Raw genomic sequence first — 237,846 nt, forward strand, 5'->3', positions numbered from 1 at the left:
CATAGGTAGCAGTTATAAATCATTGCTGTTAGGGATTGTTAGCACACACAACCCTGCATCTGAATTTTTTTTTACTTACCTCGTATTTCTTCCTCATGGTTCTTCTTACTGTTTGTTCTGGTTTGTGATCTGGGAAGTAAACGAAGTCTGTGCTGTATATGCTGCGGCCAAGTTTCCCAGTGGGTTTTATAAACTAGAGAGATATACAACACTCAGGGGATGGCAAATACAACCTGGTAATTACAGAACTTCTGTTCCAGAGCTACTTTTTCCATCTATGCATTTTAAAAGCACTTATTTGAAAGGAACTCTGCACCACACACTTATCCGCAGATAATAAAATCAGCCGATGCAATCAGCCATTGTAAAATACTGGACTGATTCTTTGGTGTAAATATAAGATGCAAGACAGCCCTTGAAAAATTATTCATGGTTTGGTGTTAAATACTGTCACCTGCCATGTGAACTAACATTGGAAAAGGACAAATTAACCCATTTTTCTCTCTTTTTCCCAACTTCCTGACACAGCAGGCCAGGCTTTGCAATATATTGTCTAGCATTTTGCTCAAGTCCAGTTGGAAAAATACAAAGAAATGTTATGTCTTCTCTGGAAGACTGTTCCCTGCCTTATTTCTTCAGTTACAAAAGCTTTTTCTTAATATTCTCATTACTTTTCAGTTTATTTCACCCTCATTTATAATCTAGTGAAATACTTTATGGATTTCTTTTTTCTACATAATTTTTATACCCTTAAACTATGTAAACTATGTTCATCTTCTGAGATCACATCAGATTTCATAAATGTCAGGGAAAAAAAAAAAATCTAAAGGAAGTAATTTTAGTGGAGTCAGGAGGATTTGCCCTGATAGCTACAATATTGAACCTAACTGGCATGTTTTAACAAAATTAAATGTGTAATGATAAAATTTTATTCAACTCCTAAGTAGGACATGCAATCTGTAGAGCAGCTCTGCTAGCAAAAAATGCTTTTGTTTGCACAAATGAAACCAACATCCAAATTATCAAGGATCCTTTGATACAACTAATAAGTATCAACTTATGGAAGGGCAAAAGAAGCCTCTATTGTATAATACTGTTTTATAATATTAAGTTGTACATATGATTGCTGTATAGTTGTATATATGATTGTTGTATAGCTGTATATATTATTAAGTTTTATAACAGTCTATAGCATTTTTAATTGGCAAACTTTGTATCTTGTGTGAACCACATCACATACACTGTGCTCAGACTTTGCTTCTGTCCTGACTTAGAGATAAGAAAAGCAGATCATCAAATGAATGAATGGAGGCCAAGCAAGATGCTTAACCTTCTCTCTTTTATTACTCTTCTGAGATGAGCCTGCACTCCAGCTCCCCCTGCAGCTGTGTACTATTTGCAGAGAATTGATTTTGACCCATTCTATCCTTCTCTCACACTTCTTTCATGCTCTTACCCTTTTTCTCTCTTCCAGCCAGTTTCCAATGAGAACTTTAGTAGAGTATTTTGGTTCAATTTTCCACCAATCCCGTCCATCTTTAATAGATGCAATCATATTTCTTTGTCTCACCAGTGCTCCCTTCCCTGGCTGTTGAATAACTGTTCTTCCAGTTTTGTGGATGAAAGATTACTCAGAAATCCAGTGCTAAAACAAAGGCAGAGAGGGCTCTGCCTGCCAGGGAGCTGGAAAGCATGGGTGATGTGCGAAACTGCTTAGCCTTAGAACCACTTGTGTTTGCTGTCCCCACAATGACCTAACCACATTCTAGGCTGCATCATAATTCCAACTGAGTGAAACAGTGGCTCCTAACCCACTCAATTAAGCTATCTTTTTTTCTCTAATAGAGCTCACAATCAGAGCACTGTGATAAGTGATTTACTCATTTACACCAACACACCACACACACCTGCACTACACCCAGTCTTTCTTCATAGATGCATAAACACATTTTATTTTAAACGAGTAGGATGAACCAGGATGTACATTCAAAATAATGTTTTTATTTATTGACATAGCTAAAGATAAGAGCTTGCAGCATGGTACAAGCATGTATAACATTTGCATATTCCATGGTCCAACTAACAGCTGGAATGCGCTTCACATGAGCCTTGTTTATCATTGCTAATGGCCGCCTTTGACTGACTACTCGTCACCTGATATTAAATATCCTAAAAAGATATTTTTCTAGCTTGAGGCATGAACAGACTCGTGGAATCTAAGATGTTTACTATAAGCCTTTTAGGAAGTTAACAACGCTGTCCAATCCCCTTTTACCAGATGGAAATGACAACCCCGCATAGTCATACAGACTTATGATTCCATGGAATCCATCCTCAAGGTGGTACCAGGTCACGCGAACTCCATTGTCCTCCAGTCTCTTCTTGTACAGCAAGCCGTCGTCCCTCAGCACATCATACTCACAAGTCAAGATGAAAGACTCTGGCAGCTGGTGAACAATAGCATCTTCAGCTAGCAGGGGACACAGGTTGGGCTCACAGAATCTTTTCACTGTCTCATAAACTTCAGCCACAAAATCAGTGGGCCTAAGTGGCTTCACACCTCTGACCTTAAATTTTTCAGGGATGTTGTCTGCACTCACCCACTTCCTGTACTTCAGCCTCATATCTGGAGGAATATGAGAGCCCTCCAAGACCTCTTGCATATGCGATGCATCCCCATTTAGGTACTGCAAAGCAAAAAAAGCAGCACGTTCTCGGAATAAGAGAGGGACTCCTCGATTTTGCTGATAGGAAGGTAAATTGAAGTCCAGCGCCTGAAGGCCTGGGTAGATCAAGATCTGAGCACGTAGCCTGGGGAGGTCTGATCTTCCTGCCAGGGTCTGGCTAACAGCAGCTGCTAGATTGCCCCCTGCACTGTCCCCACAGACACTTATACGGGCAGGGTCCACCCCGTAGTGCTCTGTGTTCCTCATGAAGTGTATGGTAGCATTAAGACAGTCTTCATACGCAGCAGGGTATTTGTGTTCAGGAGCTAAACGGTACCTAATACATAAAGAGACAAGTATAGGAGAAGGAAATGTCATTAGTATTAATTTGGAAATGCTATCCTACAGTGCCTTGCAACCCCATTGTTTTGGGGTATTTTTCCTTCAGGTCAGGATATTCATTACCTTCTAAGCAGGCATTTCTCAGCTAGTGATTGCAGATAAGCTGTAAATTGTGTGTTCAATCACAAAGACACAGGAAAGTAGGATTGTCTTCTAATTAAGTAACTGAATGAGACTTTGTAATTCATTCCTTAGTTGTGCTGAAACCCCCAGTGTATTCTTGACAAGATTATTTAATGATTTTGTGCCTCTGCTTTCTATGTGTAAAAATTGGAGTAATATTGTGTGATTATTCTCTCTTTGTCTGTAAATTACAAGTGTTTGGAACATCTCACTGTATGTTTATGTTCAGCACAAGGAAGACTTTTTACCTAAGTTCTAAACTGGCTTTTTTAGATTTTCTTATTGTGGCAAATATTCCCATTGGAGTCTTTTCTGAGTATATCAGTGCATGAACAGTTAGGAGCTGTGAAATCACAGCTGTCACTATTTGTCTCTTTATGTACTTTCTTGAATTCTTTAGATTTTTTTTTTTTCTGTAAAATATAACATCTCCAAAAACAGTTAAGCTCTACTGTGGCACCACAGCAACAATAATCTCTGAACAATAGAACTGGGTAGGGCTCACTTACTGAACAGATACAACTACTGATCCACTTTCTCTAGATATGTAGCGGCACACTTTTTCATAGGTATCTGGAAAAGAAATATTTTCATTAGTATTTTGCTAGTGACCTTATCTTTGAGACATCAAGGGAATATACATTTCTAGAAAGGTGTGTATTTCTTTTCAGACTTTCTCCAAAATCACACACTTAAACCTCTCTTTTCAATTTAATGAAAACATGAGAATATTCTTTGTACATTATTATAATTCCTCCAGCACGTATCTTACCAAGACTTCCAAACACCCAGCCTCCTCCATGAAAGAAGATGATAGCTCTCCTTCGCCTGTGTGATACAGCTTTAGGCTGGTAAACCCTCACAGGTACTTCGTTAAACTGCAGATCCTGGATAAAGAGCTTTGGGTCTACCCTTAGTCTCCGTCCTTGTCGCACGTATCGGCCAAAAGTGATTTGACTGCAAAGCCCTGTCTTCTCCAAAATCTTTCCCTGTTAAAGGTAAAAGAAATTAAGGCTACTTAAAAAGTCTTGATTTAGCCAAGTTGTAAAAACTCTGCATCATATTTACCTTGAACTCTATTTGAGGAAAATTTTAAAGAAACACTAGGTTCACAAGACAAGAAGTGGTAATGTAAAACATTAATATTCTACAATAAAATGCAATCGTAACAGTGTAATAAGTTAGAATAACCACCATGAGGACCGCTCTTAGAAGATAATGGCTATGCAAGCATCTCCTGAACTCTTTCTAAATGGCTTCTTGTATTCTAAGTACTGCTAGGAGAGTTAGTTCTCATAGGTTGTTTAGTCCCTATTTTGCCTTCATAAACTCTTGGAACACAGTGAGGAAATGTAACTCTGTAGTTGGTTTTCTTGGTAAGAATGTCCAGTTCTAAGAAAGTGAGAGATCTCAGGGTAGAGTCAAAAAACTGTATTTCTTTTAAGAGTACCTAGGTTAGTTTTACGGAGGAGAACTACATTATATCGTATTAGCAATCACTGGAATCTTCCAGATCATCTTCTGAGGAATCAGATGTAAAAATCTAGGCTTCACATACAGCAATTTGACCCCTGTTGTTTGATAAAAATAAAACTCTTTAATTCAGGAAAAACAAATTTCTGAGTATCTCACTTCCTATAGAGTAAAGAAACCTACTTCTATTACTCAAATACAGTGTCATTCTATTATCTTATTAGCAATTTGATATAGTGCATCCAAATTGGCCATCTAGGAATACACATTTTAATTGTCAGTTTTGCCCGTCACACCATTGTGATTAGTCTTGTTTTATTTATACTTGATAACAACAATTAAATGGTGTATACAGAAACATCCTCATAAACTCTTAGAGTTCATCATTGCATAAACTAATACTGCTGAATTAGACCATAAAACTCAGTGGATTTGCAAATCTGTAGTGCTGAGATGTGCTGTGCAAGTTAGTTACTGCTTTTTATTTGCACAAGAGACTTACTGAACAAAATCAAGAAGCATCCTTTCCCAGTGCTGTTGCAATGAGCTCACTAACTAGAATATAAACCCGATGTGTTAAGTGAATATGTAAAGAGAAGGCAGGAACAAAATTAACCGAGTTCATCAGTGTGCTCAGTTACTAAACAATTTTAAATGCGCACTGTGAGTCCTTATCCATCGCCTTGTTGCCTTCTGGTAGGATGCAGGAGAGCTGGGGAGCAGGGTAAGTGCATTTCGGGAGGATGCGCAGGGTGTAAGAAGCCGTGCAGGAAAACAAGGTCTGCGTGCTCAGGAAGGGGGATGTCGGGGCTAACGGAGCGAGCTCAAGATTTTCCGAAAATCCGAAGGTGCCGCAAGTGACAGAGGAAGCGTTTAGGAGAGCTCTAATGCCGTTTATGCAATGCTGTAAAAGTGAGCCCGGGGATTAAGTAAAGCAGCCCTAACCGGATTTTGCACCAGAAATGTCAGCAACCGCAGGAGCGGCCGAAGGGGCTGCGGTTTCCCCCCCCTGCCCCAGGAGCTGCCTCCCCCTGCGGGCACCTGGTGGGCGACCCCCGGCTCGGCTCCCGCTGGGTTCCGCCGGCCCCGCACGCTCCTCCCGAGGAACCGGCTCGGGGTGCGGGGGGCCGGGGCGTGCCGGGGGAGGGGGGGGCGGCTCCCGGGGCCGGGGCTGGGGGCGCCCGGGGGTCCCCGCAGCGCTCCGCGGGGCGGTCGCGGGACTCACCAGGGCCGCCGTGCCGAGGAGGACAGCCAGGACCAGGCGCAGCTTAGCGGGCTGGTTCACCCCGGGCGGGATCTCGTAGCTGGGCAGCCCGAGGAGCACCGTGCCCAGCACCAGCGCCGCCAGGGGCAGGAGCAGCAGCAGCAGCAGCAGCAGCGCCGCCAGCAGCGCCATGGCCCGGCGGCGGCCCCGCGGGGCTCCCCGGCCCGCGGCGGGGCCCGGCAGCGGCCGCTTCCCCCTCCGGACCCCCCCCGCCCCTGCAGGCCGGCGGCGTCACGGCCCCGTTTGTGACAGCTCCGCAAAGCCGCCGCCGGGGTCATGGTGCGGGCGGCCAGCGAGCACCGGGGGGCGGCCGCGCTGCTGGCGGCACACGGGCGTAATCTGGGTGCCGGGAGGCACGGCCTCAGCCGCGCGTCCCGGTCCTGAGCCCGTTCGCCAAGAGCCTGAGCCTCTGCGGAGCCGCAGCCCGGCAGGGCACCCGCGCTCCTGCCCGCTCCGTCCTCAAATCGCCGCGAGCATCCCTTAAATTTAGGTTTTCGTTGTCCGAAGGCGGCCTGCTGGAAGGGCAAGGCAGGCACTGCAAAGAGGTGACAGCTCCGATTTCATGAATAATGACTCTTCTCCACTGGCTACGCTAGCTTTTCGATTACGCCTTTCATAAAAAGGTTCTCTGCTACGAGCAGGTACCACTGATGAATGTGCTTCAACAGACAGACGCACCAGTCCCATAATTGCTCAGGAATTTTAGCTGCTATTAAAAAAAGAACCTTACTCTGGTGAATTTCAGGAGAAAGCTTTCAATGTCACCTCTGTGTACACCCAGGGAAATCTTAAGTATAGCATTTGTTCTGTAAAAATCTCTGATTTCCTTAGTCTTATGATTTGCTTTTTTTTTTTTTTTTAATAGGATTTTCTTTTCCTCAGTCTTAAGATTTTGAATATATTCACCTCTGTTTCTCATTGCTTTCATCAGCAGAGTACAATAAAGCGTGAAATCAAGTGATGCAGCACTGCCTTGTCCTCTAATGAAAACTCAAAACATGGAGAAAAGTCACAGCACAGGGAACCTCGCTCTGAAATACCATGAGGATATTTGGGTTCACATTTTCTCTCTCTTTAAGCTCAGCCTTTTACAATACACTGATTAGGAGCCCAGTTCCCTGATTGATACTGTCTTTCTAAAACCTGTCCTTAAGTGCTCCCTCTCAGCCAGTATCTCTTGCCCTAAGCTTCTGAGGGCATAGTGGAGACATCCCAAAATGAAATAGGAGTTTATAGAGCCATGGTAATTTCAAAATCAGGGCCGGCCTTACTTGCTTTCAAGAAGGTGACCCAAATTAACACAGGCCTTCTACAGCTACTCTTCTTGCAGATGTGGTTCTGCAATGCCCACTGTATACGTTGAATCTCCTTGCTGAGACTTTGATCTCTTCCTCTTTTTCTGTAGCTTTCCTCTAACTTCCCTCCAGCTCACTATGCACATAACTTGTGCTTTTTATCTAAATAGGATAAAGTCATTCTTTGTAGCTTATCAAATGAACATCACAAAGATCCTGGCTGTAATTCACAGGAGTTATTAAATTCAAATCATTCCATGAAAAATGTTTACATGGACATAAATCATCATTTAATTAAACACGAGTAATCAATCACATGCTGTTTTGATGGGAAATTGAAAAATAGCCTGTGGAAAATGCTAAAACCATAAAGGCTAAGCTCTCAATAGTCTCACAAGGACAAAGACCACTGTTCAGATGGGATTTGAAGTTCACTAATTTCAAAATTGGTATTTTTTACATCAAGGGGTATCACGTTTTTGCTGACAATTACTATCCAAGATTTGGGAACTTCCACTGATTTTCTTAGGTAGAGAAACATTACCAAAGAAAGTTGTTTCTACAGGCCCTTTATAAATTTAACAACGCTGTCCAGTCCTCTTTTTGCAGAAGGAAATTTCAAAACTTGATAACCATATAGGCTCATGATTCCATGGAATCCATCCTCAAGGTGGTACCAGGTCACTCGAACTCCATTGTCCTCCAGTCTCTTCTTGTACAGCAAGCCGTCATCCCTCAGCACATCATACTCACAAGTCAAGATGAAAGACTCTGGCAGCTGCTGAATAACAGCATCTTCAGCTAGCAAGGGACACAGGCTGGGTTCAAATTTCCTCGTAAATTCCTCAAAAATTTCAGCCTTGAATTCACGAGGTTTGTGTGGTTTGTAGCCTCTGGCCTTAAATTTTTCAGGGATGTTGTCTGCACTCACCCACTTCCTGTACTTCAGCCTTATATCTGGAGGAATATGAGAGCCCTCCAAGAGCTCTTCCATATGTGATGCATCCCCATTTAGGTACTGCAAAGCAAAAAAAGCAGCACGTTCTCGGAATAAGAGAGGGACTCCTCGATTTTGCTGATACGAAGGTAAATTGAAGTCCAGCGCCTGAAGGCCTGGGTAGATCAAGATCTGAGCGCGTAGCTTGGGGAGGTCTGATCTTCCTGCCAGGGTCTGGCTAACGGCAGCTGCTAGATTGCCCCCTGCACTGTCCCCACAGACACTTATACGGGCAGGGTCCACCCCATAGTGCTCTATGTTCCTCATGAAGTGTATGGTAGCATTAAGACAGTCTTCATACGCAGCAGGGTATTTGTGTTCAGGAGCTAAACGGTACCTAAAACAAAGGAGACAAGAAGAGTAAGAGATGGAAATGTCATAACTATAAATACAATTTTCCTAGCATCCTGCATTTCGTCATAACTTGCAATATTTTTTGTTCAGCAAAAAACAATGACATACTCTGATAAACATGTATTTTTCCAGCAATTTCTGACAGATAAATAATAGCTAGTAGGAGGAAGTTGCAAGGACGTAGCATGGTGAATTTTTTCTTAGAACCCTGAGTAGAACATGAGTGAGACAAGTTCATTGTGGTCTTCTGGTGTAGACTGCATCTTCCTTGTGGATAATGTAATTTAATCAGGCTGCACCTCACCTTCACTTAGGGTATGTCCTTGAGAATTATTAAATTTTATTTTTCTTGATTTAAGTAATTGAGGCAGTTATATTTTTCTGTCTTACCAGTTTTATATATTACCATTTGACTGTGTTACAAACCTCACTGTAGTGTATATCTAACTGAACAGATTACTGAACCACTGCCTTCCAGGTTTGTTCATTAGTCATTTAGCTCCTTAGAAAACTCTTCTAAGAAGCATTCCTCCTTTTCGTGTGGTGCCAGCATAGTTCTGCATTGTGCTGAGGGATACCTGAAGGTTATGTGCAGGTCTGTGTGCACTCTCCCTGCATCAGCAGAGAAGGAGAGAAGACATATATACATATATATACGTACTTCAGAAGGCGAGTGTGGACTGAACTCACCCCACAGACACCACCACCGACTCGCTTTCTTTGGCGATGTATCGGCAGATGTTTTCATGGGAGTCTGCAAGAGGTGGCAGTGCGTTAGCTGCTGAGGCTCGGGGGGACAGCAGCCGCCTTGTCCCACCCTGGCTGTGCCCCCCCGGCCCCTCGCCCCCTCTCGCAGCCCCTCTCGCAGCCCCTACCCTCCCCTTCTCCCCTTTCCCCTCAGCCCCTTCCCTCCCCGCCAGGCGGGCAGCCCCGCTCCCCCCGCAGCCCTCCGCTGCCGAGCCTAACGGGGCAGCTGCGCCAGATTCCAGCCCAGGGTGCCGGGGAGGAGGAATTCGTCCCCCTCACACCTCAAGAAGCCGGCGGCGGCAGCTCAGGGCTGCTTTCGGGGCCGCCAACGCCCCGAGGCGCCCTACCGATGCTGCAGTACAGCCAGCCGCCGCCGTGGAAGAAGATGGCGCCCGGCCTCAGGCCGGCAGATGGCGCCCGGGGCCGGTAGAGCCTCACCGGCACCCGGCCAAACCGCGCGTCCACCAGCGAGAGCTGCGGGTCCGGCCCCAGCTTCCTCCCGGAGCGCATGTAGCGGGTGAAGGCGATCTTCGTGCACACCCCCAGCTTCTCCAAAATCAGCCCCTGTTCGGAGAGAGGGAGGAGAGGCGGGCTGAGCGCGGGGCGCCCCCCCACCCCCTCCCCGGGGCAGCCAGCGGCCGCCTGAGGGGAGGCTGCCGCGCTGCCGAGCCCGGCCGCCGGGCAGGTTGCCGTGAGGGGAGACCCTGCGCCTGCCTTCCCCCGGCCGCTGCGGGGGCATCCAGGCTTCGTGGTAGCGGGATTCAGCCTCCTCCGGAGCCGCTCGGCGGCTGCTCCGGCTGGGTTCTCAGCAGAAAGTCTGTCACGGGAGAAGATGGAGCCGTGGCGGTCCCCTGCGAGGCTGCGGGCCCGGGGGAGCGGGGTTGCTTTGGCACCGCGCGCCTGAGCAGGTAGGCCCGCGCGTTGACCCCATGCCCTGTCAGGCAACGAGCTGTGGGGAAGAAGCCTGGGTGTTCCCTTCTCAGTGTCACCAAGTCCTACGGCTTCGTACCAGCCTCCCACCACTTACCACCTTCCAGCCCAGATGTCATCCCTCCAAGGTTTCCCAGGAGTCTCTCGTTTTAGCTGCTTAAAAAGCACCTGGCCGCCTACCAGCGTTACTGGAAAGCCCCATGAATGCCCCGAAAACATCGCCTGTGCTTAGCGAAAACAAAAATCAAAGCCATCTTGCTGTTAATAAATAATTCATTTAAATTGAGATAAGAGAGCTCAGCAGATACTGTTTGGGCTCATGGTTGGCTTCACCCTTAAGTTAATAGGGAAATCCTGAATGAAACTATCCGAGGTCTGATAGAAAAACTATGCTTCTGAAAAACTGACCTCTGAAGCTAACAACCAAAAGAAAAAAGAAAAAATACAAATAAAAAAAGCTTTCATTTAAGTGTTAATGCAGCTAGCAGGATCCAGCTAATTATATATATAACGTGACAAAAAAAAAAAAAAATCCCACTTCTGGCAGAAATAACGGCAAAGTAACTCACCACAGCAGATGTACTAATCATAAAAGCAAGGACAATTCGAAGCTTTCCAGGATGATTCACTCCAGGAGGGATACTGACATTGGGGTAGTCAGATTGAATTGTTGTCCTAATTGCTGTTATGAATGAAGCAATAAAAATCACCAGCAGTATCACTGACAGTATATAAAAAAATGCCATTTCACTTAACAAAAGATGAGGTGTCTCTATGCCTATCTTTGATTTAGTTTTCTCAGATAACGTGGACTCTTAGAGCAGTCCAAGTTCAAACAAGTTCCTTCAGCTGTCACGCTTAAAAGTCCTTGGAGATGTTGCGCAAGGTGCCAGCATGCATCACATTGGAGAAGAGGCAGAAGAAAACGTGTTTAATTTCCTGTTTAGTGTCGTGTTAATTGTGGGATTGATAAAGGGCGTGGTAGACTACATGGCATTCTTGGATTGTGGATATGTGTTGCTGTTTACAAGAGGAGCAAGCCAACTAATGTAGAGGTTAACTTGTCTCTTGCGTATGATCTGCAGCCACAACATACTGCTTCTTGTGTTATAGGCATTCTTTAAGTAGTTTGGAGTATATAGTCTTAACAAGGGCATTTGTAAAGGAAAAAAGCTGGCTAACATGGGCTTTGCAAAAGTAAATGCGTTGACCTTGTTTTGTTCTTAGAGTATTTAAATATTGGAACAAGCTTATCAACACACTCGTATGTCTGATAAATGTAGGAACATACTTAGAGCATTTCAAAGGTCCTCCATTGCACTTTGCACAAAGCTGTTAACGGAGGAACTCTGTCAGGGATGGTTGCGGTTTTGACTCCATTTTTGCAAGTCTAAAATAGCAGTTGCCCAGCCCATGGAAATTTTATGGAAGACAGTGACTGGGACTCTTAGGGTTGGATGCTACGTGCAACATATAGCAAAGGCACTGATTTATAGTATTGTCATATTGGTACCTTTCTCCTTAGCTGAAACGCACTTAGTCTTCTAGGAAGGATAAAAGCATAGATCATAATTGAATGAAATGGGTCAGACCAGATGTTGATTTAAAATTTTACAGCATCTTTAATATTTACAGAGAAAGTAGCAAGTGCCTAGTCCAAATAGATCATTAAAATAGAGACTGCATATGGAACATTTCAAATCACACTAAACTAAACTTTCACAACATTCTTTAAATATACTTTTGGAGTGGTCACGCTGGCATAATTACTCTGAAACTGTCCTATCTAAACCTCTTACATGGAATTTAGGAGCACAAATGAACGCAGAAAATTGGTAATTCTTATGGAAAGAAAGAAATTTGTTTCTATAAGCTTTTTAGGAAGTTCACAATATTGTTGAGACCCCTTTCTCCAGATGAGAAAGACATCCAGTCACTATTAGAAAAGCTGATGATTCCATGGAATCCATCCTCAAGGTGGTACCAGGTCACTCGAACTCCATTGTCCTCCAGTCTCTTCTTGTACAGCAAGCCGTCGTCCCTCAGCACATCATACTCACAAGTCAAGATGAAAGACTCTGGCAGCTGCTGAATAACAGCATCTTCAGCTAGCAAGGGACACAGGCTGGGCTCACAGAATCTTTTCATTGTCTCATAAACTGCAGTTGGACAGTCAAGTAGCACATGTGGTTTGTAGCCTCTGGCCTTAAATTTTTCAGGGATGTTGTCTGCACTCACCCACTTCATATAATTTAATTTAATATCTACAGGAATATGAGAGCCTTCTAAGACCTCTTCCATATGTGATGTATCCCCATTTAGGTACTGCAAAGCAAAAAAAGCAGCACGTTCTCGGAATAAGAGAGGGACTCCCTGATTTTGCTGATAGGAAGGTAAATTGAAGTCCAGTGCCTGAAGGTGTGGGTAGATCAAGATCTGAGCGCGTAGCTTGGGGAGGTCTGATCTTCCTGCCAGGGTCTGGCTAACGGCAGCTGCTAGATTGCCCCCTGCACTGTCCCCACAGACACTTATACGGGCAGGGTCCACCCCGTAGTGCTCTGTGTTCCTCATGAAGTGTATGGTAGCATTAAGACAGTCTTCATACGCAGCAGGGTATTTGTGTTCAGGAGCTAAACGGTACCTAAAACGCAGGAGACAAGAAGAGTAAGAGAAGGAAAGGTTGTTAATTTTAAACGTATTGCTGAAAATACTGATTCTTGCAACCAGCAATACACCGATTGCCTTAGAATTTTCCCTTTCTCCATAGGTTTTCTTAAATAAACTGTGAGTAGTAGGTTCAGGTAGTAGAGGTTAATTTGTCAGGACCATCGTCTCTTTTTGTGGCATTGCTCAGGTATTGAACAACACAGGAGTAGTCAGCTACTAATTATGCCTAGGTCGTATGGGCAGTCATTTAATCAGTTTATGCTTCACCTTTGCATGTGTCAAGTAGCAATGAGAGTATTTCCTTTCTATGTCTTTGTTGCTCCAACTCTATCATCATCATCCAACTAGCTGTTAGTATATTGATGATAATGTTAGCTTGTCATTCATGTAATGCTCCTGTAAGCAGCAAGTATTTTCTTTGAATGAGGTTTAAGTAGAATATTTGACTTACTGTCTGTTTACTATCAATTTTTAGGTGGGAATTAAAAGCATGTCCTTCTTTTTCCAGTTAAATATTCATAAGCATTATTTGTGATTTAATCAGACAGTAAAAACTGAGTCAGTCTTCGGTGGTTTCAAACAAGAGCAGAGGAAATTTGTAAAAGCACATGGCTGACAAGTCCTTCGGAAATATCTACTGAGCATGGTTGTTGCTATGATCAGGCTAGCTATAAGGTGTAGGAAATAATCTCTTAAAATATGGCATAAGAAAAGACTCACCCAACAGATACAACCACTGAGTCACTTTCTCGGGCAAGCGAGCGGCATAGGTTTTCATGAGTGTCTGAAAGAAATGTTCTCATTTGTTGTTTTTTGTTTTTTGTTTTTGTTTTTTTCTGTTGTTGATTTTTTTTCCCCCTCAACAGTGCTGATGTCCATTGTGTATGGCAAAAAATTGCAGAAGAAAAATACTGTCTACTTTTCTTTGACCCTTCCAACATAGCTCTGCAGATCTTTTTTACCCCCTTATCTTCCCTTTTCACTATCTGTTTGCAGCTTGTTTTTTTTGTCTCATATCTCATTGTTCTTCTCTTTAAGAGAAGTCAGATAATGCATAGCAGATGCCTTCTTCTGAAAGCTTCTGCGGTTATACTCAAATTCTATAACTGCTACAGATCAAGCAACAATCAACTTTACCATTTATGATGAGGTCGCTTTTTAAACTGAATTATAGTAATTTTTCTGATAGTTATCTTACCAACACTTCCAAGTGTCCATCCTCCTCCATGGAAAAATATAACTCCCCTCCTTTGGCTGGAAGATGGAGCCTTAGGCTGATAAATCCTTACGGGCACATTCCCAAAACACAGGTCCTTGATGAAGAGCTTCTGGTCTGCTCCCAGAGTCCTTACACCTTGCATGTACCGGACAAAGTTAATCTTGCTGCAGATCCCAATCTTTTCCACAATCTTTCCCTGTTCAAAGGCAAAAAGAATAGGGAATTCACTCAGAAGATTCTGTATTTTCCCAAGTAAAGGAACTGCAATGTCAGCATACTCGTGATATCTAAGTCACGTCTTTTAGGAGAATCATTAAATATTTGAGTAGTTTTACAGGTGCAGTACAACTGAACAAGTAACAGTAGCATCGGGAGAGGTCACGTGAAAAGCCATGTTCACCACAGAGCCTAATCCCAAAGCAATCCAGCATTAACAAAGACTGGTGAAGTATATCCCTTTGCTTTCTCAGCAGGTCCTTTACCTGTCATTGAAAATGAGTTTGGTTTTCATTTGCTGTTCTGTCTTTGCTCTCCGAGAAGGTGGGAAAACATAGTGAAAGATAACAGTTTTGGTGATGAGTTAAGATAAGAATGTATTTGATAACTGCCTTTTGATTCATCTCAGGAATATTGACTGGTGTTTGCAATATATTTGCAGGAAGTTCCTGAGGTATTTAGTAAGCCTAAGCACCTGCTCCTTCTTTAAGCCAGTGATACTCACACCAGGCACTTAAGGGTGAAAACAACCCAACCGAGAACTACAGGTCCCAGATAACATTACAAAAACAAAACAAAACCAAAAAGCCCTTAACTTCTTTTTTTTAAATACTCTATTTACTCATTTCAAACTCTTCAAGCTCAATTACACATTAGGGGTTTCCCATCAAAGACTGCCATGTTTCTATGGATTGTCAGTACTGTGTTATCGCTCAATATACATGTACCTACCTGTGAAAGGTGTTTTTATTCATCAGTGACTGGCTATTTATAGCTCTTCTCCATATTTGATTTTGAGGCTGAAGAACCTAATAAGCTTTGTACGTACTGATTTTAATTTTCTATAGAAACTAGTCTTAGTATTTCTGCTTCTATACAAACATGGTGAAATGATTTATTCTATCGTAATTTGCTGTTTTCCAAGCAGAAATGGAATAACTACAAAGTTGTTCTCACCTTAACATTGAACTTTTTGTGTGTGTGTGTGTGTGTGTGTGTGTTTTGTTTTTGCTTTTCATACTGTGTTATGTTGCAGCAGGTCTAGTTTATGGTACGAATGGGCAGTGTACATACAGTACAAAGAGAGCTGCCTTTTTCAACTGCTGGATTGAAGTCAGTGTTTTCTGATTACAACTTGTGTTGAGACAAAGCATGAGAATGTACATGCTGGAATTCTTTAGTGTGATCCACTATAATCTAGAATATTCCCAACTGATATATATATATGTCTGTCTGTGTGTGTATATATGATATCATTTTAAAAGAATTTGTCTTTCTTAGAGGTGCTCTAGTAATTTATGAAGTGTGTGCACAACTTCTCATGTATTCCTAGCCCTCCTATCAGCATTTATTCCTCTATCATTACATTAAAATATTCCTGATTCAATGAGATCCTTTGTTAGCAGAGATCACCAAAAGTTGGGTGCTGGTGAGAGCTTTAACTCTTGTTAGCTTCCCACTCTTTTACATGCCAGTTCACTCTAAGAAGTCAGGCTGGCCAGAACTCTTCATTCCCATCAAAACAAGCCTGCTTAGCTGCTCAGAAGTTACAAAAATGTGTTCAGGGGAGTTGAATTTCTGCTGGACTTTGCGTTTCTGTTGGATTTTGTTACCTGATGTTGTCACTTCTTTGACAAAGAGCAACGACTTTCCCCAAAACCAGCCCTGGCAAGTTCCATTACTAATTTAATCTTCAAAATAACTACAGAACTCCTCACCCGTAACTCCAAGCAAGCTTGAAAGCGTGGCCCAAAGACATCAGATCCTAACCTGAGCCTAGGTTGGAAATAGTTTCTATTGCATTTCCATTAACCATTCTTAATCAAATTACTAGGTTAGCACAATTTGTTTTAGAGGCACAGTCAGGCTTTCAGACCCTTGTGTTAGCCAGTGCTCCCACACTGCCTAGTGTAAGAGCAAGGCAGAATCTGATTGCAGTAACGTAGTGTAAAGAATCTGGTAAAGGTTTCTTTAGCAAAACCGAGCTTCTAACTGCAGCTTACAGCATGATACCCGTGCCCTGCTTTCCTCTCTGAAAATTGATTCAAGCAAGGCTCTATGACTGCATCAAGTTCCAAATTTACAGATTCACCATTCTTCCCACAGAAATCATATGCAGTTAGTTAACTTACCACCACAGCTATGCATATTAAAATAATATGAATGATTCGGAGCTTCACAGGTTGATTCATTCCAGGAGGAATTTCGGAGTTGGAGACATCAAAATTAATTGCCCCCATGATCAACAATATAAATCCAGCAACAAAAACTGCCAGGAATAACACCAGTATAGTGTAAATAGCTGCCATTTTGCTGAGCAGTAGACAAAGTGATCTGAAATGTCTTTGATTTGACTTTCCAAGATATCTTTGCCTGGTTACTTCCTGATTCTCAGATACCTTTGTTCGTCACAGGGCTGTTCTAGTGGGGGGAAAAAAAAAAAAGAAAAAAAGAAAAAAAACCTTTCTCCTCCCCTTTGCAAATACATTAGTATGTATCTTTCACTTTCCCACTCCCTCTCTCCCCACTCCCATTATTTCACAAAAGATAAACTGTTTCAAGTGCTGAATTCTGTTAAAAAGCTATGCCAGCAACATTTCAAAATTTTTGCAAAAAAAACCAACAACAACAGTCCTTAGCTGGCAGAAGGACTGCATTAATGTTAAGATAATTAGAGGTGGAAAAGGGACACAGGACATTCATATGCCTTGAGTTTGTGACACTATAAAGTACATTGCAGAAGAGTTTGTCTGAGGTTATGCAGAGATGGGAGCCTACATGGGACAAATAACACTTTAAATGGATAGATGGATTGTCACCACTGCTGTTTTGGTAAGATGCACTTACAAAATTATGAAATTACAGCAGAATCTCAGCTGTTTAGTATTTGTGTTTTCTTCTAAAAAATATGTTTCTAATTAGCTATTTCAAAGGAATTAAGAAATCTAATCAATGCATCTCAGTGTACAGATGCCCAATTTTAAAGACATTACTGTTAAAAAATCTTATTTTTTAAGTTTGTCATTACAAACTTACAATAGAAACAGGGAATTGTTCCCTGTTACTTTTGAATAGACTTGGTGTGTTTTAAGTAATCCAAGATTAAGAATCTATTTTGGCTCCAATAAAAATAAGCTGTTGAATAAAGAATACAGAATGCCAGAGAAATTCAAAATTTCTTGGCAGCAGCCTTGAGTACATCAATTTCAGCAGTTCCTGACAGGAAAAAGGTCCATGTAAAGTAATTTACCTTAAAATAAAAATCCCTCACAAATTTCCAGGTGAGAGTGCAGGCTTGTTCTTGCCAAGAAATTAAGCAGCTCCAGCTTTCCTGTTGTAATTGTGCATCAGTCTTGATACCACACAGAACAAAACTACAGACATCTCGTGGTTGTTAGAAGGGTCAGGTTTTTGCCTTGAATTCAAACTGAGATACTTCAGTCTACACTGACTAGATGAGAAATTAGCTCGTATTCTTTAGGACATAGTTCAGAAAGTTGGAAATGAAATTAAGTGGATATCTTTTAACCTCACCATAACTTCAGTATTATATCAGCCTTTCCAGAAAGCCATGCTTTTTGGTTTTGTTTGTTTTTTTTTGTCTAACAAAGAATTTCCATCTTTCTACTACAATTTTATTGTGGTGCTGCCTTTTTAAACTCCTCTTGCCTAGCTCTCCTCAGGCTTAGCTCTCTGGAGCGCAACTTGAAGAATGCTTCCTATTGACATCAGCTACAAAGACTACACTGCAATTAGCCCCATCCTCCATTTCTTAACACACAATTACAGTTGGTTTCAAGCTTCTCCAACCTCTCTGGAATTATCACAGCCTGTGTAAGGAGTTTGGTCACTTGTTCTTTCTCTTTCCTCTCTGATCTTTTCTAGTGTCTCTTTTCCTACTTTCATGTCTTCATCATTGTTAACACAAAGAAATTTCACAGCTTTATGGTTCTTTGGCCAGCTTTTCCTGATTTTTTTTTTTTGTGTGTGTGTGTGTCTTGTTAAAAAGTTAGCTGAAAACAGAAGTTCTCTTTGTTAGGAGTAGTGCTTTATTTTTTCCCCTTAGGGCAGGGTGGAAATTTTAGTTTAAAGAAATGTTTATGGTTTAGTTTCTTCTTTTTTATATTGTTATTCTAATTAATTTATTTCCTGGAACAAGGAGCTGGTTGTCACAACTTGTAATTTATTTGAATAAATAGTTAATATATACTGACAATATGTGAACTGAACTCCTTTAGAAAATGTGCTGAAAGATCAGTGACCAGGCTTTTAACTTCTAGTGGGTCAGGCAAAGCGAGCAGAACAGGATTAGAAAAACAACATGGGAAGCTGAGTTTAGACTCATGGTCAGGTTACTTAATATTAGGTAAACCTCAGGAAGTCAGTATGCTTTCCCATATGAGCAAAAGGTAAGTCATAAAATGACTTCGTTAGTCAGAAATTAAGTAGTTTCAAGTCATGCTGCTTTATGTTGTACTTGCTGCAGAGTAGAATTTGTTAATGGAGAGCTGCTGTTGTTTAAATGACACTTGAGGTTTAGCTGTGGATCTGAGTCTGCAGCTCTTCAAACAACTAGGATGTGAGAACATTGTCGAAATTGCAGTTTTGCAGGAAAATGAAAGAAGTTAAAATCTAACTTAGGCAGCCATAATAATTTTTTCAGTTAAACTGTAATGATGGGGAAAAGTACCATGATGTTTTAGTTAGAAAGCTTTATAGAAAGTAACATTTTTTCTTTTTTTTTTTCTAGTGAGAAGTTGAGTGTTTTTTAGATCAGATGCTCATCGTAAAATACTCTGAAATGGAAGCACCTGTTTTGTTTAAAAAAAAAAAAAAAAGAAAAACACAACCTAATACTGATTTTAAAAAAATCCTATCCAGTGGTGCTTCTGGAGTTGTATTGTTTCTACAGTCAGGTGACTGTAGAACAGTAGTTTTCAACAGACCAATTCTTTGATAAGTTTATTATTGTGCACTGAGTTGACTCTGCCTGTGTTGCATTCCTTCTTTCACCACGAAGAGTTTACTTAGGTTTATTACCGAGTACGGTTTATTACTGAGTTTAGCAAATTTATCTTACTCTTTCAACGGATGATTTTGAATTGCTAGTTTTTATTGTTGTTATTAATGAAAGCATTACAAAGTTGCCGTGACATTACAGCTTCTTGATAAGATAATGTTCTGCTTCTCTACCTTCATACAGCTGTGAACTCTTTTAATAAACACATATGATAAGCGTAAAATAATCTTGAAAGAGTACCAGAAGGGAAAGAAGGTTCATCTCTGCACTCCCCTAACACATGCACATTCACTGAAGTGTAGGGATTCCAGTTTAAGAATCAAGTTCCGAAACAAAATATCATTTCTCAAGTTCCAAATAAAATCAAACCTGTTACTACAGGTTTGATTTTATTTGGAACTTGAGAAATGATATTTTGTTCCAGTTCCAGTGGAGAAAGTCTGTCCCAGACAGACACCTGTATTTCAAGAAAAGCGTAGTCTTTGTGCAAGCTAACCCTAGAAATTAAAATGTGTAGCAGCAGTTTCACTATCTGACATAGGACTCCTCAGAAATACTGTGCTCCATCTGGTACCGTTACCATCTCTGAGCTCCCACAAGGGTCCAAGTAGCTCCCAGCTGTTGTCTTCAGCATTTCTGGGCTGCAAAAGAAGCTTCAGGAAGAGATGTTCTTGTTTTCCTTGAATGTGTGCCAGCTGTGCCAAGGTACTAGAACTGCTGGAGGTGAAGTGAAACAGTGCCAGGTGCTTGATTTTATTTGCGTTTTTATAATAATGTTTTCTAGAATGCTCATGTTTTAAATAATCTTACCACTTGTTTGAGAGTAACAGGAGAAATGAGAAAGTACTAAATACACTTCCTCATGCAGTCAAAATAGAAAACATAAATCGAACGTGTTTGCATTCTTTGCCAAGTATACGTTCACCACAAATAATGTAAGACTTGCACCATTTTTCTGAAAAATATGATTATAGACTGTTTATATAATTCACAGTGTTATCAATTATCTTTTTTCCAGATAAAAAGGAAAAAATCCCATAGCCAAAAAAGGCTAAAATTCCATGAAAACCACTCTCAGAATGATACCAGGTTACTTGAATGCCATTGTCCTCTAATCGCTTCTTGTATAACAGTCCATCATCTCTAAGCACATCAAACTCGCAGGTCACAATGTAGGATTCAGGGAGCTGGCAAATAATTGAGTCTTCGGCTAAAAGGGGGGAAAATGTTATTGCTAACAGTTCTTTGACAGCTTCATGGACTTCATGTTTGTATGAAGTGGATTTCTGCGGTATGTAGCCTCTAATCTTAAATTCATCAGGAATATTGTCAGCACTTATCCATTTTTTATATTTCAGTTTCATAATCTCAGGAACATGGCAATTTTGTAGGATATCTTCAAGAAATGATGGTTTTCTATTAAGATAACGAAAACAGAAGTAGATAACTAGCTTCCGATACAACATGGGGATTCTAGCATTCTGCTGATAGGAAGGCAAATGAAAATCTAGCCCCTGTAATCCTGGGTAAAATAAGACCTGTGCGCGTATTTTTGGGAGATCCCTTTTATTTACCAGTATTTGGCAAATAACTGTAGCAAAATTAGCTCCACAACTGTCACCGCTAATGATGATGAGAGCAGGATCCACGTGATACTCTTCTAAATTCCTCATAAAGTATAGGGTAGCATTGAGACAGTCAACATATTGCCCTGGATATGGGTGTTCAGGAGCCAAACGATAACTGAAATGTCAAAGACATTGTGGTTATTGTCAAAGTAATTATGAAAATTTAATTTGCATTGTTCTTGGTTGATGGATATGGTAGTTAGGTAGGCCATTTTATCTAAATTTTGAAGTTTATATTTGTTTTTAGGTCCATGTAGACTGGACACACAAAGTAATGGTGTATAGCTATTTTAGAATACTTGGCCTGTAAGCACATTTCTAAATTAAATTAAAGGCTAAAGCCATAAATGGAGAACACCATCTAAAATAGTAAATATTTCCAACATATTTTTCAGAAATATTTCAGTTGTAAGCTGTGTTACCATAAATATTTCTATGTAAAAGCAGCACTTACCCAACAGACACAACCACTGAGTTACATTTTTTGGCAATATAGCGGCATATTCTTTCAAAGGCTCCTAAAGACAAAGTTTATCAGAAATTATATTTTAGAAAGGCAAAAAAAAAGTCACTGAGTACCTCAGCCTTCTCAATATCCAGGTAACCAGGTCTCCCATTTCCTTCCCAAAAGGGCCCACAATTTCCCTAGTCATCCCTTTGTCGCTGTTATACCTATAGAAGCCTTTCTTGTTGCCCTTAACATCCCTGGCCAGATGTAATTCTACCAGGGCTTGAGCTTTCCTAACTGATCAGAATGTTTCTTTGTATTCCTCCCTCCCCAGATACCTGTCCTTTCTTCCACCCTCTGTAGGCTGGCATGGTTCTGTAGACTTTCTGTAGGCATTCAGTGTTTCTGTCTTTATCCATCTTTGGCAGCCTGAAGAGACTTAGTATATTCACTTATTCTTTGTAAGAAGCATTTTCATCATCTACACAGCCTCTCACTGACTCTTTTTGGTGCTGTTAGATCCCGTTTGAAGTATGGGAACCCAAACTCTAAGCAGTATGCAGTATTTAAATACATCATGGATTTATTGAAGCTGCATAAAGAGGTTTCCTGTTTTGTCCTATCTTCCTTTCCTAATAAAAAATCATGGCACTTTATTTTCTTTTTGACTGCTATTGTGCACTACGTCAACATTTTCAGGCAATTTTCTAACATAATTGCAAAATCATCTTCCTGCAAAGTAGTTAGTCATTGTTTTATCTATAATGTTAGCGTGTTCTGCCCATCTGTTTGACTTCTGCTCTCCATTTCACCTACCATTTTATTACCTAATCCTCTGACATCTTAAAGGCATTCTGCACTTTTACAGCCAGCCACTACCTGCACTGCAGGAGTTATTATCTTATCACCTCTCAACTGCTTTTCTGGGTTTGAATAGCACTGGTTAGCACTGGTCCCAGTGCAGATCCTTATGGGAATCTCACAGGAACCTCCTAAAAGCCATCCTATTTCCACCTTGTAGTCAGTTTCTATCAAGTAAAGGATCATCACTCAGGTGTGATGGGTGTGTAGCCTCTTTAAGAGAGCCTTTTGGGAATCAAAGTTTTATCAACTCAGTTTCCTTTATTCATTTATTCACTGACTCATAGGAAAAGCTTAAATTGATTCATGAAGAATAGCTTCATTTTATATAAGTTGCATGGATTTTAAGGAGTAATTCATATTTATCTGCTCAACAATTCTGTTCTCATTGTAGCTTCAGCTAATTTGCCAGTTCCGGACTTCAGGCTTTCTAGTCTGCAAGTCCTTTTAAAAACGTGTCATTATGTTAGTTGTTTTCCTGTTATCAAATATGACGGGGAATTCAAGTGAAAGGTCACATGCAGGTATAGTCAATGTATAGGTATGGGTATTATATTAAGCCATGACATTATGATACAGCGCCTTTAATGTGCAGATTAGGCAATGGCAACTGTGTTTTGAAAAACAACCGTCCAACTTTATGGTAGTTTTTTCTTCCAGTGAAAGGAATTCACTGTTCATTTAAATCATGGAAGCTTGTATCTGGAGTCCTCACCACTTCCCAATCTAGCTCTAGAACTAGAAGCATCACAGTTGGTGTCAGCCTGGCCCTCCACCCAGACTACATGCTGTGCAGTGAAATGAGGGTAGACTATTTCTGCCACAGTGCAGAATGGGACCTAAATTATTATAAGCTTTTGTTTCTACATGATACTGAACCAAGCCAAGTAGGCTCACAACCTCAGTTCTGGGGAACTGAAGTATGTCCGACACTGTGCAAGTGGAGACTTACCCTTTGAATCAGTAAAGGATTCAAAACCCACAGACTTCCCTGTATGACCCTTGGAATGACATTCAGATTTCCATGCTAGGTTTTTCTTGGCTTCCAAGAAAAGCCCACATAGATTTGGTTGCTCAGAAAGAGATCCAGAACAGTTAAGAGGCTGAGTAGGCAGCCACTGAGACAATCAAAGAGTTGTCTCCCTTTCTGAACAAGAAATCAGTTATTTTATGCAGTAGAATCACAAGAATCAAACTCCCCTAAACTGGTTTTATTTTTAATGCTCATGTATTAAAGCATATGTATGCTTCATTTTGATTCTTGGATTCTTAAAGTAAGACAGCAAAAGCACCAGAGAAAGGACTGACACATATCTGAAGGGTAAAGGTTTAGATTTGATTTTAGAAATAGAAGTTGCTGATTTCTTACTAATGCTCCCAAATGTGCCAGCGCCTCCATGAAAATACAGTATTCCTCTTCTTTTGCCAGTAGGTGGCCACTTAGGCTGATAAATCCTCAAAGGTACCCCATCTACTTTGAGATCCTTGATAAGAAGTTTTGAATCTCTGCATGGTGGTATTCCATCCAGCACAAATCGCAATAAGGTTAAATCACCGCAGACCCCTAGCTTCTCCAAAATCTTTCCCTGTGGAAAAGAAAGAATTCAGCAAATTAGCATGAAAGTTTCCAACTCTCTTTACTTAAAATAATAATAATAATAATCTTGGAATTATTTTACTGTATTGTATTTCAAGAGGTACTGGAGACAGTGCTTCCTTCAGTGGAGTTATGGTGACTGTTGAGAAATCTTTGAATTGGTTTGATTGAATTGAGTGTCACTGAAGATTGCCAAAAAGAAACACAGCAAACCCCATTTTGCATAAGCAGTTGTCCTCTTGCTCATTATCTATGCTTGCATGTTTCTTTTTGTGAATCTGAAAAATAATTACAAATGTATTTAAGCTGAAAATATGGGGGAAAGGAGTAAAATAAGTTTTGATTTGGAAATAAGTGTCATAAGCAACTATGGGCGGCGTGAAGGTGGTGAAAGAGGGTTAGATGTTAAATTATAGATGGAGCCCTGCTAAAATGTATGGGAGTTGTAGGCTCATTATGTACACAAACACCAGCGGTTGCTTTTACTTCTTAAAGCTATGATGAAGAGGGCAACATTTTAGAAGGTATTTTATTATCTTCTGTATTAAAGATACTATATATTTTGTAAGAAAAAATACAAAGAAAGTTTAATTACCCATAGAAGAAGTTTTTGAAGTTTAGTGGAAAACAAAAAACTATATTCAAGCTACAACATAATGTCTTAAATTTAAAATCAACCGTTTTGAAGTCAATGTCAAAAGACTGTGGTATTTATAGGGGAAAATGTCCAGACTCTGAAGAGGATTCAGTGGTCACTTTTAGCCCAAGGAAATTCCTGGTTTAAGACTAACGTATGTAGATTTGAATGTGGTGTAACACACTCACTAACAACTTTTTTACGTTGGTTCTTTTTTGCTCTCTACAAATCTGTATGAAGTTCCTATGACACTGGAAGTGCCACATGACTTAGGAGATGGGATGAACAAGTTCCAGAATTTTTGAATCTGAAGGTCTCCCATTTTTACTTTTTTTTTTTTTTTTCCATAATAATTAATTTCTGCTTTCAGTTTGAAAGAAATTTGTCTTTATATTATGGAGTAGATATATTGGATATATGTTACATTCATGTGAGTAAATACACACACTGACACACATGCATTTTTAAAGAATGAGAAAAACCCAAACATATCGTTCATAAATACGGCTATATCCTACTTTCTGAACTAGCCACATAAGAAATTATATCATTTGGTTCATTTATCAGTGCTTACAGGTTTCAGGCGGGTGAATTGCTGCTGCCACTTTACTGTTTTTTTCTTACGCCATTATGTTCCATCTCCCAAGCATTATACCAAAATAAAAAAGAAATCCCCAGTATTAAGAAAGTGAACTTACCGAAATCATGGTTGTAATCATCACGGAATGGTAAAACCGAAGCTTTAGAGGTTGGTCAATTCCAGGTGGCATTTTTGAATTGAACAAGTCATATAATAACCCCGCCAGGAACAGTGCTGGTATTATAACAGGAGAGAAGAAAGCCATTCCAATTATTGCTAAACCTGTATAGACGGATGCCATTTCTCTTCCATGGAAATGAACTCCAAAAAAAACCTGTTCTATCTAAAGCTTTGTTTTTCAAGTGTTTCTCATGTGTCTGTCTTCACAGGAGACTAAGCACTCGGTTTATAAGCAGAAATAAGTTTATTAATGTTGCAATACTCTGATATTCTCCACCCTTCTTTGCTAATGATATTATTGGCAACACTTCCTTACACTGAAAAAAAAAAGGAGGAGGGGGAGATGTTTACTTTGTATAAAAGGAGAAATTTGAAATGTATGAAATTGATCTATATCGTGTGCTTTTCACTGCCATTGAGATAACCTTCCAGGGGCCACATGTGAAGATCGTCTGTCTGTTTGTTGTGGGCTTATTATGGGGGGACATTACAGCTGTCAATGTTAACGTTAGAGATGTGCGGCTACTTGCAGTTGTCACCAAGGTGGATACTCCGAGAAGAAAAATATTAAAATGCACGTTTTTTGATTTTGATTAATAGTGGAATGCACAGACTCAGTTAAGTAAGAGGACGTTTGCTCAGATTATAACCCGTGATATACTTCTGTGGAAAGATCTGTTTAATTGTGTGGTGTTTATTACTTAGCTGTGGAATTTTAGCATAGACTCCTTTGTTCGTGCTGATGTAGGAGTACAAGTGGTCACTGTAAAATCAGTGCTAGGCTGTGCCACTTTTAACTTACATGAAGGTCTCTCCAGGTGCAGGATATGATGTCTTTGGAGATTGAAGCAACTGCTGTTTCTGGGAAAACCTTTTTACTGATTAACCTCTAAGAATCTTATACTCAATCATGAAGTTACAGTTCCCAAACTTTTTTCCTTTCCTGGGTTTTAAAATGAAATTCCGGTCTGAAAACTGATTTCATCCTTAGTTTCGTTAGCCCAATATTTAAATCAAAACAATCAGGTCAGCTGACTTGCACAATTCTAGCTAGTGGAGATAAGAATGTGTGGGACAAAGCAACGTAAGTCTGCCCCAGCGTTTGTGAAATAGGCAAGCTCTCAGCTGCTCAAATTAAGGGCTTTTCTTTGCTGAGGTTTAGTGACTGGGGCCTTCTTTGTGAACTTGTATAGTTTACAAATTTAGCAATATAGTTGGTCTTAGTAATGTCAAATTGTACAGTATTGAAACCATATCCAGCCATCCATGGCCAACACTCATTCTGACCTAACCTTATCAACTTCTTTTTCTTTTTTTTTTCCTTATCAGTATCAGAACACAGATTGTAAACCAAAAGCAATTTAAAAATATTGCCCTCCCTTTTTTGTACTGCATGTTAGAAATCTGCTAAATATCTCTTAAGGCTGCTTCATTACATTATTTTGCTATAAGGAAGGAAAAATTCCAATAATTTCCCTATTAATTCATTTCAGTTTATCAGTAATGTCATTCAAAATGTTATGAAAGCACCAAGGAAGAAAGAGTGTTAAATAACACTCTTTAATGTTTTAAATGTTTTCTTCCGTTTCAGTCCAGTGATGAAACAAGTACCTTAGATCTTTGTAAACAAAAAAAGTGTTCTTTCTGGCACTAGATAGAAATCTATCTCAGATAACAAGCTACTACCAGTATCTCTTTAAACTGCAGCTCTTTGCTGATGTATTGTCATACATCCATTCTTCTACTCTTTCGGTAAGCTCCTTGCAAACCCCAGCTTTCCCAAATGCTTTACCTGTTTGTAGAAGAAACTGGTTTGCATTTGCTAAAGATTCAAGAGGTTCAGCTAAACTTGATAAAATTGATACAGCTTGGAGTTTGGAGTTGTAATGTGTATTTCTGGACATGCATGTGGTACTTTGTTCTTATAAAACATTTAACTCTTCAGAGCTCATAAAATTGATACTCTGTTCATCAAATTTAGAGTTGCTGGAGACAGACATGTTTAATATATCAGTTGGTGGGTACATAATTGACGTAGTGTAAATTCTTTCCAGTGAGTCTCCATTTATGCAAGAAGATAGTCACCTCTATAATTCATTCTTTTCATCATTTTTCAGCATATTTCTAATGGACATAGCAATGATGGCAAGAGGAAGGATTATAACAATCCCTATCAATAGAAATGTGATCTTTGCTGGTTTGTTGTATTATGGTTTTCCTCCCCAGCAGGCTTAACCTGTTGATTTCTGTAAGGCCTAAATAGGTGTGCAGTCAAGACCTCTTTGTAGATAGAGAATGCATAAAACTCACCTATTTCACATCTGTTGTAATTACACATCTCAGTGTAAGAGGCAGGCAGCTTTCAAACCAAACACCAATAAAGCCAAAAATGTCAGGGTAGATGATGCTTATGAGTTACATGAACATCAGGTCTTATTGTTTTTGTAATGTCTTTCCTTAAAATATTGTAAAACATTTCTCTTCTGATTGTAGACTGTGTTAGGAAACAGTTGACTAATGTGAAGCTGCTATGTGTAATACTGGAAATACTACAAGCAATAACTAAAATATGATAAAGTCATTAGATATAATGGCTGAGGTACTGATTCAGTCACGTATAGCCAAGTTTAGTAACTGACTGGAAGTCATAAAGCTAAGAATATAGAAAGGAAAAAAATATTACAAGGAAAGATTAAAAACAGAAATAATAGTTGCTGCTATGTTACCACTTTTAATTCTTCTTGTTTGTTTGTTTTTTAAGGTACCTTTTGAAATGAAACACTCCTGTATATATAATTTACCTGGCTTTGTTTGTGTGTTTATTTACTCTAGGTAATGTAGTATGACAATTAGATTCTATAATGCGATTTAACTAACTTCAGTTTCACCAAGGAGAAATCTTACTGTCCTCCAGCTCAAATTTCTGGATTTATGTAAACAAATAACTGAAAGCCTCTCAGACTTCGTCGCACCTGTACACCTCACTCATCCAATCTGGGATCTGGATTTACTGTGGCCTTTTGAGGGACAATAAAAAGATTTAAGAAATTACAGCTTAGTCCTTACCAGATGATGCAGTTTATTAAAGGTGCAGTGTAGTTGCTTGATCTGTCTCTTTCTTCACTCTGCATGCCTCCTACCTATCTTTTGGTGTCCTCCCTCTTTGTTATCTCCATCTCCCCACCCAAATTGGTAGCCACTCCTTGTGCATTTTGCTCTCATTCATGACTGAACATTGCCTTCTATTCAGTCTGCTGTAAGTCCTCCCTTTCCTTTCTTCCTCTCAGTTCTGCTATGAAGTATATCCCTTCCAAGTGACTCCCAGTTTAAACACTTGCTAACAAATTCTGCAGTAAAAAGCTGTACCGTGTCAAAAATTTGAAATAAAAACGATAACAAATATGTTTAGCATTCAGTGATGAACAATTAGGATTTTGTGTTGTACGATTCAGAGCAGGAACTTATTTGAAATGGTGACTTTGCAGAAGACTTTTGTTAACGTAGCGCTCTGAAATGTGGATGAGTTCTTGGATGTGTGTGCCGTGGTGGCTGTGCAGTTCTTTTCCTCAGGATGGGTGAGCTCCACCCAAGCGGAGTCCAAACAAACCACTCCAGAACCTCCACCTGGCATTTCATGACAGGCCACCAAACCAAAATGTGTTCTTGAGTCATAAATAGTTTGAATGTAAATGGCAGAACTGCAACAGCCTTAATTTGCTGTGGCCAGATCCAGCTGATACTTATAACTCAGAATATTCAGGTTAGCAGGAGAGGAATGCATCCTCAGCAAGTTTGCTGCTGATGGTAATCATCAAAGATGGAACTGGGAGGTGCTGTTGACTCCCTGCAGTGACAAGAGGCCATGCAGAGGGATCTAGCTAGATTGGAGCACTGGGCAGTCGTCAATGGCATGAAGTTCAGCAAAGGAAAACGTCGCATGCTGCACCTGGGATGGAGCAGGGCTGGACACAGGTACAGACTGGGAGATGCGTGGCTGGAGAGAGCAGCCCTGCAGAAAGGGACCTGGGGGTGCTGGGGACATCAGGCGCAGCGTGAGCCAGCAGTGTGCTCTGGCAGCCACGAGGGCAAACTGCATTTTGGGGCAACAAAGCTGGTAAAAGGGCTGGAGGGTGCATCCTATAAGGAGAGGCTGAGGACACTTGGGTTGTCCAGTTTGGAGAAATGAAGGCCAGGAGGTGACACGGTTGCTCTCTGCAGTCCCTGGGCAGGGGAAGCACCGAGGGAGGCACCGCTCTCTGCTCCCTGCTAACTGATGGCATCGAATGGCCCAAAGCTGTGCCAGGGGAGGGTCAGGCTGGGTGTTAGGGACAATTCCATTACCGTGAGGGTGGCCGAACACTGGAACAGCCTCCCTAGAGAGGTGGCTGATGCCCCGTGCCAGTCGGTGATCAGGAGGCATTTAGAAAACTCCCTCACTGATGTGCTGGAGCTTTTGGTTAGCCCTGAAGAAGTCAGGCAGCTGGACTTGATCTCTGAAGGCCCCTTCCAACTGTTCTGTTCTATTCTGTCTGTTCTGTTCTGTTCCGTTCACTATGATGAGAGAGTCAATAAACACAATGAAACACTGGGGTAATGGGCGAGTAGAAGACAACTGATAGGAATAAAAGAAACCATAATTCACAGGATTCTGTCTATTTATGTCAGCACCAGTATCCTACGGAGAATGTGCATCATAAGTAGAGAATAATATTAAATGTTTTTGTTTTTTTTTTAATAATTTAAATCAAATTTTGGAGTATGTTCTAATTGCCTGCTTATTTTCCAAAATACCGGTTGTGTATTGACTTTTAAATAGAGTAGTACAAAGAGATAATGTAAAGATAGCAAAACAGAAGATAATTGAAGTTGTAAAGTTCTGTTATAAATCGCTGTAACTTAATTGGTTTAGAACAGGTAATTGAACTTGAAATTAGTATGGCTTAAATACTACTGTGTTGTTAAGCCTACTGCTTTAGTATTTGAAGGCATAGCAGCAGGTTCAGTAAAAATATTTAAGTCTAAAACACTCTATGACCTTTTGTAATGTCTTTCGGTTGCTCAGATTATGTGACCAAGAGCAGAAAGCAGTTTCCCAGGTTATTCTAATGGCATTGAAATATCAGTTGTATACTGACATCTGGTGATTGGAATGGTGCACAACAATTTGCTTTCCCTTTCTTAATTTTCTTAACATCTTTCCGTAATACATAGCCATTCAAATAGTATCCAGACCTCCCAGCTTCACAGACCTTTTCAGCATTTCACTCGTTTTCATGTTCTGACAATGTTCTGATCTGTTCCTGAATCCTCTTATTTGTGATATACCGCCTTTGTGATGAAGTCTAGAGACCAGATTAGAATGTGGCTCCTGCCCAAATTATTTAGGGTTGACACCACTGGAGTGGACCGGTCTTGTCCATGATCTGTTACTTTGTTGAAGGAATACATGTGCTGAGATTTTATTTTGAGTACCAATTGTTCAAAATTACCAGTTATTTCACTACTAGTCAAGTCATAAAAGAAATAAAAGATCTATAGTATCTTCAGCATGTCTTCTTGGGGCCTTATTACCTAACCAGTTGCCAGCCTTTTTCTTTGTCTCATTCTGACATTCCCTGTATGTATGTATTCTTCTAATGTATTCTTCTATAACTTTATGGACAAATTGCAAATCATGCCAATGAAGGACGTAAGCCTCAAAATTAGTGTCATTTTTGCCCATATGCAAAATAGTTAGCAGTATAACTGATACATGTATGTCTACTTAGAAATAAGGAAAAAAATGTAGGAGATTTTTTGCTATTTTGCTCATGAAAATTGAATTAATTCTGAAAGACCATGTGGAAAAGCCCTGTAAAAATTTCCTTATTGTTTTTTAAAGACTTTGTGAGTTTAGCTAGATGTCATTCAGATTGTTCTAGCAGGTTTTATTTTCCAGTATGCTGAATATAAATAACAGAACCATGCTGAGTATAGCAGAACATCCTTCCATTGTTTGTAAGGTATCTTATTCTATCTGAAGACTTCCCTTACATAATTGTCTGCAGCATTCTTTGCTTTTGATTATAGTTTAAATAAGCCAGCAGTGGGTAGAAAATGTATGCAATAATGTCAGATAAAGAGCTTATTATTTTTAAATTATAGAGCTAGAAATTTCTCTGACAAGAACAAGAGTAGTTCATAATGTGGGCAGTGTTTCAGGTATTAATTTAATCAAAGATAGTCAGAAGTTTTGACTGTAAGTCTGAAGTTTCTTACCCATGCTTCCATTTCTGCATGGAGATGCAGTATGTCTCCAACGTACTGAAGAATTCATGATACTAGTGTCTAATAGCGTGATAAAGTATTGTAATGCAGGATATAAGAGTATAATAAAAACTGAGAGGAAACAATTATAGAGTGAAACATTAATCTCAGGAGAACAGTGTCATTAAAATGTTTACTGACATTTCTAGGCAATACTCACATTTCTAATATCAAAATAAGAAATAACTAGAATGCAACAAGCATATTTAAATCACGGTGACATTTTTATTGGAGAATGTCTTCCATCTCAGAAATTCATTATCAATTATGAATCCTTAATACAGATTTAAATTAAATGACAAATCATATGTGCAAACTGTTTTTTATCAAAATGCATGTAAAATATAGATATAAAACATTTTATGTAATTATATGTGTTGATTATACATCAAGGAGTATAAATCTTTTTATCTGGAACCAGATATAACTTTGTCATGAAAAACATTTAAGATTTCAAATAAGTATACTTATTTGACTGGAAATGTGTTTAGCCCTGTTTGCTAGTGTTTTGTTTTTGTTTTTTTTTTTTTAAACTCCCATAGTTTACCATCATATCTAATCATGGCAATAAAGTCATTCTCCTCTTATCTTCATGTATTTATATCATTCTAAGTGATTTTACTGAGAGCCAGGAATTTTAGGGTTACTATTTCAGCAAAATGTCTCTCTTTTTAAGGGTGTTGTTGATAGCTCTGAAAACCAGGACACTGAATGACTTGGATTATACTAGAAAATGTAAATCATCAATATTTGGGTTACTATAGTTTATTTACCTGTCAGCTACTCTTTTTCTTTGAAAGCTGTAGGTTTATTAGCCTCCTTTCCCAAGGCAATAAACTTTGTGACATGTTATACCCCATGTGATTTTCTCTTTTACTTTGCATGTTAAGATCTGAACTCTTTAACTGGCTGCCACTAAGTACTGGAGTAGTGTCTCATGATTAGACATCAGTGCTCAAGTTCTATATTCAACTCAAAAATGTTTGGTTGCGTTTTCTGTGATTTCTTGTTCTGGTATCAAGAAGGTATCATTATTTTATGAATTAGAGGAGAAAGAAGTGGTGAGTCTGGCTCCATCTTCTTTGCACTCTCCCTTCAGATATTTATAGACATTGGAAAGATCCCTCTGAGCTTCCTTTACTCCAGGCTTAACAGTCCCAGCTCTCTCACAGGAGAGGTGCTCCAGTCCCTGGCTCATTGTGGTGGCTCCGCATTGGATTCTTTCCAGTATGTCTAGGTCTCTCTCATACTGGGGGTCCCAGAACAGGAGTAAGGTTGCAGGGTTGAAACTTCTTTCTTTTATGTCTATACTCAAATCTATTCTGCGACATTCACCTCTCTTCAAGGCTGTCTCAATCTCAGCTTTTATAAGATAAATATCTCAATAAATCATGGACCATGGTTGCTATATATCACAGTTTATATATTATTATTTGGACTTTATTAAGCCAAGCTTCAGGGGAAGGTTTAGGTTGGATATTAGGAGAAATTTCTTTCCTGAAAGGATTGTGCAGCATTGGAATGGCATGCCAAGAGTCACCATCCCTGGACATCTTCAAGAAATGTGTAGATTTAGAACTTAGTAACATGGTTTAGTGGTAGAACTTAGTACTAGGTTAAAGGTTGGACTAGATGAGTGTAGAGGTCTTTTCCAACCTGAATGATTCTGTTAATCTGTGATGCATTGTGAAACACTTGCCATGGGGGGGCAGATCTTTTATGGGTACAACAGAAAACTTTGAAGGAGATGGTAGAAGAAAGGAAAATTCATCTGATTTTGCGTACCGTAAGTAAAAATGAAGAGAAAGCCATCACAAAATCAATTTCTTGGATAAAAAAGACGATAAATCAAATGCCGAAATTTCAAGAGATGGTTTAAGAAAAGGAAAATGAAGGTGTTTCTGAAAAATCTTTGCAAGCAGTGAGCAATAGGAATCAGGAAAGGGAATGAAAGAATCAGGTTGAGTTTTACATCAACCTTAGAAATTTTGTTATCTTTTCCAGGCCTTTGAGGCCAGATCGGAATGATGCTATCTTACCATAAACTGCTAAGAATATTGTTCCATGGAATCCCTCTTGCAGATGGCACAAGGTCACTTTTACACCCTGATCCTCTAATCGTTTCTTGTACAGCAGTCCATCATCTCTAAGTACATCGTATTCGCAGGTCAGAATGAAAGTCTCAGGAAGCTGAGCAATAACGCTGTCTTCAGATAGCAGTGGTGAAAAAACAGGCTCAAGAATAGTCTTGGCCAATTTATAGATTTCTTCTGAGAATGGTTGTTCTGTAGTTGGTGTATAGCCTCTTGTTTTAAACTCGTGAGGGATGTTATCAGGACTCAGCCATTTCTGATACTTCAGTCTCAATTCTTCTGAAACATGACAACCTTGAAGCACATTGTTTACGGCAGACGAGTCTGCGTTGAGATACTTCAAACCAAGAGAGATGGTTCGTTCCTTTAACAAAATGGGAATGCCCTCATTCTGCTGATAGGAAGGCAAATTAAAGTTTACACCCTGGAGAAAAGGATATATAAGGATTTGTGCTCTCAGCTTTGGGACATCTTTTCTGTTTACAAGTGCTTGGGCAACAGCAGCAGTGAGTGTACCTCCACTACTGTCTCCACAGACAATAATGCGAGAAGGGTCTACTCCATAATCTTGTGCTGTCCTCATAAAGTGTATGGTGGCAGTGAGACAGTCCTCAAATTGGGTTGGATATGGGTACTCAGGAGCTAAGCGATACCTAAATAGGAATGAAAGTGTTTTAACATAGTCATATCTAACAAATGGTCCCCTTGTTGTCCTTAACATTCGTGCTTTCATATACTTCATGCTGAAGATAGGACAACTTTCTGAGATTATAATTACACCAACAGAATTGCTAATAATTACTGCTTATGCTGTTTTATTGCTACGATTGTTAATGTTTGAGGGGGGTCAGTGCATTCTTCTATCTTTGCAAAATATGTATTTAATTGCCTAGCAGGCGACTCAGGGGACTGAGGGCACACACTGAGTTTCTGTACAATTAGATGGCAAGGCACATATGTGTGAATTCATCTGTCAGCAATTCTACTTCTCCAGATTTCCAAAATTTGGAAAAAAAAAATCCAAACACATGGTTAGAGAATGTAAGTGTAGAAAATGGATAACGAAAATACAAAAAGGTTTCAGCATTTTTCTATAAGCTGAATTTTGTATAAACAGAATCAGTAAGAGATGATGATTCTTCAAGTGTTTGGGGCTGTAAATAGTGATTAGTGCAATTTTAATTAAATTCCAAGACAACAACTGTTTTCATGAATTTTTAAAATTTGGTTATTTTAAAAATGTATTACAGCTCTTCACAAAAAGGTTTTAAATAGTCATCTCTGGTTGGTTGCAAGTGAAATGTGGACTCTGTGCACACACATACGTAGTTTTTCAGAAGAACTACTAAAATGAGTATTTAGTGGTCTGGGCAACTGTGCTATCAACAGAGGTAGTTATTTCAAACACAATGCAGGCTTCAACTTCCAGTGCTTTGTATATGGCTTTAGGAAATAAAAACATCCTCATCTAATGGTAGCTACAAATTATAAAATTGCTATAATGGAAATTTGGAAATAAATAAGTGGGGATTAGTTGACTAGTTCTTTCTAAGGGTAATTAGCACTGGTGAAATGCATGTGATCATTAAATACAAATACTCAACGCAGATTGCTAGGAAATTGGCTTGCAGCGACTAAAGCATTAAAGAATTATAAACCTGGAAAGGAGACACGAATGGCTGTCACGTTGCGTGTTTGGATCGACTCCACTTACCCAACAGACACAACCACTGAGTTGGTTTTCCTAGCAAAGTAGCGGCATGTTCTTTCATAGGCCTCTGTAAAAACAAAACATATCAATGGAGTTGTAACTTGTTTGAAAAGTAAGTCAGATGAAAATATTCTGCGTTTTTTAATCTCTGTTTTGTGATTAAGATACACTGTAAATCTTCTATTGTTGGTATGACCTAATCTGGGCATTGCTCATAGTTTCATTGCATCTGTGGGAAGCTTCTTGCCAGTAAGAAACCTGGAATTATTACCATTCATTGTTTCATTCTCCTCACTGAAAAGTTAATAGAAAGCACCACTGCTGCTACTGCCAAAGTGGCATTGAAGATGAAAAGTCATTAAAAGAAGAAAAAGAAAAAAAAAAAAAAAAAAAAAAGCAGCCAAATCTAGCATTTGTTGTTGTTGTTTTTTAGGAGACACCATCTAATCTCTTACCCCTTTCCATTTCAAAATCCAAATTGCATTTTTTCCCTGTAAGCACTTCCATTGTAAATGCACAACAGTGTACGGACATATACACAAGCTTGCACATATATGTGAGCATGAACTGAGTTCTTGGGAAAAAAAAAAAATTATGAAATTTTCAACTTTTCTCATAAGCATGAGGGAAAAGACAATAAATGATCAGAGAAGTTCTAGATACATGATCTGTAGAAAGATCATTTAACTTGATGCCTGCTGCATATAAGTAAAATTACTCTGCTATCCTGGCATGATTTTTTTTTATTTATAATGCTTTACCTACTACCTTATCTTGTCTTTTAAGAATACAGCGTCAGATCAGTAACTGCATAGTATTTGTAGACACAACTCATATTATTTACATTACTTACGAATGCTTCCAAACCGTCCAACTCCGCCATGAAAATAAAGGATTCCTCTTCTCTGTCCACTGGTTGACATTTTTGGCTGGTATATTCTTACTTTAACCTTCTCAAATCTTAAGTCTTTGATAAAAAGATGTTTATCTTTTGGTGGCGGTATTCCATCCATTATAATCCTGAGGAAATGGACTTCTGAAGTGATACCAATTTTTTCCAGTAGTGTTGCCTGTTAATAAAGGAAGAGAAACCACAAATTAATACAAATTTCCATCTTACCTGGAGGATGAGCACAAATGCTTAAATTTCCATGGTCAGTTCAAACTTTGTCTCCTGATGGTTTTGACAATGAAGTGGCCAGTTATGATGATGTGGGTACACCTTCGTTGTAATGCAAACCCTGTGAAAATCTGTAACTCAGACGGCAGTAGATTTGAAAGGAATGGATGAATTTATCTTCTGTAACTGCCTGAGAAGAATCTTCTGCCTTGTGTCCATGCATCTCCAGAAGCAAAGCCTTCCTGTGGGCAAACCTGGCTGTAAGTCACTTTCTCGGTATCACTGTCACTGATTCGTTAATACCATCGTGCATCTCTGGCAAAAATGTTATCAGTACTATTTAGCAGAACACAGGGTTAGCTTTGGTAATAATTTCTGGATTATATTAGAAAGTTTAGATGTTGGCATGTTGTTTTTCAACTGAACTCATTCTGCAGTTGTGAAATCCTGGCTTAGATTATACCAGTAGAGGAACACTCAAGCTGTTAATAGTAGATAGAAGGTGTCAAATACTTCCCCTTACTGGTGTTTAAGTAGCCCTGTGTTTGAACAAAAGGAGACAGTAGTTAAAGCATTTTAAAATTTCTCTTTGTGTGGCTAATTCTTTGGTTTCCCAAACTCTCACTGCTTTTTAACTTGCAGAACATTCTTCTGTAGCATCTACCACAGCTGGCCTCCTGAACAAGAATAGTTTTGAACCTTAGCTCAACATTCACATAGCTCAGTGATTTGTACTTAAACATTCAAAGCTGAAGATTGGAGTCAGTCTGAGCTAGTCTACGTTGCGTCTGGATGGCTTTAAGCTGTTTTGGTTGCAGTCTGATCTAGTCTATGAAGAAAAATACGAGGCAATATCACTCATTTCCACTCTATCTGGATTAAATGTTGTAATTTTTTTCTTCTCTAATGAGTAATATAATCTGTTGTGTTGCCATTATTCATATAGATGTGTTTCAAAAACCAATTATATATACAAAGGTATATACTGAATGTATCTTAAAATCCCATAGTGAGAGTCTTGCATTTTCACCTCACATTTCACAGACCTTATGTAGTTAATAATGTGGTCCTGTTAAATATGGCAGATAGCCCATTTTGTACCGTTTGAAGAGCTGATCCCATATACAAGAAGGATCATTTTGTAGCCTAGCTTTAGTCTCATACTGGTTCCTTCTGCAGATCTCCTCTATGACGTCCATGGGAAAATAACTTTTGTTTCTTTAATTCTCCAATTCCCTCTGGTGTGTGACATTTAATTTTTGTTAAACATGTAATAGTTTCACTGGTCAATTTTTGTAGAGATTGACATTTATTTATATTTTTCTTAGTCACTTCACTGTTGGTTGTGAATATCTGCTGTGGAGTACCTGCAACAAATTGCAGTTACAAAGGACACCAGTATCATCACACACAATCTTCATAGTTATTTCTGGTAATATGCAAATGAAATTTTAATCAGGTGGTTGTGTTTTAAATTGCACAGTTCCCATGAATGTTCTACAGGAGTCAGCATAGTTTGCATTTTTGCTTTTTCTCATTCAAATCTATTCTTTAGTCAGTATGCTCCCTGCAGTACTAGGTTTTCGCTTACAGTTTCTGGAAAAAAGTCATCACTTACACGTCAGCTGCAAGACCAGGCTATGTATACTTAAAGGGGTGTTTAGAATGTATGTAGGCTAGTTATCACCAGTTTGTTACCAGAAATCCCGCTTTTTGGATCTTCATGTTCATAAAATTTGGTTAATCATAGGTGATTAGCCAAGTTGGCCAAATGTGATGTGCATTTTGGCTCTCGCAAAGAAATGCAACTGCTTAGCAGTGTAATTTGTAAACCAGTAGTTGCACAGGTTGGTTGTGGATTGTTTAAAGATTTTCAAAAATGCTAGCTGACATGACAGCTTGAAAAGAAAGCCTAATGGGTAGCATGAGACAGCCAAAGGACAGGAGTGAAGAGCTGTGACCTCCTTTGAAGCATTGTCTAGCTCGGCCTGTGCAATCAGTGCAAGCACAACAGTCTGTGTTGTTTGTCTATTTTATTATTATTATATTTATTTATTATATATATTTATTATACATTATGTTATTCTATTTATTATTATATATTATAAATACATATATATATTGTGAATGCAGTGTTGTCATTCGCAGTGAAATGCTGAAAAACTGACCCCACCGACAACAACTGGCATGGAGGTTTCCATGCACCAGGAGAAAAACTGTGTGAGGGGCAGAGGAACCCGAGTTAGATTACAAAGGAGACTCCAGATACGTGTTCAGGCAGAGGACCAGGGCCTGCAGCAACACGCACGTAGCGACTGGTGCCAGCAGGAGGGCCGTGCCGGCTGTGCTAACCATGGTGTGAGTCCTTTGTTCTCTTTACACAGGTACAGAGGCCTGCCATCTGCACCCAGTTTGTGCCAGCCCTTCTGCCTGAATCACTACTAGGATAAATTGGGTCCAGAAAGCTTACAGAGCTATTAACACAAGCATAATTTAATCAGCCCCTCGATCATTGCAGGTCTGTTTCCCAGGAAGGACAGGTTTAAAGCGCTCTGACTAGTGTTTAGCTTTACTGATCTGTCCATTTTTCTTCTTATAGACCAAATAGTAAATGAAAAAAAAACGGAAGGATGGGTAGATTTTTCTATGAAGAATTTTTATAGAATCACAGAATGGTCTGGGTTGGAAGGGACCTTAAAGATCACCTGGCTCTAACCCCCTGACACAGGCAGAGACACTTCTCACAATACCAGGTTGCAAAAAGCCTCATCCAATCTGGCCTTGAACACTTACAGGGATGGGGCATCCACAGCTCCTCAGTGCAACCTTATTAAGACATTGCTCTTTTTAGTTAAGTATATCCTTATAGGTGAATGCAAATAATTCTTCATAAAATGTATTAGGTTGCACATAGCTGCTTCAAACTGGTTTGTCTCCAGTGACTTCACATGCATCTTTTGTCTCAGCTGAACACTAGGTCTCTCCTAGTAAACTTTTGTTTTCCCTGCAGTTTTGACCTCATGGGTTGCCATCCCTTGAAAGGATTTGGCTACTTTGCCATAAGTAATCTGCCTGACAGCAGACTCAAAATTTCCTTGCATTTATACTTTGTTTTAATCATACATTAATATCCTGGTCCTTCTTCTCCTTTGAGGTACAATGTGGTACAATGCTTTTCCTTGGCCTCTCACTGGCCAGCAGAAAGGATAGGAAATGAGATTAGAAGTAAAGAACTACGTTAGTCACCAGTGAGCTTCTGAATTCTGCAGTTTGGCCTTTCACATATGAATTACGCAAAGATAAAACTTTGTCTGATGGATAAAGAGTATATGTGGAGCTCCACACATAGTATAGTGTATGTAAGAAAACTTAATTTGACTTACTATCCCATTTTATTTCATTGCTTTACTATCATAGCAGCATTCGGAGCTGGGTGAGGTGTTCTCAAGGGACATAATGAGTCACGTCCTCAGAAGCTTACTGGCTTCAAACAAAATCTTAATAAGCAGTGTAGCAAGGAAAGAGAGGAAAAACTAATAACATTAGAACATGTCATGCACAACACAAGGAAACTGAAGCTTTTTTTTTTTTTATAATTGTATAATTTAAAAGGCTGAAAGAAATCTTGATTTAGCAATCACAAAAGTGTTTTTTAAATGTGCACTAACTCAAAAAAAGGAAGTCTTATAAACATGCTGTAAGACCAGAGATCTTGAATGCGACAGCTGTCTGTCAGATGGCACAGAAGAAGAGCAATGCATTTGTAGCAGAGAGCTGAGATCACGTAGTTACTCATTCTCTAAATAAGCACTGTGTTGCACAGAGCAATGTTCCACATAGAACATGTGGTAGCTTCTCACATTTCCCGGCTCTGCATGAGGCAACAGGATTAAAAAGCTAAAACTTAAGCAATCAGAAAAAATGGGATATTGGACTGTCCACTGAATTTTATTTTTCTATATTGTTATCTTTAGTGTATAGCAAGCAATGGAGTCATCTTGCACCCAGCTGAGCTGAAGTTATCTGCAGGGGTACCGTATAAATCCAGCTGTGTATTTGCAGTATATTTAGACATTTATACTATTAAAAAAACCACCAATCTCTTATCCCTCTATCAGAAATTAAATTAAAAATTCCAGCTTTAAGCAAAGTTTACTTACCAGACCAAACCCAAAGTTCATGATATAATGAAAAAGGTAAAGCTTTTTGCGCTGACTCATTCCAGGCGGGATTTTTGCCTTGGGGTGTTCATAATAGAAAGACATTGCCACAAGAACAGCCAAAACAACCAGAAAAATTGTGAAGAGAAGTTCCATCTTGCTGTACTGTTAGGAGTCAAGTGGAAGAAGCAGCTGTGACCTCCTTCCCCCTCTGACTTTGGAAGTATTTCTGAAGGTAAAGGCACAGGTTTAGCAATTCTCTTCATATCCCATCATTCAGCTCTTAAAAATCCCAATAGGAAAATGAAAGCATGTGGCAATCAAACCATACAATTAAATAGATAGTAACAATTAGTCACAAGGGAGGCTTGCATAAGTTTTTCATATTTACAGCTTACATGTTTTGATTCTGTGCTCATCACCGTAGAACCAGTGCTTGGCGTATCTGTAGCATCAGTGTTACAAGAAGACAAAAACTTGTTATGTCTCTGCCTATTGCTTGAATACAGTCAAGCCTGGATCTTTTCTGAGTTCCCGTGGAATAGGATTTCTTAGCCATCTCCTTCAGAGCAGTTCAGTTTCTTGTTTTCTTGTGCCTCCATGCCTTTTTAAGACTTCCAGTGAAATCCAAGTTTCAGTGTTGTGAACGTCTCATCTCTCTTCACCTTTTATTTGGTGCCTGTCATATAAATTACTTGTTTGTGTATCTATACAAATACACATAAACCTCTGCTGATGTATGCATTTACCCCACCCCTGATTCTTTAGCTTAGAATGGTGTCTTTTCAAAACAAGGATAGTATTTGGTTTGGGTTTTTATATAGCACTGTTAGGATTTGGTTTTGAGAGCATTTGAATATGATTGCATTATTGCTAAAATAATAATAGTGGAACAGCTGACAACCAAGCCAAATGAAAAAAAAAATACAGCTGTTAAAAAACAGAAGCATCTCCAGTGATAATATTTAACTCTGTGAGTGTCTGACAGCGTCCTTTCTGAAGGATATAGGGGCGGTTATATAACTCCTGGTAAGAGTATTATCAGATGTGGATCTGCTCTGCTGAAGTCAACAGAGCTAGGCTGATTTTTATTAGCTTTGGATTCAAGACCTGCAGTAGAGATTGATCTCAAATTATGTATGACAGTTTTGTGTGAAGAGGTATATTATAGGTAAATGCACGTTATATGTAGCACTTAGAAAATTTGTTTCTGATAGGTCTTACAGGCAATTCCTAATTACATGAAGGTCACCTCCAGACAGATACAAGCATCATTAGGGACTCTCAGTTTTCAGGTGAGATGGTGTTAATGTATTTCCTAACATTTCTCATTCACAGAGGGCAAGTAAAATATTTATTTGGTACTCGGATTCAACCAAAGCACTGAAATACATGTATACCTTACAGGAGTTTTAAATGGTGACTAGTCTCTGTGCTTTTTGCAGGGGTGAATATCACAGTAATTTAGTACTAGAGTTTGTGAACTGTGCAACAAATAAAAAGGAAACCCATTCCCAACAGCTCCCTTTGTGGCTGTCTTGGCTCCAGCTCAAACCAGAATTGCTCTTTGGGATGCAGCTTGATAAATTGATTGATAGATTGACTGATTTTGTACACAGTCATGCAATTACATCTTTGAATGTAATATAACTGGAAGCAGCTGCAGTCTGAAGTATCAGTGGTTTGCATCTTGCTCGTTCCTCGTTCATATCTTCTTTCCAGAAAGTCAAAGCCTGTGCCAACTGTTTTCTTTGGTTATTTTGGTGGTGGTGTTTTTTTCAGCAGTCTCTTGGTTGAGCCTTAGAATACTGCAGTCTCTGTCTTCTCATGAAAGTGTTGCTTACAGATATCATTTCAGGTAGAAATATAATTGCAGCTGATGAAAACTAGACCTGAACTTGATGGTTTCAGGACTAGTAGCAAAGACTAGACATCAGCAGCCTTCTCTTTTCTGTGTATTCCGTGTGCCTTCCTCTGGAAATAACATGCTTGTATTCTTCAGCACACAAATCATTAGTTCCAAGATTTAACCTGAAACAAACAAAAATCTGTAAAACAAAGCTTTTTCAGTGCGTATGATGTCACCTTTGGGAACCGCATCTCTTTACCAGTCTGCTCAAACTGTGAAGGCAACAGGTTCTCTGGAAAGTAGCAGTACAGGTAAAATGAGTGCTTTTTTTCTTTCTTTCTTTCTTTCTTTCTTTCTTTCTTTCTTTCTTTCTTTCTTTCTTTCTTTCTTTCTTTCTTTCTTTCTTTCTTCCTTCCTTCCTTCCTTCCTTCCTTCCTTCCTTCCTTCCTTCCTTCCTTCCTTCCTTCCTTCCTTCCTTCCTTCCTTCCTTCCTTTCTCCCTTTCTTCCTTTCTTCCTTTCTTCCTTTCTTCCTTTCTTTTTTTTTCCTTCAAAAAGAGAGTACAATGGATAGGCTGACCTTGAGATGTATGTTAAAATGAAACTTAAACTCAGAGAACCCCAAAGCTTTAGAATGCACAGTGTATGACCTGCACAGGAAAAAAAGATCTCATGCTTAATTTCTGACTTCAGAAGCTGTTTAGTAGTTGTTTAGAATAAACAAGAAGGAAGTTAATTTTAGAGTGTGGAGATTCATTCTCTGAGAAGAAACTCCATGTTCTGCTTCATCTGCCCAAACTGTTTGTTCATGTTATCCAGCAACACTTTGGCAACTTTCATATCCCAAGATCCCATTCCCTGTCTCTCCCTTGCCAGAAGGTTGTTTACTTGCTTTGTACAAAATCGAATTCCTTTTTGTTTATTCTTTCATGCAGCACTTGTGTCAGCCAGCTCGGTAAGGGATATTGGTGAAAGGCACATTGCCTGTAGCCTGGAGATTGGGATGCTTTCTTGGGACCCTATCACGACTGAGGTGCATATCAGCTTTCTCACAGCTCAGAAAAGAGCATTAGGAAATAGCATTGCACAAAATGTGGTTGCAGCTCCCTTCTGTAGCATCTAATAATGAAAGTAATTATTCAGCTTTGTGTTAAATTTCATGCTGTCCCAATGACTTAGGTGTGGTCTAAGTATGCCTATCAGATTTGGCCCCTCTGGCAACCTCAGCAGTCTTCTGACACCTGTGACAGAACATTTGTTCTAAAGTTCTTACCACCTATAGATCAGCTGTTTTCAAATCTTTTTGCTGCCACTTTACCAAGAGCTGGTAACTCTTGGACTCTTATGGACACATTAAGTAGGTGCAGATATCACAGCATCCCACCAACACCCGGTCATCAATGCTAGAGCCTCCATGTAAAAACTCTTCTAGAATCTGGATATCAGCAGGAAAAGAAACAATCTAGTTGGTTCATGAAGTAAGAAATTAGTTTTCTCTGGGCACTGTATGTACATGGAGTAACATTTAACATTTTATTAGCACAAACATCAAGAATTTATAAGCTTACTTCAGTCTCAGGATGGGACTTTTCAACCTAAATAACCTTTCCAAACGTACACGTATGTTCTGTTTCTCCAGCTTCTGCCTTTTTAACCTTATTTCTCACTCCTGTAGAAGAGACCCCAGGAATTTGTCCCTGAGGCCAAAATCCCATTTTCTCCTGCCTCAGGATCTTCCTTTCATACTGATTTCCAGTGTAGGGCTAAATGCCAGTGCCTGAATCATTCTTGTCAACATTGTCAATATCTTAAGCTTTTACTCTGTTGTGTGTCTGCACATGCTAGGGGAGACTGAGCCAGCTGGAACAGACATGAAATCTTCCCTCACGTAGACTTCAGGTGGTCACAAGATCTCTCTGCCTGTTTCTAAATCACGGTGCTGCTGAGGTGACCTGCCAAGACTCGGGCACATCAGGTGCCAATGGATGCCTCTGCTCAGGTGCTGGAAGAGGGCTCCTTAGAGGAGTTGCTGCTGGACCCAAGAAGCTCCTGTTAAGTCCTGCATAGCAGGAGTGCCATCTGGTGCTGAAAAGCTGAACTTGGAAGCTGAACTCCCCCAGTCGAATCCTCACCAGCACACACTTAGTGCCATTAGCTGTAAGCTTGCATGCGAAGTACTGACAAACTCTGCTAATGGCTTGTTTTGTGCCTGCTTGTAACTATCTGTATTTCTTTGCATGCATAATTCCTTGGGGAAAAGGCATTTGTGTGCATAATTCTGTAGGCACATTGCAAGTCTGGGATTGTGCTTTAAGTACTTGACTGTAGCTCATTAAGCATGCAGGCAGTGAGAGGGACATGCTGTTAGAAAGTGCTTGAGTGAAGAGGAGATTAAAAATTATGTTGTGTCTTTCCTTAGAAAATAGGAAAATATGTAAATGAGTGATAATTTTGAAAGCTAATTCCACACTTCGAATATTATAAAGTGGTTTATATGAATATGTGTGTATGAACATATGAAATGTTTATATGAACAAGCATTCTATCTCACGAATGTGAGACACATAGCAGATCTATAATTAATTAAATCAGAGGACGGGAAATTCCATGGAGACAATTAGATCTTGCTACTTTCTAAAATTCAGAAAATATTGGAGTCATTATTTAAAAAGGAACATGCTGTTTCTGTACTTGCTGTTCTCTGCTTACCCATCTGCACTACCATAGTTATAACCCTCTATACAGATTAAAATGCATGTGTTAAAAAGAGCTAATAATACTGCAGACATTATAAAGATAAATTGATTAACTTTTGTAGTAAATTAAGACATACTGATAAAGGACCATGGCAAAACCTCAGTAGTAGATCAGTGCAGAATTTGGAGAGTGGGCCATAAATGATGCCTAAGTCCAGACATTGAATAATGAAAAGAAAATTGGTATGGATTGCTGAACTGGCTAGGAGTAGAACATTCAGGGCAATGAATGAGATGTATGTAAAATGTATGTGATCATCTCATAACATGTTATATACAAGGTGGAATTGAATTGTATGGACATCCTTAGTTCTGTACTGGCAGAGTTCTGCAGAGTGTTCAAAAGGACAACAAAAGCAACATGATGACCAAGCAGAGAAGTATATTTCCAAATGGGGAGGGCTACATGGGGAATGCCTTTCAGTCTTCTGTCCCTGAAACGCCTCTGCTCTGCTGGTCACCAGTATGGCATGGGGAAAGAGGCTGTCTTTCAGGGAGCCCATCATTTAGGTACAAGAAGAGTGAAATAGTTTACAGAAGATTTTTCTCAGTACAGTCACAGCTTGGAAGGTGGGGAAGTGGCAGAGGAAGAATTTTGGAGTACTATATATAAGCATATTTGGGTGGTTTTGCCAAGAGCCACAAAGATGTTTATGCGATATTTACCAGTGGCAAATTATCTATCTATCTATCTATCTGTCTATCTATCTACCTATCTATCTATCTATTGCAAAAGTTAATTATCAGTTGTGCAGTGGTTTCAAAATACTAGGTGGATGAAGAGGATTAAGAACGTTACGGGGTAGTGCAATAGGCTGAGCTTGTTGTTAGTCAATTCATTTGTTTGAAAACTTTGGGAGAGATGCACATGCATAGTATTGTCAAGGCCTTTGGACTTTTGCTCAGTTCAGTTACAAAATCCTCTCCCATCAGACAGGAGGGACTTCGATTCCAGAAATTTTAAAACGCACCTATGGGAATCATCAAAAGAACAGGTACTGAAGATGCAGTTTGTGTAATAAGCTGATCCTGAATAAAGATAAGTCTGATGACTCACAGGTTTGACTGAAGTTCATGAAGACATACCCAAACTGACTTTAAGTGAGCCTACTCATGTGCAGATAACAAAATTGCTGTGGCAGAACAGAATTTGACATGGATTAACTGCTCAAATACTATCCAGCTTTTCACATCTGCTTTAGAGCAGTTATTGACTCACTGCTGCTCTTGCTCATGCTACCAACATGTAAGCTGGTAAGCCAGCTTTCTTCCTGAGGTCAGAAACCAAAATGAATTGCCAATTTCATATCAGGTTGTATCACCAAAACAAATCCTGTAAACCTCAGTCAGTGGAACATTGTGTGCTTTATCATGTTATTTACTCCTGGAAGAATTTCTTTGCTCCAATAGTAAATTACTAGTACGTGAAATGGGAAAAATGAAACTAAATTTCTCTGGTGTCAACACAGCATGGAGAAACACCATTTCATTTTGCTGAGGGAATGGAGAACAAGAATTCACAAGTTAAATACTGGTTGCTCCAGAGATTTGTAACTGCTAACATGTCACCACATTTAATTAATATGGTGAAGAATTTAACCCTACATTTTCTTCCTACTCAGAGTTCAGCTGGCAGAAAATGAAGATAACATACTAACCTCTTTCCACACTTGCATATATGTTTTACAGCTATTACAAGCGCAAGGTGATTGCATAACGATGATGAAATATTTTGTAGTTCTTAGGCATTGCAAGGCCAGCTGTTTTGACATGCAGTTATTCAGGCACCTGCCTTTACAAATGTGGGTCTGTCTTAATGTAACTACTGACCTGTGATTTTTTTTTCTAATGCGTTTTGAACCTTAACAGAAACAGTTCAAGCAGCTTTGGTGCTGTTTTTATATTTTTCTCCAAATTCTCAGTAAATAAGTTGATTGTTTGTTACAAAATGGCAAAAAGCTCTGGGTGTCTCTGTCTTCCCTGAATACAACCAAGTGCCTCTCAGAAAGGAACTTTACAGAAAATGGTTTAGAGGACATTCAGTTTTGCTTGTGAGGTTTTCCCTTACTTCTGTGTTGCCAGTCTCAGATACTTACAGGTAACAGTTTCATTTCTGCAGCTCTCATTTCCATACATCCCCTCCGTGCCACCTATTTCACTTTAAAATCAGATTTGTAAGTAGAACCCAATTACCCACTTCAGATTTTACAACCAAGCCCAAACCGATGGTTTGCCTACGTACATAGACTGATGATTACTGCTCATCTCAGGAACAGTGAAACTGCCTTTACTCTCCAGAAGCTTTGGGGGAACACTTTATATCTGTGCTCTCATACTGATTTTGTGTGTGTTATGCGGATATGTGTGTGCATATTTATGATTATTCATATACTGCAGGCTGTAAAATGTATTTTGCTATATAAACGGTGAGGTTTTATTCTTTGACATAAGAAAACAAAAATTCTTACAACAGAATAAGAGAACATCAAAACAAGGATACCAATTAAAGGGTTAATAATAAAAAAAGGAAGGTGAAAGATGCATGTTCCCAGGTTTCATGTTGCCAAATAATAGCAACTGAAAGTCAGAATTCAGCAGACCATGCTATCATAACTTAGTATTTCTTGATGAGATTCTAATTTCTTGCCTAGATATCCAATAGCTACAAAGTGGTTAACGCTCAGTCTGCACACTAGGTCACTGTCTTCCAGAAGACATTTTAAAAGCCTTTTATGAAGTTTACAGCGTGATCCACTATTTTACTTGATGAGGGAAAGGAGAAAATACTGTAACCAAAAAACGCTATTGTACCATGGAAGCCTTCTTCAATGTGGTACCAGGTCACTTTTACATCGTTGTCCTCTAAGCGTTTCTTGTACAGCAATCCATCATCCCTGAGCACATCATGTTCACAGGTAATTATACAAGCCTCAGGTAGGCGGCAAATAACAGCATCCTCTGCTAACAGTGGTGAAATTCTTGTCTCAAACAGTTCTTTAGTTTCTTCATGGACTTGAGGAACACATGGAGTGGGTAATGGTGGCTCATAATCCTGTTTGAATTTCTCTGGGATAAGATCTGGATTTATCCATTTCCTGTATTTCAAATTCACACTCTCAGGAACATGAGAACCGGCCAAAAGAGCTTCCTTCAGAGAGCAATCCTTATTCAAGTACTTCAGAATATAATGGACTGTACGTTCCAGAGACAATAAGGCAGTGAAGGCATTTTTCTGGTGAGATGGCAGATTAAAGTTCATGGCCTGGAGAAATGGATAGATCATGACCTGGGCACGTATCTTTGGGATGTCTGTTCTGTTTACTAGTTCTTGGCAAACATTAGCAGTAAAAGTGCCCCCTACACTGTCCCCACATACGATAATCCGATCAGGATCCACACCGTAGTTTTCTGCAGTCTTCAAAAAGTGAACAGCAGCAGTGAGACAGTCCAAATTCTGGGCTGGATACTTGCACTCAGGAGATAAACGATACCTGAAATATACAAGACTGCAATTTCTACAAATATATATATTTAATAATTGCTTGAATGTGTCAAATGCATCCATGGAATATATTTTTAGAAAAATTTGCCAAAAGCAGTGTTACTTACTTAGTTTAAAATTTTACATACTGAAGAGAAACAGAACAGCTTCCCCTCCCATTTCTGTCAAAATTCAGAGACTGTTGATCAATGAGGTTTGTTCTAGCATAATTTAAGAACACAGGGGCTTGACTAGTGCAGTCCAATCACCCACAATATAGAAAAACCACACATTTACTCATTTTCTGGTCAGCAGGGAAGTTTGCAATTCTCTTGTTGGGACTGACTGCATGCATGTATGTGTAGCTGTAAGTCAGTCCTGCTTGCCCAGAGAACCAACCAAGTTCTGGCTCCCAAGGCTTTTACACCGGGGACAATGATTATTATATTTTTATTGTATTAGTATATATTAGTATAGTATTGTATATTATTATTACACTTTAACATAATAATAGTAATTTAATAATATTATTATAAGCAACCACACAGTAAATGTACTGTGGTGACAAAGTAGCTTCCTGTAGACAATTATTTCATTTCTTTTGTTACTTGAAATGGGCGGCTTGCAGGAGAGTGATGTTAAAGTAACAGTCTGTTTAGTTCCTAACCAACAACATACTTGCACGTGATGAAAAAAGCTAGGCAGGCATAACAGCCCAGGCAAACACCCAGTCAGGTTTAAGGGAATGAAATATTGACCTCTCCTATGAGAGCAAGATGCATTTTTAATAACTACAGTTCTTTATTCTCTGTCTGTGCAGTCTTAGGTCTTTCTGGAGAATATTAGGTTTAATAAGGAAAAGCTAAATACTACCAAGGCAGTGGTGCAGGCAATCTCTGTTAACCCTTCACTGTTTGCTGAGGCACACTGCTCCTGCTGTTCTGTTTTTTCACTATTCTGCTAAACTAACTCAATGGATTCATAAAGTAAACATCTTAATAACTAGGGAATAAAAGGGTATCAATATAATATTTCAGAGTCATTTTAACACACCATGACTCACTCACATGTGGAATAAACAATTCATGTTCAAAACCAATTTCTCCTAACTTATTAAATTCTTTAGTAATGATTTTTTTTCCACAGGAGAATTTGTTGGAAAATAGAGTTTCTTTTTGCCACCAGCCATTTTCCATAAACAGAATGCCTTTAAAGGGAAGCAGTGGCCCATGTAGTTTTAAAAATATATTAAATTTTAGGCTTATTGTTTACTTTTTAAAATCATTCCTGAAGCCCCCTAAGTATTAGCATGAAATCAGAAAAGCTGTTTGTGATACATTATTATCAAACAAAGGCAATGATTTCTGTGGTGATAACATAAAACAACTGTGCCTATTCTGAAAACAGCTGCCAAACTGTTTGGGTTACTTTCTAACCCCTTACCAGGTGTACCTCGTCATTTCATGGCACGTGCTTGCCCACACGTATTGACAACGTAAGGATGGACAATACTAGAGCACATTTTCTTTTTTTCTATGCAAAGAAAAGTAAGGCTTGTTCAGAGGTGGGGAAGCACCGGGGGCAGCTCACTTACCCAACAGACATGACCACGGAATCAGATTCTCTGGCTATGTACCGGCATACTCTTTCGTGGCTTCCTGCAGAACAAATGTTGTTAATGGAATTAATAGCTTCAAATACTTGAAGCAATATCCTCCCTTCTTATGACATATTGCCATGACTGAGTTACACAGAGCTAACCAATTAACGGTGTTATTAAAGAGAGAGGACAGTTGGTACTGCGTCCTCTGTGTGGGCCCCTTGCCTATTTAGTGAGCTACTCCAATTTTCTCTAGAATAAAATAGTCTAGACTTCTGATCCTCAGAACACGCTGTAACAGTCATATATTTAGGGAAACTGTTGATCTGTAAGAAAAACAGGGATTTATTATTATTTATTACTACATACAATTTCTTAGAGTGATTGTAAGGGATAAAGTAGCTTGAGATCTTCATAAAAGATTATTACATTATTTCAAATTAATTGTGGGAGAGTTGGAGACTGACTTAGTCATGTCATATCATTTTGCTGTGGAAACGCTAATTGTATTACAATAGCTAAGTCTACATAAGTTCTATATTTGAAGCAGAGATTTGACTATTTGCTGAAGAATGAAAGATGCACGTGGTATGCCTCCAAAGAAATCAGTATATTTCTGTGTGGCTAATTCAGGCAGAAGTCCAAAACAACCAAATTATGTTATATTAAAATGTCTAATTATAAAAATATTCCATGGTAAGGCTGTGGGCAGAAATGTGCCTGTTACAATGTATTTAAAGATACACTGGGTTTTTCATCAGCCTTAATTCTGTCTTTGCTATATTTAGAAGATTTGGCTTACAGGTATTGTACAACGATGTGTTCTACCTTAAATCACAGAACCCTAACACCTTTTAATATGGGTGTATGTCTGCTGCCTGTAGAAACAGTATTTTTTAGGACTTGTCAATTACATATTTACAATTACCTGCTTCCTCTAAAAAATTAAACTGAAAAGAAGACATCCTAACTAAAGCCCATGCATTGTGGGCACATATTTAAAAATGGCTGCTGTAGGCCACTGAATTACACTGAGTGCTGTTTATAGACAAACCAGTAAATATGCTACAGGCAGAGATCAAAGGGAGGAATGCGGGAACTAACAACTTCTGTTAATTTTTCAGACCAAAAAGAATTTGTTTATTTAGCAACACCACTTACTATAAGGAAAATATATGCTATAAAGAGGGTGATATCCTATAAAGAATAATTTGGATATTAAATAAAGCCAGATTAAAGAGTTCAAATAGTAAAAACAAACATTAAATGCTTTCTGTCTCTCAGTTGCCCAAACTAAGCCTCAGTCACTTGGGTTCAGGAGAATTTATATATAGTTAACAACCATAAATATTTTTTAAAATAATTAGAAAAATCTCATTTTCTGTTTCAGTTCCTTACTTATGCCTCCGTACATCCCGCATCCTCCATGGAAGAAGATGACTCCTCTCCATTTGCTTGCAGATGGTAATCTTGGGAGGTAAATCCTCACTGGCACTCCATCAAAATGCAGATCCTTTATGAAGAGCTTTGAATCCCTGAATGCTGGCAGTCCACCACAAATCAACCTAATAAGTATGTGCTCCTTAAAGATACCTAAACTTTCTGAGGTCTTTGCCTAGGTATAAGAGGAAAAAATCAGTATAGGAACGAGAGAAATCAGTATAAGAAATCTAAATCTTTCCACTCTATAGGGGCTGCAAAAGGCCATGTTACCTTTTTCTATGTTGTATTTTGGTTATTTGCTATTTTCCAAATTCATTGGTTATTTATTGGTTATTATTATTAATATTAAACCAAATTTATTGGTTATTTGCTACTTTGCTTCCACAAATAACTCTAGTGGCTTTGTGATTGCACTTGTGAAAGTGAAAATGTACATCTTCATGATCTGAGATACCATTATTTCTGGAGGAATGTTGCAATACTTGTTCTAGGAAATATATAAATACCTTCTTGTATCTGTGATCTGGTTTTATCACATGTAACATCAAGAATTTGCTTAGGTATGCAGTTTAACTGTCGTGAGGCCTGAGGATCCATTTGTAGTCCATGAAGAGAAAGAGACATTTCTAAAGGACAATTCCAATTTCAGCTGCGTTAAGTCATGCTCTGGAAATGTCTGTTTGTCTCCACTGATTATAAAGGGAGACTATCTACTTCAGATGCCTCAGTTGAAGTCTTTAAGGTTAGGTGAGAAGAAAATGTCCCTGGCATGATGTCAGACGCAGTAACTCACTGGTCTTGGGTCATCTCCATGCCACAGGGACAGTGACAACAAGGTTTAAGAAAATCAGTAGTGCCTACCACAGAACCACAGAAAGGTTAAGGTTGGAAGGGATCTCAGGAGAAATCTGGTCCAACCCACCTGCCAAGCAGGGTCGTGTTGCACGGGATAGCATCCAGGTGGGTTTTGAATATCTAAATATCTAAGTAAAGAAGTGCTTTCTCAATAAAGTGGCCTAAATGAAGAACTTGGTGAGAATGATTCTGAACTTGATCTCCTTCTCCATCAGCAAAACCATTTCCTTTATCAAGATCCCACAGGTTATTTAGGAAATGGCACTAGAGCCAGGTTCTTAAATTTCTTAGGGAAAACTGATACTCTGAAGACAGGGTAGGTTTGTTGAATGTGTCACAACATTTTCCTATCCAAAGCCATTCAATTGCCAATAATTGAGATAGCCTGGAGGTCATCATGCTGGAATCCTCCTTCATTTTGAACACAGGTTGTAAGTGATGCATTTCCTGCTAGGAGCAACATTTCTTTCCCTGTTAAACGGTGACTTAATTGCCATTACAGACTATTACAATTCATCCTTCTGGAATGATGGTAATCATAACAAGCAATTTGTAAATGTTATTTTCCTCTTCTGAGCAACAGAAGTATATATGTACATGCTGTATCAATGCCTCATAAAATAATAGCCAGCTACGCTATTGTAAATTGGTCTTTCCGATCTCATGTAGCTGGCCTCTAACTCAGATTTGCTCTGTCTTGGAGAGAATTCAAGTATTGGCCTTAAACAGCAATTTTTCTGCATGAAAATGCAAAAATAAGACAAAGATGCAGAACTTTCTTAGGTGCATGAGCTCAGCTATCACATATACATGAAGCCAAAGCTTATGTGGGTCAAGTGTGTTGCAACAGCCAGTTCCTCACCAATGCATTTTTTCAAAATTTTTTTTCTTTTTTCAAGTTGAGTGAGGAGCAATAAAAGAAGCATCATGAGCCATGGAAGAGGGAAAAAATCATCTGAAAACAAAAATGGAAACCCAGAGATGATCTGGAGTTTTTTGATAACGCTGTGTGCCAGCACTGCCAACAGTGCTTGTGTTGTTTTAAGTCCCGGTTCCCACAGACAAATTGGATAGATATAGTTCTTGCCTTACAGTTGAAAACGGACATTTTTAGGTATCCTGAAGAAGGCAGAAGGTCAATATAAGAGTCAAGCTAATCCTGGCAGAAACCACAGGGTCAATATAACCTTCCCCAAAGAGCAATTTTCAAAAAATCTAGTGACTCGTAAGTCAGTGTTTTTGATGAAGTGATGATTTTGGAATGACTGAAGTTAACAGAATTGGTGTATTGTGTTTATTTAATCTCATCTGTACTTTCTAACATCCCTGGTTTTTTTAGAGCCCTCAGATGACAGATAATAATATATATGATAAACTTGGTATCAGAATATAACAAAAATCCTTTTTCTATTCCTTATCTTAGGAACTCTTGCCATCATAGAGGCATCTTCAGTTTCAGGGAAGAAAATGTCATGAAGGAGAATGGGGGAATTTGGTATGTGTTCTGTCGAAAATCTTTTTAATCAATAAGTACAAAATACTTCAGAACCAATAACAATAAACAAACAAACAAAAATAAATAAAAGGTATATCTATTCCTAGACAGATGTGATTGGTATTAGTAGGTGAAACGTATTGTATAAGCCAGGTTCTAAAAAGTGTATATACGTAAGAAAAAGAGGACCCAGATCAGCATGTCAGTATACCTATACTTGTGAAATAGGGTCTTTCTTTGAAAAACTATTTGCTGGAATGCCTAAATTCTGGCACAGACTTGCTTTTTACATGGGAGATCATATGGTGACCAGATTTTTACTTTAAAAGTGATTATGAAATCACATACGAAATAGCAAAGACCACTCCATTTGAGCTTCATGGACTTACAGACTACATTTGACAGTCCGTCTGTCTCAGTCACTTTGAAGTGTAATGCTTTGCCAATTAAAATGGTTATCAAAGCTTTATATCACAGTAAAATATGCACAGTCTAAATGCGTATCTGTAGAAATGGATTAAAACAAAAGCTAGGATATGAGCTAGGAGGCTTTCTCTCATCTTTTCTGTTTGAGATTGTCATTGATTTCTTCAAGAGCATGTGCATAGATGCAGCAGGAGCATCATATGTGTAACTATGCTCTAGATGATACGTTTAACTGCTTATGCAGGTATTCTAAGAGATATCCCAAATAAGTGGAAGTAAAGAGCAGAAGACTGTCCTGTGGCAGGAAAAAAAAAAAAAAAAAAAGAAAAAAAAAAAAGAGGTCTTTGCTGCAACATATGTGATAGGGAGTACAAACAGATAAGTCACTGGCACAAGAAGAGCTCCATTCATAAGAACAAAGAGGGTATATTCATCGTACATTTGTAATGCACAGAGCATCATATGCTTTGTAAGAAACCTGTGAAGTCCTCACTGCGAGGACAATTACTTCTCCAAGTATATAAATAAACCTAGAAATTCACCAGAAGTAGATGTATAAAAAGGTTTTTGGAAGCAAAGGGCTCAAGAAAATTAAATTCAGCGTATAGCAAATGTGGAAATGCATCTTTAAAACTATCCAGAAAAGGAAGTTGAAAATTCTGGAATATTATAAATAGAGATAGAATATCTCCATTGTTGCAGAACAACCACGTAGAGGCTGTAGAAGTAGCATCAGTAAGGAGAATCATCTGAAATAATCTTTTCATCAAACCAAGTATAGAAACATAGAGGACCTAATGACATCTAGTCATTTTATTATATTAAGTTCATATATATAGCTTAACATGAAGAGCAGCCTGAGATATGTAAGGACAGCAATTCTTCTTTCGTGACAGAAAATGCAGAAGGGTACATGGGTTGTAGGCCACTGGAGAATGAGGGACCTGATTTGGTGAATGCCTACTATGTGAGTTTAAGCAACCCATGTAAGTCTTTAATTGACTATAGTGCCCCAAAAGACTTTTCAGGATATGAGCCTTAGTTATTGTGTTCAACACATACAAGTAGGGGATTAGAGAACACCTCTGCTTGAGATGAGCCCCATACAAACATAAATGAAATCACTCTGTGGTTTTCCTGCAGACTTTCTTTTGATGTGGTATATGCCAAACATAACAGGGCTTGGGCTGCTTTTGTCTGCTCCTGTTGTCTTCTTTGAAATTTGTTGGGGTAAGAGCTGTTTCTTACTCTGTTGGCAAAGTAGATAGCACAGTGAGTCTAGTTTCCAGGTACTTAAATAATAAGTAGTAACAGCTCTAACTGAACCTGCTTTGTCCAGGAGGTTAGATTAGATGACCTCTGGAGGTCCCTTCCAACCTACATATTTCTGTGATAATTCACCAAGACACAGTAATTCAGCCACTGCAGAAATAAGAACATGATTAATGGGTAATACAATTACTGCTGGTAGATTAATGTTTAAGAAATTACCTCAAAGTGCACTCAGATACAGAAAGTCCATCTATTATTGTTCAGCCATTCTGTCTTTCACAGGACTAGCCATTTCATTATAGAAGGCAATCAAGTTACAATTGCAATGTAAACATGCAAATCTCAGTATTTAAAAGAGCTCACCTCATGAAGGCTGCTTTTATATACAGTATTAAAATACCAGATCAAATTTTGGCCTTTGCCTTTAAGTCTGTGTTACCATATGGTTCCTATTACACACAGTTGCAATATTTAAATGCTACATTTATAGTTCTACTCAATTTTTTCCTTTCCTGAAAATCACAATATCACAGAGCATGATAAACTCACCAGAATTTCCACCAGAGTATAAAAGTAATGGTACAAGCTGAGCTTTGATGGCTGGTCAACTTCAGGAGGAATTTTTGCCTTGAAAGAATCATAAGAAGTTGCAATTAAAACCAGTAATATAAAAGCAACTAGAATTCCTGCTATTAGTGCCAGAGCATAAAAGAATTCCATTTTTCTTTGGTGGGGATGATTTACCAGAGAACTGTTCAATATGATTCTGTCAATATTTATATGCTCCAGATTGACTCCACAGAGAAGTAATTTGCATACCAAAATTCCTCCGCCCTCCTCCTCCAAATCAGGCTGCCAGATGCTAGCAATAGACAAACATCCGGCAATGACTGCTGTTACAGCTTTGTTTAGCATGGCCAAAGTCAATGCCTACAATACTCACACTCAATATTTTGTATATTCCAGAATTGTAGATGGACTTTTATGTTTTATCTGGTTGAATTGTACTCTGATTTATGGGCCTGAAAAGCTATGTGAGATTTTTTTCCAAGGGTACTAGTCACTGTAATGAAAGAGACTACCTCTGCTTATGAACGCATGGAGGACTGGCAATGCTGAACTCCAGTTTGATCCTAAGACTTTACATTTAGTGCTGATCTTATTTATTTATTTAATGCTATATTGCTGAGGCACACAGCTGGCCAGAACAGTTAGAACAGACTGAAGTAGATCTAAAGGAATTTTGCTTTTAGAGGTGAGTACAGAGCTATCAGCTTTGGAAACTCCCTGAGCGTGCAGCAACGGTCTTGGCTCACCGAAGGTCCAGTAATATGAGAGGGAAATGAGAAAGAAAATTTCACTTGGAGAGCTTCAGCTCTAACTCTCTTTTTTTGGTGCATTCCAAAGCAAAGATTTTGATGTCTTTAATATACCGATAATAAACAACTTAATAGCTTGCTATTTTTCTGCCAAGACAACTCTACATTATCCTGTGCTATAATTTAGGCTGTGATTAGACCGTATGGCTAGCCACGTGCTTGTGCATATAGAGGTGATGATAGCAAAGGAATGAGTGACTAGGTACAGCTTCATGTACTTCTGTGTACCATGTGACTGCACAAACATTTTTTGGGTAAAAGTAAAAAGCGATCATGAGCTCAGCTTGACGCAATCAATAGAATCCATGCTTATCTCCAAAACACTCTGAAATATTCCTTTATCTCCAATAATCTCATAGATGTTCCCATTTAAGCTTGTAATCATGGTTGTAGAAGAGAAATACTCCTACTTATGAGCCATAAGGTTTTGGGTTTGGCTAACAAACCTGTAGCGGTACTCACTCAAAATGTGGGTTCTTAACTGAAAAAAGGTGAGTTGTTTCTAGCTTTTCTTAAACCATGAAAAAAGCATATGAAATATATCTACTAAGAAAAAAATCCCATTTATACAAAATATGCCTCTACTTAGAGGAAATAGTGATACACTTCAGTGTGGATTAGTCAGTAGGCTGAAGCCATGCGGAATGACAGGAAACAGCCTGAGTCATAAGAGATAAACTACCAGATGATACGAGTGAGCTGACTGGATTCTTAAGAGAACAGATCTAATTGTTATCTTCAGTGGAATTCAGCAAGCACACCTGATTCAATTATGTGGTTCAAAACCCTAAAAAAGGTGTTAAGCATTAGAAATCCATATAAGAAAGTTATATCATACTACCCTCAGCTTAGCTCAGCATGACTGGAGCATTATCACAGTATACATCTTTTTCCATCTTTTCTGACTCACATTATTTGACTAAGCTGGGGAATCATTGATCCCTTCCACCACTGTGAGGTGCAGCACACTTAACTGAATCCCCCCTATCTTCTTAGCCATCAAACCTGTGGGGATATGGCAACTTTAATTATTTTTTTAAAAAACAACAAAGACAAACAAACAAAAGAAAAAAATAAGGTTTTATTTCTTTTCATACTTTTATTTCTGGGAAGGAATATATAGGTTGGGATTTAAAGATTTTAGGTAATCCATCCTGAAATGAATAGGTTTTAAGTTCCGAATGTCCCCATATAGACATTTCATCTCCATTTATTCATTTTTAATTCATTTTGTGGTGGATTTAAACACTCCACTGATATCATCATCTGAGAAGAGTATAGAATATCCCAGTTTCTCCTTCTAAATACTAGATGTCAAAATACAAACTACCTTCTTCAAAATCACTTGGGAGCTCCCACTATACATGTATTTTTTCTATGATGTTAGGACTCTCAGATCAGCAACCAACCATCTCATGAGATATTGGAGGAGCAGTAGGAGTCCTATAAAGAGAGGTTCTTGGACTCTGGGGCATGTTGGTTTAGGGATTTGTTTTTGATCAAATGTTGTTGGACAATGTAATTGGAGGACAGGGATGATTGTTCTGAAAAAAGCATCTCTTCCAGTTTATTTTAGAGGTCAGCTGCTAGGAAGCATCTGGATCTGTGCATCCTACAGTTATAACTGATCTTTCTTCCTCCAAAGAATCAGCTAATGCTCACTGTCCTAAAGAGAGTTGTAATAACTTGCACTTTCACACATCAGGACAGATAAAATGCATTTAAAGAATGCAGAAGGAAATATAAAGGAGTTGAAGGTTCATTTGGCCTTTGGAAGCCCTGTGTTGTTTACTTCATGTATCATTTGTTCCAGAGCATGCCTGCAAAACTGCTCTTTGCTTAACAATATTAGTGATACCAATTTGCAGGGTAATGGCAGTGATTCAGCAAGAATGAGCAAATTGGCTTTCTGCTAACAGTGGGTAAAGTTCTTGAAATTTCCAGATACATTATTAAAAGTCCAGCTGACCTGTGTTCAAATCAGCATAAAGAATGTCTTGGGTTGTGTGCCTTCTGCCTTAGCCCAGCTGAATCTCTCTAGAGATGTTATTTTTCCATAATCTGATTTATAATGTGATCTTACCCCCACATCAATTCATATACTAAAGCTGATCCATTCCCACCTTCCAACCCCCAAAAAAGTTTGCTGCTGACACAGCTTTCTCTTCCTAACACTCCTCCTTTTAGCTTCTTTTCAGAACTGTCAAGTTTGAAGAAACTTGTCACGGAAGACTTGAATTTTTTCTCCTTCATATGTACTAGTGAACCACTAGCTCTGAAAAGAAATTATAACTGGATGTAATGAATTCTTTTAAAGAAGGCATTGTTAGTAAGGATTCAGGGAGCATTTTACCTAGGGATTTTTTTCCTAAGCTAGTTTACAAGCTTCCAGTGCAAAACCATTACAAGAATTAACCTACTGTTCTGTTTTTGTCAAAATCTCTGTCACGTTGATTTTGTAAGATTCCAATTCAGACTCTTGAAACAATAAACTCCTTCTCTAATTTTGACAGCCTTACGGGCTTAATTCTTCTGCCTCCCTTGTGTGTCTTAGAGGTTTTGTCAGGACTGAGGAAGTAATCAGAAGGCACAGCAAATACTGTGTGACCTAAAGGTGAGGTAAATGTACTAAACAGAATGTAAGATGAGTTAACCAGTTTAACACAAGGTAGCCACTCCATTAACGTGGTATTTCTCATTGTTCTGTCTTTCATATGAAGAAGCAGGCTAACAAATTGACCCAAACTGGTTCCTAATTAAAGATAAGTGAGAAAAAAGAAGGGCAGTTATTACAAATTATAAAATCTAACATAAGAAAATAATTAAGCAATTGACAGAAATTACTTGATTTTGCATCCTTTTGTCTGAATTCCTGGTAACACCTACATGCGCTTTGAAAACACTGTTCTACCTATAAAGACAGTTTTCATACATACTGAATTAGGAAAGGTTATGTCATCTAGAACTTAGAATCACTCAGTAAGGTATTTATTTGCTATACTGATTTGTTGTGAGACCCAGGGAAAGCAGTAAGACATCCCAACGTAGCTTTTCACACAAGGCTGAACACAGACTGTTTTCTGTCAAGTCTGGAAGCTAAACAGAAACCTGGTCCCTTTGAGCCTAGTCCATGGCAAAACTCCATATACAAGGCAACAGTATCAGACTTTTAATACTTAATAGCATATAGAAGGACAGTGTGAAATCATAGAACCACTGGGACACATTCCAAATGGAAAATGTGAACTCAAGGGAAGAATGAAATCAAGAAGCACAAAAATACAGCTCTTGATTTATCCAAATCTGACAGCAGTACTTCGTGTAACAAAAAACAGATCAGCTTGGCAAAGGGTTTTCAGTTTTTTAAAGGAGGCTTAGTTTTAATCTGTGACCATGATAGATTGTCAATGCTCAAGAACCCTGCACTGATGTGAAAAACTGGTACTACTAGACACCCTAGGAACACAGATTTTCCATTGTGCAACAGTGATGCACTGTGTTCTGAGGTTTTCACATCTGGTTACCAATGTACTATATATATACATATATATATATTTAAGTGAAAACACAGAAACAGTAGCCCAAATGGCTTTCAAACATGTCTTGAACATGCTTTTAATTTCCAACTCCTTTTCCTTTCAAAAATTCTTGTAGTTTAGCAATTTCATCTGCATAAACTTACTTCCAAGTTCGCTAGGAACTGGGCTGCAAAGGCTCTGTAAACAAGTGTAGAGTCCTACTCATATAGATGCAAAGTCAAGAGCATCATAAGCATCCAAACACTCTATCTGAGCCTCTTTATAGAGCCAGAAGATTTTGTTCTGCAAAAATGGACCTTTGTTATGCAAATGATATGCATACAGAGTGCATCGACTTGTTTTGGAGCCAAAAGTTGCTTTTTCACTGCTGTTTATTCCTTCACAACTGGGCAAGTAAGAAAAAGTATGCTTCTATGACTCACTGAGAGTGTTAGTAAATATACACTGGTGCTATTGCAGTTAGGCACTATTGTGGTTAAATATTCAGAAAACATAAATGCATCTTTTGAGCTTTTGTCCTAAGAATTAGTCATTCAGGTATGATTTAAATTCAAACCTGTTTATTCACAATAGATTAGTAAAACTGTATTAAAGCCTAACACTTTAGCACTTCCGTTAAGAAGTACAAACCCAGAAATATATGCAGACAAGCAGGAGGAAAAAACTGAATGAGTTACCACTGTGAGGTGTTACATGACTGCCTTCTCGCTCTTGTTGCAAACTGGAATTGCAAGTGATAGCACTAACTGATGCAATTTTACAAAATTAACAGGGCTGCTTCCTGAATGCTCCAGTGCACTGGTTAAGGACTTCTGAGTAAGAACATGGAAGGGATTCACTTTGGGATGACTTTAAAATTACAACTAGGAACCACTGCTGCAATGTGACAGGTCCTCATTTCCATCAACGAAGGTATGTACCGAGTGTCTGTTTGCACCTGTAGACATTTACTGAATGCAATTTGAATAATCAAACCTAGCTGAAGTTAGGTTTGAAACCTAACTATACGTTTGTAAAGTTTCATCAACAGAAATTAAATTCTTGAACAAAAGCATATGGTAGATTCGGAAAGGTGACAGTTTGGAAAAAAAGATCTCTCACCAAACAGGAGTTTAATGATTACTGTGAAATCCCAGCATACTAAATTTTTGCCACTTTTCAGAACAGAACTGCAGTTGAAGTGGACAAACCTCAGCTGTTCTCAGTACGTGTACAATTTCAAGCTTTCTGATTTTTCAGTTAGGTGAATTTTTAAATGACTTGCATATACTTTTCACCATATAAATTACAGGCAAGATGCAGTAACTTCAGTTTTACTATAAGTCTGCTTTTGTTTCTTGCTCTTGTGCACTTGTGTAATGTAGAAACTTCTGGTCGAGGTAAATCTGAGGTAAAGTAGTAAACAAGTAAAATAGTTCATTGTTCACTGAAATTTTAAGGTCAGGTTAGGAAAATACTTAACATTAAATATTTAGATTTGTCTTTTTAGTCCAACTCCAAATGTCAGAGCAACTTTTCACATAGCTCAATAAACCAAAATCCTAATGAATGAAAATAATCCTAATGAATGAAAATAATAATAATAATAACACCTCTGATACATTTTAGAATATTATTCAAAGCAGGAAACAGATATATGAAATAAATATTTAGAAGACTAGTCCCCTTGGCATCAAAGAACCTACAAATGTTTGATATTAATAATTTTTTTGTTTAATCTGAACATAGTCCTATGGTATAATATTGCTGACTTTTCTATTTTAAATGTATTTGTGGAGATTTATGCAGAAAAAATAAATTTAATGGTCTCAGGAATCAAAAAATCAAACATACTTTCTCAAACTTCATATCCCTTCATTTTTAAGGCTGCTTCTTATTTTCATACCAGAAAGTTGTTATATTTGTTACCAGTCCAGACACTGAGTCATTCCTGTTTAAACCAGACACTAGGCTCTCTGTGTAATTTCTCTCTCCCCTTCAGAGCTTTTGGACTGAGAGGAAAATTGTAATGCCAGGTGCCTCCCCCAGCTCCCTTTCTAAAGGTATTACTGTAAAAACACACAGAGGTGCTAAATGCTGCCAAGCGGCAATGGAAATTCTCACAGCTCTGGTTATTTCAGATGCAGCTAAGTTAGGGAACACCACCTGATCCTGAAAATCTGTACAGACTTGCAGTTTCCAGTTAGAATGGTTCAATTTCTTCTCTCCAGAAACCTCTCTCCTGATGCTATGATGATGCTCTGATAGTCCTATGGCTTACTTCATATAAGGTAAACTGGCATTTAAAGGTAAGAACTGTACAAGATTATCTCTCTCTCTCTTTTTTTCTTTTTTTTTTTCCACTTCTGAAAACTTATGTGGAAGTTTCAATAGAGCTGAAATTCAAGAGATTACGATATTGCTCATATTATGTGTTAAAAGAACCAGGTATGAGATGAGTTTTGAATGTAGGTAGCACCAAAAACTCAGTTGTTCTTATTTTTGTTACCAAACAACCCTTGAACTCTCTGTTACATGGCCACTTTGAACTATGACCATTTCAAAAATGTTTTATTCTGAAACATAAAAATAATTTGTTTTCAAAGGGACTTAGCTTCCTAACTCTCTTCTCTTGGTCGAGTAATATGACTTTGCTGCCTATATAGAGACGCTTAGACTTGCACACTTCCACTGCAGTGGTCCTTTAGCAATTATAGATAAAAGTTTGAGAATCTTTCACTTCTGTCATCCTTCAGTAATTCTAGTTTTTACCACTAGATGGCTTCCCAGGATAGTGGATATAGGTTCAGACCTCCTGAAGTGACGTGGGATTGGATTCATTTGGGCACCTTCTTAGTAACATACTCAGTCATAAAAACAAAGCTCTTCCCAGCAAGACTGAGATGACAGCAATGTGAGGTTTGACACCTTTGAACATCTTCTGACATCCTGACATCTAGACATTTCAGACTATGTCTGATTGCCGCCACAACCTGTAACTGTGGAGTGAGCAGCTCTCAGTTCAAACGTGCACTTAGATCCTCCTGAGAAAAGGTTAAGCAGGACAGCTAAATATATAACTTACCTACCTAATGCCTAACAGTGCAAACAAACGAGTCGGGGGACCTGGTTGCAACACGCTTTGCCCTTTCTCCTGTTACAACATAGTTTTAAAGTGCTGTGGAGACCTTGTGTTGCAACTATGCCCTCATATCTGGACAAAAGTCTTGGAAAAGGAGAGCAGAAAAACACCCTTTGATGTGAGAAAGCACGACTCCCTGCTTCGGCCGGAGCCTGCTTTTTTCATTGCTCCGCTACTGAAGGTACCAATCACCAGTTTTCAGCAACGTAAGCATCTTCCAGCTTGGAAAACCCATGAGTTGTCATGCAGTCCGTAGAAACACTGCATCAGTGGTAATAGATGTTGATGATTATCAGCCTGGGCTGGACTCAGCCCAACACTCTCGGGCTGCAATAACTTTTCCCATCAACACCAACTTAACCTGGGCAAGCAGCTCTCTCCCGGAGCTCGCAAGGCACAGATGGCTCCTTTGAACTCAGCCTTAACCCTGACCGCTCCTGAAACTTTTTTTTTTTGTGTTGTTTTTCCCCCCCTCCTGGGCTCCCGTCAAAGCCCAGCACCCTGCTCTGCCGCGTTCCTGTCAGGGAGGAACAGAGGAGGTTCCTGTCAGAGGCGGGCGCGGGCTGCGGCCGCAGCCGGCCCCGACCTCATCCAGCCCCGTCCCAAAGCCGTCCCAAAGCCACCCCAACCCCAACCCCGACCCCAACCCCAACCCACAGCCGCTCCGACCCACAGCCGGCCCCGACCCCAGCCCCAGCTCCTGCCCGCCGGCTGCGGGCGCCGTGTGGCGGCTCCGAGCCCGCGCTGGGGGAGGGGAGAGCACAGCCAGCCAGTCACAGGAACAGTAGTGAAATCTCCCCGACACTTTAACTGTCAATCAGGCTTAATGGGGTATAAAACCTCCCCGGCGCGGCGGCTGTGATAGGCAGAGAGAGCAATAGGGAGAAATGAGTAAGAGCCAGCGCTGAAGCAGTGCACGGCGTAATTCCTGCTCTGTGCTCCCCGAGTGCCAAACCCGGCAGAGGGGGCAGAGGGAGGCGGTTATCAGCTCGCCCTCTGCGACCGGCTCGGGACAGGACGTCTGGAGATATTTATAGATATTAAACCAAAAACAACAACCTTACCCTGAATAGACCCTTTCTTAAAAAGAAAGTCCTGGCAATTCTGTCTTATTTAAGCAATTTCCTGAGTCTAAGAATAGAAATGAGCTGCCTGGAAGGCACCGCAGGCTGAAATTTGGAGACATAGGCTGCTTTATTTTATTTTTCCAAGTATAAAAAAACCTTCCGCTTGGATACTGGATTTTTGTGACAGCCTTTGAAACGGAGGGATGTATGGTTACTTTTAATTTTACTTTTTTTTTTCTTTTTAATTAAAAAAAAAAAAAAACTGTCTTCCAGTTACACAGCGAGGAAGCCGTGCTACCTGCGTGTGACAACCCCAAAGGACAGCGATCAAGAAGCAGGGGAGTGACTCGGTCTTCTGCACTGTTCTGCTCCTACCCCGATTTTTTAGGGGAAGAGAAGGATTTTTCCAGTCCAAGAATCCGTTGCCCCCCACGTTTCGGAAGGGGGCCGAAGACTTGTCACCCACCCGGGGGTGCATGAAGGGTAGTGGTTTTCTTTCTCTCTTAACTTGGTTCTGTGAAGGGTTGGAAGAGAATTTTGCCTTCCTGGCTTGCCTGGAAGAAGAGGATGATTTGGAAATGGCTGGGCGCTTTGCTGCTTTTCCCCGTGCAGATGGTTTATTTGGTGGTGAAAGCTGCCGTGTGCGCGGTGCTGCCGCCCAAGCTCCGGGACCTGTCCGGGGAGAGCGTGCTCATCACCGGCGGGGGCCGGGGCATCGGCCGCCACCTGGCCAGGGAGTTCGCGAGGCGAGGAGCCAGGAAGGTGAGCATCCACCCGAAGGGGCTGGGGGAAGCGAGCGGCCACCTGCTGCTCTGCCGGGGAGCCTCCGGCCCGGGGGCTGCAGCCCGTGCCCCCCACCTCGGGGGGGGGCCAGCCGGGATCGCGTTCAAACGGACTGAGAGGGGGAGAAGGAGGGGAGCTGGGTGTAGCGCTGCCGAGCCTCGTGTTTCACCGAGTCGCCCACTCCTCATCCTCCTCCTCCTCTGCATCCTGGCTCGCCACACCTCGGCTAAGAAAACGGGAAGGTGAGAAGGGGGCCCCCGCGCGGGGTACCCCCCTTGCAGCTTGCCCACCGGCCGGAGGGGGGCACGGGGAGGGCCCTGCTGCCCGTCCCGGGGGGTGTCCGCTTTGGGGAACGGGGGGGAGAGGAGTTGAGCTGCACCCCAGTGGTTTGCCACGTGCAAAGTGCTTTCTGCAGTCCCTTGTGTTTTTGCTTGCTGCCAGCCCCGAGCTGTTCAAAGGTAAGGTGAATGCTGGCCCAGCGAGGAAGAAGAGCACAGTGTGAGTGTGAGCTGGGAGTTTGTTCTCACATTTCCTTTAGGAAAGGAGAGGGCTGGGAGAACCCAATCTCTGCTGCAGCCTAGAAATGTCAGTGCAGCTGGCATGCCCGTTCTCTAGCTCAGGAACTGCCATTCACCTTGAAGTGTTGTGCTTTCATAACTACAGGTGTTCCCATACGCATGAATCAATCGGGAATAATTAATAAATAAATAAATAAATAATACCCTGAAACAAGGTTTGAGTTTTCAAGTTTCATCTTTACCCTCATTTAGGGGTAACGGAATGGAGGAATCATGTGAAATTAGACAGCTGCATAAATACTACAGCACGTGAGAGAGGATGAATGGAAGCAAATGCAGAATAAAGCAGAAGAAAAATACAGAATGGGGGAATATTTAAAGAAAAATAGTCATTTAGTTTAGGATACTGTTTTGTCACTTCTTTATACATGCACTATGGTTTTCTATATGTGGTTTCTGTATGGAGCTGTTCTGGTGTACAACTTTGAGGCGTAAAATATGTCAGCATTGAACTTTGATGTTTGTATATGCTTGTGTTTAAACATCATGTTGAGATTTACAAATTCTTGGAGACAGAACAAACAAGTTGACTGACCTTTGGACCCCAGCAATTTGCTGAAAGTGTATTTACATTATCTGGTAGAATACCGTGCTTCATTATTTATTTATTTAGCCCGGTTGGTTGCTATGCTAAGCTGAGGTATTGAAGTGCCACCATTTCTCCAGCTAATTCAGGAGCTGCTTAGCTACAGCTCGGCTGCAAGCTGAACAATGGTAGTCAGCCCTAACTGACATGGGCCAAGAGGAGCTAGTGAGCTGAGGATGAGGATCTGTAAACCGATACAGACTGTAGTTCATTTGCATGTCTTATCTCTACAATCCTTACGTATCTTAGAAGGAAAGAATAAACAAGAGAATTATTCTTGGGAAGCTTTGTACTTGGCTCATATGGTGTTATGAAATGCTGTGTGGTTGCTAGTTACTGTTTACAACTTTTTTTGTTGTTATTGTGTTTTTTTTTCCATGCCTGTCATCAAGGTGTTTCACTTTTTGCTCTTACTGAACTTGAATTAGATTCTCCTTTCAGTTAAACCATGGCTATCCTGTGAGCCAAATGTGGTACTCAACAAGTTGTGATCCTCTCTGGTACTTTGGAAGTGGCACATCTTTCTAGCAACAGTGAAGTAGGCTTATCTTTTTCTTCCTCAACATCTTCAATGACAATTTTACTTCAGTGTGGTTGTTTCCATTGCATTTGCTCTGAGGTTTCACTGCTTTTCTGCCTTCTGTGCTCAACCCTGACTTTCTGTGCCTATTGCAGTCTCCGTGCAGAATGCAAGCCCTCTGTTTGGCATTAATCTTTGATTTTTTGCTTTGCCTTAGACAATCAAAAAGAACTGAGAAAGACTTGAAGTGGCTAGCAAGTCATTTTTCAATGAGGCTTTTGAGAATTAATTATTCTATTTTTCTCTTGCCTTTTTATACAGTTAGCTGTTTTATAATTACATATAAATCTTGAATTATAGATCATAATTAATAATATGTAACAGATTCTGATTGTCGGGTGGTATATTCACAATATTCCACGTTTGGAAAAATGCTTCCACCAAGGCACAAAATTCGGAGGCCATGCATAGTGTTACCTACAGGTGAATGAAAACAGTAACTTAAATTCAGTTTCTAATAGTGGGTGTGCAGTATATCTTGAAAAAGTTATCACAGCGCTTGCGCACACAGACATAGTGGCGGAGTTTTGGAGGTAGGCGGCGATATACAACCATATTTTTGAGATTAGAATCTTCTGAAAGATAGGTTAGTTGAGACTGTTAGCATATGAAATTTCCTCTGATAATTAGGCTGGATTAGATTTCACCTTGCTCTATCTTTCTTTTCAGAAGCTTGTTTTGTTAATCACGAATTAGATGTATCTGAGCAGTTTTTACGTAAGATGACAAGTGTTGTATTTCATGAGGATTAAGAATTGTCACATCTGCAACTTTTTAAGTGTAAAATTTGATCTTGCAGTTAAAGCCCTGAAGATGTCAAGAAATAAATCAGAAAAGGGTTTAGGCAAATGGAAATAGTGTGTCTTCAGCTTGACAGATGAGCATGGAAACTAAAATTCTTAAGCCGGCAGACAAGAAGTCTCTTGGGCATGATCATGTAAATCCACCCTGGTTCCCATTCTCCACCCCCATTCTTTAACTCCATTGCTCTGCCACTGTGCCACAAATAAGACCTGAAGAGAGAAATGTCTAGGAGACATTTCCTTCTTAAGTGGTGTTTCTTTTCTCATTGCTGTTCATTGGCCTTTCCGATGAAATCGCCAAAAAAGGGACACAGCAGTGTTAGTTGTCTCTTCAGTTATAGAAGTATGTATCTTCTAGTTTCTTCAGTTAAGACTATCAGCAATTTTTAGGAAATGAGAGACTTTAATCATTAGATCATTCACATTCAGGTCAATAATGCCTGTGAAATAACAATCCTCTTCCAAACATTAACGGTATTTTGCAAAGAACATACTGTATAACTGAGTTAATATTGGGAGGACAGGGCCCTTTGAACAATGTTTCTTGCATGGAAGAACAGCCCGTTACAGATGTGAGTAGTCAGAGGGATGTAGGGGCTGAATGGGTTCATTCACTGATGGTTAGAGTTGGAAAATGCTTCTGGGGTTCCTCTATGCCATTTGCTGCGCCTACAGCATTTTCTATTACAGTGCCCTTGCCAGAGATCTGTCAGCCCTGTTTTTGATGATCTCCAGTGATGAAGTTTTGATTTGTATGTCTTTTGTATGTCATTTGTATGTCTTGCTCATTGTCAGTTCTTTTTTTAGGGCATTTCCTTGATGTCTAAATTTTTTCCTAGTAATTTTAACTTATTTTGTTCACAGATGGTTTAATTTGAGGTCTGACTGAACAGGAAAGAGATGCTTGATTCTTAGGCATTCTTTGTTATTAAATGTTACCAAAATCTAATAAAATGTACTGAAAGAAGATGTAATTGTAAGATAGAAACACATTGCCCAACTCTAGTATATATTTTAGTGTTCAAGGTTATCTGGCAGTGACTTTGGAAGACTAACTTTGGCCTTTCCTGTGGGGGGAATGGCCAAATGTCACTGATTTTCATTAGTCTTTTTAGTTACACCTAATGCTCTGGGCTTAGCAATAAGCAATATGGATCTTCAGTAGCGTATCTACAAGCAATCTCAGCAGTGCTTTCCTGCTGTTTCTTTGTGATCATTTCTGTGATCTCAGTTTCTTCCAAAGTATGTATATTTTGTCGTCCTAGTTTTGCTTTATTTTTTTCCTTCAGCTGTGATTTGTTTGCCTTTTTGATGAATCAAGGGTGTTTTGACAAGAGACATGTCTCCAAAATACCAGGTGGATGGGGCAGCCCTATCCTTCTGGTAGGGTGATGCTGCTGCAGAGGAGAGTCACTTCCTATTAACCTTGCTGAGAGTTCTCCATATTCAACAGTGTTCAAGAAATGACCTGGTAAATACACGGAAAGATCTCTCCTTTCCCTGTTTTGTTCTCTGGATGTTCACTTCCTGTATTGCAGAAGACTAGAAGGCTCAAAGTGCTTGCATGCTTGAGCAGTGGATGAGGTAAGCAGTCTGGAATATCAGGACAGACAAGAGCCCTTACTAGATGGCAAGGGGTTAGTATCACCAACAAAAACAAGAAACGGAAACTTTGCTCTTGCATGGAATGTACTGCTTGATAGCCATGACCTCGCTCTGTCAGCACGGGAGTCTAGACAGTTATGTTTGCAAGTCTGCAAGGTACTTCTAACAGGATGACAATGTGGTGGGCAGCTGCAGAATGACACAAACGCAACAACATAGTGATTATTTTGGGATATATGCGTGTGTGTGTATATATATATATGGTTTATATCACTCCTGGTGTTGATCAGGCTACAACTCACCTCCTGAAATCCCGGCTGTTCATTCTGTCATTACTTACACAACATTTTTGAAGTCAAACCTTAATATCTTTATTTAGGAAGACCCCTTGCGATTTGAACGGGTTAACCTCTTTCAGTGCAGTTGCAGTTGGGATGGGAAAAAATCAAAAGAGGAAGGAGCTCTGAGGAAGGGATGAGAGCTGCACAAAGCTGGCACTGCTGCAGGGAAGACTGGAGTGGGTTTTCTTCTGTGTTCTACTAAATTCAACCCAACTGAAAACCTCATAGAAATTTCAGGTTCTTGAGAGCCATTTATAATTGGAGGGTTTTAGCTGAATGAGCTTTTAGGCTATAAATTCTGACTAGGAGGAGAGTATTGCAGAAAGACGGCACAAAGTCTTAGAATTTAGCCTGGCATGCCCAGTAATGGAAAATCTGGCAAACTTTGAAATCCTTTTCTACAATGGTGTGTGCCTCTCGCATTGTCTGCTCAAGCCGCATCTATAGTTCTATGAATATTTTACGTTGGTCTTCATGAGTCATGTTGACTTAGCATTGTCCTGCTTTGTATTAATTAGTATATACTTTTAAAAAAGTTTTTTGTAACATATACTGATGGTATATTTTAAAAGATTAGCTGCATTGTAACTGGAGTTGGAAATGAAAGTAATACTGATCTCCCAAAGTGAGGGTGAAATACTGAGATTGATGCTAAAAGTCATTCAGACCTTTTTTAAGGTGTAGGATAAAAGCTTTTTAGTATTTCACATGGATTTTAGTGTTCTTAAATGCTTCTCCAATTATTGGTCGTTCTCAATTGTTCATCTCTGATTTCACTTTCAGAACCTGTCAAATGTTTTACTAATCTGTGTTTGAGTGTTAGCTCTCACAGAAAGAAGAACGTGACATCAAATTCTTCATGCTCAGGAATTTTTATCTGCCATGGAGTTCCACCTAGAGAGGCTGTGGTGCTCCAAACAAGAAAACTTTTCTTTTGTCATGTACAAAGGAGTATAATTTCTGATATGTGCAGGAGTAAATTCAGTAAGTGAGTCCTCCTACTTGCTGTCTGTCATTTTTGAATTCCACTGTGGCTGAGCCAGTCCTCAAGACGACGCTTGCATTCTACCAGTAATCTCTGACGTGTATCTTGCAACCCACTCTCAGTTCAGAACATGAACAGACCTGACCTGGCCACCTCAGTGGAGATCAGTTCTGATATACGGAAAGGAGCTGATTTAAAATAACAAAATTGCACAGCTGAGAGGAACCGGTTTTCTATAGCCTGTGATTAATCACCACGTATTTGTTTTTGACAGGTACCATGATCTAACATCATTTTAAAGGTGTCATGAATTCAGTATTTTTATTAAAGAAATGAACACAGTCCTTGATGTACCTTACCCAATGCAGTTGCAGCATGCAAATCTACTGCACAAATAGGTGTTTAATTGGCCCAGTATATCATAATTTGAAAAAACACTTACTGTAAAATTTACATGTATATTTTTAGGTACCAGTGCTAAGACAATGTTGTCAACAGAGCAGCTGTCCACATACCGGGTCTTTTTTATGCGCTGTGCAGATACCAGAATGGCAGAAACTCCATGTATTTGATGAATTTCGTTGTAGGAGTTCTGGCTGCACAAATACGGAAATAACAATCTGACATGTCTCAAAGTGCAAAAGATTGTGCATCAAAGGGATTTATTTTTCTATTTAGTAGCTATTTTAGTAGAAAGAGAACATTTACTTGTAGTACAAATCTGAGGTTCTAAGTAATTAATTTCTCCTGTTGTGTGTGTAGTTTGGAAAAAATAAATAACATGGGAATCAAACAGTTTCACGTAATTTTTTAATGGTTCCTTTAATCTTATTTAAATTTAAGAACTTAATCATACAGTGAATTATTATAGCCTGTCATAACTTACAAGTAACCAGAAGTATGTGAAAAGAATTGGGGAGTGAACGTTTTCCCATGTCATGCAAAATAATATATTAATTTAGAGCTTTTGGTAAACTGTGAGAGTACACATTTGATTGAATTACTTTTATATTCTCTAGAACAGCTTTCTTTCTGTAAAGATTATGTACTGACAGCAATTTTATTTAACGGCTTCCTGTTGGCAGCTCACTTCCTTGTTGACTGAACTTAAGGATGGGCAGAAGAACTCTTGTTTCAAGATCCCAGGCTTAGATGGCATTAAGCCTGTTATGTGTACCGGTGCCAAGGCCAGCAGTTTGAATAACATGCTGAATAAGTGTCTCCGTTGGCAAGCACAGCCAGAATTTATCAGATATCAGATCTGTTGATGTCTTCGCAGACATCATTCATTCATCAGCAGTGTTCTGACTGGAGCTGTTTTAGTTCATGGTTTAGAACATACCTGTCTTTTGTTACTGAGCATGCTGTAAGGAGAGTAAATAATGCTAACAAGAGGAGGAACTGGCAGAGTAACAGCTTGTCATCTCACATCAGGATGCAGTGATGTCATGTGGAAATACTGTCCTAGCAAGACTGTGCTATGTTATCATACCCAAATCCACCACATTCTAAAGTGCTTAAGGATTGGGATCAAGGTAGTTAAATGAAAATTCCCACAAAATAAAGGGACTGTGACAGTGCTGTAAGAAATTTACAATGTAGGTATAAACCAAAAGGCAAACAGCTTCATACGAATGCAGAAGTCTGTACTGAAGTGTTTTTTGTTGTTTTAACCAAGTGATTTCAGCACCACTCGTTTAACCATTTTTAAGCTTTTGGAGAAGCATCACATCAGCAGAAGTTTTAAGGTGGGATTAGCCTAGGAACAGTGGAGTGTTTGGGGGAATGTTTGCAGAGGTGCAGGCACTTAGGACACTTTTGAGACGTAGAGATGTAGACAATGCAGTAGAAAACAAATGATTTTTGAAAATGTACTGGTGGGAGGTAAAGGTGGCAGCAGGAGCTCTGAGGCTAAGTGGAGGGTGGTTGCTAACATGGGGATAGTGGCCTTCAAAGTGAACATAAAACCTTGAAGATAGAAAGCTTGGAGAAGAGGCAGTGACATTTGAAATGAGAGTTGAGGTGTTGAAAGCCATAAACCAGGTATACAATCTCAGTCTTACTTGGATTGAAGAAAAGAAAAATGCTGTGTTTTGAATTTCAGGGCCGATGAGATGTTATTAGTCTGATTTTCATCTTACTTCTGAGGGGGTCGTCCCTACTTTCTTTGTGTGTTTCCATCTCTTGTAAGTGTGCTGCTGTGTATTCCTGTTGCATTTATGTCATAAGTCTGGCACACACTAGGAAAAAGTTGACTCAGACTTGTAGAACTATTTCCATCTAAAGCACTAACATATATAGATAGTTTTTACTGCATTATAAAATGAGTTAAACATACTGTTGAGCTAATGTCTAATTAGTCCAGTACAGCAATTTGCTTTCAGAAAATGACCTTAAGCCCTGCATACATTTTAAAGCGTTATGACTGCAATGTCTAGAAGGAATCAAAGATCTCATGTTTGTTTTTGTTTTTGTTTTTTTACCCTGCTATGGAAACCTGTCCTGACTGGGACATTTGGGATGAGAATGTGTAGTGGTTAGTAAAATATGAATGAAGAAGGAAGCTGGAAAACTCTGACTATATTTTGATCACCATTCCTCAAGCAGATCAGCAGCATTCAAAGAGAGCATGTGCAATGCCAGTATGCCAAGAACCTGCTGATTTACAGCATACTACTGAAGCCATGAGCAGAAACTTAGTCCCACATACATAATTTTTAGAAAGATCTTCTTAGCTGGGCCCAGACTCTCTTCTTCAAAGCGTCACGTCAATGTGCTGAGCAGTTGAACAGGTCAGAGCCAGGCACTGCCAGATGCGTTGGCTGATCACACTGACGCCAGTGGGAAAGGGTCAAATACATGTTGCTTGTCCTTTATCCCAGCAGGGATAAAATTGATTCTAATTAACAGACTTGAGAATAGATGAGTACCTTGGCAGACTTTGTAACTAATTTAAATTGTTCATGCTATTAGTTTAGCCATGAACTATGCATAATTATGAAAGGATGCTGGGGACAGCCACTCTTACGTTGCCACCTTCTTAGCTACAATGTACTGAACACAGTGCTACAGAGCTCACTTATTTTGATTAACGTGGAGATTTCTGTTGTCTGACACTGCCTGAGGAAATGTGTCGATACTCAATAAAGTGGTGTTTGAAAGCAGAAATGCAGCGCTGCTGAAGTCAGTTAGTCCTTAACATTGTGACTGTGAGATAAACCTGCCTCTCAGTGTATAATCAGTGTCAGACGTACCTTTGAGTGCACTTAAACAACTTAAAATTATACATAGTTGAGTTGTTATAAAAATAATGCCTGGATAGATTTGGGACTGTGATTATTCTGTAGTCTGGCATCTTTCTAGCCACAAGAAAGAGTCTATATAAAAGTGGGGTGGTGTTCGGTATGAGCTGGCTGATACATTTCATCCTGTATGTAAATGAGAATTTTAAAATTTTTGCACCTTTTAAAATAGGTGCAAGTGGAGTTCAAGCCTCACTTCTCATTCAGTTAGTTTTTCTGCCAGCACAGACATCAGCTTGCACCAGTTGTGTTGATAGGGAGCATTTGTCTTCTAGAGAATTCCTCTTTCCCTGTCAGCCCTGCACTGAAGCTGCTAGCAAAGTTCCTCTGAGTGCCAGCTTGGATCAGAAAGTGAGCATTGCAGACACTGAACAAAATCTTATTTCAGTGTTCCCTGAAGCTTCATCTTGCAGCAAAGCTCTTCTGTGTTGCTAGGCCTAAGTTAAGAAATCCTGAGGTACTAAGAAATCATGATGTATTGCTCGAAGAGGTGTGAGGTTTTAAGCAATTGGAATTGTTTGTTCATTCTATTTGCCCTTTGAATTTCTGGGTACACCCAAGGTACATTTTCGAGATTTTCTTCATATCTTTGGAGTGGACAAGCTTGCACCACTTCAAATGAAAGCAGAAATTCTTAGATAATCATTTAACGCTTTGTGCTGGACTCTTAAGGAAAACTTAAAATGTTACAAGACTTAAAATAAATTTATGTAAGTGGAAAATGTTGTTGGAAAGATACTGCATAGTTCATCTGTTGTTGCCCTTAAAGAAAAAGAGATCAACAATAACAAAAGCAGACAATCAGATATTTTCTATGTGAAGATTAAATTGGTGTTTGTCCTAGATCTGTCATTTTAATCCCCTTGCTAGTAGTAAACAGAGCCACCTCATCTCTGTGATCAGCACATGCACTGGGAGAGACTTGGCTGTCGTTGTTCGGAGAGGGAACAGGAAACCCCGAGGTCGCCTTTTAGCAGCTTGGATTTACATCGACTGCAGACTCAAATTCCCTGTGTCCTACCTCCTGAAACAAACTTACCAGTGAGGACGCAACTCAGCTTACTGCCTTAAAGAGGTCGTGCTTCCAGGCAGAATATTAAAGACATCCAGCTGGTACAAATACTTCTTTCCCAAAGCAGTAAGAGACCAGGGCTGGCTCTGACCACAGTGAGCTGTCAGAAGTGATGTAAGAGCATTTCCAAGACTCTTGGGACACACGGGAGTCCTGTCTCCCTGAAGTAAGCTGTTTGAGTTGGGTTTTGAGATACGCTGATTGTGCAGTGCTTTGGAGTGTTCCTTGTGTTGCTTGGTATTTGATTTTAAGCTGGGCGCTTTAGAGATTGTCTGGATTGTATTTGTGTTTGAATGTGTGCTTCATGGAAGCAAGAGGTTTGCCTCTCTGCAAGCAAAATGCTTGGCCATCGAAGGAGTTGGTTTTTGTTTTGAAAGGGGGGTGTTGTTTGTGGATTGGTTTGTTTTTTGGGGTTTCCTTTCCCTAGCTGATGTGTAACCATTGCAGATTGCTCTGTTGACACCTCCTGTGCTCCTGTGCATGCGTGTGTATGTGTGTGTGGGTAAGTCTGTGCGCAGTGATCTGGCACCTTGCATCGCTTTGCAGCCCGAGTTCAGCAGTGGGTCAGCCAGCTCCTCCTGACATCATTGCACTTGTTTACCACTCACACAGAGGAAGTGCTGTGCTGATGGGTTTGGCCACTGACATTATCTTATTTTAGGCCAGCGTTTTTGCAGAATCAGAGATTTAGAAAAGCATTCTACTTCTGTAAGGCAATTTTAGTTCCTCTTCCTGTCTGAGTTAAGAGGGGAAATGAAAAAAATTCTTAGCCGCTGAAATTATGTGACAAGAACAGTACATCATATTGGCATTCAAATTCAGTGCAACTAAATAATCAGATTGCTCGTTATAGAATGAAAAAGATCCATTTCAAGGGGAGTCAGTACAATTAGGATGAATTATTCTGCAATACCTGAAGTGAGGATGGCTTCTTTAGTCACTAAAATCCAGAAAAACAGTTAAAATCCTTCTGTTTGCTTTTGATGCACAGATTTAGGCCAAGTCTGGTTATTTGTTTCAAGCTTTAGACTTCTAAGTGCAATCTCAGCAGTGACAAACCTTCCAGATCTCTCACTGATGGGCCTGGAGAGCGCTGTCAGTCACCACTCCTGCAGATCAGTCCTTTGCGGTCAGTTCATCCAATTAATGTAGTCTTTTTGTGTGCTTCTAAATATTTTGCAGTGGAAGTAAGGATCATTCTATGGGGCACGTTTGTCTGCCTCATATCGGGCTGTTTTTTAGGGCTACATTTCAGATACTTCATAGAAATAGTTTGCAGATCCTCTGTGCTCTACAGGCTGTTGGTGGGTAGAAAACCCTTAGGAGCACAGAGCTCTGCTTGTGGTTGAGTTGGAACACATTGAGGGGTTATCACATCTCCCTGTTATATCATTGACCCCTTAATCACCAGCCAGGTTAATTTGTGTAGTGTATTTTACTGGAAAGTAAAGCTTATCTCATGTTCTTTGGTAGTTTAATTGATTTTATGTCCACATTCAAGTGAATTAACTTTATTTTACATTGCAGTAGCCTAAAAAACATGCATGTGACAGGCAAGCACATCCAAAGGACGGAAACTTCGAGGGAGCAGTAACTTGTTAATATGCTAGAGCTTGATTTGGGATTGCCTGACCAGCCCCTTTAATTTAATACTCGTCGTCGTAGAGAAGTCTGATCAGAGTTGCTTTGATCAGTTCTGGGTAGAAGTAATTATCGTGAATTTTGATGCTATATTTAGATCCCATTTTATTTAGCTAGAGCTGTGCTGGGTTTCATATTCTTCTTATAAGCAGGGTAACTGCTCCTTCATCTTTGCTGTGGATTGAGGGGATTGGTATTGCCAGTGAAAGACCCCTTGAGCCACTGTGCACCCCTGTGGGGGATGCATGCCCTGGGAGCTTATAACCTGCTGGTTCCCATCTTCCTGGGCTTAATAGGCTGAGAGAGTTAAATGGATCCTGATAACAGCCAACAGAAACAACAGATGAGTAGATTTTAGAAATTCTGCCCTGTTGCATAGCAACAGCTCCCATTAAAAAAAATAACATTTTGGAACATACAGAAAAAGATGGGAAACCAGTTAAGCGTTTAATTACTGAGCTTTCTTCTAAGCAGTAGCCCATATTTCTTTGAATAATAAGTACTTATAATCCTTTTGACAGCTTTTGTATAGTTTTGAAATGGTAACAACTGTCTTTTTTTTTTGGAGACAAAGAAAGGAGACTTGTAGGGGAGCTTGTCTGGAGCTGTTCCTAGCATCCTGATTATAAATGGGTTTAATGTAGGTATTTTAACTCCCAGTACTTCTCCTGTAGCCTTATGGGAGAAATTATTTTTTCAGTCAAGCTGCATCATGTTATGCATGTGGATGACCTGGAGCACATTTTAGGCCTTTCTGGAGGATAGTTTATAATGACGGTATTAGAAATGTTATTCATCCGTAGGTTTCCATGTCTGTTTTCATGGCAAGCATTCCTTAAGTTTAATAACTTCAAAAACTTCCCCTAGTCTTTCTTTTCAGTGATATTCATACAAGAGCTGGGATTTTCTGTCCAGCTGTGTCTTCTTCTGGTTTTAAACATTCCGTGTGGCTTTCCTTGTCCATCAGAGCTTCCAATCCGTTTACCATTTTGTCCACTTTATTTTGGGATTCTGCTAATGTGACAGCACAGCAAAATACAAAGTCCCTTTGCTTGTAAGAGGACCATAATGACACATCACAGAACTGCTGAACAACGTGGAGTAAACGTCCCTCCACTTCATCCAGCAGTGTTCTGGAGCAGATGCTCTGAATTAAAGCTAACTTTTTTCACTCTCTGAGGTGGTGTTCAAGGGTAACCGATCCAGGGACTGGCCCTGGGAGTCTGAGTGCAGTTTCAAAGGTGGTGGTGATGCAGCAGCCAACTTTCTGCACTAGAAGCTGAAACACTTCAAGATTTGGCAATCCGTTATAGAATAGAAATCATTTCCCAAACATAAAGGCATACTCTTTAAAAAATGATCCAGTTCTGTTGGCCCCTAGTTTGTAGCTCTATAATTCTTGTTTTCCATAAATCTGTGTTAGGTCTTATTTTTTCCAATGTGTTAGTTAAGAGGTAGCAGACCTTTCGGTCGGCTGTTGATTGAACCGGGCAATTTGAGGAATTACTTTCACCCAGTCAAGGTGGTGGAAATAATACTGAATTGGATCCAAGTTCTTAACTGCACGTCCCTTTCTTACAACGCTTCCCTGTCCTCCAAACTTCTAGTTGTTTTTGACTTTACAAAAACAAACACTCTTCCCCTTCAGTGCCAACAGAGCTTTGTAAATGGTTAACTGTATTACGTGCACATTAGACCTGCCACATGTGAAGAACTCTTTACCCTGAGAGTTATGTGCAGTAAGTATGAATAATAATGCAGAATTTTGGATGGAAAGCATGGAAACAGCAGACCGTGGCATTTTTGTCAAGCAGACTTAGAAATTTCTTTTTTTCCTTTGAAATGTCATTTACTGACTTCCTGTCGCTTCATCCTGTCTGCTGTCCTTGCGGTACAAAAGGGCTTTCTGCACCTGCGTGTTTACCCTTCCCACAATTTCCTGTGGTCTCTGTGGACATTTTTATATGAACCTGGATTATAGGGGTGGCATGCCAGGTGACTGGAGGCGGCAGCACACTTGGTATTTTCACAGGACAGAGCCTTGTGTTCTGTTGGTAGCTATTTGTAAAGCCTTAGCTCAAACGCATAACTTTTAAAACCTTGCCCCTCTCTGCAGCCCCCAGATGTGCCACTTCTTTCTGCTTTGCAGCCAGAGGATTTTATTGCTGGATATTTCTTTGTGTGCTTTGGTTCCCTGGAGCAGAGGCCGGTTCTAACACATGGTGTGGCAGACATTCACCATTAAAAATCTGTCGTTTTTCCCCCCCCAAATGCCTCCATGAACCTTTGCAGGGTGACAGCTTGTGGCCACTTGGTGCTTTTGTTGGAACGTGCACTCCGTTTGACCCTGTCCCAGCGTTAATAGGATTGTAAAGGCTGACTCCTGCGTGACCTCTTCTTGCAAACAACCCTAACCCTTCCCCTTCCTCAACTGCTCTGCACTGCAGAGCTGAGAAGTGTTGCTCCCAAGGCAGTCTGGAGACGCAGTTCATGTTGCAGACGAAAGCAATTGGAAAAACCACTGGAAAAAAGTCAGCATGGGGCCACCTGTCCTTAAATAGTCCTGAGTGTGAGAACAGTAGGCATTTGTTCACTTCTTTAGAAGGAGCTGGTCTTAAATGCCTGTTTGCAGACAGATTATGAAAACTTCTCTTTCCAAGGAAGGCCTCTGCTGAATAGGAGACAGGTGTTTACATACTTTTCTGTGACTTTTTAGGTGCTGCTTTGCTTTCTGCAGAGGAAGAGAAAGGGGCGACTGGGGTACAGTTGAAATTGACATTGCTTTAGGGGAATGATGTTAATCCCATTGAGTGCTAAGTCAAAATATAAAGTAATAAAAATTCTGACTCTAGACTGAAGGAACTGGAATTCACTTTTTTAGTCTCCTTCTGAAGTCTCTGTGGATCTAAATTTTATCCTCATTATTCTATGTTACTCCTGGCCTTAACTCAAAGCAGCTTATAATAAAGACTGTGTGTTGTTGGCAGGGTTAAATTTAAATTAAATTACTGTAGTCTGATGTCTTTATAACTTGTAAATACTAATCTAGAAATGCTTGTGTGTAAACTAGTTAAACGGGCTTACTCTTCTGATACCGCCGTGCTTACCTGTAATCTTTCTTATGCCAGTCCCTTGCGGCTTTGATATTCACTTTCCACTGTGGGAATTGAGAAAATTTTGCCACTGGCCTGCTTTGTTTGCTTATTTTTATACAAGTGTCACTAAGGAGCTGGGTTAAGTATTTTGACCTACTTCAGGCATCAAAAGGTTCTTTTTTTCCTTTCTAAAGCAAAGATTGGCTTTTCCCACTGAACGGCCACACCTTTCACTCTTTCAGTAATCTGTCTTTAGCATGCCTCTCCCATGAAGGACTCCTGAAATAACTTGTCTGACTTTGCCCTGGGGGCAAGAGAGGGGAAGGGGTGGAGGAGAAAACCCTTATGCCATTGACAAGCAGAACACAGCAGCATTTTTGAGGCTGTGGGATTTAGCCTCCTGTGCTCATGCTACACAAAATTCTGCCAGAATTATGGAATACACCGGAATGCACGTCTTGGGAGGACCAACCGTGAGTTAGTACTAACAGGCTTTGTAAATACACGGGGATAAGACTGACATAGTTCAGTGGATTATCTACACTTTGTACTTCCTAAAAGTACGCAGGAACTGTCGGTGTTGGATGCAGAAAGGCATTCGTTTGAACAAAGGTCTGTGCAATTACAGATACCAAGTCAACAGAGCAACTTCTGTTTCCCTGGCCTAGGAAGGAGGTTGAAAGGGAACGAAATGTGTTGACCTACTCAGTACTTCCTATCTGCTGATCTGTGGCAAGGGGCAGTGGCTGATTAGTGCAGGCAGCAGTAATGAGATCAGGCAGGAAGGGCACTTCTGTCTCTCTGCAACACTTTCATCTTTCAGTGCCTGCAAGCTGATACAGACAATTGCTTCATGATTCGAGAACTGCAGACGCTTTTGGCTGGGGGGTTATATCTCCTAATCACTATGCTTGTTGCTGTGTTTGAAAAGACCTGTGGTGACCAATTCTGTTCTAAAATACAGTCCTGATAATCCCGAGTGTCAAGAAGTGGCACACGCTCAGTTTCAGAACAGCTTTTGTTGTGGGACACCTTCCAGCACTGGTCTAGTTCACTGGAGGTGCAAAGTCCAGACCAGCGTGTCTGCTGAAGACACCGTGCCAAATTAATTGAAGATGTTAGAGGGCAACATTCCTCTGCTGTTGTTCTTGACTTACGCTAGCAGTAAGATTGGACCAAACAAGTGAAATAGCCTTGTAAATGAGATAAAATTAACTCTTACTTTATCTCGTGCGCTAATAAAATACCTGAGACTCTGGGAGCACAGAACACACAAGCATATTAGGGTTGATAACAGCTTCAGTTGAGACCTGTGTATATAAATTAGTGGCCTTATCTGATTCTGTGGCGGTCAAAAGCATAACTCCTGCAGACTTCCTTTTTGGTGAAAGGTAAGGATTGAAACCTGTGGCCAGGTTTGGGTGTTTTGGCATGTAGCCAGCGCTGGCCTCTGTTAGAAAGTCTTGCCTTAGTCCAGCAGCAGCTGACACCTTCCTTTTGGCTCCCCTCTGACCTCAGGGCATGTCTCATTAGCAGATTAAGCCCAGAGTTAAACGAGTCCTCTGGGAGCAGAGGGTGCAGCGTCTACAAGCCTGCCACTCTGGCTGAAATGATTTTCCTGAGGCCAGATAAGGACTGCTCTGACTTGCCAGAGGGGAGAAGATAAAGAGATAAGTTTTGTTTTGCAAAATCTGCTCCCGAATAAATCCTGGGGAAACTCCGCAGTAAACCGCGCTGTCACAGCCGCTGGCTGCTCTCGGGGTAGCGAAGGGGAAGGCGCGTTAAGGTCCTCAGGCACCATAAATCTCTTTACTTCACATGCCCAGTGGTGGGAAGACTCCTGCCCTGCTTGGGAAGACTCCTGCCCTGCTCGGGCCGCCTCTTGCTGGCAGCCTGGCACGGGGGCGATGGCTTTCACACTCCACCTGCCGCCCCGACTGCCAGCCGGGGTCAGCCGGAGGTAAGAGCAGGGCGGGAGGCTCGCAGCGGGCCGGCCACAGCAGGGATTAGCCGCCTCGCTGGGCCGCTGCCCTCCCCAATTTTCTGGTCAGTAACTTTTTGAAAGGAGAGCGTGTCTGGGGCGGCAGGGAGGGGCAGGCAGGAGAGGGTGACGAGATGAACGGGGGAGAAGAAATGGTGGCTGGATTCTTTCCAGGGCGGAAAGCTATCTGTCCAAGAACTTCTCCGAGGCACAGATTAAATATTCCTCCATCCACCATTAAATTACCGTAAATGGGTGACTGTGCGATGTCCTGACAGGCTGTGTGCAATAAGCAGTGCTGTGTCTCTTCTCCTTTATACCTCTGCATTTTTCTCTCTCCCAGACAGGAACTTCTGTGTCTGTAAGACTCATTCCGCCCAGGACTAAGCCTCCAGTCAAGACACACTTACTGCCAACTTAAAATTAAAAAGGAACGGGGACACGGAGTGGACTCTTAGACCCATGTCCATGTTTTTAAACTGCTTCCTACTAAAATGGACCTTTTCTTAAACTGCTGTTTAGACTCCTTACAAATGCAGACCCCTCAAATCCTAAGTAGGGCAGGATAAAGGTAAACCATAGCTTTTTTTGATGTTGGCTGAGCAAAGGATGCAGTGAGTGTAAAGGGAAGCGAAATGTCAACAGCACAGAGCCGGAGCGTGCAGGCCAGAGCAAACCAGTCCCAGCCCCACAACCATTCATCTGCTCAACAGCAAGCAAAACTTGTTGTTCAGTGGCATTGAGAACATGAGTGATCCGACTCTTAAGCTGTTTAGTTGAGTGGCTTAGTGAGAATGTTACAAATAACACAACTTCACCAGTGCCAGGCAGCAAATTGTCAAATGGCAGATCCTGCAGAAGGAGGTGAATTCAGGAGACCAGAGGGCTTAGTCCACAGGACCTAAAAGAGGCTGAGGACCTACACAAACAGTGGTGAAACTGTGGCAAGCAAGAAAACAAGACAGAAATATTGCCTGCACAGAAACCCTAGCCAAAGCTCTCTGTAAAGGTAGAGTTGGGGAGCAAAAGAAACCCCAACTGTGAAGCTAATGCAGCCACTAAAAGTCTTGTCTCTCTGTAAAGCCTGAAATCCTAGGAGACCAGAAAGTGAAGCCCTTGCCAGTTTAATTTGTAAGAATTAGGTGTAAGGAAGAAATTGAAAGTCTCATATGATCTTGTAGGAGCATTCAAGCTTGAATTTGGACCGAAAGCATGTTGTACTGAGTTTTGAGTTTTATACGCCTGTAAAAAGTAGCAGAAATGACGGCAGGAAACCTCGCTTCCCACTGTGTCGTTAGGGAACTTTCACCTCCCCCAAAAGAATGGTCTTTTATTTACTGTTTGTCTCCTACGCAGGCTGAAGCCTTCACCTGAGTGTGAACAGTATCAAGGACATGAAAACTTCCCATGGAAAAAAGATCAGTCCTGATCAGTTCATGCTGTCAGCAGGATAACCAGCAAATTGTCTCCCCCAGATGGCCCAAACTTTAATGGGGTCACCTTGCAAGAGTTGCCTGTAGGATATTAGAGGTCCCCAAGTAACTGTTGGGGCATAAAAAACGTTATGTCCAAGAGTTGCATCACGGACAGATGTTCCTTTGACAGGTCATCCTTTGCTTAACTGTTCTTCCATGTATGTTTCCTGACGTTCAATGCATCAGTGGCAGCTCTGGGGAGCAGGGGCTGTGCGGATGTTTGAAACAGATGAAAGTGAAGAGTGAGGGACCTACTTTTTATTTTGCAATAGCAGTGGGAAAGCCTGGAGTGCTGGGTATGTGAGGTCCATTTCTTGCCTTATTTACTCCCCTTGTCTGATACCTTGTTACTCCCCTCCCTTCTTCCTGCCCTACCTTCCATCACTCTTCAGCTTGGCAGTAGATTTCGCTGGGGCTGCACTTAACTGATCCAATCCTGCTGAGGGGCTGAGGTCCACACTGATACAAAGGCTGCACATCAAACTCGATGCCTGTGTTGACAGTTTGTAGTGTTTCTCCTCCCCTTTCCACAGAGATGTAGGTTGTGAAAGAGAGCAAGTGACTGTGTGCAGTTACAGTTACAGTTGAACAGTATTTTGTAAATATTTCCTGAAAGCTTGTGAAATTTCTCACACATTCTTGATTTCCCTTGAAGTCTGCAGAGTAGGCATACAAAACATCACCCAGTCTAGCTCTGAGCGCAGGAGCATGTAAACAGTCTTTGGTTTTACAAGCTTTGTGTAGATGCCAAAGCCCGATGGCCAGTGGTGATATATTGAGGCTTTCGAAGACAGGGCAGTGCACAAGCCAAACTTTTAGCTATATGCTTTCTTACAGCTTTTTAGTCTGGACACAGCTTTTCCCTTGAAAATGAGATCATCTGAGTTAAGGTTTCCCTTGAAATGGCTCTGGCATAATTATCCTTGCTCTGACATTTCTGGTGAACCAACTCACTAGTTCTTTGGTGTGTTTATAGATGCATCAATGATTTACAAGTGGGGTTTGTTGTAAATTTAACTCACTTAGGAAATGGAATGAGGCTTTAGTTTTGCTAAAGGTTTTTGGGTTTCAGCCTTGCTTAGTTGTACTAGAAGAGCTTGTTGACCCTGTCAGAGATTAGTTTTAGTACCAGTTATGAGATAGGCTTAACTAGTCCTTAAAAATAAGCATGTTAAAGCTTTCTGCAAGGGATTCATTGTGGGAAGGGAACACCGCAGGTCCTAATTTTTTATGCTCATTCTGCTGTTATTAAGTTAATTGTAGGGATTTGGTTATAAGCAGTGATGTAATTTAGACTTTTTTTCCACTGTTCTTTCAACTTTTGGAAACCTTAAAGATTATTCAATCTTTAAAGTTTTAAGTGTACTTATTTTTAACCATAAAAATCAGTATAACAGTCAGATTCATGCTCAGTACCAGTGGTATAGGAAATGACTGTAATCCTGGATCACATGTGATTAGGCCACTGCCTGGAAATAACCCCATTCAGAGAGCAACAAAACTTTCCATTTTTGAGGTCCATTTTCCCAGTCCCCTGATCAGAGTAAACCTGCATTTGGTTATGTGAATATCCTTATTTATAGTACTAAATAGCATTTTAGCATTATGAATGCGACCTACTGTGAAAAAAAACTGCATTGTCCTAAATTGCAGTTGTGAGCAGTAGCCGTCTTTTGTTCTTTCTCGTTTGGATCCTGCTGTTCGAATCACAGAGCAGTTAGATTATTCTGGTAACAGACTCCATTCAGGAGTTTATTTTTTGCAGAATGACAAGTGACCAACCATTCATAACATGATGAATACTGAGAAGGCTGTAGCTTGAAGAGCAAAAAGGATAGGTTGACTCATATGTTGATGTCGTAGGTAATCGAGATGGAATTATATTCTTTTTCAGCTTTAAAAGAAATTGAAAACGTTACATGCACTAGGAAAAAATAACTTGGTTAAATCTGTTTAGCTGCAGATTAATAGTTTAAAGATAGTGGGGGAAGCATCGTTTTATACTTGAGACAAACCTTGTCTCACTTGGAAAAATCATACTAGGTAAAACCCCAAAGTGACAGTTAATGAACCTGGTAACATTTCAGGTTATTTCTGACTTCTGTGGTAGTGCATTAGTTATGTCTTCCTTATACACCAAATCCACGCTATACAATTTGAACGTCTTATTTCCTTGGATATCTGCTATTGTTCTTTGTACAGGAACTATTGTATGTTTTACAGTGTTTGGGAATAGCAAATGAAATCTTATGTGTATTAGTTACAAAATAAATGAATGCTTGAAATCTCTCATTTAAATGTTTGGATTATCACAAACCTCTTGTTTAAAGTGCAGCTAGGACACCAGCCTGCAAGCAGTCAGCATTGCAAATTGTTACCTATCATGTGCTGAAAAAAAATGTTTTACTGCAGAGCAGATGTTATCTCCATATGTAGAAGCAGAAAACCTACCAGATATACAGGAAGGTCAGTTATTTTAGCATTAGAAGTTATCTTTCTGTGTATGTGCATGTCTAGCAAAAACGGGGATAGATATGAAAGTTCATGACAGAGAAAATTTGCCAAGTGTTTTGTATATTTGTGGTGTTTGGCAAAAGATTTGATTTTTTTTGTTGTAGCTATTGTGATGCTTGTAAACAACCTGTAAACAGAGGATCAACAGTGGGATTCATCTTCCATCACCATACCAAAGTCCTGCCTCCATGTAATACAAAGCCATTGTTAGTCTTAAATGAAACAATGCGACAGGGACTGGCAGTGAAAACACATCAAAGATGTTCATCGAACTGTTGAAGTTAGAAGCATGTTTTAATTATTTCAAATTTGAAGCAGTTTGGCTCTAACAAAAGTTTTTTGCTGCAGATCATCCTGTGGGGTCGAACTGAGAAATGCCTGAAGGAGACCACAGAGGAAATCAGGATGATGGGGACAGAGTGCCATTATTTCATCTGTGATGTAGGAAACCGAGAGGAGGTCTATCGGCAAGCCAAAGCTGTGCGGGAGAAGGTTAGTGTGTGTGGAAACTGTGTGTGTAGGCAGAATTTAGTAATTCCTCATCTTTGATGAGGAAAAACGTTGTACTTGCTAAAAAGAAATGTAGCCCTCCAGATGATATTGTACAAAGTCTAGCTACCTGTTTTAAGTGGTTCAGAGGGTTTACACAGCCTCCAGGCAAAAATGCCAAAAGCTATAAAATAAGAATGTATTCAGATATAATAGTAACTGCTAATCTGTGAGGAGAGACATTAGTTATAATAAGTCGTGTGTTTTTTTGCAGGTGGGTGATATCACTATCCTAGTGAACAATGCTGCTGTGGTCCATGGTAAAAGCCTGATGGACAGCGATGACGATGCACTGCTCAAATCACAACATATAAACACCCTGGGACAGTTCTGGGTAAGATAAGCTCTCGTATCTCATGTATTCAGACTTGGGAACGAGAGTGACAGATAACAGCCAGTAAACACGTGGCTGCTACAAGGTCTTTCTAAATGATGCTTGGTAAAATCAGTCTGACATGGAAGCAGGAAACACAGTATGAGGGGCAAAGGCCAGAGGAAAGAAGTCTAAAGAAAAATTTAGTTTGACAGGTTCTCTCAAATGGATTTCAGCTACTTCCAAAATATCACGTTAAAAGCTTCCAGTGGCATAGCATTTGAAGCTCTTGTATCCCTGTTCTGTGATTTCCAGCAAAATATCTGATGTCTTTTGAGAAATCCTGAGGTCACAGAGGAGAGTTGTCTATGGAGCATGAGAGGAGCATGAGACTGCCTTGCTTTGGGAAGGAAACTCATTCCATTCTGAATTAGATAATAGTAATTAAAAAAAATAGCTTCTTGTGATTTCACCACTTCACTGAAGACTTTATCCTCCACAAGATGTTTTTAAAATACAAAGCGCATTCTGTTTGTGGCCTTTATCTGTGGGCACTGCTTACATCTGCTCTAGAAAAATTCTGTTGTTTTTCTATGCAAACTTTGCCTGTTTAAAAGCTTACAGAGAATGCAAGGCAACAAGGCCGTCTCCCACTCCTTTCCTAACTTAACAGACAGTGCAGTTTAACGTGTCTCTTTGTCACCTTATTTTTTCAGTAACTAAGTATTGTTTTTGTTGTATCTCTGCTGAGCAAACCTTTTTTTTTTTTTTTTTTCTTCCTGTGTTGTTCTTCAGACCACCAAAGCATTCCTGCCAAGGATGCTGGAGTTGCAGAATGGACACATTGTTTGCTTGAACTCTGTCCTAGCCTTGTCAGCCATCCCTGGTGCCATTGACTATTGCACCTCCAAAGCCTCGTCCTTTGCCTTTATGGAGAGCCTGACCTTGGGGCTGCTAGACTGTCCTGGAGTGAATGCCACAACAGTCCTGCCCTTCCACACGAGCACAGAGATGTTTCAGGGCATGAGAATCAGGTCAGTCCAGGGGAACTAGAATAAAGCATCTCATTTTAAATGAATCATCAGAATACACTCCTAATTAATGCTTCATTTAGTTAAGAGAATTTGATGTCTCATTTGGCTGCCTGGGAACAGAGGGTCACTCTAGGCCACCTGGGACTCATCAGACTGGTTCCCTCAGTTTGCTGGCATATTCGTACAGCTTGCCTGTACTGTGTGAGGCATTTGCTTCTACCAAGAAATCTGAAAGCTATTTTTCTCTGGGTGTATTTAAGCCATTTGCAGCCACTAGAGAGGGAGGGTAGGCAATCTGAAAACTGAGGTCATTCAAAAAGGAGCAGTCTACAAATTACTTGAGAATTAACAGTACAAATTCCTTCTTTATCCACTGAAATACTCAATTCTTTCCCATTAAACGGAATGAGATCCATTTACTGGAGAAAGGCTGTCACTACCTCCTTTTTAGCTCTAAGAGACCAAGCTAAATTTAAAAAAAAAAAAAAAAAAAAGAAGAAGGCTGACCAAATTAATCTCTTACAATTGGCAAAATAACCTATTAGTTTGTGCTCTCTTAGTCAAGGAAGTATGCAGTGTCAAGCCACTATAGGAGCCAGGAAAAGCCTTATGTTTGGTACTAAAAGCAAGGAGGGAAAAAACTCACTTGTCTTTCACCTGTCAAGAATTTGAACCAAGCTAAGAGCAGCAGAGAGGAAGAACACCAACACTGAAGAGACAGCATTTGGCCTTGGTTTGCAGACAATTTAAGAAAGTCTCTGAGTCAAGGTCCTGAATACTCTCTGCCACTTCATCCTAAAGGCACCAACATGCACATTCCTTAACTATTTAGCTAACTCAGTAGTACAGGTTGGAACAGTACCTCATACGCTTTTCTGCTACTTCCAGCCTGCTTTGGGGGATGTCTGAATGCCAGTAGCCAAAGAAAACTCAGTGAATAACAGGACTTGGACAGTGATATCTTAAAGGAGTTTGGTTAACAAATAATTATTTTATTTTTTACTTTATTTATTCAGGTTCCCTAATCTTTTTCCTCCTCTCAAGCCAGAGACTGTGGCTAGGAGGACAGTAGAAGCCGTGCAGATGAATCAAGCCTTCCTGCTCCTTCCATGGACAATGCATCTTCTTGTCATCCTAAAAAGGTAAGTATTTCCCTTGCCCAGCAATAGCCTTGCTAGTCAGGCAAGATTGGCTTACAATCCTTGCTGTCCACCAAGGCAAACCTCAGTTTGACTGTTACCTGATAGTCAGGATCAGACCAGTTCATCCGTTCCCAAGAGAGTCATAGAAGCAAAAGAGGGAAAACTTGATGAGGTTCTTATGGCAGATTTTCTTCCTTTACCTGTTTCATAAAGTACCGCCTTTAAGAAATGAGTTTCACTCCCAAAATTCTGTTTCCTGAGATTGGAACTGATATCTGGGAAATTTCTTAACAACTAACACATGCATCGAGTTGATTTTGATTTAGTAAGCCGCTCTTTGGACTCTGTGCTTTGTATTGTAAAGGATTTCTGTACAATAAAGTACGTATATCACAGCTGTATTTAGAGAACATTGTTAAAGCCGTGAAACTGTCAAAAATATTTTTCTATATGATTAGGAAAGGAATTTTAAAGTGCCTAAGGAAAGAAAGTCATAACTTTATATCCCGATACAACTGAATACAAAATACATTTAAAAACTTGTTTCCACGCAAGTCTTTGCAAAACCTGTTTTGGTCAGGAACTGAAGTAAGACATTGTGATTTCTGTCAAAAATAATTACAATACTGCATGCTGAACAGGAAAAACATATGTACATATTTACACCTCCTCTTTTTGGAGTAGACTAAAAGGTTTGTCTGGTCTGCTTATTTTCTTTCTGTTTCTCCTGCAGCATTCTCCCTCAGGCAGCACTTGAAGAAATCCACAAGTTTTCTGGAAGCTACACCTGCATGAACACTTTTAAAGGGCGAACATAGACTTGGTGATGGAAGGACTATTCTTCAGTGAAACCAACACAAGCATGAAAATCCTGACAAGACTGTGAATCAGCAGTCTTGGCTTTTAGCCTGTTCATGTGACTTGCGCTGCTTTGAGGCAACACATTTCTTGCAGGTCATATCCATAGTAACATGACCTTTGCACAGGATTGAATGACTAGACTATGGACCCTTGGAAAGAAAAAACAAAAGCTTGAAAAGTTTATATGATGTTTAATTCTTAAGAGTTCAATTGTTAAATCTACTCATAGGTTTAAGATGTAATTTTTGTTTTTAAAGTGTCTGTAATCTGTCTCAGCTGAGAGGCAGCACATCACAGCCCAGACTTTATACATTCTCTTCAAAGGAACTGCAATTGCAAATTGATTATGATTTCATTTCAGCTTTTTGAATGGGAAACTTAAAAAATAGTTTGAAGAACTACAAGTTATGGACATTTAATGGAAGCTTCTTTCCCTTCCTTCACTTTACATTGATGAAGCTGTTCCCAGCTCATGTCAAGGAAGGAGCAAGCTGTGGAGCAAACTGCTGTTTTCTTTGTTAAAGGCCACCCAGATCTTCCCTCTGAAGGACTGTTCTGTGTCTGGGAAACCTGTGTTATGGCACCTGTGAGGGCTGCAGGGGGATGCTCAGTCAGGAGAACATACAGTTTGAATAGTGGAAGATTCCATCAAAGAGCTCATATATGAAATTTAGTTGTCTTTCTGAATATTTTTATTCATTTATGATGAAAATATATATATATTTTTAGCATTAATCCCAGATTGCCACGCATGTAGGCAGCATCACATTGGGGATGCACTAAATCTAGAACTACAGCTAGAGCCTGCTTGTACAAACACACATTCACTGACAATCCATAGAGAGTAAAATCCATTGTATCAATCTGCACAATGAAATAAGTGGAGTAATTCTCTGAAAACAGAAGAGAGAGTACTGTAGTGCTCATGAAATGTGAAGTTTGGAAGCACAGTTAGCAAAGATCTGATTAAATGCACGTTGAATTCAACTGGGAATATACCCATTGTTTTTTAGGGACATTGAATCGGGCACTGATCAGTCAAAAGTGATAATCAGCCAAAAGTGATAACTATTGCTTGGACTGAAATGCCAGAAGCAGCTAGACATTATTTATTTTTGTAATGATATACTCTCTTTGACAGCCCAGTAAGAGCAACACCGCATTCCTGTGCCAGATGCAGCGTGCAACACTAGGCACAGTAATGTAGTCGAAACAAATCAGAACACCACTAAAAGAGGCATTAATGTAATTGCAATACAGGAATGTAGCAAGCGGGACTGGAGAACACCTGAATGAAGCATCTGAAGGAAAGCCACATGGTTAAAGTACAGGAGTAAAGTTAGCACTCCTGGCTTAAATGTTGACCTTTTTTCAGATGTCCTGTGTGACCCAGAGCAAGATGATAATCTCAAGGTGCACCTTGACCTGCAAAACAGATATTTCTAGTGTTTCCCTACCTCAAAAGTTGTAAGTCTTACTACCTTAGTGCTTGTCAAATGCTCAACAAATTCAAAGGGAACACTCTATAGAAAGGTTTTATGCAAAAATCTAGAAAAGGAAAAAATACCTCAGAGGTTGCAATCTATAATTTCTTACAGAGATCTGAGTTCCAGCAGAAAAGCTGTGAGCTGCATTTGAGATGTTTCTTTGGCTCTGCCCTGTAGAATGGAAATCAACTACGTAGAAGCAATGATGTGAATGTTAAAATCTGAAGGCCTGATCCTTACTGCAAATCATGAAACGTATCTCTTCTTAAGCAGTTCAAGAGGAAGATATTGCAAAAAATGTCATTGATGCAAGCCCCTTTGCCTGCACGGGTACTTTGGGGGAGTTCTCTCTAGGTCAGTGCTTTCCTTCTGAGTGCAGAACATCCAAGCTGTAGCAGTGTGCCAGCTTTGACACGGTTTCTTACAATGGAGTTTTGTTTTGAATTCCTAGATGTCTGAGGCTCTCTGGAGAGGATGAAACTTTGATCTCTGTGATTTTGATGCCCACACTAATAGATGCTTTCGGCTTCATTTTTTTGTCAATTTTGGGGAGGAAAGCTAATTCATTGAAAACACAGCTGCAATGAGGGGAGACCTCTTCCAGGATCTGCCAAGAATACAAAGGTACTACACTTAACCAGGAGACACGTGGGAAAGGAAAAGATGGTTCCTCACCTTAGGCACTGTCATCCTTTCTATTTTCTCATTGACCACGGTCAGGAATGCCAGGCTTGTAGATGTGAGAGCAAACAGAACTGGTGAGACAGGACACCTCACGGTGTCCTTAAATCAAACCTTTATGTTGAGACTCTATAATGACATCCTAATGCAAAAGAGAGGTTAAAAACTAGTGCACACATTGATATGCATTCTCCACTCATCTCCAAATCCTGTCCCTTACATGAATCGGCTTTTTCTGCACTGCATAAAAGATGTTCCCTATCTACAGAGGTTGTCTTACATACTAAGTGCTGTTGATTTCTTTCTAATGAATATAAACAAGTCAGAATGTAGCAGACTCATCGTCTCACTCCTCTCATACACACACACATGCACACTTCCCTCTCTCTTTCCCTCAGGGTCTCTGAGCGGACAGCAGGTCAAATAGCAGTCACAGTGGGGGAGAGGTATGCAGCAAACAGAAAATAATGAGGAAAACATTGACTTTGCTTTTCAGATAGTAAGGAAGAGTTGGGTAAGAGAGTTTCTTCACTTGTGAATGTTGCGAGATAGAATGCTCTACATACAGTGAGATACTTGCAAGTCTGGATGAATACGTATGAAGAGGGTTTTTTGTTTTTTAAAAGAAAGCCTCTGGAATGCCTGCTGAGGTCTGCTGTCCCTTTGCACATAAGGTTGGTATTGGGTAATTCTGAAGTGCTGCAAATGTGGACAAGCTTTGTAGAAGCCTAAGGCCTTCTCAAAGGCATTTCCGCCCTTTGACTTATTTTAATTTTGGTTTTCCCTGCTCTCTCCACTGCCTCCTGCTTTCCACTCCACTAAACTTTTTTTTTTTTTTTCCTTCTGTATTCCTGTGTCATTACTGCACTTTTCAGTGCCACCATCTTGAAGCCAGATGTCATGCAAAGGGTCTGGACTAAATCTAAATCAGGGTATGTATTTATTATGCAGCTGGAGGAATCAAGGTGAAGCTGTAGGAGCAGGTCAGAGAGGTTTCATATGAAATTAGGTAAGTTCTTCAGGTTTTACTTGCTCTAATCTATGAATTAAAAGGCCCTTACTGTAGTTTATATACAGGAGTTTGCTGCCATTTTAAAATTGGAATGATGATAAAGAAATGGTAGTCATTGTGGGACATGCATTGTCCTGACATAAGACCCCTTATTTAAATAAAAACTCTGTATTTAAATGACCCTCTATTTAAAATTTAAGTATTTTCAGTTTCAGGTGGTTTCAGAATCTGATATTTGTACCAAGGAATTTTCATAATTAGCAAGACAGGGTAGGGAGAGAGAGGCTGGAAGGAGTCATTTGTAAGTAAATCTGATTTTTATTGATTTTGTATTTATTTTTATTTTTTGATTAAAAAAAATATTCCTTCATGCAACTTTGGTAAACTTTAAAAAGATCCTTCCTGCCGTCTGGTATTTTTAGGATGAAGAAAAAAGGAGTGAGCCCTGAAAGTGGGAACTAAACCCTACCTACCCATGCACTGTTTTATTGAGGTTAAAAAGTGACAGAGTCCATCCCAATATTTCTTCTAGAATCACAGAAAGTGCCTGGGCAAGTGATTCTACTGTTTGCAAAGAGAAACTTGTTGTACTTTTATGTAATGTGTTAATTAGTGTGGGTGGATATGACCAGATCTAGTCTTGCAAGCCTTTCAGACAACTCCCTGAACACTCCCACCTTGAGATATTAACAGATAGCATTACACTTGCCAAATCTCATAAAAGCCCACTAACAGACTTAATGCAGGCACAGTGTAAGTGGGTGCATTTATTTCAAAGAGAACACATCTGTTTGTAGCAGACGTGAATTCGGCCTAGTGCTTTCCTCTAGCTGACATTGGACTGCTGAGGAAAGAATACAGGGTGACCTTGGATCGTCTATTTTGCTTTTATTTCTTCATGTGTCTTTAATAAACTAAATCTGGGTGATGGCCACTCTTTTGACAGCCCTTGCTCATAAGTTTTTGGGGTAAAGCAAGCTTATGTCAAATGTATTTTACACATTTTTCACCAAACAAACAACAGCTCTGAGAACCAGGATATTCTGCATTGTCTTTGCAGCTCGCACCTCCCTGGTGCTGAGATCCTCAGTCTTGTGTTGTTTCTCAGCCTGCTGGAGTTCGGAAACTGAGCAAACCCCGTCAGTCACAAGCAGCAGTTGCAGTCAGCAGTAAACAGAACGCTCTTTGTTGGAGTGCTTTTCTGAAAGAGGGCTGTGAATAGTGGCAGGCACCTCTCACACACTTTGGCAACTCGGAGAGAGGCAAGAAGAAAACCTGAACTTCACCTTGTCCCCTGCTGCTCATTCTCTTTTTATCCAGTGTGTCCCACAGGAAGCTGGCAATTCAGTCACCTCAGTGACCAATAAACTGTCTTCCTACCCTCTATTCTACTGAGATCGCATCAATACCTTACTTCAATACCTTCACGGAGCTGACAGTTTCAACAGAAACAACCCTTTCTGTATTCTCAAGAAGAGTCAGATTGGCAAGGTAACGTCTCGGAGGGACCAGACGTGGTTTGGGGAGGCTCAAGTACTCCAGTCAGGGTCTAGAGATGGAAGACACAAGGCACAACTTTGCTGTTGCCAGTTCGATAGAGGGTTCTCCCTACTCCTGTCTTTTCTTTAAACATACACCCTCTTTTGTTTCTGTAACTGATCCCGCAAGCCCTCAAGGCTTTAGCAGAAACATGCTGATCCAGCCTCTGTGGACTGGATGCAACTTAAAAGAATAGACCTCTGAGGAGACAATTTATAGCTTCACACCTTCCCAAAGAGACCAGGTTTATGAGTTCCTTATGTTAGCGTTTGCCCCGTATCTGAGTTTAAAGTAAGGAGATTGTACTAGCACTGTCTTAAGTAGCAAGAATTCTCAGAGCCCATTCCAGTTCTTCTGAAGAGAAGTCTGAACAGAAACATAACGAGATATTACACATATGCTCACCTTTGCTATGGGTGTTATGTCATATTAACAGAAAAGGAAAAATAAGGCTGACTTTTCTGCACGAATCTACAGAAGAACAGTTCCTCCTTAAGTAGGAACTAAAGCACTCAAGTGCAAGTACAGGAGAAAACAAAACAGAGGATAGATACAATCTTAGGGGGAGTGTGGTGGCCCTAAACAGCCAGAGGCAAGACTCCACCTTATATTCCTGAAGTTGTACAATAATAGGGGCATTGTGATTTTCATCCAAATACAAAGTCTATAAAAAGTGTTTGTTACTGCTGTTTATTCCTGTGGGTCACCATGCCCTAAAAAGCAGTCTGTTAACTTTGTATCTTGCTGGCTCAGAACACTCCAAATACTCCTGTTATGGTTTGCTGTCTCTTGTTTTATTTTTTTCTGAGGAAGGCAAAGAAACCCATATATGTAAAAACAAGGAAGGGTCATTTTTGACTCACTACTCACTTTTTTTTAGTCGGCTGCAAAGGTCATCTATCATGCCTAAGTATTAGGACATGGTTCTGTGGGTTGCATAGCAATCATGCTAACCTAGTAGCACTAGGCAGATGTGGTTCACTTTTTTTTTTTTTTTTTTTTCCCTTATGCAAAATCATTATGTTATTTGAATTTTATTTATCTGAAAGAGCTGCCTCTGTCCTGTACAGGCTTCTCACAGAGAGGCATCCTTGGTAATGAAATTTCCCTATGTTAATCCAATGGTAATGAAAAGAATGCAAAAGTGAAAAGTTGCTTCTGAGATTTTCCCCAAGCATCTTCTCAAGCAATGTAGAATTAATGTAGATGAACAGTATTTGAACATCATTGACCTAAATCGAGAAATCTTAGAAACCTGCTGGCTCTGTATGTAAATGACCCTTCCCAAATTGACTTCCTATGTGTCTCCAAAGCAGTTCACCACTGAGATTTGACCCCTGACCAGTTCCTTCCTTGGCATCATTGTTTGCAAACATTGAGCTTTGTGAACGCATTAACTGAAACTCTTTATCTTCCCTATTTAGGCACTGTGCAGCATAGCCACCAACCGCTGCTTCTGCTTTGGGCACTGCTATGGAGTGCTCCCAGATACTGCCCCAGCACATTCCAATATTAGGTATGAGAAAAGGAGGCAATTCATTGCTATCTTTGCCAGGAAAGTCATTATTTAGTGTCTTTACACAGGGAGAGGACAGAAATAAACACAGAGGTGATAAAATTTCTGGGATATTTGTCTATATGAAAAATGCTGTCATATGGAATAAAGGTTTAATATAATAAGGGCTCATCTCAGAAGAATGTTAATGGAAGATGGAAAAGGTTGCAATGGAAAACAAGTGAGATCAGAAAACACAATTCCTCTTCCTGGAGCCTGCTGAGAATGCTGATTTCATGCAGACTTGCTATAGTCAAGTCTGTTCACAAGAGACTTGCATTGTCATTATACCCCCTGCAACTTTGCCTATTACAAGTATACCAGAGGTGACAAGCTCATTGTCTCTGCTCTCTCAGCTGTTGAGTGTAGAAAAAAAAAAACTTTTTTTTTTTTTTTTTTTTAATACCAATCCATCAGAGACTAAATCAATTATTGGGTTTAGTGTCAGCCTGAGATAATGGAGGAGATTTTTTAAGGTACCAGAAAGAAAAGTCACAGCATCTCCCAGCTGATTTCTTAAGGTGTCAAGTGACATTTATCACTGTGAATGATAAAGTAGGAAAAGTATGAATAAATCAGCAATAGGATTAAACACAATCACAAATCAATTTGTCAGCTATTGCTTTCTTTATTTATTTTTTTATTTTTTTAATTTTTTTCCCCAGCAATAAAATACCTTGTGATATCTTCTGGACTGTCACCAGGGCTCTAAAGTAATGGAGAATACTTGTAGAGCTGGACAATAATTTATTGCCATTCTAAGGGCTATGCTAAACGGAGTAGTGAGATTAGCACCAGCAAGCAAAGTATGTACTTTGGTAGCTGAATAGTCTGTAACTTTTAATATTCTAATGTTCTTGACTATGCAGTATCAGCTATCTGACGTGTTTCTCAAATGCAAAAAAGCGCATCTTCACCCACATCATTATCATACTTCTGAAGCAAACACTTTCAGTTTCTTTGTTGTCCAGTTGGCATAGGTGAGGTTTAACAAGCAAGAAATATCGCCTAGAATTTCTTCAGGAGTAATTTGATGATGACGCAAACAACTATTTATTAAAAAAAAAAAAAAAGCCACATGCAAACAGCTATGTTTAATCTTTCAGTAGAATGATTGCTTTGGTTCTATCATTAGAGTTACAGCATTGAGCCTTCTGACCTCATTTTGATTAGTTTTAAACATACAGTCAATGCATCATCATTCACTCCTGTTTTAAAAATAATTTTCCTTATACATATCTTCTCCATTCAAACAAGTTAAAGAATTACAAATTTTCTCATGTAGAAATTATAATTTTATTTGTAACTCAGGCAAGTACTCCACACAACTCTCATTCCCTACATCAATTACAAGAAAAAAAGAAAAAAAAAAAAAAAAAGAGAGAGAGAGAGAGAGAGAGAGATGTCATGTTTCCTGTGAGACAATCTGGTAGTTTGCAATCTTCAGTACTTCTGCTTGAAAACCTCTTCATCTTTCAGGCAGATTTGTCATGGCTTTTAATCTTGTACTACAGAGGAATTTATATTCTATGTTTCTTCAGTGATAGTCTTGAAAATGACCTCTAAGAGAAGATGTTCTTTTGAATGAGCCATAGAAGCCATGCTGAGTTTACTTTAGTTGGGTTTGGTTTTTGCTGATCCCTTCATTTTTCATCATTCCATCTATCTATTCCAATTTTTCCTGTTGGGGAGGCCTGTGTTTTGAGAGTTCCTGAGCCAGAATGCTGTGCATGCAGATTATTCATCTCCTCGCCTTCCCTTCAGGCAGTCTCTCACCTGTGCGTGCCTGTGTCCACACCTTCTCATACATTAACATTGCAAACTGCCCTAAATATCTTTGAGATTACCTTCCTTTAAAGCATGAAATGTACCAAAAGCCCGCAGAGCTTGCATTATGCTTGTTTAACGAGTTGACAACTGCATATTCTTTTTAAGGTCTTCACGATTTGAATTTGAACTGGGAGGGACTGTTAGGAACTGGTTGGCCTGAACACCATAGTTAAAGGGGAAATTGTAAACTAAAAGTCAGGTATCAGCAATGAAAGAAGGCAAGCTTGCTGAAATGCACAATACAGGTGCAAAAGGTACAAAGTGCTAACACAGATTTAGGTGCAATGTTCTCATTTCTTGGGACAAAGAATTGAAATTTGGATCTAGTGGCTCTTAATGGATCAGTACTGATGAAGCAGAAAATACACAATTAAGTACACAAACACCTTCCATCTGTCCAAATGCTGGAAATATGGTGCAAGCCTTGAACTGTAGGATACTCAGCACTGCCGTTTGATTTCTTCTGTTAATTTACAAATCAGAAATACTAACATAGATTGGATCTAATGATACCTAAAAGTGTACTCGTGCGGCATGAAGTACAGATCATGGTGGATCTGCTTTAAGGATAATAACTCATATTCTAGTGGTTTTCATTACAGCTAGCAGTACTTTTTGGCAAATCTTGCTGTAAAACTAGCCTGCCTTCTTTTAATGGATTATTTTTAAACAGACTTCTTTCAAAAATTAATTTATCAAATAGTTTAAATACACAGTAGTTCTCAGCCAATAATTTGCTTGCGAGTTATTCACCATAACTACCACTTTGAGTGTTTGCCATTCATTAATGTGTAGTTTTCCTGTGGAACTGGCCATCCAAATCTCACAGTGGCTTTGCTTTCCCCTGGCTGGATGACTTCCAATCCCGCAGAAAGCTTTGTAGGGGCTCCAATATGTCTGATGATGACTGTAAGATAGCTTCTGGCAACAATATTAATGCAAATGCATATTTGAATGCACTCTCATGACATATTCCAATCTTGTGATCAAAAACTTTCTTACAGAAATCTTCAAGGGGAAAAAAATCTTGGGTTACTGTCAAAACTGCATTTGCCTTTACTTAGAGCAGCAAACGTTCACAGTCAGACTTTGATTCTTTCAAAGGTTTCACCTCTTCCTTAGCCTCGGATTGTAAGGTAAAAAAAAAAATATATATATATATATATATATATATATATATTTTGTCTTGATATTGGAAAAAGCTTACTGTTATGGACATGATCTCCTGACATCAGGGCATGGGATATTTTAATATGAGGGAAATGGCTTTATGATTCTTTGGGATTTGTTTTGCAGCATACTTGCTCGTAGTTCATTTCAGAAAATAAAAGCATAAATGGAATAAAGTTGTACTGACACTTACATTTAGAAAGTGAACAACACAGGAAAAGAGCAGAATGTCCAAATGCACTGAGAACACAGGTGCATTAGTAGAAAGACTGTGCTTGCTGCAGAGCATAATTCAATTCACCTGATGTTTATACTCTCCATCTTCATTCAGAGTTTTGAGTATAGATTTGAAACTCCTATATCAAAACTGCAAGTAGCATATTTGATACACAAAGCACCTTGCAAACCTTGCTCTACCAGAGCGTTTCAGCTTTTGTTGTATACATAGGGCAAAGGAGAAACAGCAAACTATATGGTCTTTCCTGATGTCACAGAAAGAGGCAGTATATAATTGCAGTGATGGTATAACCCCCAGGGTCACGCCACAGCTTCTGCATGACAGCAGCCTAGGTCATACATTGCTGGCACCCAGCTCAGAGGCAAGTGCTGCCACTGCAAAGCGCCACATTTGGGAAGCATCGCAAAATGTAGCATTTGCCCATGAATTTTTGCTTACTTCATTACCTCGCTCTGTATAGACAAACCCTAGTGGCAAATGTGTAACAGGGCTTTCACACTTGCACTTCACCCTTTAGATTAGACTACAGCTTCCTCTTAATATCATAATTACAATATCTCTGTGCCTTAGACCAGCACCACAAACCCAGGCTGGAAACACCGGCCTGCCGCCGCACGGCACTGCTCATGGTGGGCAAGGGGCAGGCGCCTGCTGTGCTGGCCTGGCCTGCAAATGCAAAGGCTCTGAGGATTTAAGCACAGAAATGGTTGCTTGGGGCACTCACCATTTTTTTTTCCTGAACTTTTTTAGCAAACGTAGCCTTTGTTTGCATTTTTCTGTGGTATGTGTTTACTGTTCATTTGCGCTGCACATGCTGTGAGAAATTAAGCCATTATGTTGGTATTTTTTTCCTTTCTCCTGCTTTCATTCTTTTACAACCCCCTTCAAAATCCTTACAATTCCTTTCATTATTTGATGTTAACAGGACAAAAGAAATAAATACTTGAAAGAAGATACAAGCTGTGTTTCTGTTTTACTTTGGAGCTGCTGTGGTAACTGAATACCAGTCTGCAAGGTCAAAAAAAAAAAAGGGGGGGGGGGAGAGAAGCCAGAAAACCTCAGCGCTCAAACCACAGGTTGCATTGCCTATTGTAAAGCAATTTTCAGCCCACATGCCTAAAGAGCATAGCAGTTGCTCTGTAAATCTCCGAGTGTTTCATATAGTTTCCTTGTCATGCGGCCATTAAGTTTTATAACCTTTATATTTCAAGTGAAACAATGAACGTGAATTCCTTCTAAAATGTCCTAATAGGTTCCACATGGCAGCAATTTTTTAATATTTGGGTTGCTCGGTAGGTAGCACGCCCGCCTGCGGGACGGCCGGGCCCGGCCCCGCCGGGGAGCTGCTCCCGCGGGGGCCTGGCCGCCGGCCTCGCCTCAGCGCCCTGAGGGGGCCGCGCGCGGGACCGTTAACGGCCGGTAGGAGGGGGGGGTGCGCGTTGTGACGCCTGCCGCCGAACCTTCCAGAGAGGCGGGTGTGAGGTGAACCGAGTTTATTTATTTATCTATTTATTTGTTTATTGGGGGAGCAAAACAAAACAAAACGTAAGAAAACGCCTCAAAACAAGGGCGAGAAACCGGTTGTGTGCCCTGGCTGCGGGTGGCAGCCCGGCGGCCATGTTGAGGGAGCATGGCGGGCCCTGTATGGGTCGTCTGTAAGGTGGAAGCCGCTTTCCTAAACTATTTTTCTAGGTTTGTGAATGCTGGGGTTTAGGGAATAGGCCAGAAATTATTAAAATAATCGCATCAGCTTTTCTTTCTTTTTGTTTTCTTTAATGGTGTGATTCTTAAGCCAGAAGTTGTAAACCGTTGCACTGCATTTCTGTTCCTCTTCCCCTTAGTTTTCCCGTGCTGGTATAATTCACACAAATTCTTTCACCCAAAAAAATAATTATTTTGCTTTCCTGTGTGGTGAATGGAAGGAGCCCAGAACTAGGATGCTTGGATTCTGCGACTGATTTTCTGTGTCGGTCTGTACAGCTGCTGTGTCCATCCCATTCCTTTTTGCATGGCTGTGAACAGACTCAGCAGTTTTGAAGAGGTGTTAAAATCTCGTGAAGGCTTTGAAAGTTTGCACAAAAAACTGTTGATATTGACAACTGCAACAGTTGTCTGTTATTTTAATGGTGATATTATCCTGATGCAGTGGTACCTGTGCAGGTTGTACTGTTGAGAAATACAGATACTGGGTGAGTTATGCAACGTGAGCTGAGAGTTTGGTGTGTATCCTTTGATTATTTTTTTTTTTTCTAATGCAGTTGTTTGAAGTTTGATGTCTTCCTGACAGCCTTGTTTGGCTCTTCATAGCAATTTTCATGCCCTGAAAATATGCAGGGGTTAGGTGGGGGATGCTGGATCATGTTCTTTGATAAGGGCCTGGGATTCCTTTAATAACAAGGTCTCTTTTGTTGCAGACCGATCTTGTGCTACCTCTGTGTGGGAGTAGTGAAGTTTGAAATGGATGGTGTCACCAAATTGGTGACCACATCAGAACTGCTCCAGTCTGCACTGTTTACAGACAAATTAAGCTGTGTGTCAAAGCAAGGTCATTTGGTGATCCTGAGAAGCCATTTTAATATTATTCTTAGACAACGAGGAATTTCCACTTACTGTAAAGCTGTCAGGCTGTTCCCCTGCCCCTCATCAGTGGGACAGCACAGTGATACTGTAACGGTGTTTAGGGGTGCTGTGATGATACATGTCAATAATAATATGCTGCTTGTGAGAGTTTCTGCAGATGTATTAAAAGCTTAGGTGTATCAAAGCTGTGGAACAGCTATACAGTCCTTTGTCAGGTCAAAGAGTATAACAAAATTAAGCTTTACAGGAAAGTATTATTATCAGTTAGCAGAGTTAATTAGCTGAGTCTAGACGCATCCTAACTCACCATCTCAGAGGCAGGGAGTGCCAGCAGGTGGATATAAAAACATGTTGATTCGTAAAGTCCGGGATTAAACATGAGAGTGCTAGCTGCTTGGCAGAGCAGTAAAAGCACGGCAGGGTCGGGTTGTGTGCTATTTTCTGATGGTGTATCCAGTCACTGAGAAGGCCATTGAATACATTTTCTGTTGTGCCAGAGAGTGCTGGTAGCAGTCCCAAGCACAGCAGGAAAATAATGAAAGCCTGTCAAAAACGTACATTCTATGGCAGTTTTTCCAGTGGCCTGCATCACCTGGCTCAGAGCTCTGATGTGTGTAATCAAGAGGTGACGCTGAACGTGCTTTCTGGGAGGTGAGGCTGTGCTCTGCTGCTGCCCGCGCAGCGGCGTGACTGCAGGGTGCTCTTGGAACACCTCTGGGGGCAGGGGAGGACATGTGGGAAAGCTGCAGGCACTGGCAGTGGTCAGTCTGCGGAGACGGACAAAGCCTTTCGCACAGTGCACTGTCTGAGTAGCTTACAGATTGCATAAAGGCCCATGGGATCAGGGAATCCTTTCCTCCCAAAGAGCAGCAGTAACGTGGCTCACTGTCCCAGCCTTTCCTTCAACAACTGTGTGGGATTTAAGGGGAGAAAACCATCAAGGGTCTTCCCACTTATTCCCAGTGTTATTGCAGTTAATGCTCTGCCTTTTGCAATATTGTGTCTGCTATGTTCCTTTCTGAGGCTCTCTCTCAAGCTGCGGAAAGGAGGCAATGGACATACTGGGCTAACTGATACCTTGGACATGGGTACAACTAGTAGGAGCGGTGTGCCAGTCCCCCTACAAGGTCTGCCAGCGTGGATCGGGGCCGTTTTAGGCTGCCAGCTCCTCAGGCAGCGCCACGTCCCTGGACGAGCATCATGGTGCAGAGCGGGGGTGTGCGGGCTGGGTGCCATCCAGCCTTGGGAAAACTGATAAACTTGGACACGATATCAGGCAAATGTTGCTGACTGTGGAACTGATAGTTTTGCTCCTGAGGACGAGGCCTGTTGGAGTTTCGAGCATAAATAATTATTATCTCTCCAGTGCAAGGGCTTTGTGCTGGGCCCTCCGTCCCAGCCCCCGCTCCATTCAGCAGGGTCAGGGAGAAGGGGATAAGGGGCGGTGTCTTTGGCTGACATGAGCCCGCTGGGGAGGGATGAGAGGAAGGGGGTCTTGGGGGCTGGGTTCAGAGCAAGGTTAGCCAAATATCGGATAAATTAAGCAAGAGAAACAGACAGCTCAGCTTGCAGTGAACTTTTCACCCAGCTAACCTGTTCCTCACCCTGCATTGCACAGGTGGAGTACAACTCGAATAGAGCACAACCCTTGCTTTCCCTGCCTCCTCTTTTTGCTGTAGCGCAAGGCATGGCCAAAGGGAGAGAAGGAACCAAAAGGAGTTTGATTAGCTGTTTGGAGTCCAGAAAGTATTAGAGGTCTAATTGCTCTCTTAAGAGCACTGAAGTTTATGCCACTAATTGCAGTGGGTTTAGTGTTTGTTCCAGTGTAGAAACAGGACCAATAATTTCTGGTCATAGAGAATTGGGAAGAAATTCCATGCTGGAGAGGGCAGGGAACAAATAGCGTCTAAACAGGAATGATTAGAGTTTCTTTGTGGGAAGATGCAAGACTGGTGGGAATTCAGGGAATTCTGATGTTTATATTTCTCCGACTTTTCTTCTGCATTTGCAGTGCAAGTAAATACAAATAATTGCTGACAGATGTTGTAAAAACATAGCATTATGCTAACCGCTAGGCTTAATTTTGTTCTCAGTTACTAATATATATTGTTAACTGTACATGGTGTAGTTTGGCTCTTACTCACATGACCTCTATGTAAATCATGGGCTTTGCTCCAGAGATATGGAACCAAGGGCAGAATTTGGTTTGTTGACCTTTTCCAAAATGCCTACTGCTTCTTCTCCTATCTCCAAAGCTCCAAGCAAATTAAAGATAATAGGGTGGCGAGTTCTTTGGAAAGTAATATCAGGTAGAGCACTTAAACCCTAGTTCTCTAGGTTAAAATCAATGTTTGAAGTTAGAACTTTGAGTTCTCTGGTCTTCCTATTCGCTCCTTGTAGGTAAGGAAGGTGTGAAACCAATAGAAGCTGCCTGCTTAGAAGCTGCATAGCATTTCCAGTCCTGTATTTTTGTGTGTGTGTGCTTAAATTCCGTAAAAGAGGTCCTTGCAGAGGCTTTAAGAGACTTTTACCGGTAGTGAAGCTTCAGAGGGTAAATGCCAGGAGCTCTGTGTCTGAAATGGAAAGATCATTGTATAAACCTAGAGATAAGCGCTGACTTCAGGGAGCTGCGAGCCTTCCTGGAGCAGTATTTTCAGCTTTGCCTCCTGCTCTGCTCAGTGCAGAATGATGGTTTCCCTCCCCCATTTTGGATCTGGGAAGGAGGTCAAGTTTTTCTCGCACTACATGCACATTTCGGTTCACATACAGCTCCTCAGCCACTGCCAGGTTTACATTAGGTGATTGGCTGCAAAGTAGTACTGACAGCATCTCCCTTGGTATCCCAAATTCCTGGGTGTTGAGGAAGGACAGGAGCTCAGACTGACGTTACCGTGTTGTCCAGATGTGCGTTTGGGCCAGCCCAGCATTGCAGCAGAGTGGAAGCTGTGGTGGCTCCAGCACTGGGGGAAAGGATTCACCAAAGTGGGGGCTGGAATGACCATGCCTGCTGTAGAGCTTACCTTCAGCATTTCCAGGTCACTCTGTCCTCTCGTACCAGAGGACAAGAATGTCATTTTGCTTTCTTAATGTTTCAGCATTTTGCCCAGTGGGTGAAGAAGAAATGTAGTATGGATGTGGAAGCTCGGTATTTCTACTGACAGAAAGGGACGTGGTTCTGTGAGAGTATGAATGGTAGTGGGGTTGCACTTGGCTTCCTCAGCCTGCCTGTTACATCAGGCTGTTGCTGATGCTACTAGCTTTTTATCAAACATTTTTTCTCCTTGTGCAGTTGTTTAAAAAATAAAAAAATAGTTGAAATCAGCGTAAGGCAGCACTGCTCTCTGCTGCCCCTTCCCCTGTAATGACAGGAACATTTTTGTACGTTTGGTGAACCCAATCCCAGAATGGATTCTGTTCAAATTCACTTTGTTTGCTTGTTGTGGGCCTTTGGTTTGTTGTTCTGATTTTGTTTTGTCCTCTGGGGATGGCTCTGGCTGACTAATTTTGCAGACTGTTGTTTTTCAAATGCAAGTGCCACCAATGGGGCAAGGACAAGTTCAGCGGTCACCAGATGAGCAAGGCCACTCTTTTTCCATCAGTTTGAAGAGATTCAGCAGAGCTCTAAGTAACACCATGATTTTCCTAAAGACAAATTTGCCTGTCTGATCTGCCAGTTAGAGTGTATGTGCACCATAAAACTCACTCCCTTTCAGACATGTTGGTGAAGTTTCCCAGACCTGTTTGGCCATTCACCTTATGGCTTGAAACCCTTGTGTCAGGGGAGGCTTGTTCTTTCTACTGTATTTTTTTTTTACTGCCCCTTGAGTGACATCATTCAAATGGTGAGTCTCTGAGAGATGATTCATACCAAAAAAAGATCTAATAATTGTTACCAGTTATTCAAATCAGTGTTACTGATTTCCCGCATCCTCCCACTGGTCCCTTGAGCTCCCCCACCCACTCATTTTTCCTAATAATTCCCAGGCTTTCTGGCTATATGCTTGATATGCCCTCTTCTGTGTTAGTGTGCTAAGGTGTATCTGGCTCTCCCCTGAGGAGCATTTAGGGCTTGGCTGCAGCAGCTTGTGTAGGCAGATACAAGCTGGGATTGAACTGGCTAGGTGGATTGACTGGTGACGGCCTCAATACAGCTCCAAACCGCTTTCACAGCACATCTTCTGTTTCACTCTGCTGTGTCGGTATTGTTGGCAGTCTCTGAGGTAGCTAGATCAAAGCTGGATGAGTAATGTGTCTGCAGGCTACAGTGTTGGGGTGCACAGAACTATGAACTGGATTCTCTAGAGGAGCTCTGCAAAGAATTAGGCTAATTACCTCTCTGCTAGCAGAGACTTGCTCCAGTAGCGACCCTGTGTGCTGCTGCTGTGCCAGTTTGCAGTTAAGAACGTTTCTTCTCTTTCACAAACACAGATCTGTAACTCATGAGGCTTGTTTCTCCAGCACCACAAGTTGAAATCTGTGGTGTGGAGTGATTGATATTGTCAATGTAGAAAGCTGCTGTTGAGAGCGGCCATTATTTTCTTAAAGCAGCTCCTCAGTCTGTCCCCTTTTCCCCATCACACTCTTCATATCCCTGTGCCTTCTCCCTGTTCCAAGGCCTGTACACATCCATTTTCTCATTGCTCTTACCTTCCTTGCTCATTTGCTGTATCAGTCACTCCTTTTGTTGGCAGGACCACTCTTGAGTTTGCCCAGAGTTAGCTGGATCTAGTGCCCTAGAGATGGGAAGGGGTGAAGTGGGATCAGCTCTGGTTGCCTGCAATGACCACACTGATATTGGGGCACTTTAAGTTCTCAGGTTGCATTTCGAAGTATTTATGGCTGTTTGCACTGCCTCATGCGAGGACTAAATGAAATGGGGAACTGTAGACAGTTGTACGGACATACACAGTTTTTCTGCCCTAAGCAAGGAAAACGGCATTCACCTTCCTTATTTTTATTAGCCTGGGGATTGAGGGGGTATTGTTCTGACTTGGGGGAGTGGGGGAGTTAGCTTGTTGAAATTTGGGCTGCTGAAAAATCATTGTAAGATAAGTGAAAAGCCTGTTTGGTTGTGGAGGTCATCTGCTCATTCTGTCTGGGAAGGGTTAAGGTGGCAACAGCTGAAGATAAGAATGTTCTCCCCTGCATTTGAGGTGCGTTGTTCATTTCACAGGCTGTGGCAAGGAGAATAAAAAGTACACAGAGTATATTGAAATGGCACAGAGACGAAAGCCTTAATTTACAGTAGTGCATACAGCACTTCTTTAGATGGCTAAAAATAAAAGTTCAGTTCATTCCCTAATAACTCACTTTTTAAAGGAAAGAAACCTCTTGTTTGGGGTTTTACTATAAAAGCTATATGAGGTTATGCTGTAACATTAAAGAAAGGGGTCTAAAGCATAATCTGTCCCTCACATGGGGTTTCCAGACTTTCTAGGTCAGTTATGGGTCATTTTCATGGTTCTGAGCCATGCAAAGTAAGTGAGGGGGGTCACAAAATCTGTGGCTTCTGCGCTCTGTATCTGCACTCTGTGAACTTGGCCCCCAAATGAGCCTGCAGCTCTCCCAGTGAGACGTACATAGCAACCTCCTCTCATGTCCGATGGCATTCTCTGCGCTGCTCAGGGTGACATGGCCTGCGCTCCAGGCCATCCCTGGCAGAATGAGCTCACATGAGAGGAGTAATAGAGCTGCCCCTTGATGGAAGTGAGTAATAGGAATTCGGGGCTGCTCCTGCAGCTGCAGTAAAGCTGGCACCACAGCCCTATTTTGTCAGCAGCAGGGCAGTTGAGGGGAAGAAAAGCTTGGCATAACCTTTGGTATGTTATTTATTATCACTTTGCAGCCCCCTGGAAAATGAACTTTAGAAAATTCGGAGCCAATAGTGACGGTGAACACTGGGAAAACCCAGGAATCAGCAAATCCATTGTGTTGTGCTGACAGAAAGATACTGTTACAACACACTTTAGCTGCCAACTTGCTGCAGTCACTCAATCCATCATGGTGGGCTGTTGGATCACAAGCCAGTGAAACTCAGCCTGGCGTGTTATTTTAGTCTTACATGGACTGTGAGATAAACGGGGCATGAACCAGCCCCCTGGCAGGGGGTCGACCCCTAGCGCCCTCATTAAAGTGCCAATCAAAAAGAGTAATGGAACAGGGAATAGAAAGCTGGCTTCTTCAGCCTCTTACTGCTCTCAGTCTGAGCAACTTTCACAAGCCAAAGGAAACATTTCTCTTCTGAATACGAGCCAGACTTCCAGAAATACCTCCTCTCCCCTTGTCTCTGTGAGAGCAAGTGCTGAGACTCTTCTGTGTGTCTTGCTTAGGGTGGAAACCCGTCGCTTACTACAGTGCAGGTAGTGGGAAGAAGTGTTGCTGACTGTAACCCAGAAAGGATGGAGATGCTTATTCTGTGGAATAAGCACTGGGCTCTGCGTGCAGGGCTCACTGATTGGTTAGTGACGTGGTTTCAATTGCAGATTGCTCACATTTCAGCATTTGTGGGTGAACAATGGAAGGAAACCGGTGGGTCCAGAAGTCTTGCTGGTGTGTGCAAGGTGAGAAAGTGTGTTTGTGTGCCTTGTGTGAGTTATTTCAAACTTCCCCAGGAACCCACAGCAAATAGATGTTGCTATAATTCCAGCGTCTTTGGGTGCCTATACAGCTAAGTATATTTGTCTCTGCCTAACCCTCATAACTCATAGTGCAACTGCTATCGTACCACAAATAAAGACATATTCTGTCACAGAAAGGAGTGTTAAGTGTAGTCTTTACATTTCTGGGATGTTCCCCTCACTGCATGGTAATACTGTAAAAGGTGTTACTGAATTAGTTAAATTTGCATATATTTTTCTATTTCTCTGCTTAAATGTTAAGAATTAACTTTAAAATGTTACTGGTTACAAGAGCATTGTCCTCATATGAGAGAATTATATGATGAAAAAGAGGAGGGGGAAAAAAATAGAGAAAAAGGCTTCAGTTGCCTGGTAGATTGCAGGTGACTGCAGGGAGACACGAGCCCAGAAAGGAGCACACCCCAACCTGCCATTCAGTGCTTCCACCCGATTGTGCTAGTGCTGTTCTCATTTATCTGCCCACTGTGCTGGTGTAGAAACTGTGAGCTAGGGTGCTGCAAAGCTGCAGGCAGGCTTTGTGGTAAGGAAGAGCAAGTGGGAGCAAGGTTCCGGGTTCTGGTGCAGGTCCTGTGCACTTCACTGCATGTAAATGTGGTTGACTAAGATACTGAACTGCTGTTAACTTTTGTACTTTAATTGCCTGAAATTGGGCCAAATTCTGCTGTTGTTTTTTTTTTTTTTCCCCATGAGTGCTGTGATGCTTCTGTGAGATGTCTGAAATTTCTGCTGTGCTTACTCTGCTTGGTAACATTTTTCAAAGCAGGTCTGAGGTTCAGTGGTGCACACTGGGGGGGAGAGACCACTGGTGGTGTTTGAGTTGCAGTCAAGGCCTTATCAAAATAAGGATCTGTGCTTGTGTGTGTTGGGGGGTGTCTGCTCCTGAAAAGGGTGTTATTTTTTTGTTGTTGGTGGTTTTCCTCATCTAAATATGCAGGCACAGGTTTTTGCCACATCATTCTTTTGTTACCTCGTGGTTTGCACTGCTGACTGGGGGGTGCTTGCCTCGAAGTCATCAGGTATGGTCAGTCATCCACCAAGGTCAACGCAAGTGTTTGCTGGTGCAGTTTCTAGAGTGCTGAGGGCTGGTTGATTTGATAGATTTCTCTATTGGTTAAAAATTTCTCTACAGCTGCAGTATCCAGAGTATCCAGTGGTGTGTTTGTTTTGTTTTGTTTTCTTGGCTGGCATTTTTAGTGCACAGAAACAACTGTTATGTAGCCTCCATACACAATCCTTGTCCTTTGGGTGACCCATCCATTTATCCAAAATGTAAACGCACATGAAAGCTGTTTACTTCTCTCATGGCCTTTTAGTACTTTTGAGTCAGACCAGAATAGGCCTGAGGTACAAGGTTATTCTTATCCCCTGAGAGAACTGCATGTGCTGGGCACATTGCTTGGGCAGCAGTGTGTCAGTTACCAAAAAAAAACCCAAACCACCCACCCCCAAATCAACCCCTTGTGATTCTGGAGTCCGATTGCATTGAGACAATGTAACTGTACAGCAGGTCGCTAATAGAATTGATATAATGCAGTAGGTATGCACCTCTTATGTAACTGCATTTAGCTCCAAGATTATTTTTATTTCTATACTTGAATATGCTGTAGTTCCACTGAGGGAAAATAGGGAAAGAAATTTTCACTGTTTGTCAGTGGTTAATGAGTAACTTTTTTTTTTTTTTTCCTCTTTTTGGCAGACCTCCTTTCATGACTAACACTGCACTGTATTATAGCTGAGACATGTGCAAATCCAGTCACAGTGTGGGGACCCAACCTTGTGTACACATCTGGTGCTGTTTTTACTCATGTTCTCCCATTCCAGAAAGTCTGAGGATAGAGAACTAGGAAAGGACTACATCTCTGCCTTGGAGAAACTGTGTGCTGACCTCTGATAATGAAACATTTTCTTAGCTTGGTAACTATGGTGTTAGTGAGGCAGATAGATTTGAACTGTCCTGATTCCTTTTTTAAGGCTGTCAGATTATCAGGCCAACTACCACTAGGCTGTAATCAATTTGAACCAATGCTACAAAAGGGAGGTGGAATTCTTTTGGTCCTAGCCCCACCTGTGATAAAACAGCATCCTCAGGTGTGCCGATTAACAGTCTACCATCAAGCTTGAATGTTACAGAAGTCTGGAATAGAATGCAAATCTCTGGGCTTAGTCTGATTTTTCAGACCTACATGTATTTCTGTGTTCCTTCTTTATAGCAACTATGCTTCTAAGAATAGAGGTTATTAGGAGTATGGCTATCACGTTTCAAAATTAGTTTAAGAAATTTATATATATAATGTATACATACACACAAACCATATACAATGTTTCTTTATGAGAAACCGAGTTAGGTATTTGTGCATGTTATATTAAAATGTGTCTTTTGTTTTTCTGCTTTTAAATCTTTACAGTTGCCTGTAACCTGGAGTGTGTACACCTAGACAGCTGCTTTTCGCACCAAGGTACCAGAGGTGAAAACATTGTGATTAACAGATAGAGGAATGTTCTTCAAGGAAGAGAAGCAGTGCACGTGAGGTTATTCATGAAGGAGTCATCATCTAGTGGTTTGGGTTGTAGGAAACAGGTCAGTGCTAAACTGTGTTACGGGGGGAAAAATAATTTTTGTTTGGTGTGTGTGTGTATATATGTACACATGTATTTGGCCTGTGATCCTAGAAAGTAAATCTAGGACTGATGAGATAATAGATAAATGGTATAAAACATCATGCAGTCTAGGAAATGGGATAGCAAATAGATCAAAGTCTCCTTGTCATAAGTATGCATTATGATTATTGTCTCCATTTTGAGATGTGGAACTTCTAGCCACTTACTTTCTCTCCACAAAAATGTAAGCACTGCACTTTTTTGATAAACAGCTTAAGATGTTCAGCTAGTATCTAGCTGATTTATTAGAAAAATCTATTCAAGAGCAGAAGGAAGGGAAGGATATTATCCACATCTTGCATGCTGTTTACCTTATTTCAGGCATATCTCATTTTGTATTTCCTGTTTCACTGCCTGTACTTTAAATAAAGTAGCTCACACATTAAAAAAAAAATTGCTACAGTAAGAAAATGAAGTTGGGCTGAGTAGGCAGAGAACAGGTTGCATAGTTTTCATCAAAATCTGGGTAAAATTAATTAGAGCTAACAGGCAGTAGCAGAGTATTTCTAGTTTAGCATTATCAGTGCATGGGTTATGTGTTTTTGTTTTCATAAATACTGCCTTCGTTGTTGATGGGGTTATTTAACCTTTATCAGCATGTGAAGGTGGGTGGCTGCATGGAGACTTTATCAACAGCTTCTTATAGATACTTGAGCAACTGAGTATAAAAAAAAGTATTTTCATTCCTGAATTGTATTAGCTGTGTGTTAAAGAGTGTCCGGGGGAAAAAGATGGGTTTCTGTCTCTCATCAGTAATTGTTTTTTCCCGACAGTTTCTGAAATATCAAGACAATCTGCTTTTATTGCTGTAAGTCATACCTTCTCCTTAAATGAAACCAAGCTAAAGGATAAGCATACTGTTTTCACGAAGCTCAAAACTTTACATAATTTGGTAAACAGAATTATGTTGTCTTGTCTGCTTACAGCTTGTGTTTGATTTAAGAATTTCAGTGAAAGCTAGAGACTTGCACTTACTCTCTACCTCCTCTGAAAACTATTTTTGAGTATGGCTCTTGGAATCTGAAAGTTCTATTTATTCACTTAGTAATAATGCTAGTAGTGCCAATAACAATAGGAAGTCCACAGTAAAAGTTCTGAAATAATGTAAAAATAGTTGGGTTACAGCAACAAGTAATATCTGAGCTTTAAAAAAAAAAATCATAGAAGAAATCCAGAGTTCTAATTGAATTTGTTCTGGAATGCTCAATGAGGATATGCATTTCTTGCATGTAGGGCTGTAGATCACTCCTCGTAATCAGCAGTGTATATGTACCCATAAGAGAAAACTCTGCACGTCTGTATAGGAATGAGCAACTTCAGTCACTGTACTTGAAAGGAGCACAGTAACAATGTTGGAACAGCATTGTAACATAGAATAATCTAAGCCAGTTAACAGTCCATGGCACTCCTATACATCGAGGGCAGCGGGTACACTGAAGTTTTAAGTAATGTTCAGTTTAATCGTTTTCACCAGCCAAAAAACAGGTTATGCACATTCCAAAAGAAATAAAATACATTAGCTATATCCATTACCTCCTGTGACTCTCTGGGTTCAGGTCACTCAATGGGTATACTATCATTCTTCTTTTCAGGTGTTTGCTTAGCTGCTCCTTACTTAGCTGCTGCAAAACAAAGTATGCAAGCCTTTTGCCTGTAACTTATCACCACAGAGCTCTGAACTACTTTTATTCACCTTGCCGACCTACTTTCTAGTTTTAGCAACTAGACATTTTCTGCATTAAAAAAAAAAAAGAGTTCTACAAGGGAGAGAAGCAGGAAGTCTTAGTAGCAGAGTCCAACGGGACTGACATGTTAAAGCACTGTTGAGCCAATGCACTTGTTGAATTCTACACTTTACTTAAAATTATACAAAGAAATATACAAAAGTGGTGCATTAAATCAGTTTCATTTGCATAATGGACTTTGTGGATTTTGATTTCCAGTCACAGACCATACACACATCCACTGATACTACATTTTGTCCTTACACAGTGGTCCTCCACCTTTCACAGTACAAGAGTTAAAAACAGTTTTACTTCTAACCTTCAGTATAAAAATATTCCTGTATGCCTTTACCATAAAGGATATAAAAAGGTAAATTTAAGATGAAAGTAAAGTTATAGTGGACTTCTTATTTTTGAGTCAAAGGCTTACAAAATCAACACTTAAAAGGCTGCTCAAATCTGCAAAAGGTTACTGAACAGTTTTGCAAAAATCGTGTAATCACATTTGAACCTTGCATAGCAGAGTGCCGTATTGCATGCAAATATTCAGCACAGTTGCTGAACTATCTCCAGGGAGCACACATGAAAACTAGAGTGGGGTGGGGGGGAAGCCAAAAAAAAAAAAAAAGAAAAGAAAAAAAGAAAACCACAAAAACAAATCCACACACCTACCTGCAGGGTATCCCTTCTGTTACATTCCTCAATCTCTAGCTTGGTTAAAATTGATGAGACAAATACTCATTTGATATACAACACTTGAAAAAACATATTATTTTTATTATTTCAAAAAGTTTAATTTTGAAGAGGTTGTCATTAAGACAAATGATGCAGTGATGTCTCTCCCCCCCATCCCAGGCATTTCCAGTGCTAGGGGAATTCTGCAATAACCAGCTAACTATATTTACACTCAATCAGAGTGGAGGGAAAAACTGAAGTTAAAGATTTTGGTTTCCAGGGCTGCTCACTTCAACTATTTTCAAAACAACTTGGAAGCCTTCACAAGTACAGACTTTGCTAAGTCTGAGTTCTGGATCAGTACAGATTCAGCTTTATCTTTTCTAGTATTTTGGAAATGTAATTGAGCTAGTGAGTCATCACTGCAATATTTAACGTAACACAATTATTTTGTTAAAAACAATGACATTTCAGTGGAATATTAAGTATACATACATTTAGCTGTACTAGTGATAAAAAAAAGAAAAAAAATCAATACACCTAATTACAGTGTTAAAACTAAAAACTACAGGACTTCTGTGCTCCAACAGCTGCAGTTAACTCAATTTTTTTTAAACTCTTACCTAGATTCCTGAACTGTGAAAAGCAAAGAGAGAGAGAACAGGTGGTTTCAGGTACTGCAGTAAGACTCAGTATAGATCCTTTAATTTCTTTACACAGTAAACAGACTTCTGTTTATACCAACACCCTGGTCTGTACCTTCTTATTTACAAGAAACACTTTTACATATATACATGTTAGCAAAATACAGGCTTCTCCCAGAAACAGATGCATTTCAGCTGTATCTTAGTTATACAACTAATGCTTTAAAAACAAAACAAAGCCCACCACACTTATTTTCTTACTCACAATGATTCCATATAGTTAAATACTAAAATCATATTTATTTCCTTCCCATATAGTATTTTCTTTAGTTACAGAATACCATCAGCTCCAGACTGATTCTTGCAATTCACTCTGTTGGTAAGGAAGATGTTTCAAGAGTCCAGCTCTAATTGTTCTTGATTTTCACTGAGTCTTAACATAAGCTGTTGTTCATAATATAGGCTCTTTGCATAGTTTATTTCTTGACAGAGTTTTACTGCAAGAACTTCAGATTGTACACTGACCTGCAAAAAAGAAATGTGTTTATTGTTAATTTGGCACTACTATTATCTAAAGCAGAGTATTTTTTATTACTTCATTAACTGAAGAAATTGGGTCGCCTATGCGTGAAGTCTGTGTAAAGGAATAGAAATGTTTCAGTGGAGACCTGTTCTCAGTGCTGAGGTGCAGCACAGAAGAAATGAGACAGACAGGCAGGTAGCCAAAGATTAGGTATTGTTGGGTGAGAGCAGAAACATCTTGCAATATTTGAAGTTATTTCCTTCGCTTCCTCTCCTACCTTTCATCTGGCTTGTCTGTTTGGAATGTAAACTGACTTGGGTCAGGGGTGAGCTTGTAACCTTGTCTGTAAAACAGACCCTGAGCAACTACTGTAACGAAGCAAAAAAACTAATGGGTTTAGAGGTGAGAGTTCTGATTAACTTTTACATGTATGACATACATATGACTTTCAAATCCTAGGCATTTAGAAGTAAAAAATAAAATATATGTGAGGAGAAGAGAAAACTAGAGTAAAAACAAAGAGCACAGTATTTAAGTTCCATGTATGTGTTGTAAAGTTAATCTTTTCTCAAGTAAAGAAACATTTCCTATTGTAACTTCGTTGTTCAGGAATATTTTTGATTTTACCATCAGCTTTTCTCAGAATCTTTATGGAACAAGTTTTATCATTACTTAAAACTTTTTGGCAGCAGCTATCTTCACTGCTGTCAGGACGTTTTCATTGTTGAGCAGTACAGGAAACCAAACACTGATAACTACAAATATTTTCGGCACTAGTATTTAGGGGAAAGGAAACCCCAAATGAATGTAACAGTAGGTGCTCAATCCTTACCATTGGTTTTTGTTGGGATGGACCTGGAATTGCTACACCACTACTTTTATTAACAGCTTTCTTCGTCAACTGTACATACACTTTTCCATGATCTTTTGAAACAAGACAGTGGTAGAGATCATCATACTTGACTTCTAGGAAGATGGCATCACGGTCTGTGTAGTCACCATTCTTGAGGAAATAAACAGCCTTAGATGAAATGAGAACACAATACTTCTCTGTGTTCTCCACTGCTATGAAGCTGCAAAAAAAAAAAAAAAAGGAAAAAATAAACCACAAAAACAACCCCAAGAAATGAATCACATGAAGCTAAAAATACTGAGCTGTAATAAATGTCTTAACCTGTTGTGTTCAGTGACCTTTAGAAGTCTTTCAGAAAAATTAATAGCATAACATGTACAATTCATTTGTATTTAATTTAAACTGTTCTAGAAGGCAAGCTGGTGAGTACCCCCTCAGCTGAAAAAGATCATGCTGTAAATCAAATATTAGCACTAAATGCCTGGCTTCTAGCTTTGGACATTAAAAGGGTATATAAAAATATCCTTTAACAAGACTTAGGAAGATTAATTTCCTTGCACTGGCAGTTTTACACTGAAGTTTAATTGTAACTCAGTTCCATTACTGATACGTGAAAAAGGTGTGCAGGTATTTATGACAAAAGCATTATCCTTTTACATGTTATAAACCTACTGTAGTTCCTTTTACCACACACTTACCTTGCCTTTAAAAACAAACAAACAAAAAAGTTTAACCTGCTGCTTGGACCAGTAGCTAGAAAAGAGAAATTAGCTGTTTAACACTGGGGTGAAAGGTTAAGCAGCAAGCAGGTTTCCCCAGAGAGATTAGTCCAAGTGATGAATAGGGGAGGTAGAAAAGAGTGAATTAAGAAGATTGAGAATTACGATGGCTGGAAAGGTTGATGTGTAAAATATAGCTCTAAGGGATGCTAAAGTGGAATAGATACTTCACACGCAAACTCTTCTCCCCCACTTTTGATTTACTCCTGAAATGAACCTCATTAGTGATTTTTTTTTAAATGCTGAAAATTTCAGAAAATTATATATAGAATATACAACATTACCAGGAAAGAGTGCTAAACAGGGTAATAATGCTCTGTCAGCAACTCACGACAGTAGAAGTATCTGTAGAACTAAGATTCTCTTGCTGTCAAATAGGTTCAAAATTACTATTTTCCGAACAGTTGCTTGTACAAATCTGTCTGCTTTTGCCCTATATTATGCAGAACACTCCACTGTTTTTGAAAACACTGAAGATTTTCAGTTTTAAGAGCTTTTGATAGACAGAAAAGCTTACCGTCTCTAATGACCAATTCCAGAACTACTGTCTGTTTTGCCGTATTTCAAAAGCTCAGATCATGGTTCCTTTTTGTAGTATAGAATAATAACGCCAGTAATTTTCTATTGATACTTCTCTGAAAGATGCCATTCCGTGCTGAACTTGTCTTTTCCCTGCCCTATGTATTATAGTCACATCAGCTGACAAATGCTTTTGCTTCCATGAAATTGAAGAAGACGTACATGCTCATCTGAGTTAACAGATTAAATTTTCATTTAAGTGCTGTGAAGAGTAGCATGATATGACTATGGTATGATAGCAATTGGGTTCCTTTAAGTAAAAGGAGCAGAAACACTCATTTTTGTCCACTTTAAAACAAAAACCCTAGGCAAAAGTGTTCACACATCGACTGAAAAGATGTTTTCCTCAGTTTTCCTTCAAAGTTCAAACACCTCAGGATAAGGTTTTCTCTTTGAAATAAGCATGAAGGAGAGTGATTTTTTTTTAAGAAGTAGCACAGAAATCTTCATTTTAAAATATAGTCGCATTATAGCCTGCAGAATAGTCTTGTTCCTTTGAATAGGCACATAAAAGCAAGTCCACTATTTTATGCAAATCCTAGCTTTGACTTGGGTTGAACTTCCACTGGAAGCAAAACCAGAGCAAACTTACTGGCACACTGGGAAAGAAAATTCAAAGAAAGTTTATCAGAAATTCCTAACGTTCTGTCACTGTTCTTCACAATTGTCCAAGTGAAGTTGAGAAATTTTAGTTTTTGTATATCCACAAAAGCAGACCAGCTGTTTTTTCCTCATGTATGCCATTACAGTCCTCTATATGGGGACCTCCATGGAGAGAACTGAAGCACCAAAAGCTACTATAAAGTTCAGCGCACACAACTGGGAAACCAGACTACAGGTTTGTATTTTTTCCATAAGAACAGATTATCTCTCAGATTTTTCATACAAGATTTTTACTGCCGTCATGTATATATTTTGAGGAATGGAAATAGAGGACACATTTTATGGCGAAGCACTGAAACATTAGCTAATTTGTAGTTCAAGCTCTACATTTTGTTCTAAGTTTGAGTCATGCATCATTACCCATTTTCTTTTGCCAACTATTATTTTCTTCTCTATGCCTAGCTCTCAAAATGAGTATTTAACCTTTTAAGATACTACTTCAAGATAATACTTTAGTTGACTGTTTTTTTTTTTTTTAAACATGCTTCTACACTATTAAAAAAATCTCAAATTAATAAAATGAAAGATTAAATGAAACATGATCCAGTAGAACAAAGCAGAAGCAACCAGATCTCTGGAGAATTTGTGGGTTTTTAACAACATCAGGAAGTAATTACACAATATTTTCCAGAAGTGAAACAGTGAGCCTAACTGGAAAAAAATGTGGAAACATTTAGTTAGAACAGTAGAGCAAGGTATTAAACCCCCTTTTATGGATTTAACTCTGAAGGAAAATATGCAAATAATCAGGTCTTTAAATGTGTTTCTGATTATGATACTGGGATAAAAGTCAGAGGCATAATTTTGTACTTACTTTCCATGACAAGAAACACTGTTTTCTTGTTGAATGATGTTCTTAATGGTGAAAGTCACAGTGATTGAACAGTGTGACTCAATGACAAACGCACAGAGATCTGCTTACAGGGTATACTTGCGAAAAGTTGATGCTAAAATATTTTTTTTGTCACAAATTGCTTTCTTTTGATTCTCCTCACTTAAGAGCCAGGCTGGATATGCCATTTAGATTCTTTATGTGAGATTAAAATAGTAAGAGTGCAAGATCACAAGGCCACAAGCAAGTGGCAAACTACAAACTCTTTGTTACAGGCAGCTGGAAGTAACCTGGCTTTTAGTACCAGATCATTGATGCTGGTGGAGTTAGGACAGACTGCTGAACGGGTAACGCCCTCTGCGAGCTTCACCACATACTTTACTTTTTTTCTTGAGGCACTGAAAACAATTCTAACTACTTTGTCTTGACACATGCTCTGTTGGATAATAGGTGCAAAACACAGTATTATATGAAATACCGAAAACAGCTATTCAGGTAACTGTGATAGAGAAGGATCTGGTTAAATAATGAATTACACCTTGAGACCCTAACCCAGCAAACTGACATGTCCTGTAGAAACCAATGTAGAGATATCTTTCTGTGCTTTTATTCAATACACATTTTTATTTTTATTTTTTATACTTTCAACCCTGACCACCAGTAGAACATCACCTGCTGTTTTCACTTGCTTTCATGCACCTATAGCCAAGGCATTCAAGCATATTTGCAAAACTGATGGCACATCTCTTACTCATTCAGATCATTTAGCATAGGCTTTTCTGGAAAAATAAATACATAAATATATATATAGTGCAGGTTATTCTGCTCATTAACTGTTAACACTCTTAGTTCAGGAATAACATTTACTACAAGCATCCAAGTTAGCTTCTCTCATATCTAAACCAGAGCCACCTGAGACTGTACACAAGTAACAGGTCAGTGTGATTCACCTACTGCTATTATGGAGCCACTAGCCACTCTTCTAGGCCTTCGACCGTGAGAAATAGCACACAGAGGCAGATAAAGGAACACATACTAGTTCTGCCTGTATGGATGTGCTTCTGTTACACAGGAAGAGGAGTACACATTCTGGCAACACAGATCTATTTATGCACAGGAAAGGCTGAGCATGCATTGAACATGCACGTTAAATGGCAGTTAGCAGCAGATGAAGCATGGACCCCAGTGGCACCTGCTATGACATTTGTCTATAGCCAGTGGACGGGCCATTGTGTAAGTCATCAGACGGCTAGTACTGTGCTGCTAATTAGTACCAGGAGAAAACAAATTACACGTATGTGCATGCACACGTGTGAAATCATTTTTGTTTCTCTTTCCCAAAGACACAAAGATAGAATGGTAGCAAATGGAACTACTTAGAGTAACTGTGTCAGTACTTACAACTCATCTTGGATGTTGTCAGTCAGTTTGAACAGCTGTTCTTGTCCTTCCGCTTGACTTTTTACATAGCGGGGCAAGAGCCCTTGGGGTCCTCTGCAGCAGCGTGGCTTTCTCACTCTCACCACTTGTGTCCTACATGCAAAATAGGTGCAGAAAAATGACTTATTGCAACAGCAGGGCTTTTCCTTCTACTTAAACCTGTCAGCACACGAGAGTTTTATTTATTTTGAAATACGAGGTGTGATAAAGCCTTTAAAAATACAAGGTCTTCACAAATACAGCATGTGGATTCTGTAATGTTTGGCCTTGAAGACACAGTATCTATTCATATGGCTTTTCATTTCAAAGAAATCTTTCCCAGTTTTCTCCTACAGTTAAGGGGCAGTGAGCTCAATGAAGAAGCAACATAAACTGAGTATATGGTTTGCAAGTCTTTGATCTATTTATCAGCAGAATTCCATTGATTTGACAGTTTCTACTCAATTCTCTACAGACTGCATTGACCTAGACGGCGTTCCCACTAACAGACAGTTGCCTGTAGTTAAAAATTGCAGGTTTATAGAAATAGGAACATGCAGTAAAGTTAAATGAAAAATCTACAATTAGAATCTCTGAGCAAGGCTTAGTATACTTCACCCTTCTTGAGTAGCTATTAAAAATGAAAGTAATACAAAGACACACATGGCTTAAGAGACATCAGAGGTTGATACTGGCCACAGTGCTAAAGAACTGCAGGGTAGGTTCCTCCCCTAGCAGTATTTTGTTAAAAAATAATATTCTGAATTCCTTTAAGCTTTTGGAACGCCCTACCCCTGAAGAATTGTGTTACAGGCTGCGCAGCCTTGCTTTATTCTCTGTCCTTTCCCAATAGCATCACTCTGGGACTGGTGCATGGTTTTTCATACCTCCCAAGCTACTGCTGTTACTAGCTTTTCAAGCCAAATGCACCATTTTTGATTAGTGCACTCTACTTCCCATCTTGATACTTTCTAAAGACCCTGTACAATGAACTGCTTCTATCCTTTTTGATCAAAAGAAAGGAGGAAAAAATCCCACGTAACAACGGCTTTTCTTTATAAGCTGCTTGGCAATAGCACACAAGAGTACTTGCCTTCGAAGCTTTGCTTTCTGCAGATGTTTTCTCTGGAGCCCTGTTTCTTTGTTACCTTTCCCCTTCAGCAGTCCTGTCCAAGACTCGTAACACATGCACACTTAAAATTTGGTTTTCTTCCAGTCTTTGACACCCATGCCCTTTAATCGTGACAGACAATTTTTTGCCCCTTCCCTTCTTGGCATCAGTGAATACTGTTGGAATAGTCCAGTATTTACCTGTCCTGCTTAACTGCTTCAGGTTTTGGTAAAACATTAATTAATTAATTAATTACAGAGGCTTCTAAGCAAAAAAATGCCAATACGAAAATTCAGTTTGCTTCATGGAGGTACTTTGTTTCCCTCATTTGCAAAAAAGAAGTTTAATGCCTTAAAACTGTATTCTTCCATGGGTAGCAGTTATCTGAACCGGAATAACCAAAACACTAGATGAACAGATGACTTCCACAACCTATATATGACTAAACTATTCCTCTGAATAACGGCTGTATACAGTTGTTAGAACTTCCCCATTAACTACTATCACTTGGGAACAAATCACCTCTTCAGCCCCTTAGATCTTCTAGATAAAAATAGGATTCATCTGTAGTGGGCACAGTTGCATGGTAGTATTGCTATAGTTTTGAACCTACATAAGAGGTGAATAAATCAGTGCCTCTTTTTACATATTCTTACAAATTAGTAAACAAAGTGTGTGCATGCCTTCATGAAATGGAAAACGTTATGTCGAAGTTCCAAATAAACTAAAAAGTTCCAACCAGCGTGATACTCGCATCTTGCTACTTGTCCTACTTCCTCACTTCCAAAAGCAGGAAAATGACAAAATTTTACTTGTCCAAGCAGCCCCAACTGGCTTTTAAACCTCTCTATAGCACCTGTAGCTTCTATTGACAAGTGTAAAGAGCCAATGTCTGAATCTTGATGTATGCTTTTTAACTCACTATGGGCCAATCATTAATTTTTCACTTAGACACTTTCTTTCCCCATTATACATTCAGGAAAGTTAGATAATGGAGCATTCAACCATCCACATGGGAATGCGAAACAACACTGCATAATGGTTTTTATATTAACTGTCTTTTAGATAAACAGTCAGCTGTGCTACTTTCTCTAATACCATGGTACCATGGGAAGGGGTACCTGAAACACTGTATGCACCAATCTTGCAAAAATGAGGAAGGAACGGGTCTTTTAATCAGATCTATTCTGTAGCAGCCAGGATATCAGTGAATGCTTGTTTCTAATGTCTGGCTTAGAAGCAGATCAGACAGACCCAGCAGAAGTACTAGTTAGTTACCACAGTGAATTTCCGTAAGACTTGGCAATTTATAGTTGTAGGTTTGGTGGTTTTTTTGTGGGGTTATTTTTTAACAGAAGAAGTATTAAGAAATACAGTGTTTACTGTCTCTACTGCTACTTCACAATAAAAATGTTCATCCTGGTGAAAAAAGTTAATTCTCATCTTGGTGATAAGAAGGCCAGCTGCTTTTCAACGAAGTGTCACTAGTGCTAGCATAAATTGCATTGATTTAGTCCATCAGCCCCTTGGCAAACTGGTCTGTTTGGTCTGGACAGCTAACAGCATTCCACAGAACTTGATTTTTTTTTTTTCTAATCTAAAAATTTGTTCTACACTCTCAAGTTACATTTTGTAAATAATAAGCAACACTGATGAAATGCAAAAAGTGAAGATTTGTAAAGCAGAATGACCGGTGGTGTGCCCACATCTGTATTGCATTAAACATGCACTCAACAGATTTGCTGATTCTTTTTTAATAAGCTCACAAAAGGCAATACAAGACAGAAATGCCCTCATGTCTACTAGACACAGCAGGGAAGAGTGCTCCTGAATGGAGACACAAAGGGATTGGAAATGGTGTCAGAAGGTTGAGGCACACACTACAGTTCTTCACTGTTCAGACAAAGCTGAACGCTGGAGCATCTCATTTCAGATGGCTGTACATCCACTAAAAACAGTTAGCAGTGTTAATTGATTGGCTTTTGCTTAATGGTTCACAGGATTCCTGTGATTCAGTTGACCAGTTTTGAGCCAGAATTTTTTAAATTAAAACAGATCACAGACTAGTTGTGTAAGGAAGTTGTTCATATTTTACTGATGAGAATTATTTACCAACTTAGATCTAAAAAAGTTCTACAACAGAAATAACATGCTTTAGGGAATTACTTTTTATCCTTTCTCCTTCACTATGGCTTTCGCTCTTAGGGTATCTGAGGTGCACAGCACTGTTCTCAAAACTGTTACTCATCTTTGACTGTCCTCTGGACCTAAACATTTCATTGAAGTGTAACTAGGTTCCTTTGTAAAGACAAACAAACAGAAATATCAGAAGGTAACAAAATGTTTATCAACAGATTATAGTCTGTGAAAACAAAATATCACACTTCTAAAATTATATGCAAAAAGGCACCAACTTTTGCTATTACACCCTTCAGTTTCCTTAGTACTAACACCCAAATTATTACTCAGAATACTCCAACTTTACCTGCAATCAAAAAAGCAACAGGAAAAAAGAAAAAAAAACTGTGACCAACATAGCGATCGCTACGACTTTTCACTTAGGATGTGGACCTGTACAATTTAATATCTGCTGTCCTGGTAACAGAGTAGGAGTGGCAACTACGAACCCATTTAAAAAGGCAACCTGAGCCACATTTAACGTGCATACAGATTTTGATCCATAATCAGAAGAGCACGAGGACACCCAAAACCCAATGCAAACAACAGCTCTAAGTGCAAAGAGACGCAATTGTGGCATTATGAAAACAGCATTGAATAGAAAAGGCTCTTCACAGACACTTCAGCTGCTGTACTGACTGACTGTCACCTATGCTAACCCTATGTAAGTCCATTCTTGTTGACAAACACCGGTGTGCAGATCAGCAGTGTAAGCCTCCAACAAGGTCTCTCCCTCTAGCCACAGGGCTCTCCCACACTTTCTAATAATTTTCTTCAGCTAGACACAGTTCTTGCTGCCAAAAACTTCCAGCCATTAACATCAATGTTCATAAAGGTAACCAGTCTTACAGCGTCGTCATTCTAACCCATTTAAAGCAATAAACTTACTGGTTCTGGTATAGCTCAAATTCTGTCTTTGCTTCCATTTTAAGTGGCAGGTAGTATAAGCCTATGAATTCAATTGCTGCTGGTACTTTGGAGAAATAATGCTAAATCTGTTACCTATGTGGTTCTGGAAAAAGTCTGCTTCACAAATACAGTGACTGCTTTGTCCGAGGAGGTTTTAGTCCATTTCAGACACTGAAAAGAGACTTAATCTGGTAAGTTAAAGGAGGAATAGTCTTGCATCTTTTATTATAAAATATGCAGTAACTTAAGTACTTGCCACATTTGTTCAAGACAATTGTACCTGCGGCCCTTCAGTAAGTATCATCACCCCATGCATGATGCATCCCCACAAAATGCAGAATGAAGGCAGCACTTGTCTGTCTTACAAATCCATGATTGGAGAGTACAGCATAAAGCATAAGAAGTCCCAGAATCAATTAAGAATGACCTCAAAATTCAACAATCACAATCGAATTACAGATGATGCTCTCATAGCACAGGAATATAAGAATAATAAACAAAAGCAAATATATGCCATTTCTGGTAAGGCCTGTTACTTCCTATCACGCTTTTGCAAAATAGTAAAAATCCACCATTTCCATGACTCCTTATTGATATACTTACATGTACTTTGTTTCAAATATTGCACCGTGGCAATAAGCAGGAATGTACTCCACATTTACTGAGCATAAAGGAGCAGAGAGTTGTTAACCACATGTTCTCTGCATCTGAGAACGCAAACATTACATGACTTGGGCCCAGCTTCAGAGAACTTTATGACAATTACATGGGTTCGTTGTGACTGTACTGGCAAATGGTAACTACTATCTCCTACTCATAAATAAGGCGCCCACTTCCCTGTGTTGGGCTTATGATTTCTTGGAAAAATCTGCCACCTGCAACCCAGAGAGTTGGCACAGATCTGTGATGGCGTTCATTCACCAACTGGGACACGGACACTTTTAAGGTGTGTTACAAATATGCACGCAGTACAGTCTGAGTACAGCATTTGGCATTAGAATATCTGTTAGATGCAAGAATGTGTAAAATCATGAGCCAGACAGCTCCCTGCTGACTGCATATCTGAGGAAGCTTATATGCACCGTTTATTCCAGCAAATACATGGAATATATTGTACTTGTTAAATGTGTTCCCAAAATGCTAGTTTCAGGCAGAAACATGCAAATAAATGGTGCCTAGGGTTAAAACCTCCCACTTACAGTCAAATCCCTCCTCTTTTGAGGGATCTACCAGCTCAGATACTGAAGACCTTTATCTGACCCAATATGCTTTTCAGAGAGCTGCAGCATGCTGAAGAAGTAACTGTTTATCATGTAGGCTGTTCCTGCCAACTTCTCTGAGATAGCGCTATTTTCTCCCCTCCCCCCTTTCTTTTGTGTACGACATCAAACCAAAACTGAATACTATTCATTGGGATTATGATTGCATACAACCTCTTCAGGCTCCAAGTTCAAAAGGAAGTGAGAAGAAATTAAGACATCAAGAATCACTTCCTTATAAACAGGGAGCAGCAGATACACTCACCAAAATGACACATTATTGAAACATCCATGTTAGAAATCCACTAGCTGCATATGTAATTTACATGTGCTTGTATACTGGACAACTGCATGGCACTTACTGCAGTTGTGCATCAACCACTGTTCAACCTTTGGTACTTCTCCACCTCTGACTACATAACAGTGTGACAAACAATACTTTTTCAAGCACTTCGATATCATCAACCTTAACAAATGAAAAAAAATGTAACATTGCATTGTCAGTTTCCAATTTAACACGGGCTCTTCCTGTACTGATTGCAGAATGGTATTACTAGAGTTTCACCTTGAAGTTTCCTGTCTCACCAAGGTGTTGATGAATGCTCCCATACAAAAGATGCAGTTTTTAGCAGGGCTTTCTTGCAAACACCTCATCTGAACAAGAGCTGAACTTGCCTCACTTAAGAAATGATAACATATTGTTTGTACTGCCATTTTTTTGGGAAAGCCTCTTTCAGGGAGAAAGCAAACCACTGGCTCCTGCTCAACATTAACCTGCTAGTTGTGCATGAAGGACTACGTGAAAAGAAGTACGTTGGCCCTGTGCATTTTCTCTTCATACCCTCCTTCGTATACTTTTCAGTCAGTACAACTGGTGTTGCAACAGGAACGGCAAAGAACTGCTAGAACAAACTTCACTGTGTGATAAAGCTCCTCAGAAAGTTTGTTTTGATCTTTAAAGTTAAGAGTTGCAAGAATAATTCAAATCAACTGGCTGGTGCTCACAAAACTGATAAAGAGCGTTCCACATGTTAACAGCAACATTAGGTGAAAAAATTATCTATAAAAATACCAACCCCATGCTAAATGAGGTGACATCAAGGCAATAAATAGCTCCATCTGTATGAAAGAGTTTGTATAACAACCCAGAAGACATCTCTGAACACAAAAGTAACTAACTCCATGGATAAAGTACTGAAAAAAAGCGGGTTGGACTTTTTTTTAAAGGATCAGTTTTACATATTTTTCTCAGATCACTTTATAAATCTGCTGCACATTAGAAATCGGACACATATGTATTTTTTCCAAGTAAAGAAAGTTGAAAGTTTACATTTTTAATAGCAATGTGACTATTTCTGAATGGCAGCAGTATATATTACATGCAGTGTGAGAGGGTTAAACAGGACAGCCTCAACTCTTTATAAACTTTTGCCCTCTGGATATGTACTCATTGGCTGCTGTACAAGACTTGAGCTGTATTACACGCCTTAACGATATGGTTCAACTGTCGGTCAGGCTCGGGGCCTGGCAATAGGCCAGACCGCAATCAATGGGACACAAACCTCCCCCTTTCAGATCATCACGAAGGCTCATATTATCTCCTTTTTGTCGTGCTGGTTAAATTTATGGAGCAGAACCCCGAAGCTGCATTCCTTGGCTTGGGCCGGCCCACGCGGGCCTCCCTTTGTTTGGTACTGTAAGCGAGGCGTGCTTTGGAGGATTGCAGGGTTGTTAGTTCAGGCACTGACTGTTTGCTCATGACTGAAATGAAAAGAGTTCAGTGGAAGGGCAAAAGGACAGCACAAGTGTAAAACCCTATCCCAGCAGGCCCTGGGCTCCCATATACAGACTCTGGACTAGTACTGAACATAAAACCTCACTATTAATGACAAAGGAAAAAAAGGCTGTCTAGTAGCAGGTAAACAGGCTAAGAGTATGTTAGCACATACCTTGTCGCAAGGTCACTTGCTTTCAAGTAAGCCTGTAATTACCACATAACTATGAACCTAAACTAATCTGGCTTAAAATACTGCCTAGAAACAGTATGAATTTTACAGCCATGCTGCATCTTCAATTTGAAAATAAAACCTGTCAGTGCAAGCAGCACTACCTGTCCATTGGCATTTTCTAATATTTCTATCATTCTAAACTTACCTCTGAGAACCTGCTGCCATGGTATTTGTGCTTGGTAGGAATTAGTAGGAAGTAATTCTTATAGCACACAATACTACTGGAAGTGCAGATGTAGAGAAGACTTTCACTTTGTACATAACAGGTATTTCCTACGTCTTCATGTTTGGTCTTGGAATTGGAAAAGTCTACCTTTGAATATACTCTCCCCTCAAAGCTTTATTATTGTGGTAATTAAATGACACTTGATACAGGACATGAAATGAAGGATGTAAAGAAACCTTTAAAGTAATGCAAGGCAAAATCATTTGGAGTGAAAGTGAATGGAAGGACAACCTGAAAGATAGTATCCCAAATACATCCAACAGGAACAAAAACATACGTGGAAAACCACAATGACTCTTACTGATTATGGGTATAATAAAAGCTATCCATGTACTGAAAATATCTGTGCTTACCTTCAGCAGTACCAGACCAGTAAAAACTTATTCCCAGAAAGCTGCCCTGGATGTGCTGTACCAGACTTCACCCTTCTGGCACAACCAGCAGGTATTTCAGGACACGAGGTCATAAAGCCACTGCGTTGGCGAGCAGTTCGTGCCATTTGTGCTTTAGTAAATAAACAAATGCTATATTCCTATTGCATTAACACCAGTTTCATCTTTTCTACTATTTTTATGAACTGAAAATACTCATAACATGTCCAAAAGACATTATAAAAACCCACAGAATGTGCATTAAATGTTTTCAATTCTGGGGATCGAGTCCGACTGGTTTAATGCAGTCTGATGATTTGTCCTGATGCATTCCAAGAGACGCGTCTGTTTTGAATAAAGTTTTTGTCCATTTCTGGTGCATATATGGCTTTTAACATCCCACCTAACTCTAAGCAAGTAGATCTGTGAATGGAAATTGTGAGTACTTTATTGCCTGGTCTTTGTAGACTTTTTAGCTTGTTCTGCTGATACTAACACATTAATTTTTTTTTCAAAGCCTCTCCATTTCCATTTGAGGAGGTACTTTTGCACAGATTTGCATCCTTGCAGACTAGTTAAGTCTACAGCTCTGCATAATAGTTTAAAATCAATAACTATTGCCTAGAACACACTGAAACAGTGGTATCATTTAGCAGAGGGCTTTCTGAATAAGGCAGGATCTAAAAAAACACAGGAATGCCAGAAAATAGGAAACATACAACACAGTTAAGTGTTCCTTTTACTTTTTGGTGTTGTTCAAAAGCATCTGCTGAAACATAATATAATTGGGCAAAATATGGAGGCTGTAGAAATGTAAGTATTTCTAAGGAAGTAATTTTTTGTCCCTGTCTACATGAATTTCTTTCAGTGTATATCTTTGCATGCAATTAGTTTAAAATCCTGTGGAAATTTAGTTAATAACTAGATACTATGAAGTGGACACACACTATAGGAATTTCATTTTGTAGACTGAATCCAGTCCTCTTAACTGCCACTTAAAGCGTAAGTGGTAGAATAAATCTGTGGTAAATCCAGCAAGGGATTTATCAGCTCTTTTCAGAGGAAGATTTGTAAAATTGCTTACATTTCTGATGGACTACACCAGGCCTACATGACAGTACCTGAGATATAACCTAAACTGGTAAACATACCTGTTGTAAAAGTCTGCCTGTCCCGAAGAGAAGGGTAAAAGGACATCGCGTACCCATTATGTTGATTTTTAGCTGTCTCTTTTTCCTACCAGACTGGTTTAATACAATATAATGATTTTTCCTTGCAAATGCGTACATTTTCAAAACCAGTTATTGTACTCAGTTCAATGAAGCTTAATCAGGTTCCTGTTCTGATCCCAGCCACAGGAACAGTCTTTTGTTTAAGGCAAAAGCTATGTACTCCACTCAGTGCCGGACTGTTTGACCAACGATGGACACATACTTGCCCCTAACTGTAACTTACAAGGTGCTAGCCAATCTTTTGGCTTTGTGGGGACTATCATGATAAGAACTTTGTATTCATTTATCTTTTGGAACTGTGTGTTGGTAACCATGAACAGACATCTGAAAAGCAAAACACAATTTCACATTTTATGCTCTGTTATCTACACAGCACTATTCACTTTAATGTTTTCTACTTTCATTCACGTGTTCTCCTCTCGCAACATTCCTTTCTTGTGCTTCTGTCCCTTAGCCAACAGCACGTATGCAGTCAGGGCATCTTTCTGTCCTTAAATGTCAAGTTAAACACTGACATTTTAGTGGAAAAATATTTCTTACTTAAAAAAAAAAGAGACACTGGTCTTAAGAATTACAGTTCTGGCACCCATAAAGTCTTCCTTTTTAATGTTAACGGAAGTGTTACCGGTGGTGAAGCCAGTGACCGCACAGTTTTCTTTAAAGCAATCTTTCACTCAGTTTTAAGAATAGGAATACATTCTGTCATGGCAGAGCAGAAGGCTTTAAACAGAGGGAAGTTACACAATTCTTAAGTAAAGGTTAGCACTCCCTACTGGAATGTAAAGCATCTAGAACTCTGCAAATACATAGGGTACACAAAAATCAGAAGTGAAATGCAAATAGGAGGTCTAGTGAACAGCCTCAGCAACTGTAACCTCCAGTCTGAAGAAGTGTCCTTTTAAAAATAGGTAAGATGTTTGCTTTCAAGTTTACCTACCTCAGGTCAGGCCCTGCTGCTCATTCTAGCTTGCAGGCTCCAGAGGCTAATCATGTGTAACAGATGCTGAATGTGAGACCTGTACAATTAAACACTGCCTAACACAAGCCCGTAATTGCTTTCCCCAATGCCCCCAAAACCTCCTATTACTAAAAACATTCATATACAGCAGATGTGAAAGTGACCACATCTGTCCAATATTAATGAAGCGTTAGGTAGCTGCCATGCATCCAAACACTGGTTTTTATTCCTTCAGAATAGTTAAATTGGGTCAAGTTCAAAAAAGGGGACAGAGACAACTGCCTGTAAAGACAACTGATTTCACAACTATTCCAAATGCATTTTACATGATACCTAGTAACAAATGTATCTAGAAATACTATTCAGTAGTAAAGGTATTTGCAGCAGTGCATAAAGAGGCATTATAGTTTGGTTTTACAGCTGGTACCAATTTACGTCCATTCATCCCAGTAAAAAGGAAAGGGAGAAGGATATGTTCATGCAGAGTTTGGATTCTCTGCATCATATGAGCTTCTTTTGGGTGCTAAACAGCTAACAATGCTTTCAGAAAATGAACCGTGTATTGTTCTGGAAATTAACTGCCATTTTTATACATGTGGTTCTAGAATTATAAACCCTACAATACAGTAAGATTAAGCAACCTGCATGTTTTAAAGGTTTCCCCTTCTTTTACTATACCCCATGGATTAAAAAAAACCTGCATGCATCAGAGCTATTTTCTTCAGCCATGCATAGCAAATTCTGCTTTACTGTGCAGAACACGGGCTGTGCTCCCAAGTAATTATTCCTCAGCAATTTGTTCTAGAGGAGAAAGGCAGCCCAGTCTGTCAGTCCTGAAGGAGGGAGCAAAGAAACAGAGGGGAAAAAAAAGCCCCCTGGCCACCCACCAGTCCAGTAACAGCCAGTGCATTTCTTACATACAGAAATTCCTGGGTTTCTCTTTACTACCCGTCCTTCCTGGACTCAGACAGAACAAAAAGGCAAAAGAAGGTGTTTGTCACTCTGCAAATTATACTTTTCTTTCTTGAAAAACAAGCTTTAGTATCCAAAGACTGATTTCTTAGTCACTGTATCAGATGTAGAGATACAGAAGCAAAGTGAAATAGGGGGTGCCAGTGCACTCCATCCTCACTTCTCACGGCTTTAGATACTCCAGAAACAGGAGAAACCGAGATGCCCCAGTCGCTTGAAATCCTTTAACAGAGCTTTACAGGGAAATAGGTAGAATGAATATCCAAGGCAGTCTTGACAGGATTCCACTTACAGGCAAACACAATTGTTATTTCAGACTTTTCTGACAGAAATCCCCATTAGACACATTTGTTACTCACAACAGTAAGAACTCTTTGAACCAGGCAGAAAGGAATACAGGGCTGTTTTGTGCTCATTCTTAAGGGTAGTCTGATTCAAAAGTGAAGTAACTTTAGGTGCTTAGATGCTGGGTTTGTGTCTTTTTCTAATTAATAAACTAATAGAGCTGAGAAGTGCATTTTCAAGAAAAAAAAAAATCAAATTCTGAAGTTCTGAGATAAAAGTATCCATACTGAGCAAGTGTGGGGCTCCAGTCTGAGGAACTACTTCCACCACAAGAAAATCTATAGTCATTCACACGACAAGAGTAGACATGTGAAGAACTGAACAGGATCTCCAACAGAACAACAGAAAGTTACCAATGATAAATTTAAAACCTGACAATAATACTGAGCAGGTGAGACTGGTAACAGAAAATAACCAATTAAACAGAAGTGTCTACTGATGCGAAATGTGGGGGCGCAAAACCAGAATTGCTTAACTTCAAGGATCTAGTAAAAGCAGCGTATAAAATTGTATTTGCAGAGGACAAACTAAAAGGTGTTTAAAACTCCAGTGAGGACAGTGAAGTACTAAAGAAGCTGAAGAGGTCAGAAATATGGCAGGAAATGAAACGGATTCAACCTACAAAACTGCAACCCAGTTCATCTAGGGAAAAATAATCCAGAATGCAAATATTAAATGACAAGGAGATATTTGCAAAGCAGTTAAACAAAACAAAAAACTCTTGGGGGAAAACAGCAAGCAGAAAACTGGACATCAATTTGCAATGTGATATGGCAGTAAAACCAGCCAACACTGTTTTGGATGACTTGCAGAGTACAGCTTGTCACTGAGCGGTGATATGACAGTCCTTTTTCACACAATACTGATGGGAACTTACAGACTGGGGGGATTTCAAAGTAGCTCAACAACAGCGATGGAAGGATCTGGACAGACTAACTAAAATTTAAAACTATAAAAAATGTTCAACACCAACTGAAGATGGACAGTAGAGCTAACATGGAGGAAAAGGCAAATGGCTACAGTGATTTCACATGGTGCCACAGGAGAAAAAGGGACAAACTTGCTCAAATAAATTAACAAACTCACCCCCCAAAACAAAACAAGAACAGATCATTTGAGAACACAGTTCATAATAAAGGCCTATTATCCCGCTGGGAAAAAAAAATGGAAAGAGGATATGAAGGAAATCACAGTGCTGGTGTTATTTACAGATCAGTCTGATAAATCAGCTCAACTGTACTGTATGAACCATTTCCAGATTTACACAACACAATGCATGCTAGCTGGTAGGTGTAATATCTCTAGCTTGTACGAAGTTTTTGTGAAGGGCTTCCCAGGAGAATGTCTACTTCACTGCAGTCCGTACCCATGCACGACTGACAGTATGGTACAGACTCAAAGTCAGATCTAGAACAAGTACAAGGCAGGGAAGGAACCTGGGACACATACAGAGGTGTTAATTCTCAAGCAATATTTACCTTCAGAACTTGAGAACCCTGAGAATATCCTCTTTGCAGTATATTAGCTGGGATGACCTTCCATACGATTACTTAAATATTTTGTACTTCCTCTTTGCAGGGTTACTGGTATTCTTTGGCTCTCAAGTCTACTGCTTTTGTTCTTACAGCCAGAGACACAACTAACAGTGAGATGGACACATGAAGGAGAAAAGTAAATAAAGCCCTACTGCTGGCATTGTGCTGTTGCACTTTGCAACCTCATTGCACATTTCTGAGTGATAGTGTGAGAGGTGGTGAACAATGAATAACCAGAGAGGGCTGCTTCTTTCCAGGTGAAGCATATTTAAAAGAATCAAATATTTATAGAAGAACTTTCTAGGACCATTAACAACTTGCAAATTTCAAACTATTCTTAACTAATGCAGTCTAGTACACTAACAGGATTGATGAGAAATTAGTAGGTCATGAAATAATCTCCTTCCTGTGTACTGAGGACAACACAAACCCTCACATCAGTTCAAAATTAACTAAGACATCTCAAGACTTCTGACCTAGCAGAAGTCTGAGAGAAAGCCATGATGGCAGTTTTGTGCACTACTTGGTAAGTTAGGTACACGTCTAAATATATATTCTCTTAAGATACGCTGCATTAGGAGTTAAAATATGTTTCTAGGAGAAAGCTTTCCAGGCATATCTATAGACAAAACAGCTTTCCTGTTTTGAACTGGTCTTTAAGACTTTTGGCAGTATATGACAAATATGGAAATAATCAGAACTCTTGCATGTGATACTGCAGTACTTGGAACACATAAAACTCACTCAAAAAAGGTATCAAATCACAGACATTAACTTTTAATAAATTAGATGTATACTGCATTGTCAGCAATTGTTTTCTTTTATCCTCTGCATTAAAATTTAAAGCTATTAAGACAGCTTTATTCATAAATTACAAACATAATACATTATATAATAATAACTTTTAAGATTAGACTTGAGAAAGTCCAGCCTAAAGTCAGATTTTAAAATATTTTCTTGCACTTTAAACACATCACATTTTAAACTACTGCAATAAGCTATAAAGCCATCGTCTGTGTCTCAGCTGTACAAGTTTGGCTCCATGTTCTGTACACAGGGTTCACAGGGCTGTTGCTAGCTGCATGAATCCCAGTACAAATCAATACATTTGAAGCCAAAAGAGACTGATGTGCATGAAGCGTGGTCACTGAGTAACACAAGCTACAGAGTCTCCTTCAGTGTTCTACTAAAATTCAGTGACTTTGCTGGGACCTGCCTTTCAGAACAACCTACAGCCTCAATTCAAATTCCCCATCTCCTGGAAAACTGTTCCAATAATTCAGTAATTAAAGTCAAGCAGCATAATTTCAGGGCTTTTGTTTGTTTTGTGGCTTTGTAGTTGTTGTTTAAATTCAACCATGTGATTATGAATATTGCAAGGGCCTTTAATTTATGGTGATGTACCGTGCCATTTAAATGCAACTGTATTTGTTTCACAAAACTTTTTTTGCATGAATACCTGAAACTTGCACATAATCTGTCAGTCGAGATAAGGTTAAGATAGTTCTCACCATGCTTATTATTATTCCTACTGTGTTCAGTTCTTCAGAACTACACTTGAGATGAGTTACTGACATAAACTTATTTTCATCAGTTATCTGTTTTTATGTACTTAGTTTGGAAGAGTCTACATGGCCCAGCATACATAAAACAGAAAATTAACAGGAGCCAGCAACTTGGGTTTGGAACGCGATGCTATTTTGATTCCAAACCACACATATTTGTATGGTTAACAAATGCAGCAGGGGGATATTGGTACACAGAAGTCCAAAAACGTACAAATCCTTTGTTGTTCTTTTTTATACCCCCGAAAAAACAATTTGGTTGCTTCATTATATATAAAAAAAATTTACCAAACAAAACATGGGTGCAAGATTGCTTATAGCTTATGTATCGTCCACCCCCATTATCTATATATTCCCAACCACATTTATCTAAAAAAAAAAAAAAAGTTTTGATCAGATTTTGTTCACTGAAGTGTGGTAAGTGGCAATGCTTTTTTTTTTTTTTTCTTGTAGCAGGCTGATAAGTTAGACACTTTCACAGTGTATGTAAATGAATGTCATTCACAGTGCTGGTCTACTAGGATAGTATTGCAGAATTCCGTGGAAGCTACAACATGGTTCAGCTCATCTGCCCTAATCTCATAACTGACAGTTAACAAGTTAAAGGGAAATACGCCACACAGGCAAATACAAGCTGGAGATAAGGTTAGCTAGGGGTCCTCCCTTTCCTGTTCCCTGTCTGGTTTATCAGCTGTTGATAACATCACTGCTACTGCTACATAAAGGCTGTGATCAGAGAAATATTTCAAAACATGAATTTTAAGTATATGTGCATCCCGATACAAACGGTAATAACAACACAGCTCAATTGGTGAGACAAGTAACAGTATGGCCAGGTGTGTTTCTCCCCACCTTTTAATAAATAAATAAATCTGCACACTTAAAACATTAGGAAACACACAAACAAAACAGTGTTTTCTCAGGGATGCGCTTATAGTTCTCGTGTAATTTTATGTATACAGATTTACTCACCAAATTGTAATCCTTGACCTCTTGGCTTTACAAATCGAGCTAAGTACCGAATACATGAGACATACACGTAAACACTGCCGTTTTCACAACAAAGTACACCTAGGTTCGTTCTGTGAAATTTCCTGTATCTCAGTCACACTTCATCAAGCTTATTGTTCCTTACTGAAACACTGATGGTAGGCACCTCAGGATTCTAAGTGTGGCATCATAAAACACAGGAAATGGAAAAGCCAAATGGGAAGACAAACTAACCCAATGTTTCACAAACATTTTTCTCTAAGCTTTCCGACAATAAAATCTATTTAGGATTTTCTTTCACTTCAGCATGCAGGATCTTGCATGCATACATCAGAAGGACTTCTTGGCATAGTATTATCATCTAAAGTAAACTCTTGGCCACAAAGAATAGAGAGTCTTCTCTCAGAGCAGGCTTTTAAAACTTTGCCCTTTCCCTCTTCCACACTCACAGTCAGTGCTAATATTCATTTACATTAAAGATAATCATTATTTTGTCAAGACCACATTATGCTATTTACTGAATGCAGGAAGGAGGCCAGTGCACCTGTCCAGATGTGCTGACTCCTACATCCACCCACATACATTCAGGTAAACAAATGAGCATGTGCAAATAAGGGCATATAGCCACACTTTCGGTAAAAAAGAACAATTGTACGAAGTGAAAATTAGAATTTTTATCTAATGCTGCAGTTTAGGAATTCCTATTTTACGTTGCAGCTCTTCTGTGCAAATTTCACTAATACAAGAGCACCAACAGACACCATAGAAAAAAGTTGCCAAGGAAAAAGCAAGTTGATTAAAATGGGCCACATCACTAATAGCACACAGTGTATTTGATTTGATTTGAAAACCATTGTTCCTTTGGGTAAAGGAAGATACCAGATTTGAAATTGCAGCAGGTATTGTAAGATGCATTTTTACAATATTATTGACTGAAAACAGAAACAGCTTACTGACCTGGGGCCACTTAGGGTGGCGGTGTCCCTCACTGCCTGTGCAGTTTCTGATGCGAAATCCAGAGCTCCAGCCACAGGTTTGGTTACTGTGCCAACCAGGCCTTTCCCAAGGCCTGATATGAAACCACTGACACCGCCTTCGGTTTTCACACCTTCAACTGTTGAAGTTATTACACTTGTCAATCCTCCAATGATACCTAGCGAAGACAAGAACAGCAAAGTAGGCCAGAAGTATTGCCTCTCAAAATGACACAGTTTTGTTCTAGTTGATGTTGTCTGCCTAAGATTTACTGTTAAGCTTGATAAAAACGTGTTGTGCATTACATGTAATACAAAAACTTTTAGAACTAATTAGCTAATAATTTTATACTTTATACATTAAAATGCATGAAATGTCTGCACACAGACATTACGAACAAATTACATGGATAATATCCCACAGAAAGATTTAACCCATTAAATGTATATCGTGTTACATTTCTATACTATTTTATTCCCCATCTGTATTTACAGAGTCCTCATCTATTTCTGAGGTGAAGTGGTTACCCATAATGTGACAAAACTCACTTGCCACAAAAGCTTATACAATTTGAGACAGAAAATGTAAAACTGCACTTGTACACTGGAGAAAGTCAACTACATTAAACTGGAATTATGTGATTTTAACTGAGATGCTGCCGAAAGACATTTCTGTGAACTTTTCTGCCACTAAGAATTTAAGTGCTCAGAAGAAGTCAAGAACCTACAGAGACTTCAAAAGACTTGGAACAGCTCATATTAACTGAGAATGTGCTTTATGGATCGATATCGTATCTTCATGATTAAAATCTCAAGTTTTTGATGAACTGGCTTAAAACACACAAAAACGCTCACACCATCTGGCTCTTTAGCTTTCAAGCGGCCAGGTGCTCTTTCAAGCACTATAATTTAAGTACAGACCAGGCTGCGTCTTGCAAACTTGAGAACTGCATAGCACCAAGTATTTAAAACACTTCTCTTGAACAACTGTAGATTATGGTTAATTCCTCCACTTCAACAGATAAGATTTGGAGTGGGGGGATGGGCAGCATATAAGAATTCTACAGAACTGAAATCAAAACAGTCCTATTAATTATTGGATGACACAATTAGATGCTTTTAGTTGACTTCTCAGCAGTCTGAAATATTTCATTTTCCTCAATTTACACTAATACTGCTTACACCAGAGTTTAGAACACACCAATATGAGAGAGACCTCTCATGATACACTCATATACCTGCACAGTCTCTATGAGAAAACACCAGTGTAAAGACTTTAGCTTAGTGTAGAAAAGATTGCCATTTTAGTAAAAGCAAGACTATCTTTTTACAGGCTGCAACAATTGCACTCAAAGAATGACATTTAAACAAACTGAGTCAAGATGATGCAAAATATAAATATTTGATTTAAACTTGGCTTGTATTGATTTAACTCTCTTCAACAGATAAATCATGACCTAAATTGATGTGAGATTCTGGCCAAATTATGACTAGTCCACTGTCTTTTACACAAATTTATTACTCTAGTTCTTACCAGACTTAGAAGAAAAAAAAAATTAAAAAAATAATCAAACTTGTGAAATGTTACTTTAAACTTCTTGGACTGCAACTAATCACCCAAGATTAATACAAACTGTAGTGTACTGTTCTTTTCTATCTGCTCATTACTTTACGAGTGAAACAAGTTAAAATTACAGTTAAGGCTTACCATGTGCAAGTCCTTGGATTCCAGCTACAAGATGCTCTCCACTGGTTGCAGCGTGGTATCGAATGTATTCTCGTTCGGTTTGGTGTCTGTTATCCATTGTTTTACCCAAACCATCTGACAAAGTCCCAGCAAACTGTAAGAGAACAACCTTTTCTGTTATTTAATGAAAAAAAAAAGTTGTTTCCCTTATGCAGATTTACTGAAGAAAATCCTGTATTTTAGTTGTGAAATATGTATTCATACTTTTTTTTTTTTTTTTTTTTTTTAAACACATGCACAGTTACTCAAGCTTTTTTTTTTCCTCAAATGAAGAAAGTTCTGAAAAAGTCCATTAACCTGTGCTTTCTATTAATGCAACTTAAATCCTGAGGAGATGGTCAAAACCGTAATGGGTGCTGAACTGTGGTGGTCAAGCCAAAAGAAATGAAGCCTGTGAAAGATGTACTGAAAGAAGTTCTAGTGACCCAACTGTAACCTTTCAGAAAACTCAAAAGAATGTTTAGATACAAAGCTTTTCTTCTGCAAAGATATGTGAAAAGCTTCGAGGCAAATATTCCTGACATGAGATTGAAACATTTGCAAGAGTTGCTTAAATTCTTCTTAGTAACACAATGTTGAAATGGCTGGCTCTGTTTTGAAAAGAGTTGGACCACGCTCGTTGTGGCACGTGGGCTGATCTAGTGCAGGATGGTGAAACCGGGAAGTGTCCACAGGTACAAGGAACTGCAGAACAAAAATCTTAAGGGAACCTTAAATTTGTGTCTGGCACAGTTTTACTCTTTGCACTCAACAGGATGGGGGGAGACTTGAGATATACATAAAAGAACGTATACAAGTCCAAGCAGGACTTACTCCAAGAACTCTGACCATTCCTGAGTATCAGTCAATGAAAAAGTTCCAAATAAAGTGATCAATTGAGATCTGTTGACCTTTAGGTTTGATGTAATCAGATACAAAACAGAAGCTTACGGGGAAGGGAGGCTCCAAAAAAGGGGAGACAAAAAAAGAATATTAAAACTTTACCTCATATTCAGGGTATTATTATGGCAAGGAGTTCCTAGCAGGCATTTTCCTATAATAATCTCCAATCAGTAGCCTGTACACCTGTACAGTCTCCTTTGCATCCATATAATTTATATTAAAAAACAAACAAACACATGATTAAGGTACGCACCTAAAGTCTACTAAAACCTTGTATGAAAATCTGATACACTAGAGATGAGAAAAGAAATAGACGAAGAGCTAATTCATGTGCTCAGTACGACGCCCTCTTTCTATCAGCGTTTTCAAGGCTGGGTTCCTTTTCACCACTGACAAGATTTCCTAGCTTTAAATACTTCTGTCCAGCTCAAAGACAAACCAGTGCAACAGCTCCAATTATCTAAACAAGCAGGTTTTAACAACATGAATAAAAATTAAGTCCCGTGACCCTTCTTGACCATATGGACACTAAGCAGAGCATAGTGATCACTGACTGAATTACTTCTGACCTCCATGTGAACTTAATGTAGACATGATTTTTTTTTTTTTTTAATTAGCCTAGAAGTACAAACCAACCTGATGTAAGGATTAGAGGAGTTGCTATAAAAATTAAAATGCTCAACAGGCCTTCAAATATCAAATCTCATAAAGGAACCTGTCAAGTCCTGCAAGTTATCTTTTAGGGAAACATTTTGAAAGCTACATTAGTTCATAATTAGATAAGCAGCAAGCAGGAATAAACCAAAATATTAATTCTGATCGAATTGGAAAGCTTTCTTTACACCTTTTGGTATGTTTTTTGTCCTGTCTAAATTAACCAGCTCCACTACACCAGCTTTCCTGCTAAAGTACAATCTATTTTTTGTCATATTTTTCCTTTCTCAGTGAAGCAGAATTTGACACCTAATAATACTCAATAACAATTCAGTTTTTTCATGCATAGAAAGAATTTTAATGTAATAATGATTTATCTGCTTAGGAAGGAGGAGAAGAAAAATATATGCACACAGGTTAAAATCATAGTCTCTATTAAGTGTAAAAGCAAAAAAAAAAACCAAACAAAAAAACAACCGGACATTTCACAGGTCACGTTAAGGTCTGCTGAGCAAGTGAGCAACTTGCCATTTTCTGCTGTCAAGTTTAGGCCTATTTGCAATAAAGATTCACACTTAATAGTAGTATTGGCATTATCCTAGCTTGTGATCTGGACAAGAGCTGTGTCATCTCAAGTCACCCAATATACATAATACCACAAGTGAAATAACTGCTGGATATCAGAAACTTTTAACCATCTTTTTCCTTTTACCTCAGATATATTTTCCCTGTTTCTGAGCCTTTTTCAACAACATGACTGTACCTATCTATAAAAAGGAAAAAAAAATCCTAGCATAGAGTAAAATACGCCCTTGTGCCCAGTCTATGCAGACTAAAATTGTTGTATTACGAAAACATCATTCAGCAGTAGCAAGTTATTTCTGGTTCAGGAACCTGAGTAAGCGCTAGAAATTAAAGCGGTTAAAGTCTGTTTTCAACACCAACTTGTAAGGGAGACTTGAAAAAGTTAATGCACAAAACCAATTTTGCCTTTCCTCCCTGCACTCCCCTGGCCCAGAGACCTTGCTTTTAGATGCCTCCTTTAGGAAGTGCAATATTAGATGTTAAGACTTATGGAAGAGCAGTGAAGGTGGCTTATTGAGTTGTTAACCCAATCATGTGGAAAATAGTCTCCAGATAAACAAGGGTGACAACAAAGGTGCTATCCACCCTTGTCTTCCTTAGCCTTTGTTAATAAGGTGTGACGTGATAACTTCAAAGGCTAGTTAAGAACTGTGTAAATGCCAACAGAACTAAACACAGCCCATTATGGAACAAACATAAAACTAAACAAGGGACTTCTAAAACCTATCCCCCTTCTTCCTCCATGTTCACGTGTCCTTTGCCTACTTGCTTACCAAAAAAGAACTTAGCAACTTGGTATTTATCTCAAGTTCTTCCCCATTTTACAAATCCTTTCCCTGCTACTGAATGAAGCAAGCTGACATGTCAGGTACAGGTAAGAAGGCAGGTACTTTACTTGTCTACCTAGCATCTCCGACTGAAGCTAAGTACTGGTTTTCCAGGCTACTGAAGTCCAGACAAACTAAAGTTCTGTCATTTCAGGTACTAAAAATATTTCAGCTTATCACTAATAAGCATTACCTAATGCTTTCTTTGCCTTAGCCATTCTGCCTTTATAGTCCATAGTAAACTTATGATTACTCATCAGTTCTTATTTCACATTTACACAGTGTAACCCATCAATATTAATATCTACCACGATCTGCTAAAGCAGTTGAAATAATATACAGAACACTAATTTACTCATGATTTATTTTTGTTAGAGGCCCAATAGTAAAGGAAGATATGCCACAAAAACTTTTACAACTGACCACGTATCCCTTGCTGTTTCAAGCCATAGGGGAAACAAATAAATAAATAGTACCATACACAGTGTTTGGGAGCCAAGGCTGACGCCAAATAGTAAGACTTACGGGGCACAAGAAGAATTCAAACCAAATGAAAACTGAGTTAATTCTAGACTTTGTACTGCATGTTCCCTCTAAGCCAGATGCATGAGGCACACAGCATGGAAATCAGTTTTAAGTAATCTCTTAAAGTCTTTTTAAGCTCTTGGCACTGCCTTGTTCTCTAAGGACATCCCAAAAGGATAAATACACAATTATGACTTTAGTCCAAACATTCCATTGTAATTCTAGCATCAGAGAATTGTACTTTTACAAATATTATTGACTGAGCGAAGTAGAACATTCCAAGGAATTTTAAGGAAGAAAGTGATTAAATAAAATATAAGTCAGTTATAACTTCTGTGCAAACCTCATAATAAACTGCATTTAGAAATCACAGGGTTTACTCGTTTTTTAGCCTCGCTCTGCAGAATTTCTTTTTAAAAAGTTCTTTATAAAAGATTGTGCAACTCTAGCCCCAGACACCACACACTGGTGATGCTCATACTTTTACCTCAGTAATGTTACCTGGTTCTCAGAGAACAAAGCACCAATGTAAGCATGTTACTTTAGCAATGTAGATAAGAGTATTTCAAATGTATTTAAAGTCGGAAAGTCTAACGCAAACTGTGAATTATGTCATCTTCTTTTCTCACACACACTCCTGCATTTTCCAAAACAGGAAAATCCCTAGTCATGATGACTAAAAGTCATTCCACAGTTTCAGCAGTAACTCCCCTAAATATACCCAAGTGTCTACGTGAAAGAGAAGAGCTGCCTATTGCAGGAAACAAAGGCTGCGTAAGTAATTAACTGATAGGGAAAGAACAGCGATAAACAGATTTCTGAACAAGAGTTCTGTTAAATACATTCTTCCTTACGTCCCTAATTTTGGAACTGCATTTTCCTCCCCCCTTCTACCCTGACATTTACTTTCTGATGTACTTCCAACAGAAGCAAGAGGCATCACAGTACAGACTGAAAGGAATAATACAGTAAATATTAGCTGGGAAATACTGAACACCCCCCAAAGTACATATTGTTAAACTGATCTAGTACAAAATGTTTTACTTTTTTTTTTTTTTTTGAGACTCATAAGCTTTTTTTTTTTTTTTTAGCATGTAATGATAATTTGTTTCTTTAGATAATATTTAAATATGATAAAACATCAACACATTTTACATATGTTTAACAGTTATCTTACATTAAAGATATCGATAACTTCCATAGTAATCTCAAAGAAATTGGTATCATTACAATGTAGAGGCTACTTGCTTTGGAGTTTTGTTTAAAAACAAACAAACAAAAAGAACACATCCGCATCTTCCCTGCTGAATAGAAGTTTTGGCAGTACTGTTCAGCCAAGTGATTAAATACAATGGACTACCTCTAAGCATTTAATGCCCATCTAAATTTAATCCCCTGTGGTTATTTGTCTTCTGGCAGTATCATTCAAAATTATTTTTATTTCCTACTTCTCTCAAACTTGTTATATGTATCTTAGAGGTAGAAAGATTTTACACTGACTTGACAGTAAAATACAATGATTCAAAACTATGCGTTTCTCTCAGTGCATGGAGGCAAAAATCTCAGTATACAAGCTACAAGCTAAGCAGACATGTACATGCTGCTGGGATTTGGTATGGTAAAGAAACCCTGCTTCAGAACAGTTAGCCATCCTCAGATCTTGATGTTATTCTTTAGGAAGTGTAAAAATGCAGTATTTGTAGATACACACAATAACTAGGTACAATGGGACAGATAAAGGTGTCTAGGAAATTCTTACATCCAAGTTCCCTTCCTTTTATTGTGATGTCTCAAGACTAATACTAGTACTTAATACGTTTCTGTGACTTACTGTGAAAATAACTTTCAGAGCAGCTTCTTTACTTGTGCATTGTTAAGAAGTGGAAGATGCAAACACTACATATTTCCTTTTACAAACATCAGTAGGTAGAAAGACAACACAGCTCCCTCCTCTTACCTCTCTCTCCTTGGTCAGCTGTACATTGTTCTGGGACTCATAAACAAAATGCTTTGGGTATTTGAAAGCATAGCAAGCGTTTAGTTCTCAGATTTAAAACTCCTATCTGAAGCTGCTCCACAAAATATATTTACCATGGCTTCTGTCAGTTTCCTAAGAAAATGATTACCCAGCTATTCAGTCAGAAAGGTTTGTGATTTCAGGCAAATTTGTATGTTATATGTTTTTTACACTTTTCTTTGCACATTACTCCGTGCCAGGTGAATTGTTAAACGCTACCCTAAGCACAGAGGATGGTTTAGGCCGAGCCCAAGACACATTTATAACCAGGTCAAATCATGCAGTGAGAAATGTGTAATGGAACTATGAACAAAACTGATGCAGCCCTAATTTAGAAAATACCAAACCAGCAAAACGCTATAATCAGCTTCTCATTTTAAGAGATACATAAACTTTGACCCTCTCTAAATTACTGACAACTAAGAGGAGGCAACGGCTTTTCCCACCGACCAAGCATGTGCTGCTTGAGATCCCGTGCAGCGATCTCCACCCCTGTTTCTGTCATATAAGCGAAGGAAAGGAGCTTTAATTAGCTCACATCCCATCGTTAACTGAGCGTCCTAATGCATCCTGACAACGGCATGTTGGCCGGGTGATCTGGAAGCCCCCTGACGCGCTGCCTGCGGCCGCCTGATTAGCCGGGTGTCCCGGGGGAGCCCCGCTGGCTCTGTCCCCCAGCTGCCTGATGAGCCGGGGAGCTGCCCTCGGGGACCTCCTGGGAGGCTGCACCAGCAGGTGCCCGTTGGCAATAGTTTTGTGTTACAGGGTTGAATGAGTGATCCCTGCAGGAACTGCCGGCTGTTTTCACATACACAGAAGGCAGTCAAAAGTCCACAGCATGAACTTGGAATGACCCCAATTGCAGAGTCACTGGCGGGTTCATCTGGAGGACAACTGCGCTTTATTAAACAACTAATACTCTTAACAGATAATTCCCCCCTATCTCCCCCCCCCAACTTTAACTCTTGCAAAGCTTTAAGGTCTTCCTGTTTGTTTATTTTTTGGGAATGGCATTACTCGCTCTCTTCCACCCCCTCAAAAAAACAAAACACACCTCTACATACTGAAAGCCAGCAAAAAAAAAAAAATAAAAAAATGAAGAGATCTAGTCCAGTTCCTTAATACCTAACAACAATGTATTTGTGCTCTGGCAGACTGTTTTTAACCATCACCCTCACCAACCCCCTTGTACTTGCATACAACAACTCTGTTATTTCCAGTGCTCACGTTGCAGCGCGCTTCCTTCCAGCAACACGCCGGACTTGCCAGTCCCATTTTCTGCACTGTCACCTATGACCGCACTTGGGACGCACAAGAAACTTCTATTATAAAACCTCAGCAGCTTTCAGTGTTCGATTTTTGGAGGAAACCTGCAAGGCTCTTTTGGCCTGCCATTGTTTGTGCAGTGTAAATAGCTTACAGTTCCTTGAAGGATGACTCACTCAGATCTGTAGAACTGATGGCAAGTCTTATCTATTGTTACAGCTCCAGAAGATAACCTTGGCCACATCCCCTGGATGTAAAAATATTGTCTTCCCTCCTTGGCGATACACATCTAAGGAATTTCAAGTTTAAAATTGTCCTGTTTAACATATTATACACAGCTTTATATGTGCTCCCTCTTAAAATATACAGTAGGGTGGTGTACTTAGCCTTGTGTCAAGGCTGGAGTGATGAATTTCAAACCCACACCCCATTTTTTATCTTTCAGTTTCTAATTGTGATACATGGGATATATGTGATTGTTTTCATGACATGCTAACCATTTAAAAACCGTAGACGAAGACCAAATTTCATTTTATCGTTAATGATAACTGTTCATTTCTAATTTTATAGTTTGTGCTTTTAGCAGCACTCTGCATACTACATTTTAAATTCTCCTTTGTTCACCTCATTCCCCAGCAGGGCAGCAAAACAAGAACATTGTACTTTATTTTTAAGAAAATCAGCAGGTAACATCCTTCAAAGTAAAGTTCTAGACATGTGTAAAAAGAAAGCTTCAAGTTTTAATAAATTGTCAAGATGGTCACTTGTAGATTTCTGCATAAAGCTAAAACATCTCATTGCTTGCACTTGTCAGGATCCTCATTGTCTACTGAGGAATTTCTCTTGGAAAGGCTAATTCAAAGCTGACACCAGTGTGTCAGCTGGATTCTGAATAGGCACATTTAGGACATCAAATCCAGATCAAAATGTTTATTCCCACAGAATACGTATTTTTGGTTTGATTGTACACCAATGCCCTTTCTCCACACAAAGATACACTGTAGTCAAAGCAAGTTCACAAACACTTTGTATAAGAAGCTTTCTAAATGCTGAATTTAACCCAAACTCTGAAGGGACCTTATGATCAGGATGCTAGCCACACACATTTTATCCCATGGTAGGAATGAAAGACAGGAAGAACAATATAATCCTTCAAAGTTCCCAGACGTGATCCTCTATCTTTCACTTCTTACCCCAAAAATCTTTTTCAAACATACTGATTCACAGATACCAGGTATTTTGCACACAAGAGGTGACACTTTCCATGGCTTTTGACTGTCATTAATTGGCCATAAATCTTACCGCCTTTTAAAATGGTTAAAAATGAGTAAAATTGCATTAGCTATTGTGTTCCCCCTAGCACTGAAAATTTCTACCTGAAAATTTCAATTACTTTCCATCACGGTTTCTCATAATCTTCATGTTTTCATACTGTTTTTCACTGCTCAGCACTTGATCTTGCACATGTGCGGCTAGTCTTAGAATGAAATGCAAACTCAACTGAAGATGATCTGCAGTGCCACCTGGATGCATTACCTGAACAAGCTGAAACCAGCCCCTAGGCAATATTGGGGAAGATATGAGGAGAAAAATCTTAATCAAAAACGAATCATGACAAAAAAAGACAACAAAGACAGACAGGGAGGTAGTCAGAAAACATAGGTAAAGCTACTTTTAACCTGAACCATATAAATCACTTCTAGGAATACAAAAACCTTGAGTTTTTTTCTTTTTTTTTTTCTTGAGAAATAAAATTCTGTCACTATCTTACCTACAAGCAAGACAACACTTGGCTTTGGTTGCTCTTTTTGGTTGGGTGAACATAAAGCCTACAGCCTTTCTATCCCTGGCAACTAGATTGCAATCGCTCCTTTAACTCAAGGAAAGGGACATATAAACTAGCTCCTGTCTGTTCAAAACCAACAAAAAGCTTATTTCAAGTGACATATTTGGAATGTGAAGAATGGGAATACTGCAAAGTCAGAACAAGGTGGAGCAAAACAAAAGCACTGAAATACTGAGAAAGTTCTACGCTATTTTTCTGTGCATAAAAAATGTCACTAAGTTATTTTTTTGGGGGGCAGGGATCATTTCCATCCAATATTTGTACCATAGAAACCAAGCCTAGCTGCAGAGCCGTAACAACTACATTACTATGTGCTCATAACTCACAAAAGATAACAGAATTCCTAATACGGGTCAAACGGATCAGACACATAAAATACAGTATTGAGAAGCTGATTTATTTTTCAAACCTTTTACAACCGGGAATTTTCTTATGTCAGCGTAACACCTATTTGCCAGCAATAGGTTCAGCCACGCTTAATTTTCCATTCAGAGTATATAAGCTATGGAACATTTTTCTTCAGACAGTAACTCAGTGTTCAATATTCAATTCTAATTGAAACACCTCTGAAACAGGAATAACTTAGGATTTAGAACTATCATGCCTAAAGGGGGAAATAAAGGGTGAATGCCAAGAATTCAAGACATTTCTACGCATATGGCAACTATAGAAATCTTCATTCAGAGGGAATGAAATTCCCTCAGGTGTCTATATTTAGGATCAAAGAACTTTTTAAAATACAGAACTTTCAGTCTCCAAGGGATAAAAACTACAAAACTCTCTGTAGTGAACTTTATTTAACCTAAGGTTTTGTGCCAACTTAAATATGCTGCAGCTATCCACTTGAAAGAAGGCATTACCCACTGCATGTTCTGAAATGCATGGAAAAGCCATTATAGGAATAATCAACAGAACTATAAAATAGAAAAGCAATAAAATGACAAAACCAGATACAACTCAAATAGCTTACTTTTCAATTCAGTCGTGCAGTGTTAGATTTAACGTGATGATTACAGTCTTTAAGTTTATTTATCTATCTATCCATTCACACCTTAAATCTAACTCATCTTAAACTCTTGTGTAGACTTTTAAGACACTTGAAAGTCAGGCACACAAAACAACCAAAAATGATTTTTTTTCCAGCCATCAATTTATACGCAGAACAGAGGCTTATCTAGTTTTGACTACTTCAGTTACCAGCTCTGCAGAATAAGGTGCAATAGATGAGGACCTTTAGGATACTTAATAGTGCGTTCCCTACAGAAAGCAACAAGGGAGAAAGATGAAAATGATCTATTTTTTCAGTTACGTTTTTCTTGAGTAACTGGAATTATACACCCCTCTCCTCCGTTTTGTTCTTTACCAAAACTTAGCAAGTGTAAGGTATATATGTGGTTGAGCAGAAAGTCAAGTTCTACAACATACCATGGACATACAAATTGTACCTGAAATGTCAACTTTGTATCATATGGAGACTCTTGGTTTAGGCATCTAAATCTTCTAGAAAACTAAGTGCAGTGCAAAACATACAAACAAATTAATCCTTGTTATTTGAGACTTCTTTATGATAATCTTCAGTGTAGCAGAATATTTGGAAGAGTAATCCATGAGCTCCCATAATGTGCTGTTAAGCCTTCCTAAGGGATAGAATTCACTTGTTCTGAGAGGACTGACATATAATTGATATAAAAGGATTTTTAAAAGGCAACTGTGTGAGACTCGCACCTCAGACATTTTGGATATATCAAGGAGAAAAAATAATACCTGGGAAGACAGATAAATAGTCCATGGGGTGATTTTCAAAGGTATAAACGGGAAGCAGACATTCAGCTCCTGTTGAATTTTGAGAGGAGTTCAGCATCCAACTGCCCTTCTGCCTTTGAAAGTCTTCCTTCACAAAACCCTTGGTTACAAATGACTCCAAAGTTCAAAGAATGACCTTGCCCTTGTGGGAAATGTAGGAAGGCTCGTGCCTTTTAAAGAAAGATTTATGAGTCTGTTGCTACAGATGTGATTGCAATGAGGAAACAACACTTTATAGAAAGGAAACTCTAAAGAAACATACTCTATTGGGTGGAGTGGATGGGCCACAAGAGACTAGAACTACGAGTAGAAAGTATGGACAAAAGCACTCGTTTGTGCAGATGGATACTGCATTCCAGAAGCTCAGTAAGTATTCTACCCGACTGCTTGGATGAACCTGTATTTGCAGTGCTGATAGTAAGAAAACAGCAAGATGCTTTAGCACCTCTTAACTACACATTTAAAATGTTCTGTAGTGAATCTCAAAAAGATATTAAGGCAGGATTAAGACAGGAATATCAGCAACATGTTATTTCATTATAAATCTTTGCAAAGGTCCTAATGGGCTAATCTGGGAATAAAACAATTGTATTAGAGAATGTATATGCCATCTTGCCTCATAGTTCAACTGTCTGGGTTAGATGTGCTCACAACGATGCACTTGGTGATGGACTGAGGATCTCCATGGCAATTTAATTAGGTCTGATAATATTAGTTCTGAGTTATCTGTAGTTACGTAAATTCTACATCTCACCTTTCTCATCTTCTGAATTACCTTTTCCCACTACTACAGGGAAAAAGGTAGATTTTCATGTATACAAAGAAAGAGAATAGGCTGTGAAAGGGTGAACCAACATAAACACACTTACCAGTCTGGAAAACGAAAATAATAGGAAAGAATTTTCACTTTCCCGTAACACATCTGTCAGTAAATACATACTTCACAAAGAAACTCACATATAGTCCTACCAAGTTGTTATCCTAACTTGGAAATAAAGTGGTAAACATTAAGTGAAAAGTGAAACTGGCATATATCTTAAAGTCACCACATTTCACAGCTCTAGAATGCTTTAAAGTTTTGGTTCAAAGTTAAATTCATGTACTGGAGGAGTAGCTTCATTACTATGAACAGGCTTTATTTATACCCCAGAATACAATCAAATTTCATCCATTCAATGTTTACTCTTCCTTGACTATTCTCATCATTCTTTGGGTAATGGGAGGAAGAAAAATTCTGTCTTACTAGTTACCTACATGCTGTATTTTTTTAGGTGAAAGCACGAGGATAATTTTGGAAGGATGTTTTACTTCTTGTCCCCCAATTTCTTGAATATAAGCTTATAAACTGCATTAAAATATTTTCACATATTTACAATGGTATCAGGAAAACTAGACTGCACAAACAAAAAGACACACACACCCTCAAATGCACCAGGGCGACACTGAGTACTTTTTTCTATTTTTCAGTTATTACTAAATCATTTCATCATCTCCTATTCTGCATCATCACCAATGTCTCTTTTTTCCATTATTCAGACTACTGAACACCTCTGGAAAACATTCAGTTTTCTGTGAGTAACTGCCGTATATTGTGTGACAGCCATTTCTGAGAAAGGCAGATTTTGACTGTTGTTGTTTCACTTGGCTGTATTAACCACTATATGCTTAAATGCCACCTGCTTGCAAATATACAAACTCAAAATTAACTAGACAGTGTTATATTGCTAAATGATCCTGCTGTTACAGACAGTACTTTTAATCCTTACTGACCAAATTCAGTTTAGGTCATCTTTGCCACATCTTATTATATACCATAATTCTCCATGCACATAAACCTCCTACATTTAGGAACTAGAGCACCACGTAAACTACTTTTAATAACAAGCCCTCATGAAAAGAAAACACTATTACTACCCACAATCATAAAGTTCACTTACAGTATGTGTTGACAAATCATGTAATTGATGAGAAATATCTCAAGATTTTTTTCCTTTAAAGCCAACATACATTCATTCAGTATCAAGCACAACATAGACTATGATCTAAACCACTTTCTATTTTTGGCTGCTGTGTTTAGATCATACCTCTCTTAGGCAGCAAAGACCATTATTTTCAACTAAGAGCCCTGATATAATGGTGTTCTCTCAATCATTATTGAAGGACAAAAGAATGTCCACCATGCACAGATTCTGCAATTAAGCTAAATATAAATGCATAACAATCTAAAAATCCTTTAGTTTGTTGCTATATTGCATAGAGAAAACAAAATTAACTCAAGTGTTTGCATAACAATTCAAATTTGTGTCAGCTTAATCAGTTTCCCAAAATAAATTAACAACTCGTGTTATACTAAATAAACCTTTAAATGCTCCAATTCATGTAAAGCTCTGGTTTCAATGAGATGATGTCACACTTGAACCACAGAACTAAAATACTGCTCACAACTGCATTCAATCTGAATGCATGTACATGAATACTAAGGCATTGAGTTGTTTCACCACCTCCTGCAGGTTTATCAGCATCCCTGAAGTATATGTATAAGCATTTAAAATAAATAAATCTACATTTCAAATGCAATTTTTACCAAACAAACAGGAAAAGCTATCTATTTAAAGATGGTAAATAATTATTTTCTATTTCCTATTTTAACTTACTGTTTTAGTAAACTTTAACATCATAATTATTACCTTTGCAGCTGAATTTGATACTCCATGTGTGACATTTCTGATGAGACCACCAACATTGCCATATTTTATAAGTCCAGCAACACCTTCTGAAACATCACTCAGTAGACCCATCGGGTTGCCAAGGAAATCCACAGAACCTAGAATCCTTGCTGCCTGACTGATCAGCTCCTGTAAAATCAATAGAAAGGTTTAAATATCACCTCCGGATCATGTTAACACCAGCAAGATTGATTAAAAATGAAGAGATACTATAAAACAATACATGAGCACCAGTACAATCAACAGTTTCATCTTAAAGTGCAGAGAATTTTAGAAATGTGTGATGCTATCTCGATATACTAAAAAAAAAAAAAAAAGAGGGGGGAGGGTTATACAGTAAATACCTGATCGTCAAGGAAGAATTTCATCCCCATCCTCACTACAGAACTCAATCAAGAGAAATTTAGCCTTTCCTCTAATAAAATCTGTATGACACTTACCTCTTGAAAGTGTTTCAGAATGTCATTAATGATAAACTCCCGAGTTTCATATGGATGGACCCTAGTGAAAGGATCCAGATTAATCACAGCATCTTCAAATCTGATTAGAGGAAATCCCAGTGAGCTCTTCAATGCCTGATTAAATAAAAAATATTGCTACTTAATTTTTTTTTCTACTTCTCATTCAGAGAATCCAAATGAATTAAATAGGTATATAACAAGCCAATAGCTTATCTGAAGCTGATGGAATAGTGGATGCTTTGATAGATGTAGAGGACAATCACTCCATAAACCTTTTACTTGTAAATGATGATCAAATTATTAGACTTACATTTGTTCAGTAATTAAACAGCAACTAAACACCCCTCCTGATGCAATCTGTTTCCTAAACTTGAAGTTTGTATTTCAAAACAAAATGCGTTTAAGATTCCATGTTTAGCATTTTGTTGTTACTGCTCTAAAGGTCAATTAGCAGCAAACCTCATTTTGGGGCAACAAAGCTGGTAAAAGGGCTGGAGGGCACATCTTATAAGGAGAGGCTGAGGACACTTGGGTTGTCCAGTTTGGAGAAAAGGAGGCCAGGAGGTGACCTGGTTGCTCTCTGCAGTGCCCTGAGCAGGGGAAGCACTGAGGGAGTCGCCACTCTCTGCTCCAATGACCCAGAGCTGTGCCAGGGGAAGGTCAGGCTGGGTGTTAGGGAGAATTCTGTTACCGTGAGGGTGGCCGAACACTGGAACAGGTTCCCTAGAGAGGTGGCTGATGCCCCGTGCCAGTCAGCGTTCAAGAGGCATCTGGACAACTCCCTCACTGATGTGCTGTAGCCCTAAAGAAGTCAGGCAGTTGGACTCAACCTCTGAAGGCCCCAGCTGAACTATCCTCTTCTAGATCATTTCAGTTCTTGGTAACAACATGCACAGTGCCAACATCAGAAAATCTGAAGATGGCAAGAAGCCTGATATTGTTATATGTTTCTACATTAATCACTAAATCATGCTTGGTAGTAAGTAGTACGAGTTTTTCTGCCATCTGCAGGCAATTAATGTAAATTACATGTCTGACTTCAGTTTGCAAGTAAGAAAGGACCTATTTATTTTTCCAGTAAATGGACGACTAACTAGAGTAGCCCTCATTATTCACTTTGGTAGGAAGTAATTTCCTGTTTAACTATCAGATATTATATAAGGCAACTTTGTTAATAGTGGTACCTAATAAAAATAATCTGTCTACCCCACATTACCAGACAGCAATGTCCAAGCCTTCCAGAAACATTAGAGGTTGTTAGAGAGACTACAAAGGCTCTACTGTGATTATTCTCTCACTTCTACCCTGAACTCACCCATGCTACAAAACTGAATGAACTCCTTCTGCGAAAGTTAATATACAGAATACAGTCAGTGACTGTTATTATTACAAAAAAATGTATACGCCAAGTTTTCTCTTGGGAACATTCCCAGCAGCTGCCAAGATTGGACCTTTTTCCAAAGGTGGTAAGAAATCCAAAAACCAGTGCGCATTACTAGTTTCTTAAAGGCACTCACCACTAACACCGTTTTCGCTCTCAAATTCAGAGATAATTGGTTGACAAGCATTTTTATGGTGATACTGAAATACAAGATCTCACACTTTCAAGCCACTGGCTGGTATAGAATATTAGAGCTTGTTATCAAATTGTTCTCCTTTGCACACGGATTTGGCAAAAGCAATACAAGAGTGCAGGACTGATGTTGTTCTGGGTTAGCTTGGTCAGACTCTGTGATACAGACTTCACAACACTGAACTTCTTTAAAAGCATGCACATATTAATGTCCTTTATTTCAAGCGCACAAAAAAGGCCTGGTCAGTGTCCAAAATTTCTATGAAAATGCAGCTTTGAAATGGCAGCAGTTCAGTCCCTCCATAGAGAGGCAGCACACTAAGTCACACAAAATGCACAAAGCATTTTTTTTTTCTTGTTCCCTAAGTTCAGTAACTTATCTTTCTCCACCCTTAGCCACCCCATATGTCATTCATTCACTTCAAGACTCTTTACACTACTATTAATGTAACTGAAGTCCTCTGTAAGGTAGCAAGTTATTAGGTGAAATTGGCTGTGCTTAAATGGAAATAACAGAAATCAAGGAATATTACAGACGAGACTGGAAATGATGCAAATTAGTGAAATTTACTGAAATTAAATAATGGAAGAATACATGACTATTAATAGCAGTAAGTAGAAGCTTCTGCTTCTTTCTCCTTCTGTGATAGAACCTTTATTTGGAAGCATATTCTGTAAACACATTGTCTTACCTTGAGTTCCAAAGGTAGCTTATTAGAAGTGAAGACACTCAACTTTATTTGAGGCACGGTTATTTTGAGATTTTCAAAGTAGTATCGCTTTTGTACTCCAGTATTTTCAGCAACCTTTTCATGGAGGTTTTCATCATAGTTTTCAACTTCTACATCCAGAGGAAACACAGGAATCAGAATAGATTAAATATGTATGTAGTTATGAATGCATACTCCATAAGGAGTTACAATTTCTCTGTACAAATAAAAAGTATGTGCAATTGCTAGTGTAGCCAGCAAAATTATTCATGCCTTATGACACGAAGTTTGACCCTTTAGGCTCAAGATTTTTTTTCAGATCTGCCTGCATTTTTAAAACCTGCATTTATTTGTAGTTAGACAAAAATAAGTTATCTAAATGCATAGATTGAGTTAAGCTTCTAATCTTGCTTCAAATATATGTCATCACATAAAAGCAAGGTGATACAAACTAACTATGCAATGTTTCCTTCCTACTGAGTAGTCACAATCTTACATTTTCCTCTCTCTACATTTCCTTATATGACCTGCTAACAATAACAAAACAATAGAATTTGACGTTTTTCATCATCACTACCAAATGGAAAAAATACCTATGCAGAAGACACTCAATAAACTGATTTATATACTGAGTCAAATTTGGCTGACAGTGACCAACAGGTTTGTACGCTATTTCTGAGAACATCTTGGTATTCAGGCATCAAGGAGAACGAAGAAAGATGACAAAATCTTAAGAACTCAGGTTGAACAATTAAGTTGGATGAAAATGACAAAATAGATTTTGTTTGAATCTTGGATGGCATCATCAGCATCAGTGGATAAACTACCAAGTAAGTAGTAAGTGTACAGTAAGTAAGGAAATGTACAGTAAGTAAGGAAATAAAAAACAAGAAAGCAAAGGTATCATAAACTGAACCAAAGGAGAGACTAGTAAACAGAGTGAAATTCAGAACCTTTATTTTCTTCATCACTACAAAACTTAAGTCTTTAAATCCTCTGTCTTTGAAACTGGGAAAGGTAATACTTGTCTTTTTTAGAGACAATTAAGAACACACTATGGATTAGCAAGACATTACACTCTTGAGCATCATTTGTAGGCTTGCCCACATATGGAAATATACCTCAACTGGTTTTTTTTTTCCTTCAAGTTATTTATATAGGAAGCTATATATTCCTACACACCCTTACTATGTAATAAAAGTGACTCTTTAAATTGCCACTCCAAAACAGACATTTCAGAAGTTTCCAAAGTACACACAAGCCCTGCAATAGAAAGATTAGAATAACATCTACGAGCTGAGAAGATTCAAGAGCCCCATCTTGCTTCACTGAATGAAAACAAAACTTGTTTTTATAATTATAGCTAGGAGTAATAGATATCAGAACTGTAGGGTCAGACAGCCAAAATCTTCCTTCAGCTGAGAATGAGGGACTGCCCAAGGAAAAAATGAACAGATATCTCATTTCTAGCCTAGGGTTTATTTAAACTTAGTTTACTAAGTGGCTTGCTAAATTAATAACACTTTAAAAAAACAAAAACAAACAAACAAACAAAAAAACCACCTCTTCACCTATTTAGTTACATGAGCTTATGACGAATATTGAACTCCTTCCCACAGAGGTATGGCTCAGCCACTGCATATTGGACAATGCCACATACGTCACTGCCTGAGTGCTGTAACAAGCACGATACATGTAATCAGCTTTGTGAGGTCCACTGAGACATTAAGTTTCAAACTTCCTGTTCAGTGGATGTTTTCAAGCAGTTAAGAGTTTGCCAGACATTTTGAACTTACTTTACATGCAAAGATCATACCTATGCATACTGTAAAACTGGTCTTTGTAATTTTATACTATACCTGATTCAGACTGAGCATAGCCAAAGAAATTCAGCAGCTTCAGAAGCAATTTCTCCTCAATTTGAACTGTGAACTTCCGAGCAGTGATCATCAGATGCTGCAAAGATAAACAAGTTTCAGTTTACAGTATTAATACTAGAAATATTATCTGTACAAGCCATTATATAGGACAATGTGTTCTACTTCACATGATATTTTCACTGGAATGGAATTGTGTTGAGATTTTCACCTTCCAAATGTCTTTGGTGTTTTTTTTCACTGGAAGTTACCTACAATTTCTGATTTTTAGATTGTTTTGGAAAGTATTGTGCTTCATTAGCCAATACTAACACATGAGAATCTGATGCTTAACTGATTCCAAAGCTGTTACTCAAAAGAGTGTCAAAATATGTGTGAAGATTCCAAGTAACTGAATTGGTCTTGATAAACCAACCCTATTTTGTCCTCACAATGCATACTCCAGTTGGTGGATAAAATTCCAAACAAAGTTAATAGCTGCAGTACAGAAATCAGGGCTTATGCTGCAACATTATCAGAGAGAAGTAATCACCTTGTACACAAGACATGAGAAGCACAGCACAGATATTCAGGTTCATTATGTTGTAATGGTACCTACGAATTTTGAAGTAAGAATAATTTATCTTGAAAAGTTAGGTCATGGACATGAATGAGCAGTGGTCTTTTTTTTTAATCATCCTGTCCATCACTGTACTGTAGCTTCAAGTATTCTTAACATGATAAGTTGGATATAGTGTCCTTTACAACACAGCATTAATTCAGTGAATAATTTAATTCAGATACTAGTGAAAATTAGCAACAAGTAAGGTCATTTAAACAGACTGATATTTGCATGGCACAAACAAAAGATGGCTGTTTACCTTGTATATATCAGTCATCGTATTCTTACTGGGAAATTTCATTGCATTTACTTGCACTGCAGGACCAGCCTCCACAGGCTCATTTTCACTCATCCTAGGCGTCAGAAAGAGCATTAAAGGCTGTGTGGTGCCAATAAGCTGGTTGTCCACCTACAGTGTGGATATGATAGACAACAAAATCAGAATAAACGATAAGTAAAATCAAGTTTCTTTATCTGAGGAGTTAAAAGCTTTCAGAAACAAGTGGTCCTTGAGTCAAGAAGCTACTGAATATACTGGGTTACTGATCACTACTAAGATCATCCCCCGGAATACTCAGAAATACCCTTCATTATGAAAATGTTTATAGCTACCAAAAAAACGAAACAAAGACTGTAGAAAAATCAGTATATCCACTGTCCTGTTTTCTTGTTTGTGTTTTAAAAACACAGCCAAAAATATTAATCAACAGTAGAGTAAACCTTCTTGTGGATAAAAAGTTTGACTGATACATGTAAGCACCCGTTTATCTTCTGTAGTCTGTAAGAGTACACACACCTCATGGAAATTTTGCATATTGGGAACACAATTCTAATAATTCAGAGGAGTTTTTTTAGTAAAGAAAAAGTTTTCACTGCGTTTGGTTTAACTTGTTAATTCTGATTTTGAAAGACCAAATTGAAAACAAAGATAAAGAGAAAAATTTCAATATGACCTGTTAACAACAAAAAAAGAAAGATTCTACCTTGCATAACAGTTTAACAGAGTAAGAAATAAACTGCATGGAGCACAAAACATCATTATCTCAATTATTATTAAGTAGAGGATAATCCAAGACAGACACTGATACTTACCAAAGCATTTATAATATTCAGGAATTTAAATCTTAGAGCTCTAAACATTTTTCAGAATTCCAGGAGACACATGAACAAATAAATTTGTTTCAATATGACAAATACCTGTACATGCTGCACGCTGAGCTCTAGCATCTGACTCGTTGACAGTTGTGTGTAGTGGACATTAATTCTTGTGAGGCTTGCAAATATCAGCTCTTCAGGGACTTTGTTGACTAAAGACAATCCTATTCCACCTTCCAGTCTCACAAGCACCTGAGAAAAGAGTATTTGAAGAGGAAAAAAACCATACCTGTAGTACTGAATGTGCATGCTCCTCCAAAAAAGTTATTTTTTTAAACTTATCTCCAGAGCTGCTGCTGAACAGCTCTTGATGATTAGGTCTTCAAATAAAGAGGGCTTGGATTTCTAAACCCAGTATCTAAGAATGAGGTGTTTTAGCAGGAATGTCTACAGGTTTCTTGCAAGCGTTTATCATGGGGAAAGGCAAATGAACAACAACCACCGTCAACCAAAACCAAAAAAAGCCCACTAACCAATTGAAATAGACCAAAAAAGCTGACAGAAACAAAATAGGTAGTTGTTGTAATATCTTACTTCTAATTCCTGCTCCATATTTGGATTTTTTAACTTGCGTAGATCTTGTTCCGTAACTGGAAATTCATCTCCTTCACCAGATAAACGTTCATTTCTACGTTGGTTAAAATCTGTTATCTAATATGAGAAAAACAAAACAAAACAAAACAAAAACACCACCAAAACATCAGATTACCACTATGATCTCTTCCCTATTCATAAATAATAGCTATATTACCCTCCTTTATATTTAAAAAGAATGAATTTCAAAAACTTTCAACGTAGTTATTTATGATATTCCCCCCTTTCATATCATTACAAAATTACCATTTTGTTAGATTTAGAGATGCAATGCATAAGAAGGTATTTCAAGTACAAGTAAATTATGGAACTAGATTCCAGTTAATGAATCACCTGCAGAACTCTAGTTGGCCCATCTGGGGTGACTCTAATAGCTAGTACTCCTGACCCAGGCCTCATCTTCTGGTTTATGAACTGCTGTTCAGGTGGAACTGGCTCCAAAAGTTCAAGAGAAGTGTCAGGACCAAGAACAACTTCTGCTCCATCGTAAAGACCTGATACTCCTCCCTTTGCCTGGAGAAAGAAAAAAAAAAAAAAAAAGAAAAGGAAAAAGATAGGTAAAGACTTCAGATATCTATTTATATGCATTAATTTAAAGTGTATTTTACTTCCCCCTCTTTAGACAATTGGAGAAAAAAGTAGTCTGGGACTGAGTCCCAGACTGACTAGTCTGGGAGTGAGGGAAATTACACATTTCTTACTCTTTAGAGTAAATACTCTAGTTGGTCTTCTGGTAACTCATCTTTTATCAGCATGGCAGCTAGAAAAAATAGCTAAGACCAAAAATTAAGTATTTTCCCCCTGAATGTTCACATACTAAAGCTATCATGATCAAACACTGCAAGTCCTTCTGAAAACTTTTTCAACAAGATAGAAAGGTTCCTAAAAGATGAACTCTGGATCTTCAAGTAAGACAGGAGTTTAAGTCCTTACTGAGTCAACAGCTTAATGCAGCAATGTGGGGCTTTTTGGTTATCTCAGACTGACAGGTAGTAACTTACTAAGCTACTGTAATTTGATCACAAAATGATCAACCCAATATCATGGGCCTAAGTCAGTATTTATCTCTGTTTTTTGGTATTAGCATTGAAACATATCATCAGAAGTAGCAAAGAAACACTGTATTACTAATATCCTTACTATATTATTACTATATATACTATATACTAATATCCTTCCTATATTCCTTCAGAGAAAGTGAGCAAGATGTCTGAGATGCTGCTTTTCAGTCACTGCTGGTTTGTTTTAAAATGAACAAGTATCTGAACCATATGTTTTGGAAAAAATAACAAACAAGTCATAAGGAATTTAGAAACAAGAAAAAAAAAGAAGCTAAACAGAACGTACGTGTCCTATCCATTGAACTTTCAAAGTGATATTTCTAACATCCTGTGCTTTATAGATCCATTCCAAATTCATTGTTCGCATAAGACACACTTTCATCACAGAGCTAACACATTTACTATGAAAGCACTTTTTCCTCTGAATTGAGTTTGATTTCCATTGTTGTAGCTTGCAAATAATTCATTTTTCATAATAAAATGCTAGAAATAATATATTTTATCACAAGTATATTTTGCTATTTCAACAATTTGCAGGATCACGTATTCTACTTTTGCTTGTAAATAAACGATGGATAAATATGGCAGAAATAAATAAAAGTATGACCATCAACATTCTTTTAACATTTAGGATCAGAATTCATAAAAGCCATCCAGGTTTCTGTGCCTACAAATTCTGACATCAGCAGGCAGAATTATCAAGTAGTTTGCCAATGTTAATTTTCTGAAAGTCAGCATTTCCTGGAACATGACAAAAGAGTTTGAACTCTTTTTTTTTTTTTTTTTTTAATTCTTGTTATTAAAATATTAGAGCCACGATTCTGAGAAACACTGGGTACACACAAATCTGACTTTCGCCAGTGATACTAGTTGACACTCAGCAGCATTTTCAAATTTGGTATGTACGAGAACATAAAGATCCTACTTATCATCATACTGATTATTTTCAACAATCACACACTATTAATTCTCTAATGCTTTACTTTCATGTTAATGATGCAAGATGGTTATTTATTTGTAATTGATAAGAACTTTCAAACATCAATTTAAAACAAGTAAGCTATTTATATAAGTCTGGTCTCATTGGCATCCTGAACCTTGGGTTCAAAGCCTTCTTCTCTGCAATACTAAGATCAAATTCCTGTCATCAACATCAGCAACACTCAAAACAAGTTCATGTATGAGCAGTTCTGACCTGGACAACAAGGCCATGAATACCACAGGTCAACTTCCCATCACAAAAGCTCCATGTCTGGGTGGTACTGCGCCGTCGATCAGGCTTTCTTAGCATCAGTGGCTCATACCTACGACAAAAGCATGCCAACCAAGACTTGATGATTCCAATTAGATGATAATCCAATTAGATGATTCCAATTTCCCAGTTCCAGTCCTGTGTTTTTGTTCAAGTTTGCTTCCCTAATCTCAATTCTAAAGTGCTGTTTTAACAATCTGCAGTTGAAAAGACATTAATTATGCTTTAAAAATACACCAAAGTCACAAAGTCGCAAAGTCCTCCTGTTCCTGAGGACAGATAAAAGCCTAGCTCTTACAAAAGCCTTCAGAATCATTTATTTTCTTATTCAGAAAAATAAGTAAATGATCATGTAAAAGCAAAGACAAAGTTAGTATCTACATCAGTTTCATTAGAAATTGTATTTCCAATACCTGTTATCTGTGACAGCTGCCAGACCTGCAATATCTAAAATCATACAAGACTCCACAGACCTAGGAAAAGGTTTATGGGGGTTATGAGGAACTGATGAACCTTCATGGCAAAGCATTCCTGTGCCAGACATTCTCCAAAGCTGGGATCGTTTTCCTGGCTCCTGTTGCATAAAAAAAATAATAATCAAGATTCAAATGAACACAGCAGTACAGACCAAACATTACCGTTCTATTTTCCTATCAAGTGCTATAAAATTATAACTATTTTCATCCTAAAAAGTTACCATGTTTTTTTTTCTTTTTTCCTTCTCCCAGCACCTGATTTTACTTCATCACATAGCAACAACATTAAAAAAAAAAATCAAACGTGTCTTGGTACCTTCTTTTTCAGTATAACTCGCTGTGTCTTTGGAGAAACATCAAGGACAAGCTCTGCATATGCAGCATCCCTGTTTGAAGCAACTGGCCTTACGCTTGCCTCCTGTGAACTAGAACACCAAGAAAATTTAATCATGTTTAGTCAGAGTAGCTGCTACTTCTTTAGATTAAACTAGATCTGTATCAAAAACAAACCAAGGAAGCTCACAATTGCACTACAGCCAGACAATCATTTGTATTGTTTTGTTCCCTCTTGTTAATTTTTAAATTACCGGATGAGCTGTCAATTTGACCGCATTCTTAAGAGAGATTTTCATTTCTCACTACAACTATCAACTTCACAGAGAGATCAGATGAATTCCAAACAAAATTTCCTACTTTATACTGGGAAAATCAATAAAATATGCACCATCCTCCCATAGCTGTTTTTAACAGCACATAAAGTGCAAGCTGAAATATCACAAGCATGTCATAACATGTACATCTTGTAGTGAAGTGTTCTTAATCCACCAAATGAAATCAAGTTCCTGAATATGACATTAAACATCCTTGCTCTTTTAAGATCAGTGGGTTGACAGTAGATGCCACACGCTAAATCTTCCTCAGTATGTGAGAAAATAAACATTGACAAGTTGCACCTACAGAGCTAAATTATCACAACCAAATAACATAAGTTACACAGTTTACTGACTCTGCCAGACTCAACATTCTGAAACTTTTTAATTTCTGAATTTCTTCTGCTAGCTAGATGGTCAACAAAAGTTTACCTGAATTATAAATACTTTCAAAAGGTGTAAAACAACAATCATTAAGAGAGTAAAAACTTTCAACACCATAAGCATGCAAAATATTTTAATGTAATATATAAAGACTTACCCTGAGAAAGTGTACGCAGCAGCAATATAAATGAAGTTTTCATAATAAAGCTGTTTGCTATCTTGGAAGTCATTCATGCTACAGACGATTTCTGAGGAGCCAGCCCCTTTAACTGTCAGCATTATATAAGGTGGTAGAACAGGCTCATCCCAGGCATAATCTAGAGAGGTCATAGGCTTCACTTCAGTGTATAGTCTTGGCTCGACAACACCATGCTGATTAAAAACAATTGGGACCTGTAACAGTTATGAAAGAGGATTTAGTTTCACACAAATTCTTAATCAGTCAGATTATTTACTATCCATTTTTAAGGAGTTGGTCATTGTAACATGTTCAGCTCGCTTCCCTCCCCCCATCCTTCCATTTGGATCTCAAAGATAATCCCAAATGGACTAGAAATTTGCTTCAACCCATCATCTTTGGTTTAAAAGGTCATTATTCCCATGGTTTAGTGGGGACTGTTAGCATTAGGTCAGAGGTTGGACTCGATGATCTTGAGGTCTCTTCCAACCTAGAAATTCTGTGATTCTGTGATTCTGTGTAATTAAAATTAGGAGACTTGCCAAGTTTTATTTTGCAATTCAGTAGCAAAATCCATAAAAACAGCCAGTAAGTATTAATTGCTCTATCTCCTGCTCTGATCACCAGGCCGTTTGTAAGGTACTGCAAAATAAGCAAAGAAAATTCTCTGATTTTTTTTTAACATTACTGACAGGGAACTTGCTTCTTCATCTCTCACATTTGTTATTTTCAGCTCAGTAATACTTCCAAAGACAGAAAGGAAGTGCTATCAGTCACCTGAATTCTTTTTGCACATTATTCAAGTGCAAGTGTTATTCAGATTACAAACTAGTATCCTGTTACAATATTCTCATCCTTATGATGCTCTTCATCACAAGACCTTTTTTTGCTACACGTTTTAATTTTATTTTGCAAGTTAGTCAGCTCCCTAACCTAAAAGAACTACTTTTAATAAGGAAAGGAAAGGGGAAAGGGGAAAACAGAATCTTGACTTTTTGCTCCCTTACCTTGGAAAAATTGTCTATGCGAAAAGGTGGTGGTAACTGATCTGTGTCACTGAATGCAACGCGGTATGTAGCTCCTTGAAGAGTAATTTCTACTCTTAAGAAGTAGCATTTTCCCAGCGTATCCCTGAACAAGAAAGAACAAGTGTATGAGAGGCAGGTTTCTGATGTGTTTTACTGCAGTCATAAGCGTTAAACAGCTGCTTCTATTAAAAAATAGAAGCATGTTACAGAAGATTTCTGTGTAATAAACTACCTCATATTAATATGGAATGAGTTATTTTTGTTGACCTCAAATCCTCCAGACCAAATGCAGTTTGGGACATCCATTAATCTCACACATAAGAGCTGATCATAATCGTTCCGTGGCCAGTGGAACACAACGCTGGAACCAGGAAGTGTGGAGAGATAGCCATCAGGATTGGATGTTCCCTAGTAATAGAAATTGGTAAACAAATAGCCTATAGGTGTTAAAAATACAATATTAATCTATAAACTTCTCAAATATGAGCACAGCAATTTCTCTGTTAGGCAAATGATCATAATTAGAATAAAGATCGTCATAACCAGCCAACAATACTTTCAAGTATAATGTTTGTATTCTTTCTGGTTAGAAGATGCTGTGACTAACTACGTGTATTGTAGTAACATAAATGAACCATCTTACCTGGCCTCTGGCAAATTCCCGCTGAACAAAGGCAAGCTTATAGGTTGATTTATTATCTAGCAGGTAACGGGGTGCAAATGTTACCATGCATGTGTCAATATAACGACCTCTGCCTTTTTTCACATCAATACCTTGGAACAGAAACAAATTAAAAACAAAGCTATTATTTACAAGAAAAAAAAAAAAAAAAAAGATTATCCTTCAAATCTTTTAATACTTTTGCAGTATACAGACACTCAAAATAACCAGAGACAGTAATGAAGTGGGATTTCAAACGTACTTAGAAGTAGCATATAGAAGAACGAAGACAGAAACAGAAAGAACAGTTTGTATATACAGTTATTAATACTCAATGATGAAATGCAAAAATAACTAAAAACTGATTTATAAGTTAACAAAATTCTAAAAATTTTTACATCTTTATTTTGAATACTATCTATCTTTTGTCTAATACTTTTCCCCTGAAGCCTCAAAAATCTTTAGCAATGTAAGTTTCCCTTCTACAGTTTTTCTGTTTCTGGTGTCACTGACACGTCCTAACAAGTTCCACAGTGTTTCTCAAATGTTCCCATAAGCACATACCAATGTTGTAAATGAGGCCTGGTCGGTTTCCATGCTGGATCACTTTAAGGGCTCTGACACCACTACCACCATCCAAGGAGAAACCCTGGCACCAGCCAGGCATACCTTCAGGATGGATCCCTTTTCCAATTCGCATTGTACAACTATGGTTAAGAAGAAAACACAAACATTTTCTCATTTAAATAAAGGATCAGATATCAACACAATGCTGATAATCAAATGTGTACCTGGATACAAAAAAGAACACCTCTGTTTTAATATAACTGTATCGGAAGCCATGATAAATCTCTTTAGTAATTCGTTCTGCATTTCTATCCTATTTTTCGTTGGATGTTCTAAGCTCTTTTAACAGATGGGTGAAGATTCAGTGACTGTGTCACGTATAAGGCTATTGTACATGGACTTCCAAGTAAGCGACTGCTACGACTCTATTAATATTTAGAGTTTGGATTTTTTTTCCTCATTTTGTTATTGTTTTTAGTGATAACAAAGATATTTATACAACTTGGTAATTCTCTTCAAACAGGTTTTTGGATGCCTTGGAAAAGAAGCATGAATACAAGGCACACAAAATAAAGCCATCTAAGGAGTTTTCAGCAGGAAATGTTCAAAGATTCAGTATGCTTATTTCAGCACCAAGAAACTAAGTACCTGAACAGGTACTTAACCTTTCTTAAGATGACAAAAAAAATTAAATGATACTCATACTAATATACCAGCACCCAATTCTCTGCTGATTACTTTCATACTTTCTAAGGTTCCGCCCCTCTACTCTTCTCTCAGTATTACTTACAAGTTTGGCTGTTCCTTATCAGCATAACAGAACAGAAGTGGGCTGAGACTTCTAGCAAGTTCATGCTCTTCAAACTGACCTGCAGCATCTGTTTTTGCATTATCTTGTCTGAAGATAAGTGGTAATCCTTTAAGAAAACAAAAAAAAAAACCCTGTCAAGTTATACTTAACCTTTGCACAAATTTAAGATTTGAATGGTAAAAACTACTTCAAATTAAAGAACAACCTAAAATACTTCTGTTGGAATGTTAGCCATTAGTCTGCATGCAATCTCTTTCTCATTCTATGTCTAACCTGCTTAAGGGCTAAACCTATTATAGCTGAGAGCCATGGAGTCTGCTGCAAGCAAAAAAAGAACTCCTGTAGCTCTGATAATGCCAATAGATATTAACACAGTGTAACTGCAATTTATTGTTGAAGACTTGTTGCTTACAGAAAGCATTTCAGTCATTGAAAGCCAGAATTATAACAGGAGTCTAATCTATGCTGATTTATTTACAGTTACATCAAGTCTGTTAAATAGCTCAAGTTTAAAAATCTGCAATATAGCAATGAAAACATCTAAGTAATTTGCAAATCACAACACAAGAGGTGCTGGCACTGGAAAAAAAAAAGATGAATTAAAGTTGCAGGAAAGATTAAGTGGTGTTTAAAAAGCTCTGTTTATCTAGAAAGAAAATAAAAACTCTGCATTAAATCTTCCAAGTTCCACCATTATAGTTATGGATCAAAATACTGTAAACTTACCTGTTTTGTTGATTAACCAATATGGTGCTGAAATGAATATTTTTAGAGAACCTTCAGCAAGACATACAATCCTTATAGTCAAATTTAGCAGTCGCTTGTTGACGTCATACAATCGCATCCGCACCATGTAGTTTTGTGTCCCAGGAGGAATCAATAGCTCTTTACAGATTGGAAAGTTTTCTAGCAATACCCCTAGGTAAAAAACAAACAAACAAACAAACAAAAAAACAAACATTAGCTTCTGGTAAGTATACAGTTTAGTCTTTCACATTTTCTGGTCTTTCTAAATATTTCATAGAGGTTAACCACGTTAACTTTTAAAACTACTCAGTGTATTAATCTCTAACCTCATTAATAAATGCTTAATTTTAAGTCAAAAGCAGAAAAAATGTTTTATAAAGGAACTCCACTTATGGCTAATTATTGCCTTAAGCATCAGAAGTCCAGCCAGTGTTGAAAATGCACATGTTCTCCGTCAGACAGAAAACAGCAAAAACACTCATAAATTTGGAGAGTTATTTGATTCATTCCTGTCTTTATCACTGTTCTCTCCAGTTTCCACTGTTTCCACTCTCAGGAAAGAGCCAAATAAGAAACAGAGCAAGACAGCTAACAGATCTAGGGGAACGACTGGAATATTAACTTTTTATTTTTTGGATGTGTGCACTTGGTTATTAACTGTAAGAAGCACTGCAACCCAATGAAATCATCATATAAATGTTTTCAATTTTTTTTCCGGTTACTATTACTATTTTCCCAATATTTTATCACTGTTCCTCATAAACAGAAATAGTTATTTCTGAGGTGCTCCTCTAGGAGGATTAGAAAGTGGCATCTTATTTATTTTTTTTTTGCCTTACCAAGCTCAATGTTCTGAGATGTATCAGCTGTGTGCAATGCTGCCTCCTTGCCAGGTTTAAGCGTCCCATTAATTGGCATCCCTTTAACATAAAACTCAAGTTCACAAGGCAGCAAGTTACAGATTACCACAGTTGGCAAGAGATAAATAGTATGCCCAGGCTGTCTGAAAATCTGTTTAGCGCTGTCAGAAAATATGTGGGAGGGCATGTAATCAGGGTAATTTTCTTTCTTTATCGCCACACAAAACCTGTGAAGACATAGAAGTGTGTGAGAAGAAGTGAGAAGAAGTTAACGAACTCAATGGAATAACTGAAGCTTGAGTTTGGGTAAAAAGTCCATACTCTATTTCCTAGCAGTTCCTCTTTTGCAATACATATTAATAGACGTTTGCTAACAGGTACTGTCAGAGGGGCTTCAAGGAGCCCTACAGAAATAGAGTAGTTATGCATTCAATGCTTCTGATTATTCGAGTGACCAAGGAAAACATCCCGTTATACTGCAGACGCATTTATCTCTACATATTTTCTTTCCTATTATTTAATTTAATGATATTGCATTTATCAGAAGAGGATTACAGGTTACAGAAAAATAATTAGGTCGTAAATTACCTGAAAAATCGGCTATTTTCAGACTCCATTGAATGACACTCTCGCTTGCTGCTACATACTTCTGCTGTCTTTTGAACAGTAGTCCAATGAATTGGAGCCTTACAGAAAAAGACTCCCAGTCCTTTTGGTCTGGCTTGTAAGCGCCACGATGTAAGATGGAGGGGAATGGGAAAGGAATCTCCTGGCATAACTGCTGGAAGAACGACAGGTTCTGCAACCAAACAGAAAAGAAAATATACATATCAAAACTGGCCCCTTTACTGAAAATTATATCATTTTCAAATAGTAAGTCTCAATATATTTTCAAAGCAATGAATTACACTTAAAATTAAACACTAGCTACTTCATGTACATTCCAAATATCAATCCATTGCTTTAAGCCCTATTAATCTGGCAGCAGACAAATTTAGGCATGTAAATCTGAAACTTGGAACAGACTAAAAAGTTGCTGAAGCTCCAATTCTTTCTCCTTGGATGCTTCAGTGAAAACGCATATTCCAAAAAGAACATTCATCATGTTTCGGGCATGTTTTCAGCATGTCACTACATTTCTAGACCGCACCTTTGCATGCTAACAAACCTAGACTGAAACCTAGACTACTGCCAGAAGATACAACATACTACATACAGAATATACAAATCCATCTTAACAGAGTCTCAGCTTTCTCTGCTTGAGCAATAAGGAAAAATCTTACTCTAGGTTCTCTAGCTTACCTTGCTGATGACTATCTTCTTAACATTCCCCATTCCCCATACAGGGAGGTCTACTTTGCTGTTAACCGTTAGAAGCAGCAAGGAATTTTCTTCAAAACTGAAGATTTTGTATAGTACGGAAGGAACATATAACACTTACTGTCAGGAGCAGAAGGACTATCTAGTCTTAGTTCCATTGGTGTTTCCAGCTTGTTCTTCACAATCAAGGCTGAGCGCACCGTTATCACTTTCCGAGCGCTACCTTCCATGGTTACTTCAAATACCACACGAACTGGAGGCAATGAAGAAAACTGCAAGATAGATAGAAGCAATAAAAAGCTCAGGTAATAATTTTATCTAATAGAGGGCGCTATCAATTTTGAAGCTGTAATTGCTGGAGTGTAAACTTGTGAACTGAGAGCAACCAAGATACGTATACTTTCAAAATTATGGTTTATAATACTCTTCTTCCTTGCCAAAACACAGTAAAGTGTCTCTAGTAAGAATGGTGTAGATTCTAAAAGCACCCTTTATACACAATAACACAATTACATTATTTTATAAATTCCTGAGGTTTGAATTCCAAGCCTTACTCAGGCGGAATAAGGAGAACAATTACTCAAATATTTTTCTCTCTGCCAGCAGTAACAGGGAGAGTAGATGATACTTGACAAATTTTACCTTCAAATGTATGCATTACTGTGTTCAATAAACTCTGTGAAGACAACATTTCAATTAATACAGCTTGATTACACAAATCAGTGAGTTTTCACAACCCAGCTTTAGTGTTTAGGGAGTCAGGGTTTTAGCATCAGAAGTATGGTTTACGATCCTACTATTTATGCATGTTGATTTTGGGTTCATACCACTTTAGATTTTGACAAGATAAAGTAGTATACTATATATTCAGGCAGTCTCAAAAGAGACATACATGTACTTTAACTCTTCTCCTACTGTTATTTAGATCAAAATGTTTATGCACCAGAGCATATTTTACTTCTCCATTTTTTAAAATGGCATAGCAAATTTTGTAACCATAAAGTATGATCTTTATAGAAATTAACTACATAGTAGAGACCTAAAACTGCACTTATTTCAATGTGCTTAAAAAAAAAAATTATATCACCCTAAACTTCATAAGAAGGTAGATGATCGGCTGCATTGCTTCAGTAGTTCAAAAGTAAGAGTTTTATTATGTGGAGATAAGCCTAGCACCGGTGTCTATTCAGACTATAAAATCCTGTATTTGAGGAATCCTGTCACAGCTGAAGAGCAGATAATACTTAGTTACTAAGGTATTGTTCAGTTTGTATTCCATTCAAGAAAGTAAATTAACATATAGTTTAATGCGTTTTATTAATTACTAGTGACTCATCATTCCTATGTGTCAAAATTCAAAACCAAGGTAGAGTACACTCAAAACATTCATGTCTTCTTTGCTCTGAGCTGCTCTTCTAAGAGGCATTGCCACTTGTATCCTGAAAACCACATTTTATATGTGCTCACATGCTGGAAATCACGTACTGGACATTAAGATCCACTCTTTAAACAATCATTTACAATAGTGATGAATGTTAAATGACATGAAAATACTTGCTCTGATTTGGAAACTTTTTGTTTGCTTTACTTTTGTTTCTCACCAAAAGGGTGGAAAAAATAAACAAAACAGTTCACTTGTAGAATTACAGTGGTCTTATTTAAGAAGCTTTCAAAAAGTGAACATATATACTCACATAAACTTGTGGATGTATTATATTTGTTCTATTTATGGGGCTTCCAACCTGGGAGAAAAGTAAACAAGAAAGGTATGTGTTCACTTTAAGCTATAACTGACAGCTGTAATACAGAACATTATTATAGAACAATAAACTAAACACATTCTTTGTTTAGTCTTTCTGATCCTCAATAAAATTTTGAACACAAATCAGAACTATATTAGCAAAGTCCAATCATAATACTGCTTTAAAAAGAAAATAAGTTGAAGAAGAAGTGTTCATTGGGGGAAAAAAAATCCTTGGATATTCCTGAAAAGCAATTCTTGTTAATTTGCATTCTTTTCCTTCATGAACCAAGTTGCATATAAAGATGATGCTTTTTACACCTGAATATGAATTCATCAGAAATTATTCAAACAAGAGACTAGTCGCTCTTATTATTGGTTGCGGTTAGAAGCAAATTCCAATCCTGTTTTAAGTCAAAAAGACCACTTACAATTTCTTCATTCTTCAACAACCTCCAATAGCTAGTCTTTAAATGTAGCTTCAAAATCTGGTAATATCATTTTTATCATTGAGCCTCATCCACAACTGCTAGCCTGCTGGTTATTACAATCATATTTTTCCTTCATGACAAGTATATTTTGTCTAAGCAGCCACATATTTCAACAATCTCTAGACTTACAGGAAATTGCCAATGTTGTTTATTTTAAGGAAATTAACCACAGAAAAAAACATGGCTGCAATAAATGAAATAAAAATAGTTGCTGAAATGCTGTGGTGATTTAAAGCTTAATCTCCATGAGACCCTGATGCTGTCACTAACATATTAGTTCTGTCATTAGAAGTTCTGACTGCTAAGCACAGTTTAAACTGCTGACTATTCTGTGTTTCTGTTGTGCATAAAACAGCCAGTTAGCACTTTCAAACTCTCCCAGTCCAAGCTATCTTGAAAGAGGACAACTTCATACAGCAGTCACTTTAAGACCAAAATCTTGGTGGACATCATTAATCTTAAGTTACATATCCTGTGAAGATTTACACTCAAAATCACAACTTACAGTAGAAGAAGATGAGTTCTTGTCTGGTGCAGCGTATCGGAAAAAGGTTCCAACCTTGTCTACAGATACTGGACTGACTTCTTCCCAGCCATTTACTCTCACTTGCAACTGATGAATTCTCAGATCATGCGTGTGCCTACCAGTTTAGATTACGTTGAATTACTATTAAATATTTATCTTACAATGCAAATACCAACCGTTCATATTTTATATGTCCTCTGGATTATGAGGAAATAATCTCCCTAATCAGCCATTTAAAAAAATCTCAAGTTTTTTCATTTCATGGACAAAGACAGACTTGACGTTTTGTCTGTTCAATTGCTCCACTCCCTGATGAGCACAGAGAAATAAGTACAACTAAGTCATACAAGTAAACAAAAAAGAATGCTAAATATTTATTAGTTCTTATAGTTCTTAATGCTGATAATGCTTATGCTCACCAGCCAGTACTCCCAACCACAGACCGTTAGAATACAGGACATATGATTTGCAACTGAAGACCCTAAGTCTTTCTAAAACCTTTTAATGATCTAACCTCAACTCATACCTAGGAACAGCTTCCACCTATCACAATATAAGCTGCTTGCTAAACCATTGATAGTTTCATACTATATGTGAGTTTTAAATATTTAAAAACAAAACACTGCAAGGTAAATTGGTAAATAATAATAATATATATATGTATTTATTAACTGCTAGTGTCCTCCCAACTATGAACCCATGAGTTCCATGTATGAGTGTGTCAAAATGGATCTCACTGCCTGGTTCCATCACCTGTGTCTGAGTTTCCCTCTGGCTTCAAATTCAAATGGAATTTCTTCCCCTGTGTTAACTTCTTTCCACTCACTGACATTATGGGCATCATCCAGTAACGTCCCATTTTCCTCAGGAACAACACCTGGACTCCCACTGTGAGATAATGCAGCCCTGTAAGGAGAATCATACCATCTTATAAATTGACAAAATGACTACTTCAAGTAACAAGTCATTTTTAGTCTGCCTCAGTCCACAAAATTCCTGCAGTAAGAATGTACACATAATGAATGTAGACCTGAGTGGTTTTCATATTCTCTCAGGTCTATTGAAAAAATTATTATTAATGCCACCACACTGTTAAAGAAAAGGCTCTTAACTAAGATAGATTGGGAGTTGTAAAGGATTCCCTGCAAGAAAACAAGATAACTGAAAACAATAGTGTTTGGCTCACATCCCAAGGAAGCCAGACAAGTATTGTCAAAGTGACCCCACAACAGCTTCTTACCGGGTAGGTGTTGTAGTCAGGGTAGCAAACCACAGAGTGCATCCAGTATGATTTCTTAGAGCAAATGGGACAAATGGCTGTCTACGTTTTGGGGTCTTCATCTCAGCTGTAAAACAGAATACAGATTTGTCTAAACATTTATGAGAAAAATACTCATCAGATGCTGATACAGGACGACACAATGACTGGAGAACCACAACCTACATGAACTCTGGAAAAGTAATCTAAGGAACAGATTACTAAAATAATTTAAAATTGTATTAGCTACTACAGAAACAGTACAGAAAATCTTCCCCTGCATTAATTGTTTTCCTTAGTCATACAATTATATAAAAAATCAATAAAAACATAATAGGAATTGAGCTTAATCTACTTGTTCTTTTGTTTCTTCATATCAAACTTCTCTGATAACCAACATGCAGACAACTCAACTAAACCCCCCCCATCATAATAAGTAACTTTTCACGTGCATCTAAACAGTCATAAAATATTAAACCCATATTCATTAATACTTCAGTAATACTTAAGTAAGAAGTTCAACTTTTTTCAAGTATGCATTACTAACAAGCACAACTTCCATACTGTAGATTCCATACTGTAGAATGTCAAGTCTGTGAAAATACTTACTGTGTTTGGAGTTAAAAGGAAAAAAAAAAAAAAGAAAGAAAAAAGAAAAGAACAACAAAACCTGCCAAATCCCAGTAACTACTTAGAAATGAAGATATATGGCTGCTCCCTAAATGCATACACCTTTCTGTATGTGAGAAGCTGAAAGAAGGCAGACACATTAAATCAGCTGGTCAAAGACAGAAATTAAATATTTCACAGGGTTTATCTGCATTCACTCCAAAGGAGGACTGATATCAAGTTCAAGCATGCCATGCTCTGAGACCAGCTCTTTCCAAGGCAGCATGCATCTAACCAAGAATAAATTAAGCACAAGTTTACAATGGCAAGAAGGGGGAATAGAAGCAAGTAGGTAAGTTTTTGAAGGCATTACTGATGATCACATACAACTCTCTTCCAAACGAATGACAATATTTTTACATTGGAGCCATGAATCTGATCTCTCTGAACCTCACAGAGAAATTTTCTTACAGTTAAATGCTACAAACACTGATTTCTTTAAAATGAAAACTCTTTTGCCAAACGCAAACTAAAGCCAAAAATCTTTTTGGTGTAGAGCTTGATTTAATACAATTTTCTGGCTAGCTCAGGTTCTACAAAATCACAGACCAGAAGCCATATGAACTTCTACTCAGGTATTTAATTCTTTGGCTATTTTTTTCTTTTTTTTTTTTGAGACATTTAAAAAAAATAATTTTGTGGACTGTGGCTTGATGTTTTGAAAGATACATAAATTTTGTAACTTGAGACTACTGCCTGAAAACAAAGTATTTATAATCAAAAGGATTTTTTTCATAATTCATTTAGTCATTTCCCTGAGTTGCAACACTAAAAGCAAGTAACAAATATTTTACCCACAGAAAAATCTTCCTGAAAAACACCTCAGAAAAATAAATCTATCATTTTACATTATCATGTGTGTGTGTGTACGCATGTGGTTTTTTTTGTGGTGTTTTTTTGGGGGGGATAGTGGGGTAGGAGTGGGAGGGAAGGATGGCACTGTTGTTTGTTTTTTGGCTTAAACATCAACAAACTGCAAGCACTCAAGAGACAAATATTTGTAAGGGGCAGTCTAAATTTTGCCACAGGTTAATAAAAAGCTTTTTCTCCCACTTATACCATTTATCCAGTTCATACAACGTGAACTTATTTATCCAATATGCTGTTTTGTCTTCCACAATGCCACAGATTTTAAAAAATAGTAATAATAATAATATAAAAAAAAAGTCTTCAAACTGGATGGCTTTCCCTAAAGCTAGTAGTGTCAAATATAAAACAAATTAAAAGGTCATCTATGAGGAATGTTCTTTCCTAAGGCTCACTGAAAACAGATTAAGTTCCTACTGAAGCTATCCCAAAGTTTTAAGTACCTAAACACACATGCTCATTCAAGCAAATGTATAATAAACAGACTGTTAGATGTATTTAGAATATGACATTTAAATACTGTGATTGTATTAAGCTGGTTTTAATCTCATTATTTTGTCTCACTAAAAAATAAGACACTGAGTATCCATATAACCTTCCCCAGAAGGCACTCTTCCCATACACAGTTCCCATACTTCTCCCTTCTTTCCTGAAGGGCCCTGAGAAGACTGTGAAGCGATACACATGATGAAACTCTAAGTTAAGTAGCTTAAAAACAGTTAACTGTTTTGTTTTTGTTTTCCTTTTAAAATATAGAGGCCAGTCTACTGGTGAGTTACTCATACAACACAGTATTTACTGTACAGGAGTTTTCAAAGAAAAAAAGCTTTTAATCTCTCTCTGCTATACAGTACCTCTAGCATAGATTTGATGCTCTAGATTAGTCAAACTGGCTGTACTCCTAGTTCTAAGGTAGACAAGAGGAAGGCCTGGCAGACAGGAAAGACAAAGTTAGGAGGTAAGAAAAAACACACAAATGCAGGTAATCTCTTCCCCATCATGCATCAGGAAGATAGGCACAGTCAGCATCATTCAATAAGTGTATGAGTCTATCTATTTGCTTACACTAGACTGGCATTTGAGTTCCTAAAACTTCTTTCAGAAATAACACTGGGAGAAGAGAATTTGAAAAGGGCTTCCACATATCATGTGCTCTTCCTTAGAAAGCTGTTAATTGGGTTATCTTCATTTTTATGATAGCCTCAGACACACATTCTCATTTACATCTCAATCATGTTAGAAGCAAACATGTGTTTGGCTGGGAAGGATGGTGGAAGTTTGCCTTGTATCATATAAAAAAAAAATCTCTGAACTGCACACACAAGACTTTTTTTTTTTTTATAAATCAAGATAGTCACTCATTAACTGAGAAAGTGTGATTAAGAAAGGGAAGTAGAACTAGCAGGTTTTGTTATTAAAGAATGGAAGACAACTGAACAGAAAATGTAGTTCATCTTTTCTGCCAGATACTTCTAACAATTCATTTTATACTATGAAGACCAAATACTTATGTTTGTAATACATTAGACAAATGACCGTGCATGTCAGGACTGTTTCAAACAAAGTGTGATTAATGAGTATCATACTCTGCCCAAAACATGGTGAATCCACCGAAGAGCCCATGCAGTCTTCTGAACTGATTGCATTTACTTCTTTGTCCTGTTTACAGTAATCTTCCATCCATGACTGTTTGGTACTTGTGTACTGTTCTAGAGGAATATAAACATACAAAGTAAATAACTGCAAGGTGGCCTTAAGTAAAGTAGCTGAAAAGTAAGTTAAATTCATAAAGCTAAAGTTGGTCCACTTTAACAGCAACGTTAAAGGAATTTCACTGCTTTTCCCATGTGCTTTTCTAACGTTTTATTTTTATTCCATCCCCACCTTCTTCAAACTTCCAGTGGAATTCTATTGTCTCAAGATACTCCACTGGCAACAAAAGAGGTCCCTCTGAGGAGGCAATTAAGCTTAGATGTTTTTGTGTCAGAAGCTGTCTCTATTCTTTCCCCCTTTTCTAAGATGTACGTGCCTATTCCTGCATAAATATGCAGACACAACAGAGTACTCTGGCACACTATTAATCATAAATTAGCCTACTGTTATAACTAGTACTAAAAAGCATCATGGGAATTCTTAGGAATCACTGAGTGGAGACTTTTCCTCCCACCTCGTTCTCTCTTTCTGACAACCCCACAGACCTTGCTGAAGAAACAAATGAGTATTCAAAGAACAAGGAAGGCTCTTCTGTTTCATCTGCCTGCTCAGCCTTTTACATTTGTAATTATGACCATCAAACTACACAGATTTGCATGCAGAATAAGCAGTAATATTTCTGGATAACGTACACAGTCATAGCCCCATGACACAGAAACTTCCATGAAGTTTGAGTTAATAATGAACAAAACATTTTGATTTCCTGAGGTGGGAACTGACAACTCCAGTTTTCAGAAAACGCAGAATTGAAATAAGCAGCTCCCCACTATGTCTGTCAATGTACTGAAAATTGATGAGCTTACCAAAGTATTTTTAAGCAGTGTAAAGTATGGAAAGCTTTAGATGAAAGCCTGTTTCTGATTAAAGATAAATTTCAAGTAACATATGAATTTGATAGAATTCATATGACCAGTGAAAGAATTCCTACTAACCTCTAAAATATGTAGCTCATGTCTTTACACTTTCACAGTATCTGACAAAATGCAGGCTGCCTAAATGTACACCTGTGTACAATATCATCTGAAGTACCTAGGGACTTGTGCCAAGTCTCCTTCTCTCTGTCTATGGGACACCAGCAAGAGTCAATTAGAAATACCTATCATTTTAGGAAAGTGCAAATTAAGACTATATAGAGACGCTCTCAGGGAATATTCCTAGATACCTATGAAAACAGAGGTAATGTTTATATCCAAACGGTGTTCAGCCTGAATTTCCAGCTTCAGTCGGGAAGGGTGGAGGCGGGTTGATGCATGCTGTTGCCAGGAAACTGAGCATGGCCACGGCTCAATAAATGGTTCCCAGCCTGCAACCAAACAGAAAACGACACATACATTACATGTTTGAAGGCCACATTGGAATGCTGTTTACATACCTAAGTGTTTAATAATACAGCTTCAATAATGAGCTCCCTTACTTTCTATCTGTGCTCAAGATGAACTTGTATGCCTACAGATTTAATTTGCTAACTAATACAAAGTTGCTCCAGCTCCTCTATTTGAACCAGAGTATACTATTATGTACAGACTTGCAGAAATATCTTAATTCTGAGAAAAGTATTAAATGGAAATCAGTTTTATACTGGAGTGATGCACCTGGAACAAACTCTGAAATAGCTGTTAAAAATGCTACATATTTTCAAATATTAAAAAAAACACCTTGATATTGACAGAATTCCTGAGGTCATTACCATCAACTTTTTAACAGAAAACTTCAGTTTTCAATTCAGAGAAAAAAGACAACTAGGTTAGTTTCGTCAGTGGCTGGCCTTTACTGAGGCATAACTTGCTTTTTTGTAACTAGAATATAAATTACAATTGGTAATTCATCGTCTTCATCCTAATCGTTTCTTTCATGTCCTATTCCATCCTAAAATGGATAATGAATGCTTCAAAGCAATTAGGCATTAAAAAAAGGTAAGTAAATACAGAGACAGGTAGTTACGTAACTACATAAAAAGGTTATCCAGAAACACAATAATTACAAGCAAACTTCAGTCTAATTTTTGTAACAGCAACCTCTCTGCTTTCCACACCCTTCCATCAGATACCAAATTAGGGTATCTTGTTCAGGACCACACATATACACAAACACACACACTCAGTCTTTCACATTATGATATATGCAATTCATGTTGGGTGAATTTCATGCTCCTGTTGTACACAAGATTGTATTCCTAAACCTAAATAAAGAAACCCTCAGTATTTTATACCTGAAAGCTCACGGTTATAATAGTCTCCGGAGAGGGTAAAATGAGCTTTGACTTCAGGGTTGGCTCTCAAATTTTGGAGAAAATTCAAACCTGCCAAAAAAAGTGAATGTTATGCAAAACAAGTGTGATCAAGTTTCTCAAACCAGTGAAGCATTAATAAGCAATGGGAAGATGTGTCTCTTAAATTGAAATGGTACAAAAAGCATACCAAAATACTCCAAATTGTTTTCTTTTCACTCAAGAAGCAAGCTATTTTTATTGAAGCAGAAATATGTTTAATCAAATAAAGTACTTTAAAAAAAGTATAGTGACAGCATATCCATATGATTTTCTTCAGTGATTATTTTAAGCAGAACCTGGATTTTTAGCAATAACTTCTAAGCATTATTACTACACAAATAAAAAGTAACACCACTACAGTTTCTTAAGCATAATAGATTGCTTGTGATAGGCATTAATAGATACAGGTAAGAAACATATGCAGTAACTGACAGTAATTTTATGCAACTCACTTAGCAAAACAGATACTCACGTGAAAATGTTAACTCAGCAAGAGGAACATCACAGTCCATGCAGTCATCAATAAAGCAAATACATATACTTTCTGCTTTTATTTCCACTCCAGAGATGAACTGAAAAGGCACAATCCCCCGGGTATCTTGACCAGAGGAAGTCAGGGAAAGTGATTGCAAAGGTTCAGCATTCTTAAATAACCAACTTGCTGCTTTTTTTAAGTCACCTTAGACAAAACCAAACAAGTACATTTCATTGAGAATGTAGTTGATGATGTAAAAAACATATGGAAACAAATTAATTCCCTTTCCCTTAGAAAGGGTAGCAAAACATTAACAGTATTTTCAGTGTGTTCTATTCAATAACATATATGGCAAGATTATAAATATAAGTGTTCTCTAAGAATAAGAATTGTTTGACATTTGCAAACCAAGTTGAAACATAATATGAACCTATATTAAATGCTACGAGTGCCTATAAAGAAGGTGGGAAACATCCAATGCTGAAGAAAAAGAATCCAATAACAATCTTGCTACATATTGCATGTAGAAATATGTAAAATACACGATTCAACAGGGGGAGACTACTTGCTCCAAAGAATACTTGCTCTAAAGATAAAGTGATGGATAAGATCACCATAAGAAATATGGTATACACCATAAAAAACAACCACCACCACCACCCACCCACCCAAACGGCCCACACATGATGTTTCAAAAGCAAAGAAGAATCTTTGCAGGGTGGCTTTTAGGCAACAGATAAATGAGAATACTTAAGAAGAGGTCAACACAGAGAAAATTTCAGTAATTGCAGGCCAAAGTAAAGAAGAGAGGGAAATACTGTCTGTCCATCAGCTACTTTACAACCTGAAAGTTAGATAACATGAACAATCTGAAAGTCCAACTAAAACTATTTGAGGTTACCCTGGCAAGCCAGAAGAGCATGACGACAATCTTCCATATTGAATCCCAATTCCTGAAGGCGAGCCAGCTGTATCTCTGTAATTAAGCAGTTAAATACAAATCCATGTCAGTTATCTACTTAACTTGTTTTAATTTCTGAAACTATATAAATATACACCTGTATGAAAAAAAGCATTTTCTGTGTTTCATTTAAGATTGCAGCTGTAAAAAGAGCATAAGATTCAGTGCTGCTTTGACAAAAAAAAAATGCAACTCCCAAAAATCCTGTGCGTACGTGTGCATCTATTATGAACTATTTTTATCTTCCTGCAGAAAGTTAACATACTCCCATAGATTTCAGTTGGGACTATTTAAATTGGGAATAAGATAATTTTTTTTTTGTACACCAAATCCTTCATCTGGAACACAATTCATCACTTATTTTGAACAAAAACAATTCATTATTTATTTTGAACAAAATATGTGACTCAAGAACATAGTAGCAGGGAAGAAAACCTTTTTCACTGGTGTGTATTTATTCATTGTCAGGCAGCAACCACGTGCAATTTTTAATTTGCAAAAAAGCAGTGTCACCAAAACAGAATAATATGTTGCTGGACATGAAGAGAGAGTTGGGTTATGATTATTATGATAGTTTCCATTTCATTACCAGTTAAATAAGTATGAAGAGGTAGCACCTCACCCCTGTTAAGTATTTTCTAAGTATTTCATCATGATGATGTATGATGACAACCGACACTTCTTAAAATTTTCTATAAAACAATCTGTCATACTAAAAGCAGAAAAGAAAACAAAACATTCTACTGTTTTTATAGTATCATCAGTATAATGTTATCTTCAGACAATTCAAATCGATGAAATGAAGGCTTTTTCACAATGAAGGTATCTTCTGTGTTAAGTACGTAGTCTAGCTTTACACTGCTGAAACCTTCCTTAGAAAAGAAATGACTTCACTCCAGTGGTTAAGAACGTACCAACAAGAGGATCCAAAACACGTTTGGGTATCTCTCTATTTTCGTTTGTGAAGCAAGAACTTTCATTCACCAGTGATGAACCAGTGTTAGTCGTACTTTCAGCAGTCGATACAGTTGAGTCAGGCACAGCTGCACTGGTCTGTTGAGGAATTGATTTAGCGATTGCCAAGAAGAGTTGAACATCATTGTAGGACAGTCTGATATCCAGTGCTTGCAACTGAATCTAAATGGGAAAGAAAAAAAAAAAGACAGTTACCCCTTTCTATACATTTCTCTTGTTTACTTTGGATAATAACAAATCTTCTTTGAAAGAAAGACAAAATTTAATATTAAAATCTGATGGAACTTCTGTTTTAAAGCTCCAGGAATAAAATTATTAAACTTCTATTATTACCTACTAATTATCAAGAGCATAAGTAGTGGGGCAGTACAGTGGGGAGTGGTACAGTAAATGTTTTGCTTTTGTATAATGGGAAAAACACGTCTTCTACAGTTGAAATTATTAATTGGATTCTTGCGTATGAAAAATCAGCATAAGATTACAATCACATATCCTATACTGCATATAGTCTTGTTCAGTCCTTTAATATTACCTCCAGAATAGGAGGAAAATCACCACTGTTGAAAGCATCCAACAGTCCTGAACCACGTGGGTAGGAAGGATTCTCAAGAAGTTCCACGTGAATTTGTACTGGATCAATAATTGACAGTGCAGTCTCTTGTTCATTTCCTAAACGGCATGAAAAAACCTATGAATTAAAAATAATGTAAAAGAATTAGAATATGAGAGCACAAGCCTGGCAATGGCCTTGAAATCATAGACTGACTCTCAACCACAAAACAATATGAACCATAACCAAATTGTTCTCTACAGACAATTCCTTTGTAAACTTTAAGGCAGCAGAGATTCCAAAATCTTTCCAGACAACTTCTGCCAGTGCCCCACTATGCTCTAAATTCAGGAAAAAAGATTCTGATATCCAACCAGATAGTTCCATTATTGCTGGGATAATTCCACTACCCCTCCCATCACAGATATGGGAAGTGTTTTGTTCTTTGGTCTACAACAGTCGTTTAAAATTTATCGCATTTCTGCACAGCCTTCTTTTTCCAGACAAGTTCTTTTAAACCTGATGTATTAGGTACTCCTCAGCTCTCAGTGTTCTTGCTGCTTTCCTCTCAATTGTTCATAGCTTCTTCAAATCTGTTCACCCAGGACTGGCCACAGCAGACAAGCTGTGGTCCTACTTTGCTGAACAGGATTCAGGATCACTTTGTATACTCAAAACTCCTAATCAAAAAAGATCCCTACTCACATATATTCCAATGGCACAATACTGCTTGTTCACCTCAAATCAATTATGAGTACAACCTGCAGGCCTTTACTGAACACATTGGCTTCTGCCTATCCAGTTATGCCCCAAATTAATTTGACAGTTTATGGTTGATTATTAGCTAGCAATATTTTGGGACGAGGGGGAATGGACTAAAGTTGTGCCAGGGGAGTTTTAGGTTGGATGTTAGGAAGAACTTCTCTACCGAAAGGATTGTGAGACACTGGAATGGGCTGCCCAGGGAAGTGGTGGAGTCACCATCCCTAGTGGTCTTTAAAAGACGTTTAGATGTAGAGTTCAGGGATATGGTTTAATGGAGGACTGTTAGTGTTAGGTCAGAGGTTGGACTCGATGATCTTTAGGTCTCTTCCAACCTAGAAATTTTGTGCGATTCTGTGAGATTATAGCCAAGTGTTTTGGTGTCTTAGCACAAAAATATACAAATTCATTTTTAATACTGCTGTAGAATAACAGCACCTGATGGGAATTAACACACTAAAAATGATCTTTAGACTACTTCTGTAGAATATGTATTTCAAGCATCTTCTCAATTTCATCTAATTTTAGATATTTTACAAAAGCAAGGTTATTTCTACTTACCTCAATGCCAAACAAACTTCCAGAGAAAGGACGATCTAACAACTTGGGCTTGTAAGTGAGAACAGTAGTTCCCTTCAAAATAATTGCATTGGTATCAAAACAAGACATGTCTTCAACAACCACAAATTCCGTTCCTGAACAAAACAGAATGTTTAATAATAAACAACAGCAGTTGAAATACCATTAAAGTACTTTAAGCATTTCTAGCAGGATTCTTTATTGTCTGCCTTTTACAGGTCCTGTTTGTACCTATCACATGGCTTTTAAACAGAAAAGATCCCATTTACCTGTCACATTAACCTTAACTTCCAGTTGTTTTTCTGTAGACACATGCAGTGATGAACGTTTTGTAACTACTCCACTTTTCACTGTTTTTGGAACTACAGTTGTTTCACTGCTGTAAGTGCGTTGCCGGGAAGGAAGGGGATTTTCCCGCTTTTTGGTATCTCCAGGAGTATATAAAAAGTCGTGAACAAGTAACAGCCAGTCAAATATTAGAAATACACGAAGATTGTTCAGTACAACTGTAAAACTAGAGGAATCCTTAGTAGACCTATTAAAAAACAGACAGAGAAGCATACTTTAGAATTTTACATTTTGGTTATATTTAAAATTATGTTGAGAATAGAGTTCTTACTTGCCAGACAGTATTACTACTCTGTGGCGCTTTACAGGGGTACATGTAATTTACAGAATGTCTGGCCTTCAAAAAATCTATTTTTAAGCAGACTGAAATTCATCAAGTTGTTGTACACACAGAAACCCAACATATCTTAAATTACACAAAACTTTGACAGCTTCTAAATTGTAATGATACAAAAGGTAAATTTAAAATCTATGTAACAAGCAATTAGATTATAAAAGCTCCTTTTATACATTTGCATTATTAATTTGCAATAACTCAGGTTTTTTAAACTGAGACTATTACTACTTTACATCTGTTCAGTATCAAAGCTAACATGCTGTGCATGAAATTTAGACCTGGCTCCATGCCCCTTTGAAAGATCAGACATGCAATGTGTTTCCTCTCACACCCTGACAGCATTTTGTAGCACAGGAAGTTTCTTTGTCATTCAGAAGAAACGCTAGACTTCCTGAACTTTTAGCATCCCATTCTCAGTATCTGGTTAAGAAGGCTAAAACTGTTTGACTTCATGATCTGGAATACCAATTATATTTGGTCATGCTAACTGGAAAATAATCTAAGAGCTTAAACTCCATGAAACAATTTTATATCCAACCTATTCTGGAATATAAAATCTCCAAAGAACTGTAATTCCTTTGTAAGAAGCAGCCTGCCTGTGCTGCTTCCAGCATTAAAATCCTTTAACTCTCCCTGGCTCTCCAGGATATTTCCAAAAGACACGAACCAGTATAATGCTATCTTGGAGCTCTGCAAAAGCTTACATCTAGTGCCAAGGATGCTCTCACCAATAAAAATCTAACACATGCTTATGTGGCTATAATTTAAAAGCGTAACACTTGGGAGGAAAATTCCATGAAACAACTGCTCATAAAACAGATTAGGCTATGCTGAGCAAACAAACCTCCAAACTAAGCAGATACTAGATCAATGATCATAGGAAAATCCAGAACATTTCAGTTGTTATTCCTTTGTTTTCATAATCCCACAGGATTTTAGTTTTATTCAAGTCAAAATCTTAAAGGCTAAGTTTGCATTTAGAAAAACATCAAGTACTTAAAACCATCATGTATTCTCCAAATCTGTACAACAAATTTCTCTCAATTGCAGAGAGCTTCAGAACAAATATCTTCAGCATCTTCCATTGGTCTAAAGTAGTCTTTTTTTTTTTTCTATGTTGCTGCTGTAACTGCTTCAAGGAGGCATCATATGAATATAAAACTGTTGGAAAGCTAAGTTTGGTCAGGGGGCCTGATCAAAAGTGAATGTAACACTTGTAGTCACCCACCTTCATCTTCATTTTTGTTAGTTAACATCCCTCAATACAACACTGTGACAATAAAGTTAAATGTTGACATTGTATTTTATATTATTTTTTTCAGTATTAAATTAGAACCAGTCATCCACTTTCTGATACTTTTAAGCATCCTAGGATATTTAGATGAGAAAAACAATGTGGGATAGGATACAGTAAAGCAAGCAGAAAGCGTTTTTTGAATGAAGTGTAATTGCTGTACTTATTCGATACTCTTGGAAAGAGATGTGTGACACCTACTGGAAAATTTGTGCAACATGTATTCATAATAATGAATGTACAGTGATAGGCCAGACTTAGCAAGTAGCTTTAAGCAATACTGATTTCAATAAACAAACAAAAACCACACACACACACACACAAACAAACAAACAACAAAAAAAAACAAACAACAACACTAAAAAAATCTCAGAACTACCAACCTGTAATGCAGTTCAATCTGGATTGCTCCCGGACTACTAGTATTCTTTGATGACTGAAAGATGCAATTGAACACATTGGGCGTGCCTGCAGCAGACTTTTGTCCAGCATACCGTGTGTCAAATGCCATCATGGAATGGGAAACTAAGTTTACAGACTTTGTTCTATTTGAAGAGCTTTCAAAAAGTAACTTAGATTTCTTAAAATCAAACCTAGTGGAATAAAAAGCAAAATTATACAATTAAAGATCTTGCAGCTCATTTATATCCAGACGTCACTTGGTTTAGAGATATGCAAGGTATATTGCTAATATCTTTTTTAATCTATTTTCTGAAACAACTATAATCACATCTCATGCCACAGCGATGCAAATTGAATCTGTACTGTGTGTACTGCTTACCTCTGATACAGAACCTTCTGGATTGAAAAAAGAACAGTACAGACATGCTTCTGAAACAGCACAGTTAGTCAAGTATGCTCTTTCTATGTTGCTTCTGAAACAGCATAAACTTGACTGTGTTAGTCAAGTCAACTGATTTCTGAAGTGTGATTTCAAGGACAGCTAGAAAGAGAGTACTTTTTGAACAGCGTCATTCTCTTTCATCCTTCAGAACAGCTGAAACTCTCAATTAGGACTAAAATTAAGAAATGCTATTTTGTTAAATTATGGAATCATAAATTCATGTATTACCTTAATTCTCATCCTACAGTGTCTCAGATGAGCATAGTGTTTCAGATAATGTATTCAGTAACAAAAGAAAATTCATACCTAGCTAAAGAGCTGCATCCATCCTTTCCTTTTGGATCCATCAGTTCCAGACTCACATTAACCATGTCAATGAGGAAAGACATAGAAGTATACACTTCTCCACTCAGAACTGTCTGAAAGTGGTAAACAACAACATTCTTTTAAGAGCATCTGTTTACGTTTGATTCCTCAATTAAATTTTGTTACTTAGGACAAATGCAAACAGTTAGAGTGTCTTTCTCCTTCAAAGAGTTTCATTAACCATTGCTGTAGCCTCCAACTTCAATAATGTCTATTAATCTTTTTCATATAAGTTTTGTAATTTCCTTGTTCCCTAACAAAATACTTCCCTTTTCTCATCCCCCCAAAATCAAACTGCTAATAACTCTTGCAGACAGTTTCAGGTGCCTTCTATTATTAAATGACTTGTGGTATCTGGAAATTTTAAAAATATTTTAGGTGAGAAGCCTGACATGAACAGCATATTCACATTAAGAGAACTCTACCCATTCTTGCCATAGTTCTTAAGAGAATACTAGATGTATCCTACTAATTTTTGCCTGCTGTGGTCACATAAAATACTAATTTTTGTTTCTAAAGAAAAGATTATAGCTGTGCAACATAAAGCTTGGAAGTCCCGTAAGATCAAGAGAAAACATGCCACTCAACAACTCTTCCCAGTAATAATAACACCTGATTATTTCCAGCTGCTGCCCACATTCATCCTGTGAGAATAGTATTTGACAACAGCTCTAGAAGATGGGCAATGCTTGGAAACCTGATCATCAACAAAAAAAAGAGTAGCTCTGCTGTAAAGCTTCTATTACTAAAATTCTTTCAGATTTGTAAGGTAAGGGGTTTTGACACAAAGTAATAAACATTCCATTTCATCTTTTTGTCACCTTCTAAGTCATTAAGAGTATCACAGACTCAATGGGAAAGGTATCATCTCTCTGCACTTGTTCAAGTCAAAAATCTCTATTCCAGTAGATAAATCTTAAGTTTCTTATTGTACTGATAATACGCTGCAAGAGCAACTCAGCTTAAATACTTCAGAAGAAAAAAGAAAGCAGAGTTTTCACAAAATTGTTAACTTTTTTCCCCACCCAAGTATTTCCATAGTTCCTCTTACATGAATTCTTGGATCCTGCAAATCATAAGGTCGCATGAACTCTTCTATAGGCTCCCCAAGGTTGTTCTCCAGCAAGCCACGTATCAGTTTATACTTAGGCAAATCCAGAGAACAATGGACTGATGAGAGATTGCCGTGTATCAATATGTCTGCAACTGCATGACTTAGCTCTCTACACCAAAGGAAAGAAATCCAGGTTTTCAAGGTGCAATAACACAGCAGGGAATACTTTAAGATACATTAGAAGGCATGCAAAGCATTGCTTTCAGGCAGACAGCATAAAAAGATCCTGCTTAGATCAACTCACTTGTCTAAGTTTCTCTCTACTTGTAGCTTCAGTCTGAAAGGTTCTTTTAATAGGCTTCCTCCTGTCTGCCTCACAAAGTATGATGGAAAGCTCAAGTCTGCACTTGTATCTTCCACAGCCTTAGAATACTCTCTCGGGTATCTCTCCGCAGCAAATATGTCCATGTCCTGCAGATCAACCACAATGCAGTCTAAGAGGCAGATGTGATCCTCTGCAAGTGCACAGGAAATAACACATTAAACAAGAAAAAAAAAGAATCTGCAAAACTAATGCAACTTACCCAAAAAAAGAAATTTAGCTTCTCCTGGAAGTTATTCTGATTGTTTTTATGATTTTTATTCACACGCACCAATTTCTGTAACTATCTGATACCAAGCTTCTTCAGTGATAAATGTAAACTCTTTATTAGAGTTCACAATACTCCTTGTGTCTGTTATACACAACTTAAAACATACCCAAATCGCAGCACTGTTCTTCCAGAAACTGAACTAAAGTTCTGTAATCCTTTAAGCTGCAAAAAGCAACGCTTAAACTAAGAAGTTACTGATTTTAAAGTCTACAGTCTTTAGACCCACAACCTTACATTTGTCACGAAAGATGTATGTCAAACTGTGCTGCATTATTTTACGCAGGAAAACAAGAACTAAATTGCGTTTCTACCATTTAAAACATACCTGGGTTGTCAGGGTTTGGTACAACAGGTAATTTTGATTGTTGCCCTTGTTGCTTACTCAATGTGCTCAGCATAGGCTCACTCTTCAGCCTAGAAACATTTGCTCCTGATGACTTTTTCATGAACAACCCTTCTGTCACTACTTTTGATTCATCCGCACTTGCTGTTTTCTTCATGCTGTGTTTTGGGGTTCCCAAAGGAGATGAAAATTGAAATGAATCCTGCTAATGAAAGCAATTATATAATTAACAATAGATTTTCACCTGACATACTAAGGACCCAATATACCAAGGTTCAAGCTACAGGAAGTCCTTGTCAAAAAAACTAAGTACCTTATTTGAATCACAGTATTTTTTTTTTTTTTACCACTGTAGAAAGATAGTCAAGCTTTTTTCCTACCACCTTAACAGATTATAATGTTCTCTATAACAGAAAGCTTACCTCAGAAACATTTTCAAAGAAAGCTGTGAAACAATGATAAATTCATTCAAAACCAGCTGTTTTTGCACAATCAAAAAAACCTCCACGTGAACAAAATTAACATAAAATAGCAGACTAAGGCTGCCAAGATATCAAGCATATCTATAAAATAAAGATTGCTAAATATTTAAAAGCTGTTTTTCAGAACATCTTCCAATGATCTCAAAATATGCAGTGATTTCTACACAATCATGTCAGCAATTTGTTTATTAGAATAAGTGAATAAACACTTCTATACATAATGTCATAATTTTATGCACTATAAAGTTCCATCATAATACCAAAATGTGTCCCAGAATTTTTCTGCAGTAGCTGAGTTTAGAGATGGCAAAGTTTCCTACACTTATTCTTAAAACCTCCACATGCGAAAACAGAAAAGCTCATTTATATTGGTGCGTAACATTTTACACTTCCCCACCACCACATATCCAGGGGAATTCTTACAGGTTTCCACCTTCACAATACTGTCTAGCACCAAAAACCTGCGAAGGGTACAGCTCACAACACAGTGAACAAACGAGTTGCAGCAGCATTAGGAATTATTCCTCCCATATATGTGTCCAGTGGGATAGGTCTACACACTGCCCTTAAACCTCACTGAAAATTTCAGGGTTTTTTTAGCCTGCCCTGATTCAGATTCGATGAATCTTATGTTTCAGTTTTGTTCAAGTTCATGTGCCCCAGCAGATACAATCGTCTGTCATTACCAATCCACTTGGTTCCTTACTCTGGGATTACTGACTTTACCCATGACTGCAGTATTTTTACGATCATTTCCCATTTTTTTGTAGCCAACTTACTGATGTCATGATACAATCCTCACCCATAAACTTTCCTTTCCCTTTTTAATTTTTAATCTTACTTGCCTTACATGGTTTAAAATTATTATTCTTTGGAAAACTTAATTGCAGTCATGATTGAAGATTTTAAGATTAACAATTTGGAAACATTAGATTTAACATTGCCCTGTAAAGATGAGACTGAAAGTACATGCAAAGAAAAACCATCACATCACCTGTAAATCTATGAATTTATGTAAATCCAAATTAGTAGCTCCTCAGACATGCATAAAAAGCACACAGCAATAAATTTAACTCTGAATCTTATGGAATTTAGCAAGTTCTTTATATATTAATGTAGATAGGAACTTTTAAAGTGCTAAATTCCACAAGAAAATTTCTTTTTTTCAATGATTGAGGAGCACCTCAACACTACTATAAGATGTGAAATACCTCAAATAAAACTGGATCCTTGTATGCATTGCCTTGTAAAATCAGATCCTCAAAAATAAACATAGGGCAGAGAAAAAAAAAATAAACAAGAAAACCGACCAAATGAAACAACAACAAATAAAAACAAAACACCAAAACACATTCACCCTATCCCATTTCAAAACATGAAATATATTAAGTATTATGGAACACAGTCTCTTTAAATCGAAAGAAAACTACTATACACACATCCTTTCTTTACTCTTACAACATTAATTTGGGAATGTACCATTTACAAATCTTTAAATACATCAGAAGAAAACTCAACATTACAATCCAATACTGCCTTACAATAATGCCATTGTTAGGTATTAATCGGAGGTAACAGACAAAATTCCTGTAGTGATGACTGCAGTCCACCTAAATTCTGTCTCCCCAGAACAAACACCCATTCTGTTGCATAGATTAGATATAGAAACCCTTCCAAGAAGGATTTTCCATACCCCTGATCTTGTGGCTGCATCTCTCAATAACAACACTGACTGTTCCCTGTCCTGTACTTACAGCCTTAGGTGCAAAACTTCACGAATGAAGCCTTTCATTAGGTTTTACCTAGTGAAACCAACCAACACATACTTGGTTTCATTAAGTAAAAGCACAAAGGAAAACAAAAAAGAAACTAAGAACAATTCTGTTCGCCGACATTTTCCAGCAAGCTTCAGCTGAGAAAGGCCTCCATTCTCTGCTACTCACATTGTTGAAATTTTAGCAAAAAGCTAGTAAAGAGGGTTAGCTGAAAGCACTTTATTCAACAACCAGTTGGACTGAACTTTCTAATAGGTCCAGTTCCATTAATTTCCGGAAAACAGTCTCCCCTCTGACCTGAAGATCTCAGAAAGCAAGCACAGGTGTAGGCAAGCACAAAATTGAACAGCTGCATACAATTATCAGCAGGACAGATTTAGAAGGATACCTAGTACACTGGTTTCACTACTGGTAGTACAAAATTTGCATACAAAGTAAAGTGTAAGTTTAATTACCAGTTTGATAAAGAAATAAAATTCACAAGCACTAGAAAAAACACAAGAAGCAACAGTGAGAAGTAATGTTCTTACCTTGTTCTTTAATGAGAAAGTACCTGGCATACCCGCAAACAGAAATCTGTTCTTGACTTTCAGTTTTCCAAGATTAGCTACAATAAGACTATTAGACTTTGAGCTTTCAGGTATAAGCAGAACAGGAGCACCAGCCTCAATATCAAGAAGAACTCGGGAAGCTCGCTGTGCTTTATCTCTTACCTAAGAAAAGCAAACATTTGCTTGAAAACTTAATTCACAATATCAGAAAAACTTGCAAGCATGTTGCCTATTCTTCTCCCCCTCATATTTTTATGTAGCATTTATCTGATAACATTTACAGAATAAAATATCTTTAATGAATTCTATTTTTCATAGGACAGAGATTCTTGTTAGGGCTTTCTGACATTTTTACACTCTTAAAAATACATTTAGGATCAATAATCATAAAAAAAAACTAGTTTACAGGCAGTAGGCAATTAGCACTGAATTCAGGATCACTATTCTTCAATTCACAAAATTAAGACAAAATTTTGTGACAACATTTTATGTAAAAATTTAAAAAAAGGAACTCTTAAACTCATTTTCAGCAGAGAACAAAGGCTAGTTCAAAAAGGACTGATGTAAACAGCAAAAACCTTTGCAACCGGTGCAGAAATCAAGAGTAAAATATACTGTCCCCATCGAACAGAGGCATGATAGATACTACTACTTAAATGTACTTAAAACTACTTTTACTTTTACTACTTAAAACTACTTAAGAAAATATTTACAAAAAGGAAAAAAATAATCTTTTAGAACAGATGTTTCCAAATCAAACTTCCTAAGTGATGCACTTTAATATACACAAATACTGTCTGCTCCAATTATGAGAAGTGGCTTTTTAAATAAGGCTATCGTATTAACTATATTAATTACTGCCACAAAGTTTTGTACAAAATCATGACTGTCATGATTATGACAAAAAAAGCTCACTTAGAATCATAGAACGGCTCAGGTTGGAAGGGACCTTAAAGATCATCTAGTTTCAAACTCCCTGCCAGAGGCAAGGAAACCACCCACTAGATCAGGTTGCCCAGGACCTCATTTAACCTGGTCTTGAACACTTTCAGAGGCATCTGCAATCTCTCTGGGCAACCTGTTCCAGTGCCTCAACACCCTCTCAGTGAAGAACTTCCTCCTAAACTCCTAACTCATGACAAATGAGTTAGGACAAATTCTAAGCTACATTTCAACTTTCAGAAGTACGATAGGAAAGAACAAAAATAAATAAACATACTGTTTGTCCTTCAACTGCTGCTCTTTGCCGCCCCAGAACATCCTGAAGCTGAGTAAAATGTTGGATGAAAGATACCACCTCTGCCTGGAAGCGCTGGGTATGCACATACTGAACAGATGCCATTCGTAGAGTGACACGAATATCACACTCCCTCTGCAGCAACGGGTCTGGCCGCCCGTATCTGTGAGAGAGGTCAAAAATAAAATGTAGCTGTCTACCTTAACAGACATTTTACAAATAGAGCTATTCATTATTTATGTTCAAAATAATAACACATAGGATTAAACTGATGTTCATAGTATATAATTAAAACAATTTCAACTACAAATGTGAAATTATTTGTATTTTATATTAATTACTTTTAAATTACTTATGTTTAAGCACTGCTGAATTTTAAATAGGCGAACAGAAATTTAAAATGTACCTCCAACCTCAACATCTAATAGATATATCTTCGGTTATTTTATACATCAGAACAGTGACTTAAAATAAGTACTCTATTGCATGATTGTATGCAGATCTTCCATGATAATAAAAACAGATTCAACTCTAAATCAGTGTGCTATTATATTTGAGATGAATCGTATAATGTTCCACTGATAATTTTGAATCTGAATAATTCTGGTGGGTGGAGAAGGGAGTGGATAACCATGAAACATCACAGGATAAGAACTATTGCTTTACAATAAGCCTAACTTCAGGAGTGCACTATGAAAAAGAAAACCCTTAACTTCAAAACTAATTAAGAAGCAATGGAATACCTATCATCAACTGAAAACTTCTTCCAACTTCTAGAAAAAACTACTATTCTATCTAGGAAAAACTATCACCTAAATACATTCAAGAACAGCTTTGGAAGAACAAACATTTTTTTTTCTCTCTGATAAGCCATTTACATTCAGCAGAGAAAAGTTAAAAATATTTCACGTGTTTATGACTGGAAATGTTCTAAGTCTTGTTTACACTGCAAGTTCCCAAAGCAGCATTATGCAAACCTCAAAGTTGTGGAATTTTTTCTGTTGTTGTTTGCTTGCTTGCTTTGGGGTGTGTGTGTATATATATATATATATATATATATATATATATATATATATATATAGTTAATACTCAGAAACAAGAGGTTTAAATGCATACTTATAGATTTGAAAAATGAGTGCTTCTTCACCACTTGTAGTGAAACGCTCTCTGTAAAATTCTCCATGTGTTGTAAGATCACTTAAGGACAGACTTCCAATACTTCCTTGCAGGGCTAAATCTCCATCTGCAAAACAAAAGTCAGACAGTCTCCTCAAACACGAAATTTATTAAAACCCCAAACTTAAACAGAATTCTTTTTTTCCTATAAAACAGTAATATATACTTTTATTCTGTTCTGTGAAAATCAAATATAAAATTTTCTAGCCAATTTCAACTAAAACGATTAAAGGTTTGGCAACTGGAGGGAATGCAGAATTTAAAATCGATACTGAAATATCCTGATGGGGAAGAAGCAGCATTGGGAAGAAAACAGCATCTTCCCTATGAAATAAACACACACAGACACACACAAAAACCCAAAGCAATGAGCAGAAAAAATAAAAGCACTTAAAATTGCAACTCCAATGAATACCTTTTATTTTAAACAGCATATCATGTCAGACCACCAATCTACTCACCAATTACCTCCAAGTGAGCTGCAAGTTTTGACACACTGGCTTTAGCAAGCTCGCTAGTCGTCTTATTCAGTACTAAAGATAAAGAATGGACCTAGTAAAACAAAAAGGAATAGGTTGGTATTCAACAATATAACCTCGTAAGTGGAGCATCTTGTTAGTTTTTTTCAAGACAATTACATTATAACTTATGACTGGCAAACAAGGACGATTTGATTGGGAGACAGTAGATAAAAGCAGTCTTTTTACGTACTTGCTTGCATATTAAAGTCTCCCAAACATCTTAGAATGATTGTTCTAGCACTGTTACCTTCGTCCTCTTTCAAGATTTGCCATTTGTAACTCAGACTGCAGGACCTCTGGAGAAAGACTCTATATATATACACACATACACATGTATACATATGTAGAGTTAATTTAAAAAAGTAAGTCTAAGCACATACATGTATATACACATACACATTTATAAGAGTACGCATATGTACCTATGCATATTTTTAAGTAAACCCCTAAGCACCTAGAAGAAGAGTTCCAATTCAGCATATCAGGTCTTCAATACTGAACCAACCACACCATTTCAGAGATCACAGACATTTAGGCCATGCCCTTTGTTATCCCAGGGAAATAAGAATAACCTTCCATGAGATTTATACTTTTCCAAGACTCTTATGCCTAGAGTTGACTTGGGATAGGTGAGAGTCTCAAACTCCACTCATGAGGGCTCCATAAGGACAATAAACATGGAGCATTCTACTTCAGCCTCCCTTGATGAGACATATACACATCTAAGGAGGGTGACAGGGCAACGGAGCCAATCAATTTGCAAACCTTTTGCTTTTCTGTAACTCCTGCCCCCACCCCCCTTTTGAAAACAAACAAACCCTGCCTAAATATACATTCTAAATGTGCTGTTTGATGTGCATTCTTCACCATAAAATGCTAATGTGATTTAAATGTCATCTTAAAACTTCTGGTATATGGAAACTTATCATAGACAATCCAATTACTATTTGCATCTCAAATATACCTTCAGATCCAGTTTAGTGTTTATAGGCTCTTGGGCTTGAGAAACTGATGAGGTATTTACTTCTGATTTAGTTGTCTGCTGAATATCTTCAGGCTGTAGCTTCATAGCATGATTATCAGCAGTGGATCCAATCCCAAAGAAATCCAGTATCACCACCCAGGTTTGCAAAGTTATTAAGACATCAAGACAATTAAAATCAACGTCTATGCTACGGTTAATTTTGTTATAGCGAGAAGAAAATTCAGGATGTTTCCTATCCACCAGAAATATATTGATATGAACCAATGAATCATCAAAGTGACTTTTTCCACAAGGCAACTTGGATCTATCTGCTGTTGGAGAAGGAGGTGGAGTCAGAGGATACTCGGAATCAGTATCTTCTTTCTGCTTCTTACGTGAGGCACAAACAGGTCTTTGGTATAGCTGAAAGACATTAGTCGCTTCCTCCATATGAGACGGTAGGGAACGTGGCATATCTGGATATTCTACGTTGGATACTGAGGGACAAGACTGTGAAAGATACTCCTTGTGTGCTAAACTGGATGGTTTGGGTGCTCCACGGGACACCATGAGATTCTTATACATGGAGTCTGTTTTTTTTTCCAGAAGATCTTCCATGAGTAGAGAACGCAAGGCAATCTGAACAGACAAAGTCTGAGGATGATCTTTAGCAAACTCAACATCAAAATCCTGAAATTTAAGGCTGACAAGACCTTGTGCACCAAGTGTAAGATCACCACTTAACTGAACCTGGAGCTCTGAGATGTGGAAGTTTGCTTGAATCTGAGTAAAAGATTTTGTTTCCCTGATAGCCAATGACTTGTTTGGAACAGAAGAAAAACTAGAATGGCTGAATAAGCCATTATCCTTCCATTCACTTGAAAATTCTGTGCCTGTACTATGAACTGATGCTGAAGGAGAAGTCTGACAAGTTGAAGATACACTAGCAGTCGGAAATTTGTTCAAGTCTTCATTGTAAATTAAATTATCCAGAGTTTGCAGGACTTGTTCATATACATGTTTTGCTAACACGACCTATAATGTAGAAAAAACATACAAAACAACCCACAATTACCACATGAGCTCTCTGTATCACGACATATTTTAAAACTCTCAAGCAGAAAAGCTGTGGTATTTCAAACTAGGCAAATGTTAAGTTTGTTCACAAGTGAAAAATAATCCAGAACAAGGTACAATGCAAAGCCGAAATAAAACAATTCTCCTGTTTTAATTCTGTAAGATTACACACTCTAGAAACGTACAGGATAGGCTCCTAGAAAAGGATGTGTTCCTAAGTAAAAAGCATCCATGGAGTTGATTAAAAATAAATCACCATACAAACTAGCCTTAAATTACCATACTGATATTATACATTGACATATGTAAGAAACACTCCACTTAGCCAGCATTGTTTATCTCATTAGTTTTTAAGTTTGTTTCCTCTGTTTAAAAATCTCTGCCCTTGCAGAGGTATTTTTCAGAATATAAACATTTTAATTCTTAATTTCTACAACAACCACACACACATCTGATGCTGGGATGTGGAGAGTGACACACTTGATTTTCTTTCTGTGATACACGTTCAGGGTAACTAAAAGCTAGACTTATTTAGAAAGATGTCCAAAATACCCCAAAACAGGATTAAATTTTGGTCATTGTTATTGTGACTTCACAAAACCATGAAATGGCTGAAATTGGAAGGGGCCTCTGGAGGTCATCTGGTCCAACCCTACTGCTGAAGCAGGGTCACCTACACAGCAGGTTGTCCAGAACCATGTCCAAGCAGCTTCTGAAGATCTCCAAGGAAGGAGACTCCACAACTTCTCTGGGCAACCTGTGCCAGTGCTCCATCACCTGCACAACACAGATAGCTTCCTGATGTTTGGATGGAACCTCTTGTGTTCCAGTTTGTGCCCACTGCCTCTTGTCCTGGCACTGTGCACCACTGAAAAGAACCTGGCTCAGTCCCCTTGGCACTCTCCCTTCAGGTATTCAGAGACATTGAAAAGATCCCTCTGAGCCTCCTCTTCTCCAAGCGCAACAGTCCCACCAACTCCCTCATCCTCTTCTCATAGGAGAGGTGCTCTAGCACTTTGATCATCTTGGTGGCCCATAAGACTTCTGTGGCTTCTAACCACATATGCAAGGATCCAATTCCTAAACTACCGATATGTTAAATCTGAAAATATTTGCTTGAAAAATACTTAGCTTCTATGGAGGGAAATATATTTGTATTTTTAATAGAACTACTAGATTACTATACCTGAAGAGAGTTCACAAATTTTCCTTCAATCTTCATAATGCTTGATATTCCAAAGTCTTCATTGCTCAGGGGGAATGTTACATCCAAATCCCTCCCTAGAGGTATCTTCTCCAATTTAAACTGGATGGTGGTGTTATTCAGAATGTGGAAAGCTGTTAAGAGAAAGTGAAATGAAATCAATGTTATAATACGTGAACTGATTATCCTTTGTTATCCCTGCTGTACAGCCCATATAGGAGCTATTAACTAGAATTTCTTAGCAATGCTAAAATAAGTAGATCTGGCTATGTTTTGTAAAATTTCTGCATGAAAGACATTACTCAGTTCTTAAGTAAGAGAATAAAAATGGATACAAATAAAAGAATTTGTCCACTGTAATTAAAATTGAGCAAGACGTTTCTGGGGGAAGGGTGAGAGAATACATAATCAGACCTACGGTCAACACCCATTTTTAGTGCTATCTGTTACATCAAAATAATTAAGAGTCCTCCAATTAACATACCATGGCCTTTATTTAATGATTCAAAGAAGTCATGACGAGTAAAATGGGATTCTTCCTGGCTATTAACACTGGCAGGACCTGAAAAATGTAGCCCATGAGGTATCTCACTTGTAGACTCCTTCTTGCTCATATGCTGACTGCTATTTAAAGAATACATTTTAATATCTTTAATTTCAACTTGCAGTCTATCACTTGTAGACTCATCTTCCCCTGGTACAAAATTCTGAATACATATTTGTCCTAGATGGCCTACAAGCAGTTCATGGCTACCAGGCTTTCGAGGTATCGAGACAATTGGTGATTCAATGTTTACATTTAATATAAGCTTAATGGTTTCACTTTTGAGAGGTGGAGATCCAAATGCATAGCCATCATTATCTTCTAAGCTGGCAACATCTCTTGATCTTGGTGCTGTATCAAACAAAGAAACCATTTCACTGTATTCAGCAGTTTTAGTTGCCAAGACCGTAGTAACTTTGGAAGCTGCACTTTTAAGCATGCTGCGGAAATTCTCCTCCAATTCATCCATTGACAAAGTTAGTTCTTTCAGAAATTTAGCTGAGTGGTTGTAGTGTAAGGAGGCCATTTTGAGGTTGAGAGAGCATTCCTCCTTTGATTTTTCTGTCAAAGTGAAACTTAAAGCATCTGGAAGGCTGCTTCCATCATCAAGTCTAAAGAACGATGATTGAAGGTAATCTACATCACCAATGAGATTCTCATACCTTCCTGTATTCCCTATGCTGACAACATACTGGTTCTTAACGCTGTCTTGTGTTAAATCCATAAGGTGAAGACATCCAAGAGAGCCATTCACATCAAATTTATTACACATGGAAACATTGACTTTGGTGCCACCAATACTGGCTGTTGCAATTTTTCTGCCATATTTTTCTCCATTTGTCATGCCAACTGTCCTGAGGAGGAGTATATTCAGCCAGTGAATATCAACTGCTACCTCTGTATTCTGCACGTAAGTAGACTGAAAGGTTTCCTGCTCCCTCCAATCTTTTTCCAAATCCACCATTAAAGGCTGAGGACTAGAGTCTTCTTTCTCCTTTGGGAAAGATTTCTGGAGAAAACCAATGAGTTCAACAATTGTCTCTGGATTAAGGATGATATCCAGGTTGTTCACCTGTACAGAGATTACCTGCAGACTGCTATCCAAATTCATCGATGGGCATTCTGCACTCACAAACTGATACTCAAATTTTATCAGGGACTCTTGATCTTTCCCATTGTTACCAGATGAAGTGTTTGATGCAGCAGTGCATCTCTCTGTCAGACTGGCTGCATCAACGGGATGTGCATCACGTGGTCCAGAAACTGGTGACTGAGCCCTGCTGTCTCTAAGACTCCCTGTTGGCACATCAAAACTCAGATTCTTATGAGAAGCCATCAGGAGATCAAAATCTGTTCCATATGTTTGCATAGTATCAACAAGTAACAGGCCATGAACAGTCAGGGACACTTCTGCATCGTAAGGCCTTTTCACAAAATGGGCATTGGTGCCAAAAACCTTGAGTACAGAGATATATCGTCCATTACTTTCAACACCCAACTGCATACAGTTTACTTTGAATTCAGCCAAAAGCAGCTGAGATTCAACAAGAACTTCCCTGGTATGTTGCTCTAGCATTACAACACTCTGTGTTAGATTCATTACAGAATCATGCAAACTGCCAAGCTGGTCTACCTCTGAAAAAATCTTGTCTTTTCCTAAATGTAGGCCATCTGAAGACTTAGCTTCGGATGCACTCAGCTGTGTACACCAGTTCTTCAGAGCTGATATTTTGTCTTCATTGATATGAATTTTCAAGTCTGGTAGACTGCCAGACAAGACAGCTCCTGGGTATTTTGGGTCAGATGTGTATATCAATCTGCGTTCCAATTGCAGATGAACATTGAATTTTTCTACCACATGTGTTGGACCCACGTCACTATCTTGAACATGCTTCCAGTTGTCTTTCACTCGGCCCACCATGATCTGAAGGTCCATAAATGAAAGCGTGTATCTCTCATACATTTTTTTACTCATTAAGTGTGCTTGTAGTTGCTCTTCGCTTATTTCTACACCAGTAAATTCAGACATTTTGATAGCGCTGTTGGTGCTGGATTCTGGCGGTGGAGTGTTGGGAGGAGTTGCAAGAGGTGTTTTATATTCTTCATCACTTAGTTCATTGAATTCTGATGAAAAAGTATCTGCATTCCTTTTAGATTCTTCTGTGGATTAATAATTAAAAAAATTAAGTAACCAAAGGTATTCTTCCCCCCTCCTTAGGTATTTCCCATCAGTACTTAATGATGGGAAACCCTACTCCCCAAATTTTCTTTCACTTTTTTTTTTAACTAAGCTTAACAGGCTAATGCCTCAGTTTCACAGGGAAATCCAAATCTACCTTGTGTAAACCATCTGTGTTCTTTTTCTAGTTTGACCTAAGATAGAAGATACAAAAATAAAACTCTGCACCTTGACTTTCAACTGCACTACAAAACTGTTCACCTTGCAGCCATACTTTTTTAAAAATTAAATGAACACCACATAGGTATCTCTTTCAAAATTTGTAACATATTCTCACAGACCACAAAGTTCAGCTAGATTTTAAATAGGTCTGATTTCATTTACAAGTTCCACTGTAATTTCTTTTTAACTTTCATTTGTTGTTTTCCTAGTGTAACAGGAAAGAAGTAATAATTTGTTTATGAAGCAATGAGTTTAACTTTTGATATAAATAAAGTAAAATCAATTTTCCTTTCAGTTTTTTTTAGGCTAGCTATAGACACATCTGCTAAAAACAGAGACCCATATGACTCCAGAGTTGGAGGGCTTATTCTAAGCATACTTTCCCTGAGAGAACTGTCCCAAAAAAAGGCATTCTACAACTACATTTTGTATCCCTCTAAGCCAAAATCTCATCTATTTAAAGTGCCTGACATACTAGTTTCCTACCTCCGCACAGCCTTCAAGAGGTGTAAGATACCACTACGGATCATTTCATTTAAAAGGCAATTTTACAGTCCTCACCCTCCACCCCAAAGAATACCCTTGTTTTCTTTGCTCAAATAATTCTAGACCATACCTTGAGAATTGGTAAGTAATATTCTTCCCAGATCTATAACGACTAACACTGGATCCACAAATTTGAAATCATCAGGAAAGATCACCTGAGGGGCAGAAATATCAAGGCACACTGTCCAGCTTTTGCTGTTTTCCTGAAAGTTAAGAAAAAAAGAAATAAGGGTCCACAAGAAATAGCTTCCCTTAGTATAATCAAAGCAAAAACAAAACAAACAAAAACAAAACAAATCACTCTAGTTCGGCACTTTTTCCAGCTGAAGAGCTAACTCGCAAAACTTCAGACATGTTTGGTAGCTTGTTCAAAATAGCTGTTCAGACTTGCATTACATTCAACGAAGAGACACTTTCAGAAGGTGAAGAGTCCCATGCCAAGATAGTTGAACTAAACACCGCATCTCTCAGCTGGGTAGAGTGAACCTACCTCCGTAGCTTAGAGAAGACATCTCTCATTTTCCATGGAATTGTGAAGGCTATCCATAAACACAATGTGCACTAGACTGTTTTATCAAACATCAAACTATTAGTTGAGAACAATTATCTTTCATTTCACTGAAAACAACCCTCAACAAAATTCTCTTGCATCAGCCTATGGATAAATGACACTGATACATATAGTTATGTTACCTGAAAACTGCTGCTTTAATTTTAAGGATGAGTAAAAAATAAAGGCACAAAAAATCTTGATTTTAGAATATAATCCTTAAGTAAGTGACACACAAAATTAAGTTTGACCTAACAGACCTCCAACACACACTGAAGCCAAGAAGCTGCCATGAAATTATCTCAGTAACAGGGTCAAGAACAGAAATACACTGCCCTGCCATTAATCACAACAGGCCTACACCACAAAAACGGACTGCTTCACAGCAAAATGGAAAAAAAATGTTACAGATAAAAGATTTCCAGGAGAGCTTAAACAACTTTCCTAAGCTTTTACAGAAACTTCCACATCATATGTGGAAGTAATATGTTTTTATTTGACCAACAACTACACATATAAAAGTAAATGAGCTTTCAAACACACACGCCTTTTTCTAGGCTTATCTATAGAAACGTTTCATTGCTACCTTTAAGGCCAAGATGCCTATCAATACACTACCATGTGTAAAACTTCACACTTTCCCAAAAAGAACACCACACAAACTAAAAAAACTCTATAGAACTTGAAGTGCTAAAACATTCATTAAGAAACCCTATGTAACCACTTGGGGTCAAAAACTTACAATGAAGTCTCCTACTAGTAATCGATCGATAGTTTGTCTGATTTCAGCTTTTGTCTGCATTTTCAGCTTGTTGTACTGTCTTCTGGCAGCTTCAGCCACTTTTGCCTCTAACTCAGACTGGTACCCAAAACCTGTACAAGAGATATAAAACAGGATTAGGTATAGTTTTATTCATTTGTTATTGAATCAGAAAAAAAATAGAGTCAACTACTTTGAGTCGACAGAAAAGGTAAGTACTTAAACTCTTTTTTTCCTTCAGATATATTAACTGGTGTATTAAGAATGTCTAAATGTTCCTTATTCTCACCCCTTATCTTCCCAGAAACCAAATGTTAACAACTGAAACTGCAAAAGCAGTTACTTTACGATGTTACTGGACTTCTAAACCTTGCTGTCCATAGAAGCTTATGGAAGCTGTTTGTTCCACATCTAAAACACATGATACCTCAAACAGCTTTAACAAAGGTCATACTTAATTTAATCAACAGGAGAGATACAACAAGAATTTTTCCTGTACCATTACCATAGGAAATACTCTTGTTTCCAACAGTCCTCTGGAATAACCAGTTCTCTAGATCCTTGTCCAGAGAGCTTACAGAAAGATTCCTCCTAATTTGGGCATTTTAATTTAGGCAGCATGAATACTCATCATGAAGTATAGTAGCAACTTGCAATTTTAATGTAAAAGTTACAGGCATCTGCCCAAGCAAAATCTCTTATTCAACTAAACAAGAAAATCATTCAGTGAAGTCTCAGAGCATTCCTCAATTTGAATTTAAAATGGAGATTACTTTTCTACTACTTTACATTTCTAAAGATTTAAAAAAATCACTTTTAATTAAAAAAAAGTCAACATTAAGAAAAGACAGAAAATCAAAAGAAACCCCACATCAAAAAACATTAAAGGTTAACCTGAGGTATGAACCCTTCCCTTGTAGAAGAAGTCAGCTACTTTCTTAATGGCTTGTGGGTTGTAAATAATATTTAGAGGTCTGGTACTGACTTCCAGGCGCCTCTCAAAATTGCTGTGGATTGGATTTCTTTCATAAAGCATCTCAAACACTGGAGCATCAGGATCTGCAACTAAATAAAAAGCAAGTTACAAAAAACACTTGGGGAAAAAAAAGCATACACACAAAAAACAAACAAACAAACAGAAAAAAGCAAAAAATAACAACCCCAAAGTACATAACTACCCCAAACTACAAAACAAACAAACAAACAAAAAAACCCCTACGAAGTACATAATCACTAATTACTACAAGTAGTGCCTGCCTGAAAATTCTTCATTAACTGAAAAGCGAGCAGTAAGATCAACTTCTATAATCCACAAAATTCAACATGCTTGTATACACAAACATTTTCAGGACAGTGGTCCTACAGTTGAACTCCTAGCCTATTCTTTCTTTTCTTTTAAGCCAAGACAAAGAGCAAGTACAACTCACATTATCTTGAATATATATTTACTCACTTTCTCAAAAGTCAAACAATATGCATGCACTTGTATATCTTAACAAAGCTTCTATTATGTTTTTTTAAACTATTTGCAACAAGTATTTGCACAAATACAACGATCAAACTTTAGACACTGAGTTTTGAAATTTCTAGTTTGTAGGAATAACCTCATATGTTTGCTTTGATCAAACATAAAATGAAGTCTTTACCAATGTTCTGATTAGTCATTTCTGAAGATAAATTCTGTAGTCCAAAGGAAGATACGCAGCCAACCTCTTTTTGCTTATAAGAATTTAAAAGAAAAACAATTGTTAGACAAATATAAACCAAGTCACTTGATAAACACACAGAAGTCTTTATCAGTCTTCTGGTCACTTTAAGTGAATCATACGTATTGCTTGAGACTATTTTATGTGTATTTCTCTTTGATGAAATCAAATGAGAAGGAAGTATGACTATATGAGAAAGCAAACGTGATCTACCTATGCAGTAGACAGACAAAGGTTGAAGTGCCAATTTCAGTCAGTTCTCTACAAATTACAAAGTAAAAAAACACATAAGTGCAATAAAGCTTTGTTTGCTTAGAAGAGATACTTAAAATCTCTTTAGCACTTCATTATGAAAAATACCATCTGTATTTCTGCTGATAGTGTAACAGTAAGCAGGTAAAATAAACTCTTACTTGGACCAAAGAGCTTTATGAAAAACACCAATTACTGATTAAGCAGCAATGCTGATTGTTCCAGAATGAAATCTTTTTCAACAAATTATCTTCTTGCCAACACATATAACTGTAATGTTGGAGTTGCAAGCATACAAAGCAAACAATTAAGAGTTCTATGAATAATCCTTGGAAAGGGAGAGTAAAAGTTCAAGAAGTGGAGATTTTTCTTCAAAACTCATTTCTTTCAGGGATAAGACACAAATCAAGGGAAACATCTGTGTTGAATTTTGGAATATAACTGTTTTCATACACACTTACGCATCCTACACAGTAACTCATAGAGAGTTTTTTTCACCTACAGGATTAGGGAAAACAAGAACAGGAAATATGGTCCCTTCCGTTGCCAAATCCCTCAGAAAAAGACCACCAAGCTGAACTTTTAGAAGGGAAGAATTTCGTCGAGGAAGGGATTCTGCTAAGATCTTTACACCTGAAATATAAACACATAAAATGTTTTTCTTTTGTTTTGTGAATACACACAGCATAGCTTTTATTTATAATGTATGGATGTTTCAGTATGTTTGTTTCAGTATAGTAATTTAAAGGATTAAAAGCAAGACTCAGAGGAAGGTCTGGAGGTAGACAAAGCTCATCTTTGCTGAGAAAGAACAAACAGAAATTGACTTTATACCTGAAAACTCCAGCTGCATAAAAGCACACTCCTCAACATGCACCACTTTCTTCTTCTTGTGCAACAGAGTAAAAGAGCCACCTTGCAACTGTAGATTTAATTTAGCAAAAACATGATCTCTTTTTGTAAATGTATTCATGCTAGAGGCATCTGCAGCAGGATCAAAAAAATCATCTGCTCCTAATTTAAAAAAAAAAAAGTAACAAAAAACAAAAACATCAGTTATGTTATATAAATCAAGTTCCTGGAATACGACTGAAGAACAGAAGGGTTTCTCTGAATTAAAAAACAAATACAAAAAAACAAAGCAGATACACCGACTTCCTTAACAAAACTGAATATTCAGTAGAACTCTCTATTTCAATTATGGTACAATAAATCCCCAATTAAGACAACCCCAACAACATGGTACTGTTACTGCTGTACACATTCACAGAACACTGCATTACCTCCACCCATCTGAACGGAAAGTAGTCCCAAAGCTCTTTGCCATAAGCACCTAAAATATTTAGAAGCAAACATATCCCATATCCCCCTGCAGAAATAAGCAAACACACCAGGGACTGAATTTTTTAACAGGTAATTAAGCTTTAGACAGGCTCTGCTGCCTAGGTGCATCAGCTGACGCACATAATCTTTGAACAGTAAAGAACTGAGAAGTTTTTTCTGTTCATCTTTATCAGGTATTTAACTATGAAAGTGTTAGCAGCAATAAGATGAAACAGAAAACCACACGCTGTCATACCTAGTAAGTCTTCCGGTTTCCACTGTTCCTGTTGTTCTGGCAACAGTCCTTCAAAAGTTTCACCTTCACATGTTTGCTGAGCATATCCATACCAGCCTCCCCAACCAGGAAACCAAGACTGAAGGTACTGCAGCATTCCACTGCTACTGCCATGTGCAGATTCTGCTGTTGGAGAAACTCCAGGAGAATCAGGCAACGGCTCTTTAACACTCTGTGTTTGAACATTGAAGACACATACATCACTGCTTGTAAGTGGGAGAATATCACGAGCACACAAAAACATCAGAGTAACAATATGATTCCATCTACTATTTACTTGGCGCTCTTAAATGCAGTATGCCAACAGTGATATTTACAATGGATACTCTGCAGATGCTCTCCTATATGGGCTAAGAAACAACAAACATACCACCATTTAATTGCTGCATGTTCCTATATGAAGTCAGATGAAATTATCCAAGTCTTAGTTTAGAAACACCGCACTGGGTCTGGCTGGGATGGAGTTGACTTTCCCCACAGCAGCCCATACAGTGCTGTGCTTTGCACTACATTTTTTTTTGCTAGAATGAGGTTGATACCGCATTTGGTGCTGATACACATTTGCTAGAATGGTGTTGATAGTGCACTGATGTTTTGACTACTGCTGAGCAGTGCTGGCACAGCATCAAGGCTGGCTCTCCAACCCCCGTCTCTGTGAAGGCCACTAGGCTGCAGGTGTGCAAGTGGCTGGGACAGGACATAGCCAGGACAGCCGACCTAGACTGACTGAAGGGTTATTCCATATTATGGGACACCATGCTCAGCAATAAAAGCTGGGGGGAAGGAGAAGATGAGCAGGAGGACACTTGTAATGGAGGCATTTGTCTTCCAGAGCAATTGCTACACTCTCTAAGATGAAACGTACTTGCCCTGGTAATTCTGGAAAGAATACTACTGAGGAAGACCATTGTATGGTGAGATATAAGCTCACCATTCAAGTGACACAGAAGTAAAACTTGAGCCTGTTTGCCATTTTAGTATTGATACCACGCTTCAAAAATCAAAACAAATACATGCTAACACCGTAGCAGAACAGAAAACACCCCCTCAGAATAATTCACTTAAAGATTGCAAATATTACTCTGTACAAAGAATGTCTCTCACCTCAGCTAGGTCATGAAATTTATCATGAACTACCTCACATAGTATCTTCAACTCTTCATAAGTTTGCTCATCCTCAATACGACACATTTCTGCCTGAAAAGACAAAAAAAGGTTAAGTAAATACTCTAAAAGGAAGTAGTATCTTGCTCACAAACACGACAAATCTCTCTGCACTACATTTGAGATTCATGGAAAAACTAACATGGCACTAATGTCAGGATCCAAGAGCTTAAGCATCTGAAAATAAAACCATACGGGCAGCCATAATACTGACATTCTCTGCTGCTTCAAATACCTTTATTTGGATTGTAAAATACACTATTTTAATTAACACTTTTAATGGTAAGAAGTCTCTGCTCAACTATATCCTTCTGTCATGCATCAGGAGCAAGGTTTGCAGCACAAGATATAAACCATGGAAAGTAACCTGATTTAACAGGAAGATGAGCATAGGCAAGAGCAAAAAAACTACTATAAAAATTTTCAGGACTTTGAGCTACTCCTACAGTTCACATCTAAATAATGCAATCAAGGATTACATACAACCTAAGCTTTCAATAGGACTGCACATGTAATTAAGAAACATGAGGTACATGGTGCCCTAAACTGATTCAAGTCCCAGTGCACCTAGAGATATAAAGCAGTTAATTATAATTTCATAGGGATTCTTCCTCCTAAAGTAGAACATGGGTTGATTAGTAGGGTCATTTTCCCCCTCTGAATTTCTTCATCCTAACATCAATTGGAAAAAAGTTTAAAAAATTAAATCAAAGGAAAGCACCCCTGAACAACTAGCCACCATTTTTCCTCCATTACCTACCTCACCACATGCATAATGTGAAAACGCTTCTGATATTTAAATACATTTTGAGTATATACAGAATGAGAGTTAAAAAAGCTCGACTGACATACGCATTCTATGAGAGCTAATGCTATTTTTGGTGAAAACCAGTTACAGTTCAAAGAAGTTTTTGCATAGCAAAACAAAAATACAAGAATCCGGTCATTCACACACCTCCCACAACCCCAGGATTCAAGCATTAAGAACTCAGTTGTAGTCAAAATACAGCCTGTTCAATGAAAATGACCTGCAGTAAAATTAAAGATGTTTCTGAAGTCAAACAAATTTTAAATTTGTTAAGACAAAATAGAACAAATAGAAGATAATTAATTGACATTGTAAAATCTTAAATCTAAATACCTCCTCTGCAGTAGACAATGGTTCCCCCTTCAACTTGCTATAATACATGTCAGTGTAAGATACCGCATCTCGGGCTCGATGCAATGCAAACTTCCAGGTAGAACGTCGCCTCTGCTCTCTGATCTCCGAAAGATTAGCATTCAAAGCAAAGATCCACCACTCTCGGCAGCTGAAATATTTTAAAATTACTAGATTACCAGTATTTCCAAAAAACAAATATATGTCAAACTAATGAAAGTTCCAGAGAGAAAACAGAGAGCAACTGATCAGAAAAGGCATCATTATTAGAGACAGCACGTATTGGCTAATTCTACAAATTGTGTAGTATTAAGCAGTGCTTTGCAACATCCCCACTACTTTAATGGGATTTAGTATATCTGTTATACATCAAGCACAGTCATTAAAGCCACAATGTTGAGCTATATTGACCTGCAGTCTGAAATTATACCGTCTTTCTTCTTATTAAAAGTAATATGAAACATTTTATAGGAGCCTTTTCCATGAACATTCTTTCCAGAATACCACACTGTCTACATTGGAGAAGAACCTCCAATTTAATTTCAGTTCCTGGAAACTGTGAGAGAAGGACCGAAAGACTTAAGTAAGAATAATTTTAAGCTTGGATTATGTCTCAATATTTAAAACTGATTTATGAGGTAGGGAAATAAGACATGAAAACTTAGCATGACTACTATCTCCTATTTGTCTTTATTCAATTCTCCCTAGAACATTTTTAATATCACACTAATTCAACAAGACATCCATAGATAATACTTACTGCTCTGTTACTGTAACCTTTGGTCTCCACTTCCTGAATTTAAGCTGTCGTTCCTTTCTAGCCAGTTCCTTCAAAAATCCCATGATCTGCTGATACTGCATCTTTTAGTTGAAGAGTAGACAAATCAGTTAGGCAATATTAGAGTGCTTTCCAAATCAAAGGCAGAGAGGGTGAAACAACCACAAGCTTAGCTTAGCTTATCTGCATCAATGATCTGCACATGGCTTCAGAATTAAGACTGATGTTTATCATAATTTGGTTCCCTAGCATCGCCTATCTTCTTCCAGTAGCTAAGGGTTAATGTGTGAGATACAACTTACAGGCTTCCTTCTTTACAAACACACAGCACTAAACCTTCCAGGTCAAGACTAGCAAGCAACTTTTAGCTGCTTTGTACATTCTACAGACTAAAAAAAAATTAGACAAAACAATGACAAAAACACATGCATCCTTATTATTACAGTAAACAAAAATGTTTTTTTTTGCAGTAATAGGCTGCAGTAAAATAATTAAATAATTTGGAATGCTTGATTTTAAACCAAACAACTTCTTTAGTATATTCCTTTCAGTTGCCTCTAAACCGAAAGCTTTAGTAAAGTTTTAATTTTATTCTATGGGTATTTAAGCTGTTACAAATGCTACAAATTTTGCAACCAGTGAGGTGAAGAACTTGCAACAACCCTGCAGGTATTTCACTGTTTGAAGCAACAACTCTTTGCTTAGAGATGCAAACTCAAGACTGGATTTTACCAGCAGAATCTTCAGGAGCAGTGATGTATGAACAACATATGCAGTAGGTGAGATGGGAAAGATACACTCTACCTCAAACTACCAATTTGACTTTGCAGACAAAGTCAAATTACATAACCAAAAAATGAAAGAATACCTCCTTTAATCAGTCATTTTGTTAGAATCTGACCACAAAGTAGGGTGCAACAGAGCACACAGATACCCAAGCAATCTTGAAGCCTAACTAGTTCAGACAGCTAATGCAGCCTAACATAGATAGATAACAGCACAGAGCTCACGATGGCCTCATTTACTCTGCTTCTCAGCAGTCTCCGTCTCAGAAACTGGGAGTTAAACAAAGATTATCAGTGTTTACCTGTGAAAGCTTCAAGGGTATCGTCTCAAGCTGAATGTCACATTCAAGCCGCGGAGTATGGCGAGACCTTAAAGGCTCCTTAGAACAATTTCTCTTCAGAAGAGCAGAAGTGCATACAGGTTCCATGATGTAATTATGATCACGGCTTTCCATACTTTTATCCATTGCTTCCTGTGGGTTACAAGAACATTTTTTCTACATGAAGGGAGGATAAATATTTATTAGGATATATTGGTTTGATACATTAGGATACACTCCATTAATATATCAGTCCATTTACAAAACCTCTTCAATGTGTTCTCTTTTTAAAGATTAAACATATGGTATGTCACAGCACAACCTTTTTCGGGTTACCCACATATCCTGCCATGACAGCATGAAGCCATAAACTCTTGCTACTCTTAGAATTTATTGGACCTAGTACTTTTATGTCAGTTACGTCTACAATATAGGAAGGAAACTATTGGAAATAAAATAAGCAAAAAAATCTCTCTCTCATACCTGCAGCTGTCCAGGAGGTAGGTCACCCAATAAAGTGCAATCGGTATCCCAGTAAACACTGAAGTCAGCAACATCTAACTGCTTTTTCCGCATCAGTTTCTCCACCTGAAGTAGAAAAATTGAATGAAGACAAGCTCATACACCACACACCATGTAGTTTTTAGCTCTACACACTCGATATGCAATGGAAAATGCCCACAATCTATTTAATAATCTTCTGGTTATTGCTATAAAAAGCTACACTTTTTACTAAATATTTAGTAGCACCCATAAAGTACAGCATCACATCTTAGCTGTCGTAAGCTCCTGTACAGAACAGTTATACTTACTGGTTCAAATACTGCATTTTGCATTGATACATTTTTGATGCATATGCCAAATGCAAAAGGCTGGGAAGGATTTGTGACACCATCTTCAAACCTCAGATGGACATCCTGAATTTTTAACTAGACAGGAAAAGAAGAAATTACTAGAGACAACTATTTACATCAGAGTGCACAGCAGTACTATTTATTAATACTGAAACCATTTAATATCTCATTTCTGCTATCCTCCAGCAAATTTCTGGTACTCATTTGGACCTCAAAGTGCTGTTCCTCACTTCTGGTTTAGTACCCTCTGGTTCTATCTTCTCCTCAAATACACCGCTCCCTGCTCTTCTCCCCCAGAACAATTAGCCATTTTCACAGAAGAGTGTACTTTATTTTGCTATCTTACCATTATTCTCCATTTTCGAGACAAATGTGTAATTGCCAAACAAAGATTCAGGTATGTTTCACATACCAGAATCTTCAACATAGGCTAAATCTACAAACTAGCAGCAGGACACGACCCGAAGTAATTTTACATTGGTAAACCCTTAGAGAGCACTGAGTTATGGTGGTTTTGCAGTGAATGTGAAGTCCAGGACTGTGGTAAGTATAGATACTCTCACCATGAGCAAATACATCCTTCTCAGACACCAGGAAAAGCAATTGGTCTGAGCTATCTTGCTTCTAAATTGCCTCTAGTGAATTGAAAAGCAATCAAATGATATAGTCAGTCTATCTGCACAAGGAAGAGAAAGGAATAGTCCTTTCATGGAGACTAGTAGACAAACTTTAGCAATTAATCTGTAGAAAGCTGCAGGTTATTTTTATATAATACATTATACAAATGCTTAGTAATGTATATGTTGCTAAATAGTTTTATTTTGCAAACACAATATAGATTAATAAACTACAACATCATCTAAACCCTAAAATGTCATTAACTACATAAGGAATTCCAAAGACAAAAAGGTACAAAGCCTAGCAGTCATATTTTTGAGTCATTTTGAAATTTAGTGGAGACATGCCAGATTTTTATTAATAGTAGAAGAAGAATAAATTTAAAAACTTGAGAGTTGCTGTTTTCCCCTTGGTAGGGTGAGAGGTTATTTCTTCCCATAAGTCCCTATCAGGACTAGTTTGAGATTGAAGTTATGAAGATTCAATCAAAGGGGGCTGTTCTCTGGCAAACATCTATCATTCATTTACATATTTCTTCTCTGGGGACTACACAATGTGAAGCACAGTGGGCACAGGTGATTTTTTAGCAAATGGGAAAAGCTCTACAACATAAAGACTTACTTCAATGTTTTCTACAATTCTGGTGACTACAGATGCTGTAACTGAGTACCAGTAGGATTCCCCCTTCTGTTGTCGTTCTTTCTGAAAAAGAAAATAGAGATAAGCATTAACCACCAGTGTAACAATTGATCAGGAAACAGTGAACGTATTATACTGAAATTACTGAACAAGAGAGAGAATAAAAACAGATTTCAGTATCATCAATGCTTGTTGGGGGGCAGAGATTGGAAACTGCACTGTGTTAGCGTATACGTATCAAATTCTAACTTAGTTTCCTATGCATTTATTCTCAGAAGGCATATACTTGTTAGGAGACTTAAAATGCAATCCATTTACCAAAGCAGTTTCTTTATTATGAAATACAAGCGCAACTCACTTTCCATTTTTCTTCAAGTGCTAGAAGAAGAGCTTTCTTATGTTCTCTTTCTTGCAACTTCTCCCTTTCCTCATCAAAATCTTCCTTCTTTTCTGGTGCACCAATTAAGTGCAGTTTTGAGACAGATATCACCCATGGATCCACATGTGGGCGATAAAATGGTATCTGTAGTGTTATTTTGCCAATGAAACCTAGAAATACAAAACAGAGATGCTATCAGATTCTTGTGTAAACATACTTTTACTACCCATGAAAACTTCAAAGGAAAAGTTGTGTAAGAAACAAACAAACTAAAAACAACAAACAAACTAAAAACTACCCAAACATCAGGTTATTTCACTTGTTCAAGCTACTGACTCACAGGTAAAACTTCTAATATACGCAATATTTCCTGTTTATAAATATTTGTCTTGCACACACAGGCAAAATACATACCTGCTTTTACTTCAAATGGTAATTCCAGTTCCTTCAAGGCATCTTTCTTTAGTGGTAAGTTTTCCAGTTCAACAGCACCTAATGAAAGCACATAGAACAGACAAGTCTGTTGAGCAAAAATGTTGAAGAATGCCAACTTGAACATTATAAGTTTAAAATAACTAGCAGCAACTTTCAGAGAAGAAAAAATTAGGATTTCATGAGAATAGTCAACCTACCACACCACCTTCTGAAACAGCTCTAATGAATATTTAGCATGCTCGTTAATTTTCCAGTGCCACATACTCAAACTATATGATCACATTTGATGAGGTGATCTAGAAGCAATCTTCTTCAAGGACTTAGCTCTGAACTTCACTGCCATCAAGGAGAAAGCTTCTACCCTTTTCTTTCCAAACAGGACACTTCAAGTATTCTCTGAGTATTACCAAAAGCACACAAACAAAAGCTTTGAAATATTATAAAATAGCAGATAATAGCAGCAAAAGGTAAATTAGAAACCACTGATTTATAGAAGCACAAGATATCCTTATGTCACCTTTTCCACAAAGGTTTTAATTAAAAGGGCATAATGACTTGCACCAAAATGTAAGAGGTAAAGACTACACGGCGTTTCCTGCTGCAGTCCCTCTACAGGGAAGTTATTGAACAGTATTGAGAAGAATGACACACAAACATTATGTAAACTAAACAAGCTGATAAAATATGGTTAGCATGCAGTTAAGAGTCTCATATAAATTAGTTTAACTGTGGTGATTAAAAGGAACATAAATAGGAACACAAGAGAATTCACCATTGATGTAAAGTGCTAGCAAAAAAACTTCATAGTAGAAACATTTATATAAATGTTAAACACAATATTAAGTGATTGTTTCTATTCCATCTTCCATTAAAAAACAAAACAAAACAAAACACTTTTTTTCTAAATCACAGAACAAAAACATTACAGAAAATACCCCAAAACCTCACCTTTCAGAAGAGCAACTGAAAGTTGGTCTGTATTCAGGTTGTTGACATATTTGCCCAAATAGGTGTTGAGGACCCAGGCTACTAATCCTTCCAACATGACTGTGTCCTAGAAGAGGGCAACTAACATTTTTCTGTCATTTTCTGGATCTCTGTTCCATAATTGCAGTTTCACCCTGAAAGACAAAACACGAAGAAAATGAGTGTCTGAAATATAGTCTCAGCAAACCTGAGATACTGTATTCAATCTAAAAAGCAGTAAAAATATTAAAGCAATTTTTAAAAGGTAGATGTCATGCTTATGCCATACCCTTTAAGTGCCAAATCACAGAGCTTCACACAAAGCTTTGCTGATTACAGATTACTCCCATTGTCAAATTAAATTCATCTTTCCAACCTATGTCTAATCAAAACACCGCATTTAGTGACAATTATCAACTAGGCCAATTAACAATCCGCTTTTCAAAAACGGAAGACTAAAATTCCGCTCTGAGCTGCAGCAGTTTTGCACTGGCTTCCTTGACTTCCACTCCCAGTATTTTCTTCAAGTTGCCAGCATTCTGGTTTTGGAAGTCTAGATGACAGTAACAGGTGTCCTGCATGCACCACTCTCTAATTGATTTTATGCCACATCTGTCAGTTTTCAAACTGGGGAAAGAAGCAGAGTATTCCTCGCCTTATATAAAGGCTGATCATACTGACACTATTTATTATTCCCTCTCCATTTATCATGCTTCTTCACAAAACTTTCTGGAGTCAGCACTTATAAATTATTCTACTAGAAGACCTAATTATAGATTACTACTCCTAGGCTAGAATAACATACTGGGAAAAGACTGGATATTGAAAGAAGGAACAAATACCTATGGTGCAGAGACTCTGCAGCCATCAGGAACACCTCACATCTGCCTCTGTGGGCCCAAACATCTGCAACATCCATTCTAGAAACCCAGAACACTAAGCTTTCTGAATTAAAAACATGCTGAAAACTCCCTAAGTAGAAAAGCATGCATCATCCTCCCTCCCCATACCCTTTAAGTGCTCTGGTGAAGGACTTTCTAACCTCACAGGAAACTTAGGATAACTAGAGCTAAGTGCATTTGTATCCCATGCACAATGCTATGTGAGAGCACACGCTTTTTCTCCAAACTTGTTTGAATTACAGATTTTGCTTATGCTGAATGAAGTCATTACCAATATTGCAAAGAAGTACCCAACGCATTTCTGAAACATTTATATTGCTTTCACTCCTTTTCAGTTGTGATGAACAATTACATTCCTAAAAAAGAGGTGCCACTTAACGTTTATGTCAAGTACGGCAGGAAAGAAAACATTCACGATTAATCTTCAACAATTAACATGATTTTAGAAAAAAACAGCTACACACCAGCCCTACAAAATCACACAAAGGATATCTTTACAAGCAGTGGAAGGATGCACTTTTAGCTGAGCAGAAAGAAGTCAATTTGGCATCCGAATCACATTACAACCAAGAGCCTTCAACTGTACTTTTGTAGAATTCTGATCTGTGAAACAACTCACCCCGGCCAAACCATTTTTTGGGGGAACAGTGTATGCGTGGGACATAATCAGATATAAATCATATAAATAGTTTATCAACAATTACTCTAAAAGGTTTTCAAACCATAGCATGGAGTACTGCATCAAGGGGCACAAAAGCTGTATTAGAAAAGCAACGCTGGTTATACATGTCAACATCTCCCTTCATACTCTACCACGAGTTGAAACAGAAATGATTGCAGAAATCAGACCATTAAACCCCTAAGCCCCTTGAACAAGTTTTTAACCAATGAATCAGAAAACTCCTACTAGCTTCTTCAAGAACAAGCCCAAGTATGCTTTAACACAGGCAGAAAAAAGCACGCATGCTTTATCTTCTGGTCAGAATGCTGTGAGTGTATTGTCGCAGTTCGCTATTTAGAAATGTCTCTCAACCCCACAAACCTGCTTATACTACTTTATAAAAGACTGTGCTCTGCAGAGCAGAAAAGCAAGATCATAGAATGGTTTAGGTTGGAAGGGACCTTAAAGATCACCTGGTTCCAACCCCATGCCATGGGCAGGGACACCTCCTGACAGCCCAGGCTGCCCAATGCCCCATCCAACCTGGCCTTGAGGACTTCCAGCAATGGGGCATCCACAGCTTCTCTGGGCAGCCTGTGCCAGTACCGGGCAAGTCAGACTTATTTACCTTAAAGTTATGTCTGATAACAAGAAGAAAATGACAACTTCAAGAGCTACGTTAAAAAAATTATATTAAAACTCAGGGCTTTCCTATAATGAGGTTTGCTTGATTCAAGGCATCTATACATTTGATTCTCCACTTCTGTAACCAAAAAAATAAAATCAGTGAATATGTTTAGCTAGTACAGCTAAAGACAATACCAGAATTAAGCAAATAATGAAAGGGGATTTGCTAAGGGCTGAAAAGTGAAACTATACAGTCATGCATAATGAGATACAAATAGAACTAACACAGGTCAAATTGCATTCAAATGAGGCATATTTCATGTCAAGCACATACACTATTTTTGTCTCTGTAATATTTCTGAATATTTTTTTCAAAACCAAAAGTTTTGAAGTTCCATATAATATTTAGCATTCACACATGTGGGGTCACCACCTCGCATAGCCTTTTATTCTTATAAACCTGACTAGAAAACCAAAGCTCAAGTAAAATCAAATACATTAAGCCTTGTCACATTACCTTTCAAAAAAAAATAAACAAAAAAGGGATCTACAGACTGTTAGAAGCCAAATCAGAGGGAAGATCTTGACGTGTCTTTCAGAAACACGTAACAGGTTTGCATCCCCATGACTGAAAACATCCAGAGCATGAACTAATCCATGCCTGAAGTCATCGTAAGAACAGCAAATAAAGTCACCTCCTCAATCCAAACTTCTTGTGGAACATTAATAACTATTTCCATATATTCCAAGTGTTTTAAGGCATGTATATTTGATAATTTTCTAGTCTGCTGCTATGCCAGTGGTAAGAAAAAATGAAATATCTCCTTTTACAGCATTTTTATTTCCTTCACATACAGGTTAAAAAAGAAACGGCAAGCGTTTATCAGGATGAGAATCTAAACCCAAAGCAGGACCTGACTAAAAGCTGGCTTACTTTTTTCTGGATAAATGTGTATTTTTTTGCAACACAAACGTCACAACACAGGCCATGAAGTCTGAGTCCATGAGCAAGGGGCAGTTTAAGTCAAGGAAGGAAAGCTGGCATGGTGTTGCCTGGTCAGTGCAATGGGGGGTGTTGACATTTTGATTACCCCTTGGCTTCACCAAGAAAAAAAAAAAAAAAAAGAAGGTGGGGGTGAGCCTTCAAGACACTTTCTCCCTCCATACACACAAATACACCGTAGGGAGGAGGAGAAAGGCAAGAGGAGACCTGTTGGCACGCCAACGTGGGGCAGAGACGAAGCGAAAGGTCACCTTGCCCAAAGGCGGCCAGCCGAGCCCTGAGGGAGCAGCGAGAGGCCGGGGGCACGCGGGAAGGGGGGAGCGGACACGGTCGGGGCCCGACACCGCCAGGGCCCGGCCGCGGGCCCCGAGGCGCCTCACGGAGCCCCGGCAAGCGACCTCGCACCCCCGCCTCAGGCTCCCCGGCCCCGCAGCCGAGGGGCTGCGGCCGCCCCCCGCGGCCCTCGGGGCGGAGCCCGGAGAGGGGCGTGAGGCAGGGAGGAGCCCCCCCGCGCCGGGCCTGGGCCATGCAGCCAGCGCCGAGCGGGCTGACGCAGGAGGAGCCGACGGCTGGGGCCCGGGGCCGCCATCCCCCCGCCCCCGGCACTCACCTCGGCTCTCGGTCGCCGACACCTCCACGAGGCTGCCGGGGGGGCTGCGGGTTGCGAGCCAGCCGGTGGTGTCCGGCCGGGCAGCGGGGGGAGAAACTGGGCGGGCACCTTGGCGAGCGCTGCGTTGCCTCCGCCTCTCTGAGGCGGGCCCGGCACACTCTGGTCTGCGCCGCCTGCAGGGCGGGCCCGGGCATGAGGCCGGGGGGCAGCGCCGCCCGTGAGGCGGGCGCCGGAGTCCTGTCAGCAGCAGGGTCGGTGCCTCGTGAGCATCGTAACGCGCACGTGAAGGAGGAAGCATCGCACTGCGTACAACTGCCTGGTTTATTGATTGAAGAAAGCAGTTTTTCCTCGGTCTTGTTTTTAATATCGTAAAGACCGTCAAGTGACCAATAAGCAGCAATCACAGAATCATTACGGTTGGAAAAGACCTCCAAGGTCATCTGGTCCAATCATCCCCCTAACACCAATGTCACCCACTAAACCATGTCCAACCTTTCCTCAAACACCCTCAGGGACGGCGCCTCCACCACCTCCCTGGGCAACCCCCAGGTTCAAATAGCCTGATAGTTCAAATGCCCGACTACTCTTTCTGTGAAGAAATTTCTCCTAATTTCCAACCTAAACCTCTCCTGGTACAATTTGAGGCCGTACCTTCTAATCCTATCACTGGTTACCTGTGAGAAGGAGTCAACCCCAGCTCCCCATTTAATTTATTTAATCAAATATTTAAAAATATTTTTAAAATAAATTTATTAAATTTAATTAATTTGTTTTCTTAAGGAAATAAGGCTGAAAGAAGATGCTCTGAGCAAAATGATGCTCACAGGTACAGCACTTACAGCATGCTTCCCCTCTTCACTCCTCAACTCCACCATAATGTCATAATTCTGTTGCTGCAGACACACATAGCCAACCCATGACTGACTTTGCAGTGAGATTAACAGGTTCATAACACAGTATATGTACCAGAAGTGGTTATCAGGCCCAAACACTTCAACTATTCCACCAACACTACGGGCCAGTTACAGAAACTACAACGTCAAGCAAGTCACAATAAACAACTTCTTTGGCTCTTAAAAGCATTAAAGGTCCATTGGGACAGATAGGAGGTCAAGATTATGTCTATTCATAAGTCTGAATAGAACAGTGATACTTGCATATAAAATCCTCTCCAGAGTGCCTATGCACAAACAATGGGAGATGAGACTGCAGTGGATAAATCCTCTTTTAATTAGGCAGTAACAGTAAGAAATAAAATTGTTTTGAATGCCATAGTTTAGCCTGTGGAATGAAACAACCCACTCTAAAAATTAGAATTCTGTTTAGGAGAGAGGTAGGAACTATGAAGATACAAGTATAAAAATAGTCTTTTTTTAATTAACAAATACAAGCACATTTCATACTTCCCTGTAAAACTTAGATTTCCCTTCTGTCACACTCCTCCATAATTTGAAAACACAGTAAATTAAATACCATAACTGGATCCTCTTTTTTAAACATTTTTAAAACTTCTTCAAAAAGCTGCTGCTGCTTCTTCCATGTGGTCCCAATACTGGGAGCTGATGAGCAAGCTATTAAAATACTCTGTTCAACAGAAGAGGTTCAAAATATTATATAAAACTCTTTTTTTCTACATCCTAATTTTGCACTAGTTTCAGTGTTTCCAGTTTCACAGTCTTTTCTGAAAATGACCCTCAAGTAAAAGTTTAATATACAGTTGTAAAAAGTTTCTTCATAGAATCACAGTAGAATTAAAGACCTTTTTTGTCAGTTTCCACGTCTAGAAATAATATTAATAAATCTCAATTTTTTTGTAAGTTTAAAATATGTATTTTTAAAAGTCTGATTTTTTTTTCTGTAGCTGTAGAATAAATGCTATTCTACTAATTTTCTGTAAGACGTGGATGGATCTTCAGCATTGAGCAAAACATGGAGGACAACAGGATTTTCTGGTTCTGAGGTCTGAGTCAATTCCACTTTTTACAGATTAAGTTATGCAATCATCAAGAGAGCGTCATTTTCATGAGATCAGTGGAGGTGAGCTGCCTGGCCCGCATATTCATCTGGATCTTCTCTAATATCCACTGGAATGTAGAGAATAATATTTTGGGTTCATGGTTAGCCTCGAAAACCTCAAAAAAGGGAACCATATTAAATCAGCCAGGACACAAACATGACAAATTTTAGAGCTGTCAATTACAAAAAATTGTTTTCTCCTTGAAGAAAATAACTATTTAATCTACATTTTCCTTTCTAAAATAAAATGAACTATGTACAGCTAATGAAATAATGCTATTATTTAGGCGTAATAGTTATAATCTAGGGAAAAAAAAAAAAAAAGCTCCTGTAAAAGATTCCACTCCTTGATATATGTAAGGTTGATTTGAAAAGTTTGGTCCAATAAGGAGAGAAAGCAAACTACAATAATAAATATGCAGGAGGCTGGAGAAAAGCAAATCCTTGAAAATATGGGATGGGAAATTGAACACAGTAGTTTTAAAACTAAAATCACATGGATAATTCACTGGCATTGTATGACTGATAATTTTAATCCAGTCACTCAGAAGTGGTGTTCAGTCATGTTCTCGACATGTGGCAAACCTGATCCCAAATTATCATCACAAGAAGTTTCAGAAGAAAAGTAAATGGCATATAGTTAGAAAAACATTTATTTTCAAAGCTAGCAAAGGTTTCTTCAGGGTATCACAGAAGGAAGGCCGTTCAGTGTAAAAGATAAAGCATTAAAAGTCGTAACTTTTTCAAAGCTGCAATGGTGATCCTTCAACTCTCAAAGCTGCCAAAGAAGAGATTAAAAACTTCAAAAAATAAACGTCTATTCTCAGATGAGATTTCAAGTCTTTGTAGGAATGCTACATTTAACATGTTTATTTTAGAAGATAAGGAGTTATCTGATGAATTTATCAGTCAATCAGTGTATGATCTGTTATCTCCTTTAAACAGTTTTCATCCCCACATCTTGAACACCCAGAGGAAACTTCTTTTCTTCAGGAAGTAAGTCCTGAGGTAAATTGTCTTTGGCTTCCACTGAGATGTGAATTTCTGTTTCTTTTTTCATGGAGTTTTCTTCTTTTGAAAGGGGAATTTCTTCCCCGGTTGGAGAATAATAACGAATGTTTCCATAATCCATGCTAGATGGACTAGCCTGTTCTGGGAACTGGGAACTGCAATCTGGATTACATACTTTAACAATACAAGTCACATTCACCTGCGTTCCTCCGTTACCAGAGTGTTCTGTTGAAGAGCAAAAAATCAGATTAAGCATGGAAGAATGCAGCGCAGAACAGGACAGTTGGATTTTTTTTTTTTATCTGGTTCTTTGACTTAAAAGTTAAAGTAGATACTAAATACCTTCTTGCTTCACTTAATTTACATAAACTGGCTCTACAACCTTTTAGTTTTTTGATGGTACCATAAAATCTAAGTATTATCCCAGTGATAAAGAAGCTGTAAAAATTAATACAGAGCTCTGGATCCCAACCAAACCCCTATCCATTTGTTTCCATTTTGAATGCTTTAGACAATGTTCATTTCTTACTGCTCCCTTTGTCCATTTGTCCCACTTACAGATACCATCACTCTGATCCCCTAATCTGCAAATAACTTTTTCCTCCATTGAGCATGGTCTCTACTATACCAGGCCAACAACTTAAAACAATCACTTTCTCTTTTCAAAGCTTACTAAATACTCTCTCTGCTGAAGCCAAATGCTCTCTCTGCTGAAGCCATGTTCAGCATAATGTTTTATCCTCTCATATAAACTTCTAAAAAGACTCATAACTGACAATCAAATTTCAAGAGGTTCTGGAACATTCCAATATAGATTCTTTGAGAGACTCTTACCTGAACTTGCAGAGTTGTGTCTGTCTCCACAACTGTGAAGCTTACAACCTTCTGCAGCTGAATATTGCTGTGGCAATCTTTCTGTTTCTTTCTTTTCATTGTTCTTGTTATCTGTTACACTGACTCTTGCAGACCCAGCTGGATTATTCAGGGAGCTACTACTTGACCCAGGAGTTTCCAAGAGATGCTGTTCCTCCTGTTGACAGCTGCTGGAGCTTTGCGATCCTGTATTTCTTATCTTTTTGTCACACTGCTTCTCTGAAGGGGAAAAAGGCTGAAACAGTTGCAGAAAACTGCAAAACATTAATTATCTTTTTAACGAACACTAGCAAAGAACTGGTCAGTACTTGGGCAGCTACAGAAACCACCAATAATCCCCATTTGTGTAGAGATGACTGTAAGTAAGACTCCTACTAGCTCATTAGGCATTCAACAAAATGAGCGTCATCGATTATAAAAAGTACATCTTACACTCTAAGCTTGGGGTTCAAACCACCCCTTTCTCACTCCAGTTGTCTTTCTGCTGTGTGTTTTTTTTAATACATGTAATTAGATAAAATTCCATGATTCTATGTTAAAGTGGAGAAGATGGAAAGAAATGAGTGACACTCACCGCATCTGCTTCTCTAGTTGGTGGCAAGTATGCAAGGGCTGCAAATGAGGAAAGATGGTTCATTAGGATCAAAATTTGTTTCAGTTGCAAAAGCTGCACTTCCAGCTAGCCTGAGTTTCTCTTTCAGCTAGTCTGTTCCTGGAGTGAACTCCAAATGCATGTTTAGTACATGTGATTTTAAATGTTGAAAGTTATACCGTGTTAAGTTTGTAAGCTACCTTGAATTTTGCCAGTGAGCAAAGAGAACCCTCTGCATAAATTAATATTTTTTCTAGTATAGGGTAATTGACAAAAGGTATAGGTAACAATAAACTATGGTTGTGACTGTTTAATGATAACTATAATATTTGATAATGCACAATATTTAAGTGAAGCACAAAACACTTAACAAGCTCCATCAGGAGCATAACTGTTTCCACAGTTGTCCAACTCACCTGACACGTTGCATGTTTAGAAAGCTGTCTAAAATCTAAGGAACAAGAGAGATTTCAAGGGGAAATTTGCCTTTGTGTAACCCTGTATTAAGCTGAAATTCACCTTGTGATTTAATAAAGACATTTTTACTCTAAATACACGTGGAATTCCTGGTGTATTTTTTAATTCTGATTTTCTGTGCCTGCAAAGCTTATGTGATCAAGCTGCTTTGCATGAGGTTTCTGGTAGTCTCTCTCCTTTTGACTTTTGAATCATTTGGCCAAATTTCACCCCCCAATGTAACAGAGGAATGGTGTCAAAAGTTCCTCAGAGTTTCATGATGCTATAAGGCTGCCAGCGAGTCAAGCAGGAATCTGTAAAGCATTGCCTTCTCCCCTTGAAAAAAATATAAATGAACTTATATATTATTAGATGTCAATGAATCTACATATTGGTGATCCTTCATCCATAAGCAGCAACAAGAAAAGCTTCAGAGCCAGCTAGCACCTTCTAAGACATCAGTCAAATACGAGGCTCAAATTGGTAGAAAATGAGGTGACAGTACTTACAAGAACTGTTTGGTTTTGCTTCATGAATCTTACCTTTTTTTTTTGAGATTAAACAGTATCCCAAAACAGTGATTAACAGGACCAATAACAATGGCCCTGTTACTGATCCTGAAAATAAAAGAGTAATAACAATTAAAAAAAATGAAAACAACAACAACAAAAAACAGGTAAGTAATTTAGCAGGTCAGTCTGTCAAGGGATAAGATTAGAAAGAATCAGTTTTGTAGTTTCTTTCCATGGTTATAACAACTACATTTATAAGTACCAGATATGTCTGAAATTCATATTTGAGGCCTCCATTGTTGGATACCAAAGTCTCATTTTCAGACTCCACCAAAATAAAATTGAATTTTCCTGTTCCAAAAACCGAGGACTGACTTTCGGCCTCAGTCACAAAAGGTATCTCACCAGCCTAAGAGCAGTTCATAAAATACAAGGCCAGGCAGTCCTGAATACTCCTAAATATACATGCCTTCTGGATAGACTATGAACAGGAGAGTATGTCCACACTTGTGAATGCTATAAGGATTCTCTTTCTTGGAAAAGGCTGCCAGAAGTCTCCAAAGACCTCTTTCCAGGAGGTTTATGAAGTCAAGCTTGCCTCAGCCCAGAACCTAAGACAACGTGGAATGCAGTGAGCAGGGCAGATGTACAGGTAAATATTATGCAACACAGGACAAGCAGTGTCATTGAATTAACTCAGCTGTTCTGAGGTTCTGTTTAAGTACAGGTAATTGGTTTTGGAAAGAAGCTGTCAACTACAGATAATCTTGCTTCCTAGCCAAACAGAAGTGACTTTAAATGAGTTAACAGCTCACCGATGATGTGAGACATGTCGGGTACAGAGTTTAGCATGACAGGTCGAGTTATTACGTCAGGTTTGTTGGAAGTTGAACTTTGGATTGGGAGCACGTTTACAGCAGTGTGAGGCAGAACTGTGGCATCTGCTCTTCCTGAGTCATGGCAAACAGTGTCATTCATGCTGTTTCCTGGAACAGCCACTGATTTACAACTGCAAGAAACAAAAAGAGAAGTTAGAAAAGAAAGCAACCCTGTATATAGATAAAGACTGCTATTTGACAGAAACTCTGGCTTACACTGTGTGTGGTGTACAGTTGGTATTATAAGATTCCTCATCTGAAAAAGTGCCAGGAGGACAAGGTTTACATTCTGTATCTGTGCTATCCGTTCCTTTAAAGAAAGAGAACTCCAGTTAGTCATATAGTGAAAAACAAAAATGAATAATCAAATTGTGGTACAGATCCTGAAAGTGATACAGGGGCGGTATACAAAATACAGTCTGACTGTTGTGGGAGAGATTAATTTGAAACATTCCACCCACACACAAATCAGAAGATTAATTAACCGTTACTTTGGTACCCTTGATCGTCAAGGTTAAAACCTACCAAAACATTAAAATGTGGCACTACAGACAAAGTGGAGATTTTTTCACTGGTCCCTAAGAGGCTGATCACCTATTGAATTCTGTTGGAGCTCTGTATCTTTTTAAGTGATTCTTAATTTCTTAATGATATTCAGTGTTCCACCTCATTGGATATTATTTATCATCTGAATTTTATCATCTACTAGAGATTCACTCTGCTGGGCAGCATAGAATCTTCATTACTTACTGTAAGCAAAATTCAACCGGATGCCCTGCTTCAAGGATTTAAACAGGAAACATGTGGTCCTGAATCTGACATGTATGGAAGAAATCACACAGCAGAGCAAAACAAAAGCACATTAAGTTGGATTGGGGAGTTTTATGGTATATGGCAATAAAAGATTGCAGAATTCTCTTCCTTTGGATATGCCTCTTGAGAATATTGTTGGTGTCTTTACTGTCTATGTGCTATGATAATTCTTGCACTAAAAAGAATGCAAAACTATAGCGAATTAAAAGACAATAAGCAATGTATTTTACCAAATGTAACTTAACAAGTTGGAAGCAGATTCAAAAGTATCAACGAACTATTTAAGCAATAAATAACCATCTTCATACACTAGATCTATTTTGTGTGTCGATTCTGAGAGTTGAGAATTAAATTACCTTGTTTGAAAACTCTGTAACCTTTTCCACATTTTTTATGCACTCTACATATCTGGCAGTTCTGGTATATTTTTGAAATACAGTACTCATTGCGTGGGCAAATACAGATTCTGTCCTGTGAATTAGTGCATGTTTGATTCTGTACAAATCCTGTTTTTAAAACAAGAATAAAACAAGATAATATTAGAAACACTTAAAGTCTGCAATATGTCAAGTGAATATGAGGTGATGTTTGCATACCACAGACTAAAGACAATTTTGCAGTTTCAGGCTAGTATAACTTCATAACGCAAATACATTATGTGCCTCAACATCTACATTTTCAGAAGAGTTTTGTCTGTCTCTATAGGAGATTCGAAATTTGCATTTGTGGAATTCACACTTGAAACTCTACTTGCAGCTGCAGGTACAGTATATAGTACCATAACCGTAAATATGCACATTTGTGTTACCTGTGCTCATCTCTACTTATGACATTTGTATATATTTTATTAATGTAGCACCTTACCTTCCAAGAATATAAGACTGGCGTCACATTTTTAGGGCTTATAAAGAAAGAGGGAAGGGGTCCTTACAAGTCTATACCCTGTTTTTTTGTTTTTTCAAAATTTTACAAATAGCAAATGCATAAGAATGGAATTATACAAGTCCTAAACAAACATTATTTAAGAGTTTTCCTAGGAGAAAAGTCAAATTTAAACCAAGCCATCTCTTTGAGCAGGCAGTCAAAGACAAATGTCTTTTTCATAATTCAAGCCTACCTTTCCTGCACGGTGGTGAGCAAGCAAAGCACTGAGGAGACCGATTCCAGATGGCTGTATACGTGTTAGGTATACAAGGACTGCACTTTGTGTCCACACTGTGACTGCAGCTCTCTGTCTTATACTGACCTATAGAAAACAAACAAACAGTGAAAGCATCTCATTGGAAAAGATCACTAAGGGCTGAGTAAGGTAAGTCTCTTTTTCAGCCATAGAAACATTTTCCCTTCATCATCACTATCAGGTTGGTAATGCATACCAAGAGAGTACTGCTTTAAAGGGGGACTGCATATATACACAGGGAAACTCTGACTTCTTTTATATTATTCATGCCTGATCAGTGGATTCCAACCATCTTCAAAACAAGACGGCCTCAGTCCTCAACAAAACACTTCAGCATATATTTAGATGCAGCTAACATGGTACATAAAACTAAGATTTTTACCCTATGTTTTGTGGTGAAACACACAGGATCGTGTTTCATGCTGAAAGTCAGGCACCTGTTAAAATGGTATACTTCCTTTCAGGTAGCTGTAAGGAAGTTGTGGGGAGCTGGGGGTCAGCCTCTTCTTGTAGATAACTAGTGATAAGACTAGAGGGAATGGCCTCAAGTTGCGCCAGGGAAGGTTTAGGTTGGAAATTAGGAGACATTTCTTCACAGAAAAAAATGGTCAGGCATGGGAATGGGTTGCCCAGAGAGGTGGTGGCATCACCATCACTTGGGGGTGTTCAAGGAAAGGTTGGATGTGGTGCCTGGGGACATGGTTTAGTGGGTGACATTGGTGGTAGGGAGATAGTTGGACCGCATGATCTTGGATGGCTTTTCCAACATTGATGATTCTAATTTGGGTGTTGCCTTTACTGTTGTTAACAGCAGCAAATGAAGAAGGTGAAATAAAGTGACACAGTAAGCAGAGCTGAATTAGAACTTTAGCATTAGTCAATACTGAGAGGACATGAGCTGTAGCTCTTTAGAAATGCTCACTCTTCTTCCTTCACATTTTCAGTCAGTCCTAATATCATCAGCCAGTCTTAACACATCAAAGCAATGAATTTCTGAAGCTACTGGCACTACAAACAGTATCAAAAGCTGGTAAAGGTAGTTTCTCCAGGAACACTATGAGGTGAACAGTCAGGTTTTAGTGCTTTTTCCAGTAACTACCTGCTACTCCTCTTTCCACCAATGCTTCTCACCAAAACCAGAGTTTAGTGCAGTGTTGGCACTAAGTAAACATGAGCTCCAACATATCCTCTCTGGAGAAAGAAAAACACTTCAGTTGCCATTTCCTCCTTTCATGAAAGCAGGAAGAAGATAAAAGTCAATGCCTCATATCCTGTACAGAAGTATCCTGGAGGATATGCTTGGAAGGGGACATAATTAAGAAAAATCTCTGGAACTGCTTGGAGAATGTTTTCCAAAAGAAGTAGCCCTGGAGGCGAGCCATGGAAATTATTTCCCAAGACAGTTTTGCATGTATTTACTTGAAGCTAAAAATCCACCTCCCACATCCTGCTAATGATTTAAGCTCCAATCTTTGATAAATTACGGTAAAAAATAATTTTAATTACAAATTGTCGTATTTCCTCTACTATGTTTTTAACAAATGAAACTTGACAGATCTATCTAGACACTTACAGTTAATTCAAACAACTGTGTCTAGTTCAGCAAATACTAATTTCCTGCATAAACTTCCGGATCTCTCTGACAGGAACTCAGCACTTATGGAGACAAATTCTGTTTGCTCAGCATGTTGTGAGACAAAGACATTTTTTCTTCTGTGTCTAATGTAATTCTATAATGCCAATTTGTTGCAAAAATTCTACTATTAAAATATGCAAATGGCATTACAATGCCCTAAAAAAAAATAAAAAAATTCTCTCCACTCTCCCTCTTTTCTGCAATCAACTTTTGCTAACAGAAGGTAAATTTTAAATAATTATCATAATAATTAAAGTATTTACATTATATATAATGTAATATTAATAATTATCACTGGAGTGACATAACCTCAAAGCAGACAGTTTCTGTGGTCTTGTACATGGTCTCTGATAGTGGTCTGCAGTGTCTGATTTACAGTAAAAGACAACAATACTCCCTTAATGAGCAATTAGCGATTAACCTGCCCAGCAGCAAGCCCCTTATGTAAGTCATACGTCAAAGTACAGAAATTAAGCTATACCTTGTAAAATGGCAGTTTTACAATATATCTGTGGGCTTGGGTCTGCAATGATGTTTCGTATTTGTAATTTCATTAGTTAGCTGTCGCTCTTCTTTCTTTTTTTAAAACCAACTGTTCATTTAAAAATGCTTTTATCAAAACACCACGTAAAGCTGTGCTTACAAGAGCTCAGCAGCCTACATGGTCCTCCTGATAAGCCCCAGCCAAGTTAAACTTGTAACACAACTCCAGTTCTGATGAACAATATGTCTCTTCTTCAGATATGTTTACAGACAGAGTACTTTATTGTCTTCCAGCTAAGAGCCCATAGTAAAAGTAAAAAATCAATGCTCTTCAATAACCAACATGTACTATACTCATCTGAAAATTGTCTGAATTTGGTTGTGTAAAGTAACAGTTTAAATTATAAGCTACCTGGAGGGCACTGGCTGCAACATTTGTTAAGTCTTTCTTCATAGAATTCAGTTCTGGGGTCTCTGCATTGTGCAAACTGTGGCGTATAAGGCAATGAATAATCCTAGGAAAAATTGGAGAAAAAACATGAGTCACAAATCCATCCTGACCCTATAGCAGAGAGTCAAAAGAGACAAACACTTAAAGATCAGTGCACTTATAACCCCTTCCTTTCTGATCAGGTAGGCCTGATGAACTAGAAAGCAGCAGAGACCAAAAAACAGAAGAGCATGCAGCTTGTGACCTACCTGAGACCATTTAGCAGTTCATCTGTTTTTCAAAGATCTGCTTTCAATCCATCACAATGAACAAAGTAATTTCTCCAGGTTTTATGTTCAAAACAATGCAATGGAACTATGGGATTAGCAGCATACTTGGTCACTATTGAATCCCCTAAAACAAAGGGCTACGTACCTGTTCTTCATTGGCATGACTTAAGCAACCTCTGAGAAAACACCAGAGTGAAACCTAAATTCTTACCTTTAGGTTTCCAGGGAGAACCACTGTCTGCAAAGTGGCTATGTGAATAGTTATAGGTCTATTTCCTATACACATTTAGAGCCAACTAAAAGATTGACTTTACCTCTTTTTATATTCCCCAGGCCTCCCAACCTGGTGGAGAAGGGAGCTGTGGGTCTAGCACTACTGCAATGCTTGAAGGAATCTTTCTGTTTTCATCAGTGGGTGTAAAGGACACATGATGCTAAACTGAATCTTCTATTGTGCTCAATGTTGATTGTGCACAATATTGATTGTGTTGATTGTGTTGATTGTGAGGGCACAATCAACATTGTGCCCTCACTTACACCCATGCAATATCCAGGCAAAATAATCCGTCCCTTCAGTGAAAGAACCTGTACCCCTTAAAGCTGTTTGACCAAAGGAAAGAGGAAAAATAAAAAATAAAAATAAAGCTTTTATAATTCCAAACACTTTGTGATTCCCTTTTTAAATGAGAAAGGCCTTGATGTTTTGAAAACGTCTCTGAAAAAAAGCACGTCTTCTTCTGAAAAGGAGCAACTGGCTACAAGTCTTTAAAAAAGAGTAATAAAAAACCTCTCTCATGGCAGTTTAAATGCATACGTAGCAGTCATAAAATACACTGTACCTAATTTTCAGCTCATATAGATCTGTATCAATGACTTCAATGAACAAGTGTCAAAATATTTGAGGAAGTGCCACCTCTTTTCAAAAGGAAATACATACTCACTGAATAAAAGAAAAAATCTAACGTTAGTATAAGCGTAGGAGTTTCCTGCCAGATCAGAAAGAAGGTGTTCAAAGAGCCTGTGACACTGCTCAATTGTCTGTAGTCTGAGGAGATTGTTCCATGTATAATCTACACACATTTAGAGAAGTACTTAAAAAAAATATTAAAAAGAGAAATCAAAACAGGAACCAGCCATTTGGAGGCCAGTAATGAAAATATCCTTCCTCCTTACTGAGAAAACATGTTGATTACCTATTATATCTTCACATTACTGACAAAGTGGACTAACAATTCCCAGTTTCAACAACTGCTTTAAGGGAATCCACATTTTCTTATGCAGTTTGTGGAAATATTTTGCCTCTTATCTATCTGTATATCAGGAACAGGCTGATACATCTATTCAATAGTCACTGTCAGAAGGAGCCTTTCCTGGGAATGTGAAGGCAGAGACAGGCCTTCTTAAGATTGAATACCCATTCCAGGAAAAAGGAAACCAAACTATTGAAGTAGAAATTTCACCACTCCTATTTAAACCACCGTGAACACTGGTAGCACTGACCAGAAACCAGGACAATTCTGATCTATTCTGTTGAGTCAGTTGAGTTGAAGACTCAAAACCAGAAAGACGGGACGGGTTTCGCCAGTACTTGCCCCATTTGCTCACAGATTAACAAGAAACTGACCAGTTGCGAAGTGATGAAGAAACTAGAAAAGACCTTTTCAGCAAGCTAGAAACCATGATGGGGTGGGGAAGAATGACACCAAACATTTATTTTTTAAAAAATCTCCTTAAACAGCAGAGCAGCTGAAGTTAGAAACACCTGCTGAGCGCAAGATGCATCCTTCAAATACTGTTGTTTGCCTTCTGATGAGAAGAAAGACTGTTTTGCAGGAACCAGGCTGCAGCCACATACATCTCCAAAAAATACTTTGGCCTCCAGTTTTGCGTTTCAGTTAAGAAAGCTTATTTAAAGGGAGTTTGCATAAAGATTGAAGACTTTGAAGCAGAAACAGGAGGCTGGCTTCAACATTATCAGTTTCATCGTGATCAATGAGATTAATAATCATGAGTCAAAAAAAGAAAAATGAGTCTCTTCAATACCTTCTAGGTTCAGCGATAACTGTTAATGCTGAACTTGGTAACAGGCAACAAGTAGTAGAGGAACCACATTTGTAAGTGTAAGCTGACACTAAACTCTAACAAAGGAGAAGAAAACAGTTCTGCTCTCATCAATACTATTTTTAATTTTACATCTTTTCTTGTTTATTAAGAGACAAAAGATCAAAGTGTTTATTAAGAGAAGTCAAAGTGCTGTAGTTGTGTTTTTGCCATCACTATGATCACCTTCATCAACACAAGCACTTGAGAGTCATTTTAAATAGTAAAACTCCAGTGAAAACACACAGACAGGGAAAAAAAAAAAAAAAAAAAGGAAAGAAATACAAAAACCACATCACAAATTATCCTGCTGCTGCTGAGGCTTCCTGGCAAAAAAAAAAAAGAGAAAAAAAAAAGTGTTCTTATCTCATCCTCTGCATTGTCTGTTATAAACACTGCCTTGTGAGTTAATGACACAGGAAAACCTACTGGTTGATGGGTTCACATCTGTTTCTCTTAAGTTGTACTTGAAAGGATATCTCTGACCGATAAAATCTCCCTGAAAGCTTATCTGATGAGTTGTGCCTCTCAACGACATACAACTGACAATTTCTTGTCAAGTAGCCTTAAAGAACATTATGGGAAACCAAATAAGACTCACCTAAATCAAATTTATATACATGCATGAGCTCAACTTGGCTTGTTCTGGAGCAAATCCAGTAATTTCAGTAGTTAATTCCCATGTAAGCTCATTTAACCAAACCTGTCAAAGTCAGTAGACAAATCCCCTACTCTGTCAGTGCAAGTATAGGCCTCTTTCCAGGTGTAAATTTCTCCTAGCTTTCTTGGCTACCAGAAGACCCCACCTTTTCTAGGCATCTCCCCAGTTTCAGGCTGTGAGTTGGGCTGTGCAATATTTGCTGCTCAAAATGAAATTCTCTGGCATCCATACCCATTAGCTACTTCGGTCTGAAAGACCGATGAGTAAAGGGACCTGATTCTATCCCACAATCTTTATGGCTTATTACTGTTTGTATCTCTCATACCCATATTTTGTCTTCCGCTTTAACTGTGATTCTGTTCTGCAAGGAGATAAGCATGAAGGAAGTTAAGCTGGTGCTGCATCTTTTACATCATAGCCTTAGCATTTCTCAGAATTGGCAGCAGTGTCTAATAGCAACAGACTTAAGATATTTAAACAGACAAAATGAACAATTTGGAAGGGGTTCATTAAATGATTAAAATAATTTCATTTGACCAGTGCAAGTAGAAGGCAAAATGCTTCATCTATCCAGCAGCAGAGGTACAGACGTTATTAAACATGTCTATTTCTATGCAAATCAATCAAATTAGGCAACATATCTTAGCACTTGGTTCTTGTGCTGGAATATCTGCATAAGAAGGATGAGTAATCCCTAATCACTCAAAGCAGAAATGAGTAAACTCTGTGCTTGCCCTTAACTACACTGCTCACTCAGGAGATTTTTTGCAATCTCTGTTTTAAGCAATAAGTTACCAACAGAAGTTACGTGCAGTAAGTTACCAACAGAAGTTACGTGCAATAAGTCGATTACTCAAGATCCTCTCTCCAAGGGTCCCTGCACTTTTTGTCTCATTTTCCCATCTGTGCTACTGACATCCAGTAGATAAGTGACCTAATTTGTCACTGGAGGGGAGTGGATTAAAAGCAGCCTCCACACCAACTGAGAGGCTAGAATAGATTCTTCTCACTATGTATGTACGGTTGTTTCCAAGATTCCCTATTTCCTACCTACCAAGAGATAAAACTAGCAGAGTACATAACTGTCGTGTGGCTTTCAGGCCTGCAGCTGTATCTGTGCTGTGTGGAGCTGTTCAAGCGAAGGGAAAGGGCCTGAGGCCAGCACCCTCCCACAAAGGCAAGTCCAAGTGTCAACTTCTCCCAGCATGTGCCAATGTAATGCATTCCCTATATGCTTAATACTAATTAGAATAAAATAATTTGTTTTACTTCCTGCCTTATAGTTTGTCCCTGAGTTCTTGGACTTCATCTATAATTAACTTAAGTAATTTCAATGCTGGAAATAAAACAAGCTAATTGCATATATATATATATATATATATATATATATATATTTTCATATACTTTTCAGTTTCACTCAAAGAAGTAATTTAAAACAAAGAGATTTAATCACATATTTTAATCCTGTCACATTTCTTTTATTGGTCTCCTTTTCATACAGTTGCCTTCAAACTCAAGCTGTCAAACAAAGGAGTCTGAACAGGAACTGTATCTGGTGTATAACAGTCTTTACGCAAATGAAACCACAATGAAGTCACCAAAGACTCTGACATAAAAATCTGTTGTTATGGAAAGGTCTCAGGGTACAGAGATATCATTTGCTAAGCCACCAAATCTCTGAAGACAGGAAAAAACAAAATTATATTTAAAATATTTGAACTGGTCATTTAGAGAATGAATTCAGCTGAAGATTAGAGTTGTCTTAGATAACAGCATTTCTCACCAAAATCAGTGGGAGTTGTGTCAGGGCATCAGGCTAAACCAACAATACTGAAAGCATAACCTAATCTTAGAGCGGTATTTAAAAGAAGTTTTAAGATTAAGGTCCATTATATGAACTGCTCTCCCATATTACATCCAGCTTTATTTGTGTAAACCAGGAGTCCTTGCAGAGCCACAAACAGATTGATGACCACAACCTTCCCCACCTCCTGAGAAAATAGTATCTTTTGGTTACTGTTAGGGATTTTCCACTTCACTGCCACTCACCACCATAATATGAGAACATCTTCCCAAAACGAGGTGGCAGTAGACAGTATAGGATATGGAAGTTATTCACAACACACAGAAATTATAGATGCAGGGCAGTTTGCAGGAAGACACAGTATCTCATGTGTTATATCCACACATCAATATCCATATATTTCCAGAATACCAGCTCTTATGTTTCAAAACTTCAAGCATATGCACCCAAAAGCTGTTCTGTTTTCCCAAATATTGCCCTAATAAAAGATATCAGCCACTAAATCAAGATCTGATACTTAAAGGTACTGTCAGAGCTAATGAGCCTTAAAATCTATACTTCTCCTGCAGAAAGCAAAGTTACACAGGCAAACAACGGGGAAGGCAAGTGGAATAACACGTTGCAAGCCTGAGAATTTTCTTGGAATGGCATTGCTTGTATCACACGTGCCTTTTGCAGTGGCCTGTTAAGACTTGCAGTTACTATGAACTTTGATGCAATGACCACACATGAGGATATGTACAACAGAAAGGTGCAGGTCACCCATGGCCTCCTTAGCTTTGACCATAAAAAAGAATGGCATCTGAGCAGTCTGCCTTCAGCCCTTTATTTCAGGGGTTTTCCATAAGATCTTCTGTTACATTTATCCTTTTGCAACTCAGTGCACCTTCCACACACCAGCAGCATTCCTTTACAACCAGCCAGCAGCATCCAGAGGACGGCTTCCTCTGCACACATCAGCAGCTCCACCGCTCTGCAAAGGACAGTCATTTAGGGTTGAGGCTATTGAGAAAGTTTCAATTAAAAATATCTGATGACTGAGGTCTTCAAAATAGCAAAAAACACGTTCAGTTCCTGTGAGTAGCATGGAGAATTAGGCTAGAATATTTAAGATTAGTTAGGCTGAGGAAAATTAAGAAAGTGTGTGTCACTCAAGAGCTATTGCTTTACCAGTTTCTCTCCCTCAAAGCTAAACCAAGTTTTCTTTAACTGAGCACTTTTAAAAATTGATGTAACAGGCTTTTTTGTTGTGGTGGTGTGGCAGAGATGATGTGTTTGAAGCTACTAGGTTTGGTTTTCTAATTCATATATGGAGTTTGGTTTGTCAGGAGTCCAAGGACAATGCAAAAAGTGATGCTGAAACTTTCCTCCATGCTTTTTACCATTATAAGATAGTGTTTAGGGTGTCAGAAAAATTAATTCCTTTTTAATACAAACCCTTTGTTGAGGCTGACAGCAAGAAGCATGACAAAACTTCACGCTTACATTTTGGTGATACTATCTGCCACAATCCTGAGGCTCTCCCTTCTTTATCTGCTTTAACCCATCCAGTCTAAAGTGTTTCACATGAATCATGTTCAAAATACTACCACTTACAACCAGGGGCTGAATTCAAAATGAAATGCAGATGAAAAAAAAGACGTACTATCAAACCCAATACAGCACCCAGTCCTCCTGAAAAGACAGCTCTGTAATTCCAGGTTCAATATACATTCTGACACCCTAACGTAGTTTCACTAAACATTTGTCTTAGGAAGGCTCAGTTAATATGATTAAATAAACATGTAAATAACACACACATCCCATGAAAAAGCAATGAAATGGACATCTCAGAATTATTTCCACATTTATCTTCACAGTCCAATAAACCTTAAAATCAAACAGAAAAACACTACCCATTACACCAGCACAGCATACACCCAAAGTCAAATAGATCCCATGAAACTTTTTGCTTTAAACAGTAACAGGATACTTTGAAGAACAGAATTCAGTAATTCAGCAAGATATAGAACAGTCACAGCTGCATCGCATCGGGTCTCAGCTGTAAATTAAAGGGCTTTTCTATGTAAATAAGGAATGTTTTTAAGGGATGCAGTAGAGCACAACAAGCTCTTCCTGTTTAAATAACGGTGTTAAATACAGACATACACTCCACACTTGCCAGGACCCTCGCAATCTTTGCAAATCCTCAAACAAGCCTGAAAAACCAACACACTTCCAATGAAAACCCAGGAAAAAAACGGTTAGCCATCCCTTTGGGAACCCAGAAAAAAAACAACGACCTCGCCAAAGGGAGCAGGACGAGCTGGAAGGAAGTCCAAAAGCCCTGAGGCTCCCGAAGAACTGAGCAGCAGAGGGAGGCAGCTAGCTCACGGCACCGAGCTTGACAGCGAAAAGACGCCCGCTGGCGCCTTGCCCTGCCCGCAGGATTGCGGGGGGACCCCGACCGGGCACCGGGGGCCCCCCACAAGCCCTCTGCAGCCCTTCCCGGAGCCCCCTGCACTCACCCGGCCGCCCACGGCTCGCAGGAGGGCGGCGAGCAGCAGCCAGCGCGGCCCCATCGCACCGACAGAGGCCGGCGGCGAGGCGGAGCTGGAGGCTCCCGGGGCACCCGCCCCCGGGTTCAGCATCGCACAGGGCTGCAGGGGTGAAGAGCCGCGGTCCCCGCCCTCGGAGCTGGAAGCTGTATCCTAGGGGAGGTCCTCGGCAAGCGCTGTGGGCTTATTTCTGCGCTGATTTAGGTTTAGTTACTTATTAGCCCCCAAAATAGGAACTTACGTTTCGCAGCGTTCGTTCATGCTGCACCGCACCGCGTTCGCTACTGTCTTCTGCACGCTGCCAGGATGGTATTAAGAGGACTTAAATTCAGACCTGCTCCGCTCCTGAGAAAAACTGCACTTGACTAATAGCTTCTCCACTTTCAAACTGCTCCCTGCAAAAAGATTTTTTTCTGCAACTGATCTGTGTACTGCAAGTATCAACAGCAATGAAACATTTACAGATCAGACACAAAAGCGTGGCTACAGGATAAAATCCATGGTGTTTTTAATTCAAAGGTCATCAGTGTTACTTAAGTATATCAAGTATAATACATTTAACAGGCTGCAATGCATATGACATGTGCAAAGCATTTAACACTTTTCAACATCCTTGTCTCTAAATTGGAGACATATATTTGATGGAAGGACAACTCCGGTGGGGAGGAAGTGGCTGGATGGTCGCACTCAAAGAGTTGCAGTCAATGTCTCGGTGTCCGAGTGGAGATCAGTGATGAGTGGCAGCGCTCCTTGGGGTCAGCATCATGCCCAGCGCTGTTTAACATCTTTGTTGGTGACGCAGACACTGGAATTGAGTGCATGGACTTGGGGCTGTTGGTTGATGAGAAGCTTGACATCAGCTGGCAACTTGCACTTGCAGCCCAGAGAGCCGACCGTATCCTGGGCTGCACAAAAAGCAGCGTGAGCAGAAGGGTGAGGGAGGGGATTGTCCCTCTCTGCTCTGCCCTTCTGAGACCCCACCTGGAGCCCTGCGTTCATCTCTGGGGCCCCCAGCACAAGGAGGGCATGGACCTGTTGGAGCAAGCCCAGAGGAGGCCACGAGGATGATCAGAGGCTGGAGCAACTCTGCTGCGGAGACAGATGGAGAGAGCTGGGGCTGTTCAGCCTGGAGCAGAGAAGGCTCTGGGAAGAACTTACAGTGGTCTTCTGGTGCCTAAAGGGGGCTTCAGGAGAGCTGGAGAAGGATTTTTTACAAGGGTACGTAGCAATGGGACAAGGGGTAATGGCTTTAAACTGAAAGAGGGTAGGGTTAGATTAGATACAAGTAAGAAAACCTTCACTATGAGGGTGGCAAGGCACTGGCAGAGGCTGCCCATGAGGCTGTGGATGCCCCAGCCCTGGAAGTGTTCAAAGCCAGGCTGGATGAGGCCCTGGGCAACCTTATCTAGTGGAAGGTGTCCCTGCCCATGGCAGGGGAGTTGGAATTAGATGATCTTGAAAGTCCCTCCAACCAAACCATGATATGATTCAGGAAAATATAATCTAAACCAGGCCTGCTTGATGCTGAATTAGTAGCTATCAATTACGGTTCAGAAAAGGGATCTTGGAATCATTCTTGATGGTTCTCTGAAATCATCTGTGCAAGGACAGCCCCCACCCCTCACACCCCAGAAAAACATACATGTATATGCTGGGCATCATCTACAAAGGTGCTAAGAACAAAATAAAAAATATAATTTTGCCAGCATTTAAAACCTTGGCATACCCTCTTCTTAAGTGCAGTACATGGTTCTGGTGTCCAGATCTCCAGAAGAACATAGTGAAGTTAGAGGAGATAAGGAAGAGGTCAGCTAAAATCACCAAGGCAGTGGATCAGATCACTTACACAAGAAATATAAAAAGATAGGAACTCAGCTTGGATGCTGAGGAGGGTACAATCAAGTATTATAACGGCAACTAAGTATTGCACTAAATTCTGTAACACAAGAACTAGTGATACTCACTGAATAGAGGTCATCTTAAAAACAGTAGAAGTACTTTACACGGTGAATTGAAACTATCTGTAATCTGTTGTCACAGAGTGATTGTGGAGGAAGATTATACCAGGAAATTCAGAAGAGGTATGAAAAATTAACGGCAACAAAAGGAATTCTAAAGGCTGGGACAAACTCTTTAACAGCCTTAATCCAATTACAGCTGATGTTGCAGAAGTACAAGGAATGAAAACAGCAGATATTAACTGGGCTTATGTTCTCTCCCTGAATAGCATCTCTTACTGCCACTGTCACAGATAAAACAGTAGGTAACTTGTACTGGGAGTCTTGCTCAGGAAGGTGTTTTGTACGCCTTTACGTTCCTTTTGTTTCTTCTAAGACAAAAGACACTGAAGTTGCACAGCTGTTATTACAGTACTCTGTCCAGGGTAAAACTACAAAGCAAGTAATTGTTTTTGTGGTTCCTTTTTTTACTGTTAAGGCACACTTTGTCATCTTGCTCATTTTC

General features: G+C 38.6%; 9 protein-coding genes across 13 annotated transcripts in view; 1 reads left to right on the top strand and 8 right to left on the bottom strand.

The window, feature by feature from the left end:
• The window catches only part of CFAP107 (cilia and flagella associated protein 107), a gene marked incomplete at both ends in the record, with an annotated part of 3,962 nt that extends 1,842 nt beyond the window's left edge, over positions 1–2,120 (bottom strand). Inside the window, 3 exons of the mRNA XM_084300229.1 lie at positions 80–193; positions 1,457–1,588; positions 2,085–2,120. Coding sequence (XP_084156355.1) covers positions 80–193; positions 1,457–1,588; positions 2,085–2,120 — 282 coding nt within the window. The remainder of the gene's footprint in view (positions 1–79; positions 194–1,456; positions 1,589–2,084) is intronic.
• Positions 2,121–2,228: 108 nt separating this feature from the next.
• LOC311217873 (uncharacterized protein) lies at positions 2,229–16,662 on the bottom strand (the record flags this gene model as incomplete). Its single annotated transcript, XM_084300230.1, has 8 exons — positions 2,229–3,003; positions 9,265–9,328; positions 9,669–9,885; positions 10,821–10,933; positions 12,126–12,892; positions 13,639–13,702; positions 14,117–14,333; positions 16,486–16,662. 8 exons carry the CDS (start codon positions 16,660–16,662, stop codon positions 2,229–2,231), a joined length of 2,394 nt encoding a protein of 797 aa, XP_084156356.1.
• On the bottom strand, positions 7,783–9,243 carry LOC311217728 (arylacetamide deacetylase-like 4; the record flags this gene model as incomplete). Its single annotated transcript, XM_084299990.1, has 2 exons — positions 9,236–9,243; positions 7,783–8,557 (listed from the first exon to the last, which is right to left on the bottom strand). Exon 2 carries the CDS (start codon positions 8,485–8,487, stop codon positions 7,783–7,785), a length of 705 nt encoding a protein of 234 aa, XP_084156116.1. The 5' UTR covers positions 8,488–8,557; positions 9,236–9,243.
• A 3,679-nt stretch (positions 16,663–20,341) lies between the features above and the next one.
• LOC311217745 (arylacetamide deacetylase-like 4) lies at positions 20,342–25,425 on the bottom strand (the record flags this gene model as incomplete). Its single annotated transcript, XM_084300013.1, has 4 exons — positions 20,342–21,116; positions 21,456–21,519; positions 23,680–23,896; positions 25,243–25,425. The coding sequence occupies 4 exons, from the start codon at positions 25,423–25,425 to the stop codon at positions 20,342–20,344; spliced, it is 1,239 nt and encodes a 412-aa protein (XP_084156139.1).
• An 8,153-nt stretch (positions 25,426–33,578) lies between these two features.
• Positions 33,579–40,850, bottom strand: LOC311217746 (arylacetamide deacetylase-like 4; the record flags this gene model as incomplete). Its single annotated transcript, XM_084300014.1, has 4 exons — positions 33,579–34,356; positions 35,418–35,481; positions 36,268–36,484; positions 40,695–40,850. The coding sequence occupies 4 exons, from the start codon at positions 40,848–40,850 to the stop codon at positions 33,579–33,581; spliced, it is 1,215 nt and encodes a 404-aa protein (XP_084156140.1).
• Positions 40,851–48,016: 7,166 nt separating this feature from the next.
• On the bottom strand, positions 48,017–56,589 carry LOC311217874 (arylacetamide deacetylase-like 4; the record flags this gene model as incomplete). The annotated part of the gene is made up of 4 exons (XM_084300231.1): positions 48,017–48,788; positions 50,373–50,436; positions 51,777–51,993; positions 56,419–56,589. The coding sequence occupies 4 exons, from the start codon at positions 56,587–56,589 to the stop codon at positions 48,017–48,019; spliced, it is 1,224 nt and encodes a 407-aa protein (XP_084156357.1).
• Positions 56,590–64,790: 8,201 nt separating this feature from the next.
• On the top strand, positions 64,791–94,167 carry DHRS3 (dehydrogenase/reductase 3). Of its 3 annotated transcripts, none has more exons than XM_084300069.1 (6): positions 64,791–65,737; positions 86,665–86,808; positions 87,080–87,199; positions 87,974–88,212; positions 89,229–89,354; positions 90,088–94,167. In XM_084300069.1, exons 1-6 carry the CDS (start codon positions 65,543–65,545, stop codon positions 90,170–90,172), a joined length of 909 nt encoding a protein of 302 aa, XP_084156195.1. In that variant the 5' UTR covers positions 64,791–65,542; the 3' UTR covers positions 90,173–94,167. The 3 variants fall into 3 exon arrangements, with proteins under 3 accessions (XP_084156195.1, XP_084156196.1, XP_084156197.1); XM_084300070.1 differs by having other exon boundaries at positions 64,791–65,458; XM_084300071.1 differs by lacking the exon at positions 64,791–65,737 and adding an exon at positions 75,690–75,776.
• A 20,759-nt stretch (positions 94,168–114,926) lies between these two features.
• Positions 114,927–217,236, bottom strand: VPS13D (vacuolar protein sorting 13 homolog D). Of its 3 annotated transcripts, none has more exons than XM_084300165.1 (70): positions 217,112–217,236; positions 213,291–213,463; positions 212,322–212,399; positions 211,887–212,077; positions 211,511–211,591; positions 210,230–210,346; positions 209,901–210,005; positions 209,400–209,570; positions 208,295–208,395; positions 207,517–207,685; positions 206,316–206,408; positions 205,173–205,383; positions 204,428–204,607; positions 204,096–204,226; positions 203,282–203,354; positions 202,530–202,700; positions 201,618–201,748; positions 200,396–200,528; positions 197,319–199,538; positions 196,817–196,968; positions 194,554–195,588; positions 193,530–193,620; positions 193,009–193,135; positions 191,875–192,055; positions 190,635–190,817; positions 187,830–188,049; positions 187,156–187,366; positions 186,849–187,020; positions 185,738–185,850; positions 184,971–185,180; positions 182,878–183,143; positions 182,591–182,724; positions 181,250–181,405; positions 180,657–180,879; positions 179,683–179,757; positions 178,779–178,985; positions 178,247–178,336; positions 177,200–177,340; positions 175,911–176,033; positions 175,179–175,253; positions 172,771–172,876; positions 172,284–172,436; positions 171,510–171,645; positions 170,467–170,514; positions 168,894–169,044; positions 168,041–168,251; positions 167,432–167,679; positions 166,572–166,763; positions 165,825–165,951; positions 165,032–165,174; positions 164,450–164,580; positions 164,039–164,214; positions 163,786–163,909; positions 162,758–162,993; positions 161,883–161,991; positions 161,504–161,664; positions 161,034–161,142; positions 159,111–159,290; positions 158,718–158,834; positions 158,226–158,375; positions 157,288–157,437; positions 156,410–156,506; positions 154,533–154,681; positions 152,247–152,381; positions 151,768–151,935; positions 138,637–138,769; positions 136,912–137,107; positions 120,277–120,408; positions 116,002–116,242; positions 114,927–115,171 (listed from the first exon to the last, which is right to left on the bottom strand). In XM_084300165.1, the coding sequence occupies exons 2-70, from the start codon at positions 213,385–213,387 to the stop codon at positions 115,040–115,042; spliced, it is 13,179 nt and encodes a 4,392-aa protein (XP_084156291.1). In that variant the 5' UTR covers positions 213,388–213,463; positions 217,112–217,236; the 3' UTR covers positions 114,927–115,039. The 3 variants fall into 3 exon arrangements, with proteins under 3 accessions (XP_084156291.1, XP_084156290.1, XP_084156292.1); XM_084300164.1 differs by having other exon boundaries at positions 187,830–188,052; XM_084300166.1 differs by lacking the exon at positions 175,179–175,253 and having other exon boundaries at positions 187,830–188,052.
• A 2,565-nt stretch (positions 217,237–219,801) lies between these two features.
• Positions 219,802–235,407, bottom strand: TNFRSF1B (TNF receptor superfamily member 1B; the record flags this gene model as incomplete). Its single annotated transcript, XM_084299988.1, has 10 exons — positions 219,802–220,363; positions 220,973–221,246; positions 221,586–221,623; positions 222,602–222,676; positions 223,387–223,580; positions 223,666–223,759; positions 224,619–224,768; positions 225,380–225,508; positions 227,974–228,076; positions 235,354–235,407. 10 exons carry the CDS (start codon positions 235,405–235,407, stop codon positions 220,065–220,067), a joined length of 1,410 nt encoding a protein of 469 aa, XP_084156114.1. The 3' UTR covers positions 219,802–220,064.
• Positions 235,408–237,846: the final 2,439 nt, after the last annotated feature.

The sequence above is a fragment of the Netta rufina genome, assembly GCF_964035555.1.
Source record: "Netta rufina genome assembly, chromosome: 22".
NCBI lineage: Eukaryota > Metazoa > Chordata > Aves > Anseriformes > Anatidae > Netta > Netta rufina.

What these genes read in the sequence shown, in the direction of transcription:
- DHRS3 (XM_084300069.1), top strand. Translation starts at nt 65,543, where the DNA reads ATGATTTGGAAATGGCTGGGCGCTTTGCTGCTTTTCCCCGTGCAGATG. An exon ending in CGAGGCGAGGAGCCAGGAAG is followed by an intron (nt 65,738 to 86,664) that starts GTGAGCATCCAC and finishes TTTTTGCTGCAG; the next exon opens with ATCATCCTGTGGGGTCGAAC. An exon ending in CCAAAGCTGTGCGGGAGAAG is followed by an intron (nt 86,809 to 87,079) that starts GTTAGTGTGTGT and finishes GTTTTTTTGCAG; the next exon opens with GTGGGTGATATCACTATCCT.
- VPS13D (XM_084300164.1), bottom strand. Translation starts at nt 213,387, where the DNA reads ATGTTGGAAGGATTAGTAGCCTGGGTCCTCAACACCTATTTGGGCAAA. An exon ending in AAAATGCAGTATTTGAACCA is followed by an intron (nt 210,006 to 210,229) that starts GTAAGTATAACT and finishes TTTCTACTTCAG; the next exon opens with GTGGAGAAACTGATGCGGAA. An exon ending in TGTTTTGGATCCTCTTGTTG is followed by an intron (nt 179,758 to 180,656) that starts GTACGTTCTTAA and finishes GCTTAATTACAG; the next exon opens with AGATACAGCTGGCTCGCCTT.